Consider the following 242,490-nt stretch of genomic DNA (forward strand, 5'->3'; position numbering starts at 1 on the left):
ATCATCTCATAGTAAAACCCAAGAGAAATATGATTAAAAGACAGCACGCTGGGGCGTAATGTCAGCCTCTCTTTTTCTGCATGCGATGGAGTGGAGCACATTAGCCATGGCTAGCAGCAACGCCAATGTGGTATTAGCCATTTCAACGCCTATGACATATTCAGTCTGGGCTTTACTCTGTAGTCGTTTCTCAACAAGTCAACCATTGTCATAATCCCTGGGGCACAGCCGTACGGAGAGTCAGAGAGGAAAGAAGACTGTGTGAAAAAAATAGCAGCAAGAATTGACATAAGAGGCAGGACATCTATGTATTTGGTGTTGTCAGAGAAAAATGCTGCGAGAAAGAGGACGATTAAGCGAGAGGCAGAGGTGGATACGGTGAGAAAAGGCGGCTTTCATCCCTGTCAGCCACTTGTCTGCAGTCGCTTTAGAGTTTGCCAGCTCTGGGCTCTGTGTTACTCTGTCTCTGTGAGGCAGCGGGTGAAGACACCGAGTTGCTGAATAAATGTAGGCCAGTGGAGCAGAGTTGTGATTTGTGTTTACAAGTGAACGTCTCAGCGATGCAGAGCAGCCTTATTAATTAATGCCAGTTTGCTGACTAATCCCTTCAAGTGTGTGGAATGTACTGTCATCAGCCTTTGCATTTCAGTCAAGTCATAACTCAGAAGTCTTAGAGGAGGTTAGAAAAACAGAAGAAACAAAAAGAAAGAAATGTGATCAAAATATGTAAAACATGTACTCCCATCCGTAGCCTGACAACGTGAGTTTGACTGTTATTAAATACCGTGTCAGTACTGGTTTGAGAAACCTCTCCTGCAGACGACCAGTTTTGTTTTCGTACTTGTAATATGTTATTTTTTGTTATCAAGCCATGTGCCTCCACTCTTTTCTGTATTTACCAATTACACGCCTTATTTTCGGTACGGTAAGTCCAGTGTTACTGTATTTGCAGATGACACAGCCATAAATAATTGTGCGTATACTGATATAAGTGAACACTAGTATCAATCAAAGGCTTGCAGTCATCATGGGAGAAACTTACTGAAAACGTTGTCAAGACAGTGGTTACAGGATTATCAGTCATCAGAAGATGCCCCTATTAGCTTACCCTTGTCAGTGCTAGAGGTGCAGACCAGTGATTGCTGCTCAAAGGTCTAGTCTAGGTTTGTAACCGCAAATACCAAACTGATGTCAAAGAGCTAGAACGAAGGTCGACTGGCAATTAAGCTCGACTGTGGCGCGCCTTGCGTTGCCGCGTCTGGGCCAAGACTACGTCCGACGGCTAACTGGTCACGTACATTCTGCTCCTGTGTGAGAGGAAATATCTCTCGGTATGTCATCATTCAAAAAGTGAAACAAGAATATCTAGAAAACAAAGCTGAAATGAGGGACTTGTTGGGTTTGTTGAAAAATCTCCGCCACTCGTCCAAGTAGCTCCTTCAGTTCTAAATAAGGGTTGACTAGGGTTGTTACAGAACCTAGTCATGAGAGTTTCAGGTGGGCACCACCCACAGAAGATCTTAATTGAGCCCCAAATCTCCACTAGTCGTTTAGAACTGAAGAAGCTACTTGGATGACAGTGGTGAAAGATCTCCAAGGAACCCTACAAGTCCAGTTGCCTTTGTTACAGCTTTGCTTTTTTTGAATATACCATGACATGGAAGACTGAGAATCTTCACAGACAGAATTTCTAGGACTATGGACATACGGTCTCGTAAAGCTGACCTCTCCTGAATCACATGGATCAGTTGGTCTTCTGTTTCTTCATTTCAGATGGACATACTGTGGGGAAAATAATCACACGCGAAAAATGATAATTCACTAGCTGCTGAAAAGTCGTGCAAGATAACAGCCAGCAGTGCTGGCCGTGTCACAGAAACTAGCGCCTGCAGTCGCTAACTCGCAGCCCAACAGTGGGCAACAACTGGTCATTGGTGTGGCATGTCATGGCCCTAAAGCAACTATCACTGCACCCAGTAAGCTGAGTTTAAACCCTGACAACCTCAAGAAAAAAAATCCAACCACACAAGAAGGGAGGGATTAGGAGGATGAAGCATTTTGTTTATACAGAGATAGTGATCAGACAAATGCTTCCTGCAGATAACAGAGAAGATCCAGACAAATCTGGCAAACATCTAATATGTTACCTAGCTCATGTCAGGTAACAGAAGAGATGATCTGTCAAAGACAGGCATGAAAAGAACTTGCACAACCTTCCACTTTAAAGAAACTATGCTATCTCTGACTGCATCTGTTTGGAGGGAGTTGGCTCTTGAGCCTCAAGGCTACACTCGGAAAGTTCATCTGAAGTTACAGGGTTATCATCTTTCCATCAGGATGCACCTACAGCAATCCCAGCATCGTTAGCTGTTTTCTCTCAGCTATTGGAATCTAAGCCTGCCAGCACAGAATTAAGAACCAACTGGGACACAAAGAAAACAGAAAGTCTCCATTTATTTCAAAATATGTTAAATTCGCTGAGATAATGACCTCCAAAGATCTTTTGAAAAGGCAAATGATTTATTGAATCTTTCCAGGGGGTTTTATGAGCACCGAGTTGCAATAAATTAAGTTTAATGCAGTGACACAGTTGGGTTTGAGGCAAAACCATCTGACTTTGGCCTTGATCCCAAACAGAACCGCAATATCTGCATCGTTCCCCCCTGCCATGAATAAGTGCACACAAACAGCTCAGCACGTTGTTATTCAGACATGGTCTTCAATTTAAGTGGAAAATGGACATTTTTCTGAGTGTGTGTGTGTGTGTGTGTGTGTGTGTGTGTGAGAGAGAGAGAGAGAGAGCGAGAGAGAGAGAGAGAAAGCCAAGACTGATAATACTACAGCACCCTCTGCTGACTATGTGTAGAGATTGAAAACTGAAACTCACTGAACACATTAGCGCAAAGAACAACTAGGAAAGGATACACTCCACTTCCACTATGTCTGAGCAAGTGTAATTTAGTGGTTGTGATTCGCGATCCATAATGCATGTCTCAATTTTGAGTTTGCCGACAAGAACAAAGCAACAATGGGGAGAAAAAAGGTAGTTCCCTGACCGGGAATCGAACCCGGGCCGCGGCGGTGAGAGCGCCGAATCCTAACCACTAGACCACCAGGGACTGTGTCAACAGAAAAAAAATATGTCAATAAAACTGACACACAACACCGAAATCATAATTATGTTTTGTAAGTCTAGAGACGCTATCATCTTTCATCTCAAGTTACCATCCCGAACTGTTATCCTAAACCTCACATTCGTATTAAAGAGTTGTTGCACTACCCGGTGACCAATTCAGAGGAAATACCTCTTTTGTATGCAGTCTATGGGCAATAACCAGGATTTAACAGCAGATGTCGCCATTCGAGGTCCAGCCTTCGATACTTTCATTTTCAGCACAGTTGCTTCCTAGTGATTCCGTATTTCAAGAAGCTTTGTTATTACCATCATTAGATAAAAATCTAACAACTGTAAACTGTATAATGTGAATACAAATGGTCATACGGACCCAGTACACGATACACGCATTGACTGTATGGATACACGACGGTGTGCAAGTCTGTCAGTCATGCCCACAGACTGTATATGGTCATACCACACAATGCCTGTAGTAAAATCCAAAAGAACTCAAAAAAATCATATTTAACACAGAAGAAAAAAAATACAAATTCAACCATGTGTACTACTTAAATTGTATTGAATTCACGCACGATTTTGAATACGCATGTTATATAGTAAAACATTCATGCTTTCAGGCATTTCGCGGCCCTCCCCTAGCTGGCGGGGTCCTAGCTAACTTGGGTCCTTGGTCAACGTGGGAGACGCGAAAATGAGAAGTTGTTTTGAACCTGAGTGGAATTCGGGATATAGAGACATGGTCGTCAGTTTTCATTAAATAAGATCGCGGCCGCGTTTGTTTCGGTGTAATTTGTTTTACCATGATGCCAGGGGACAGTCAGTCCAAAACGGTCGCAATCGCCGCGGACGCGACGGTTGGAAACTGTCAAAACTGCTCTGTTTTGCACCAGGTCAGATATGCGCTTCCTATCAAGTCAATTAAAATGTCATGTTTCATATTTGAAGGGTGAATGTACTAGCCCCGTAAGATTGTAACATTATTCTTGTGTTTATTTTATTTAATTTAATTTTACCAGCTCATGTTAAAGCGTTGGCAATGACGAATGTCCTTGTTTGTTTTGTTTTTGTTTCGCTTCTTCCTGTCTATTATTTTGACAGAGTCTCACAGAGTACGTCTCGTCGTTTCTGGCCCTGAAACAGAAGATAACGGTTTCCGAGTGAGTATTAACGAATTATGATGATCACCATGGTAACGGGTCACGGCTCAAAAAAAATCTACAGTTGACAAAGTCTTGACAAGTTGGGTCAGCTACTTAACATAAGATCGTAAATCTAATACGGGACAAACAAACAAAGCTACAGTTCTTCTACGGGACAAGAAGCAGGTATCAATTGTTAGCGATCAAGCTAAGTTTATACGAATATAAGTCTAAAAGATCATTTGTTCGCCAACGTTTTTTTTTTTTGTTGTTGTTGTTTGTTTCACTTAAAGAAAGAAAGTGTTATGCTGAAACACGATGTAGACTTGTCTGTCCTAGCTTTGAAAACTACCTGAGGTCTTAAGTGTCATTATGAGAAGTAGCTATGAAATGAGTTAATGTTGCCTTCATGTTCTGTTATGCAGTGACACAATCAGACTTCAACAGCAGCTGGAAGAGCTGCAGGTCCGGTTGGTTACTCTGCAGAAAAAGACCGCGGACTACGAGTCGTTGCAAGTGGAACTGGAAGAAAAGAGGGTATGCATTTATTCGCCTCTTTATGATTATCGGTGCACCACAAAATCTACTCACCTCTGAATACAGTTTCCTGAATTTTGCAACGATGGTAACGCTCGTATTCACAGTGTATTTGTTTGTATGTTTTTTTTATAGGCAGCCCTTAAAGCATATGGACAGCTGTCTGAAGTGACGGAAACACTGAAGCAGGAAAATGAAAAGGCAATGGCAGAGTAAGTGATCGCATTCATGACAGTGCAAATTTGGTGTCGGTGTTTGTGCTAAATGTTAACTTGAATTTTCCATGTCTGGCAGGAATAAGAAGCTTGAAGAACAGCTGAAGAGTATCAAAGGTACTTGGCAGTCGTGTGCTCTGCATTTTACTAGGTGGTACGTGGTGAATAATCATTTGTTGAAATGTGTTTCTCATTCTTAGATTTGACGGAAACGCAGTCGCTTGAAAATGCACAGGTGAAGAGGGAAAAGGCTGTTGTTGAAAACGATTTGCTGAAAACTCAGGTATGCGAACGCTTTTCAGATCTCATTTGATTTCCTGGTATTTTCTTTGCTTCTGTGTTGATGTTCACTGTGTATTAATTATTTATAGGCCGCTCTTAAGGATTATGGACAGCTGTCTGAAGTGATGGAAAAACTGAAGGAGGAAAACAGCAAGACGATGGCAGAGTAAGTGATAGCACTGATCATGGCAGTGCAGATTTGATCTTGGTGTTTGGGTTAAAATGTTAACTAGTATTTTCTAAATCTTTAGGAATAAGAAGCTTGAAGACCAGCTAAAGTCTGTGAAAGGTATTTTACAGTTATATGCTGTAAATCTTGCTTGTTTGTTGAAAATTATTGTTAAAATGTGTTAAATGCTTCTCTAATTGTGTTTTAAATTGTCTTTCAACACTTAGATGTGACAGAATCACACGCTCTTGAAAATGCACAGCTGAAGAGGGAAAAGGCTGTCGTGGAAAATGATTTGCTGTTCTCCCAGGTAAGCAAAAATAAATAAAACTCATCTGACTGCTGTAATTTCTTAATTGACAAAATATTGGCCATTATTCCAAAAAGATTCACACAGGTCTTAAATGCGACACGGGACACATTTTGATGTGCGTCTCGATTTTCCCTTCTGCAGGCATCGTTGAAGAAATCTCAGGCACAAGCAGACCAAGTTCCAAAATTAGTGGAGGAGAATGCCAAGTTGGCAAGCACGTAAGAATTTACACTTAATGTGCTGTTTCTTATTGTTTTCATTTGTCGAAAATATATTTTTGTTTGTTAGTAGTCATTGTTGTTTGTGTGAAAATCTCTTAAAACTGTGGTTAAAGCTTTCATGTTTTCTCATTCACAGAAAGGACAACCTTGAAAATAAAGTTCGACTGCTGGAAGGTTGGCATTAAAAATCTGATGTTACTCAGTTTGAAAGATTATGTCATGTGCTACGTATCTGTGTTTACATGACAGTCATCGTTTGGTTGCTTATCTGTCCTTACTTTGGCTTTCTTCCAGACTCGCTATGCAAACAGAATCATCAAATATCCCAGCAGACCAAAAAGATGATCCTGCTAGAGAGAAATATTTATGACCTCCAGGTGCAGTAAGGTCTTAAATAAATGTGAAATTGAAGAAGTAATGTTTTAATGCTATTGAACTAACTTTTCTTTGTTTATAATGTCAATTATTTTACAGGTGAGGCTGAGGAAAATGGAAAGAGAAAGGAGTAAAGGTAAAAACAAAACAAAACAAAAAACTTACAAAATTCACTATAAAAGAGGGACATTCATGATATACCATAGTTAATTTCACAATTTTTCTTCATCCATTCCTGACTTTAAATATTACTGAAATGTAAATATGGTCTCTGTGTTATTTTTCAAAGAATATAGGAGTGCAGCAACTCAAGCAAGTGCACCCCCGGAGCCTAAAGTTGACAAAAGTATGCAGTAGGTTTTACTTATTATTCATTAAATTGATTCGATGAGCTAAACAACCTTAGAAGGCGACTGATTTTTACTGTTTTTTGGTTGTATTTCAGAAAAGTTCCGGATGCTTCTGGAGAATTTGTGGGAATGCGTAGAGGCAGAAGAGGAGCAGTCAGAAAACCCATGGCTCTTTTCAGGTGCGTCATGACTCAACTCTGTTGTACTGTATATTTTTTTGTTTTATTTTGTTTTTTACATCTGTCTGTTTTGTTCTTGTAACTTCAGAGTCTGGTCACAAGCAACTTCCATCCCCGTCTCCGCAAAACGGGCCGCACCCCCGTCCGACTGAAATGTCCCCATCTGCTTCTTACAAGATCAGGGAATCCCACATTCACAAAAAGGAGACAAAGTCTACTTCTGTGGAATTAAAATCGTCTCCTCAGGCACAGAATGCAATCAAGCTCCAAGAGTCACATCAGTGCTCAAGTAGCAAGAAGCGAAAAGACAAGAGGAAACGGTCACCCAAGGAGAACAAAACTAATGAGTCGCCTGCTGAAACGGACAGCTTTGCAGTGTCTCTTGAGGAGATAATGAAACTCTTTAAACCTATTGATCCCTGCATATCTCCACTACCAGATTTGGTGAGAATTTGACCGTATTTAACATGGATAATTTCTTATTAATTTATGTAATGTTTTCCCTTGAAATTTATCATTTGAAGAACTTTAAAGCAAGCGTAGTTTTCTGATTATACAACATGTCTAGACAGTTGCTTTCCAAATGTAATATTGTGTCATCATATTTGATAGTTAACCATTTAATTGTGTTTTTGAATACCCCAGACATTTATATGGTGAAAAATAACTAACTACTTTATTGTTTTTTGTAAAGTTTAGTTCCTTTTTAGGCTGTGGTGGGCACGAGTTTTCACCTTTCTTTTTAAAATGTCTTCCAGGACTCCTCCATGGACATAGATGGTGAAGAAAGGGAAGACCCTCCTGAACCCTCTTTGGACTCTCCTCTTCTTCAACGCGAGGAGCCTATAACAACATCCCTCTCACGCCAGAAGAGTCCAAAATCTTGTGCACTTCCAACAGAAGAGAGTGTGGACATGCCAGAATTTACCGCACAGGAAGGGGAACAGATTTCCAGTCAAGCAGACTCAGAAGACTTGGGACAAACTGGTAACATGGCTGAAATGAAGGACAATACCAGTACAGATGACGGAAAAATGGAACCTCAAAGTGACATGCCTACTGAGCACGAGCCACCGTCTGTGCAACTGACAACAGCACCATCAACTTCTTCCACATCTGACGTTACAGTTTTGGTTGAGGTTGTCCCGTTGACTTGCAAAAGTCTAGAGCCAACCTCTAGCGTGGATGCTAATAGCAGCATCTCTGAACCTGAAAATGTTTCAGGAGAGGCAAAGGATGATCTGCCTGAAACTGTTACAAAGATGGATGTAGACCCAAGCAGTAGTGATGTTACTGATGCTAAAACAGTCACTCCTGAAGGTGGTCAGTCGCCTAGGGGAAGCGATGTCGCTGTAATCTCCGAAGACGCACAAGATGCAGAGCTAGTTACTTCTTCAACACCCACTGACGCCGTGACAGATACTACAGACGCAACTAAAGAAAATAATCAGGATTCTTGTTTAGAACGGGACAGTCAAGACGTTACTGAATTTAACACCCAGGAGGAGAATGCAGTGTCTATCTGCAAGGACTCAGGAATGCCAAAACCGTCCCCCTGCTCATCGAGCAGCAGTGACGGCATCAGTAGTGTCTCGCATAAAAATCTCGAAGAGAGGCTGGAAAATGATGCACCCGTCAACCTGCCAGAGGAAGATGGGATTGTAGCTCAAGGGCCTGGAGGAGTTGACGCAACAGATTCACCTTCTGAGTATATTGGTGATAATAATCCACCGCCTGGTAATGAGTCTCCTGTGTTGAAGGAGGAAGATGCCGAGTCCCACAGTGACCAGGAACCTGATCCAGCAAATGTTGAAACTTCTTCAAAACCGGATGTTGACGTAGAGACACTGAACAGCCAAACAGTGCCTGATTGCAAACCTTCGATTTCTGACTCCCAAGAGACAAACATTGTTAACTGTGAAATTCTGAGAGAAAGTACACATTCTGTTTGCAGACAGTTGAGTCCTTTAAGTGTCTTACCAAATGTGCAATCTCCCCCAAACCCAGAAACGCAGAATCAAGACAACAGCACAGGACACCTTTCAGTGAACAAAAAAACATCAGTTCCAAATTTAGAAGAAAAGGGTGTCATTGAAAAGGATGCTGCCACAGAATCCTCTCAGGATAGAATAACTGCAGGTAGTACACGTGTGATGAGACAGGAAGAACCTACCCCAGCGGCACGTTCAACTACAGAGTGTTTAGGCGACGCTCGCTGTGAAATGGGTCCTCCACTTCCTCGTCTTCTGACCCCTTTGAGCACACCTCCAAAGGCAGGCAAATCGATCAACCCAAGGCAGGCCATTGGGAAGCTCTTGTTTCCCTCACCCCTGGATGGATTGGCTTCCCCTACCACTCCTGTTCACGCCCACCTGACACCCAACGGCCATCAGCAGAGTTTTTCATCCCTGAACAGCCCCCTTCCTCTCAACGGAGTCCCCTCCTCGCCGCTTCAGTTTGGCTCTGCCACTCCAAAACATGCGGTGCCAGTGCCTGGTCGCCTGCCCATGGTGGCAATGAATTCCTCCCCGTCATCTTCCGCCAGTTCATCGCAGGAAAACTCCATGAGGATTCTTGATACCATGTATCCAGAACTTTCTGCTCGTGCCCGGACTCTGAGCATTCTTCGAGGCAATGTCAGTCTCAACATATGTTCATCAGAGAGTGGATCATTATCCGCAACAACTGACTGTCAGATGTCTGGCTTTAAGACTGTCAACTCCACTTCAACGGCCTTCACCAAGACCGACACGAGGGGAGAAAAAAGGTCTGCTGTCAGTCTCCTTCAGCCTAAAAGCAAATGTCCCAGGCTTGATAACTGCTCTGAAAGTGGTACTCAAAAGATGGCGGCTATCTTCTCCCCAAGCAATGGAGATGGTGCCACTTCACCTCAGACTGTCATTCCACTCAAAAATGAGATGGGTTCTTCTACCATGGGAGTAGGAGAACCTGTTGGGCAAACTCTCATTGTGGACTCTTTAAAGAAAATTAAAAGACAGTGCTTTTGTCTGCTGCCTGTGATCCGGGGGCACCTGTTCACCGGATTGCTGCCCAAAAAGCCCGTTTTGAGAGATGAGGAGAAGGAGGTCATCGCTGAGATTTGCCAAAGCAGCTTGGTAAGTAAACTTGTTTATTGTTCTTACATATTTAACCTTGTACTGACTTCATTCTGACCCCTTTGATTGCTTTGCTGTTTATTATTCTGGCATGAGTTACTTAGTAAATTATTGATTTGCAATGACGTTCGCTCACATGTGTGGAAATAATCACTCCTTATCAATAACTGGGATGGAAATTCAAGACTTCTGCTTTTCTTGTTAATTGACTGCCGTTGAGAGGATTTGGATCGTTCCTCTGCTAGCGTTAGCGGATGCCTTTTTTTATATATATTCTGCATGTCACGGTAGAATGGGCTTCGTCTTAAGTGAAGTATTTCCACACACTTGATGAACCGCTGCTAGTTTGCTGCAATGACCCACTGGGCTCCTCACCCGTCAAAGCACAGCAGTAAAGTTGATTACTCGACTAATCGGTACAACCCTTAGTACTGTAGTATATTGTATTGCCAAATCATAGGGTTTACTTTAGGGAACCCTTATGGTCCCAAAGCTGCTTCTCTAACTAGAAGTCCACTGCTCCCCCTTCCCTGGTCTCAATTAGGGTTTTTCATCAGAGTTTGCAACACATGGCTTCTTCCCTGTTTGCTGTCAGCTCTGTATGTTGTACACAAACCAACTAGCCAACACTTTGCAAGGCTGGGCTAGAGATGGCATGCGTAAATGAACAGCCTACATTTGTGGTCAGAAGGAGAAACACATCTACTTTTAAAACCTATCCGAGACTTGGATACGATATGTGTGAATACAGCAATGCCATTTGTGTTCGGAAGGTGGTTAAAGGAATGAAAAGATTAATGTCTGCTCCATCAAAATATTCATTTTTTTTTTTTTTAGCAGTGTAAACAGTTTAGTGGTAATATTGTCTTTTTCAGAATAAGGGCAAAGACGAGAATATTCAGTCCATGTAAATGTCGATTGTCAGACGCAGTGTCCATAGAAGGCAATCAGAAGGAGGCTCTATTAGGCACTATTAGGTACACACTGTGCTGCTACAGCATTCTTTTCTTCCATGTCTCTTTGGCAGCATTGACTCATTCCAATTTTTATATTGTAACAAAGTGAATACCTCCCCACTTAGATAACTTGCTGCTGAGGTTTAATAAAGACGGAGGGAGAGAGAGAGAGAGAGTGTCTTTGTCTTTGTAAGGCAGAAAAGTGTGAATGTGACCACAGTTGTTCAAACAAAGCGAGGAAGCGGTTCATGTGTGTCTCGTGTGTTGTTTGCGCTAAATTTGACACCGTCTCTCTTCTCTCTACTTGAAGGCCGAAGACATGGTTGTGGCCATTCTGAACAAACTGAAAACTGAAAAGCAGGAGCTCAGCAGAAACTACATGCAGGCCCTCTGTAGAGTCTACACAGGGATCTGTAGACAAAAGAGATACCTGGAGAAGGCCCACGTCCTGGCCTACAGCATTCTCGCAGAAGGTTAGCAATTTATTTCATATTTAAAGTGTCCCCAAAGGATATACGCACCTTTTTTAACTGAAAGGAGAAAGTTGTGGATCTGTAGATGATGATATGTAGAGAATGTTTGAATTTTATTCTCTCTTCCTCTGTGCAGATTTCCCAGATTCTGTGATCCTGATTTTGTTTATGGTGACAACATGGCCCACGGTTCTCTCACACAGTAGTTCATTGTGCCAAGCCATTCATGCCGTCACCAAACTGAAAGCACCAGAAGAGCTTCTTGGCTGCCTCTCAGCATTCCTTGGTTGGGAAAAGGTATTTTTAGAGATTGTCCAGATTCTGCATGTGTCGCATTGTATATATCGGTTAATCGCCATCATGTTTACTCTGACACATCTCCAGTGACTGTAGTTTTTATGGGTTCTGGTGGATTTCTACCCTACGTGACCATAGTTTGGAGTCAGTTTGATGTCTTTATCACATCTTCTTGCCCATGATGTGCACCTTCTGAAACCTAATCTTCCCATATTGCAGAGTCCTCCCTGCGACGTTGACCAGCTGATCTCCAAAACGCTCTCTCAGATTCAGTCTGGGGCAAATCTGTCTTTCACAAAACACAGTCGGTACGGAGTGGATCTGGGAACTGAGGCTTGGGAGCACGTCTTCACACTGCACCTCCTTTGTTCACACAAGAAGTGGAAGTGGACCTATGAAAGTTTACTGGGGTATGTTGTTTTTTGCAGGAACTTACAGTGGTTATTTAACTTTACAGGTCTTCCAAATATAGTTTTCAAACAGTCTTTGTGCTTGCACCAATTTATTAATTTTATTTTAACAGCAAGGAGTTGTGGCCATTGATGAACGCATGGGTAACGCAGCCAAGAGATCAACAAGAACCCGTCTCTGATGCATCTGTCGCCACTGTGCTCCGACTCATAGGTCAGTTGCTTTGTTAATTTACTTGAGTGTCAAACATAACCTCAAGATATTTTTGCCATCCTAAACCAACAGGGGAGAGTGTAACATTTAATTGTCTTCTTGTTTTAACCAGGACTCCTTGGTCAACTTGGACTTAAAGAGAGGTGCGTTTCCTCTGTGTTAACCGTTGCCAACGTCATCAACACTTTTGGAAGGCACGGGCAGACTGAAGGTAAGAAATATGATAAATCATGGGTCATATATAGCCACTATCTTTAAGCTTGTCTCATTTCAAACACCTCCATATAGCACACCATGTACTCTATGTACTTGGGTAGTGTATGAATTTTCGACAGGGTAGTGTAATTTCAAATACCAAAATGTTTTGCCCTCACAACTCTGGCAACATCTTTTGATTAGCTTGCACCACCTTCTGCATTTTGCGGTACCAAATCATTACAGAATGATAAGCACACCAATGGCTTCAATCGGACAGCAGCATAAGGTTACTAGGTGAACACTTTATATACATATACAGATATAACTGAACTGCATCAACTGCAGCTTCTTCAGCCATTATTTTCACAACAGACTGGGATCACCCTACAAGAGCTGCAGCTTTGGAGATGATCTAACCCAATCCTCTCGTCATCACAATTTGGCCCTTTTCAAAGTTGCTTAAATCCTTCCACTTGCTTGTTTTTCCTGCTTCTACTATATCCCCACTCACAGACAGGTGCCATGATAACCAGATTATCATTTCAATTTACATTTCTAATAGTATTATGCTTTCTGTCTGCAGGTGTGCCATGGGAGGTCCAGTTAGCAGCCGTCTACTGCATCTACGACCTGTCTCCCTGCGACCCCAAACAAGCCCTGGATGCTCTGGCAGAGTGGAGAGGAGAAACATCTCAGAGCGTCCCTCCTGCCGTCACTAGCTGCATTAACCAGCTGGCGTCTGTTTGCAGACAGGTCAAGATCTGAAACTGTACGAATTGAAACACAAACAAGCAGTCTGTACTATTTTAGAGACAGGCCAGGTACCTCGGGTGTCTTCATTTTAACTTACTGACTGGCAGCCTATGATACAGTGATGATACAGTTTCCCATTTTAGCATATAAACAGTGATGAATAGGTTTGTGCTGTTTGTAGGACAGAATTCAGGAGAATTCATTGTCTTAAACTGAACTGAATTGTTAAAGATAATTTAAGACTTCTTAGACATTGTTTTTGCACACCTTTATTTTCAAAAAAATATAATAAAAGGTCTCCTGGTCTCCTTATTTTTTTTAATGGAAACATATAAAATTTGGTAGTTTTAATCAACCACATCCTGTAACCAATGCACTGGCACAACTTCCTGGTTGTCTGCTATCCTCAGGTAAAGCTGTAAAATACTGTAAAACATGTTTATATGCTGTAGTTCTGCTGTAAATATTCATACAAATGTTTGTACATATGAAAGTAAATATTTTGTACAGTCTCAGAGTTGATTTTTTCTGTTCTAATTAAAATGTCCACATTCTGAGCCAAATCGTGTTTTGCTGTTGTCTCTATCCACCTGCCTCTCCTCCTCACCATGCCATATATGACAAACCCATTAAATTGCCCTCGGGGAAAGTCGCGCGCAGAGCTAATAATAAAAATATAATATAACCCGTTAAGTGTGCGTTTGGTGAACATTATGGCACATTTAGCAACAACATTTGCATTCATACAAACGAGGCTCCAACCTACTAGCGTCACTAGCATCAGTTTTATCTGCCCGGGGTTTGTCTGCGTCAAGAGTAAAAACGAGCAAGAGCTGCCATTTCCGGAACATCGCTGCCAAAATAAAACCTACTTAAACAATATCAACCTTTCCGGCTGATATCAACGATAATACGTTAAATATGTTGAGATCCTCGGTGTTAAAGAAGGTTAAAGATTTATAAATAAACCATAAAAAGGCACATTTTAAACAGTCTGTATTATATGAAGGAGATAAATCGTTGTTGCTTTTTTATAAGCTTTCCGCTGTTGTGATTATGAAGATGTTTATTTTCATCCTTGATGTTTTAACAATATTCAATAACGAATACCCATTTAAAGGGATTATTTTTATTATTATTGAGGAAAAGTTAAAAAAAAAAAAAGCTTTAAACTGTTTAGAGGAACAACTTTATTAAACACAAATCGCTCAAAATGTGTAAATAAATTGAAATGTAAATTGTGGTGGAAATAAATCTGTAAAATCTGTATTTAGTTTGTTTTTATTATTTATTTAGGTGGTGGAGGGGAGCTTTAATAGTTCAACTTCCGTTTATTTCCGTCCTATCTGTATCGAGCTTGACGCCTCTCGCTGCGCCGAGGGGTGTGTTCAAAGATTTAAATCCCTCGCACATGCGCAGACGCTGACCGGTGCTGCTGGGTGCGCCATATTGGCTGGTTTACATGGGGAGTGGAGTTGGACAAGCCGCTTGAGAAAACCAAACCAATTTCCGGACATGAAGCAATTCGGAGATAACAAGTAAACCAGCACGGTAGGATCTGTCAGTCCCATTGAATGCAAAGTGTTTCATTTGCCAAATTGCGTGCAGTTTTCTCGTGAAGAGGTTCTCGACGAACTCGAGTCCGATGGATCCCAGGACCGCTTGGATGCAGCCGGAGCAGAAGGGACCTGCCAATTCCCTGTGGATGCACATTTGGGAAACCTCTCAGGGATTCGGGGCAAACTCCGGCGTCGACAACCGCCTTCACCAACAACGCAACTTTGCATTGCAGAACGCCAACTCCGCGGACTCACAAGGCGAGTATGGCAGAGATGTAGCACCGCCGCCGGGGGTTGTCTTTGGGAAGCTGTCGAAGCGAGACGGCGGCGGGGAGAGCCGGGGAAGCGTCCGGAGGAAGGGCTCGTTGTCGCCGTCCTCCTCCTCGCTGGACTCGGAGGCCGAGAGCTCCTCGCCCTCGGGCTCCTCTCTGCAGATCGACAATTTGAACGTGGCAGAAGAGGCCGGCCAGTTTTTACACTACGGCGGCGAGCACGAGTTGAACGAGAACAATCTCCGACAGTCGCCCTTTCGCACTGTTAATCAACACTGTCGCAGCATGCAACAATCCGGCGGCCACACCCCCGCCGGGATGAAAAATCAGCACGGGAACAAGCACCACCACCATCAGTCACACTCCAGCGGCCGCAGGAGGCATCTGAACCGAGCCAACACTTTCCACGGCATCAACCCGCTCCTGTCCTACGGCTGCAATGGACACCATGTAGACTCTTCCTGCAGCCTGTGGAAAACGAGGCGCTACAGCCCGGGCGTTAATGGGTAAGGAGAAATCACGAGGAGGGATGTTTGAACAGTCATGGCAGTGAGGCTCCCTAATTAAAGAAACTTGATCACTCAGCAAAATCAGAAGTGGTTAACACACATGCATGGTCTGGCAGGATTCTCAGTCCTCCAGGCCTTGGTTTATCTAAAACAGTACCTTTTAATTGAAAACATTTCTGGAGGAGAGGTGAAATTTGCCATGCTTTGTTTCAGATGTTAACCCCCAGTAGTGCGTGAAGTACAAAGAAACAAGTAAAGGGAAATTTTGCATGACAGATTTCGTATCATTTCAGTTTCCACTTTATTAATCACGCCTGTTTTCCTGCACGTTTTCAGTCTTCACGAAGAGATAGTGGACTTTTTCAACTTCATGTCTCCAAGGCCGGAAGAGGAGGCCATGAGGAGGGACGTCGTGAACAGAATAGAAGGCGTCATCAAGGACTTGTGGCCTACGGCTCGGGTGAGTGTTAAGTGCATGTGTCCCTGTGCAGAGAAGGGGTAGCTCCTGCAGTGATTCATCTGCAAGACTCTGACCTTTTTACTTGAGTCGTGCCGCCACGCCACTCGGTTCCTTAGGCCAGGTGTTGTTCACCACCTTGTCCAGTCATCTTTCCTAAGCCCAGCAAGCTCAGTAAGTTGCAGCTTCCTGTTGCATCAAGTATTGGACTCGGAATCCTAAACTTGTCCTTGTCCTCTGAGCTGCGATAAAATAGCTTATGCAGGTATTTTTCGAACAAGCACAACTCTGCAAACGTGATTTGTTGCAGTGACCCCGGAACATTCGTTGTCAGGCTTTGCATGACTGAGTTAGTTTACGTTGGTCTTGATGAAGCCATTAATGCAAATCAATTTTGTGTTCCTGCGTTGGAGAGGTGATAATTCATCTCAAGTCGCCTACAATGCGCGCGGCGTACCAAGACGATTTGCAAGCCTCCACAGCCTTGGTCATCATCCAGGACTCCTTTTATTCACACTTAAAAAAATCCATTTTTATTTTCTATTAGCATATCCGGTGTGCTTTCCCTGTTTTATCACTATGCAACCTTGTTTTATTTTATATATACACAGCATTTTATTTCTTTTCTTTATTGCCCTGCAAATTACATTGCAAAGCTGCAATGCCCAATGTAAATCAATGTTATTGTCTTGTATACTTTACTGCATTTATAGGTCTTGTTTTACCACATAGTAAGCCGTAAGTAGCGTAGTTTACACTATATTTCCAAACAGAGTTGGCCAGATGTAATGATTTATTCATGTTGCCTTCCCAAAGTAACACTGGTGAATTATTTTCCATTGTCCTCTGCCAACAGAATCTTAGACAGAGTGTACTTTGTAACAGATATGTTTTTTCTTTTCTTAGCATTATAAACATTTTGGTCTAATCCTGCCTGACAGAAATCCCACAGGGCCTCACTGTGAATCAGATTCTTTCTTTTTTTTTTTTTTTTTTTTTTTTCTTCCCCTTCTCTTAAAGAACATTTTGTGTTACTCAAAGCTGTGTTAGTTCAGATGTTTAATGTTTATTGCTGAATAAGATTAGTCACTGGGAATCGGGGGATTAAAGTGAGGACATAAGATTTATTGCTGTACCAAAAATAATCCTATCCTTGTTTCACAGCAGCCAACATGTCATGCTTTGCCCTAACATTGGTTTTTATAATATTAATAGTATTAATTAATGCCCTCTTGTACACATCTGTAGTCGCATATTATTTTTACAACTACTAGATAAAGGCACAATTTCTCACAGTTCATTTAGACAATTGATGCAATGATTTAATTAACTCTACATCTGGGTAACAAGAAGCCATGCAGATGGTGTTAAATGATTTGAGAGGTGCAGGTGTATCACCCTGAGGTGCGTAAGCGTGCGTAAGACTCACATTGGCAAATGACCCGTACATGCAACTACTGGTACGTAGTAGCACATTGATCAGCCACAACATTAAAACCACTGAAAGGAGAAGTATATAACATTGACCATCTTGTGACAATTCGGTGTTCTGCTGTGAAACTTTTGGACCTGGCATGTGACATGTAGCACCCACCTAGACCAGACCAGGCACACCCTCCCGATGGCAATGACACACCTTGATGGCAGCAGCCATTCCCAGCAGGATGCAGCCTGACACAGGCACGCACACAAAAACGGTTTAGGAACAACTCAAAAAAACATGAAGAACAGCACAAAGTGTTGACCTGGTCTCCAAATTCACTAGATCTCAAACTGATCAAGTATCTGTGGGATGCACTGGAACAAGCCTGATCCACAGAGGCCCCTCCTCTCAACCCATAGGACACAAACGGCGCCACTAACAACATACATTTTCGCTCAACGGCCCTTTTCCAGGACATCGCTGCCGGCTATACACTACTGCAAGACTAATGCAGCTGCAGCCTCTGGTTCTCTCCGCTTTCGCTTTTTCCGCTTCAGAAATAAATTCCCTGCCTGCTCTGTTGTAGTTGGCAATACCCTGTTAAAATGTCCTTTTATAACTTCTTTGGTGTTCATATTAAAAGACTGCATCTTTGTTGGAAAGAATATTAGTTTGTAGCACAAGCAGGCAGCGTCTAGAGCACCCACCTGGATTTCTAGAGGCGGAGACTAGAAATCCAAGTTGAAAGCACTTGTAGAAGAATCTGTGATTTTGTTGGTTCCCAGAAGATTTAAAAAAAAAAAAAAAAAAAAAAAGGTTGTTTTCCATTTCAGATGGAGTGATATGGTTTGCTCTTTTTAGTAGATGAAGTATTTGTCAGCTGTGTCCTGACACGCTTAAAAGAATGATCCCTTCAAAGGATAACTGAATACTTGAAATATTATTTGAGCTGTACTTATCATGTCCTGACCTTTTGCTTTGGTATGACTAAGCACAGATGCACATGGGGATGTAGAGGAGTGAAACCACTTCAGGCAAAGGCCAAACTATATAAGACGTGAGCTATCACATTGCTAACTGTTAAGATGTCATGATTTAGATCAAACTTTTGATTTCTCTTCTCTACAGGTGGAAATATTTGGCAGCTTCAGCACTGGACTTTATCTTCCAACAAGGTAACATTTGCTTTCCTGCACAGTTTGACCTTATATGAGCTTCTTTTCAGAATGTCTTTGTGCTAGTTTTTAGGAAGTGGGAGCACTATTTCTGGTTGGGTATGTTTTAATTGTGCAATGATATCAGTGCTGCTGTTCACACATTTTGAAATGCATGTCATGTGAGTGATTAAAGTGATGTTGGGTTAGAGCTCTCACTCAAATGTTGTTGGTCATGGAGTTTAGACCCACAACACTAAGTTAGAAATGGGTACTGGTTCCCACATACTGAAGTCATTTCCTGAAACTGCTTTCGATATGATCTCATCGAGTTGTTTTGTGTTTGGAAGAGGTTGTGCATTGAGAGGTAGTTGACAACCTTTGGTTTTGCTTCTCTGAATCTTGCAGTTATAGTTATTATTATTCATTCTTGTTTTTGAAAAATCTTAATCTGTGATATTGTTTGTGTCTTTGGTGATCATTGCATCCTTGTGCACTGAAAGCTGAGATGGTATTTCGGGGAGTAAACTTTGCTCAAGTATTTTTTTTTGCGGATTTGTCCTCAGTGACATTGACCTGGTGGTGTTTGGAAAGTGGGACCATCCCCCGCTGCAGGAACTGGAGCAAGCCCTGAAAAAACACAATGTGGCCGGCCCATATCCCATCAAAGTCCTCGACAAGGCTACAGTAAGTCACCAAAGAATAAATACGTCTTTTTTGCTTTGTACAGTTTTCAACACACTCCATAGAACAACCACTAAATCACAGCATGTTGTTTGGGTTAATGAGTTAATTCCATCTGACCTATTATCAGGTGCCAATCATCAAGCTTACGGATCATGAAACGGAGGTGAAAGTGGACATCAGCTTCAATGTAGAGACTGCTGTCAAAGCGGCACAGTTCATCAAGAGCTACCTTAAAGTAAGACATCAACACTTGGCTTTTTTTTTTTTTTTTTAAAAAAGGTGTTGACATAAATGTTGTTTTTCTTTTTATTTTGTAGAAGTACACCGTTCTTCCACCGCTCATCTTCGTTCTGAAGCAGTTCTTACTGCAGAGGGATCTTAATGAAGTTTTCACTGGAGGCATCAGCTCATATAGCCTTATACTGATGGCTATCAGCTTCCTGCAGGTACGCATGCGTATGCTATACGTGTTTGTCACACTGGCTCCACATTGTGAGAGTCAATCTTCAGTAAATGCCAGTGAAATGAACTTGAACCTCTTCATTGGTAGAAATGAGCATTATGGATATTGTGCTGGCTGTGATATATAAACATGTCACGTTACCGCTTAAAAGTATCTTCACCGCCCAGAGTGTTTGACAGTACTGCATAAAAATGAGTCAAATCATCAGATTTTCACGCAAGTCCTGAAAGTAGACATATACAACCCAAAAAGACAAATAAAACCAAAATGTTATACTTGTGCGTTTATTTCCTCATAAAATGAATCGCTTGTTGATATCTCAGAGTTGCAAAATTAAGTGAACCCTTGCTATCAGCATTTGGTGTTGACCCCCTTGTGTAGCAAGAAGAGCAAATAAATGTTTTCTGTAACTTATCAGCCCATTCCTCAGAACAGAACCATTTCAGTTCTAAGATGTTTGTCCTTCCAGCACATTTTTATTGGTTTAAGGCCAGGACTTTGACTTGGTCATTCCAAAAACATTAATTTTCTTCTTCTTATAGCAGTTCTTTTGCACAACAACTTGTGTGCTTGGGGTTGTCGTCTTGCTGCATGTCACAGTTTTCCTTGACATTCATTACACAGACTGATGTCCAGACATTTTCTTTTAGAATTTGCTAGTTGCAAGCCGTCCTGGCCCAGATGCAGCCAAATGGGCTCAAACGAGGACATTACCACCCCCGTGTTTCACGGACGGGATGAGGTTCTGATGCTAGAATACCATGTTCTTTCGTCACCAAATGTGATACCTCTCACTTAAACTAAACAATTCTACTTTGGTGTAATTTGTCGACAAAACATTTCCCCAAACGTCTCCTGGCTTGTCCACATGATGTTTTGCAGAAAGGCAGAAATGTTCTTTTTGGAGAGCAGTGGCTTTATCCTTGCCACTCTCCCACGCACAACATAGAGGATCAGTGTTCTCCTGATGGTGTATTCATGAACATTGACATTAGTGAGAGAGTGATCTTTGCTGGTCAACCACTCCTGTGGAGAGCAACAGTCTTAAATAACCTCTATTTGTTCACAATCTGAACAACACCCTGGTCTAATTACAGTGATTGATGACACGTCTGAAGAGATCAAGTCTAATTTTAAACTGACTTGTAATCCTTGAGGGGCACTTACATCTCATCTTACTTACATACTTACATCTTGCATCTCGCAGTTATGCAATATTGGCAAAAGCATAATATTTGTTTCATTCGTTTGTTTGGGTTGTTTTATGCAGAAATCTAAAAATGCTGATCTGTTTTAAACTGGATTTGGCTGCACAGTGATGGTAATGGATTCTTTCTGTCCTGCTAACCACAGTTACACCCTCGGATCGACACGCGGCGTTCCCACCTTAACCTGGGCATCCTGCTGATCGAGTTCTTTGAGCTGTACGGTCGCGATTTCAACTACATGAAGACCGGCATCCGGGTGAAGAATGGAGGAGCCTACTTGTCCAAGGAGGAAATGCTCAAAGCCATGGGCAATGGAAACAGGCCATCCATGCTCTGCATAGAGGATCCAATACAGCCAGGTTAGACAGGGAATGTTGAAATGAAGAATTGTACTGTCTTAAAGCACATTCAGGTTACAGAACCAGTTGAATTTTCCCAAGAGCCAGTTTGTAATGTCATGAACTTTTGGTTTTCTGATTCTCACAGGGAATGATGTGGGCAGGAGTTCATATGGAGTCCTGCAAGTCAAGCAGGTGTTTGACTTTGCCTACATGGTGCTGAGCCATGGTGTGTCTGCTCTCGCACGTGCATACCCCAACAAAGAGTATGACAGGTTGGTTTCTTGGACACTGACGTTGTCCCCTAGAAGTTTCTTTACTTGCTTACAAATTAAGGCATTGCACAAGGGTTACAGGGTAATTTATTTTCATGGAATCAATTTGTTTTCTTATATGTAGGGCTCATTAACTTTTCTATTGTTTTTTCTTTGTCCTGTTGTATAATGGACTGTACCGCCCTGTGTTGCAGCACTTTAGGTAGAATCATTAAAGTCAGCCCAGAGGTTCTGGCCTACAGGGACTGGACAATCAAGAAGTGGGGAGCCAAGCAATATGCCAAGCTGGAAAACCATGGTAACTAAGTGTCCAAATCTTGGTTGAAAAGTTGTTTCTCCATTTTGTGCTAAAAATACCTAATCTGAAGTTGCTGCAGATCAAACATCTCAATATTGTTGCTCCGTTTGCTCCTAGATGTTGAGGCCTGTGAACAGGACCTCGCGAGGCTGATGCTGGTTGAGGATCAGAGAGACTCTTCCTCCCCCCTCAGTGCAGACTCCCCCTCACCTTCTCCAGTCTTCCTCTCTAGCCCTCAGCACCATTCTTCATCGTCATCCTCTGCTTGCTCACTCTCCTCGTCCTCCTCTGGAAGTGACATTGTAAGGCTAAAGAACATCTTATTGAAATTAATCTCATTAGGTCACAGCCACTGCGGTGACACATGATGATGATGATGATAAACCATTGAATTTGTTGTCATGCATTCACAAAAGTCAGTAATGGAATCATAGCACATTGATGCACTTTATGGCCAAGTCCTTCAACTTTCTGTGCGTCTTTGTTAAATTGCATTTTTTTTTTCTTCCAGGAGTCCGATTCTCCTCAAAGCAGCAACGCTGCTGTCCAATTCCACCCCCTTACCCTGGCCTCGGTCCATTCTATGATCCAGATGGCTACTGACCCAAGAGCCGCACACGCTGCAGGCTTTATCCGCACATGTCAGGTTAGTCTGAAATTCTTGCACTGCTGACTTCTCAAATGTATTTTATAAACTAAAATGTGCTGTTTTAATTTTTAATTTTTTTTTAATGAGAATTCTTATTGTTTTCCTCTTGTTTCTAGCTCCAGATGCCCCTCCCGGAAAACCTAACCATCCCCTCTCTGTCTAATTGCCAGTTCTACCACGAGAACCCTCCTTCCATCAGTGTTGTGCACCGTCACACGTCACAAGCGGCACAAGTTTCCCAGCACACCAACTCCACAAGCCCTCTCCCCAGCCCCCTCCACCAGCTCCACCACCCTCAGGTAGGAGGGCACCAGAGTCACACTTACACCATGAGGTCAAATTCCCACGGCTCCCTTGAGCTGCCCAAATTTGGCTTCAAGCACAACCAAGGTGGAATCTTCCAAGGCCAAAATCACTCTAAAGGTAACTTCAGTCCCCAGCGCAGGTTTGCTCCCCAGGTTCATAACTCGGCACCGGGTTTCAGGCACCAGCAGCAGTACAACCGCAACACCTGGCGACGCAGAAAAAGGGACAATCTTCCTGCTCTCAACCACAGCAGATAAAGGAAAGAAACTGCGGGATTTGACCCAACTTGTTGGATTGTTGAAGCCCTCTTAGTCCATCATGAGTGATTATGTGATGGTAGACAAGTTTTTGTTGGAGGCTCTGCAAACAAACCTACATTGCGCTGGAGTTCACAAGTCGGCTCAAGCCGTCTCCCATTTCATGCAAGAAAACAGAAAAAGGCCTGAAGTCTTAACTCTGCTTATTTTTGTTACATCCTCTGAAGTCGAAAACCCTCAATCTGAATTTGATGCATACCAGCACAGACTACGGTTCATTCAGGAGTTGATTCCCGGAGCGGGTCTTCTCACCGGTGTCCCTTGGTTGAAGGACTTTGGACAAGTATTGAGTTTCCATGCAACTTCTTAACGTCTCGTGTGCCATATCTGTGAACTGGTCCATCAGGCCTAGCTTCCTATGAAGTTCTGACTCTTATTGGCCCTGCTGGATCAGGTTTTGGTCTTCTGAATGCAACTCCCATCAGCCCGACTCTTGATTCAGAGCCCCTAAAGCTTGTACTATCACCTACATATTGTACTCTGGACTGAAGCAAAGCACTACCTTTCTACCTATGCAGCGCAACGCTGACCATGTCTTTGGTGTGACGGCACAAACCGGACCTTGTCTCAAGTGCTTAAACTGTGATGACGTGCTTGAATGTACCAAGTGTTTATTTTTTTTGTGTTGGTCGTTATATTTCGTTTTCTTGTGTTCGTCACTGAGGGATTTTTTCTTTTTCTTTTTTTCCACGTTGGCACTATGATGTTCTGTACTGTACCATTGCCACCTTATTTTATGTTGGTTGCATTTATGTGCAATAATGACATGATTTTATTTAATTTATTTCACATTTTTAGTTTAATTTTAGGGGTTCTCCCGATTATTAGTTTGCTGTTTTTATTTGTAGACTATACTGATCTGTGCAATAGATGGATTTAAGGGCCTAGAAGGTGTACATGTGTGTATGTGTGTGTGCAGCTTTCCAGCAGAAGGGGGAGCTATGGTATAATGTTAGAAATGTGCCAAAAATTCCATTATGCCAACATTTTAGTCATGTTAAATTTTGAATTATGATCACTTGAAATTTCCCCAACGGCCTGCCCAGATACTTTTCCGCCACTAGGACTCATTTCAGACATATCATCCAGTTCTCATTAGCTTTATTTAGCTGTTTTACCTCTTGGTAGACAGCAGGCTATGTTGGGGGGCGGTACACCGTTAGCAGTGTTTACTTGTGTCATTTAAAAACATAGTTGGTGCTACTAATTACCAGCAAAGTGCTTCTTTTCTGCCTTATATCTCCTTTGATTCTGTTAAAGCAACAAGTTAACTGCCTTCTGAAATGACCAAATCTGCCCTTTCTTCCTGTACGTAGCCGGAGCTTTCCATTTCTGTTCCAATAAGCACTGCCAGGGTAACTTGGCTTTGATTTTTACATAATTGCAATCCTATTGCAGTTGCTAATTGTTAGCGTTATGTCTTTAATTCTTTTCTTCTTTTTTTTTTTTTTTAAATAATAATTATAAACTACTTGTACAAGAGCTACTTATAGCTCAGAGGTTTTCCTCTGCCGTATTTGAAGTCAGTAAGACAAGGTTTCAAAGCCACATACTTTACGCAGCAATCCGCAAAAGAAGAACTTGAGTGTGGGACACCATACAGTCATTGGTTTTGGTAGTCGAAAGCCTAAGCAAAAATCTGGTCCAGTCACGTGCTTAAAAGTGATTGTTTTAGCATCCCGTGTACCAAACTGATGGACTCAACATGCTGTTGGCATTATCCCCTTTATTTTCAGTGCAGCTTTTCAGAATATTGTCTAGAGGATAATCGGTAGTTTGTCATATTGCCACAAAACCAAATCCCCTGCTCATTTCTGTGTAGTTAAGGATGGGTTGTAATGTGTAAACCACTGACATATAGATGTATACCTTGATTTTTTTATGTAAGTTTTCTATTTTTTTAATAAACATTTTAAAACTCCATTCCCTGCTCAGTGTGTATATTTGTTTGACGACTGTTTATGTACTTGCGCCGGCAAGTGCAGTCTGCGGGGCATTTATACGGTGTTGGACGAGGTCTGTGGATAAAGATTTTCAAGGTTTTCACCGTGTGGTTTCCAGCTGGCTGTTTTTCACCATCTTGTCAGCATGGCGTCTCCCAAGACGTACACACACGCCTTCAGAATGCTTTCTACTTTATTATGAGCATGTGCTTAAAGTGCGTTTTACTGAATTCTTAAACTGGAGGAACGGTGTCCTGTTTTCAAAGTTGCAAAAATAGTTGGATGACTGAATCTAATCCGAAATGAAATGTCCGTTTTGAATACTGTGTTTCAAATCATTGTCAAATAATGACTGCCTGAATGTATGATGACCATGGACGTCACCAACAACTAGGATTCCTTCTTCGTCGCTTTGCCAGCCCTTTGCTGCAGCTGTCTTCATTTGTATGTTCATGGGTTTTTCTGTCCTTAGTTTTGTCTTCAGCAAATGAAATGCAACTCGGCCGTGTTGAGATAAGGTCACTGGTTAGGACATTGCAGAATATTTAACCTCACAGGAACGTCCCAAATGTGTCCAAGGAAGTGGCTGTCGTGTCCAATTACTTTTGAGACCTTGAAAATGGGATTGTGTATAAAAATGGCTTTAATTCCGACCTTTCCCTTCAGGTTTGGATGGGAATCTATAATGTGAATGTTTGGCCAAACAGAAAAAATAAATGTTACATACAATCAAAAGTACTGTATATACACCTAATGGACCTTTACATTGAACTGAGGAGCACAATCGTGCGTGTGTACTGTAATCCCTTATGGTGTCTGATGGGGGCACTGGTGGATCATCGCTTGGCTTAGCCATGTCGAATCCATTAGCTTTCAGATTTTCAGCAGGGCGCAGAGAAGCAGCACATGACTTAGGGAGGGCATCAGTGAAATCATTCCTCTGAAGGTTTAACCGTCGGAGGGTTAGCCGCTGATGCCGTTGTCATTTTATTTCAATTATAACTATGGGAAAAGAGCATCCACGCTGAGACCCCTTTTACCCTTTCTTGACTCAAACTAGCTGACTAAGGCACTTTAAAATTAGGCCTTAAATCTTTGTCATCATCCTCTTTCTTGGAACTGTCCTCACTGATGACTACACAGTGGTGACACTTTGGCGCAGCTATACTTCATAATATTGTTAAAAGCTGGCTCTTTGATCCTGATGGATATATTAACCAGATTAGACGAGCAAGACTGCATTACCCCTGCATTGGAGATCTGCCAACGTGGGAGCCTGTCTTGTCAGAGTGTGGATTAGAAATCCAGCTGCAGTTGCACCCAGTAGGTGTCCATACAGTTAGTGTTGCTGGTGGTTTTTGTGCATATTTAAATGCTGTGATTCATGTTAAATCAAGAGGAAACATGTCCGTATAGAGAAGTTATAGACGGTTTGAACAACACAGGAACCCAAAATCACAATTAGAGATTCATTGTTTAAGCATGAAGAATTATACCAAATTTTAGAGCAGAACTTACTTTACTTTGCTGAAAACAATCCCCTCCTGAAGCACTACAGGGAACTTCTCCGTAGCCGAGTCTTCTCTCTCTGACCTTGCTCCAGAGGGGCCGAATATAAGCTATTCATGACTTTGTTTTCCATGCAAGTCGATACAGGATAAACGTGTGAAAACTGCGCTCGCTGAAATAAACACAGAAAGTTCTTCCATCCAAATCCCACTGGCACTGAACATAAAGTTCTTCTAAGAAAAGGTCAGTTGTTATGCCTTCAGGCTTTTTGTGGCTTTCAGTGTCTTGACGGCAGAGAATCCACATCTCTCCCTGTTCAAGTCCCACGCACAGGCCCTCTGCATCCTCTGAATCTGTACGTGGATGTAATTAGTGTTTGCAAACAACATTGTTCGAATGACAGTCGGAGAATAATGCCGGCACAAGGGACATGTCAGTTAAATCTGAAGTGTTTTGTTTTCAAGAGACTCCATTGATGTACTCAGGCTGACAGACATTCTTGTAAATAAAGTAAATGTTTCTTCCCCAAGCCATGACATGTAGAAATATTGTTTTTCTGGAGGTACTGTATATGTTATCCTCACAACCTCAAATTCAGAGACAGTGAAGGTCTGTGTCCTTTACGGTACAGCTAGGTCATAGCTTATGTATTACTGAATGCTAAAGGTTCTGCAAATGGTTGGACACAATGGAAAGTGGGACACCTATAATTTAACATGGCCCTGTTCAGACCTGGTCAGATGGGTTCATCTGGTTGCAAGTGGCCAGCGTAGAGTACAGGTGTGAACACATCCAGGACGTATTGAGGACGCATTTGAGTGATCTTTAAAAAAATTAACGTCAGGACGAAGATCAGTAAATAGATAACTTCAGGTATGTGTGTGCTTTCAGTGTAAGAAAGAGAGAGAGGGGGAGGGAGAGAGAGACTCCACAGCTTGTTCCAAAATTTGTGTCACTTCCCCAACTCTTCATGTCATGACGTTAACACAATAAACAGCTTGTCTGTGGTTCAGACATAGTGGTAGGCAGAGATCCATTTGAGACAGCAGCTGTAGTGACAGACTGCTTCACCCTCGATGTGTGAAGGAAAGATACAGAAGATCCTTCCTTCCTGCTGCTGTTAGGCTCCACAGCGAACACACCTGATATATGTGCAATAGTATTACACCACAAGGTGTAAAAACTTCAAAACCTAGTTATACCAGTCTGTGCAATTTTTTTTTTTATCCTATTCCATTTTATTATTCATCTTTTATATGCTACTCTTTTTACTCTTGTTATTTTTATTCTGTCCTTTCTGTATGCTGTTGCAAACTGCAGTTTCCCCATTGCTGAACAAATAAAGTTTTTCTTATTCTTATTCTTATTTGTAATATTTTACTGCGCCCCAAATGATGATCTTGACACGAATCTAGAGACGCATTTAAAATGTCAGGTGTGAATTAAGCATGTTCAGCTAGTTCGGTGGGATCGGATCACGAAGAACGCAAAGGTCTGAATAGCCCCTCTGAGTGAAAAATGTGACTCTGTAACAATTGCAAGATAATGCTGTCTGTTTGCTGCTGGGGAGCGTGCAGTGGGTTTATCAGAAGTTTTACCCACTAAAAGCGGCAGCAAATGTTGTGAAATGAACGAAAACTAGTAACTGGCATATTCCAAATATAGGCAAAGAGGTGGAGCTGAGTGTGTGGCTGAGTTGGCTCCTATGAGAAAGCCATGTGACCTTTAAAGGGATCACTCAGATATGTCATCCCTTTAATTATTCTTAGCCTTAATTTTTGGTACCAAGCTGTCTGTAGAAATGTGCAAGAAGGAAAAAACATAAAACATAATAAGTGCAGTCTGTAATTCAAAATGCCTTCGTAACAGGTGGAGGTAGAGCAGAGCACAGTGTTAATCAAACGGAAATGTGAGTGAGTCTACCTGATGGGCGGGTCATCGATAATGTGGCTCCACTCTCGAAATACTGCGCAGACTCTGTCTCCAAACTCGCAAGATAGCGTCTCTGGTCTCTGTGGGATGCTAGCGTCAGTATGACCAATTTTCTACAGTCTATGGGATCGACTCACTTTTGAAGCCAGCCTCAAGTGGCCATTTGATGAACTGCAGTGTCTAGCATCTCCACATTGGCTCCATTTTTCAGCCACATAAGTTGCTACTTTGGAAAACTGAAGTCTCCACAAGCAACCACACATTCACATTATGTATGTTTAGCCAATTGATTGGCATAGTTAATACAGAAGGGGCGGCTGTGGCTCAGTAGGTAGAGCGGGTTGTCCACGAACCAGAGGGTTAGCGGTTCGATCCCCGGAATGTGCCACATGCCGAAGTGTCCTTGAGCAAGACACTTTGCTCCCAGTGCGTGGCACTGGTGTGTGCTTGTGTGAGCGAATGGGTAGATGTGTCTATGACTGTAAAGCGCTTTGAGTACCAATAGGTATAAAAGCAAGGCCATTTACCATTTATATTTCTTATAGCTTCATTGTTTATTGTCAATTATTTATTCATTCATTCATTCATTTGTAACCGCTTGTCCTGTGAAAGGTTGCAGGAGGGCTCGAGCCTGTCCCAGCTGTCATCGGGCAAGAAGCGGAGTACACCCTGGACAGGTCGCCCGTCTATCGCAGGGCTTTATTGTCAATTAATTTTGGATTATTGCTCAGCTTCTTACATCCTAGCAGTAACATCACAAGATAATCCAAAGAACAATGGCGGTACTCTATATTTTCACTTCTCACGCCAGATGGCCTGACTCATATCTGAGCTTAAGCATCTCTCACAGGAACAACTTTGTGTCACCATGAGGTTTCCTACTATGTGGAAAAATAAACTTCCCCACTAATAGCTATTTGAACAACTTAATGAACCTAGCCAACGTGTCTGACGTGCTGCTGGAAGGCCATACCACTATTCTGAAAGACTCTATTGATCATGAGTCAATAAAACAGAGTTTAAAGGTCAGGGCTTAAGTCTGTTTGTAGATGTGGGAAGTGCCTATCCCATCCTATATGTGTGCAGACCTGTTTTTTTTTTTTTTTTAAATGTATTTAGAGATTGGGGCAACTAAAAGTTGAGTAAAAGTTGCGTTTATATCTAATTTATATTTCACCTCAGCGTCATCCACAAGCAAATCATTCATTTCAGGCCTTTCCTCTGTTTTTCTACCAGTTATTATTTATGTGTCCATGTCTCTCTAGTTACTCTTTTCTTATCTTTCTGGAATACAGAGAGGAATCTGATCAAAGGCTTCTCCTTAGCTACTGACAGCTTCTGTTTGTTGTGCTCTCAGGATGTATGGAAGACACATTATCATGCTATTTACAGCACGGAGACACCTAGAGGATGAGAGCACAAAAAGGTGTACAAAACAGAGATGGTAATAGCAGGCGTGCTGTTGCTTCAGTGGGATGAAGACAAAGGGAAAAAAAAACAATCACATAAGTAGTAAAAGAAAGTCAAGAAAGGCAGCTAAAAAGTCATGTGCACCTTTGTTCTTCATTATTTACTCTCCTCAGGCGTAAAGAGAACTATCTCCATCCACAATTACATACATTTATAGCATTACTTGGAACTCTTACACTTGCTAAAGCCTGAATGCATCTACAGCATCTGCCACTTTCCCTCATTATTTTGTCTTTCTTTCTTCGCTGCCTCAGAAGAACATGCCAGGCACACAGGATCGTTACCATGCATCACCTTATCTTGCAGGTTCAAGGAGCATGTGTGCGAGCGCACGAGTCAGAGAGAAATATCAATATTACCTCTGATGACTCACCGTGTACCCCTTATATCTATTAATATAACCTATGCTGCTGAAGACATGTGACAAATGCTGCGCCCCTTGCCCGCTTTAACATGGATTTCTATTTATCTATTAGTCTTCTGATTTTATGAAATGCTGATGTGTCATTGCATTTTGTTCCACTTGAATACCAGCATGAGCCTCTAATTTCAAATTCGCACGTGTAGTCCATCAGTGCTTAATTTGGAGCCCCCTGGACATGGCAATGATCCCTCTTTCCATTAAAACCAATCATACCAGTTAACAAGGGATCGCTATGAAAATCAGAGCCCATTAATCATGGGCCTAGGTGTCCTCATGGCACCGTGTTTATTCATGTTTCATTTACTAAATAGCTTACATCCCTTATTTGTCTCTAAATTCAGAGCATATCACTCTGGGTTCAAATCCATAGCCCCTCTTGGCCTAGATATCATCACTTACCTTGATTTTGTGCTCATGCACAGCTCAGTCCAGCGTGTTCACTTGAGACATCCTTTCTTCTCTGGCTCAAAGAGGCCTGATGGAGTCTCTGTTTTGCTTGGTAAAATAGCTCCATTCAGCCCTTCTCTGGTATAAAGATCGCTAATGACCCAGAAACACCAGTGTTCAGTTGCTTCACATCAAACCCATTTTTCTGAGAATAATGTACCGTGGACCGAGTGGATCCGACCCTAATCCGTGTCTACCTGCGGATCATGATATCGTTATATTTCTTCCACTAGCTTGGTTGTTGGCAGTTTTCTTTTTCTTTTCTTTCATATTTTTCAGGGAAGAGTCAACAAACCCTGCGTGAACTGCAGATTCAGTGAGGAATGACCCTTGTCAGCAGGCCTGCTTGTTGATGGGCTTTGGTCTGGAATTTTCTAAAGCCTACGCCTATTCATCGGCTCAGTTAGGTGTTATTTGGATGGCGCTGATCTGGTAGGAGTTTATTATAAGACTCACGTCCCCTCCTATACAGAATAAATAAGTCACAGAAAAAATATGTAGTGCTTTAGTCGCTAAGTGCAGTCTTCACCAGTCTGTGGATTACTTTGTCGCTTTGTTTGGTGCTGAACAGTGAGGACAGTCAGCTGAACAGGTCCTTTTTGCTTTTTGCTTACAAAAGGGCATGTGAGGCTGAATTCAGTTTTTTTTTTCCCTGAAAAATGAAAAATCTCCACAGAAACGATAGCAACATCATAAAAAATGCATATAATTTGTCGAAGGTCATCACTATGACTGAATCCTTTTATATTACACAAATTAAAAAGTCATTAATCCAGCTTTATATATTTAACTTGTGAGTAGATAATGAAAAACACAATTGTTGGGGTTAAAGAAGACAGAAGACGTTTGCCTACATAGAAAATATTTAGTGAATCTCAGGATTCTTGCGATTTGTGTGTCTCTTTTTGCTGGTGAACTGCAACTGTTTTCCACTGTTGCATTCCAGCTGTCTGCGTGGTGTTTATTTTTCTCATAGAAATATGTCTTTTGTGTCTGTCGCGAATATGCTCAACAACAACAACTGCAGATAAGGCCAATATTGCAGACAGGTATGAATATGTAATATCTTGTGCGTGGGCTATTCATATGGTGCGTGCACACAAGCAAATAACAGCTCCCATTTACAAGAATGAACCCATAAATGTATTGATTTTTTCTTCTTTTTAAAAAAAATTCCACCTGAAATATGTATTTTCCCGTAGTGGAGTTCTTAAATTTTAAGACTAAAAAATAAACTAGGAGAGAGAGGAAGGGTTTCAGGCAAAATTACATGATAAGTTCCTCCTTCATTTTAAGGCTGTGCAGATTTAAAAACCTAGTAATTTCCTTCACTCTTTTTTTCTCTGTTCCTTGCACCCTGCTGATGAGATAGCATTGGATTTGTGCAGCTATTTTCTCTTTTAATTGCTGTCTGATGGTGTGGATAACTCAGCCTGTCACTGTATACGTTTCTTGTTTGTTTGTCCTGTCCAGTTTTACAGAGCAGAGTAGAACACCCATTTCAACTTTGTGTTTTCCGTTGCTCATACATAATATGTATGAAATCAAACAGAGAATAGGTCGCATGATATTACAGCAGGTTTTTTTTCCTCTCTGGTTCACCAAACAGAAAATCAAATCAACCCTTGCGATTTGAGATTTGTAGTTGCACACTCTGTTCTCCTCTGTGTAGTTCTTTATGAACAATAAATAAGGGCTAATTATAGAACTAACAAGAGGATTTACAATTCCAAAATGATTTGAATAGCTTTTTTGTCTATGGAAGGTAAAATAGAAAAATGGAAATTTCAAAAAATCTTTTATGCCTATTTCTATTCATGCCTTGAGTTATGTTCATAACCTTCTGCTCAAAGGATAAATTGAAATAAAACAAAGGCAGAGAGACTGGAGACACAATGCCACTTGTGAGATTAAACTATAGAGTTATACTCACATTAATCTCAGTCATAACAAAAGTTGCATCTTTTCCATATTGTAGTTTGTGGATGCAAAACCAAAACTTATGAAAGTAGCCCTACTAATGTGACGGCAGTTGGCGACATTGGAAAAGTCTGACAAGGGGACCAGAGATGGGCCAGTTTCTATGAGCATATCACACTGTATAGCACTGTCCAACACAGTGAGACAACTTGATGAAGGACAAGTGTTTATTGAAACATGTTTTATATATATATATATATATATATATATATATATATATATATATAAAAGTTGCTGTCCTAAGTGTTTGTTGTAGAGCTGTGTGCTTTATTGTAGATTGATGGCCATGCTCAAAGTGCATGCAGGGAAAAAACAGTATAAGTCACATACAATAGTGGCCTATAGAAGGAGGAATTACTCGATATAGTCCTTGAAAGCCATTGTGTCGATTTTTTAGTTGGGCTCTCCAGCTGGCAAGTCAGATTTGCGCTGAATCAGACTTTTATATCTGTCCCTCCAAGGCTTGAGTAGGAGTAAAAATACTCAGATTTCTCTTAAAAATAATGCTAATTATTACTTTTCCAATTTTCTGTTATTCATTTTTTTTGTTTTGTTTTTCACGCACCTTACCCATGACCTTTTGGAAAGAGAAGCAATACATGTAATAGTACCAAAGATACTAACATCCCTGTGTTCTCAGTATACAATTTTCCATTCTGTAATTCAGTAATTCTCAAACCATAGCTCTCAGCGGGGTTTCAATGCTACTTAAATATAGTCAATAACAAAAAGATCTTGATCATGTGTGTGTGTGTATTTGTGTGTTCTTGCACAGCTAACTTTCTGAGGACTGGTTTTTACACCATCAGAGTGAGGACATTTGTGCAAAATGAAGATATTTTGGTAGGTCCTCACTTTTTCACAAGGCAGTTTGAGGGTTAAGACTTAATTTTAGGGTAAAGGGTAATATTAGGTGATTTTTAGGGAAAGGGTTAGGGTTAGGATTAGGCACTTAGTTGAGATGGTTAGGATTAGGGAATCCATTATGTCAATGACTGTCCTCACAAAGATAGTCACACAAATGCGTGTGCGTGCTCTTGTACAGCAATCTTTCTGAGGACCATTTCGAGTTTTTCACCATCGGAGTGAGGTTTGTGCTAAGTGAGGACATTTGGGTTGGTCCTCACTTCTCTCTGTTTGAGGGTTAAGACTTGGTTTTAGGGTAAAGGTTACAATTTGGTTATCGTCTGGAATGTGTGTGTGCCAATTTATATATATTTGTGTATCTGCTTATTTTCAGTTGAATAAATTGTACCACATGAATAAGGAATTCATGAGCCAGAGCTGAGGAAATAAAAAGGTAATCACAAAAATGTAGGCACAAGTCCACCGCATTCATTATTTATTTTGTTGATCTGCCAGACAGACTCTGTCTAGCATCTATCAAGTGACAGCTTAGACTGACAACAAATGGCAGACACTCTGTTCTGGAGTGAATTAAAATGCTGCTCAGTATTCATGATTAAAACATCCAAGTCATCACATCAGCAAAAGGGAGGCATCAACTGGGTTATGCAGGGACAAGCTGACTGCTCAAGCTGTTGCTCTGGAACATACATTCACGGACACTCCCCTTGTTCATGTTTACTTATACTGATTCAAAAGTTTTTTTGTTTTTTTTTTGGTTTGTGGATAACATAGACATCATACTCTCATGTATACAATATATGAAGGAGGTTATGCTAATGCACTCTCAGAGAAGCATCCTTCACATTTGGAGCCTCTTCTTTCACGCAGCTAGCTGCTGAGCGTTGCTCTCATTGGTTGTAATATATGAAAGACTTGCACTCGTATCCATTAATGTGGATTCAAATTATGTCATGATAAATAAAATGGCAATTTAACATTGCTGTGTTTCCAGCAAGGAGCATCCTTCAGAGCTGAATAATGAAGTAAGCGCGAAGTGCGAAAAAGAGCAGTTCGTCAAATGGCCTCTTGATGCTTCACACAGCACACAGCAGAAACAGAGTATTAAATACTTCCTACAAAGTATTTTCCATTATTACACCAGCTGTAAATAGGTAAATAGTAGACAAAGATTTATTTAGCTCCAACCTATAATATAAATAAAAGGTCTTTGATTAAAAGAGATACTAGTGTGAAACAGAAACAGTTATTTCAGTTTGACAACTGGGTTGAAAATAGCCCGCAGTGTTGCTATTCTGGAGGAGAGTGACAGGTAAATTGCCTGTCGGATGATTAATTCTCCCTGGCACAGATCCAGATCTTCGTCAAGTGTCGCTTGAAAAGAGTTTTCATGACAGTGGTTAATGTCTTTTAATTGCTTCCTTTTCATCTCCGCACAGCCCACAACAAGGCAACAGATTAAAAGATGAAATAATATATTGTATGGAAGTGTTCATCAAACTCCTGAGTGTGGATGATGAGAGAGAGCAGCTTTTAATGTTTGGAGGATGGGGAAATTATGTGTCACCATAGACCAGGGTAAATGCTGTATAATATCTGTTTTCCATTACATACAAACATTATCTGCCTCTAAACAAATTATAGATACGTAGTGCTATATTAGGTAATGGCCCATATTATTCAGCTTTTGAGTTCTTAAATACCCACATTTAAAAAGAAAAGACACAGAAACAGATGGAAACAAAAGATAAATAGTTCTCTATGTCTTTTGATTACAGGATTAGATCAAAAGTTAGACAAACAGATGACTCTGGTCTCGGCTAAACTCAGTTTGTTCCTTCACTTCTTTCCGTTTTTAAAGCTGTCATGAAGTCTAAAGGATTTTTTTCCCCCCAAAACTCTGCCAAACATCTCAGCCTGGCTGTCATGTGTCTCACCATAACCCGAGCAGCTGTTCCCCTTTAATGATGACAGGGCTTTAATTAAAGACCTTGTTCATTAACACATCCTGCTTGCATGCTAGCCAGTCAGCTGTGTGCAGTATTTTAGGACATGTCAGACTGTCAGTGAGTGCGTCAGTACGCTGTCACACTCTCTTTTAAGCTGCGATCCATGTGGCATTCGCAGGTATGCTGTTCTTTTTTTAACTCCTTTATAAAGTTAGAGACTTTTATCCCTTATGCACAGAACATTTCTTTGCCCACGGCATTGCATCTGCCAAGGTCAGATTATGCCCAAACCATAACCTTTGGGGCTGTTAAGTGCCAACAGCTGGAGTTCCTGAATTAGCCATTTTAGGTTGGCTCCAAAAGCAAGTCAACCCCCATAGACCCTCATGTTACGTTCCCCCACTTTACAGCAGAAATATGTCAACAGAGTGGTCCAAAAAACAATTTTAGTTGTACCCTAACAGTTTGCTAATTGTGCGCCTGGGAGTCACACGGCCTTAGCTCTACTCACACTTCATCTCTTTGTCTATTACATGGTGACGGCCAGAGCCACCCACATTGAGCTTCAAAACCTCCCTTCGTCACTGAGAGTTTGTCCATATTTATACAGAATCCGTGTGTATGACTATGCTCCCAATCAGTATTACTTATTATTAGTCTCAATATTAGACCTGGTATTGAAAAAAAATAATTGAATAGACCATGTATGATTTTCCTGAAAGGCCCTTCCAGTCCTTCAGGTGTCATTTCTTTAATTTGCTTTACTGACAACCTGTAATACCTGCTGATTTAACAACTGCAATATGAAATGTACTCTATAGATTTTAATTGACTAATACCATATGCCATAGAAAGACTCATTAGATTTATTACAAGCTGTCTGGTTCTGCTTTTAAGCTCAGTACTGTGAGTGCCAGATATGTAAACAGCTCATGCACACAGCTGGACTCTATGACACAGATGATACAAAAGTTCAAAACTCAGACATATGTTTGGATTAGCAAACCTATTAAAACTCAAGCAAGCTGCTGACGTTATGTCCAACTGTGCCTGAATGTATAATCATTCAAGGATACAGCCTGTACCCTTTCCTGTAAATGTTAGCAATGGACAACACAGTGCTGTACAGCTCATCTCCGGCATTGTCTAATACCTGCACCAAACATTACTCAACCGTGAAAGACAGTCAGAAGCTCACAGCATGGCGCTACTTCAAGTGTCTCAGCTTGGACTGGCAGAGTAATGGTTTCTTTTGTTGAACAGCTCTTGTCTGAGCTGTGTCCTCCTACAGAAGGCTGATAAAAATGAAGGGTTGCACAAAGGGATGTGAGGCCTAACTGAGCTGCAGTTGCCTGCTAATTTATTATCATTCAAGCTTATTCTCAGTGTGGAGGACATCTGGGCAATGACAGTCAGAGGCTTAGCATGATAAGTGTTTGCTCTTCTGCGGGTTTGAAAGTGATTAATACACCATTTTGGAGGTCGTTCTCTCCAGATGCATTACTAATGTAAAGTTTGAAAAATGGCATGCTGCTGAGACATTGGTTCACAACTGTAAAGCTATCACTCAACCTTCCAAGAAAATATGTTGTCAGAGAAATCAGAAAACTTTGTCCTCCAAAAACCGCTTTAATCATTTTTGTCTTTTCTTTTCACTACGCAAAACAATATTTTACTGTCATATCACTGGGAAATGTGAGAAACATGAATAAATTATAGTGGTAACCAATCTGTTTTTTGTAGGCACAGCCTATAGCCATTACAGCTGATGGATAAATTGAGATCTCCCTAAACTGTAAAGATGTTGTGTATGCAGGCCCAGAACCAGGTGAATCATTTCTTTATATTTTCTTGAGGAGTCAGCCTTCGGTTTTCTCAAGATTTCAAGATAATTTATGACACTGAAAACATCGTTTTATTTTTTTGTGCGGCACTCCAAAATGAATGTTTTGGCTCATTTGATCACTCCTGACTTTAGCTTTTAAGAGGATCCATAATTGAAACTCTGAAGTGCACTCGCCTGTGAAGTTGCAGCCGTGTTAGTCTTTCACTTAAAGCAGTGATCTGAATGTTTGAGTTTGGGTTGCCAGAAAGCCCTGCAGGCAACCCATACCATGTTTTTTTTTTTTTCTTCCCTAAATCTAACTAAGTTGTCTAGTTGCCTAAGCCTACCCACTGTCATGTCACTGGGAAGTGTAAGAAATATGAATAAATGATAGTGGTAGCCAAGTTATCTTTCATAAGCACAGCCTATAGCTATTGCAGCTGATGCATAAATTGAGATCCCCTTATCAACCTGTAATGTTTACTAAGACATTGCCTATGCAGGCCTATAACAGGGTGAATCATTTCTTTTTATTATCTTGAGGAACCAGCCTTTGGTTTTCTCAAGATTTCAGGATACTTTATGAATAGAAAGGTACTTTTTTGTTTGTGGCACTCCAAAATGAATGTTTGGCTCATTCAATCACCCCTGACTTTAGCTTTTAAGAGGATCCATAATTGAATCTCGGAAGTGCACACGCCTCTGAAGTTGCAGCCGAGTTAGTCTTGTATTTAAAGCTGTGCTCTAAATGCTTGAGTTTGGGTTCCCAGAAAGCCCCGCAGGCAACCCAAACCATGTTTTATTTCCTAAACCTTACCAAGCTGTCTAGTTGCCTAAGCCTACCCAAGGTGTGAATCCTGAAATGATTAATCATTAAACAGTAGACACTCTAGTCTGGTTTATCAAAACCACCACAGCTGCCTTCCATTATGGTCTTGTTTGCTTGACTGATTAACTCTAAACCTGAAGAAACAACCTTTTGATTTCCTTTTATAAAAAATTAGTTATCTTGTGATCTCAAGATGACAGCATTAAAAAAATAATTACAGGCACGTCCACGCTGTCCTTCCATATTTATGCCTTTAAAGGTGCTATAATAAGTGTCTCAAAGAGGTCAGTGGTGGTGAGAACCGCACAGAGTGTTAATGGTCTCTGCAGCTCTTTGTAGCTCTGGAAAGCTCTTCAGTGTTCCTAGCTACAATAACCTGCAGCTTTCTGCAAAATGCCTTGACAACCATATTGTATGCAGCCTGCCCAGCCTGAAAAATGCATAGGCGAAGCATGAGGTTCGCTAGCTAGTGAACATAGTGGAATATTTGGTTGCTACACTGCCATATTGTTTTTTTTTCAGGTATTTGCAGATACTGGAACTGAGCAATATTGAACCAACGGTTACCAGGTGCCAAGAAACAACACTCAGCTTCATTATCAAAATGAATGATAATGTTGCTCCCCATGTGTTCCCACCTGTGAATGCGCGACTCTTAGGTAATGAGTTTGCCATGTCAACCTTATGAGTTGATGAGACGTCAGTGTTGCATTTGCAGCTTATTCCGCTTCCCCCAAGAGGAAGAAGAAATTAATCAAATGTACCAAACACAAAAATTGTAGATATGAAGCATGTATTAATTAATATGCCATTAATTTTTGTGAATTTGAAAGCAGACCTCCTAAATGACACTGAAGCCATTATACAGCACTGACATTTTGTTCAACCTTTAATGTGGGAAAAACGACTAATGGAACATCTATTATCGGCTCTAATGGTTTTGAGGTTGAAACTGATTTTCAATTCAAACTAGGCTGTAATGTAACTCAGCGAAGAAAGTTTTATAGAGAATATATGCACTCACTTGCCAAAATATTAGGTAGTAAATAGCCAGTGAAACGAATGCACGCCAATACAGCAGTCCTGTAATAAATTTCCCCCGCAAGAAAGGTGGGAATTCAGCTGTATGATCATCTTGGAAGATGTAGTTTGTGGTGCTGTTAAACTGTGTTGAATTAAGCACAATACGATCCAGTGGTACCAGAAACGACGGCCTCCAGAATGCAAACACAGTTGAATCATTTTATTTTCACGAAGCAAAGATTTTGTGCAGACTGCTAAATTAGAATGCATTTATTTTCACTACTGTACCTAATTAACAAGCGTCTGGCAAGTGACTGTAGTTCAGGCACAAAAAAAGAAACATCCAAAAATTGTATTAGAAAAAGAAGCTTCTACTATTCTTAGTTAAAAGAATAAAAAAAATTGTTTTTAAATTTATCTTGACATTTCACATTTATCACTTTAAGATGTCATCCCTTGGATCTTTTTTCTATTTCTGTAGTAAGTATTTGTAAAGACCACATCTTTAAAACGGCACCAACATCTCCTTAGTGCACCGACATAGAGGCTGGCAAGTCGTTTATGGATTGTATGAATACCTTCTGTTTTTACATGTAATCCCAAAAGAAAGTAGCATTTAACAAATACTTTGTTTACTTCTTTTCCAGACTTCTCAGTTCTACCTGCAGAATCTCCCATGATGTGTACAGAGTGACAAGTAGACACACTCAAAGAGATTCATGTGTGAAGCAGAGTACTTGAGAGGATTTTATTTCCCCTTAGCACATCAAATACAGTTTTCCTTTACTTGATTTTAACAATTTTACAAATAAATATGTCAAAATAAGAAAGGAAAAAAAAAAAAAAGCACATTTAAAATGAATTTAATCCGGTTCGCTTAAAGGAGGCAGTCTTGCCAATCAAGAATTTCACAACAGCTCTACTGGAGTTTCTCCATGTGACAATCATTTTCAGGGAACAAGGCGGATGCACCTGCTTCTCACATCAGCCGGTGACAGAAGGAGGTCACACAAGTGAAAATTAGAAAAGGAGAAGGACAGGGAGAAAATAGAATTGAGAGGTAGTGAGAGAAAGGTGAGAAAGTGGGAGAAGGCGGATGGGTACTGGCAGTTAAACAGCAGTTTGCAAAAGAGGAGGAGAAGGAGAGACACAATTAGTGGTTTGGCTGGAAAATACTGTAAATGAATGAAATGAAGATGGTGGGACTGACAGACAGATAAGTCTTGTGATCTGTCAAAACAGACACACAATCACACACACGGAGAAAATGAATGAATAAATGAATGAATGAATGATTGATTAATATAAATATTCAAGGTTTAACTTGCCAAAGGGTAACAGATTCAAAAAATCTGAATGGACGGAAAATAGAGCCTCATAGTTGGCTATAAAGTTGGTATAAATACTGGGTCAGGGTTGAGTCTTTCTTTAAATGAAGGACATTTTCTCCAACAATGACAGAGAACCTGAGAATAATTGAAGACATTATCAGAGATGAAAAGTGTAAAAATAACGATAGCAGTAAAAAACCACAACCCCTAATGTTAACGTATTTGATTCCCTTGAATTTAAAAATTGCACTGTGCATGTCCCATTGAGTAAACAAGAGATAAAACAAAATATAATGGGGCAAAATGAAGATCTTCTCCTCTCTTCTCAGATATGGTTGGTTTCTGTGGTTGCATTATGTTAGTTTGTGCGCTGCTTGTATAAACGACATTTGGACGTGGAGTAGGGACATACAGTATTTGGAAAATAATCATATTTTGTTGTTTGTCTTTGCTCCTTCAGAGACTTGATTTTGTATGGTGGTTATTGTTTGGGCAGGTTAAAGGTAAGGTAAGGGTCTGGGTTATGGGATCTTCATCAGGCCTGATGAAGATCCCATAGGATCGAAACGTTGCATGTTTAAAATAAATAAATAAATTGCACTTGGAGCATACACTGTGTGCAGACCATTTTTTCAATATATATCCTTTTTGTCTAGCACCTGAACTATTTTATTTGGATGTGCGCACCTGGATCCACTTTTAAAGGGTCTGGGTTAGGCATGGAGATGTCATGGCTGAATAAAAACTCTCACAAACAGGATACAAATGCATGTATGTACATTGCAACTCCTGGATAAGCTGCATCTGAGACCAGCACAAACACTCCTAACAATGCTACAAGTGGACTAGGAGATACCCTCAGCAATAATTGCTTAAAATAATCAATTTGCAGTTCCCAGTCAGACAGTAAATCTCTCAGCACAGATAATGAAGGGTTAACAGTTCTATAGTGCAGTGTCTGAAAATATCTTTTCTTCTTTGAGGTTAAGTCAGAAGAGGACGGGAAACAACTGGAGAGAAAGACAAAAGATGAGAATGTTTCCATTTTTTTTTCTCTTCAGGTATCTTTTTTTTAAAAACATATTTCTTCATTATTACAGGCTCATATGTAACAAGAGACTGAAGAGACTGATAACGCTGTTTTATGGCCAGTTGTGGCCTTTTCCATGTTATTGAATTACGTTAATGGAGATAAAAGATCTGGAGCTGGTTCCAACAGCTGCATTAGCCAACCAACAAACCAAAAAGGCCAAGCAGAGACATAGCAGAAACTTTAGACGTGGTCAACAACAATTTGGAACATTCCCGAAATTAATGAATGTGTTGCCGAGTTCAGCAACAGATAGAAGTTACAGTGAGTGATTGTTCCAGACATCTTTTCTCATGTCCTCCATTGACAAGAAAAAAACTCAATACAGAGCACGTAGCTCGAGATGCAAACAACTGGAAACACTCAAGAAAACAAAAGCCAGACTGGACCATGTTGAAACTAAAATGCATTTGTAACAGAATGATGAGAAGAGTACAGACAAGGAAAGGAAGGTTCATGATGTGAAGCATTTCGAATCATCTGTGATGTTGGAGGAGGCACGGTGTGTATGGCTGCCAGTGGAACTAGGTCAGTGGTGTTTACTAATGATGTGATATATACTGGGTGTGTGACTCCTGACAGAAGTAGCTGAATGGATTTTCTATAGTCTATAGTGTCTATAGTGTATATTTTCTGCTCGGATTCAATCCAATGCTGCAAAACTGACTGGAAAAGTATGTCAAGGGAGAAAACTCAGTGTTTGTTGGTAACCATAGGTTCCAAACTTTAAGCAGTCCAGGTATTAAATGAATATTAAATTATTTAAATATTATTTATTTATTTAAAACTTTATTTTACTGTATGTAAATCCCAATTGGTGGTATTTGAAAAAATAAATAAATTAAAAAAAAGCATGTAATAAATTAACCAAACTAAATTGTTATTTTTCTTACTTCAGATACTTCAGATACTTCAGAGGTCATCCAATGGCTGCCTTCGCTTGGGGCATGCGCACTGCTATTTATGCGCACACCTGATCACCAGAAGAAACAAAAAAAGAAGTAGTTGAAAAGAAAGTTTTCACTCAGTCATCTGCATTCAGTAATTTCAAGAAAAGTACAGTCATTAACTCTGAGGCAGTAGTCATGTTTTCTCAAATCTAAAAGTATTAGCAGTTTGCACATTGCTCTTAAAAGTTGTACTGATTTGGTAGTAGCACCGCTGCAGTCAAGGTAACCTTAATTGCTATGATGATGACGACGAAGGAAAAGCCCACTGGTTCAAGCTGGGTTCCCCCATCTTTCAGGTAAGGTGCTGGTGGCATTCAAATAGTTTAGGAAATGGCGTTGAAACAAGTGCTGCCTTCAAATTTAACGTGTGAGCATTGAGCTATAATAATACGGGAAGTCGTGTACACAAAATGTTTGTCGTTCAAGTGGTAACACCAACCGTTCACAACCGAGGACCTGCTGCTAGGCAATCGCCGGTATCTGTTAGCAGTTTAGCAAGCTGGAAATACCTCAGACATATTACAAAATGATGAAGAAAACACTGCATATCTAAATTACAATAAAGTAATCACCCACTTCCACTATTTCTGAAGACATTAGCGACCCCCCTTCGTTAACTCTTACAAGGATGGGAATACCACAGGAGGGCGCTGTTATCTGGAGTACTCATGAACACAGGCAGCAGAGGCCAACTTTATTTGTTGACTGAAGGAAATAAGTTCTGTTCAGCTCCGTCCAGACTAACTAAGACTAATTTTGTGATGTATTGTGTGAAGGTGACTGCAGCTAGACCACCTGTGAATGTGCAGACCAAGGGTGTCAAACTCATATTAGATCAAGGGCCCCATACAGACCAATTTTATCTCAAGGGACTGCACCAGATACATAATAGCATAATAACCTATAAATAACAAGAAGTCAAAAATGTCCCTATTTGTTTTAGTGCGAAAAAGTACAAGTACATTATGAAAATATTTACATTTCATGGACTATCCTTTTACAAAACATTTTCTCAGCGACCCAACATTTCTTAAGCAAAAAAAAAAAAGTGCAATTCCAATAAGTGTATTTAACTGGAACACAGTGTGTGAATGAATATTGTACAGTGACAATGTCTGGAGTTGTGAAAATGCGCAAATTCTGCCTGAGCTTTGAGTCAAGTTTCTATTTTCAGGTACAATATTAAAGTTGATATCAGCATTATGATTCTTGGGAAATTGCAATGACATCAAATATATTTACTGGTAAAACAGAAAGGATTAAAAAAAATACTTAACTCGTATGCACAGTTAACATCAGGCTAACTGCTATAACATCGGGCGGTCTTTCTCCTTTCATGGCAGAAGCAGCAGATCCCCATTAATTTGGTGATAAACTTTAATTTCCCCACCAAAGCCACCAGCATGCTGCACAGTGCTGCACAATGCTGCAGTCATCACTATGATTTGGAAGTACGTAATACAACTAATGAAATAAAAGTTTCATTTATGTTATTACAGTCTGCACCTCTTTTAACTCAACTATTAACTGTCATAAATAATTTGAAAAATGTGCAAAATTCTACTTAGCCTGCTTTAATTGTGTCTGTGTTGTTGCATACCACTGGACAGTATGAATTGTTGCCCAGCAACATCAAGATGAAACCCTATTGGTCAGAATACGTTTTTAATTTTGTCCACTTAAACTGCCATTATCAGCGACCACAGATGATCACATCTTGCATTAATAATGACACAGAGGCAAAGGAGAGAAGATGGGAGGAAGGAGAGAAGGGCTGTAGGATGGGAAAGGAGCAGGAAGTAGGTCAATATAGAATGAGCTTTCCTATAGGAATCATAAGAGTAGTGGAGGAGGATGGGGAAAAAGAGCCTTTTGAGAAAGGAAACCCTAAGTCCTGTGGTGGAAAATGGTGTATGTGGAAATTGTTGAATTTGAAGGATTGAGTGTAAGTGTAAAGTTGGTTATCGGAGAGGACAGGGACAGGTTGAACGGTTTAAGGATCAGAGGGGGAAGAGAGGATTGTAATGCAGGAGCAGAGTAAGGGCACCTGTGGAAAATAACGAGAAATGAGTAGCGATGGTATGGGGATGGAAAAATCAGGTCAAAGAAGTGGACAGAAGGATGCTATGATGTGCAGGAGAGCCGTACTGAAGATGAGGAAATGGAGAAAACATTGTGGTACCCCAAAGGATATATACTTTTTTTTTCTCTAAACCACTCTCCACAAATATTTTGAATGAAACCATCACTTCCACTCCCATTATCTTGAACATCAGCTCCACTTGGAAAGAATCAATATCATGCTTTTAAAGCTATTTGCTGTGTCATGGTTTTGCTTCTTATTCTATCGGATGGATAATATAGAACTTTAATTTGCATTCTAATTTAATCGATTCGATGAAGCTGTAATGATGCCCATGAGGAAATTGGGTGTTTGTAGTAGCAAAGAAAAAGGATATAGATAAGACCAGAGCCAATGCAGAGTATGAGAGATAAGAAAATAATTACAAGAGAATGGTCTTGAGATAACAAACAATAAAGTGATTGATATTCACGATATTTGCCACTCATACAAAGCGTCTAAACAGGTGGCATTTAACTTGCGTTTTCCAGGCTTTTGTCCAGTGCATCTGGTGGTGCAGAGCTGCTGTTTTAAATCAGTGCTTGTGGTTTTCTCACGCTATGATCTTAAGTGTTTTTTTTTTTTTTTATGCTTCAAGTCTATGGTCCTCTGTGGACAGTTTAGTGCTCATAAAATGTTCTGCACCGTGCAAGTAACGGAACTCACCACTGTGCACGAATACATCCTCCGTAGATGCACAGGGAACATTTGGCAGGGGTCCAGCAAACATGCTGCTCACACTACAATTCCAGTGGGTGCACTGTTTTCTACTGAATGTTGGAGAGTCCCAGTTTTTGTTCTATTAGACTTGAATGTCACAGTTCTGTCTTATGTGATATTTGAGTGTATGTTGTGTTCCTACTGGGCAAAACCAGAGATTTTCAGATCTGGCTTGATGGCTTCTGCATTCACTTAAACTGTAGGAAGATTAGTGGAGGTGAATGGGAACCAAATTTATTGTGCACCAAAATTGGGCAACAAACAATTATTTCTTTCAGTCAATGAATCTAGCAGTTATTTGTTTTTTTATTTGTTGATTGATCTAGCAATTATTTATTTGATTAGTTCACGAATCTGTCGACTACTTTTTTGAGTATTCAATCAATATTTCGATTAACCACTAAATAGTTACCATAACTTTCTCTAAACTTTTATGCAAAATAATCATGACATGATACATATGAATGAAGAACCTAGTGATACTGTTGAACAAAAGTTCAGGTTCATTCAGTGTAAAACTGTATTATGTATTAGGATTTAACTTCAGTGACTTGTGCCGATTGTAATTGGAAATGCAGCTCTGTTATTCATCCATCTGTCCATCCATTGTTCCTTATCCCATAGAGGAGTGGTGTCTAATTTTAGTTCGGGGGCCACATACAGCCCAATTTGACCTCATTCAGGCCAGACCAGCAACATAATAACATAATAATGACAACTCCAACTCCTTTGTTTTAGTGCAAAGAAGTACACGTGCATTATATTTACATACAACAAAATGTTAACATTTGATAACCTGTCCTTTTTTGCTGCCATCTGCTTGTTTAGTTCTAGGTCAGGTGTTTTGTTATTTTCCGCAACTCTTCCTAAAACAGCGTTACCCTTGGTGGACAAATTAGGAACTGGTGCCACTGGCGCAGAACACCAACCAACAATCAGAGAAAAGTCACTGTAATAGTCAGTTAACTTATGCTGTTGTCTCATTGTGCTGTGTCATTTTTACTAAGTGTGTAACTTACTTGGTCTCTATTTAAAGTATTCCCACATTTTTGTCTCTTTTGGTTGTTTCCTTTCATTGGGGACCACCATAATTAGGGTTGGCTGCAACCTGCTTGTTCATACATATTAATAGTCTTGACAAATATTAATATTCACTATTGTTACTTATTGCTTTATTGCTTTGTAAAGTAACTAAATTTTAATTTGGAAATGTTGTGCGGGGATTAGAGTGGAAGTGATTTATTTATCTGTATAAAACCAGCACTTTGTCCAGCACCACTTTCATTGTGTTTTGGTTGGTCCCTGTGTATGTGCGTCTTTGCAGGTGTGTGCGTTTAGTATTAGAACAAACAGCGTGTGTGTGTGTGTGTGTGTGTGTGTGTGTGTGTGTGTGTGTCCACTCGTTTTCCTTTTTTCTCTGATCTGCTTATTCTAGAGAGAATAACTAAACACAGCTAGAGTCATTTGGTTTAAATTCAACATTAGATTATGTTTTATTCATATTCATGAAATTTTGTTGTATTCATGTATTCATGCCAGAATTAACTATTTCGATTTTAACCGGACAGTTACTGAAAAAAAAATAAAATTATTATTTTATATTTTTGGTCATCTGCTGTCAGTTCACATTTAGTGAGTGATCTTTGGACAAGTCTAGCATTTAGGTCTTGTCTGGCTGTATCAGGAGAGAGCAGGAGTGAGGCAAGGGGATGACTGAAAAACACAATGTAATGGTGTTGGTTATCTCTGTTATACTCTGAAAGGACTGCAGTACTTGACACTTACTTGTACTTGTACTTGCATTTGACCCACACAGGCAGTGCCTAAATTTTGTTATTGAGTTAATGTATTAATAGTAAGAACTTATAAACAAATAATCTATGTTTTCTTTACTGTTTTTACTGTTTTAGACAATGTACTGTCTAGTTGTATGAGTTAGAAAACAAGAGAGAGAAAGGGGTGAAACGGTGTGGCTCATATCTGTGTTTCCACATTAATATGACATATTAATATCTTGCATTGCATTCATCCATAAATGTCATCGTCAGATTGTTTTTTCACATTTCTTTTTTTTTTTCTCTCTCTTTCACTCGCTGACTTCTCTCCACTGCTGCACCTTCTTTTTATTCCTCCCCTCCCTCCCCTCCCCCTGAGCTCTCTCTCCCTCCCCTTTCCCTTCACTTCCCTCCCACTTTTCTCTCTCACTCTAAAGAGCACTCAGTGTCTGCGCTTCCCTTCATTTTCCACCCCAACATGTTGGCAGGGGGAGCAAGATCAGGATGCTGCGCTCTACCCTTGGTGCGTTCTTGCCACCTCTCCGGCCAGCGCACGGTGCCTCTGACTCAGCCTCAGCCTCAGCTTTTAGTTGTCTCCGCCTGAAGGACTTAGGAGAAGAGGTGAAGGAGGAACCGAAGAATAAGCTAGAACCCAGGAGCTCTCGCTCCAGGGTCTCCAATAGGAACAACAACAGCAGGAGGACTGAACAGAGCAACTGCTCCTCATCTGTGGTGGAAACTAATACCTCAGCAGTGACCACCTCCTCCTCCTCTGGCTTCTCTCCCTCCTTTTCCTCCCTCTCGGCTCCAAGATCCATGTGGCAGGAGGCAATAAGAAGGAAGCGATATCTCCTTGACCGGCCAGGGGAGTCTGGAGAAGTGGATAAAGGAGGAGGAAGAGGTGGTCAGAAGAAGAGGAACAGGTCCCCGGACTGGCTTTATGAATCCTACTACTGTATGAGCCAGCAGCATCCTCTGATTGTGTTTTTGCTCCTCATAGTGATGGGAGCGTGCCTGGCTCTGCTGACTGTGTTCTTTGCTTCGGGACTGGTAAGCTGCTCATTCACAACATGCAGAAACACTCACATACTCATTATGCAAATTACCAAAAAAAATTGCATTACATTCCAGCATGATATGCTATATATATCCCTAATTCTGTGTTACAAATTACAGTGGCAATACGTGTTGGAAATTCATATCCAGAGTGATCTCTTTGAATGGTGTCGACAGGTACATCTACAGACGCAGCTATATTCGCACATATTGCATATCCTTTAAACATGCATAGAAATAAAGTAATATAAACTGGCTTGCCATTCACACAAAGCTGCATTTGTACACACACACACTCACACACATGCTGGTGCAATACTTATATGCACGCACATGTAGACTCTCGCAGCATGTGGTCTTCGTTGCAGCACTAATGTGAAGAGAAGGGTGAGATAAAAGTGAGGGGGGGATAAGGGGCTTAGTTATTGTCTGAGCTCATGGTTGGCTGAGCTACAGAAAGGAGGTCTGTTTCTCTCTGTCACTATTTTGACAGGGTTATCTTTGCTCGAAAAAATTGAAATTCAAAACAGTGAAGGCAAACAACCTGGTATAATAAAATAACTAAATGTGTGTGTGTATATACATATATATGTGTGTGTGTGTGTGTGTGTGTGTGTGTGTAGTGATAGGCAGTGCTATGCTGTTTAACTTATTACCACCCTTGGTCTTCAGAACATTATGGTATATTCTCACAATCTGATGATTGATGTTAAGTGCATTTACAACTATATCCCTGTTGTAGATCACATTTTTGCATTAGGAAAGTGCCCCTTTGATTACTATCTTGGCTGAGTCTACTATTAAGAATAGATTAGTCTAAAGAAAGGGACCGAATGAGAGACAGAAAGGAAAGATATACACACTGCACATCACATAAAATCCCCAGAATCCAATTAGGGAATGGGGACTTTTTTGAATTTGTGGCTAAACATGCAAAACTGAAAGAAAATACAATGTTGTGTTTTCTTTGTGAGGGAAATTCTTAATTGTCCCTTATTATTTTAATATTATATATGAAACCTAACATATTTGGATGCAACATTAGATTGTATGTAAGGTGGAAGCTTGTGTTACGGTCAGAAGATCTGCCTTATGATAATCATGTGGTTGCAAGGTATGAATGGATATGTTGTTGTATGGTCCATTGTGTAATATGTTGTGTGAATTAACATAAGGAATTCACTTTAAGGAGTTCAACCTGAAGGGAAAACTGAGGTACCTCTTTCGTGTATACGTGTTCTGGGAAAAGGTCACTGTATATCACACAATCGTGGTTAAGGTGAAGGAGAAGTGTTATGTGTGTCATGAGATGTATGTTGAGATGTTAGTGCAATGAGTTGTGTCAAGTCATATGTAATCTTATGATGTGACTACAGATATGAACATTGTTTAGGATAGTGTAAACGCTGAGGAGAGACAAGCGACTGATTTTCAGTTGCCACGACATCTTGCATGGCAAAGAACTAACATACATCCAACAGAGGGATGATCTCAACAAAATCAGTTATTAGAGAGCTAGTCATTACCATTGCAATCATGCAATCAATACATCAGTCAAGACAAAACAATCATTTTTGCCACTAATTAAGAGCCAAGGTGACTAGAACAGTGATCAACAATGTATATATAGTTAGTTGATTGTCTTTTAATAACCTGCTGCACACTGCCAAAATGGTGCAGTAATTGCCATAATTAGGGTTGAGTGAATGGCTACGTGAAAATGATAAAATCAGATTTTTGTAACGTCATTATTTATAGTTCAGCTCCAACGACACAGTAAAGCTCCTGATTGCTGTGTAGGTCATTCTCAAGAATATTCTTTTCATTTTAAATTTCATAATCAGTTGAAGCAATCTGTGCATGTTGCTGACAGAGAAAGGTGTCTTCTGCATTTCAAAGACGCCCTCAACCTCAATTCAAGTCATGAGCAAAACTTTCATGCAACTTTAAGGCACTTCAGAGTGCAATTTGAACAAAGGCACCTCCAGTCTCCGCTTGCCCTCGGCAGCTGAGTATTTGGGTGGACCTCGCTGGCCGTATCCTCACGCAAGGCTAATGCAGCTGCAGCTGAGCTTCTCTCTGCTGGATTGCTCTCTACACTCGAAAAGATTAAACCCTTGGGGTCTGCTGAGGTCGGCCAATACTTTGTAATAAAGTATTCTCTTCCGTAACATCCTCTGCACTCATCAAAAAATGCAATTGTTGCTGTTGTAATGCTACGAGTGACAAAAGTTATAATGCAGCCAAATGTTGCCAGCTACATTATCAGTCAAGTCACCTTTGATGCGGAGAGTCAGCAAAAGCTGAAACAAGCTCAAGTTTGATATGTAGCCAGCAATGACTGTCACATAGCGTTAAGTGTTTGGCATCAGTGTGATGCTTCATATTGCTGGCTTAAATTGTGGCTTGTGGTTCTGTTAGAGTGAGAAATGTTGTTAGTTTGCACTACAAGCAAGTGGTGGATTTTGAGCGGAATCTCACCCCCTGAATTACTAGAGACAGGGACTAGAAATCCAAAGTAAAACAGCTTGGCATTCTTCGGAGAACCAGTGACACCACTGGTTCCTGGAAGAGCACCACAGAGCATTAAAAACAACGGTTGTTGTTCATTTCCTTGTACAAATAGAGATAGGTGACGTATTACGTGGCCACCTCAAACTGTACTGCATCACCGACAGACTGACATTCACAAATCACCAACATTTATCTTTATCAACTGAGACTGACTCACAAACTCAGACTTCAAGCAGCCAACAATTGTTATTAGCTTGAAATTAATTTAATTTACCATAAAGGTATTGTTTTTTTTTTTTTAAAAAAACCATTAAACACTGATTTCGTTCTTTTATTGAATCAAGCATCAGTTTCAATATTCATCCTTGTCATTACATCGATTTTTTTATGATCTACACATTGGGAGATATTCTTTTGGCTCCTTACCAGCAATCTAATGGATAATTTAATTCTGGGTGTGTTATTTGATCTATCTGACAGCGCCTGTGTTAAATGCTGTAATAGCAGCTTAAGCATTAAGTATTAATGTAGAGTTAGAAGCATGAATGCTCCAGAACAGAACAAAGGTTCTTTGAAATCTTTTGAGGAAAAGATTTCCTTGCAATCAGATACACAAAATTATATTTTTTCCTATTTTGTTTACAGTGTTTTTGTGTGCTCTATTCATGTGCTGGACAGACATGAATTGTGCTGCCGCTGCTTTGTTGTTTTTTTTCATCCTCTTTTTTCCCCCCGATTCTCATGCCACCTCTCATATCCTCATATTTCTGTCTCTCACTTTTATTTGTATCCCATCATCCCTCCATCCTGCTGGCTGGCTGACCTAAATCCTGTGCTGTTTTGGAGCTCTGCTCTGGGCGAGACAAACTCTATGTGGCTCTCTGCAGCCACACACATCCTCTCCTGTCCCAGTGCATGAGAAAAAGACAGAAGATAGGTGGGGGTGGGGGAGTGAAGAAAGAGAGTGAAAGGGCTAGCAAGGGGACAAGTGCAAGAGCTTGCTAAGCTTGCAGAAAAATGGATCAGGCTCCTCTGAAAAAAGTGAAATTGTATTTTAGTAATTCATGACTGCAGTGAATAAAAAAAAATAACACGTGGATTCATTTTAATCTAACGACATGTATTGACTGTTCTTTGTTACATGCTGCTTAAAAAGATAACCTCAAATGAGCCTGTCCATTACAGTAGTTGGGATTATGCCTTGTCATTAGGGAGGTTTTAAAAATCAGAAATACCAAGGAGTCTTCAAGGATGGTGAAGCGGTGTCAGTGAGCAATGTTCCAGAGTCAGCAAATGACTAATGTTCAATAAAAACTATTTAAATCAGCACGAAGCCAGCAGCAATAGTTACTCATATGCAGTAAATGTTTGATTGGGTGGTGTCACTAGTTTTCACAGATTTCCTTGTCACACTGCCCAACGTGGCAGAGAAGGTATGATACCTCCGGCTCCGGCAGGCAGCACAGACGTCTCATGTCACTGTGCTAGCCACCTTAAAGAAATTCCTGAAATTTTTAGTAGATCTCTCATATCCAAGTGCATTTCAGAAAGGCAGCAGTAAATTCATTATGCATGTGGCTCCAACTTTCTGCTGGTTAATACTGGGGGTTGTTCAGAATTAGATTAGATTCCGGTTATAGTTTAGATTACAGAACACGTGTTTCTCTAATGGTGCATCTGATTAGTCTAAACTATAACTGAATACATAAAAGATTTAGGTAATTTACATCCCTTTTATCGTCTAGTTTTACATCTTCCCTGTTTAGTATTTCACCTTCTCAGTATTCCCAGTTTCTCGGCCCCATACCTAAAATATAACTTTATGGAGATAATCATTTTAATTTAGTCACCTGAGAGCTATGCTCCAGTGTACTCTGTAGGCTCAAGTAAGTGTAGGCTCATCAACCTGATGGATGGATTGTGTTTCTTGTATTCCTAAAACCATGAGATGGCAAGCAGTAGTTATGTATTAGAACAGATGACAGTTTATTTTAAATCCATTCAATTTTCTTAAAAAATGATCATTGTGTGCACTTACATTTTTCCACCACTATCCCTTCTCACCTTTGGGACTTGTTGTAGTTCATTTTAGATGCTTTTGCACATGTAAATACACATGTCTGTGTTATATCTGTGTTATCTTTTTATAACGCAGGTTGTTCTGTGCCCCCTCCAGAAATGTGCCCTCTTTATTTGCCCCGTTTTTTATGTATCTTTCGTAGACAAACCTAGTTTCCTGTAGGTTTTCTCTGATAAATTGCGTATCTCTTTCCCTCTTTAAATGACTTTCCTCATGTCTCACTTTTGTGTTCCTTTTTTTTTTTTATCCTGTCCTTTTTCAGAACGTTGCGGACCATGTGGCCTTTGTAATCACTGTGCCCACGGCACTGGCTATATTCCTGGCTGTGTTTGTGCTTGTCTGCATTGAGTCCATCTTCAAGAAGCTTTTACGGGTTTTCTCCCTGGTCATCTGGGCTTGCTTGGTTGCCATGGGTTACCTTTTTATGTTTTCTGGCGGGATCATCTGTCCATGGGATCAGGTAAGACAGAGAGATGAATTCTGTGGTGAATATATGTGTTGTAGATGTATATGTGATGCATCATGTAATGTATTCCATCTGTATTTCCTGTTTTATTTCTGGTTCTATGAAATGTTTAGAGGGTTAATGATGCCTAATACAAGCTATAAAATGTAGGCGAACCCTTTGAATTACCTGGTTACCTTTGTTCATTGGTCGTAAAATGTAATTTGATTTATTTAAGTAACAGGTATAAACAAACTCAGTGCGTGCTTAAGCTAACATGACACCATAAATTACAACTGGTTGGTTTTAATTACACACCCAGCAGCACATTTTGTGCTGGTGAAAACAGTGTAAAGCCTTTCTGGTAATCATAGTTCAGACCTTCACAACTTTCAAGGGGAATTATGGTCCATTCTTTCTTACAGAATTGTTTCAGCTCAGCCACATTCTTTGGTTCTCTGGCTCGTGAATGGCTTTCTCATAGTCATTACAAAGTATCTGTGTTATGTTAAGCACCGGGCTTTGTCTCGGTCACTCAAAATCAAAAAGCAGATGTGGACAATCCACTTTGACAATATTCTGTAAGAGTCTTTGATAAATTCTTTTCCTATCATGATGGAAAGCTGTCCATGCCCTTAGCTTGGCTCATGCTTCTAGGGAGAGTAGTCACAGCACTACATTTTCTCCCATTTATATTTGTCTGCAGACTTTGTAACCCATACCAGTTCATTTTCATTTTGTTTCGTAAAGCTGGTCCTGTACAGACATGGTTTCAGCTACATTTCTTTGACTCATTCTTCTCACCCACATCTGACCAAACTGCTACGCTCCTATTTTAATCAGCCGAGCTGTCTACGCAAGTGTTTTACAGTGATTGTGCTCTGATTGGGCTCTGAGCAATTCCAAAATGCGTGTGACCTACAGCGCAATACTGTGCATGAACGCATCGGGTGTAGACACAGATGGCACACCGGAGCTACAGCTGCTGCACTAACATGCTGCTATGCCTCCTGTAAGGGAGAAGTCTTCTGAGATCTTTGTGTGTGTGTGTGTGTGTGTGTGTAATGTGTGTGGGCATGGCTCACATCAACAGATGCTTCTTGTGAATAATAAACTTAAAATGACAGAGTAATGTTTCACTGACTGGACTTGAGATTTGCCTGGAGTCTCCAGTTAGTTTTGTTGGTTTCTTAACCTTTGTGGTTCACAACAACGGGCCAGAAAAATACAATGATTTCTGTTTAGCTCGATTAAATAGATTGTGTTTCTTCATATTTTGTAACTTAGATGAACATCTCTCTGAATTTTAGGAGAAATGTATCCATGCCGGTAAAGAATCCCAAAGCGTTCACTATTTTTTACCTGTCACCGTGCATCAGATTGTAAGTGACAACTGTGAATACAGTACAGTATGTGGTTGTTTCCTAGAATAGAAATCTGGGCCAGTTAATTTGGGATCTTGCTGATGCATGTTTTTTTTCTTTTTTCTGTTTTGCTTTTCCTGCTCTCTGGATCAGCATTTGTTTTCATGTGCTGAATGACTATATCTGATGGGTAGTTTGGAGGGAGGAAGATACAAATATGATACTTATCCAAAACATTTCCCTGACTGCCAGAAAACAGCACGGAATCTGGCAACAGGAGATACTAGAGATTTGACTTGGCTTTTTAGAGCTAATGCCTTAACATATACAAGTACTTCTCCTCCCAAATTATTGTTAAATCTATGTTATCAAAGTGTAGGGTGTAGACAATCTCATCCGAAGCAAGATATTCAAGGATTCAGTTGACCTGGATTTAAAAATTAAAAAAAAAAAATCTCCTTAAGCTTAACGTCATCTCTTGTGATTTCTGACGCACATCCTGAAACAAGCTAAGTCTTTTAATCCTTGAATGCCCCCTGACACGCAATCTTTTGTACATCTTTTCGTCTATATTTCTGCAGCATTGAGTGCTAGTACTAGTACTGTACTGTTCTTTTCAGGGTTATATACTAATTGAAGGAGAGCTGAAATGTGGAAGCACGGGCAACTGTAACTAAAAATATACACGTGTGGCACTGTAAAACACCATGGTTAATTAATGGTTTATTTATCTAATTGTAAAAGAATGATGTTATTGTGTTATTTACAAAAAGCAGATTAGTGTCCACAAAATGAATCCACTTGGAGTTATTATTGATGTTTAGGCAGAACTAATCTCTGCAGATCATTACTCATTGCCACACTGATGAAAACATAGAGTCAGCTGGCATAAAGGAAGCCTGGCACCGTCGATGTGTTGCGTGCAACAGCTGTAAATCAGCTTGTGTAAATCAATACATCATTTTTGTCCGTGCATTTATCAAACATTCCAGGGCACGACAGCAGGCACGCTCACTATGTCCTGTGCAAACCTCTCTGTACCTGATGCTGTTTATTTGAAAACAGTTCGGGTGGACTATGTCTGTGTTTTGCAGCAGTAGCACAGGAGATTTAATTTCTTATACATAAAGCATAGATTGTATAAAATCCTACCCCGTAATTGTGTGCATGTGTTAGGAAATAGCTGACCAGCTTTTATCATAGAGACAGTATTCCTTGTCTATCATTTAAAAGCTATTTACAGGAACTGCGTGCTATATACCTTCCTGCTATGTGTACTACAATCTCCTTAGCAACAATGCATCTGCAGTTAAATGTAGCGAGACAAATATATAGCAGTTTCTTCATTTCTACTGCCGTATGCGTCCTGCAACAGGGCTCATTGAAAACAGCACAGTACATTAGGTCGTCATCATTTTAAAGTTATAGATGTTCAATAATACTTTTTAGACCGATGTCTAGTGTGGACTCGTCTGTCACAAAGAGCTTACTAAAGATGCTGTGATTCACACACGCGATCCTCTCCATTCAGTCCTTTCTTCTGCTTTCCGAAAATATCAGGCCATTATGCTATTACTGATCTCTGATGGCTGCGTCTTAGCCAGTTAATTAACACTTTTTTGAAGAAACCTTATTGTTGGCGGGCACTGCAGTCTGTGCATTTCAGGGGCTTGTGGCCCTTTTATAGATTAAGAAAGTGACTCATTAGTGTTCTCACATTATTCCGTCTTAGAGTATTTAGTATTTACCTCTGGGGAGAACAGAAAACTTATTTCATGTATCAGTGAAGTGAATTTGAGTCACATCTCTTCCTGCGGACAGTAATGAACAACCTTTTGAATAATGCATATGTGCACTGTTTGCCAATAACCCAATTTTAGGACTCCCTTGAGACATACTAGTCAGAATAGTAAACGGAATAGTTCCTCATATTGCATGACACCCCATCCTGTCATACAGTTCTTTTGACTTTTAACTTTTTGCTTAACAAACACTACACAAGCTGACACAGTCATTTATGTCCCTAGTTTAAAGGTAGGCTGGGTAAATCTGTCCTCTTATTTAACTTAATAAACAAAATTATGTTGTCTCCAACTTCTGAAGCTGACACACTCTCAGTCTCCAGTCAAATAAGTCATATAGGAAGGCAGTATAGAAATGAGAAGTCATCACTTTAATATAATACATCGAGTATCAGATGAGCTATCAATGAAATTGGTATCAGGGGCATGCCAGTAATCCCTGGAAGGGGAATCAGCGTTTTTAGGCATACATTTTTAGGAAGCACGATTTTAAGATTATAGACACAATAGATTACACTGGATTTTAGATGTCAGTCTGCAGAGGGGGCAGCAAAGAAAGGATCATTTTAATCTTCAGTAAATTCCTTTTATTTCTTAGTTCATTGCTGCTAATGCTGTCAGTAGAAACAACAGTTTGCGCATGTCAGTCGCTGCTGTCGTCAAGCTAAAGCCTCATAGTGATAGTCCAATTTCCAACTGTCCTGTCTTAGTGTTCTGAAATCATTTGTAAATAATTAGCTCAGATCATTCCTCTTAGAAATGACAGTGTTAAGACTTGTTTCAGAGCTAAACATAGCACTGTCACTGCTATCACATAGGTCATAAAAGATGTTGTTGATCTGCTGTTGAGAGATGGAAATATTCTGCGGCACACTTTGAGATAAACTAAATACATGCTATTCTTTTGTGCCAGAGATACTGTGGACAATAGTCTGGATATTACCACCCTGAATGTTAATACTATTGAAAGGGTCTCAAAGGATCAATATCTTGTTATCTGGTTGGGTCAGAAATGTATTTATATTCCACACTGACACTCTGGGAAAAGGGCTTAAACAAAAACGTATATGATATATGCACGCCAACATATCCATAAGAATGTATAAATTCAGATGAGGTGACAGTTCATTAATTAACATTGGCTTAGTAAAATGGATTATTATCATGCTAAAAGTATCTATTAGATGATATTAGGTTGATTGTTGGACTATAAGGTAAATTGTGAATCAAGCTGTGGCATTCTAACGATGATTGATTGCTATCAAGTGGCCCAAAGGTGTGGCTTGAAAAAAAAAACAATAAAAAAAAAACATGCCTAAACCATTACACCACTGCCAGTGTGTTGAGACAAGACAGATTGGGTCCATTGATTCATGCTGCTGATGCCAAATTCAGCCTGTGCCCACTGATTTCTGTTCTTGGCTGACGGGAGTGGAACCCAATAGGGTCTTCTGCTGTTTTAGCTTATCCGCCTCAAGATTCAACATGTTGTGCGTTCTGAGAGGCTTTTCTGCTCACCACAGTTGTAGAGAGGGGTTTGCTGAGTTACTGTAACATTTCTCTGATCAGTTTCATCTGACAAACTGGAGGTCTTTGGATCTTTTCTGGCTATTGTATTATTTTGAGTATACTCCAGAGACTGCTGTGAATGAGACAGTCATGGTCAGAGTCGCTGAGATTACCGATTTGATGATTAATGTGAACAGTAACTAAAGGGCCTGACAATTCACAGCTGACTAGAAGATGCACAGGTGTTCCTTGTATGTTCCGTGTATGTTAAGACATGTAGAGGGGATCTTTAATACTGACTTTACTTTTGCACACGTTTCACTCTTTCCCTTGCTGTTCAACTATAATCCTGGATTTGGAGCATGCTGTGCAGTTGCTCCTCAGCCAATTATATTAATAACCAATCTTTGAGTCTGTGGTCACCCTGGTGTTGCTGTGCAGCTGCTCAGTGGATATCTGCTGCAGAGAAGAAACTAAAGGATTCAGAGTAAAGTCAGAGTTAATTAAATGCTTTCCGTGCTGTAGCGGGGAGGTAGCCATGAGATGCAGAGGAATGAAACAGTGATTAGAGAGAGAGAGAGCTTCATGCTCTCTCATCACCTCACCTGACATGTATAGCCCCATGCTCATTAAGAATGATGCCCTTTCCCATGTCGTTCATGCAGCGATGCTGTTGCTAGTCAGCTGATGAAAATGCTGCTGTCCATTATCATGTTATATCAACATGTAAACGGTTAAAGGAAACTATTTCATTTTTTGAACATGCAGATAGGATATGTTTCTAACATGCCAGCATGTACAGTGTTGTGCTTTAATCTGCTTCAATTTCTTGATATTTATTTTCATAAATTATACATTCTGTACGTTAATTCTTTACATTCTTCCTGCTGTCAGCAAATCCTTTGAATAGTCCAAAATCAACAATGAATTTATCCGGCAAACAAGTACTGGGTGTATCCAACGCTTGGTTTTATCCCTTTGTGCTACAGAGCTTTATTGTTATCCAAAAGCTGATACAAGACACTTCACTCTGCTACACTTTGATGCCAGGAGATACATTTCTTAATTACAAAACTAAAACCCCAAAAACTAACTATTGTTCATTTAGATACAGCTCCATAGATTTTAAATGACTATCCCTTTCCAGGAGGCTGTGCTAATGAATATTGATATGTACACTATAACATGCCTAGTCAATGCAGATAAATGCATAATCACAACAGTGCTTTCCACATTGTGAAATGAGTGCGTAATGTACGCTGCCTGGCCAAAGAAAAAGTCGCACACCTGGATTTAACTAAGCAAATAGGTATGAGCCTCCTGTTGGATAATTACTGCATGGGCGATTGTCTTTCAGCTGGCAACAAGTTATTTAACCCCAATGAGTAGCTTCTCATTTCTCAAGCAAGCATGTCGAAAGACAAGTCCCATGGTCGTGGAAAAGATGTTAGTCTGTTTGAGAACGGTCAAAACATTGGCATGCATCAAGCAGAGAAAACATCTTAGGAGATTCTAGAAACTACTAAAATTGGGTAAAGAACTGTCCAACGTATTATTAAAAACAGGAAGGATAGTGGAGAACCATCGTCTTCAAGGAAGAAATGTGGTCGGAAAAAAATTCTGATTGATTATGATTGCCGATCAGTTAAATGTTTGGTGAAATGAAATTGAAGAAAAACAACAACTGAAAGTAAGAGCATTTCCACACATACAATGCGAAGGGAACTCAAGGGACTGGGACCGAACAGCTGTGTAGCCTTAGAAAACCACTAATCAGTGAGGCTTGAGAATCTTTGGGATGTGCTGGAGAAGGCTTTGTGCAGTGGTCAGACTCTCCCATCATCAATACAAGATCTTGGTGAAAAATGAATGCAACACTGGATGGAAATAAATCTTGTGACATTGTAGAAGCTTATCGAAACAATGCCACAGCGAATGTGGGCTGTAATCAAAGCTAAAGGCAGTCCAACAAAATATCAGACTGTGTGACCTTTTTTTTTGGCGGTGACTTTTTATTTGGCCAGGCAGTGTATTTTACAGGAAAATCCACCAATGGATCAATGCGTTCCAGTGTAGTTAATGATATAATTGTGCTGCTGACTAATTCCACAAGTAAGCTGTCTTAAAATGGGGAGTTCAAGGTGAAGCCAGGATTTATCAAGTCTAGGACAGATTAATCTATTGATTATTTAAATCGATTAAACCTTTGAAAATTGTTTGGAAAATAAATTGTTTAGCACCCTCAATGACTGTTGACTGTAAGTGGAAATAGTCCCGCTTAAAACTTGCAAGTGCACTGGAAAACTGTTTTGCTAGACTACTCATTAGCATCTGCTATTGGAAGTCTTTGCTGAGTTACCCTGCTCTGCTGAAATATACATTTATCCTCAAGATGTGGCGAGCCATGAGACAGAACTGAATGCTGTGTGTTAAGGTATAAATATAGTCCACACTCTCAAGTATTTGAATTATTATTACTATTATTCAATGTCTGTGCAGTGCATTCAGCTTGGAATCAAATAGTGGATGCTACATTAAAGAGCCAAGTCTCAACTTGAATTTAAATAGCTTTACATAAATATTGAAAGTGCTGTGTGAGACATTGCCCTTTTAACACTAAGTTCACTAACTGCAAGGGTTCAGAAGTAATTGGACACTTTATTAAATGTTTCTAGGGCAGCTGTGTGTTATCTCAGCTTTAATTTGTGCAATGAAGTGGCTGCCATTTGCACTCGCGCATTGGCAATTAGAGCTGATTTGAAGCAACAGGACAAATTCACAGTCAAAAATGAATTATGAGGTCTGTGTTTGACTTATGTATTTGTTCTAATGACTTTTGAAGCCAAGTTTTGGGCACGGTGGCACACGTCTGTATTGGTGTCTTCCACAAAGTTCCTGCTATACTCATTTAAAATGACTCAAATTAAAACTGGGACTTGACCATTATGCTTTAATTTATTTCACGATAAAGGTGGTGAAGCACAGAGATGGACGAATGGACGATACAACAAACACAACAAAGTACCTTGTAAGGGCCCAACATATTTGCCATTTGCAAAATAATTTGAAACCACAGGAGCACCGGGCCGCTGCAACCACTCACCCCGCCATCTTGGCTCAAACAGGGGCCTGGTGCTCCTGTGGTCTACTTTATTTTGTTGTTTTTCACCAGACAATGACAATAAAACTTCTTAGTCTTATTCTTAAAAAGCTCATCAAGGGGCTATTTAATGTGAAAAAAAATCACCGTACTTTCTTTTTCTGTTCAAATCTAGGTCAGCTCATTGCAAGAAAGGGGGTGCATCAAATATTCATTGACTGTTTATATACCCTTAGACTCTATACTGTATACAATTTTAAATAGATCCGTCACATAAGAAACATTTTGCAGCCTCCTTTTTAAGTCCTACTATATGCTCTACTATTTTCAATTTCTAAGTAAGTGGTCTGTGTTGTTTGTTTCTCCTTTATCAATAAGTCTTAGAAAGTGATGGGCAAGCAGGATAAAAAATTTTATGTTTTGGGGCCTTTTTGCCTCTTTTCTGTGTCACTTCTCCATGACAAGGTTTCCTCTCACAGCTAGTGAATAGAATCACGCGTCAGAATATATGCAAAGCATCTGTTAAGACATAACGCTTCAATAACTTTCGCCAGATAATGTGCAAATGTTGCAGCTTACAGTATGTTACATGCCGGAGTGAAGGCAAATTCATGTCACGAATCCAAGGGAGACAGTTGGCGAGAAGAGGAGTTAGGTAGCAGTGCGGGAGAGTGAGAGCAAAAAACAGCTGAAGCACCAGGAAACAATCCAACGGCTTTGAAAACAACACAGCTCAAGTGTAGATTGCATCGTAATTAGTATAAAGCGGTAGTCAAGATGTATAAGAGTGTCGATCTAAAAGGTCAAAGTGACCAGTTGTTTTTCTAAAGATATATTCACACAAAACAGTTCAAGAGTCATTAAAGGAGACCCTACTGTGACACCAGGAATACTTGCTTTAGTCTGATATATGAGAAGAAGAAGATATGGTAATTTTAGTTATATACAGTGTGATGTGAGGCTCAGTTCTGCCACAGCAATAATAAGCTCTTCTTACAGTTTGCCCTTTTCTTTTCTCTGTAACAAACAGTTGAATTTGATAACCCTTGACGGGCTAATGTGCATTCGTTAGGATCTACTTGGGTGCCCTTAATGCAGTCACTTGCCAGTGCAAAAACGGTTTAGCCAGGCCGTGTACAGGGTACTGAACAAACATTTGCTCGTACTTACCAAAGTCAAATTGTGCTGTAAGGGCATTCTGTTGATGCAAGTATAACTCCCTTTGCTTTCATTTCATGTGAGTACATATTAGATTACACAAGGTCTCAACCAGTGTTGATTTCGACAGACAGTTTTGGTTAGCCTTTAGGCAAGCTGTTTTGTATATTGTCTTCAGACGAAATAAACAGATGTTCGTAAGCAGTACAATGGCTTTGTTTTATCTCGTCAACATCTTGTTTTAGTCACAGAATTTATGTTTGTTGTGAATATTTTTCGTCTTCGTTAATGAAATCAACACTTGTTCAAAATGGACTTCTAGTGGCCAAGTAATAACACGGCTTGGGTAGGTTAAACTACTTTAGTCTAGATGACACATTTTAATATAATTCAGTTCTGTTTTTACTTGGTTTAGACAGAGCTAGTTGATTTCTCCTTTGTCCTTGATATATATTTTTACTCCTGTGGCTTTAGGCAACTTTTCACACATAAAGGACACGGTCAGTTGTCAGAAAACATTAACATTCTCAGAGAGACACAGCGAGACACTAGGAAAACAAGAGATGGTTACATTACAAATTGCCAGGCGACACTGGGTTGATGCACCAAATATGCCCTTAGTGGTGCTCTGCTCGCCAACCCAACTCTCCCAGAGTTTGTTCCTATGGAGTACACTTTCCATTTTCAAACCTATAATCAATTGGACGCTTATCCTCTCCCCACAAAGCCCTCTCTGTTTGCAGATGGTGGGGAAAAGGACTTATCTGTGTGGTCCAGCCTCAGCCCCTCACTGAGAGATTCCATGACTGTGCCTCCTCTCCTCCTTTCCTTCTCACTGCCTCTTAGACAAACATACCAGGTGCACATACACACTCTGCAGACAGGCAGCCTCAATAGAGATCAAGGCTGAGGCGATGGGGAAAGGGGAGTTTGGGCGAAGGAAATGATTTGTCAGTCAGGTTGGAACAGTAATGAAGAGGGTAGGTGGCACGGGGACAGGAACCACTGTTAGAGAAACAGGCAAATAGCTGGGGTGGATACAATGTAGGGAAACGGGGGAGGAAGGGAGAGAAGCAGCTTCATGTAACCAGGAGTGCAGTTTTTCTGCACTAGAAACGTTAATTTATCATAGTGGTCAAGGTCGACAGGCCCAGACTGACAGCGGAAATTACAAACCAAGCACTTTGGCTGATTGTTATCCAATGCATTTAATTCTGCATCTTTGCTATAAATCGATAAATGTATGTTTTACTCAAATAAAAAGAGAGTAATAAGAAATGACACGACCATCTCCTTTTTACTGGTGTTAAATAGCAGGCTGACATAGACGGCCGCACACATTCGTCATTGTAACCTGTAAACTAATCACAGCCACAGCACACAGACTAAAAGCCTGATGTAATCTGACACTCCATCTCTATAATTTGTTTTATGAATCCCCTCAGTGTCATTATCAAGCCACTGATTCATGGAGTAGAAGCAACATTGACTGTACCACAGTGGATCACAAAAAAAACATGTCTAGTTAATTGTCGTGCGAGAGAGTCCTTATGTGCTTTTTGCTGTTTATTACTGTATTACATATCAAGCATGCAGGAGATCTTGACAGGTGTCTTCCCCATTCATCCTCTCCATTATCCTTTGGTACAGTATCATGATCGCATTAGTAGCATTGGATTTCAGAGCATTCATTTAGAAAAGGGCTTTCTGGACCCTAAGTAAATTATGTTGCTGTGCTACATGATAGTTTGCAGCAATTAGAAGCTGTATTACGAAGTAAGTTAATACTGTTGTATTGCTCTTCTAAAATAGAGAATGAATAATTCTTCTTTTTTGCAACATCTGCTGCCCTAATTTTAAGGCACATACTCAAATGATACAAATTTGATTCCTGCCCAGATGACCTCTGTTGAATGTCAAACCCTCTGTTTATGCCATTGTTTTCCAATCCTTTCTATGTGGCAAGCTGTCATAATAAAATAAGAATTAAAGTTTGAGTTCCATATTTGTTGTTTGCCGTTTTTAGCTGTATCCTCCGACTGTTCTGATGCTGCTCTTGTATGTATTTATTTATTTTTTTACTGTGGTTAGAACATTTCTGGCTCTGTGGGGTGTTGACGATTTAAACACAAGGAGCTTGCTGGAAAAAACAACAAAAAAAACTCACTCTAAAACATTTGCCGTATTGCAGGAACACCACAGCCCCTCTTGTCAGGATTACTGTAGGCACCAGTGTGCCTCCATTGTCTCTCCCCACATTAAATACTTGTTTGTTCTTTACAATCCACCGGTCACCCCTGTTTAGTTTTCTCACCTCTTTCCTATTTTTTTGGACATTTCGTTAATTATGGTGCATGGCAATTGCACCTCTGCCAATTCAGTCTAATTGTCTGTTCATGCGCCACTCAATAATCAGCCTCCCAAACTTTCAGAGCTGCCTTTATGTTTGCATTTAGATTCTAACCGTCACTGCCAGCAGTTGTGAACCATGACATCGTAAGAATAAAACAAGACTCTACCCTATTGAAGCTCAGTCAGGCAGTGGTACAGCGAGATTAGAAAGAGTTTTCCTTGTTGGGTTGGTGTTATACAGCTGCAATCCTGCAGTGACCAAAACACAGAAAAACAGAAGAGAACAAGTTGAAATTATACATTTACTTTAGTTTTTATCGTCTGCATAGTGGCTTTCCTCTCAATTAAGATCATTGGCTATACATACGTTTAAGAAAAACGGGGGATTGACTCATTTAAACAGCTGGCAGCTTCTGTGGTTGAACAATTAAGCCAATGACTAACGCTATTTCTCAAATGGCCACCAAAGGCCAGTCAATTGCCAATCCTTGGTACTTCTAGTTTGATTTCCATTCGTGAAAGCAGTATTGGAGAGTGGGCTGATCTCATAAATCTCTATGCATAATTGGAGACCTGACTTTCCGTGACAGGTGGGTGCCGTCACAGGTTGCCCCAATCCATGGTCTAGGTGCACTCCTTTCTCTCCAAATGAAAAAAGGGATATTTTCTGTCATGCAAAATGGATTACTTTGGTCAGCTATTGGTTTATGCAGTTGTGTAAACTTCTTAAATGGAAAATGGAAATGGCAGACAGCGCATCTATAAAGATAAACTCTACTGATTGTGAAAAAGAAATTGCTAAGGTTGAACAACTGTATACTTGGTGGTCATCGTTCTGCTGTTCTGCAGTAAGACTGATGGCACGGTGTCGCAGCAGCAGTGACACAACCAGGCAGCAGACAAATTGTTATGGACTTAGTCGTATCTTGAGTTATTATATGCTGTATTTACTAGGAGAAGGCTGGGTAATATCATACTGAGTGTGAGAGCAAAATCCTTTTTGTGTCATGTCCTGCCTCCTGCACGCTCTGCCAAGGCATTGTCACTTAAACCAAACTGCATATTTCCGGAGGTAAAAACCCATCCATGGATACGTCTGGTGTATATCTGTATCAAGTGTTTTCTTGCTAATTGTGATGGCAAACATGTGACTTGGTCCACATCTGGAATGTGTGGGTTTAATTGTAATATCATTTTGGCCGAGCCTTATTGTTTATTCCCTCAAGCTTTTCACTTGTTCTGTAATAAAATTATAACTGTAAAGTCAGTGTTGGGTAGACTGAGTAAGGAGCTCCATTATTGTTTGAAATTGCCTCTAGTGATCTTTGAGTCTTCTCTCACACTCTAACCAGTGCAGTGAATATTGTGTTATGAACCTTAGTCGTGTTTTCTAGCGGTAAACATTTGGGGAAACTCTGGGTTTGCATTATATTGAATTCCTTGGACTGTTTTTGTATTGCCACCTCGCAGCTTGTCTCTTTCATTTCCTCCTTTGGTGGATACATGGCTGTTGTTTCCCGTTGTGTAAATGTATTAGTATTTTTTAAGGCGATTGTTGTGGTATTGCAGGATTTCGAACTTGCATGCTGTGTATTTAAATGACAAATCATGGTTGTTTACATTCTTCCAACAAAAGAAAATGACATACTAGGGAGAGCAGTCATCATTATCTGCATCCTTACTGATCATAATATAAAGCAAAAGCGAGAAAATCCTTTTCGTCTTTGGAAATTGCCAGAAATCATCTATGAAAGAAAAAAACCCCACATATTTTTGATATATAAAATTAAATGAAGAATGCAACATAATGCCTAGAAGAGAGTTATCCATTACTCACAAACTAGATAGAAACACCCATTCTGTCTTGCAGTAAAACTGCAATATTCAAGCTGCGTCTGGTGTGTTTCTGTGTCAGATGTAGCAGCATTTCTTGTGACCATTGCTTGAAGAAATAAGGAGACTACAAAAACATCATGAGTAGTTAACTCGTAGGACTTCAACTCAGTTTAGATTTATTTTAATTGAACCATACATATGAAATAATTTTCACGAATGGAAGACCAAAGAATCTACTCTTTACATTCACAGCCACAGTTAGCCATTAGGAGTGGCAGTGTAGTCACCCAAGCTTAAACAGATGAGGTACTGTTTCAGTCTCTCTCTCTCTCTCTCTCTCTCTCTCTATCTTTTGCTTCTTTCCAATCCTCTTTCCATCTCACTGCCTCCTTCTCCCTAACCCCGCTTTCCCACCAGCCCTGAAAATAAACCAACAAACGTTAACTGTCACCTGGCTGCAGCGTATGAGAACACTGGCCTCTTTCTCTCCACGCAAGGCATTAGATGAGGGACTTTGACCCTGCGCACGTATTGTATGTGGAGCTTGTATAAAAAGGGAAACACTCCATGTGGTACATTAGAGGTGTCAGATTTGAAGTGTGGAGGCTGATTGTACCCTTTTCTGCTTCCTGCAATCAAAGGGGAGCTTAGGTAGGATGTTAAGAATGCTACAATGGGTTGGCTGTTTTGTGTGAGACATTGAAATATGCTTAATAGAACAAATATGGGTCTTTTTATCTCCTGTCTGTCTGTGGATGCAAATGCTTCTGAATGAGTTACATCATTTTATTAGTTTTTGTGAGCTGCACATTAATAAACTTTAGCAAGGAGTGCTGGTTGTGTTAAGACGGCCTAGGTCATGCAATTTCTTTCCCCACAGGACTGCCAGCTCTTGTATTTGATTTCCGTCTGTATATTCTCCTCTTGTGTATCCAACTCTTTCTCATTCTCTCCTTTCCGCTTCTCCTTGAAGGTGCGTTACAATTCTTTCTCTTTCTCCACAGGTGTCATTCTTCCTGTTCATTGTGTTTGTGGTTTACACCATGCTGCCGTTCTCTATGCGGGACGCCATCATCGCCAGTGTCCTGACCTCTGCCTCTCACACCATTGTCTTGAGTGTCTGCATGTCCACCACAACTGATCACATGGAACCAGTAGTGTGGCAGGTAAGACGATCAAACATAAGTGGGTGTTAATGGTAGCAAGTGCATTAATGTAAAACACTTATCTGCAAAATATGCGCTGTTTACCCAAACAATCAATTATCATTTTAATTTGTGATTTGACTTGTGACATGACATGCCCTATCGATTTTTTTTTTTAAAGACTACGGTTTTCTTTTTAACATGAATATCCAGATGGAATTAAAACGGAATGGGTTTCTACTCTAGACATTTGATGTGCCCCCATCTTGCTCACAAAACAAGCATTTCTGTTCACTGGAACCATACAGTCTGTATTTTTAGCAAACAAGCAAATATGACCTTTAAACTAAAACTAATTTAGCATAGCAGGTGAGCGATAGAAATTCTAATGTGTTTCTTATACTTCATTGAAAGGTCACCCTCTTTCCAGCAGCATTGTTGTTTGTGTGCAAAATGTTCAGGCAGCTGGAATATGCTGATAAAGACAAAGGAAATAACAATATCATGAAACTAATTGGCTGGGTAAAGCATACTCCAATTCATTTGAGCTTATTCAAATCTGGTTACAATAGTCCAGTTGTGGTTTCCGATGCATGAAGTAAACAATTTATCAGAAAAGCCATGCCTCAGTGATAGTCAGAGATTTCAAACTATCTCAGCGCTAAATCACAAAGTCAATTTCACATGTTTTGGAACCCATAAACTTAGTGAGCAGCAAAAACGGACATAGTCAGGGATGTGACAAAGAACCTAACAGTTGGTGTTACAGAGCACAGAAAGTCTCTGCAGAGAGGGGATAACCAGTCAGAAGGATGGCCATCACAGCAGCAGTCCATAATTCAGGCTATTATCATAAAATAGCCACTCTGAGATAAAAAGGCACATGTCGACGCTTGGAACATTTTTTTTTTTAAAAAGACCTTGAAAGCAACTCTGATCTCTGGTGTGATGAGTAAAAGAACGTCAAGTTTTTGGCAGGGGTTAAAGCACAATGTCTGTCTAACGCCTTGCACAGCACCTGTCTAATGCCATCCCTAGGTTAAAGCAGTTAGACCGATTTGGGGAAACAAGTATAATTTTCACCATTCAGTAGACCAACAACCTGAAGCATAGAATCAGGGCAGTGCTGGAGTGACTTTAGGCCAAGGCTTTGACTGTACTTCACACACCCAGTTTAACCCTAACAAGTACAGTATTTTATCTTTCTTACTATTGTTAGCTGTGCTTCACTAGTCCAGGGTATCAGTTTCTGCTTGCTTCACATAGAAACCCTCCATCTCTCTATTCACTTATGATGCAAACACCCAGCTCACTGAAAGTCACCTCTTCACCAAAGAGCAGACTATCAGGGAATGTGTTAATCATCACTGTAAAAGCAGCATAACGGTTACTTGACTTACTAACAGTGTTAGCTACTGCCAATGTCCACTAAGCTACACATCACAAGCACAAGCAATGATAACCCTTACAAAATTTGGCAAGACTTAAGGTCTACTGAAATTAGCCGAGTGTCCATTACATAGCATGCCACCTTGAATATGTCCGTTTGGTTGCAAAATCATGGTTTTGGACACTATATTTAATACGCACATTCATAAGCAGCAATATCTTAACCGTACCCCTGACACCAGGCAGACCATTTTAACAATGGACCATTATTGAGGCTTTACTGAGGGCTGTCGATGTTTGCGTCTCGACAGCCAGCCAGCTGGTATAGTTATAGAGAAGCTTATGAGAATAGTGCAGAGGGGGTAGGAAGACTTTTCACTCATCTTATCAGGGGTTAATTGGTAAATAAAGCCAAATTACAAAACATGTTCAAGGAGACGGGTTACTTCTCCATAGCACATCGGGCTGGATATGTCATTGTCAAGATTGGTTATTGGTGTTTTCTATGCTATTATGTTATTTTTTTGTGATGCTGTTTTTCCAATTACAGACTGTGCTTAAGGCCAAGTCTGCCTTTATGGTTACATTTTTATTTTTGTACATTTGTCAATGGTTTAAGGTCACTTGGCGCTTGGCATTTCTCCTTTGCAGGAAGAAGAAACCTGCATTTTACATGCATTTAATACAGGGTATTGAACTCTAAAGTATAGTTTACCTACATTTACTGAGATTTAAATACCAGTTTCAAAAAGCAAATATAACTGATTTTTTTTTTTTTTCAAAGCCCAACAAATTGGATTTTTGTGATGTGACAAAAAATAATATATCTTCTATGTAGACAGTATTGTAATCACTGCACTGATTCTGCACCTGTCACTAATGTTATATAAGGTGCATGTCTATTTTTATAGTGACATGAAAGTACATTCAGTGTGCCATGGAAACAGCACTCTAAGTGGTTCTAACTCATATCAGCACATGTAGCAAAGTGTTAGGTAGTTACCTTACAAGAATGGAGGGGACTGATGAGATATTACTTAAACATAGAAAAAGCAATGCATGAAGACAGAAATAAAAAGCAGCAGTTTAATAAAATATGGCAGGAAATCTATAAAGCTTTATGAAAAGCACAAGTAAAGAAAACTGATGAGCTGGCTTTGATGGGGAACCTTCTGTGTTTTGTGTTTGTGAGTGTGGATGTGGATGTTTAGTCTATGTCCTGTCTTTGTTAGGTGTGTGTGTGTGGGGGGGGGGGGGGGGGGGGGGGGGTATTGGGGTAGTTGGAGGGTATGTGGATATGGGTGTAGATGTATGTTATCTGTAGCCTATATAGGTGTGGAAGCCTATGTATCGTGTAACTGTGTGATATTGTTGTAATTGAGATTATGATGGCAAAGAACTAATATTCTGTTTGATATGTATATTGGGACTCCAATGTAGAGTACACTCCAATGTAATCTCTGAAAAGTAAATAAAAAAAAAAAACAATTATATAAAAAAAAAAAGTGTTAGGTAGTTACGTCAGCAGAACCTGCCGGTAGTTTAACTTGCTTATCCCTTATTAACTTCACAATAAAGTGTGAGTTTAATCACATTATTTCAACAAACTTATTTCAGTTAATAAAGAATTATGCACTTGGGTTGTTCAGACAATAATAAGCAGGAAAACAACTTACATTTCAGCTCATTTCCAACATCGCTGATGAGTGCCATACTCCAGCAACTCCGAAAGTCATTAAGCTTTGAACAATAAGTTCATCTCGTGTAGGTTTATCACTGTTTCGTTTGTGCTCCTTGCAGCACGTTATATTTACTGGTGTTATGAGATTTTGCATCGCATTTCTGTGTCTACTGTTGTTGCGAGTATTTGCAGTGCATGTGTTGTCAAACTGACTTAATTTGCTTCTGTTTTGTCTATTTGCATGTGTTTTCTTAAGCTGCAGTGCGTTAAGGTCTCTCGGTCACCATCATATTCCCTATTATTACGAAAAATTAAATAACATACAGTATTTATCCATATTGCAGACTTCTTTGTGCACAGTATGAGTCTCTGTCTGTATTTGTGCTTTTATGTATGCCTGTGTAAGTGTACATCAGATTGGATGCTTGCTTCTTTCCTGTCTGTGCCTTTCTGGCAGTAGCCAGTGTCAGCTGAATTTTTCGTGTTGGGACAGGCTGAGGCTAATGTCCTCCTTCTTAGATGAGAGTAGTAAGACTGGGTGACATGATGCTCTAAGGCTTGAGTCTTCAGAGGGCAAGTACTGTACTGGACAGCAGCTATAAAATCCTCCCCAGTTTTCTCTAACCTTTTGCCACAGATTTGTAGAACTACAGTATACTGTTCATTCAAATGGAAAATTAACTCACACGATTGAGGCTCTCGCAAAATATTTTTGGCCTTCTGAATTAATTACCCCTGATGGACCATTGAGAGGAGGGAATTTTTGATGCTTTGGTTTCTTTACAGAGTGTAATTAAACTGAATTTAAAAAATAACATACTTAGGATGCTAAATAAAAATGCCTCTCACTTGATACCTGGACAGCTTGTATGGTAATGACTCATAGTAGCACTCCAAAGTGATCGGATCACTGTTGGCATTAAAAAAAATAAACAAAAAAGAAAAATAAACCGTTCTTATAATGAAGAGTATCCTTTGTTGGCAGAGTCCAGACTGCCTTTAAGTAGTCTGTAAGCCCCTGAGTTAGGGTTCTTTTCAGAGTAATGTAATAATATTGTGTTGCGAAGGAGTTAGTCAACAACATTAAAATGAAATTCTGTGCTGTCCATGAAACAGCTGCTGAAGTTTAGAGGCACTAACAAGCTTGCAACAGGTCGAACACCAGTGGGTTCTGTCTTAGATATCCTACTCAGTTTGTTGCAATATTTATTTATTTATTTATATATTGATGTATTTTTTTATTCAGCAATAATTTGTTTGAGAACATTTCACCACTCAGTTTTAGATTCTACCAGTTGGCAACCTGTTCCTATGCTACCATGTAGGACAGGAATAGGTTGCCATTCGGCCAAATATAGGCTACCTGTTTGCTTTCTTACATGTCTAAAGAAGTCATTGACTCCACTGGTTGCTTGGCAACATCAAAATGACTGCAAGACTCCAATAAGTGACTACGCTTTCCTCAAACCACAATGCATCATTTGTACATGCTGGTTGTTGAGCTAATTAAACAAATGAGATATAAATGTGTTAATTAGTTAATTTTGTTATCTTTGGATCAAATCAGGCAGAAAAACAGGGACAACCACTAAAGACTGTTATATGCAGACACAGAATGGTCTCATTAAACTCATTCTCGGTAAGAAATTAAATAAGCCATTACAAAATGTCCTTTAAAAACACTGACACGCATACACAGTCACATTCAGCACGCATGCATTAGTGGCCAATTTGGTTTTTAATTTACTTCAAGTGTGTACCTCTTTAATATTCACTTAAAAAACTGTTCGTACTTCCAGACGTTTGTAAATGTGAGCCATTAAATGACCACACTCTTTGGCTCTGATCTAGTGTGCACACAAACTGGCCAGGGGCTATTAAGTGAAAAGGAACCATGCTTACGTCTTCACTTTGTCAAGTCCATTAAACTTTACAGTGCTGCCTGATTGGAGGCTTAATGAAGATGTGAAAGCGGAACCAGCTCATTATTTTGCAGAGGTGACAAACCCCATGTTGGGTCCAGATTCATGTTCATGTAAAATCTTGAGCTATTCATCTTTTTTAACCAGTCATAAACCTAGTGTGTGTGACACTGATGCTAAATTATTGAGGTTCTATTTTATGATATCCGTTTCTTTTTTCTAAAAGATGTGAAGTATGATCTGGCAGATGTTATTCAGGCTTCATGGCAGACTACACAATAGACAACGGCGCTGTCCTCTTCCTGTATCCCATGGACAGATCCACAGTCATTATTTTTGTAGTCTTCTCTAAACGTACCACAGCTCTTGTTTTCCCAAGTCAGTTCCCAGCCTTATTGATGACATAACACAAGTTGTGAAAAATGCAAGAGATTACGATTGGTTGTGGATCAATGCAAGAATTTATGTTCTTATAATCGCCTACTCTGACTTTTCTATCAGACAGAAATAAGTTTTTAAATGGCTTCAAGGGCCAAACATGTATGATGTAACAAAGGGCTATTATTTCCAAGCTAGTCATTTATAATGAATACAGAACTTTATAATAGTCAGATTTTTTCCAAACTAACTTTACACTTAGTGATGTAACGGGTCTCACAGCAGTGCTAAAAGTTATTCCTTGGCTCAAATTGGTTTCTGTGTTTTTGTAACACATACTCTCTTCTCTGACCAGAAACAACCTTCAGTTGCGTACTTTGTTAATCACTGTCGAGTGCTAAAATCATCAATAATTCATCACTGCACTCACAATCTATTTAAGCTTTATCTGACAGGATTTCACATAGAGTCTCTGTGGTGGCAGCTGTTGAATATTACATGTGCTACCTGTTCGAAGAAGGGCTTCATTTGAATGTAAATGGCAGTTTTTAACTTTGGTGATTTATCATTTCTCCATTTTTTCTTTTTAATTTAGCTTAAAGCACTTGGAAAATAGTTTTTTTAGGTTTCACACTAAGTATTTAAGTATCTGATTATATTCAGAGTCTTAGTCTTGTACAGTACGAAGTTACTGGTTCTTATTTGTGCCTGTGGTTGTTTCTGTTGAGATTATGAAATTGCATCTGTTTAATGTCTGTTGCTAAAGGTCAAACATGATTCACCTACACCAGTGTTAGATAGTTGTCTTCCTCCACTCCTGGCAATAACATAACAACAATAATAGCTTTCACGGGGGCATTCTGTGCTATTTATTAGATAATCCCAGAATTCACCAGCAGGCCTCAAAGCCCCTGAGAGGTCATTCTCACCTAACCCTGCTGTTATCTGTAATTGGGTACCAGCGAGGTACGAATGATTCGCACAGCCAGCCTATTCACACATTTGACCTTTGAGATGGTCTGGAAGCTGTCAGTGTCTTGTCTAACAGATGTCAGCAAGTAGACAAGCATTCATAAACCTAATCTGTTGTGCAGCTAAAAAAAAACAAACTTTATACATAACAGCAACTGTTTCCATGTGATTTAATGACCCTCTGGACAAGGGGCTTGTCAAAACACACACTCATCCTTGCATTTGGGTGTGGAATATGGTTAAAGTGCATGTTGTGTGTCCACAGGAAGCAGCAGACTTTACTGACCTCACTTCATAACATCTGCTTTTGACAATCTCAAAAGGGAGGTTTTCAACAACTGTAAAATGACCTGGTATTTCAGAGCCACTAATTTCTGAATTATTGTACTTCATACAGGCTGCTGAAAACCTTGTTTTCTTTAAAAAGGCCCGGTCCAGCCCTTCTTTTTGTGCCCCCTTTTCAGTCATTCAGTATACTTGTTCCTGAACCCTTTGCTCTGAACACTATTATGCGCCAGAAAGTTCAGACTGTTTTGTATAGATCATCACGGACGAAGCCAGGCTTGCACATATTATGCCTTTAATTTTTTGGGAAAAAAATCATCGTTTTGTGTCTTCTTTCAGTGTTTGAAAATGTGCGGAGGAGAGATAATAAATTCTGTGGACATCAAGTGGGATGTCTGTTCCAGATACAGTGAATAGATGTGACCATAAATCCACATCCAGCCGACGATTCTCATGTACTTAGCCTCTGCCCCTGATGTTTGCTTTTGTCAAATATAAAGGAAAGGCAGGTACATTAATGGTGTGTTCACTCTGTTTAATATATTCATCTCTCATACAGTATAGAACAGCTTTATTAGTAATGTTATGTTCTGTATTAACCTCAGTATGAGTTCATTATTGGTTGTGGCTTGTTTTCTCGGTATTGCATGTTTTAGGTCCTGGTTATGAAACTGCTACTGGACAGCGCTGATGAGTAGTCATTGTTTTGTTATGTAAGATAGAAGAGCAGAAAGTGTTATCTGTGGGTGGTGCACAAGAGTCTGGTTACATAGTGTATATTATGTGTTGTGTGCATATTTGTTCTTGCCTTATCTTATTTGCAGCTCTACAATAGACTGGCTAAATAGATGCAAATAGAAACACACTGTTTTATTTCCTGTTTAAAGTTTAGAAACACCTTGTTTACGGGCACCTTAAATGTGAGCTAAAGTAGATAATGAGGATAGTTTGAGTAATTTGCTCTGAGTAATATTACTGAAGTAAAATGTTTTTGCGAATTTGATTTTTATAAAGGCCACTGGATTCTACTGGTGCTGTAATTTAATTCTGGTAGGCACATGGAAATAAATAAATGTCAGAAAGAAAGGCAGTCAAAGTTAATTTTTGCAATAGGAGTGTTTATGAAGAGTGGACAAAAATAATACAGGTGAGAACAGCAGGGCTTCAGGATCTTTACACACCGAACAAACAGCATAACCTGTACTTTTTTCTTAAGCATTTATCCCTTTTTGCCATATTTAATACAACACTTTGCTGTTTTGTCAGACATTAAAGATGGCAATTGTTGTTAGTGATCTTTATCATCCTAGGACAAGCTTTCATATTTACAGTATTGATTTCTTATTGTAAACCACTGCACACAGAATATGCTATGAGGACATTGCTTCTTTTATTTGTTGCATGATGTGAATGCAAGACTTAAAGTATACATGTGGGCCTGTGTGGCTGTAATGCTCTTCCCACTCCCTAAAAACAAAATTGTTGACTTGAAAGATTTGTACATATTTGCATATTTGCCAAAAACTAGTGTGGCAGCAAAGGTTGTCCTCGGGAGTTATGTCAGAGAACAACCCAAGTTATCAGAATCAGAATCAGAAGCAGTGGAGATCCTACTGTAGCTTCTATGGGAGCCCCCTTTCTTTTCCCCAAACAATTGCTTACCTTGCCTTTCCTGATAGCGTGCCCTCGATCAGAAGAAAGACCTTTTGCGCAGTTTTCATATCAGGCTCTGCAAGAAAGCATCTCAGTAATGATATGTAGCACTTAGAAATCGGATTGAGTTTCTTCCTGTGGGACGTTTGTACCAATTTTAAGGCAATCCAGCTAGTCTTACTCTGTGTTAGAGTAAAGATGGACATAGGTAGACAAACACCAAGCACCATAGCACTAAAAAATCCAGACACTCGATGAATTATAACATTGACCTACAAAAAAAGATGACGCTAAGATTCTCTTTGCTGCTAATACATCGTCGCTCTACTTGAAAACCGAATTGAATGCTTCAGTTATCTGCACACTTGGACTCTGCTGTTAATGTTGTAAGTCCTTCAAAACAATATTTACGTCAGCTAAAACGCTCAGCTATAGTAAAAATTTCACATCAACACTTTTATTACAGGTTTCTAACTTGGGAGATCAGATTTCTCCAGAGGTTATCTTATTAATGAGTGTCAAATTTCAATGTAACTGTTTTCATTTTATTAAAATAGTAAAAAGTGATGTTGGGTCTGAAAAAATAAATCTATTTAGACATATTATTATATATAGTTAAGTCATGTGACTTGTCTGTGTTATTGTGGTGCTGTAACTGTGTTTCTCTACTTGCTACTTGCTACTTGCATACAGTTTGGAGAAAAAAAAACAATTTCCCCTCAGGGATAACATACAACTCATAACACTGATGAAGAAACAGAAACAGTCCTCCTTTTTTATGTGATCAACCTGAACTCAAGGGAAAGACTGTGGCATTTATATAAACCTGAGCCGCAGTATTTTTCTGCCCGAGAGTCTCTTTATGATTATGATTTATGAAGATAAGTTTTTATTTTTTCAGTTTTTCCTCCTCCAGAATAGAGTTAAAGTTTATCAAGCCACAGTAAGGTTTATGAGAGGAATACATTATGTTGTTTTTTTTAAAGAAATAAACAGCTGAACAGGGGCAGTAAAGAAGCCACACACATCTCATTTCTTTATCTTTACATTGTCTTCTAGTTTTCTGTCTCTGTAAACTGGAAACTTGTTCTTTAAATAACCGAGTCACAATAAATTGTTTCCACTTTACCTTTAAACACAGTGTGCAGCACCATATGTTCAAGTCGTAATATTGAATGTATTTACTTTTATAGTTTTGTTTCTGGTCTGTCAAATATCCTGTGTGTCTGCTTAATGTTCACACATGAATGTAACATAAAGAATATGTTCTCAAATCTAACTTCGTTTGTCCTCTCTTCCCGCACAGATTTTGGCAAATATTATTATTTTCCTGTGTGGCAACATGGCTGGAGCATACCACAAGCATCTCATGGAGTTGGCACTTAAACAGACATACCAGGACACCTGCAACTGCATCAAGTCCCCAATTAAACTGGAGTTTGAGAAGAGACAACAGGTAAAGTGCGGAATACCTCTTAATTATCAATGAGCTAGTGAAGGTCAGCTCAGGATTCAGCCACATTAGCTATAGCTACCGTATACGTATATACAGAATATTATTCACTAAACGCCTGGAGGGTCAAAGGGAAATGATTTGTCCTTGGTCTTTTATTATTTTCCATACACTTGTGCTGTGCCATTAATGCTCATATGCAATAATATGCAAACATTTGCTGTCAGCATGCTTGTTGGTGGAAAAGAGCATAAATCCACAGATAATTAGTCACTTTTAGTCATTTTAGGATGCATAGCCTTAGTTACTGTATGTTATGTTAGTACAGTACAGTAGCTTTATTGATTCTTTTTAGTTACACACACATTTTACAGAAAATAGCTGATGACCTCAGTGTGTTAAAGAGCATCCTTGGTACATTCTACAAATTCTCTGTAATAAAATCTATTTAATATTTAATTTCAGTGGATCATCTAGATTGCAAAGATAAAACAATATCTCCAACTATATTTACATCTCAAACAAATAATTCCCTTTACACTGACTACCTGTTTTGTTCAGGACCATCCATTTACACTTTTTGTCATTTATCTGTGCCACATTTTCAATCACTAACTTAGTTTTGTTTTGGCTTTAGGTGAATATGATATGATATGATATGATATGTAATCCACGATCTACTGCAAGTCTGCAGTGTCGTATGTGTGTCTGTCCTGTTGAATTTTCTCTATCTGTATCTGTAAAGTTGAATAGAGAGCCGAAGTCCCGCCCCCTCTACTTCCGGGTTATGGGACCTATCTTTCGAAAAAATATGAACGGCAGTCTATGGCGAAAGATAAATTATTTTCTGGTCCCGATCGACTTGTGCCTTGGATTATACATATGTTGTTTTTCAGAATAAAAAATGATTTTACATGTCAAGAATGTCACAGTTTGTCGCAAGATAGTTAAGTAAAACGCTATGGAAAATACGTAATTAAATGAACTACAAGTCCCGCATGCTGGCGCGTACAGAACCGACCAAAACTCCCTTCGTGTAACTACAGCTCTCGACATGACCCGATTTATAATGATTTTCACCTCGTTTCATGCTTCTGCCTTCGTCCTGGTAAAGCTCAACAAGGAGACAGCCATAGTTCTCTAGTTACGTACATTGTTCGAGAGGAGAGATGTAGTTCACTAAGCGATCTCATACAAAACCTAATGTTGTTCAGCTTATTTACGTCAAATAATTTATTTCTTGACGTGAAAAATGATCTTTTAAATTCACACACATCATATGTGAAATTCATGCCACAATTCGAACGGGAACAAAAAATAATTATGATCTCTCCATAGACTGCCGTTCATATTTTTTCGAAAGATAGGTCCCATAACCCGGAAGTAGAGGGGCGGGACTTTGGCTCTCTATAAGGTTCATATACTTGATGCAGGTTACTGCAAATTAGAGGCTGCTGCTGCTTTCAAATACCTCAGCTTCTTGAGAGATACTAGCATGGCTTACTGAAGTGAGAAACCGGGACATAGCTAGCTTTCCACTACAGCTGGGGGAGTTGCAGCTTTCTGGGAGCTGTTTAGTCGGATAAGGGTGAATCCAGCTGTTGTTGTGCGAGCCCAGGCTTGGGCTGGAGCTGGTTTTCCCTATGGTGAATTCAGCTTGTGTTTTCAGAACTGCTATGAGTGAAGCTGAAAATGTCTTGGGTGGAACGTTTCGCAGTAGCCCTGGAGTGCTGGTGCTGCCTGTGACAGATGGTAACTGTGCAGACACATTTCTCTCAGGCGCTCAGCGGACTCATAATATATGCCGTTTGCTGCATGCTTTTATCCAAAGTGCTCTGCAGTACAGTGAGTGCATACATTCTCAGTTTGAGTGGTTCAGGCGGGACTATGAGAATTCGTCACAAACCCCAATCCCCAGCAGCGCTTGTTAGCAGCCACCAGAGATGATCAGCGTTTGTCAAGTTAGAGGTGACGTTGGTTTAATTAAGCGTTTTCTCTATTTTGAACTTATCCTCACCCTGAGAGGAATTACTTTAAAACCTATACTAGCCTCGGAAAAAAATAGAGATGTGGTTATGCTACCACTAGATAGGAGGAGAGAAAAAGCAAAGGAGGATTAAATCCTGCTTCCTCTGGCTGGCAATGAAATGATGAACAGAACACTGTAACACTGATCATTACTTTGAGCACCAAGAAGTCAAGCTGACACAGTCTGGTTTCTAATTGACCTTTCACTTGAGCTTTAATGACAGCTTTTGGTTTTTTCTTATCATCATAGGTTAATACTATAAAATTAGACTGACTGAATTAAATTAATTTCCCAGAAATTGAAATTTCATTGAAAAGCCAAGGTCCCAGATCCTTTTAACTCAGACATTAGATCTGATTTCCCGCAGTTTTGGCAAATGAAAGACCTTATTAATCCCTCCTGTGTATATAATATATATTTACTTATGTCTCTATTTCTTGTGCATTTGTTCATATTCTGATTTTGTAAATTTTTTGCTTATACTATTTTACTAGATTTTACTTATAGTTTATTTTTATTTGATTTTTATCTTATTTTATTTTATCTTTCTTTTTACTTGTGGTTCTAAAGAGTGTTTTTTTTATGTTTAACTAAGTACTGTGACCAAGCAATTTCCCTTGTGGATCAATAAAGTCTAAGTCGTGAGAAAAATGTTGATTGTTTTTAAATGTAATCAGTTTTTATTTATTTATTTATTTAAATTTTCCTGACCATCTACTACACCTACTTCTTTCTTTGTGTTACCGTCATTAGGAGCGTCTTCTATTGTCTCTGCTGCCCGCTCACATCGCCCGTGTTATGAAAGCTGAAATCATCCAGAGACTGAAGGGTCCAAACTTTGGCCAGATGGAGAACACAAACAACTTTCACAACCTCTACGTTCAAAGACACACTAACGTCAGGCATGTATTATTTATGCAGACATACCGCTTGACTGACTAACAACACAGTGGAATCGACCGCTCTGTCAGTTATTTTGTGGTGCTTTCACACCTAAGAACCAAACCCCCCCAGGTTGATTTAGTTTGGGCTGGTGTGAACACAGCAATTGGACTTTGTTAAAGTACAAACGAACCAGCTGAGCCCGATTGGAGTGGGCGGTCTCAGCCCAATTGCAACCAACCTCAGGACTGGTTTGTTTGCAGTGTGAACACACGTTACCCATGGACCAACTACCTTACAGTGATATAACCAGGTAGCGCCTTCTTATCATGTATACATAAGCGTTCTTGTCCACACATAGATGCTTGAGCAAACTGATCATAGTTCATATATGGAACAATGGTACACGCCCACAAAACTCTTTGCAAGAACATTATGTTGAGGGCTTGTCAGACCTTCGTCATGACTGCCCTGCCCTTAAAAGCAGCATTGTAACTGGAGACGTGAAAGCACCCTTAAACAAATGCTGACGATTTAGTGCAGGAATATAAGTGATTGGAACGCATTTGTTTTTTTTACTAGTGCACCTGATTTATTGGCAGGTGTCTTTATTTATGTTTAGGTCAGATTTACATATAGAGGAGCATGCCTTTGAAAGCTAAAGTGTTTTTTTTTGTTTGTTTGTTTTTTACTGGACCATGTATATGTAACCGTTTTATATTCATATTCATATTTTTTTCCATCTCCAGTATACTTTATGCTGATATAGTAGGATTCACACGGCTGGCCAGTGACTGCTCACCTGGAGAGCTGGTGCACATGCTGAATGAGCTGTTTGGCAAATTTGATCAGATTGCTAAGGTAAACCTTTCATAACTGTGTTCTTGTCACTAAGAGCTAATTTTGTTTCAAAATAAGAATGCTTGTCTTATTTTCTTGCCTAAGTGGTTAACTTTATCCTATAAACAGTAACATCTTGTAAAGGGTAGAATCATCTCTACATATCTAAAGATCCCCTCCAGACACTTTCAAAGATGAATAAAAAATAATATATATGTTTTTTTAATTATGGGTCTGAACAGTTGTTTCCCATTACAATAGTAATTCTGAGGATGACATAGACTCCTCCTGAAATAATGACTGGAAATAAAATATCTCATCCATGCAGAAACACTGAACCCCTTCTCAGTTTTTGGTGGAATTACCAAACCGATACCGATAATTGTGATGGGAAAATTAAACGAGTAGGATAAAACACTAAAACACTCTGTGAGCTCCGAGGAACTTTCAACTGTCAGGAGATGAAACTGAAACTAAAAATAGCCTTCAAACTCTGAATATAAATCAAACATCAAAGAGAGATGACATTGTGAGTGAAGGGGACTTTTAATGATGAATCACAGAGATTAACATTTCTACACTTGCTAACACTGATAGATGGAGCAAAGCTCAGTGTAGCTCGTGTGGTATGGTGAATGTAAAAGTGTTGGATGTTGCCTAAAAGTGCGATGCATTAAATCTAATTTAAAGAGCCGCCTGTACTTCCTGTCAGGTTTTGCCTTTACATAACCAGTGTTTATATGCCCTATTTTATATGCAGGAAAATGAATGTATGCGGATTAAAATCCTTGGCGACTGTTACTACTGTGTGTCCGGCCTGCCGGAGTCACTGCCGAATCATGCGAAAAACTGTGTGAAAATGGGTCTGGACATGTGTGAGGCCATAAAGTAAGTGCCAGTTATATAACAGGACTGTGGAAGAATTAAATTATTTTTGAATTGCTTGCTTCTCTGCTGCTGTCTCACTTGCAGTTCTATTGTTGGGAAGACTTTCTGCAGCAATGATGTGAAAATATGTTGGAATTTGAGATTAGTAGTTGTAGTGTGATCGCTGGAAATGGTGTTTAAGTTCAGACCGTTGTTCCATTTTTCTTGTTTCACTACTCTGTACACGTCAGTGTCGGACTGTGAAGCGTTTGCTTTTGTCTTCTGACAAGATAGATATGTGCAGGTCTGTGTGATGAGTTTTCTGTGCATTGCAGGAAGGTGCGAGATGCCACAGGGGTCGACATCAACATGCGTGTCGGCGTGCATTCTGGGAATGTCCTGTGTGGCGTGATTGGACTTCAGAAATGGCAGTATGACGTTTGGTCACATGATGTCACGCTGGCCAATCATATGGAGGCAGGAGGAGTTCCAGGGTGAGTGAAAAGGACTTTTACTTCTTATCACATTTTATCTCTTAGAATATCCAGACCCAAGGAGTATAACTTTTCACAAAATTCATGGTTCAGCATAAACTTCGGTTTTGGGGTCATGGTCAAAGTGTCTCAGGAGGAACATATACTCTTCGGTTTTCTCTCCTAGAGCGCTCTTGCACAAACATCAACAGACTTAATATGCGTGTACCATTACATTCCTACCAGACCCAAAAACTATTAATTCAGTGAACTCTCCATTGCCAGGCGAGTCCACATCACCTCAGTGACCCTGGAGCATCTGAACGGTGCCTATAAGGTGGAAGATGGGGACGGACAAGAAAGAGATCCCTACCTAAAGGAACACGGAGTCATCACTTATCTTGTCATCAACCCAAAGGTGCTGTACAAATTATATTTTCAGTAACAATAATATTAGACTTTGATGAAAATGCATTGAAATCACACTGTTTCCATGTTTGTCCAGGTTGAGCGTCGGAGCCCACAGCATTACAGACCTCGTCATACTCTAGATGGAGCAAAGATGAGGGCTTCAGTCAGGATGACCCGCTACCTGGAGTCATGGGGAGCAGCCAAGCCCTTCGCCAACCTGCACCACAGAGACAGCATGACTAATGAGAACGGGAAGATCAACACTGCTGTGTGTATTATTTTTTTTTTCTGCACATATGTTGACATTTAGGTGGTGGGAGGTTCATCTGTAGCCATTAACCGACTCATTTTCCTCTTGATCTGTGTGCAGGATGTGCCGATGGGGCAGTATCACTTCCAGAGGAGATCAGAAAGGCAAGCTTCTCGTTTTACACCTCCAGCACAATTTCCTTTGACAGGATTACACTCCTCCCTTTGCATTAGAGAGCCAGACGATGAGATGTCTAATGAGACTAGATTTTCGCTAGACGCTTTGATGTGTGTGACTAATATCACGAGAACTTAAAAGGCATCCTGGCTTTTTTACTTTTTGTTACCCATTAAAGGACAAAATCTCAGAAGAAGCGGTTTGAGGAGGAACTCAATGAGAGGATGATCAGGACCTTTGATGGGATAAATTCACAAAAGTAAGCCCCATTTTATTAATTTTAATGTGGTTTTACCCCCCAGAATATGTTGAAAGAATTCCCTGTTTAACATAATACTGATTAGATGCTCTTGCTGTAAGATGGCAGAGCGTGTTGAAACTGAACGTGGCTTGCATCCTATTGCTGTGGTAGAATTTGTATTGAATAATTGTGTTGAATTTTACCTTTTACTTTACTTTTTTTCTTTCTGATGTGAAACGACGTCTTTATGCTTCCAGGCAGTGGCTCAAGTCTGAAGACATTCAAAGAATATCGCTCTTCTTTCACAACAAATCCTTAGAGAAAGAGGTAGGAGAACTGGCATTATTCACGCATCGGTGGACAGATCAGTGTCGTTATTTCAAAGAGAATAGCAGAACGTAATGTAAGAGAAGCTATTGTCACAGCTTGTTCTTTTACCTGCACTTAGCTTGCTCTGAAATCTTGTAAATTACAGGCAGACTGAAGTCTGAGTGTGTAGCTAAGAAACTCGTGGAGTAGCTTGACTATATTTATCAAAAGTCTTTTGTTGATGTCTGTCCTTATTTTTATGTTTTTAGTACAGAGCAACAACCTTGCCGGCCTTCAAATACTATGTCACCTGCGCCTGTCTGATCTTTTTCTGCATATTCATTGTGCAGGTTCTCGTCCTGCCTAAGTATGTGATATTTACATTTATTTCTACTTGAAATAAAATTGTATTTGTGAAATTTTTATTTAATTTTTTTTGCACATGACATTAAACTCAGTTAACGTAACCATATTTGTGTTTTTTTGAAGGACAACTATCTTGGGAGTATCTTTTGGCATGGCTTTTCTTATCCTTTCCTTGATCCTCTTCATATGTTTCATCGGACACTTCATGGTGAGTAGTGTGCTTCTGTAACTTATTCCACTGCAAACATTATGCCGGTGTTTTAGTAGTGCCCCTTTTTACAGTGTGCTTTTAGAATTAAACTTGTTTTTAACAAGGTTGTGCTCACTCTCTAAAGGAGCTCCTCGGTCCTTAATGTTTATCCTGATGGCACTCGAGTGATCTAAGTGCCCCTATAGCCAGCTTAACAGCCCATTAAGGGACCGACCTGGTTAACACTAGTGCCTCTCTGGTGTGACCATGGGGCAAAAATTAATCTACTACTGCCCCAGAGAGGCACACATAGCACACCAGGTGATTCTGGGGTTTAATTTATAAGTTGTTGTATTGATTTTTATGTCTCCGAATTGGGGACAGCCACAGGCGTTACAGGTTTGAGTTGTACGTACGAGCATTTTGGTGTTCAAGAGTTTGCAGTGACCTCATAAAATACAAACAAATGTCTAATAGGATAAAATGATCAAGGCTGCAACAAACATTTAGTTTTCATTCTGTGAGAGATTTAATGGGGGGTTAAGTAATTCGATTGTTAGTCAAATTGCTCATTATACTTTCCATTTGAAATAATCAGTTTCAAGACCTCCTTCCATCTTAAGTTTCAGCTTCATGTCACAAGAGGAAACAAACATTCAAATGAGTCCCTACTCTATTCTATTCCTTTAGCATACCTTTGAGATTTTGTAAATTAACTCATTATAATTTCATATTAAACATGTGGTCTCTGCTTGTCACTGTTCAGAAGGCTGAATGCTGGTGAGTAGCTGTAGAGGTATGTAGAGGAGTTTGTTTAAAAAAACCCCACTTCTTATTAAATTGGAAAATGTTGTGCAAAGGTCTTGTTTTCAGGACTAAATGTTATGTCCCACGAGCCGTGCCAGTGACGCTTCTCGTACTTATTACAGTCTGCCATCCTTAATATAATATATTGTAATATACATCCCTGAGCCTTTCAAATGTCACATCCACTCAGCCCTGGCGGTACTCACATATTGCTCTGAGATGATCAAGCAAATGGGCTTTTACTCTCATTGTCACACTATGAAGCACATTGAGCTGAAGGCAGTGCTTCAAACAGGAAAGCCAATTGAAGTACATAACAAATTAAAAACAAAACAGTGCCTATAATGTGCAGACAGGGTCAGAAATGACTGTTGAAATAGGGGGAATGATTGCACATTGTTTAATTGTTCTCAAGAACATAAAAGCTGTGGAAAAAATCAAATTAAATTCATTGCAATCTAAGTGATCAGGTTGTTGATAACTATATTTGCAGCCTTTGTAAATTATGGGATTATTTATAGTGGTGATTTTGTGATTCTGCCATTATCGTGCATTTTGAAATAAAGTGCAGCACGCCATTTATTCAATAGGTCTCTGTAATTGTATGCCTCTTGAACTTGTTGATTGCTGCTGCTGAGGCAATTAGGAGGTGCTCACTAATAGGTGCTTCAAAGTGTGAACTTGCTATGTATATTTTAATTTATTTTAAAGCAATTGCCCTTACTCACCAAAAGTAATTGTTATTGTGCTCGTGTGTGTGTGTGTTCATGTGCAAATATGCAGGATTTACCTGTGTCACATGTGCATATCTCCACTTCATCTGTGTATGATGCGTGGACAACCTTATATCATAGGCCCCCAGATCTCTTGCACACTTGGCTTCATACTTTCTTGTATTTGCGTGTTGTGTGTCCCTGCAGCACTGCAGCAAAAGCGCCTCCACTTCTTGGATGTGGCTGCTCAGGTCATCGGTCATTATTGCCAACAAGCCTTGGCCCCGCATCACTCTCACCATGACAACCACAGCTCTAATACTCATAATGGCAGTCTTCAATATGGTAAGCTTTTATGTGAAGGTTCTACACGAAGGCTTCACTGGGAATCCTTTAGATAACGCTCATCTTATTTGTAATTGCAGTGTAATTCGACCATAATGGAATGCGTCCCATACATGTATAGATGTATAGATTGGTCTCTAGCGAAGTAAATGGATTGGAGAACATTCTTAAAATAAACATACACGAATGCTGTTTTCTTAGTGAATTTTAATTACTGCAGGAAAAAATTATACAGTGTTACATTAGCAAATATGTCTTAATCATCATGGTTGGGGGGCTTTGAATGCACTAAGACTAGAAGAAGTATTCATCAATATGCTATCCATTTGTTTTGTTTAGCCTTGAGCATGTTTCACCACACAATCAGCTGCAGAAAAATATTCTTTGCATTGATCTCTTTTGCTATGTCTGTTATCAGTCAGTTTTCTCAGGCTCAAAGACTGTACTTTGTCTGCCTTGCTTAACAATGCCAGCACCATTTGCATTTACCGATAAGGGCATATTGTATATAACATTCATATTGTTATTTCGCTCTTTTCCATTAATTTTCAAATGTATCTGAATGGTGTTTATTTCAGTAGAGAAAAAGAAATAAAGGCTCAGATAAAGGTGGAATCGTATCCTGAGGCTTGGAAGGAAGCTGCGTGATAAAGCAGAGTGTCAGGACCCCGGTTTAGACCTTCACACAAATCGATTCCAGAGATTATAATCGTGTTTTGCGTCTGACGTGGGTCAGTCGCTCAGGGCAGATGGACCAAATTAACCTGACTTTGCTCAGTGGGGCAGCCAATCCTCATCTCATCCTGCAGGTTCACTTTAAAGGACATTATTGAATGGTTGTCACTGTTGGCCCCTAATCTAACAAGATTCTGTTTTCCCCCTGCTAGACGGATGCAATGACCAGTTCATCTTTTCACATGTTGATGTGCAAAGCAAGCAGACAGAGAAAGTGTTCACAATTTGCATATTAATTCTACGAGTTGTTTTCTGAGGTGTATTAAAATAGATTTTTAGCACTTCACCTAAAATGAGGCAAAGCCTAAATATCTTTTGACTTTGTGTTTTTCCTCTAGTTCTTCTTGGAAGACAATTTGTTGCCACCAGTTCCTGTTTACAATTCATCCAATGAAACATTATTTTACCCTAATGGGCATCTAATCACCTTCACTGGCAAAAACAATTTCTACCTTCCTGTAAGTAAAGACAAAAACTTCTTGATTTTCTTCTTGATCTTGATTTTCCTTAAACTCATAGTTTAAAATCTTAAAACGAATCAACCAATCTGTCGCCCTCTTTTTCCTGCCTAGTATTTAATTTACAGTTGCGTCCTGGGCCTGATTTCTTGCTCAGTGTTCCTGAGGATAAACTACGAGCTCAAGATGATTATCATGTTGACAGCAGTGGTGGTCTACAATGTCATTATTCTACAAACACATGCCCCTCTGCTGGATGAATACAGCCAGTTTCTATACAAGACTGAAAGCCTGGACAGGTAGGTGCACAGTGACAAACAGGAAAGGGAATGAATGAAACGAATGAAATGAAAGGGGAGAAAGAGATAAAGAGTGAGGGTGGGTGAAGACATGGTGTTGATGTTCATCTGCTGTTAACCCTGCGGGATGCTGAATAAATGGGGAACCACAGTGATATGAAGAGACATGATAGATGGAGTGTAGGAGAAGGAGAGAGAAAAGGTTAACCTCGAGGTCTTCTTCGAGTCAGTTGAATCAAATGGAAGCTCCCAGGGCGGATACTTTAGAGGCGCCAGAATCACTTAAACTGAAAAGTTCAGAAAAAAAATCTGAAACAGTTTTTCCCACAAACTTGTTTTTTCTTTTTCTTCAAAAACACATAGCAAGCATTGTTTGACTGCTTTTATCCACTGTATTCAGTTTTTGTTCGTACAGTGCTGATCTACTGTGGCCCAGTGTGTTTGACGTGTAACGCTGCAGCACAGTAGTTTGACATTAGATGTTTATTATTCTATTGGATTGTGAACAAACTTAAAATGAGGTAACTCAAACTATCGTCTCATCACATCGTGTGTTATATTAAACGGCAAGCTGAGGAGAACTGCAACATGTACTGCTAGTCTGGCTGCAAGCTGCAGTGAAATGCAAGTTTGGCATTGTGTCTGAGACAATCTCTGTTTGAGCCGGCTTAGTTTCACTCTCTCTAGTTTCACAAATAGAAAATGTAAAATGGTAAACTGAAACGTGAGTCACCTTCCCATTTGGGAAATCATACATTTAGGTTTCACGGTATAATGCTTTCATTAAGAATTTTAATTAACACAGGCACAAATATTGAGCAGTAAAGCTTGGGTATCTCAATAAATGTTGATTAAAACACTTTAAAATGTAAATTTACTAAGTGGAAATTAGCAATCCAATCAGCCTTTCTTTGATTTAATCGTGGAGGTGTAAAGTAAATTTCCTTCAGAATCAATAAAGTATATCAATCTATCTATCTAACTAATGCACGGTTATGCACACACAATATGTTGCTGCATTCTCACTAATAGCAATAAAATGATTAAGTATTGTGTCACTATTTGAAGTAAAGATCACATCAGGCAAGTTAAAGGTTATAATAATAAAGGATAATACTGGTAAGATACATAAGGTGTAATACTTGCTGTGGGTGGCTTTGTGTGAGCAAACATCACAGGCAGTTTGTTCTGCCTTTCAGAGAGCAGGTACACGGAATGCAATTGACCTCGCCTGTTCCTCTCAACATTGTTTCCTCATCACATCATTTTCCAGTCGTCTCTTTTTTACTCAGAATAGCTGTGTGAGTCTGGAAGCCAAATCTGAGCTATGATTAACTAAGCATTAGAAGAAGGCTATGAAAATGTTCTCCACTATTGCCCTTCACCCATACTTCTCCAACTGTGCTCCGCTCTTAATGAATTCACTTCATTTTATATTCCACACTCCCGTACTCCTCTCTGTTGCCGACAGGCCAGGAAATTGGCTGCTTAATAAGGACGAGCAACGTAATGAGCTAATGAGGAATGAAATCAGTTATTTTGAGAAAGACGGTGTAAGAGAGAGGCCTTTGCCCGTGGATGTGTTACACAGTACAGGACATATGGAGGATGGTGACATATGTTTGACAGGAAGCAGTCCTCTGGGCCTTTGTTACCAGTGTGGTTTTGTTGTTTCATTGGTTCTGACAATACAGAAACATGATGAGGTTGATTACTGGAAAGCTGCTTAGTGGAAGCTTAATGACACAAGACGATGTAAGGATGGAAACTGTGGTGTCGTACAAATGTACGTTATTATCCACACTCACTTCTACTTTCTTATAAAGTTTACTGAGCTCTATCAGTATACACCGATCCGGCATAACATTATGACCATCCTAATATTGTGTAGGTCTCCCTTGTGCCTCCAAAACAATTGTGACTCATCAGAGAATGGACATGGGCCTTCTGAGGGTGTCCTGTGGTGTTTGGCAACAAAATGTTGTTTGTGGGGGCCTTTGGGTCCTGTGGGTTGAGGGGAGGGGCCTCTATGGATCAGGCTTGTTCCAGTGCATCCCACAGATACTTGGTAAATCGGGATCTAGTGAATTTGGAGGCCAGGTCAACACCTTGTGCAGTTTTTCATGTTTTTTTGAGTTGTTCCTAAACTGTTTTTGTGTATGTTCCTGTGTCAGGCTCCTGTGTCCTGCTGGGGATGGCTGTTGCCATCAAGCAATGTTGTTGCTAAGGGGTGGGGGTGTCTGGTCTGTCCTAGGTGACTGGTTTAAGTAACATCCACATGAATGCCAGGTACAGTAGTTTCCCTGCCTGGTTGGCGTATACCTGAACTCACAGATAGAGGTCAATCTGTGGTTGGACCTGTCTCTAAAACATCCAAACTACTTAGATGACCTCTGCGGTCATAGGCAGTCCAGTCTGTTGGAAAATATGTTTGATTCTATCATTATTTCTTGTCCAAAGGGATTTATGCTGAGTAAAATATAAATGAAACAATATTATTTGGCTCCACTATGTCACTAGTGCATCCACAGCCACCTGGGTTTTTAGTGATGGTACAGCTGCATTATCTGTGTTTAAACATAGCCTCCCTGTTGTCAGGATGAGACCTAATGAGATGCCACATGCTGTTACTGCACCACCAAAATACTTTTGAAGCTAAATTGTCTGCACAGGTTAAAGGGAGGTAGCATGTACATTACACATCTTTGTAGTTTTTGGAATGCATTTATTTGAACCTTTCCTGTTTGGTTGCTTTTATTCAGAACATATGTAATATTTCTTAGCCCTGCACCCTCTCATTTAAATGAGCAGCGTATAGAGATTGTATAGATCACTTCATAAATAGTAGTATCCTGGAGCTCCCTGGATAATAGAGTTAAGTCCTTAGACATTATGACAGCATGCATTGTGGTTTTACTGACAGTTGTGGAGATTTTCTGATACGTAGCTGGATGCTGTACCTGCAAATAAGAGGGATTTGAATGTCCAATTCATTACGAGTAGACACCCAAAGTAAATGTCAGCAGATGACATCAATTCAAGTGTAAATTGTCTCATTTCTGGCAAAAAAATGCAGTTTTTCGCCTTTGTAAATGTTTGTGTTCCTATCCAGTGCCACTGAAATAGAAATGTGATTTCCTGCAAAGCCAATAAATGTCATATGACTGCCCAGCTATCATACAAAATGGGAAAGGGTTAGAACTGGCAAACTGAAAAGCTTTGGTCATTTCAGTCGTTAAAAAAAAATCTCTTTTCAGCCGTCGCAGATTTTCATGTTTGTGTCTTTCCCATCCACGATTTGTCTTCCAGCCGCCGCCTGTCCTCAGACATTGCCATTCATTCTGTGTAGAGAATTGATTAGCTGAAGTAGACGAGTGCAGAACTTGCAGGCTGTTGTCTCAGTTGTCTGCTGAGCTCTGCCCTAGATAAGAGTAAGAGTCCATTAAAATGCAAAATGTGCCAGCTCAAATGAGGATGCAACGGTCTTATCGCACACGCAAAACTTAATTAGGGATGGCCACACTTGGCTGCAATGAAGAAAAATCAGTTTTATTGTCGATTTTGATGATATAATTGGCAATTTCTTTTAAATCTTTTCCCGGTAGAGTATGATTTGAGCTATGATTGTGTGTAAGTTTGTGTATTTGAGCTTGCACATCACATGCACGCACAATAGCTGTAGCGTGATTCCTTGTCTAATTTTTCTCTGGTCCTGTTTTTTTATTTGACGATGGTGTGTTTGCTATCTTTGCAGATCATAAACACTTGTTTATTGTTTCCTGAGTAACGTTTCTAGTGAATGCACCGTGGCAGGAAAGCTCAACCACTGAAACGCAATTAGAAAACAAACTCTTGTCGTGGCAAAGCAGAAGCGACAGTCTGAACTGAGTGACAGATTGGAATGAAATGGTCTGTTAACCACTCGTGTGTCATATGTCAGTTCTGATTGCAATCTGTATTTTTTAAATTAAATGTTCTTTCCTTTCTATCTCATACTTTTTCTTATGCCCCCTTGTTTACTTTTATCTTTTTACTTTTGTCACTTGTCATCTCTGTTTTTATCTCTGTCTTATCTCACTAAAACATTTCTTACTTTTTCTCTTCTGTCCTTCAAGACCAGGGGTTCTCAAAGACCTGAAGACTATGGGCTCTATCTCCCTCTTTATCTTCTTCATCACTCTGCTTGTACTTGCCAGACAGGTAAGTCTCCGCTGTAATAGTGTGAGTGACGTTATCATCTGTCTCCTCCTGCACATTTCTCCTCCACAGCTCTGAATCGAAGAGTACTTTTTCCGCTTTGTGCCATCGGCATCAACACTTCACTTGTTTTTCACTATATATTTGCTTTTCTTTTTACCATTTTTCTTGATTTTTACCATTTCCTCGCAATTTGTAATGCTGATTTTTCTTACGTGATTTTGCCGCTCCTAGCTCATCTGTTGGTAGGTAGAGAGCGTCAGCTGCTCCGACTCAGGTCTCTTTAACCCTTAATGGTTACGAACGCATGAACACTCTTCTGAATTACATGACGAAGTACATGTCTACTCCAGAAGCCCTTTGATTTCAGACGGGTCAGGGGGGTGATGGACTTTCCTCTTTGCCACAAGGGCTGAATTTAGACTTTTAATGCAAATTCAGAAAAATCTGTATTCCTGACACTGTGGCTTCTACCTCTCTATGTTTATCTCCAGACCTTGGTGGTAAAATAGAAACTTCAAGAAAATTCAAGCACCAGTAAAGCTTTATGACTGCTGTGCCAAACTTCCAGAAAGACATTTTGAGACCACTTTTTGTGACGCACCTTCAGTCACTCAGGGACTGCAGTTTTCATCAGCCAGCCTTCAGTTACTCAAGTGTTCTTTCTCTGGAGATACTGACCACTCTGGAGAAGGATATGCCTTACTTAGGCTGTATTGGGGTTATGCTACGTTTCAGGATAAAGGTTGTCCTTCAGAACAGTAATTGGAGCTTTTCTGTGCTAGGGAGATTGCACAGGTATTTGTATTTTAATGTAAGCTAATGGTAGAATACACTAAATGCCACAGTACATGTATACATGAATAATGTATATGGTTTAGAATAGACTTGAAGGCAGGATACAGACATCACACTCAGTCAGTGAGAAGAGATGAACAGAGTAATATTACTTCTTTATATCAGAGCTTATCATTAAATGGGATATTACTGATCCCCTGCTTCTGCTATGTACTGACAGCAGAGTTGCTGCACATGTTTTTAATCGGTGTGAATATAACTGTACCTAGAAATAAAAACAACAATGGATATAGTGATGCAAGTAAAAGTACCACATGCAACCCGTGGTATGAAAACTATTGTGCGATGACATATTAAGGACATTTATACCGAGTGTGCACTTTGCAGTGTGATATAAATAGATGTTCTTATGTTCCGCCGCTGTCGATTCACTACAAGTATTAGAAAATATGTTTGTGACAATGCGTAAGATCTATTCTCACACAAAACTGTACAGAATTTAAAAATAAGCTTCGTATATCAAGTGCCGCCGGATTTTGATCCAGAGACATGAATGTTAAGCAGATTGAAGCTGTTTCTTAACATCTGCATTGTCTCACACGCTGATCTGATGCGTGTTCATGCACAGTTTTTCTTTTGCACCACATGCTCTTTTTGTCTCTGGCAATAACCAGTAATTATATTTCCAGTCTCCAATCATATCACTTACTCCGCTTGATCATATTTCTGTCATACCACAAAACCCGGCTCTCCTTGGTTGGCGTGTCCTTTTAATCATATCAGTTCTGCATGCAAAGTTGAGTCGTCACAGAGCTCCTGAGCTGTGTATTTCACACGTGAAAGGAAATAAAATGTCACATTATTGCCACCAGTGAATATCATTCCTCGCCTGTCTTGACACAGTTTACTTTACACGCTTCTTAACACTGTGTTCATGTGATCGTGTAATTTAAGCAAAGCTGCATTAATCACTGCTACTGTCTTGTTTTTTGTTTTCTTTGTAAATTTAACAAAATTATAGCTCAGTCTTTTTAATGTTGCATCTCTCCCATCTTAAATCTTTCTGCCGTCCGTATTTGTGTCCGTTTCTGTTTTTCTCTGTGACTTGATGGAAGCAAGCTGTACAGCTGTACCTTCAGTCTCTTCACCTCTGTGTCCTCTTGTAACAGAATGAATATTACTGTAGGTTAGACTTTCTGTGGAAGAACAAGTTCAAGAGGGAGTGTGAGGAGATCGAAACCATGGAGAACCTGAACCGGGTTTTGCTGGAGAATGTCCTGCCTGCACATGTCGCTGAACACTTCTTGGCACGCAACTGGAAGAATGAGGTAGGCATTTGTTCTCATTACAGCATCTGATTTGTATGTAAAATCATTGTAATTCTCTTTAGACAAGAGGCTTCAGAACACATGGAGCTCTTTGAGTACCCATGGCTATATGCCAAGACTACGTTCATTCACTCTGGTGATGCAAAGCCACAACTGTGTACCTCAATGATGACTAATTCAGGAGTTGTGCAGAAATTGTGAAGGGTACATATATAGAACTGTGAGTTTTTAAAGAACTGGCACTTGTATTGCAGTATTCATATATTATAATTATTACAAATACAATCAATTACATATAATAGTGACAAAAAAAAAATAGAATTTGCTGACGTATCTGTCTGAGTCATTCATGTCCTTCATCATTCTGAATCCTGTTATATCCCCCGAGTTGTGAAAAGACAAGTTTTAGATCTAATCTCCCTTAGAGGATGTCCCGGAAATCTTGTGGGTTTAAATAGGAATGCGGCATCTGCAGCAAAAATTTGGACTGTTGAGTCAGCAAATCGACTATTTGTGCTCTTGAATAGAATCCAAGAACAAGTTGCTGGTCTCATGGATTTTCTAGCCACTGTTATTTGGATGGATGATGGGTGATTTGCCTTCTTTCTGTTGTCCGCCCGGTTCATCACTTGTGTAATGTCTGCTTCTGTAGTCCCACCGGGGGCTGTTTTTCTACAGAACAGCACTGTCATGTGATTTTAATCTTGAATATACGCAGCTCAGTCTCATGTGATCGAGATCCAACAATTTTCCATTAGAGGTGTGCCGTCTGTATTTTATCCGAGCAAAAAGTCTGCGGTTTCTCAATTTTAGAACCACATTTTTATAACATAGCTTTAAAGCTTTCCAAGTTGACATCTGTATTTTGTCTGCCTACTGCTTCTTGTCCTGCAGGATCTGTACCACCAGTCCTATGACCTGGTGTGTGTCATGTTCGCCTCTATCCCAGACTTTAAAGAGTTCTACACCGAATCTGACGTCAACAAGGAAGGATTAGAGTGCCTCAGGCTCCTCAACGAAATCATCGCTGACTTTGATGAGGTAAATAACCTTTAATCTTGAAAGCATTGACTACATTATATGTGCACCGTGAATGCCGCACACAAACTGTGATACCTTTTTCAGTAGGTTTAACAGTTTTTCAAGTTGCTTGTGATTGGGCACTGTGTATCATGCTAGTTACAACCTCATGTAATGATATCAGAATATTATAAGGGGTTTTCATTGGCAGACAGATTGAAGGATGAAAAGAGAAAACAGCAATGATTCTTATAGGTTCATACAATGTTGTGCATTCTAATGGTTGTGTTTGTCTTCTTTGTATTTCCCCACGTAGCTCCTTTCCAAACCTAAATTTAGCGGTGTGGAAAAGATCAAGACAATTGGCAGCACTTACATGGCTGCTACTGGGCTAAACGCCTCACCTGGACCTGAGTACACATCACAGGTAGGCTCGTTACACACGCTCACATCATTTTGTAAAGCAATTCAAGCGCATCAATTTGACTGCCGCAACGTCACGGGCATTGCAAGAAATGAAGGCCGCCACTGGTCGTGTTCTTACTCTCCCAGGAGCATGACAGACAGTACATGCACATAGGAACCATGGTTGAGTTTGCATTTGCCTTGGTGGGAAAGCTGGATGTCATCAACAAACACTCCTTCAATGACTTCAAACTCAGAGTTGGTGAGTTGCACAGGAAAGATACATTACTGCATTACATTAAAAGGAAAGCAAAATTTCTATATATGTATAATATACATGATATACTATTTCATATCACTTTTGTATTTCATTGCAATTTATAAATTCCCTCTTATTTACCTGTACTGATCACATACAGGTTGAGACTGGAAAATCTTAAGTAGTCAGATATGAGAATAAAGCAGATCGTAATGTTGTGGTCCTTACTCAATTGTTCTTGTTTTGCCACAAGTTTTGTTTAGAATCACTTAACCAGACCTCCTTGCCAATACGCAGCCTTTATGTGGCTCTGTGTTTTTTTCTAGAGCTCAGGTATGCTGTGTGTGAATAATTTGATTACCTTAATGGAGAAATGTACAGATGGCTAAATAACGAGCAAATAACATTCATTTATGGAGAAAAACACAGGTAGGAGAGCAGGCAGGCAGGCAGGTCCTGGCTGCCTGTGTGCAGTAAGAGTCAGAGTTCAATGCCTTCAACCTGTCTGCGAAGATCTCAGCATGGGATGGTCCATTAACTCAGCATGCATGTGTGTGACTGTACATCCCTGCTGCTTCCAGACGGGGCCTAAAATGCTTCATCAAAGACAGATACAAAACCCTACCCACTGGGACTGGATTGGACCAGTGGCTGTGTGCCTTTCAGACAGCAATTTCCGACAATCTGGGGACTGAGTGAGAAACGAAGGAAGGCCTTGTGTCATCTCAGTGCTGTGAAAAGCTCTGGAGTCTCTTTAGCCGAGGTGCTGAGAGGCTCAGGGATTAGGAGTTCAGCTGCATTTAGTTTCCACTTCGTCTCATGTTCTGATGAAATCTTGTGAAAAGCTTTGTTTATTCTGAAAGCAGCAGGTTTTCCGCTGAAGGCCTTTTTGAGTTGCACTCAATAATTAATCATTGACATGAAAAATTGATTTTAATTCATCTCCAGTAAATCTGACATCAGACATTTAAAAGAAATACCAGTTTTTATAAATGGGTGCTGTTTTCTAATTAAAGTTACACATAATTTAAAAAATGTAATTACAAGAATATAGTTGTTTTTAAAATGTGGCTGAGATCAGTGTTAAGCAGCAACACAATCTGAAATGTTTCCTAATGGCTTGGTTTCCTTTGTCAGGTATTAACCATGGTCCAGTGATAGCTGGTGTCATTGGAGCCCAGAAACCACAGTATGATATCTGGGGGAACACTGTGAATGTAGCCAGCAGAATGGACAGCACTGGAGTTCTAGGGAAAATACAGGTAAATGAAAGCGGGGATCGTTCACTTGTTTACTTCTAAACAAAAATTCCATGAGAGTAGCTCAACCACCAATTAACTGAATCTACTAACCTGTTATTGTTAATTCTTGTGGGTCATTTGCATCCATTGGTTATCATGTTCATTGGCTCAGTTCTATTTAATGATCCTTCAACGGATTTCTGTAATTCCGCTGTAATATAAGATTTCTGCCGTCGGACTGAATGAAGCATTTGGGGTGGAGAGCCACAGATAGGAGAGGGAAGTCTGAAAGTTTATTTTTTAATAGTATCTGTTGACACAAACAAAGAATAATCCTGCATTGATCACTTACTGCGTTCAAAGTTGGATAGTGTGCATCTGTCAAACTTCACGTCACGCTTGAAGTCGACTGCTGATTTCAAAGGGCCAGAATGGCTCACTCTCCGTGAAGATATTTCTGTGTTTATTTAAAAGATAAACCTTTTTTTTCCCCCCTCTGCATGTGACATTTATGTCAGCGAGGCACAACTCATCATCTCATCATCATGTGACATCTTCAGATCCTGTACTGGCATCCTTTCTAAGCACTGATGGTTTTTCACCTGGGTGGAGGCAATCATTCCGTCTTCAGAGGGCTGCATTACGCTTCACATCCTGTAGACATTTGATAGAGTCGTATGCTGTGCAGCGTGGCACAACCTTAGCACTCTCAGTTGCATTCCAAGGCTGCCTGTTGATATTTTAAGATATGCATGAGGGAAGAGTAAGAAATGCTTCTGTACTCTGTTAATTTTAACATTTTTGACATTCAGTGTTCATGAATTCGGTTCATGCTCCATATGTCATCATAAACTACTCTTGTCAGCAGAGCTCTCCTTCTTTACACTCTTTAATTTACACATTGAATTTTATGCATTTTCAGCCGCGACGATTGTGTGGCATTTTTTCTATTACAGTTCTTAATGAGAGGAGAAGTGTCTGCAGCTCTAAAAATAAATCAGAGGTCTGGTGATGCAGAGGAAAACAGCAATTATAGTGTGATACTACTGAGTTAATGGTCTACAGAGTTCTAATGTGGAGAGCTGAGTGTTTTTGCCTGTTGGAGCTTAATCCAGTTGTGTAAGACGAGCAAAACGAACGTTAACAATTGTGGTTCTCCCTGTAGGTGACGGAGGAGACGAGTCGCATCCTTCTCACTCTGGGCTACATGTGCTCTTGTCGAGGCATCATCAATGTCAAGGGCAAAGGAGAACTCAAGACATTTTTTGTTCACACAGAGATGACTCGCTCACTGTCGCAGGGGAATGTAATGCCTTAGGACTGCTTCAGAATATTCTTGATTCAAACGGGCACAAAGAACAGACTTTCATCTCAGATGGAGGAGGTTTGATCTTCTCATTGCTGTGGTAAGAAACAGAAACGGGGTGTGAGGCGTGAAGGAATCGGATCTGCACTGCAAGGAGGAAATCTGATCTTACTTTTGCATTGCAAATTACCTATGCCACAGCTGTAGAATACATTTTGTCACTTATGTAATTGTAAGTGTAGCATGTACAGCAAGTAGGCAACCCCTGAAAATATAATGTAATATGAATGTTGGAGCCAGAAAAGCCACAAGTTAGTCAGATGTAATAACGTATAAGTTCAGTCAGAGAGAAGAATCTCAACTGGTCCAAAACTAGTATTGTGACTCAGTTCTGTGAGGCTGGTTGCTGTCACTAAACCCAGCTGCATCGAACAGAACTCACTTTACAGAACTTTATACATTTTGCATACCAAATAATGTATAATAAGAAGTAGATAAACAAATTGCATGGCAATTTTTCTGCAGAGCATCCAACAGACATCAGTTTCAGAGAGAACAATGATGGCAGCACAAAGATATGTTGGTGTTATAAATATAAGGAAGTTTGCCCCAAACTAAACCAAACACAGAAGCCCCGTTTATTTTTTGCATTAACGTCTGACCTGGGCGATGCCAACGCAAGTGGCCAGCTTTAGTACCTGTGGTCACACCACCAACATCATTTGGGGAGAGGTTGAATGTTGTAACAGCTGCTGTCTGCAATGGATTACTACCTACAACTGTATCACAACTGGAACAAGCTGTGAAGTCTCTCTCATTGACAGAAGACAGCACGCATGTTGTTATTTATTTATTCATCTATCTCGGCCCCGATGCACAAAGCTCAGATTATAAGTGAACCCTGGAAGATTCCATTCGCACTGTAATTTCACCGCTGTGCTGTTGAAGCAGTGGCAGAAAAATCTCTGGTAATAAATTTATTATTGAGGAAATCCATAACTCAGCTCTCCACGGTTCCTTATATATCAGCATGGTGGCATCAGTAATGAACATTACCACACGCCGACATGTTTTTTAAAGACAGAATCGCACACTGTGTACTCATATTAAATCATTTCATTTGTTAATTCCTGTTTAGGTTTATTAATTAGTTGGTTAAATGCTACAAGGACAGAATATTCTATATAACTTACGGTGTTTTTTTCTTTTTCAGACAGTCATTTCAAATACCCGTTGTGTGTTTTTCTTTCTGAATAAATGAGGCAAAACTCAACAAGATCACCCCTGCTGAGCAGGCGGTCCTTAATGTTACCCAGGATGCATTGTGTGTTCACGCAAGCAAAGGAATATATGGTCTGAGATCGGATCCATTAAATGTAACCTCAATACATCCTGGGTGTGTTCACAACTGTACTTAAAGCTTCCCACTTGCATTCAGATGGCTCAGGACAGATGTTAATTAATGCAAAGTCTGAATGGGGCCAGACTCAAGGTCTTAAATGAAAATCAAATGACAAAAAATAAAAGGGAAAACGTCATGACAAAGCTTGACTTAAAAAAACAAAAAAACAAATCACAGCCAGCCAACAAGGTGTACAATGTGTACATAAGTTCATCAACCTTGCTAGAAGCACGCAGTCTTGGATGTATGTTAAAGGCAGCCTAGGACTATAAAAGGAAAAACACATTTAAAAAAAGAATCTATGAATATATTATGATATTCATGCAGGGCCAGGTTTTCCAAAGCAGTCTTTTCACTTTCATCATCTTGTCTGCACTGACTGTGTTTACGGTTTTGATCAGATTTGTCAATGCGTGCCGACAACAGAAGAACTAGGGCTTGATGCATAAAGATGCATGTATGCACAGACTTCAGTTTTCCAGATCAAACTGCTGGGTAAATCAGAACATTAAGATGAGACGCCAAATCTAACAGAAAAACTTGTCCTTTCTGACTGTGTTATTTTTTATTTTTTTGAAATCTTCACAGCAGTCTGAAAAAAATCAAAATTATACATTTAATATTAAATTACTGTGAAAATATGAAGTCTTTGTCAATGGGAGTACTTAAAGGGAATGTTTCTTTATGATATTGGCTTCATAAAAAATGCAATAACTCTTGTGTACATGGAGCTTTATGCATCCGGCCCATGTTGCTCAGATCTGAGCCATACATACATTAAAGACATGTTAAAACCACAGGATACAGAGATGATTTCAGTGTCAAGACTTTATTTTGGGAAGTCCAAACCTGATGTGTGTACAGGGTAGCATCATATAGAGTGCATATAGAGTACGGTGGTTTTGTAAGAAAAGAAAATTCTACCAAAAAAGTGTTTTGATGTTTTCATGATGCCATTGTTTTTTTGTAAAAATAAACATTTCTATGTATTTCAGTTCTGCAGAGTGCTGTTGTTTACCTTCCTTTAAAAAAAAAAGAATTGCGGAGCATATGAACATGACAGAACTTGAATGGCAGGACGATTCATTTATAAAGTTAAATTGGGCTGTCTGAGGCCGTTATATCACCAATGCTGTCCTTATAATCTCAACTTGAATCACTCCTCTTTATTTGCCTGAAAACACACTTGAGATTGGGTAACGGTCCTTGGTGAGCAGATAGACGAATACAATACACCTAGACTCAGGGTCAAAGTTGAATCATTCAGTGAGGCAGCGCAGTTTGTGTCAGGCCTACTTTCCACTAGCAGTTTAAATTTTCAACTAAATCTCAATTTTAAATTTAAAAACACAAATGGGTACAAAGAGGATAGCAGCACTCAGCGTTGTGATGATTGGATGATGACTGACCCAACTACTTTTAACTATAATTAGTCGTTTGGGGACAAAGACAACAACTGAGGTCCTATTTAATAATGCTGAATACACTGGAGCTGATAGCAAACAAAAAAAAAAAATACTGAAATCACACCTTTAAATCTGACCTTTAGTTGTTACGCTCCAGCTGTCTCCAATTCCTTTGACCTCAAGTAAAGCAAACAACGATCTTTTCAAATGTGCTAATGACAGTATTGACATTGGGTTGACTGCACTAAATACACACTCTCACCTCACCTCCTGACATTTACCGGACACAAGGGTCTTATTTGGCCACTTTAAGCCAGCCGGGCTGTCGGCGATTGCTAAAGTGGAAAGCTACACTGCTTTCTATGCATTGCAGATAAAAATATAGCCATGTAAATAGTCCACCTTTGCACATTGAAGAATCCTGTTCATGTGACCGATGAGGCGCTCATTTGACGTCACAGAGGAGAGCCACGCCCCGCAGGATCCAGTATTCTGGAGGAAGGGAGGTTTTCAGGTCTACAGCTGCAATGTAATTCATGTCTGTCCTGACTGGCTTTTTGTAGATTGGACAGGAGTACAGGCGGGGGTCCTTCGCACCTGCAACACGAAAAGAAGGAGGAAAATCAAAAAGGCAATTTAATATTTTTGATGAAAACTGAGCAGCAGCTGGCATATCTTAATTAAATATCTTTGTCAGTCGAGTTATTTCAAGGCTATTCAATATTTACATTGGAGCAGAGTTGCCACCGGGGCACCCAGCTGTGTCCAGCAAACATCTGTTTTTAGTCAAAATCTCAAACATTAGGCAGATCATTTTAATTAGGAGAAGGTGGTTATTTCCCACTCCTTTCTCAGCACCACTTTATTTTAGCTCCGTCGGTTTCCTGGCTGGTGAGTTGTTAGCCTGTCAGCCAGGACCAGAGGTGCTACCAGTGTTTCTTAGGTGCTCCCCTCCATCAGGACACAAACCAAAGCTCTGCTGATGAAATACGCAGGCCTGGAACTAATCTCCTCAGAAGGAAGGACAATTAAGTAGAGCACTTTTCAAGACTCTTGAGCCCCGCTCTAACCTACACGCGTGCATGTCATACATCCTTACGGATGGACGCTCCTGCAACCACTCGTCCACAGAAACCAGCCTCCGTTGCGCTGACGCACACTCAAACCCAGCAGGCAGGCTTCTTGAGGGGAAGGCTGGGAGGGGACGCGGTGTAAACAAAACACATTAAGCGTATCATTGGATCATTAATTCATTCCCCGCTCGCAGGCGTCCACGGGGGCCTGTCTGTCTGCTGCCTGGCTGAATATACTCTGGCCTTATCCAGAACAAACACTGGGCCACATACTGCTGGTAATCTATTCCCAGACAAAATAAATAGCACTTAGTCTGCTTGACATTTAAATGTTACATCCATCCAGCGGCTGCGTGGGATGCAAACTTTGAGGAGGAGAAAGGAGAAAGGACCCTCTTAAGACAGACAGGATTAAATCATGTGTATTGTGAGATTACAATCTTCACCTCCGCTTCTTCCTCCATCTAATAGCAAAACTCACCATTATTCTCAGCGTACATCCGGATCACAGGCATCATCTCGAAGAGGACTTTGGGTTTGGAGTCGATGAGTTTGCAGCTGCGCCGGTCCCAGCCGGCTCCCTCCAGGTGCAGACCGTAGACAAACACTCCCTCTGTTGGGGGTTGGGTGATGTCATCCTTCATCCACCTGGTCACCTCGTTGCACAGCACCATCCGGTCCAGGGCCCAGCCCTTGTTGGCCCGCGTGATCTCCTACGAGTGCGAGTACAAATGGGAACTTTAAGGCACCGATGTGGCCAATTAGATACGGCAGTACACACGAATGACAGAGATGACATTTGGCAACCGTTTCCCCACGAAAAATCAATTGTGATAAAAGGGCTGTAATAAAAGCACAACAAAAAAAAGGGCAGTGAAGTGCACTCCATCTAAGGTGCTGTTCGGAGAGGTGCTGCAGAGATGGAAGGAAAATAAATCCAATATGATTCCAAAAAAAAAAAAAAAAAGGAGCAGCGAGAGCAACAAATAAATGAAATGTGACTATTGCGTCCCTTCAGTCATTGTGCCTTTATATCAAAAGAGAAGAATAGAACTGGCAAAAACCTTATTGGGCAAAATTGGACGGATGGGGATTCATGAGCAATAACAAGGGCAGACACGTAACGGATCTTAGAAAAAAACGAGACACAAAAACAAGACAGTTATTTCACGCACATGATACACCGAATCGAAGAACTCTCCAGCTAGTTTGTGACACCACAAGACTGATAAAAGCTGCAGTGTGTCTCCTGAGAAGCTAATATTCAAGATACAGTATATGCAGGGCAGGACGGGTATATTCGAGAACTAACAGCAGTTCAACAAATTGCTTCTCAGTAAACCACATCATTTCTGTCTCAGAGGAACCAGGATTTATCTGAGTAGAACAAATAAAAAATGGAACTTAGTCAGATTTATAAGCCTTACACCAGTACTAAACGCTTTTATTATTGCTCAAAACTGCAAAGTACAGGGATGTGATGTCTGATGTGATGTGCCTGAAAACACGCTACAGCCATTAGTTTATTTTCATAATAGACAATTACCAGACCAAGCCACCAGTCATTATGGAAATCCATTTTTGTTTGTAATCTGCAATAGACTAACACGAGTATGAACACAATTTAGGTCCAGAGGTGCATCCAGCCTCTGAAGGACCCTGCTGCTGTTGCTGGATGAGGGCCTTATAAAACATGGATTTTTGTCATCATTGATACCTGACGTGGTGGCAGCCAAAACAATCATGGGGCCTGCACCTGTGCGTGTATTGGGTCGGTGAATAAGGTTCCTACAAGTACCCACTGCCCACAGAGGAGGAACTGGCTGCCAAATTTAACAAATCTCTCTATGTTTGCGAAAAACTGACCTTCACCAGGGCTACGTACAAGTTCCACTGCACCCACAGAACTATAGTTGAAAAGTTTGGAATTGATTTTTATTTTTTATTTTTTTGTTTTGGCTGCACCCATATGGGATTCTGCCTTAACATTGCCCCCAGCTGTTTCTACAAGACTGAAGCTGGATAGAGATAAAATATATTATGTCTTCATCATCAGAGAATGGACATGGGTCTTCTGAGGGTGTCCTGTGGTGTCTGGCAACAGAATGTTGTTAGGGGGGTCCTTTGAGTCCTATAGGTTTAGGGGAGAGGCCTCTGTGGATCAGGCTTGTTCCAGTGCATCCCACAGATACTTGATCAGTTTGGGATCTAGTGAATTTGGAGGTCTGTTTGTGCTGTTTGCTGTTTTTATGTTGTTCCTTAAGCCTATGTCAGGCTGCTGCCATCAAGGAGTGTCATTGCTATGGGGTGGGGGTACCTGGTCTGGTCTAGGTGGGTGGTACATGTCTAAGTAACATCCACACGAATGCCAGGTCCAAAAGTTTTCCAGCAGAACATTGTATTGTCACAAGATGGTCAATTTTATTTACTTCTTCTGTCAACGGGTTTAATGTTTTGGCTGATTGGTGTAAGTCATCTAGTGCATGACATGGTGGTGCTCTGCCCAACAACAGTAGGCCATGAAGAGCGCCTGACAACGCTGCTCGCCAACCACAATCACACACTGAATGGTGACAAGACTGCCGATGGTCTTAAATCACTCCACTCCAACGTGCGAGGCCTTCCTGTCCCATTACTGCTCGACCACAGCCCCCACTATGTGACCTCTCTTATTGTACTTGTGTATGTACTGTACAGCTGCAGAAATATTTAAGTATTGCCTCATTATGTAACTACTAATGAAATGATTAACTTATGAATGAAAAGTGTTAAATCAGGAGTAGACAATAGAGTCTTCCCTGTGAAACCCAGTGCTAGATTGTAATGAATTTCTAAAACATGAGTCTCTATTGTGTGTTCAGTGTGTGTGGGTGCAGTGTGTATGCACATGCTCGGTCGCATGTGTGAATGTGGCTGAGTGCCTGCTTCTCCCTCTGCGTGCCATCTGGTCTCCTTCCCGGCGGTGGGCAAATAGGTAGGTAGCCTGATGTCGTGTGTACCTGTCTCATGGCTGTCAGGAAGCCCTGCGGGTTGAAGAAGCCTGTCATCCAGAAGCAGTTGGGCCGCCCCTCAAAGAGCCAAACCTGGAACTGCCGGTTCCGCTCAAGCAACTCTGTGAACCAGAACCCCAGGGTGCTGGAGGCCCACGATGCCTGCAACATGATCACAACAAAGACAAACAACAACATGAAAACAAAACATCGCTGTGAAACGCTGTAAAACTGTCTTCCGGGAGGATCAGAGGAGAAGTCAAAGGGAGATTGAAAGGTGCATGAATCATCGTGTGGTAAGAGAACAAGACTTGCACAAAAGGATAAAAAAAAAAAAAAAAAAAAAAAAAATACAACAAATCACAAAAGAGGGTAGTGCAGATAAATGTTGCATATGTAGAAGATAGCCCTGCAGGTAGAAAAACTGAATCTAAGGAGCAAGCCGGTCGTGAATTATTTTAACAACGTGCAGCACGGCTTGAATACCGACCGACTGATTCAAATAGAGCATATAGGAATAGTCATGCTAAGTCATAGTTCTTCCTTTGTTTGCTCTTGCCCTTCCTCTGGGATTATTAATGTCCCAGTATTCTCTTCAGCTACACTGTACCAACAACTAAAAAGTATAGTGCATAAATTAAAACGACGAGGCGCATTAGCGTGGGCTGAACAAGAACTTAGCCTGACTGATAATGACGATGTGCTTGACTCTAGTGGACATAAATTACCTGATGTTCACAGAGACAAACAATTAAACCTGGAGGACAATAAATAACACCAGAGAAAGTGTCCCTGTTTAGTACTGAGCAGCCTTGGGGCTCCCTAAAATGACATGTTAGTGTACTTAATTGAAGGCAATGGGCTTTAATAGCTTTAAGCAGAGTTAATTTATGACCGTTCATATTAAGAGGACTCACTTCACAGTTTGAGAAAACGATAAAATTACACGAGTTGGAGGTTACGGTTACTGCAGATGCTACTGGAATAAGAAGTGAAGAGCGTGATGTGTTTTTTTTTCTTTCTTTTTTTAGACAGAATAATTAACAAATAGCAATAACGAATAAGTCATGTCCCACAGACCTTTTTCCAGCGCGCAGGAATACGAGCGTCGTACATGCAGTCCAGGGCGTCGCGCAGGTTCTCGCTCATGATGATGGTCCCGTCGATGGCCAGCTTGAGGTCCGTGAGGGTGTTTCGGACCAGAACTATGACCCTCTGCATCCGGTCAATCTCCTGACGCAGGAAGATGTTCATGGGCTGGAAAGGGCCCATCTTCTGAAGATGCTCTCTCACCTGGTTTCAGTGACGCAGGTAAATGAATCAACGGAAGGGACTGACAGTATAATGCGTGGAGTGCACACAGTTTTTTGCTGGAAATGGATCACTGTTTCTCAAGTTTGGTATACCTTCCCTCTGCACGCATGAAACATTGCAGAAGTGTTTCTCTTTTTTTTTTATCTGGATGTTGAAACGCTTCAGTAGAAACTGGAGAGGATGTGAGGTTACTATAGTTACTGATATTTGTAAGGAACAGAAATAACACGAGAGATGGAGTCTGTTTCACTGAAAATACAACATTGAGCTGTCTGTCATTGCAAATGCAGACATTCCGTAAACACTTCCATCTTTCTGTATTATGTTGGGCCTTTCTGCTCTTACAATTGTCCCTCATTTTAAAACACATCTTGTGGAGCCTGTCAACATGGGACACCGGCTCTCTGTTTTTTTTATGCACTGTGTAAACTGACAGACAAGAAAGCAAGACAGATGGGAATCAAAGCAGTAGACGCAGGGTGTGTCGTGCCGCGACAGTTTTCCATGTGAAAAGTCACGCTTCTTCGTCTCGCTTCTTCTTTGGTGACAAGAAAAAAAAAAAAATAAAATAAAATAAAGCTAGCATGCTCCACACCCTGTGTCTATTTCTGGTCTTCTTTTCACCCCGTCACTGTCTCAGACGCACAGCCTAACCACGCTGCATACCACACCAGCACACGCAGCCAGTAGAGGAACATTGCACATGTTGCCTGGGGCTGCTCCAGGCAGACACACACATCGCACACACTCGCACACACACACACACACACACACACACACACTCGGGCTTACTTCAAAAGGTACGTAGTCAGGAGGCAGTTTCTCCAGCATGTCGTCAGCCAGCCTAGATACCGCGGCTTCTCTGGTTTCCCCTCCACCTGATGAGCTGTCTTTAGGCTGAATACTGAGGATGGTGTCCAGCACATCCTTAGCCAGTTTACTCTGGAAGGTTATGTCTGCGTTCGGGTGGAGACCAAACACCTCTGGAGTGTCGTAAGCTGGAAGACCCTGCGGTAGAAGAACAGCAGCACTTAAGGAACTGGAGATCACTTATTCAGGTCACATTTGTGAAAATATTTTTAGACAGAAATAGCCATGATGCATTATCTATAATCCCATAATGAGTTCTGAGTGAGAGAAGCCCCGTGGCCCTATGGAGGAGGTTATTGCCTCAGTCTGAGCCGTCACCTGTATTTCCAGGAATTCATTCTTATGTGCTACCTGTTTTTTTTCTTTTGTTGGAAGCGGTGGTCTGCCTTTTCTCCCCAGTTTCAGACACTTATTTCCTTGCTCTGTGTTTGTTCTCACAGCAATGCCCACCCTTGGCCTGGGGAAAATGTTGACGACGAGCGTCTCCTATGGCGCACATGGTGTCACCAGCTACTTACGTTCACCCTCTAGTAAGGAGGGTGAAAATAAACTGAACGAAATGCGTTCAGCACGCTCAAACGGAGCCAAACGTTTTACTGCCGGCGGCTCCATCTCTGTGGCAATGAGTGTGCTCTCTTTGTGTAAGCTCTTAAATCTCTTCAACCTCCAACTATCTCATAAACGAAAAATGCAGCAAACAACTTGATATAATGTTAATGCTTTCAATTTGAACAGACTCCAAGCTCTCTGGCAGTTTAGCAGTCAATACCAATTTTCTAGCCGGTCTTATAGGATAAATAACAACGAGGAAGTGCAGTACGCAGTAAGTATATTGAGATTAATCAGGTGACTTTAAGAAACTGTTGGAAAAAATACGGTTTACCAAAATGACTATCCTACAGCACAACCGCTGCCCCACTGGGGCCAGTGGTAACATTTAAGATGGGGCAAATCCAGATTTCTGGATTCAATTTAGAGACAAAGTTGCTCTAATAGAAATCTAGTCAAAAGCACGGAGTTGAGATTGTGCCGTTTTAATTGTTTTAAAGACATCTTAGAGTGAGTGCCTTTCTCAGAAATGACAGGAAGATGGGCCATCTGTTACTGCAGCGTGGCTAATGAGATAGAAATTTCAGAACAAACATACTTAGTAACGGATGCACAGCGTTTTATTGCGAGTGGCATTGTCGAGGAAGCAAACCCAAATAAAAGCAAATTAATATGTTTAAATGTTTTGTTTTAACCAAGTGGCAGCCGATAAATGGCTGATAAATGAATCCAGCGAGCAAGTGGCAAAAACTGTGGTTCCCAGAATGGCCACTCAAGGCTTGCTCCAAAAGAGAGTCAAGTCAAATTTAACAGCAGAAATAAACATTCTATTTCATCCTTACTGACCGCCAGAGGCGGTGCTTCAGCACTGAATGTCTCCATCTCGCGCATGCGCAGGTCGAGTGTTTATACCAACAGAGTCACCTGTGACCCCCGATGACACCGGCTAACCTATATCTTCCGGTGACATCAGAGGATCTGTTCCTTTTCATCTTCTCGCTTTTGCAGGTAGACGTATGTCAGTAAGTTCTAGCTGAACTAAGCGTGTACTTCACTGCTGCTTCGTCGCCGGTAGCCTTGCGACAACGTTGTCGGAGCTGCGAGCTGCGCCCTCCAAAGGCTGCGACGAGCTGAGACGGGAGGTTTGTTGCGGTTTACCGCGGACACCCTTTGAGTATTTGTTTTAGTCGTTTGTTATAAGGTTGGTGACGGCGTGATACTCGCTCCCTCTCCCGACGCTCGTGTTATTATTTTCGGGCATTAGCGGTCGCGTTGCCCGCTTGACCTGTTGGCTGTGTATCGGTACACTGTTGGTTGTACCCGTTTTTCGTTGTAGTTTGATTTGTTGGTGAAGCCAGCGTACTCGCTCCCTCTCCCGACATTTGTGTAATTATTTACGGGCATTAGCGGTCTGCGTTGCCCGCTTGACCTATTGCCTGTGTATCGGTACACCGTTGGTTGTACCCGTCTTTCGTTGTAGTTTGATTTGTTGGTGAAGCCAGCGTACTCGCTCCCTCTCCCGACATTTGTACCGCCGTTATCCGCTAAGTTGTAGCCCGTTTTTCGTTGTTGTTCCCTGTAGTGGTGAAGGCAGTGTGTGCGCTCCCGCTCCCACTTTAGGTGTATATTATTACCTTGGAAAAGTAGTTTTACCAGCGTTTTTCGCTCGGCCTACTTGGGTTGTTTTGTTTTTTTGCACAGCAAGCTGACTTGCTGGTGAAGGTAGTGCTCTCGCTCCCGCTCCCAGCATAGGCGTGTGCTGTCGCCCTTGTTGCAACACCTGTTGGTGAAGGCAGTGCGTTCGCTCCCTCTCCCAGCATCTGTTGTTTTCTCAGTTGTTGTCACCATGTTTGGTGACCACTCTTGCTCGGCCTGTCTGGCTTCTCTGCAGCCTGAAGATGGTCATGATATGTGTCCTTCGTGCCTTGGCCTTGAACACCTGAGGGAGGGGCTTTCGGAGGATCCATGCATGAACTGTAGCTTCATGCCCCGGGCAGTGCGGGTTGCCAGACTGGCTGAGGCTGAACACCTGCTGGGCCATGTTCCGGGGCCGGACCAGTTGACTCCAGCCCAGCGAATGCCAACTCAGCCTAGGCGACCTAGACGGCGGGCTGAGACCGTGGGTGCCTCCTCCGGGAGGGGGGCCAAGGAGTCTAAACTGGCCTCCAAGGTGGACCAGCTGACTGAGGAGTTGAACCAGGTGAAGTCCCTCTTCCTAGCCATCCAGTCTGGGACTGGTGCAGGGGAGGTTGGTGCTCCTGCTCCTCCTGCGGCCGTGTTCGATCCAGAGGATGATGTGCTCTCCGTGGCGGCATCAGCCACTGAGTTCGCTGACTGTGGGGCGGACGTGGTTCCCCAGGACATTACCTCCAAGCATGGCTCTGGGGAGAGCTCCCGCTCCTCAACCCACAGTTGTGCTGCTGGGTCTGAGGATAGCTCTATGGGTGCCATCATTCGTATGGCCCTGGCCCGCCTGCAGCTGGATGTTCCACAAGCTCAGCCGGCTCCTGCCAGTGCTTTTTTCAGGCGGGGCCCAGTCCCTGCCACCTTTACTGTGCCTCCGTCAGACGAATACCTGAGGGAGCTGCACGCATGCTGGAGGGATACTAGAGTCCTCTCTCATGCAACATCTGATGGCCGGACCCTGGCTGCCATGCAGGACGCAGCCAAGTTTGGCTTGGCCCGCATGCCAGCGGTTGAACCGACTATAGCGGCTCTCATCGTTTCGCCTGATGAGGCTCTGAGGCCAGATGCCAGGTGTCCTCGCCCCCAGTGTCGGGTTACAGATGATCTGCTCTCTAAAGCTTATGACGCAGCGGCACGTATGGGACGCATCGGCAATTCCCTGTCGCATCTGATGCTGGCTCTTTCTGCATCCCTGCAGGATGCTACGCTGGACGCGTCTGTCCACAGTTTCAGTGACGCGTCTCTGCAGGCTTTTGCTCTGATGTCCAGAGAACTGGGGCGCTTGATGTCCACTCTCGTCCAGGCTCGCCGCCAGGTGTGGCTGGCACAGTCGCCTCTCACTGAGACGTGCCGGAGAACCCTCCGCAGTGTCCCAGTGGAACCCGGTGAGATTTTCGGGTCGGCTGCTCTAGAGGCGCTTGAGCGCACAGTCCAGGCCAGACAGACTCGACAGCAGCTCTCTGGGCTTCACAGGAGTATGCCTCCTCCCGGCAGGCCGGGGGGTTCTTCAGCTGCCCCCCAGCGACGCTCTCAGCCACAGACTTTCCCCAGTGGCCACCTTAGGTCTCAGCGACCGGCTCAACAGTCTGTTCAACGAGGGGCTCAGGGCTTTCGAGCCCCTGAACGACTGCCCTCTAGACAACCTCAGGCTTTCGATGCAGCCCGTCGTCCCCCCAGGGCCTCTAGAGGCCGGGGGACCAGGCGCTGAGAGCCCGGGGCCGGTCGTCGGCTGTTTTTCCCAGCAGCAGCTCAGCCACTGGGCTGCTTCCACCACGGACCCGTGGGTGATTTCCACCTTAACCCACGGGTACAAACTTCAGTTCCGACGCCGGCCCCCAGCCTTCGGCCGGGTCAAGATGACCATCATACACGACCCGGCAAAAGCCCACGCCCTCAACCAGGAGTTGTCCGCCCTCCTGGACAAGGGTGCCATCGAGCCGGTAGACCCCCTGTCATCACCCGGGGGGTTCTATTCGACTTACTTTCTTGTCGAAAAGAAAGACGGCGGACTCCGCCCTGTCCTCGACTTGAGGGGACTCAACAGGTTCCTCAAGGTCTTGCGGTTTCACATGCTCAGCACTGCAGAGGTCCTGTGTACCGTTGCCAGACGGGAGTGGTTTACTTCGGTAGACCTGAAGGATGCGTACTTTCATGTCCCCATAGCACCACACCACAGACATTTTCTGCGGTTTGCCTTCCAGGGCCGCCATTTTCAGTTCAGGGTGCTCCCGTTCGGCCTCTCCCTTTCTCCACGGGTGTTCACCAGGTGTGTGGCGGCAGCCCTCTCACCCCTGCAGTCGCGGGGCATGAAGATTCTGCCGTATCTGGACGACTGGCTGATTTGCGCGCCATCCCGGTCTCAAGTGACCCGGGACACGGCGATTCTCCTCTCACATGTGACCCAGCTCGGTCTCAGAGTGAATTTTCTGAAGAGCTGCCTGGTCCCCTCACAGAGTACACTCTTTCTGGGGATGACTCTGGATGCCGTTGCCATGAAGGCCTGTCCATCTCCCCGGCGCGTGGACGACATCATCCGCCTCCTTCTCCTCTTTCGGGAGGGCCGCTGTTTGCGCTATGTCCTGTATTTGCGCCTCTTAGGCAAGCTGACGGCTGCTGCCACTGTGGTCCCCTTAGGGTTGCTGTCGCTGCGTCCCCTTCAGAGGTGGCTGAACAGCTTTCACTTGGACGCCAAGTGGCACCGGCACAGGAAACTCGAGGTGTCACGGCGTTGCCTCCTTGCTCTGGCTCCATGGAGGGAGAGGTCATTTCTCCTTCGGGGCATGCCCATGGGCTCTATTGCATCCCGTCGGGAGACTGTCACAACGGACGCCTCCCTCTCAGGGTGGGGTGCTGTGTGGCAGAACCGGACAGCTCGCGGGCTGTGGCCTGCACGGGACCGCTCGGAGCACATCAACGTGCTGGAGCTTCGGGCAGTGCACATGGCACTGCAGTCTTTTCTTCCGTTCCTGAGAGCGAGGCATGTGCTAGTACGGACGGACAATGTCTCAGCCGTCTCTCACATAAACCACCAGGGGGGAACCAGGTCAGCACGGCTGTTGCAGGTGACCCGGGACCTCCTGTTGTGGGCGGCTCCCCACCTAGCCAGCATGAGGGCGATGTACTTGCCGGGAGAACGGAACCGGACCGCAGACTTCCTATCCCGTGGCAAGCCTCCGCCGGGGGAGTGGCGGCTTCATCCCGAGGTGGTGCTCAACATCTGGGACGTTTTTGGCAGGGCAGAGGTGGACCTCTTTGCCACAGAGGAGTCGACCCATTGCCCCCTCTGGTTCTCCTTGACAGGGGAGACCAGCCCTCTGGGCCAGGATGCTCTCGCCCACGATTGGCCGGAGAGTCTTCTCTATGCCTTTCCACCAATCCCTCTGATTCCTCAAGTACTGCAGAGGGTCCTCCAGCAGGGCCACAAGCTGCTGTTGGTAGCCCCCTTCTGGCCGGGGAGGACATGGTTTCCTCTGCTGCACAGGCTCTGCCGCAGCTCACCCTGGCGTCTCCCCGACAGGATGGATCTCCTGTCTCAGTTAGGGGGCCGGATTTGGCATCCCGACCCTCAGCGCCTGCAGCTTTGGGTTTGGCCACTGCAGGGCCCGACCCGCTGCTGACAGGGTGTTCGGACACTGTCCAACATACCATACTGAATGCTAGGGCGCCTTCTACCCGGTTGCAGTATGAGAACAGGTGGCGGCTGTTTTCTGTATGGTGTTCGAGCAGGGGTGAGGACCCCGTGCACTGTACAATTCCGAAAATTCTGGAGTTTTTACAGTCACTTTTGGATGGCGGACGGTCCCCGGCTACTCTGAGGGTATACGTGGCAGCCATTTCCTCTCGACATGCCCGGGTTGATGGCAACACCGTGGGGGGCCAAAGACTCGTGTCACTTTTTCTAAAGGGAGCCTTGAGGTTAAGACCCCCACAGGCACAGAGAGCTCCAGCATGGGATCTGCCCCTGGTGCTGGATGCTTTGTGTCTGCCTCCTTTTGAGCCCCTGGCGCAGGCGGAGCTGAAGTGGGTGTCTGCTAAGACTGCTTTTCTCCTCGCCATCACTTCAGCGAAGCGTGTTGGGGAGCTACATGCTCTCTCTGTGAGTGATTCATGTCTGAGATGGAACTCAGATGGCTCGGGGGTCACTCTGTGGCCGAATACGGCTTTTCTTCCCAAGGTTCTGTCATCGTCGAACCTTAACCGACCTATCCACCTGGCACAGTTTATTCCCCCTGCAGGGGAGGACGGGTTAGGACTGTTGTGCCCTGTGCGGGCTCTGAGAGCCTATGTATCTTTGACCGCAAGCATGAGACGGTCAGAACAGCTGTTCCTTTGTCATGGTGGTCCTAGGAAAGGCTGCGCTCTCTCCAAACAGCGATTGTCGCACTGGGTTGTGGATGTCATTACCCAGGCATATAGACACAGTGGTCGCCCCCCGCCATCTGGGGTGAGGTGCCACTCTACTAGGGCTGTCTCTACATCATGGGCTGCTCTGAGAGGCGTGCCCCTGCAGGACATCTGTGATGCAGCATCGTGGGCATCACCAACTACCTTCTCCAGATTCTATCGGGTGAATGTGGCCACTCCCCATCCGCTGGGTGTGGCCCTGTTGCCCACCTCTACTGCCTCCTCTCATTGAGGTATGTATTGGCATTCCTCGTGACTTTGTCGTTATGGGTCATCCAGTGCTGAAGCACCGCCTCTGGCGGTCAGTAAGGATGAAATAGAACGAGAGTTACGTATGTAACTACGGTTCTATGAATCCTGGATGACCGCCAGAGCGTTCTGTCACTCAGAATCCTTGTGGTTTCGCGAGAAGATTCTGCAGGAACAGATCCTCTGATGTCACCGGAAGATATAGGTTAGCCGGTGTCATCGGGGGTCACAGGTGACTCTGTTGGTATAAACACTCGACCTGCGCATGCGCGAGATGGAGACATTCAGTGCTGAAGCACCGCCTCTGGCGGTCATCCAGGATTCATAGAACCGTAGTTACATACGTAACTCTCGTTTTAACAGCCTGGTACGAAATACAGCTTTGTTACTCAGCCATGACACTTGTACCATAAGGTAATTTGTATGTATATAGCTTATATTAAGCCTTAAACATAATTTTTGCCGTGGCTGTTTTAAGTGACAAGTTGGGTGGCCTCACAGGTCGTCCGCTGTCTGCCTCAGCTTTATTCGTGCTTCACCCTATTTTGACATTCACCAGAAGATAGGTGGCAAGATGGAGGCGGTGAGAGTCACCACAGTGAGCTTCAAACCCACTCCAATGGTCTACAGTTCTAATGAAAGTTTCATCTTTGTGTATAAGCATTAACTAGTATTTTTAAATCTCTCTTACTGAAAAGTGTTTTTTTTAATTCATCACACTTTCTCTGTGTTCATTTCTTCGTTGATCTGGAGGAGCCCAGATTAGCATGAGAGAAAAGACTGTGTAACGGCAGGTTTATTCCGATGAAACTGTGACTTGATCACTTTTATGCTTGATAAATGACTCATAGTTTTTCTGTGGGTAATAGATTTTGTGATTTTTTTGCAAACATCCATCACACTGTGCATTATAACAGAGTCAGACATCAATAGAGAGCACGGCTAATACACCAAGAAAAATGAGAGTTGATGAAATAAAAAGTCACATTTGGTGGTAGACAGAATAGCCTTTTGTCAATTGTCATGCCCATTTACGTCCTCTAAGGGAATTCTGTCTTTGTTCCTGTCTGCCTGCATTTCATTTAAATACAAACACACACACACACACACACACACACACACACACACATGCTCTGTTGTGCATTTTGTCTCTTTAGATAAAGTATGTGTCTGCGTCTGTGACAGAAAGAGAAAGAAAGGTTGTTAGCAAGTTTGAGTGAACCACGGATGTATGCGTGTGTCTGTATGTGTGTGTTCTCCAAGGCTGTGTTTGTCATTCTCTATTTGAGAGGCAGCGCAGAGGAATAAGCTTTCCGAGCCTGGCAGCCCTGAGCATCCATCATAATGAAACTAGCTTTAATGAAACAAGCTCAGGAACTGCCCCCAGACACACACACACACGCACACCCACACACACACGGAAACCCAAGAGTGAAGCATACAGGAATACTTATAAATCATATATAATCCGAAATAAAATTATCTTGCTTGTATTTGATCTGAAATAACACATGACAGGACTGCAGTTGGACGTGACAGAACAGAATGCGTTAGCTTCCTTCAAAAATCGAATATCTTCACTGTTTTTGATGCCAGGGAGAGTCGGCAGCAGAAGAAAAACAAATAAAATTGGAGAAAGATAGAGAATCAGTGTGCAAACATATGTGAAATCCCCAAGGCAGCTGCCCTTATCGGTGACATTTTTACAGCCACATGTCCAGTCATACAAGCAAATGTCTTAAGTTACAACCCGATCCATTATTTACAGAAGCCGGATACAAGTGTGTGGAGTCCACCATGAGAGACTGAGACTGACCTGGATGTATGTTAGGTATTGATCAACATTGGAGCACTTGGGGACACTGTATCCCTTGTAGAAGTTGAAGGCCGGACCAAACATGTCCTCGCTGAACCACACCTTGGCGAAGGTGTTGAGGAGGCGCTTGTCATAGTCGTCAGTCACGCGGCCCCCGTACTGAATCTCCCCAATCATGTACCGCACCGTGTTCCACGACACACCCTGAGGAGAGATGGAAGAGCGATGGGGGATGACGGCAAATAGGATGTGAAATTTTGACAGAGGGCGTTGATGAATGTGTAATTTGATTAGGGATTAGAAGTCACGCTAGCTTAGGTAATGTAAAGGATGTGGACATGTTGCAGATCAGTGAGAGTGAGGTTGGGTTAGCATAAAACCTTTCTGAAAAACAGACTGATTCCATATTTATGAAGCCCTCAAAGTTCAGTTGTTTAAATATTACATATTTTAAATAAAAAATAATTTGATTACACCAGCGGTGGGCCGTCAGGGCCAGCAAAGCCGTTTCTGCTGGCCTAAACTTTGTCAAAATCCCTGACTTACATTTTAATATTTTCCCATTAATCTTATTAAATTATTCCCAATAGCCTATTCTTTCATTTCATGGCTTGTCTGTCTCTCAGCTGTGGTGCTTCTAACTTTGCATTAGAGGGTTTTATCCAATCATATTTCAGCCATCATGGTGGATTTTGAAGGAAAAGCTGGATATCGTGAAAGGCCGCTCAATCCTGGACCTAGCTAGCCTGATAGGCTCCAAGGAGAACTCTGGATAGTTTCTTAAGCTCTGGTGAGTAAAATGAATTATATTTACATCTTTTGTGTATATTTTTGCCCTTTCTTGGGTCGACATTGATGCCTCTGCTGGATTTGACGTATTTGGCGTTGGTGTGGTGTTGGTATGGAGTGACAGGAGACAGGAGTGAGTTTCTTGCTCTAATGGCATTCATCTCGCTATATGAGATCCTGTTTTATTGCATATCCGTATGATGTTGATGGTTTCTATAGCAGTGGCCACATAACGACCGTATTAAGAGGTGTTTTGAATGAGGTTGGAGGTCATTGAAGGCCTAGGTGAAAAATACACCGCCCATCACTGGACTACATTGAATAAATTTTACTCTGCTCATGATGAGTACATTTCCTGAATCAGACTATTTGGTTGTATTTCTTACATTATGATGCAGGAATGCTGTAATGAGGCCAAATCAACCACAAGCTGCTACACACCGAACGGACACACTACTTTAAACCACTAAAACTCCACAAACATGCATGTGTATTGTCGTTAGATGTATAAGAAGTTCACCTACCTTTTTAACGTCCATGTCATCAAGGTGGTTCTGAACAAACTGGACAGTGGCATTGAAATCTGCCTGGTTGAACTCATAGGGGATGTTCCATCCCAGAGGGCCGTATTTCCTCCTCTCTTGTACTGTGCTGTGGAGAAATGCTACTCCGTACAGCATTGGCTTCCACTGCACCATGTTGCTGACATCCAAAAGGTCCTGATTTATACCTGGCGGGGTACATATTGATTCATTTGTCAACTGGCTGTCAGACAGAAGTGTAAGAGTACAACCAGTGAGATTTTATGGATGACATGAGACGCGATTATCCAAAGCCATCCAGAAAAAAGTGACTTATACCAACAAAGATTCCCTTTTTTTGGAGACCATTTAGCATTTGTGACACGCACAGGTGGAAAATATAATCCGATCAGTAAATTCTCAACAGCAGCCAAGATTCAAGAGCATTACTTAAGCATGTGCACAGCCTCTCAACTGCCCTTCAGGTAGCACACGTATTCCTTTTCCATATGAGCCAGCAGAGACAGCTGGTTCTTTCATATTAAATATTCTTCACTTCTTCCACCTTAAGGTTTGCATAAAAACACAAACTGTGCGTTTGAACTTGTTTGAAATTTCCCCCATGGCTGACTTGGACTGAAAATGCAATGAATTAAGCAGCGAGCAGGTGTTTCTCCTGAATCTTTATCGTTTCACCTGCACACCGTCCCCCAGGGTAGGACAGGATCAAATGGCTATCTGTATGTGCACATCCGCAAAGGAGGTGTTGGCACATATACACAGAGAGAACAGTAAGACACCCTATTCTGCATGCTCATCATCTTCTTACATGCACAAACATACACACATATCTGTTTATCTTTAAATACATTTTTCAACATATATATGCTTGGAAACATTTTCTTGCTAGAACATTGCATCGACTCAGGACAGAGTAGGGTAACCTCACAGATCTTCTCAACAAAATTACTCGACTGGACTTCTGATCATGCTTTAAAGTCTATGCTGAAATAAAGAAGCACAACCCCCACCTCCATAGGTCCTCTTAAGTCCCGCCTTGAGGCCCTGTGGCGGTTCGTTGGTGAACTTGATCGACATCTGTAGAAGCGTGATGGGGAAGTGTCTGTGGACCTCTGTGGTCATCCAAACGCGGAAGCTGTCGTTGACAAAGTCCGCCTCGGTTATCGTGTCCATTAGCTCGTCCATGAAGTCCAGACCTAGGTGGCAGTTCTGGAGTAAGGCCCAGCCCCCCTGGAGACAAAGACAGTATCCATATGAAGCCTTGTTAAACACATTTTATAAACAGCTGATGGAAAAGGTAGCAGTAACCCCACAGCACTGACTCACATTAGCCATGGTCTGCTGCAGAAGCTTGCGAGCGTGGACCTCTTGCCCTTGTCCCATGGAGACATATCGGGTCTCAATCTTCAGCTTCTTCCCCAGTGCGATAATAGAGTCAGTCGGATCTGAGCCCATTGAAAGGAAGCAGATGAGAGGTGTCCGTGGGTCTGATTCCTCCCACATCTTCTCCAAGTCCAGAATCACCCCCTCGGTATACTTCTCTCCCATTGCGTCCATTATGTATTTACGGGCCTGGAGGAGAAAAGGAGTAAAATGTGGCAAAATCGATACGCTTGTTTACTGCTTCATAATGCAAAATGATGAAACACTAGGGGAAAGACTTGTTTGGCACTGAAGGCGAGCCAAAGTAAATTTTAGAATTAATTTATTTTCTGGACCTGAAGGAAGAGGAAGGGTTCAGGGTATTTTTATTTTTTTTAACTGCTGGGTTAAAAAAAGGATATTACTCTTTTCACCTAACAGTAAAGACCGTTGGACAGCCAAGGACAACTGCTGGACTGTGAGTGCAACAAAATAAATTCCACTCCAGGCTTGTCTGCAGTGGACCAAAAAAACCACCCATCAGTGAAAAGTGACTGTCCATTAGCTGTTGTAGATATTCAGGCTCAGGAAACTTCAGAGTGAAAGCCGTTTTACTAAATGTATCCCGCTTTTACCTTCAAGGAGAGCTTTGGACAACGGGGAAATAACTGACCATTACGAGACTGTCAGGCACTTGTTTTCTGTTCCAGGTCTCATTAACACAGCAGAGGATTTTGATTTAAATAAACGTCTGTTAGATCTCGATCTCTCTCTCTCTCTCTGTGTCGTCCAGTGAGGTAACACACTGAGTTGAGCCTCAGCACACTTATGAAATCATATGAAAATGATCAGATCTGACTGGAAAATTACAAGCTGCAAACAGTACGTGATCCGTCACACAGAAGTTATGTTTCTGCAAGAAAGAAAAGGCAGAGCTAATGCTGAACTGGCTGGTGGTGTTGCACAAGTGACACTGTTGCCACTTAAAGCTTCTCTAATCATAATTCATTCACAAGAACTTTAACCTCAGGCAGGTTATTTAGCTTATATTGCAGAGCATGGCACATTAAAAGAGTGGACCAAATACTACTATGACTGAGGACGTCAGGTGTAGATTAATCCTGCTGATAGGGACAATGAAACATCTTCTTATTGTCCCCTTCAGTATTCTCCAAATTGTCTACTATCAATATAGTGTGAGTTTGTACATTGGAGCTCTTACTGGCTGAAATGTTCAGGAAGAAATTTCCTAGAAGTGGCCTAATTCTTGAGATATTTACCTGTGCAATGGTCCTGTCAGGGCACCAGCAGCGTATGAGGAGCAACCGTCTAAAGCAGTCAAGAGCCTGGTCGTAGGAGTTTGGTACCACCTCTTCCTCCGGGGCCTCCTTGTCAAACCAAGACTTCCACTGCTTCTCGTTCCGACTTATCTGGAAGAAACATGGGAGTAGCTCTGACACAGGAGCGCATCGATAAAAAACATCCAAATCTGTTATTTCTGTATTCCAGCAAATCTGAGCGGAAGAGGAAGAAGACAACACGTGCACGTTGCTGTTGCCAAAGTGGCCTCAGAATTAAATCTATCACAAGCAAAAAAGAAAGGATTAAATGTACTCTATGTTTTTGTTGAAACGAAACATATCCAGCCTGTGCTCTCTTAGATGCACGCCACAAATTGCCCAAATTGCCCTTAATATGAGTAAGGACCACGATGAACATGTGCCTTTCCGTGCTTGCACAACATGTTTGGGAGCCGACTAATACTATATTTTTTCTTGTCTTCTCTTTTCTGAAACACGGGTTGCAAGTACTGTATCTAACATCCGGCAGAATTAAACAAAAATAACGTAGTTTAATCATATCACAACAAGGACACACACCATGTAGAACATGTGTTACACGATGTGGTCACGAGTCTCACGCTTGTTGTTTTGCAGCTAGCGTTAAGTGCCTGTAAAGCAGCTTGTATTGGGGGCATGTAAACTCCACATGCTTCCAAGATGTAACAAAGAGAAGCACGACATATGCCAGTGTACAGCGACGTCACATAGCCTGTCAATCACTGAGTGAACATGTACACAGGAAACGAGGTTAGACGGAGAAGTCAAGGTCTCATGTTTCATGGCAATAACATGGTAAGTGTATAACCGGGACAGGCAGCTATACAGTAATGAGATTTAAAATTGACGTCATTACACAGTTTCTGGCATATTTTCAGTTTAGGTATTTGGTCCTCCACATCCAGCAGAAATATAGCTGTATTAGCCACTAGGTTTCATTCTTCTTCAAGTGTTTTCCTAATTCTTGAAATTAGCATTTATTACAGATGAACCATTCGCCGCAGGGTTGTTTGCTCAGACCGGCCCCCTTCACTCTCTTCACTCATGACCGCTCTGCCACCCACCCCACAAATATGCTTGTGAAGTATGCGGACGACACCACCGTGATGAGTCTCACATCCAACAATGAGGAGAGCCACTACAGAGGAGAGGTCCAGAACCTGACACAGTGGTGCTCCAGGAATAACCTTATGCTGAACGTCAGCAAGTCCAAGGAGGTCATAGTGGATTACAGGAGGGCCAGAAAGACTGAACACGCTCCTCTCTGCATACATGAGGAGGCGGTGGAGCGTGTGGACAGCAGTAAATTCCCGGGCATCCACATTTCCTCTGGCCTCTCCTGGACCGTGAACACTTCACACCCGGTGAAGAAGGTCCAACAACGGCTCTTCTTTCTCAGGAAGTTGAAGCAGACTGGACTCTCCTCACAGCTGCTCATGAACTTCTACAGAGCCACCATCGAAAGCATCCTGTGTCTCAGTGTTCTGGTGCTGTGCAGCTGCTGCAGCCACCACACTGTCGCATTAAGGACTTAGCCCGGGTGGCGAGGACAGCACAGCAACATCAAAACACGCACCAGCAGACTCAGGGACAGCTTCTCCCTCAGAGCTGTGAAAGCAATCGCCCTCCTGTAGCAACACACCATATCCCTTCCCCCTACAGAACCCTCACACATGCACCCTCCCCCCTCCAGCCACACACACACTCACCTTCTCGCACACACACTCACTTCTAACATGACAATCAAACAGACCACCAGTCCTCAGAAGTAGGACAATCACACACTCACAACGTCTCATAGACTGGATTACATTTCTTCTCATTTTTAAGGGTGTTTTATATTTTCCGTAAGTGTTTTATTTAAATGTTGTGTTATTTATATGCCTCTTAAGCCGGGAGTCTCTGCAAATATTCCTATATGTTCTCATAATGACAATAAAGACTCTTGATTCTTGATTGATTCTTGTTTGATAGCCCTAACCCTACACAATGTGTGATCTATGCATGCATCTCTTTATCTATTTATCTATTATCTGAAACAGAGGTACTTGTCTTAGCCACTGAGCAGTTCCACTTAATAACTCAAGGGCTTTAGTGCTTTGCTGAAGAGCACAGCTGTTAGACACTCAAGTCACCTGAAACTCCACAACTCTGTCCTCACCTTGTTTTTCTTGGAAGACTGATTTGATTAAACAAAGAGCTGTTAATCCATCTACCCCCATTAATCATGCATAGAAAAATACATGTGTATTCCCATGTGCGCGCACGCACACCCACACTGTGTGCCTCTGTATATGCGCTTACACTTCAACCAAAAGTAGTTGATTGGAAGTTCCTCCAAACTAAGCTCATTTCACAGAGCATTGAGTTTGTCCCTCCATGGGGGCCACCAGGCTGTCAGTCACCCACAAGGGTGGGTGTGTTTATGAGTGACAGGCGATCATGATGAGGATGTGTGTGTGTGCGTGCATGCATGTGTGTATCACAGTCTACGGTGTGTATCTGTTTAAGAGGGAACTGAAGTGAGCCATGATGAGACCGATATTGACATGCTTACTAGAGCAAAGGAGAGCTGTGAAAATTTTAATAAGCACCAAGAGACCACTGCTGTGTTTGGTGTGTGTGTTTGTGTGTGTGTGTGTGGGTGTGTGTGTGTGTGTGTGTGTGTTCTACCTGATCCAGTATATCTGAGAACTGCCACAGTTTACTGAGCTCTACAAGGTTGAGCCAGGTCATGTCAAGGATCCACTTAGCTGGTTTCTGGGGGCAAGCCTTCAGGTCCAGAGATGCGCCCCCTGGATGAAACAAACATGCATACACATTAACAGCAACACCCAAAGAGAATAAAAAAAAATAAAAAATACATAAAATAAATAAAATAATAAAAACTGCACAAAAGAATAGTTTTTAAATGCAAATATCCAACATGTTTCGTGTTCATACAAACATGTGAACAGAAATATACACAAAAGTCGTGAGTGCCGTGCTCCATGTTCAGCAGGTCGGAGCTGACAGATGGCGAAGCGGCATGCGTGTAGCAGACTGTCTGTTCTGGTTGTGCCAGTTAACATTGCTGGCTTTTATCCCTGCAGCGAGGAGCACTCCATCTGATTCAGTGAGCTGCTACACTGCCAATATGTTCCAAATGTGTGTAAACCCAGTGATTAGCCCTGATATAAATCGTCTCTGTAAAGTAAATAAAAATAGATGGATATTTCAGTCCAACTTCATCTACAGACCTGGAGGCAGCTCTGACGTGAGTAATAGCTGTGCAACAATACCTGTAGCGCCGGCTGTTCTTAGACGGCGATTTGAAATCAGTCTCGGTGAAAGCAGGTACCTAGTATTGCACACAAGTGCGCATACAGCCTTCTTTTGGTGGCAGAGCCAAAATATATATTCAATATAGAGTATATTGTAGATACTGAAACAACAAAGCAATCCTAGAATATGAAACACAACAGAGTGGCAAACATTACCGCACTCTTCCGTAAAAACTCTTCCACACAGGTGTTTTGAAACTCACCACTTCGCTTGAGTTCACTTTCAGCATTTGAGGGCACTATTGGGCTTGATAACAAATTCAAGGAGCAGGAAATAATTCTGCTGGGTCTGCCCAGTATTTCACTACAGTGAACCTACTGTTTTCCAGGTCTCACTTTCCGCCAACCAAACTGATAAACCCCGTGACGCTCAAAACCCAGCTCCCATCTGAACGTTTGGGCACACCAACCAAAAAATGAACAGATAAATCCTTCACTGTCTACACATTTGCCTCATCCTTGTGTCATAACTGACCCTGTGTCTTTGTTAGTTTTGTTTCCTGCCTTGTGATGCTCTCGTCCTTCTTCCTTAGTTTTATTTAGTCCTTGTACTGTCACTGCCTCATTGTTAGTTCGTCTCATTCTCATCCTGAGCAACAGTTTGTCACCATACTGTATTGTTGTGTTCGTGTTCCTTGTGCCTCTCCTGACGCATTCCTGGTTTATACTCTGGCCCAGCCTTGGTTTGGCCCTTTCTCTATGTAAGCCTTTACCTCTTCTCTACATTGTTAGGCGGTTCAATTTGAACAAAAAAAAAATACACAAACGAAAAACACTTACCTTTAATGAGTGTGAGAAACTCCTCATGTTTGACCTTGTTGCTCTGCATGTCGATCTTCAGTGTGAGCAGCAAAGTGAAGAGAAACTTGTGCTCTTCGTACAGACCCCGCGCCGCGTACTTATACACCTCAAAGGTCATGAACTCTATGATGTTGGCGATCCGTTTGCTGGTGATGGGGCTTTTGGAGGATCTGTTTAAGTAGAACATCATGGGCACATCATACTTCAACTCCTCAAAGCTTACGATTCCTTCAACGAAGGAAGTTAAAGATACAAAATAGCATTCGATAAAAGAAACTCCCAAAGGACCAAAATAAATGCTAGAGATCAGGATAATGAGAGCAGACCCAGTATGAACTGCAAAACTCAAATCGCCAAACATCACGATTAAAGTTTGAGTGTTCAAACTGTTGAAACTGACCCAGAATTCACTCTTGTGTGCTACAGAGATGTTACACAGGAGCTGCCTTCACCAAATCTCCATGAAAGCTTTGAATTATGAGTGTCAGCGCTGTCATGTATGTTGACAACGACACAACACAATAAACACCAGAACAAATGCCTTCTTTTCTGATTCTGTATTCCTAAATTCATGTAGAGATGTAGTTTATTGTAACCCTATTGTGAGTCAATGCAAACAGCCAGTTATATGCAAATTGTCTTTCCTTTTTGGTATTTTTATCATATTGTTAAAATATCCTCCAAGTACAATTCTAACATTTGGCAGAGCATAACATGTGGCAGCATCCCTCCTGCAGTAGTTACTGTGGGAAAAAGTGGAGCAAGTAGGAAGAAGACAGTCGGATAATGAGGGAAGTTTTGGGACACAGTCAGGAACTGGCATTTTAAACACTTAAATTATGCAGCATGAGCTGACTGCAAATTTAATATCATTTTGCCTTTTTTTGGAAATCACTGTCCTGGGAAAGCCTAAGATAGCACCGCGGATGTCTAATCAGATCCAGTTATCTAGCGGCAAAGGATCGCTTGCTAAAAATGCTTCAAAAGAGTCACGCCAAAGAGCCATTTTATTTTCAGGTGGACTGCGCCTTTAAAGGGCAAACCAATTCATCACAGAAAGCAGAAAATGATAAATGCCAGAGTATTCTCACCTAGCCAGAGAAAGGTCAAAAAGTCCCAGGAACTGTCTCAGAGAGGTCTGATACATGACGTTCACCATGCTCATCTCTGTGATCAGGAAGTACAGGATGCTGCCCCTGGTGGCCACTGAACACACGCACACACACATACACACACAGACATACAACTCATGAATAAGGGGTCGTATTGACGATGGCTTCAGTTCATGAATCTAAAAACGTCCCTTTACACAAAGGCTTTTTGCAAACTTGGCCTACAGAGTATAGAGCTCATAACGACGGGGCGATAAATTCCATCCCTGAGCCAGTTATTATCACCCACCTGGTCGGTACTCCTCTCTGGCAGTATTGATCTGGATCTCGGTCTCTGCAGCAATCTGCAGCTTCTGAGTGACCTCTTCGGCGGTGCGCTTCGTGTTGCTCAGGACGAGAATGAGGCTTTCATCATCCACCAGTGAACCCTGGAAAAACACATATATACATACATACTTAGAAAGTTGGAGAAATGTAAATGGTAACCATGGAAACTGATGATGAAGAACTGGAGTAACCACAAATAAGGCACTGTGTATGTAAATTTTTCTATGCTGACCTCATGTACCGTATGCAAACTTTCTGTGTGGAACATATGCATCAGTCAAGATTAAAACGTAATCCAGGTGACCCCACTAATATAACCATTCCATGTTTCATACAGTCCATTTATAAATAAAGGCATAAAGGATGAAATAAACTGACTTCAGACATGAGAAAACTGAAAAGAAATGAAGTCGACATGGATGGGCCAGAAAGTGCCTCATGTTAAAATGTCCAAGTTTATAACCTGGTATGAGAACAGGTCATTAAAAGTTATGCATAATTTAGAGTGTGACTGTTTTGAGTTACAGCTAAATGCCTTCACAGGTACCTGTCTGGCTTCACTCGCCTACCTCAACTCATACTCCACCTCTTTGCCCATTTTTAAATTAGCGAGGAGTTAGGCACTGCCAAGATGGCAAGTGCCACCCACATTGAGCTTGAAAGCTCTCTAGAGTCCTATGCGTGACGTCACAGAGGGTTCCTTCATCTTTACATAATCAGACTAATAAAAGCCACGTCTTCTCTTCTCATCACTGTTTGAGACGTATTTCCTTGCCTGTGTGCTGGTCAGTCGATAGAGGAGGTTGTCCTCTAGTTCCTTCATCTTTCTCTTGTTGGTTGTCACATCTTCCAAGAGGTCAGTCCTCTCCTTTTCCAGTTCCTGGTGTCATAAATCAAACAGACCACACACACACACACACACACTTTAGGAACATTAAATGCAAAATTTACTGGGGAGGATGACATTTTTTGGCCCGAGAGAGTGGACAAGATGAAAATAAAGCACTTGTGAGAATTTTCTTGATATTCAAACCAAACGTCGAGGCGGTCTGATCATTAAACATGCTGCCAGTAACAGGATGAAAACGGCCAGAAGTTACCACTACTGTGCAAAAGTGAAGTTTTTCCTCTAAATTTCGGGGAGAAATGCTCTTCGTGTTAACATTCTGATAAAATATTACTGATAATACGGAGCGGATTTCATTTTTTAGAGTGCCCTTAAACCCAAAACAAGAGTGAGCAGAGACTCAAATCACAGTACCATGCATATAGAAGTCTGGTACTTCATGAATTAAATGAACTCTGCTCATCGGGCGGCACCAAACCTTTAAATTAAAGCCCCTGTGTGAAACCAAGTATTTCAACTGTTTTGAATATTTTTACTGTGAAGATTATTAAAGTTCAGAACAAGAGGATGTGATGCGAGAGGGACTGAACGAATACGCTTGACACAACTCTGCAATACTTATGTCGTACACTCTACTGAAAATTAATTATATATAAAGCCTACGAGAACAGATTGACAGTTGTCTGCATGCAGGAACCGTGACATAAAGTGAAAACAAATGATTCGACGAAGACGCCGGGCTCATGGAATCTGCACGAGCTGCAAAGACAAGAAGCAGGCTTCATAGCTGAGATGGAGGCTTCGGCTCCCATTATAATTAAATCCATATTTAGTACGCAGATAACAAGCCACTCTTCTCATCTGGCATAAATCTTTCATTTCATGATCAGCCATTACTAGAGAGAAAATTGCTTTTCGGCAGCAGAACCAGTCTTTTCAGGGTGACAATCAATGAGTCCTCTGCATTGGTGCATTTATAATGTACCATTCTATTCCCAGCGTGACTGACTCAAGTCCCCGAAGCTTTAGATTGTCCGTGTCGTTTTCTGGGTGACTGGTTGTTTCACACAGGCTTGGGTCTAAGGGCTTAATGATTGCCATGTTCTATAGTCAAAGGGTGATAATAACAGATGAGTTATACAGTATTGTCCCACAGTTTGTGCTTGCCAGGGAGGGAAAATGAGGCACACAGTAGGGAGAGCTGATGGAAGCCTGCGTTTACATTTTTGAGGAATTTCTAGGATCTAGGGCAGCACAGTGGTGGCTCCCTATGTCTGCGTGGGTTCTCTCCGGGTACTCCGGCTTCCTCCCACCGTCCAAAGACATGCTTGTTAGGTTAATTGGTGATTCTAAATTGGCCGTAGGTGTGAGTGTGAATGATTGTCTCTCTCTCTGTGTTAGCCCCTGATAGACTGGTGACCTGTCCAGGGTGTACCCCGACTCTCGGCCAATATAAATTTAATAATTACGACTTTGCATTAAGTCATTACAATTAAATTTAACTTCTCTGAGTGGATATAGGGGGCCACCGTTTAGTTTAACTTCACCTGTTTCTCAGTGAGGATGACTCTGCCCAGCAGCTGGTCCTCCAGGCCTCTCATGGTGACAGTGAAGTCAATGATGGAGGTGCGGGCGCTGATTTCCGGAGTGTAAGCTGGGTTAGGCAGCTTGGTGGTCATATACAACCTGAAGCCCTTCATCACGTCCACCTCTTTGTCACCAATTTTCACCTGCAAAAGGGACGCAGAGAAAGAGAGAGAGAGGAAGTTCAAAGTTGGCATCACAAAATACTTTCATGGATGCGCACAAGTCCCCCTTCACCCCTTGCACGGCAGGAGAGCTAGTACTTTGGTTCAGGGCTCAGCACCTGAGGGTAGGACACTCTTTTGAGGACAACAGCGTCCCCATTTTAGCCAGAGAGGCCAGATGGTTTGAAAGAGGAGCAAATTAAGTCATCTGTGTAAAACTGGAAAAAGAAAACCTTCTATGATCAATGGGTCGTTAGAGTACCAGTCACAGTGGGGGAAGAATAACAGGACCAAAACAAATCCCGCCAATTATAGGTGAGGATCTGGTCCTTACAGATAATCATGTGAGTTTCAGATGGACACCATCCACAATTGTTCCTAATAAAAATCTGGATCATAAAGACTCATGTCATGAGAGCCGTGTATTTGAGCAGATACCACAAGTTTTGAAAATGTTAATACCAGGCTAACGCTTTGCAATCAGAGCCGTCTGTGTGTATATGTTGGTGGAAGTGTGTGCATGTGTAAGGATGTGCACTTGCTCTGATCAGCATTTAATTACTCACTGCAGCATAACTTCTAATTATCCATCTGCTGGTTTGTCCCTGGAGCTGTCGACCGCAGACACCTTCACTTCCTCCTCACACCAAGGTATTAATAGAAATTAAAGCTTTTCAGGGGGAGGGTAGGGAGAGGCACAAGAGCGCATACACCTCTAAATTGGGCTTCTCATTAGGGAGTAGAGAGACTTCTGGTGTTTAACACGTGCCTCCGTGCAGTCACCATACCGTGTACGTACGGTTTCCTGTAGGTGTATGATATGTACGACAAATGTGTCAGTGAATAGATGACTGTTTGTTTGATGCATGTGTGAGACAGAGGGAAGCAGCTGTAATGTTTGCAAGCCAAGAGCTGAGAGGTGATAATGAGAAGCAGTGAAATGCCTAAAAGCTGAATTGCAATGACAAATTGAGAAAAAAATAAATAAAATGCCGTGATATACAGTTCAATAACTCGAGTTGTTTATCTGGACAAGAAAAGTTCACGACAGAGTGCATTTAAACTGACCTCTCAACTGTGGGAAGGAACGCTCGACCGCTCGAACGAAACAGAAAAGACACTTTCTCGTGTGCAGTTTTGCTTTTTCAGAAGTTCAAACCAATTTACTGGCAGAGACCTATTTAGAGACCTTGTCATGCACAAATCTATATTTCCAGAAATACCCAGAACCCACTTCCAAAGCTCGATCCAAGGCCGTCATTTTGGTTAATACAATGCAGGCAAATAAGAACCACTCAAACCGCAGCCTGCAATTTTTTCAAATTAAAAATATCTACTTTCAACATTATATGAAATTTGGAGCCTGAGTGAAAGGGTGATCCATCTTTCATGGTTTAGCCGCAAAAAGAAGGAAGGAGACAAAACATTGGATATTTTAGATCCTCTGTAGAAGTACAGCTTATTTTTATATTACTATTTTTATATACTTAGTATACAGCCTGCACTCGTTATAAAGCCACTCGAGTAATTTGCCGAGGTAGGAATCAATTTGAGCGTGGTTAGATATTAAATGTGATAACATCACATTTGTTTATTATAGCTGATCTGAAACTGCTTTAAGAATAAATTAAATTACCTGATGAATTAAAGCCTGCTTTGATTTACCTGGATATTAATATGTTCTCATCTCACACTGCTAAAATAATACAACATGTGTGAACAAGGCAACATTGGCGCAAATCAAAACGTGCTGCAATCAGCCTGTCGACTTCCTAATTCAACTTCTGTAACGCATTTAACGCAACATATTGCGCTTGGCCTCTGTCTTATTTGTATGATAGACTGAATATGCATGCATAGATAAGTTACACAGAGTTTAAAGAGGCTACAAATTTCACAAGAGTTGGTGATGCAACAAAGGTTAAAATAGTATGTAACGCTTAGAAACAGGAAGGAATTTCGCCATTAACTCGGTCTGCACACAACCTTTTATCGCCAAGCATATTTTTGATCTCACAAAAATTAATATGATTTAGGAGAGGTGCTCCTGCTTGGCATAGTTAGACCGACCTGGACCTTCTCCTCCTCCAGCCAGTACCACCCATGTTGTGCAGCGTTAGCATTCAAGCTTGTTTTCCACTGTCCGAGTTAATCAACCTGTATCAGTACTGGTGTGACAGTCGGCGAGGACGATCTGGCAGAGTCCATTCATGCATCCCACCATTTCACACTCTTCTAACTAAGGAAATATGAAATGCGGCACACGAGGGTCTCAGCAGGTTCATATCGGCCGTTTTACCTTGTAAGTGGAGCCGGTTTTGATGAAGTTTTTCTCGAGGATGTTGTCGAGTGCAGGGTCCAGCTCCTCCCCGACATCCTCTATCAAGAGGGGGCGACCGAGAGACAAGCTGTCCTCCAGGTGGTTCTTGAAGTACTTATGGTTCAGTGAGGTGATCTGAGGTCAGAAACGTGAACATATTTTTAAACAAGGTCATGTGGTAACTATTGTTTTATATGGTCTAGTAACAATAATAATGACCTTAATGGAGGCAAATAAATACATTCTCTATAACGCAGAGAAAATGTGTCGGTTTTCTAAAGTAATTTTCTTTCCACCTGACCTTACTAGCAATGACACATACATGCAACAGTCTGATTCTAAAGTGGTTAGCAAATCACCCACATATAAAATAGAAAGCGGAGCCTCTAATTCAGTCAAATGGAGGAGATGTGTTTGATTTCTCCCTTATCCCTCCTAAGCTTCAAAGGCCAACAAGATTGTGACTAGTCAAACAAATAATGCATTGCTTTTATAAGTGAGCCGTAGGAAAATAAATACTGTCTGTCTAATGACGTCATTTGTGGAAACCCACAGCTTGTGGAAATGTGTCTTGAGGAAACTCATAATAAAAGTTCAGAATGCATTCACACAGCTCGGAGATTGCCCCTAACAGGGCCAGTGACCTTGGCTGTGTTTATTAAGCCTGCAGAACTTCCAGCGTGCAGTATGCGTTGAGCAATGGGGAGAAACTAAATGCTGCTGAGAATCATGGACTGTTACTGCTATCAAGCAATCTGAAGAGTTTAGAGAGATTAATGAGCATGAAGTAAAAACTGAAAAAAAGCTGTGCTACTAAGATCTGGACATAAGGTGGATACAGTTCTTATATAATAGCCAACATAGTCACATATTTTCAAACAAAGGTGCTGCAGACAAAAATCCCAAACCTGCAGCTCACTCCTGGCCTCTTTGTTCTTGATCCAGATTTTTCCTTGTGTCTGTGGGTCGATGAGGAGGGGGAAGCGGGCACCCTTGGTCACAATGATGCCATTGTGAATGGACAGATCATCACTGGGGAGACCCTGTAAGCCAGATGATGAAAGTCTAGTGAGTGCTGAATGCTGGCTAATTAAAATGGACATAAATCATTTGTTTTTATTTCATCGGAATTTAAATGAAATATTTTACAAAGCATCTATTAAATTAGATAAATAACTATCTTGAGATATTTCTTAGAAGGAGAACTTTTAATTGCAATAAGAAAGATATTCCCAAGCTTCAAGGCTGCCACTGCAAAGGCACTATCTCCCTTACTCAGATTAATTGTGGAGCAACTATTAGTTGTTGCTCTGAGGCTCCAAGTAGCCTACAGGTACAGTAGTTGCAGGTACATTTTGAAATGCAGGTGCCAAATCATGCATGGATTTAAACCGTACATGCATAATAAGAAAAAAACTAATTATGCCCTAAAATAGAACCTTGTGGAACTCCATAAGTAATTGGGCAGCAAATCAGGAGAGACTCCTAATCTTAGCAGAAAATGAGGCGAACCACTTGAGTTATAGTTATAAAAATGCAGGATTCTTTGGTGGTAGTTTGCAAAATAGACCACTGACCTGTAGGTTCCATTCACTGACAGTCGGTGCATCAATGAGCAGCTCAGTCAGATTGAGGTTGTTACCAAAAGGGATGAAGCGCTGCTTCAACTCGCGCTGCCAGTCATTCAGGAGGAGACTACGAAATTCCTGATTGAAGGGCCCAGAGTATGAGAGGAACGCTGTGGCCAGGAGAACATCACCTGGAACAGGAAGTTATAGGTGTTGTCACATGTACACAATTTAATACTGGTGAAGTACCGCTGTTACAGTAAGAAGTCTCAGCACAATCAGATGTAGTAGATAAACTCATGCAATGCTTAAAAATTAGTGGAGAGATTTTGCAATGTTAGCAATGTTAACTGTAACATTTGGACAGCACTTCTGATAATTAGTATAACTATACAGTTATAAAATCATGGACTTAGGCTCATACTCCAACGATACTGCTAACCCATTTCTAGTTTAATCAAAAATTTCACAAATCACGATAAGAACTAAGTGAAATAAATGGTTATACTGCAGATACTCCTGCCACACTCTTGACCCACCAACAAGGCGTTTGGTTTGGGCAGCAAACTCTTTGCTCTGCTCCGTCCATCTCTCCTTCTCGCCAGCGAGACCACTGATGAGACTGGACGCTGTCTGCATCTTGTGCCTGCAGCGCTCAGCATCCTCCAGCAGCGTCTGATGGGAACGGAGCAGACAAAACAGGTCAGTAGGTTGATTTGTCTGTTCAGCCTCGTCTGACTGTCCAAATGACTGTCCCTTCGTCCTTCTAATGCTTATTCAACCACCGTTGCATCTGTGCCAGTAAGTAAACATGTGACTTAAGATAGTCTTATCCTAGTTCAAAAGAATTCACATAAGATTGCTGGTATAAAGCTGACAACAATCATATTTCTATTTATCCTGCAGTTGCTCCACTTCCAAGATATACAGGTTAGGTACATTTTTTTAATGCATTTTCCTCTCAACCACCACACATGCAGGCTTGCCCTTTAGCATTTTACTATGGACACCTGTCACTATATTTTTTTTCCAAATTTTCTTTCCTTTCTACATCTACAACACAAGGTCAACAGAATCTTTAAAGCATTTGTCACAAAATTATTTTCATTAGCTGCTCAGAGGCAATAAAGAGGTTGTTTCCCAAATAGCAATAATGTCTGTTTCATCATTAAATACTGGTTCAGATTAATTAAGAACCATATCAAAGTCAACAGTCCTTGTCTGAGACACAAACTTCTTTGCTGTGAGCCCTTCAATTTGGCAGCAGGCCCCTAGAGATGAAGAGCTCAGAGTCTTAATCATAAAATTATAAGAGTCAACTGGGGCTGTCCAGATTAACTAATCAGGGAGTCTTGATGCATTACATGGTGTTATTTATCACAGAACATTAATTAGTGTACTGATGATGCAAAACACACACACACACAGACACACACACACAGCACAGTCTCTCACAAAGCAGCACACGCTATTTTAAAAAGTAGCATTTACTCAGGCTGAGCCATTTTCCATTTTTGTCACACATCTTCAGGCTGGATTTAGAAGGTCAAAATGTCTTAACTAAGACTAACAAAGAACAGGGTGACCACCTACTTTAATACTGATTTCTCTGATATTTGACTGAGAAGAACAAGGAGCCCTGCAACAGATTTTCTACACATCCTACAAAAAAAACAAGCCGTTCCACCTATATTAGAGCCCCTCTTTAACATCTGTTCACTCAAAGACACAATGCCGAGCCCTTGTAACACCCTATTAAAGCTGTCAACTGTATATATGAAGAAACCTGGTGCTGTGAAGGACAGCACGAGGAGAAACGGAGCAAAAATCACTCTTCAGGAAGTGAATTCAAACAATCACAAGGCATTTATGAAGGGGAATTATTAAGGGAAGTAGGATCATTTGAACCATTTGGATCCAGTCTCAACAATCCAATGTTACGTGCCATTAAAACTCACTAAAGCATAATTAACTTTATAATTCCCCATTACTTCAGGAGGATCAGACTAACAGTGTATGTCTAATTGCAGAAGACATTATCCAGTGTTCTTTAACTGCTCTTAAAGGAGAAAATGGTGCAGAAGCAGAAATATACCTTAAATAAATGACACCACATCTGGTTTATGTGTAAGATGCCTTAGCCGCCCGCCCATACTGCTCATTTATGTGTGTGGTAAACTGCTTTTCTGTGTTTTGAGGAATTTAGTTGATCCGTTGACCTGTTTCTCCATCATAGCCTTCTCATACTCCGCCTGCACCACGTCCAGCTCTGCCTGCTTGGCGTCCAGCTCAGCCTGGGCTTTCTGGAGGTCCACGTTAGCTATGGCCAGACGATTCTGCTGCACTGCCAAGTTCGCCTAAGGAAGAAAACAAAGGCAGACAGGGAGAGAGAAAGAGGAAGAGGGAGACAGAGACAGAGAGAGGGAGAGATCTGTGATGCTTTTATTTCACATAAAAAGCCTGCAGGGGTCAAGGTCAGTTCTCCAGGGAGAGGGCTAAGGAAGAGAGAGAAAAATAGACCAGATGAAGTAAAGATGATGGCAATGATTTGACAGAAAAGGGGAGACAGGTGGTAGCAGTAAAGGTTTCATTGGATGAGAGAATGAAAACAATTCTTAATATTTTAGAGAGCAGGACTGATTTATTACTTTTTGCCTAGCCAGATATCACAAAATAAGAAGAGGCCTAGACTCCTGCAACACTTGAAGTGCATGGAACTAACCCTATACTATAAGTGTTGCTGGAGCCCTGACCTCTACATATTTCTCTTCTCCCCCATGCACACTGGAAGTAGATGAAATTGAGACAGAAATACAGCTTTTCTATAGATATAACATAAATAAGCATGGAGGTGCAAAGGCAGGAAACACATTTTTTTCCAGGACGTACAAAATGTAACACAAGTGCAAAGTGCAGGGACGTACAGCTCCAGGAGTGAAAGCGGAAATGCAAGAATGAAGAATTAAAAGGGGAAATTATGGAGGTGGAGAGAAACTGGAATAAAAAAACAGTTATACAGGGGTAACATGAAAGGCAATAGAAGAAGAGTCTTAAGACGACAGAGGGAAGCAGACAGGAGCTTTTCTGGATAGAGCTGTGGCTGAATGCATTGCACAGACAGAGAGAAAAGTTGTGAGGCTCTCTAAGTGTGTGTGTGCATCAGTAGTGTGTATGGGTGGCTTGGTTGAGAGGAAGTCTGGCAATTTCATTTAATATTAATCGACATCTGAAAAGGACCATCCCTGTTTGTCTCCTGCCTGTTTGTCCGTCTGACCGTCTCTCCGTCTGGCAGTCTGTCTGGTCAGCTTAAAGGGAAGCCACCACTGAGCTGGAAACCAGAAAATCAATTTGCTCGGCTGTGTTCTACGCTTAAGCGAAAGGTCAGGATCAAAGAAGAGGGGCGAAGGCTTCTCGCGGAGGTTGTAGAGAATATGAGAAAAACAGAACATGTCGGCTTGAGTGAGCAAGGGAGAAGAGGGTAGGGGAAACAGAGAGTAAGGGTGGGGTGAGCAGAGATGATGGAGAAAACAAGACACTGAAGAGTGCAAAAGGAAGAAAATAAGCCCTAGAAACTTGTGAATGGGAAAGTAGAGGTCATCATCAGCAATTATTTTAAATAGAACACAATACAAATGCATAATTGGACTCTGTCTCTCTGAACTCTGACAAAGCTCTTAAATCATTGAAACACATCTATCATCCAGATTATATTATCAGGAAGGCAAACTAGAGAACATTTTTTTTTATTTATTTTTTTTTTATTTCATGTTAAGTTTGTGTTGAAGAAAGCCCTGGATCAGAGGAGTCTCTGAAACTAACTAACCAACCAACTTACTTGACATACAATAGAACAGTTATGAAAAATTACATAATTCATCTACTTTGTTGGTGTGCTGCAACTTATTAATTAAGAATTTTGGATGCATCTTCCTGTTAATGGCAGCTCTATGTGTTTAATAATTAACTAGAATTCCAGAAATTAGCATGTGCCATTTTGTTGCAGAAAGAAAAAGAGTTTGTTTTGAGGTAGAATCAATTTTTCGCCCACGTCAGATTAGTAAATAAAAAGTAAATAAAATCTTCCCAGTGTTTGCTCACACACACAGCAAACTTCATTTCCAATTATCTAACTTTCCGTGATCGTTCAGCGCCTTTCAGGAGTTTACTTTGTGACTGTGATGGGTGCATTGAGTTTCATGACCTATTTCTCTGCCCGGGGGGAATCCATTTTTGGATTTCTATAATGGGATTAAATTAAACAGATCCGCTAAACTTGACTTGAGGTGCACCCAGAGTTTTTTTTTTTTTTTTTAAACATTTGCATGCTCATCATCTTTGGAGAAAAGGCCTGATCCTTCCGAATATTTCGGTAACGTCTATTCCCTGCACTGTCTGCCGCCAGAAATGTGAAAATATGAATAAATCCTTTTGACATCAGAGACAGATTGCACTATTCCTATTACAGCCACTCTCCTCCACCGTAAGTGTTTCTTATTCATCAGAGCGGAAGAAGGGGAGACTATGGACCTTACCCGGGGAGTGTGGGGAAAAAAAGAATCATGCATGTGTGTTATACTTTTACTGGGGTGATGATAATCCTTGTGTTCGTGAGGGGGACCTGCAATATCGACTCAACCAAAGAAAAAGAACTTCACTTCAGGTATTTTTTTTAATTCTAATATTTGTGTCACAATGAAATCGCTGAGCTAGATCTATCACGCTCTACGTTACCTTCAGGGGCAAGACCTCCTTATTAATGGAGAAGAAGGAGGCCATGGCTTTGGTCCAGGATGCAAGGCCGGCCACGTTGCCACACACTCTCTTGGCTGTTTCAATGTTGTAATCAGGCATTTCAAAGTAAGGCTGCAGCAGCTCCACCATTTCCTCATTAATGGAGTCTTTGGGGAATTGCTTCAAGTGGGAGAAAGAAGCAGACAAAGGGGAAGAGGTTTGAGATGGTTTGAATGCATTTCTGTCAAAATATTAAATAAAGTATCTATCTATGTAAAACTAAATTAAATTAGGGGAAGAGAAGCAGAGAATTATCAAAGATACATACTTAGAGAGACAGAGACAGAAAGGAGAGCAGGTATAGAAAAGGAAAAGGACAACACAACTTGAGAAAGTTGAAAGTATTCTGCTGAAAGCACAAGGAACAGCCCGTTCCATTTGTATCCATGGAACTAGGTCTGGTCCTTCAGTTATGAAACGCTCCTAAATCGTGTTTTCATGGGTAAATATGAGCAGATTCTCTGCAGAATCTAAACCTTACTTGGATCCCAACTGTATCAATTTGAAATTGGTACCTGCAGGCTGCCAAGAAAGTTTCCAGCTGTCATGAGTTTCAGGGACTCCTGCCAGGACGGAGTGGTGCAGTTCTTCTCCGGGTCGATCTTCACGGTGTTGACTCGCCTCTGGAAGAGCAGCAGGACGCAGTCCATGATCCGCATGATGAGGTGGGGGGGGCGTCCGAGTGTTCGTACTGTGGCAATGTCCGATGGCTTGATTGTCTGCGCGTGCAAAGGCAGAGGGAACAGAGTGAAGAAGGACTTTGACTATACCAGAATCTATAATCAATGTGGATAGCTTGGTTTGCGTGAGTTATGTTTAGTGCATTTTATATCAAAGTCAAAATACAATTGCCAAGTCTGGACACCATTTAAGGGAAGGCATATTTCACTTAGTCCTGTAAATACTGTTTGCACAAAGTGGTGCAAATGCCAGAACAAGAAATATGTTGGAGGGAGAGGTAAATAGAAAGCAGTGAGGATGACTGAAATAAGAACAAAGAATGGAGTAATATGTTTTCCATTTGCTTGTTCTGAGAAGGGACATGCACATTAAAGAAGAATATACACAATTCTGCAATTTGAGAATACAAAAATAGAGGAACTCAAACCAGAGACAAGAAGAGACAGTGAAATATAAAGACTCTAAGAATAAAGTAGAATAAAAGTAGTTCAGCAGAGGGGGACATGGGATTACCTCAAGGGACTGATTAAAATGAAAGACAGCAGTAGAGTAAAACGGAAATGTCCCGGTGAGAGTTGTTTGGGCTCTTCATCAGACCTCCTGCCTGCACGTCTCATCTTTTCTCCTTTCTGCCCTTACTTTTCTTATGCCAGTTCTCTCCTCCTTGCTCCAGTTACACAGAATTTCCCACTAGAGATTCCGGCAGCACACTGTCTCCTTTATCGTGCACTTCCACTTTCACTTGCCCCCTGTGCTCTTCAGCTTCTTAGAAATATCTCAGCTGGGTCCCTGACAAATCACCATTCCAATTTAACAACAGAAAAACAACAGCAACAAAGAAGGTGTTTTATTTTGGGCGTGCTCTCTTTCTAACTATGAGTCAGACTGATTTGTCTGTTTCCTGTGGGTAACAACCACTACTGAAATGTAACACAGCAGTATTTTACCTCAAATATCAGTATCACACACATCATGAAAGTAAAGCAACCTTTGTGTCATGAAAACCGCATTCGACTCTTGCCTGTGTGGCGAGTTTGGGAATACTGCAACTGCTATTGTGCATCAATGACAAAGCTTGCTGCCGAAAAGCTCAGTTATACTTTTTGTTTGTTGCTGATTTTGTTATTTTTACCAGACAGTTAATCCACAAATATCCACATTAAGTCAGTCAGTGAGAGCCCAGCTCATACCGGTGCAATGTATAAATCTCATGGCATTGTTACAGAATCAATAAATGTAGGATCTCACATTGTACAGAGTCATAAACAAGGAAAGAGCAAGGCTATGATACAAAATCTGACATTAAGCTTACTTGAGCAGAGCAGAGGTGCATGGGGGAAAACATAAGGGAGGTAGATAATCTTACCCAACACTCTCTATGGCCTACAGTGGGCGCACAAACTTGATGTAACTAATAGTAAGAGTTCAAATTACACATAGTGGGAAGTAGTATTTGACATTGACCCCGATCACCTCAATCATCCAGTAAATGGTGACAAGTAGTAAAAGGTGAAACTTTATCTCTGTTTGTCTCAGTTCTCAAACCCCGCCCACCCCATCCCTCTTTCCTTTCTTCCTCTTCCACTCTTCATTAGAGGAACAAGGGGACAAGGAACCAAAGCTTCCTGAGATGTGCCCCCAACCTGAGTCTCACTCCCTGGGTTCCTCTACCATCATCCATCTACACTTTCCGCCCCCTTCATGTCTTCTTCTGACCCTTTTCATCCCATCCCCCCAACACCTTCCATCCTATTCATCCCATCCTCTCGACCCTTTTCATCCCATCCCCTTGACGCTTTTCATCCCTTCCCTTCTGACCCTTTTCATCCCATCCCCACAACACCTTCCATCCTATTCATCCCATCCTCTCGACCCTTTTCATCCCATCCCCTTGACGCTTTTCATCCTTTCCCTTCTGACCCTTTTCATCCCATCCCCACAACACCTTCCATCCTATTCATCCCATCCTCTCGACCCTTTTCATCCCTTCCCTTCCGACCTTTTTCATCCCATTCCTTCAACCTTTTCATCCCATTCATCCCATCCCCTCGACCCCTTTCATCCCATCCCCTTGACCGTTTTCATCCCATCCTCTCTGACCTCTTTTCATCCCATCCCCTTGACCCCTTTCATCCCATTAACTTGACCCTTATCATCATATCCCTTTTGACCCTTTGCGTCAATAAAGGTGTGGTCTTCATTGATAAATAAATAAAGGTGTGAATTGACTGTCGTTTAGAATGTGGCATAAAGAGAGGTGCATTTTAAATGTCTCATGTTACATTCAGGCTACTGGTAAAAAACAACTGGCTCCAAGTCATTTACAATGGAAGCCCACAATTTAAAGCTACAAACTGACACCTGAAACCTTGCTGCTGTGTGTCGAGTGTGACTCATATAAAACCACATCTGAGCAGAGGCTGAAGGTGAAGCATCAACCATTCATGTGTATCTGTGCTTCAACAACAAATAGCAAAGCATTACACTACATTTCACTTGCCACTAAAGCCAAAGCTTCTTTTTAACACCAACCCCTGTGCATCACAGAGCATCAACTGAAGACTCTATTTAAACCTGATAAATACATCTACAAGACACCTTGGTCATCAATTTAAACAGATTCCCCATTGTTGTCTGTTTAGAAATCCAAGGTTCCCATGTGCAGCAGCAATATAAATATTCTAATAAGAGACCTGCCATAGGAGATCTGTATGCAACCATCTATCCAGGGGGGATGCAGCTTTAATTACAGCACAGCTCCAGGGCCCAAACCACCAATACTAACTTTAGACGCCAGGGTAGGAAGGCTATAGGCCTTACTTATTACTTCAATTGTTTCACAAGTCACATGGGGTTCTACATGGCTCCCTGAAGCAACACAAAGTAAGACAGCAAGAAAAATATCGGTGGGGTACACACAGCAACACACAGTACAATTAACTGCTGAAACACACAGTTGTTTTTTTGGTTATTTTTAACCCTCAAGCTGTCTTTTAGGGAAGAATACAGGATTAGAGTTCTTTGGAGAAGGCTTTAAGAAGGATGCTGGACTATAGGCTTGAATCAAATTGGCAACACGTTCGTTAATAGAGCTTGAACACGGAAATACAACAAAAACACAATATTATACTTTACAAAGGAAATAATTGTCACTTAAATTAGTAATAAAAATTAAATATATCATGTTTTCACAGTTGATATAAACATCATCAGTATATTGGGGAGTCTTAAAATATTTAAAGTATATGTATTTTATGGAGGGGTCAGCTCTTATTGCCATCAAACATGTCATTTCATGCATCTGTCAACTTAAATGACTGCTAATCCAAAGCGTGTTTACATGAAGGGCAGATAATAAATGGTTTAAGTTGAAGCAAAGGAAGAAAATGCATCCAACCTTGTTGTTCAAAGACTGTATAGATATTCTTAGTGTGCAGAGGACGCATCCTAATGACTTTGATCATCCTGTGTGATCCCTGTTGTGCTTGGTGCTAATTAAAAATGTTAGGCTAATACGTTACCATTTAGCACTGTTTAGCACACCATGATTGCTTTGCAAAACAAGTTTCCCAGATATTTCCATCTGAGATGATACAGTTGAGGAGAGACCCGGGAACGAAACGTGTCATACCTGCAGTGCAGCCTCTGCCTCCTCAAGAGCTGGGCGGGCAGATTCGAGTTTCTCCTCAGCAATGGCCTTGTCGGCTGATATGCTGTCTACAATGGCCTGGGCCTTGTCCTTCACTTTTTGCACCTCTACCTTCACCCGCTCTGCCGCCTGGGCTTTTACTGTCACCTCCTTCAACACCTGAAAGTGCGCACAATATACAGTATAAACATGACCAGGAGTCAGCTTTTACTGCCTCCTCACTAGCAGACAGTAAGACCTGGCAATCTGATCACTGCTGTAGAAAATGTTAATGTCATCATTATATTCAGCAAACACATTAAATTGAGATACATGATATGAATATTAATAATAAATTGGAAAGTCTGGCTTAACCTACTGCACATACCCCCCAATAACATAACTAAATACATAATTTGTCTCATTTTATACACTGCAGGAGACGCTGAGTTGGAAAAGTAAGTTAAGTACTAAATAATGTAATAGATCCTAAAGCACCCACGTTTCCAGCAATGGACAAAACTACCACTTCTGTCTGTTTGATTTAATTCTTCTAGTGCATGAATAACTACACCACATGGCTGATACTCAACTCAATATGTTCATTCGTTCATGCAGAGCAATAACCCTGATTTCACTTCTGTTCATGCACATATACAGTATCTACACAAACAAAGAAAACCCTACCATATCAGCCTTGTCATTGGCAACCTGTAGCTCCTTCTCCTTCACCTCCAGCTCTTTGCTGAGAGCTGCAACAGACTCCGATGCCTCCTTCAACTTTTGCAGACCAGTATTCATCCTAAACAGGAGAAATATTCAAAGCAGTCGACATGTAATTACAGCATACGTGAACCGTGGCACTAGTCTAGCATCAGCTAGACTGTCTGGAAGCATCAGGAAGTTTATACCTAAGGTTGTAAATATCCACAAAACTTTAAAGATGACATTCATTAAATTCAGTTTGAATCTTTGGTATGCCAGACACGAGGTGGTAAAAATACTTGCACATTATTGCAACACCTTAGGTTTGCTTGAGGTCAGAATTTTTGATGCTACGATAACCCATCAACAGCTGCCAATAGCTGTCTAGAGACAAGCATATTTTTAAAACCATGAAAAAGGGAGCTCAGCAATTTGATATCGATCTCAAATCATTCACTGTCGCAGCTTGTTTTCTTAAACTCTCTCATACTCTCAAACAATGACTCATGACTGACTCTGCACTGACCATTTGACAACAGGTGATTTAGTTTGGATGCATGCCGACCATCGGTCACTGTCACTGCCTTTTGGGAGTTGATGCTATTCCTGGTTCCTTAACCTGTTTAGCTGCTGACGTGTCGGAGCGCTTCGCCAAAAATATATTACCAGAACAACTGCAGAGGGGACCTGGAAAGTCACCTTGAATTCTTTAATGGTGATTTATGTTCTTATTGTAAAAAAATACATAATCATTTAAATCTGCTTACCTGTTTGCCAGAGTCTGGACCTCAGACCTCTTCTCCTTATAGATAGTCTTGTAGCCCTGGATGAAGGAAAGGTAGGACTTGGGTGTGACGTGGGTGGACCGTCGGTATCTAGAATAGAATTAGATTGCATTTAATTTTATGACACATAATCTAATTGCAAGTGGTTAGGACACTGAGCATAATACCGTCTCCAAGATACTATACCTCTGGAAGTAGTCCACACACTTCTCTGCCACACCATCCTGGAAGGAGCCCATGCACTGGACTACCTCATTTTTTACCTGTGGCGTGCAGTCTATGTCATAGACGGACAGGAAGTGCTCTGAAACTGGAGGAGACAGAGGAGAGAGTTGTTTTTTTTTTTATTATTTTATTTTTGTTTTACATAGATCTGATTGGAACTGTAAAAATAAATATGTAAGGGGACAAGTTGAATCACACACTGCAACTGTCAGGGATTGTAACTGATTATTTTCCAAGCAGCACAGACTGCTGGGAACGTGATGGGTTATTGGCTTGAGTACTTCTAACACCTGACTGGGTAAACAAAATATATAATGAAACAGAAGGGGAGAGCAGGGGATAATTGCAAAGTATTGATTTTTTTTTCACAATTCATTTTCTCCTCACTTAAGACCAACAGCCTGACAGACAACAGATGTGCTGTAAGAGAGTTTATTTTATGAGAGAAAAAGCTAAGCAGATTCACAAAATGAAGACTTTCTTATGTGTATAGCATTCAGTAGTTGCTCCATTAATGTTCTTGATGCACTTTAAGAGACGGTACTTTTAATTTCGTTGTACTTGTGCAATGACAATAAAGACATTCATTCATTCATTCAATATCAAATGCAGATTGTCTGCCTAATGTACCTGCAACAAGTGCGTCTTTCGGCCAGCGGCTGAACCAATCCATGGTGCACCCAGATATCAGAGCTGGAAACTTCAGCGCCCGGTTGCGGAACTTTTCCCCAACGGGGGAAAAGCACAGAACAACGTGGAGGTTATGTCGGACTCTTGACATGAAGTACTCGTACAGGTTTTCGTTGGTCGGGGGTCGCCTGGGAAACTCCCGCCTCATGACAGGGATGAGATCACTGAGGATCTCGTCAATCTCATCACGAGCGAACAAGTTGGACACCTGACGACAGAAACACACCCGTTTATGTCACTGGTATCTCATAAATGTCAAGCTCAATAAAGTTTTTGCACTGATAAAAAGCGCCAGACTCTTCTGAAAATTTGGGCTGGAGCTTAACCTTTAATTTGACCCAAAATATAAACTGAAATTATTTTATAAGATAAAAGGACATGGGCCCTCTGAGCGTCTCCTGTGGTGTCTAGCAACAGAATGCTGTTAGTGGGGGCCTTTGGGTCCTATGGGTTGAGGGGAGGGGCCTCTGTGGATCATCCCACAGATACTTGATCAGTTTGGAAGTGTCATTGCTATGGGGTGGGAGTGCCTGGTCTGGTCTAGGTGTATGGGACTTGACTAAAAAACATCCACATGAATGCCAGGTCCAAAAGTTTCATTTTTTTCAAAGTTAACATTAAATTGTCACAAGATGGTCAATGGTATTTATTTCTCCTGTCTGTGGTTTTAATGTTGTGGCTGATCGGTGTATATGCATTTTTTAAACTTATTGTGTGCTCAAGAAATTCTGAAAGTTCTTATGCTAACTTCTATTAAAAGTATTCCAACAAAATGCCAAATTATGGAGACAAAAACCACCTTCTGTTACACAAAGTGTGTCATGGTGGTCTTTGTTTAGGGTTTAGGATGGCCTGTTTTATTTTCTAATCTGCTGTCTCCGTGTCCTTCATTTAGTTTTACTTCCGGTCCTTGTTTATTTTCACCTGTGTCTTGTTAACCTTTCCTTCCTTGTGCGTGCTCTCCCTGTCTCTCTTATCAGTTCACCTTGTTGTGTTCCCCTGAGACGTCCTCTGCCGTCATTCTCACCTGTGTGTTTTCCTAGTTTGAGCCAAGTTTAGTACTTTTGAACCCTTCCTCATAGTTTGTTTCTAGGTTATTGACTTTTTTCCTATAAGTTCTCCCAACCTGCTTTCTGTGACCTAGATGTGGGGACTCTTTGAGTCAGAAATAACATTGGTTGGTTGATATCAGAGCCAGACTGACAACAGAAATGGCTACAGAGATAACTGGAGAAATGTGGTGCTTATCTAATCTAACCAGCGTATAGATCTATTTACGCAGCCATTTATTCATTTTTTGACAGTTTTTATCACAAATCTGAATGTGAGGGACGTGGAGAAAGAGATAAGAGATTTCAAGTCTGATATAAAGCCTTCCCAATACGCAATTATAACATGTTAAAGTAGTAATATGAAGTTTAGTTTTCTATATTAAAATGAATAGCCCTTATTCATTCAAGTTTTCCACAATATGTGTAATTTAGGATAAACGTAACATGGTAGATGGTGCAGTGGTGAGATTTCTCATTATTTCAATTGCACACATCTATATTTGTTACGTCTCACATCTTCAACTTCTTTATTAAAATGTATATTTTAAACATTTAATTGCTGAGCAAATGCATTGCTTGCTGTGAAGAAAACCAACTACATGTGTTGCCTTGCTTTTCAGTGGTTAAGCACTGTCTCCATGCAGTTTGTCCAGGTTTAAGGAGCTAGCAGTACTGCGCCATTTTTCTAAACACCTATTATCAAAAAAGGATGTAACTGAGAGGGCAGGGAGTGAGAGAGTGTCTTGGGGGAACATGTGGTGTTGTGGTTAGCAGAACCACGTCTCTAACCATCTGCCGCGTTCCTCTCCCATAAACAACAACACCGCACTAATGACTCGCTCTTTCTTTTTGTTTCTCATCTCCGTCACCTCTGTCGCCATCTTTCACACCCAGTCATCGCAACCCTGCTGCAACTCAAACCTCCCTCTCCAACATTCACAAACGAGGCACGCAAACCTATCACCTGCACAGAAACACCAGCAGCACTCTTCCCTGGCCCCCAGCTCAATTTACCTCCCCCAGTAAAGCAGCTGCTTCTTAAATTGTTATCTAGCTCGAGTGAAAGAGGAGCGGGAGGCGTAAGACAAGGAGGATGGCACTGCTTCCCCGGTGTGGCTGGCCGAGCAATGGGACCCCGAGAAAGATTAGAAAAGAGGAAGAGGAGATGAAAAAGGAGTAGAAAAGAAAAAGAGGAGATGAGGAAAGAGGTAAATAAGAAGTAAACAAAAGTTAAAATAACACAATGATGTGAAGAAAATATAATGGAAGAAGTAAATGGGATTTTTCCTTTGAGGTCTGCGCCGTATAAATAAAATACAAAACTGCAAATGCAATAAGACCCAAAATAAAGAACTGTTGATAACTGAATTGAAATATCAGTTATGCTTCAATTTACATCCTATATACAGAAGTGTATTCGAGCTAGTATGCATAATAATGTGAAATTTGCACGGCAAATTTGTAAATTAGTGATCAAACTGGCACAAGCAGCTTCAAGTCTTGAAGTGTCAGTTCTCATGTTTCCTGAATAATAAACTCGTGCAGGTCTTCTCTCGCCTCCCATTTAATTCACTTTGTCAACAGAGGGCTGAAAGCAAGACAAATACAAAAACTTGAAAAGAAAGACAAGCTAAAGCTCAAAAGAGAGTGTCTTCGAATTGGATTTATGTGATGTTGTTGCCAAAAACAAACAAAAAAACACCACTGGCTCATAGGCTCAATGACATGCTACAAAATAAGGGAAAAGATGAATTATTGTCATTGCTGGCTGTAAGGGGGAAGAGGAGATGGAAAGAGTTTCACAACAGGTGTAGAATTAAACAGTGGTTGTACAATTGTACTACAGGGCTGATTTAGGGCACACCGACAGGTATATTAAATATTCCTCTCCTGTGGTTTTCCCCGAACTTTGGCTGGAACAAAATCATTAGCCCACGCAGCGTAAACACTGAAGCAGTGGGAGCCGGGGGGAGTTGGATAAAAGGCTGTAAATTCCCTACAGTAAAGTATGTCATCACAGAGCAGCAGTGGAAGTAACAGCCTTAATGTTTTTTTGTTTTTTTGTATATGTATGCATTTATTATACTGCGTTTTGTGTTTGTTTATCAGTCCGGCTGTTATGCTGCAACTAAAGTGCTCACATGGGATCTTCGTAAAGGTTGAAATGACCTGGACTGAATGGAGGTGAAAAAGATGAAAAATATGAAGGCAGGAGATTAGCAAAAAAAAAGAAAAGAGAACCGGATTATCTGAAGATGAAATGCAAAGAAGACAGGGATGGTAAAAAAGGGGGCTCAGAGATACTGAAATAACTAGGGAAAAAAAGTGCAAAGGGGAGAAGAAGTGATGGGGAGTATTAATAAAAGACGAAGGGAAAATACATAAGAAAAACAGAAGGGAAAACAGACAATGAAGGGGATAGCAGTGGGACATTGAAGAGAAGAACATAAAAGGAAGAGCTTCCACGAGGAGATGAGGTAGCAAAAGAGGTCAGAGAGCATGCTTACTAAGAGAGTATAGAAATTGCTGTGAACGAAAAAGCTCTTCACCACTGCCACTGGATCCAGTGCGGTGGATAATTCTGGGACTTCAGCACAGAGATGCAACAACAGTGGTGCTTGACCTTGAAGCTTCCTGGTGTTGCAGAGTAATACAGGAAAAAGCCATTCTGCAGCTGTAGAGCAGAGTGCTGAGCTACACAGAAGACCCAGCTGTACAGCCCTACAAATCTGTCCAAATTCAGTCATTGTGTTAGTGGTATTGACAAGGGCTGAATTCATATAACTGAACAGAAAACATAGAGGAACAGGGCTTTTTATCTCTATGTATATGTGCTGGACTGAGGTGATGTTTAAAATGGATTGAGAGCAGGCATCAGCTTGTATGCAGAGTATCTTTTCCCTAGTAGTACTGATTATTAAAACTGCTGTTAAACACAGCTGCAAAAGTGCATTCATTTTAACCTAATAGACAAATCAGTCTAATCAAAATCAAGGGATTTCAATCAGCTGTTGAGAATTATTTACCTGTACCTGTGTACCTGTGGAGCTGTGATCAATAAATGCTAAATGCTAAATGCTACCGATTCATGAGAAAAAAGAGAATCCCCACTAGCTGTCTGATGAAGTGATGTCCAAGGAGACTCTCACAAGATAGGTGTAGGTATTTCAACCGACAGTGGTAGGGATGAACTGACGGTTGTTCAGTGTGTGACAGTGTGTTCGTCCACATGGCCAAATACATTTCTCAATATTCATCTAATTTCAGTCCTCCTGTTCCCGTTCTCAGTTTCACTCTCCTTTGACCCTTCTTTACTCTTCTTTACCCGCTTGATTTGGTTGCCTCATATGTTAGCAACGGTAACCATGGATAGGAGCCCCCTGGTTAGTGGGTCAGCAGACCATTCAGCACGCCTACACAGGGTCAGCTATTGATCTTTCTTATTTTTCGTGTGAACATCAATCTGTTTAGAGGGGAGCTATGTTTTCCATTCTCACATGGGAAAGCAAACACATAAACTGATCTAAATTTTGTGGTATAACAACATCAGAACAGTTCGTTCACAGTAATCGAGACACAGAAGTGTGTCTCGATTACAGCTTTATGTACAACATGGGCCTCATTATTCAGACATAATATTATCAGTCGTTCAGACCGTCTTTCAGGGCCTGAGATACCAACTTATTGGACCGGCACCTTCTCTGCATACATAATTTCCTGATTAATCATTGACAAAAGTGGGAGTTATTCAGTCTTTCCCTGTCTCAAGTTATAGAACATCTTGAATGATAACTTTCTGAAACAATATTTGAAAAACAACTTTATCCTTAATCCAGAAAGTTGCTCACTCTGGCTGCTTTTTATGTTTGGACTCTTTCAACTTGCTGTACCATACATTTGACTGTCTGACCTTCAGCCAGTTGAAAAATCTATCTTTATATCGTTTTTTAGTTTTCTAATGCATTTTTTACATACACCTTCACCCCTGCTCATGCCAGTTAGTCAGTTAAGATTATTTAGGCGTTACTAACACTGACATACAGTATGTTTCTCAGTATCTCACAACACCAAACCAAGCATGGTGTGAGCTTTGTGGGCCCTCCGGTAATCTGATCTCCGTTTGAAAAACTTGGGCAAACAAATCAGCAGCAAATCGGCTGATTTTAAATTTATTTTTAAATATATTTTAGGCTTTTTGACATGAACACAGGCTTATACTGCTTTTTCCATGTGTGTTCTCCTGACCTCTCCAGATGACAGGACGTTGTTCATGTACTCAAGGAAGGATTCGTCTTTGATTTCGTTGTCAGTAAAGATGAAGCTGATGCCTTTTCCGTGCTGACCGGCTGTTCTGTACAAACCCTTCAGGTCATCCATTAGGTTGGCCGTGTGGTATGAGCTGGAAAAGAACAGAAAGCATAAAAATCAAAATTCACATTTATTTTTCTATACTAAGCAAAACTCATTACACGAGGCTTCTGTGTTCAATAAGCAATTTCAAAGAGGAGTCAAAAAGCTTTCAGTGTGGATATACCGTAGGTTGGATAATGCAACAAGAAAACCAGAAAAAAAAAATCTTATATAGAGCCGAGTGTTTGCATCCGTGTGAGCATAAATTGAAAGGTGTCACTGTTTGAGTTGCAGGTGCTTTTATAGAGGCAAGTGATGGAAAAAGTCTGAACAGACAGATCAGGCTTGAACGGTGGTAAAGAGGCTTGTCCTCGCTTGCACTTCCATCTGATTTTGTGAGTTTGTGTGTGAACTTGAATACATGGCATAGAGAGAGGAAGGTGAAAGTTAATGTTAAAGATTCATTTATGAAATTTACTGCGTAAAAAATATGAAAGTAAAATGATTAGGTTATTTAATAATGGTTTATAATGGTTGTTTTCCTGTTGTGTACTCTTGTTACTTTTAACATTAAACCAGGCCTGAGTGGCTGGAAGCTATGATGTAGGTATCAGAACTCATGCAAATCTTTTCTCGCCTCGTCCCAGCAGCAAGAACGCCTCTCTGGTGACATGTCTCAGTCTTCCTACTCAGAGATAAGGTCACATAAGTGGCCTAAATTTCTATCCCATTGCATCTATGGGATATATATTGCCAGCCAGGACTTGCAACCTGTAGAAAGCTTGCTCTACCATACGGTTTCTCAGAAGGCTTAAAGCAATTGCCTCAGGTCAGTTGGGGGCAACCCAAGGGCTGACAATGTCAAGAAGCAACATGTTGCCCTCTGTGGGTCTGCACTGCTGTGGCTCCTTTCTTCGTCAGGTGTGCTGATTAGGGCTGCTGCTGGGCGTACGCTGGGACTGGGATGCTAACTCACCAGCTTCTCATCATCCAATCAATCCTGGAACTCTACTTAAGGACTTTCAGCTCTCCCACTCGTCACCAGTTCTTCAGTTTACCTCTGCGGTAGAAACCCATGAACCAGCCAGTTGTGCTTTTTTGTCAACCTTGGAAGTACAGCAGTTCCTATTGTGCCTGCCTTTTCCTCTTTGCTACAGCCCGCTGCAGCCCCAGCTCCAGTATTAAACTCTTGTTTCTCCTGAGTCTCCTAAACTCCTGAGTCTTGTGCTTGGGTCTTTTTCTGAGTTTTGGAGTTGTCTCAGCATAAACTTCAGCAGTGGTATGTTTTCAATGACAATAGGCAACCTCAGGGAGGACAATGCAACCCAATTCAAAAACAACATACGTTATTCCTCTGAGAGTGAAAGAAAGCAAGACAGTGGCAAGTGAACCAGATAATGACACAAGTACAAACAATAAGCAAGTTGAATGCTGCTAGCCTAGCTTGCTGCTAGCCTAGCCTGGACTATGGAGTGACATTGGAATACAATAACTTCCAATACAATCACATTGTTTGTTCTTTCTTTTACGGCTAACATTAATTAATTTAGCTATACGAGCCCATGGCCAAGTCTAATTGTGTAATGTTTGCCTCAATAGGCTCTATAATCTCCTCTGGTGGTAGGATATGCTCACAACCCAATAGAAATCTAAGACCTGAGATGTAGAAGGTCAGTGTAATAGTATCAATGACCCAGTTAGAAAATCTTTGTTTGGTTTGTCCTTGTGAGAACAATAAAGGACTGGCCTCCTGTACAGAAATACTCTGTATAGGTATGCAAAGCAAAAACTGGGCAAAATATAATACTGCTTTTATAGAGGCAGTATAATCTGCAACTCACATAGCCTGGGATAATGTTTCCCTTCACAGTGTAGCAGGAGTAAAGAATAGTGGGCCGTGGCATTTCAGCCTGTCCTCCATATATTTGCACACGTTGTACATGTCCAGTCAGTGCTGACACCGTGCAACAGCACTGTCGCCCGTAGCACCAAACAGAGATGCAAAGGGGGGTAAAAAAGAACAATCATCTTCATCCTGCTCACCTGACAGCGAAGCCATCAATCCCTGACATTTCCTCTTCAGCCTAAAACTAAATGAGAGCATCCTGGACAAGCAGATTTAATAAAACTAACTTTCCACCCAAGCTCTGAATCTCTGGTTAGGGATTATTGTCGAAGAGACTTAGGTTTAGGGGATTTTCACGGTAAACCGAGCACAGCGGCTGCATGAGCTAGGGGTTTTAATAGCACTGTTCCAGCCTGAGACCCATGGAGCATACCTAGTTTGTCTCTTTGCTCAAAAATATGTGCACAGATTTAATCCAGGGTGAGCGGCAGCTTGGCACCCATCTGGTGAAGTAAAAGTAAGGGAAATAATTGTATAGAATGGGTTCCAATGGAGGTTATGCAGTGGGGTGACAGTAGTAAATAGTGGCAGACTGAGGACATGTAAGCTATTTAGCTGAGACACAGATAAAGAGAAGATTGGCCTCTCACATGCAAACAGATGATTAAATGACAAGCGATGCTGCACTGGGAATATGCACTGTAAATGTGGCAGGCACTGGCACATATTATGACTGCTAGCAACTCAGAGTTGCTCTAATAGCATACGAAGAGCTTTTGTGAACACACAAGTGGGCATATCCCACATCGTTCAGACGAGTGAAACAGAACTGAATGCATGAGTAAAAAATTTTGTTTTTCCCTCTGGTGAATCAACTACAGTGAAATGAGTCTCCCAGGAAACAATGATCTTGTTTCACAGAGTCGACACAGTTGACGAGGAGGCCTGAGCTGCCAAGATATTATTCAATAAATATCAATCTGATTCATTTTTATTTTATTGTCAGAACACAGGCTGACCCAGCAATTAATTCATGCAGACTGCTGCTCCTGAATGATGAATACTGAATCTTTCTCAAATACTAAAACTGAGGAATAATATTCATATAATATATAAAGAACATATTTAAAATTTAAAATTCGCCATGAGCACATGTTTTATCAAAAGAAATTACGCACCAATGGTTCTCACTAGCTGCCTCTTGGACCCAAACGTAATCTTAATAGAAAAGTGATGGGCATTGCACGCTACAGGGTATTATTTACTGTGTATAATGCATTGAATTGTTCTACTGTCTCAATAAAAGCCCATAATTATAAATGACTGTAATAACGCGGATAGTGGATTTCGCGACAAATAGCAGCAGCCTGTGCAGCTCATACTGTCATGGTTCTGCGTTTTTATCTCCTGTGTTCATGTTTTGAGTTTCATTCATGTTTCATGTTTTTCAGTTTCATGTTTTATTTTGTTAAGTTCTTGGTTTCCTGTCTTGTGTCCCTTCCTGTATCTTCCCGCCTTCGTGATTGTTGATTGGTCTCACCTGTTTCTCGTCACCTTCCCGTCCTGTGATTTCCCACCTGTGTAATTGTCTGCCCCGCCCTGATTGTTTTCACCTGTGTCTCTTCTGCCCTTGTGTGCATATATAGTCCTGCCTTTCCCTTTGTCTTCTGTCGCGTCGTACTGTTTTCTACTGTTTCTCTGCGTTCCCAGTGTTTTCAGTCTCTAGTCTTGTCATGTTACATTTTTGTCTTTTTGAAGGTTTTGATTTTTGTTTTTGGTTCTCCTGCCGTCTCAGCAGCACTTTGTGTTTCCTTTGGTTTAATTAAATTCATTTTTTGCCTACTCCTGCCTCATCGCCTTGTGTCCAGCATTTGGGTTCTACCTCACCCTGAAAACCTTGACACATACAGGAGTACTAAATGTAAGCTGTTGAGACGTAGCATTCTATGGACAAATTTATGTAAAATTACATAAACTATCAGTCAACATATCTAATTTATTGTTGACAGTTGACTTTCAATCTAACTTTGCTGGCTAGCGCTTATTAAGTTAAGCTAGTTCACGTTACGTCCGGGGTCGTTTCCTCCGGGTTTTGACCAACTCTCTTTAAATAAGTGTAAATCCCCATGGTCTAAAAGAGAAAACGTTAAAACCTTTTAGTAGTGTGAAAGATTTCACTGGTTTTTTATGTGAGAGTTGCATATGTAAAAGCACTGCACTTGTATGTGTGTGGTTTTCAGTACAGTACATGAATGGTTTCACATTGTATACTGTAAATATTTTTCAGCTGTGTGTATGAACACATTTTACTAGTATGTGTAAAAGTGTTTTGGTTGTTAATCACCTCACTTGTGTGTGTTTGTGTGAGAGAGAGGTTTCCAGTATAGTATGCGAATGTGATTGGTTTCATTGACTATGTGAGAGGTTAATTCTAATAAATTTTATTTCTGTCCCTAACAACCCCTCACAGCACATTTCTGACATTGATATGGATGCAACATGTGGGTTCAATTTATTCTGAATAACGGCCCACTGAGGTGTCTGACCAACCCGCACTTGCTAGGCCAGAGTTTTAAATGATTAAGTGTCATTGTATCAATGAAAACCAATGGATAATCTGTAGACTTGGCTAGGATAATTAAGTTGAAATGGCAATTTTCCAAAGCAGCTGGAATGATTTTTAAGACTGGAAATGTGAATTGTGTGTGTGTGTTTGAGCGTTACCGTGTGAGAGTGATCTGGAATATCTTGTATCCGGCTATGAACGAAGCCAGTCTGGTCAGGCTCTGTTTGCCAGAACCCCCAACACCCACCAACAAGGCATTACCCCCAGGTGTCCGGATTATTCTCGACACCTAAACACACAGGACCCAAGCACAGGCATAAACCTTGGGATAAAATAACCAAGTATATATTTGTGACAAGCTGAGTGTGACAAAAGGTGAAAAGGAACAAGCAGTGGAGGCAGAGAGTGCAAATGTCTGTGAGCAAGCAAGCGTTTAGTTTAAAAGCTTCACACTTTGTGTTATATAAAGCAAAACTGGCAGGACATTTCGTGGGCTTAGAGGTCGTCTCAGCTCATCTGAAGATGGCTTGACCATTTTAGGCAGAGAAAAGCATGATTCAAATGTCTGTTGAGCGAATAGCCATTTTCTTCCTAAAACATCTTGTTAATCTAATGACATCTGAGTGTGTGGAATTTTGTTTGGCTTTGTAATGAATGTGCACTTTCATTTTCCTAATTTCAAAAATATATGCTTTATCTTTTTGTCGTAATCCAGTCATTTTCTATAAGTAAAAAGCTTGTGAAACCTATTCTTTCTAATAGTGTGTCTATGTCATAAAATAAATACCTTGACCAGATGCATCATAGCATCTTGAAAGAAGACCATGTCCATGCCAGTACCCCTGATGCTCTCATTATAATGGCTCAGGAACATGTTCAGACGGTCCTTTAAACTCTCAAACGATTCAATAGGCTCGTACACCTTGGGCAAATCGAAGTCTGAATCTTCCGGCTCTTCTCCTGTAAGGGAAAGAACATTTTACATGAAAATGATCAAAGAGAGAACCATGACTCTGAGGAGACTTTCCACAGTTAGTTCTTCTTGATTCAGCACTACCTGTAGCCTCAGGGGCGTCTCGCAAGAAGTCGACAAAGTATCTGTCGACTCCATAGTCCACTACGCTCTTGTGCTCCTCTCCAAGCTCCTCTTCCACGAGCTTTGCCAGGGCCTGGTCGAACCACTCCACGTCTTCAGGCATAGTAAATCGATCGGCTATCACTCGTTTGCACTCGTGCTTCCACAGCGCCAGCAGCACCTGGAAAATCATGTTGTGGTGTTATCGTTTTCTTTTAAGATAGCAAGAAGTGTTGCTAATTTTACTATATGGCAAGCAATACAAAGAGCAGAGCACACATAACACATAAAACTGGTGGGAAGGAAATGTCTGGTTTCTAAACGAAATATCAGGTAAAACAAAGATTTAGCAGAGACTCAGTGGATTAATGTGTGATGCTGAAATCCCATGGATAACTGTGTATATTTATAATCCACACCTTTGTGTTCAGGTGGAGCAGTTTACCGATTAAGTCTGCCCTTGTCTTATGCAGTTTAATGTTGGAAGACTCAGCAGATATGTTGAGCATGTTTGCCTAGATTCCAGGGAAGCCTGAGGTTGTTATTATTTCCCTGTATTCAATTATTCAGCGAGGCCACAAAACCTTAAGGGAGTTGACCACCTCAGCAACAACGGAGCTTACAGTGCCAGAATTTATCATGATGATGTTTTTTTCCTGTCCTGTTCTTATCCAACAAACCAACAGACACTTGTATCTCCTTCCAATATTGTAGATAGACAAAGTATTGTGTCGTAAAATATCATGTAGTGATACAATAGTGCGACAACATAAGTAGGGGGTTTTGATCATCCTGTCAGGCCCAAAGCTTTTCTAGTCAGTTACACAGTACACTACTAGTTACATGCTCACAACTGTAGTAGGATTATTGTATAACTAAGGCTGGCACATTTAATTTGTCTAATTAAACTGGACTTGTTTTGCATTTGGACTGATGGCACAGTGAGAAACGAGACTCTTGACCTACGGATGTGGAAATTTCCCAGGAGTCTATGTCATCTGATTTTTCTTTTATTTAATTTAATGAATTTTATTTTCAAGGAAGCACCTTTCTGGTTCTTATCATCCCATCTCACTCCTGAAACCTAATTCTTTGACAAGCAGTATCAAACTTGCAATTAAATGCACAGCGCCCCAATGCTTAAATCTTCTCACCTGGACTGAGTCAATCACCTCACCACTGGTGCTGAGCATGCCTTGCCAGATCCTGGACAGATCCCTCAGGTTGAATATATAGTGGAACTTTGCAGGCGTTGGAAGCATCTTGACCTTGGTCAGCTGCCAGAGGTGACGGGTCAAAGACACCAAGTGAGACACCATGCTCTGCACCTCCTCCGTGAAACCACGGCGTGTGCAGAAGTAGCCCTCACCAATCACACCTGTATGATAAGGTCAGTGGCTGCAGTTGTTATTTATTATGTAGGAGACACATATATAAAAAGGACAATAAATTACTCAATAAATCTCAATATCAGAGCAGAAAACCATAAAATAACAATCAAATACTTAGATATAGTACATGTTCACGGTTCTGGCACTGTTTCACCTTACCAAATATCTTGTCGATGGAAGCATTAGAGGGCAGGGTACAGTTAAAGATGGAAAACTGTCTTTTCAGTCTCTGCGGTATGTCATTACGGCCCCCTCCTGGATGAATCATAGCTGCCAGGAATTGAACATCCACAATATTGGTGAACTCTCCTGGCTTCTCCAGGTTGAAGAAACCGTTCTGCTCCATCAGCTGTCTGACAATCTCATTAGTCACCTACGATAAAGGTCAGAAAGTAACTTAAATAAAGAAGATGTATGGTGTATTTATTGGCATTTCAGTGTCTAGGCCACTAAAATACAGACAAAAGAAAAGTTTAAATATATGTTGTTAAGTTATTGTTTTGTGGATACTGGAACAAAATCACACAGGGACAAGGAGAAATGCTACGATGATCCCAAACCTGATCTCCCCACTCATTGATGACAGGTAGGTTGATATCATCTATAAAAATGGACATTTTCTTCCCAGCTGGGGGTCCATAAGTTGTCCCCATTCTTTTATCCACGTAACTCTCTACTGTCCTCTAAAAAGGGAGCACAAAAACGAGGAGAGAGAAAAAAAAAAAAGACAAGAGAAAGAACTCAATTGAGACAGCTGCTTGATTAATGTGCAGCCTGGCCATGCACAGGCAAGAAACTGTTGTCCTTCCTCCGACCCACACATGTTTAATCAATATTACACGAATTTGTAATAATCCTCAACATATTAACACATACCATAGTTTATATAAAGATAAAAAACTACGACTTATGTGGTGAGTAAATGAATTAAGAAGAAATTAAACGGACTGTCCTCTTTACCTGGAACATGAGCGGTGTGGTAGCAGAAGAGAAGTTGAGGCTCTTTCCTACGTGGGTCTCGGGGTCATACTTTGACATGTAGCCCTTGATGACAACGGTCTTGGCTGTCCCTTGCTCTCCAATCAGCAAAACAGCCTGCAGCAAAGACGCACATTTCCCATCAGTCTTAAGAGAGACAGAAATCTATATATAACTTCTAAGATAACAGGACGAATGAATAGAGTGACTACAGACACCTTAATAAGCCAGACAAAGAGAAAGAAGACAAGAACGAGACAGTCTTAAGTAGCCCTAAAACTACTCAGCTTGACAAGATAAATGTTCAAATAACTTCCTCAGGACACCAAGTATTGTTGTATTGATTTTTTTGTACTTCTGACAGATGAATTTGTTAAATCAATACCATAACCTATGACACATACTTGTCAAAAAGGAGAGAGGTACGAGCTGATAAATGACTCTGTAGTGAGTAGAACTTCAGTCTAAGCTCACCCGCACAAATGTGAATGGTAAAGTTATAATAATGTTGCTAGGGCAGCTTGGCTCGGCTGTGAAACCAACCATATGTACCGTAGCTATTTATACCACAGGCTTTTACTGTAGCTTAACCTAACATGTTGTGTTACAATTTATATCCAGCGGCTCGTGGGAATAGCTAATCACATCTAGTCGGTAAAAGTAAATGGGATTAAAGGAGCCTCTAAAGTAAATGGAAGGAAATGAAATCTCACCCCACCTGTTTACTGAACACAGCCAGGTATAAAAGCTCCCTTCCCTCTTCCAGTGGAATTATGAATCACACTTAGAAAAGCGTACACGCTTTAATGAATGCCGTGTGATGGAGCATTTAATGGACTTCTGAATGGAGGATCGACCACTGCATCTTAACCTGGTCACTTAGTATGGCCATGCTGCATCCAGCCATGCTGCCATGCTATTGATCTGAAGCGTGGCTACACAGCTGCATCCAAGTACGTCGAATAAAGACGGCATTAGATGACCACCACCTCTCTAAAACCTTAATGCAAGTCTTATTGATCAGTCGACCACACCACCATCCATTACACGACATAAACACATGTGATGCATTCGTTTCATACTACTTTTCTGGACGTAGCTTTTAATTTCTGAATGAATATACACCACTCCTGTTGGTAGCTTCACCTTGCCCTGCTTGGCGATGGTCTGAATTAGGAAGTCCGTTCTAACATTGTCAACATTCGGGACCAGGATGGAGCTGTACTCTGGGGTGAGCTCAGACGGATAAACATATTCCTCCACTCTGGTGCTCCAGTGGACCCAATGGCCTGGAAGAAAATTTGCATGCATTAAGAAGATAACTCATGGCACAGGGATCAGTGCCAAACACAACATGATGATCTTCCAGCGGGAGAAATATGTCCCTGAACAATTCGATTAACATGCACCTGCTTCCAGATTGAAGTGCAGCACGAGCCATAATGTTTAAGGGAACAGCATCGATATTTATTTATTTTTTTGGCATCTGCTCTACATTTGACAGGATCTGATCATGAATGCACGATTACCATCTGCCGTGACATGGTAGTCAAACATGGTGTCCTCGCTGTCAGGAGGAATGTCTGGCAAGTTTAGACGGATGCTGTTGTTCCCTCTGAGCCACATTTCCATTTTCCTCCTGTCGTCCAGCTCAAGCAAGGCCCCAGCGCTCCACATCAGGGCGAAGACGTACAGCAGCTCCAAGTGCTCTCTGGGTAGCTCACCACACTGCTCCTGCAGAGGGACACACATCAATCACTGGTGACAGGCAGGCAAACTAAAAAGAAGGGGGTGTTCCTTATGGGACACAACAGCGATGTGTTCCATAAGGAAATCCCACAAGGTTTTACAAATAGAAACCTACAAGGACAGGTGAGGGTACAGAGACTGAAATCAAGCTTCGTTTTTAACTAAACATGAAAAACATTGAGTCCTGCATTAATTACATGTTAGTGATGCGAAAAACTGTTATGACAGCTCCATCCCTGATGACATTAAAAAAAAAACATGATCTGTTTTGCATGATCTGAAAGAGTGCCGGATGCTGTTGAAGAAAGTATTAGAGAACAGAACTACTGTACTACTGCTTAGGTCTTTGCTCAGTATAGAAAAATACAGAAAATACTTGATATTAATGCTGTTTTTACGCATATGTTCTATTTTTATGACAGAAATAACAATGTGGAAAGCATTGTTAAGTATGGTATTAGTAAATCATTTTACCGTGTGGTGGGCAGAAATGCGTGTCAAAACTGCCAAAACTCCCAAAAGAAGTAGAGAGAGAAAGCACGGAGTAGAAACGGATAAAGAAACAGGTCTTTTGACCGCTAAAGCTTCGAACAACAAAGTTATCTGCACTGTCGGCGTGAACTTTGTCATTAACCGACAAATATTATACAAATGTGAATCCCTTTAAGGCACATTTAATTTATTCATTCATTCATCTTGTGTAACCGCTTGTCCTGTTAAGGGTCGCAGGGGGTGCTGGATTCTATCCCAGCTGTCATCGGGCGAGAGGCGGGGTACACCCTGGACAGGTTGCCAGTCTATCGCAGGGCTAACACAGAAAGACAGACAACCATTCAAACTCACATACACACCTACGGCCAATTTAGAATCAATTTAGCCAATTTGAACAGTGGGAGGAAGCCGGAGCACCCAGAGAGAACCCACGCAGACACATGGAGAACATGCAAACTCCACACAGAGTCGAACAGATTCGAATCCCACAACCTTCTTGCTGTGAGGCATCAGTGCTAACCACCAAGTCACATTTAAAAAAGAGAATTTGAGTAATTGGATTCAACGTGTTCACTATGGAAATCATTCAGTCAAACAGATTTAAATCTATTGACAGCCTCACTTTATATCAATCATAAGTTCCTGTTTTACTTCAGCAGTCATTTTATCTTTACAGTATGACTGAATCATTTTCATCAAAATACACAGAATATTGCGTCTGAGTGTAGTCTGTCCCTTTGAATGTGTAACCTTACCTTTGGAGGTATGAGTCCCTGCAGCATGTTAATGCACTGCATGATGACAAAGGCCTCTAGCATGTCCATCTTAAACTCCAGCGACTGAACACTGAAGCGGTAGACCTCAGAGAATGAGGAAGAGAAGAGCTCCCTCAGTACCTCTGCCTCCTGGGGGGAGCGTTTATTCAACCAGCCCTGAGAACCGCAAGCACATCACTGGGCTTAGTTGTAGTTATATTAATTAAAAACAAAACATTTTGATGAGTGTGTTAACAAAACCATGGCCCAGTTGTGTGATGGTTATATAGAGAGGAAATTAACCAACACATCTTACAGCAATGACCAGTCATACATAAATCTTTCAGGTATTTTTATAATTAGAATTAATCATTTGTATTCAGTGATGATACTTATCACAGGAGCATATTTTTCATATACACACTGTCATGCCATGCCATGAGCTCTGCAATTTCAAATGTTTGTAAAAAAAAAAAAATGTAGGTCTTTCACCTCCAATATCGGGCTCCAGTTGAGCACGGACGAGCTCATGAACACCATGCCGTTGCGCGAGACGGTGGCCGGAGAGGCGTTGTCAATGTTATGTGGCTCAAAAACCACCTTGCAGTTGGGAGCCATAGGTATGCGGTCGCCGTTTGCCAGCGTAAGAGTTCTGTTGTCGTCCAAAACCGAGTTTAGGTTTTCAATCCAGATGGCATCCACGGGTCCGTCCAGGACTATCCAGATGTGCTCTCCTGAGAGACAAAACAGTGTTTTCGTTTGTTTACGTGGATATGGAAATGATCTATGATTACCAACTGCTCTCGCTCGCAGGGAGAATGAGCTATTATTCACCAGTCAGTAATCGAATAGCTGTATATAAACTTAAACGAAACACAAACACTTGCATAAATATTCAGAAACAATGATAGATTGGAGCAGCTGGTCATGAATAAAGGTGGTTCACAAACTTGAGAAAACTCACATGACTAGGGTCTATAACGGCCTGATACTTACCTGAGATTGGAGGAAAACAGGGTCAAAACAGATTCCTCTAACCATGGGCGATCTACCTCATCTTACAGACCTCAGTCGTGTGAGTTTCATGTGGGCAACACATACAGACGTTCCTATTAAAGCCTTCAAGTGATTTAAAATGGAAGAAGATACTTGAATGAGTGGCCAAACGTCTTCAAGAAACTCTACAAGTCCAGTCGCTCTGGTTTCATCATGTTTTGGATACACTTGAGAGATTAGTAAATTAGTATTTATAGCCATATAGATATATTTAGTATGTTTCTTGTGATCAATAGCCTAAATGTTCTGGTCCTAAAGCAAAGGACTCAAATATGATGTGCCATCTGTTTTTTTTTTTTTTTTACACAGAAGTCATTTAAACAGATGAGGGAAGAAGTGTTGTTTTTAAATCAGTTCAAACACAATGCGTGTACAATGTGTTGGTATAAGTGCAGCATGAACCATAATGTGGGCCTTTGTAGAACACTTAAATCAGGAGCTGCACAAATCCACATGTACTAATTCTCTACGTTTGAATCCTCTCTACTCGAAACAAGCAGCTGCACAAACGAATTACAAACATATGGAATAACTGCAACTCCAAGATAGATGCAGACGCTTATCACATCAGACGCATGTTTTGACATAGGCTAAAACCCGTAATGTATATTCATACCGCTGAACGCATGCATTTTTAATGATGTGTGAAGGCTTAGGAGTTGAAACATAAAACAGCTGTTGGTTCTGCTTTGAAGCATGGATGCAAGGATGTCCCAAGATATTTATACTGCAAAGTAACAACATACTTGGGCTGGTTTCCTCAAAGTTTGCAAAGAAAAAAAAAAGGAAGGTTCCTTTGAGAGATCTGTCTCATGTTTTTTTTCTTCTCCTCTACAGAGATGTTGAAAAGATGCTATTAGGAAGCCACGCTTGCTCCGTTGTAACTTAAAGACATCTATGACTTTGTCTTCAGTGTTACCTCAGCATCATTTATGTTTATCATCTCCTCTCTTCTTTTTTTCTGTGCTCTGATTTTATTAATATCAGCGTATAAAACCAGTGCTGACTAAGAAGCATCGCTGACCTTTCTTTGCTCTCAGCGTTTTCCTCCAAAGTGTAGAAAAGATGCCATCAGTCCAGTCGTTCGTGGCCACATCGAGTCGGCCAAACATCTGCGGGGCCGTGATGGCTTTGGGGTTCATGCGCATCTCTCTGTGAGGCTGACCACACTCTGCGAAGAAGAAGACATCGACAAAGACACTTTCTGCATTTCTGAGGTTAATTAAGCAACAAATTCAACAAGATGCAGCTCCAGGATTGTCTTACTCTACAGTGCTTTTAGCCACAATTACAAGTTTGTCAAAATAGATATATTTTTTTATCCCATCAATGTACTAATTTATGCAAGAAGTTGCACCAATATCTGATTGTGGTTCGTCACTGCATACTTCATAACTGATTTCAATTTGAACTTGAGGCCACAATTTCTGTCTCATCCCCAGTCATTTCCACTATTCCACCTGTTTCTTAAAACTTTCATCCACCTATCACATGTCTTTGGATTTCTCCAGTTGCAGTCATTGCAGTGTTGTTCTGCTTTTTGACCCAGTAATCTATTCATTCCTGTTTTCTGCCACTTGTACATTCATGTCTGCAGGCCAGTATTTCCAGTTTAATAAAAGTATTAGAGTTCTAAATATAAATTTAAATTTATGCAGAATGGGGGGTAAATGTTTGAAGTATCTATCCTGTATTGTTCATGTTCACAAAAGTGTATCCAGTAACAGCGTAATTCTGAGTAACAGATGGCAGCCTGATGACATAATGGCCAGGCAGAATCGATATGAAAAAAGCAACAAAAACTTGAAATTCAAGTGGAGAGAAATGCTTTTCTTTTTCTTTTTAATTACATAGACACAACAGTTTCAACACTAGTCAACTTTTCTTCTGAACAAACTGTACACTCCCCAAAACATACGCAAAACCCTACCTGTCATGGCTCTCATCAGTGTGTGTATACATGTTGTTTTTCCAGCCCCACTGGGCCCCAGGGCCATCATGCCATGTCGGACCCTCTGAGTCTCAAACAGCTGGATGATCTTTAGCTTCCACGGAGGGTGGATGATCAGACCTGCATCCTCGACCTGAGGAAACAGAATAGAATATACATGTTTGCAGATCCATCTGTGTTTATCTACTATAAACATGTATACCAAGTACAATGACATGGTTTGAATGATTACCATTAAAACAGTATTGGAATCAATAAATAAGACAATTAAAAAGTATAATTACTGCAGGAATTAAGTTTAATTTAAAGACCTAACATTTTTCTTTCTATTTCCCCTGTACTGTGTCTTCCACAGATGCTTAGACAAGGTCCTGGCACTGTTTGTATCCCTTTGGGTGTTATGTCTTGAGCGGTTTAGGAGTGACATGAAAGATACGGCGGTCTCACAGTCCATTAAGCTTCTGTCAGTTTTTATTCAGCCTCTTGATTTCCCTTTCCTGCCTGCTCTTTTTCCCCTCTTTCTTTCCTCAACCCTGCTCATATCTATACGACTCTCTGAAACAAAGACAAACCCTTCCATTTTTGCTTTCTCCTACCTGTATGTCGATGGCGGCCTCTAGTTCTGGGTAGCCGGCTTTATCGAGCTGGATGCTTGGGAAGAGGTCTTCAATCAGGCTCAGGAAGAGGGGCTCATCCTCATCGATCTAACAAACACACACACGTACACACACATTTGAAAAACAACATAGAAAAACAGCAGTGAATTAGTTTTAGTCTTAAATCTCTCCTTTATAATCTGTCTGTGCATTGCAATTAAACACTGGCGTATTTTATTCATCAAATTAATGATTCATTCTCATTCTTCTTCAAAACAAATCTTATCAGCTCAATGCAGTGTTGTGTACTGACCAGTTTGGAAAGGTTCATGTCCCTCAGAACCCTCATGACAATGGTGGACTCTGTGTCACTGGGGTTGGCTCGCTTGGCTGCTCCCAGAGTTCGCAGAACGGACAGAATGTTCCTCAAGCCAAAGTCATAGTGCACCTGGGACAAATAGCATTTTAAATTCATTAACAACAGTGACTCATGAATGTTAATGCTAACTAATTAAAGTCCACAGCAGGGGACACATGTTGATAAATCTGCAGCCTCTGAAGCGCGGTGTTGTTACGCACAATCAGCCACTGTCTTCCACTTGACACTTAAAACTGAGCTTGCACGAATACAATAAAACCCAAATTATTATTATTATTATTATTTTTTTACCTGTTTGGAGAGTTGCTCCTCACACAGCTTGTAAAGAGTGAAGAACTTCCTGGCCAGCTCGATGTTGTCTATAAAGCCACAACTGGCCAGTTTTACCCGGATAATGATTTGGCGGTCAGGAACCATCATGGCTACAGAGCGGAAATTGATCTTCAGGTTCTCAGGAAGCTCCTGGCGACCAGCATAACCTGGATTCTGATTATAAAAGCAAGAAGAAAACAAAAGAAAGAAAAAACTGAACAATTTCAAATGATAACAATGTGTAAGTAAAACATTTAGATCTCAGATTGTGCAGCAAATGAAATCCAAGAAGTGTGGATATGACAAGACACAGAAAAACATACAGGAGGTTAAAATGTGAGCAGATGTGTGTAATTTGCAAAATTTTCAATACACAGTGAACTAATACTGGAACACTGCTAAAGCTCATAACAGTCTCGATCCTTCGGCGAGTTGAATCCCCATGACTGCAGCTCAGTCTCCTTTTTCCACACAGCCTTGATCCACCGTACGTAGGAAACACGCAGAAAAAGCAGTACCTAACGCAAGTGGCACAAGCTCCTGTGAGTCAGTGTGTATTCAGGTCAAAATACACACACACACACACACACACACAGAAAGAAAGATATAAATGATCTTTGACCCCTCTCACCACAGGGGAGAATTATTCTACTATTTAATGACTTGCCTTGGGGCATCAACTGCACACAGGAGATAAAGTGATCCAAACATTACTTAATGAAGAGTAAGATAAAGGACACTGGCTAATATTATTAATAAGAAGAGAACCCTTCTGTCTTGTAAAAGAAGGCATGGGGCACTCATTAAATCTCATAACGTAGTATTATGTGTGATTTATTATATGCTATTTATATAACCAGACCATTTCACAGCTTGAAATAAAATACATCTCAGTGCTGTTAATCAGCTGAAATTAAAGGTTCTTATAATATCATTGCCACTTTAGGCACATATGTGCATGTGGTCAGGTGTATCACCCAGAGTACCAGCGACTGACCGTCCGCACTACAATTCACACAGGCATCACATCAACACATCAACTGCGTCCAAACACAGAAAAATAAATGCTTAAGAGGACTAATAGCTGTTGGCTGTTTAAACGCTGACCATGGTGAGGAAGATGCCAAACTCAGGGTTCATATCCACGTTGTCTCCATCAGTGAAGATGAAGTTTTTGCGACGTTCTTTCTTGCAGGTGAGAACTATCGCGATCTGCTGAGCCGCCACCGACAGAACAGGCAGGTCGATGCGGTTGAATTCGTCGAAACAGCCCCACGAGCCAGACTGCGCCAGGCCTGGAAATCACACGTGCAATTTTATCGGCATTTTGTTGTTAAATTAAAACAAAAAAATAAAAAATATCATAGCATGATTTTACTCTATGACTCTTACCTTTGAATATTCTTCCCAAGCCCCTGAAGTCCATCTGGTCAGAACAGTTGAAGACAACAACATACTTTCCCAGACAGCGACCCATGTCTTTTATGGTCTCTGTCTTTCCTGATAACAAAGGGCAAATTTCTCAAGTTTTAAACTGGGATGCAACATTTGAAGCTGTTCTCAAATGAGGAAGACTCTGCACCTCTGCTCATCAGTGAATCAGCATTTGGATGATGGCCTGAGCTGTCTAATTTTAGGAGTTTGAAAAGTAAAACTGTCTATTCTTATCTATTAAATTAAAATTTAATTAAAAACATGTATTTCTGTCTGCCATCGCATTAATCCCTTGGCAATCCTTGAGACTAATCTTGGAACAGCTTGTTCATTTCACTATCCCATACTGCTGTCACCCTAGTGTCATGTTGAGCATGGAAGATCCAAGTGTATTACATTTATTACACTAATAAACTACTGGCGCCATGGCTGTAGTCTTGATTATGACATTTCCTAAAATGGAATTAAAATAATATCAGCAGTTTAAGACAGATTTTTCAAACTTACCTGTGCCTGCCGGACCAGCAGGGGCTCCACCCATGCTCATACCCAGAGCCTGAGCTAAGGTGATGTAGCACCTGAGCAAAAGTCGACACACAAATATTAATCATTTAATTCTTAGGCATAAATTAGGTTATATGTTTTGCTTCCTTTGCAAAGCATTTTTTTTTTTTGTATGACAGTATGACTTTCCGCTTGGAGGTGGAAGGTCAAGGACAGCCAGAGAACCCCTAAAGCTAAAGGGGAGTCAGTGATTTGCTCGAAGACACTTCAGCAGTGGAGATGACTGACACCAGGACCCGACCCTGGCTTCTGGCTAAACACTGGTCTCGCTTTTCACTGCATGGCCAGCCTCCAGTCATGAAAACACTGTGCTTCCAACGTATTTTGTGTCCCTCGGAGAATGTACAACAAATCAATCCACTAGTATACAAACTGATTATTTTCTCATCATCATCCTTTTGCTTGCACAACGCACCAGTTAAACCTTTATCCGTTTTCAACCCTGGTGCAATGGTAGAGAGGATGCTACGTGGTAGAAAGGGGAAACAGTGAAGAGCATATTCACTGAAGGGGATTGAATCAGATAGTGTTTGAGGCAGGGAAAGATAGCAGTAAGAAAGTCAGGGCTGTCTTAGCACCTTGGGCCATGAGGCTGGCATGCCACTTCTTTGGAGAGCTGATGTCTGCCGGTGATTCCTTCCCTGCCGCTGTCCCTTCACATCTCCTTCCCCTTGTCTCTCCTCATCTTGTTTCTCTCCGTCTCATCTCATGTGTCGCTCTCTGTGTCTGTTAGTCTGACACTGGTTGTTTGTGAACTTCTGCCTCCCTCCTTCTGTCTGTTTCTCTTCCTCTCTCTCCATCAGTCATACCTTCTGTCAGTGACAGCGGGGGGGATCACTGCAGAGAGTCTGCTCCTCTTTTCTAATTTCTTCTCTCCCCAATCCCAGCGCTCTCTCTCAGCGTATCTCTGCTCCTAAAACCCAGCCATTAGTCAGCCATAGAAACTGCAACCATGCCTTGGTGATCATTTACCTAATGTGCAGTTAGCGGCATGTATCTGCAGTGGATTGATCAATCTTGCATGTACAGTATCACGGTTCTATGGAGCTGTTGACTTATTCTGCACAGTTATTCAAAGGTTGCATGGTTTTCACTGTGCAACACAGTTGAGGTTGAGTTTTGCTTGTGTTCTGGTCTGTTGGCTTTAATTTATTCACTAGCTGAGAATACATTCATACCATTTTAAATCTGCCTTTATGAGACGTATATTTTCAGTGGTAGCCCTTTACCTGTCCGTCAATGGCGTAATGACAAGCCTTTCAGTGCAGCCCAAGAATTCATTCTGGTAGACGAAGCCCACGTCTGTGATGTTGATGATCATCTTGTCTGAGTCCTCATTAAAGTAGAACCGGCACTGCTTCAGCCACTCAAAGTCATTGGGGCTTTTGACGTGCAGCCGGCACTGGGAGGAGAAACGGTAAGGATAAGGGAGAAGATGGGGGACAGAGAGCAAAGTAACGCAGAGGGGAAGAGTAGACAGCAGGAGAGAGACGGGGAAGGAAGATAAAAGGATGAGAAGAAAGCAGGAGACGGTAGAAAGCAAGCAAAGAATAAGAGAGTGAAGGGCACCATTCAGGAGACGATGTGAGGCGAGAGATAAAAGCAGGAAAAGGGAGGGAAGTAGGGGTGGAAGGGCAGGATGCATTAAGGGGCAATGGGTGAGAGGAAGGCAACGTTAAGAAGGTGGGGAAGAGAAAGAGAGGTGGGTAAGGCAGGGATGAAAGAAAAGAGGCGAGAAACCATGAGATGAAAAGGGGGTGGAAGAAAGGTAAAGGAAAGAAAGATAGCAGGACAGAGGCAAGTCAATAAGACAGGTATGTGTGGTGCAATGAAGAAAAGGAAGCAGAATAAGGAGGAAGATGAGTTCAGAGATGAAAGAAAAAGAGAAAAAATATGGGAGACATGAAGGTAATAGGACATGAAAACAACATTTAGAAAAATTGCAGGGGATAAGGCTAAGACTGGGAACAAAGGAGGTGAATAAATGACAGTTTACAAAGCAGACACTATCTTTAGTGGGATATTCTAATTGAATATAAACCTTGAGATGAATTTGTAAACCTTTGGTAAGTGCTTGGCTTGTGTTTAGTGTAAAATATTTTAGCTGGTTGTTTTGGCTACTCCTGGATCCCCTGTTCTACTGTCTCCTTGGCTCTTTATTGGATGCACTCACCAGGTCATCAAATATGTCCCTCTGGTGGACATGAATAGTGATGAGGGTCTCGTACTTGGTCCTCTCCACGGCCTCCAGGTCTCTCGTGGTCATGTCAATCAGTGTGTTGAGCAGATCCAGGAAGAGCTGGTTGGTTTTAGGCATAATGCGGCGATCATATCGGGCATTGGTCAGAGCCTCCTCGGCGTCTCTCGTCCATATCATCTGGATTCCTAGCAAGCCCACCTGATACAAGGACAAGGATTTTTTTCACATGTGCTGAAGACCTTCAAATTCCACTTCCAACATCCCCGAAAGTAAACTTGCCATACTGATAATGCTGGTGTGGTTTATGTAAGCAAGACCATGGTGTATTGGTGTGGTCCACATTGGGAAATGTCGGTGGATTACTTCTTCAAATGCAGCCACAACCTACTTGAGCAGGGAATGAGTTGAGGAAGTCAATGAGCTGGAAGCCAGTGTCCTGGATGGTCAGAGCAGCTTGTCGAATCACCAGGTGCAAAGACCTCTGGGATTCCTTCAGCAGGGCGTTGAGCCACACCTCCACATTCCCTTCTGCTGTGACGGGACGCTCCAGTTCCACAGTCTCCCCCTCTCGTGACGACACAGCCAGAATACGGTCATATACCTGAGAAAGGTAGGATTGAGTAGATTGATTGCGCTATTTCTGCGCCACACTGATTAGTCAGTTCAATTCTGAAATCACTATTTTACTGATCCTTCACTTCTGCAAAAAGATCGCTTGTCAGATCGTCTTGACCTGCCAGAAGTCTAACTGGCTCCATAAAAACTCACCTTGTCATGAAATCGGACACTCTTGATGTTGTCAAAGACATTGAGAAGGTGGGCCTGGATTGTGTGGGAGTCGGAGGCCTGGCCCAGGATCTCCAGCAAAGCAGGGTCAGAGACGAAGAAGAAACGAGGAAATAGCAGACGCTTCTTCTCCAAATAGCTGTTTCACCATATGATAACAAACAAAGTCACTTGCAGTAGTCTCATGGCAGCTGACAGATAATACAACAAGCCACATAGTTAGCAGCCTAACATCAAAAGTCATCCAAATGATTAAAGCCTTCATATTGTTTCAATTTGTTTGATTTGATTTAAGTCCTTTGTACCCACCCTGTAAGTGACTTCTGACATATCTCCAGCTGTTCTAGGAGGTGAGGAAGCAGCTGTCCCATGGTCTCATCTCCCACACATGACTGCACTACATTGGGCATTTCGTGTGCTCGCATCATGATCTTCACCCATGATTTATCGATGTTAGAGAAACGCTTAGCTTCCTAAAAAGATTGAGTCCGTCATTTATCTCATTATCAGTGGTTGTATTGTTAGATTTTGCAAAAACTCAAGTTACCATGTAGAAAAACCTTTTAATTATGTTATAATTACTAAAATATGAGCCATCAGGGATTTGTTTTGGTCAAGGAGCCATGAACAACGTTTTCAAAAATGATCTCCGGACTGGAGAATAAAATTAATAATTCACTGTAATATAAAACTTACCTTAGGGAGTTGTTTGGCGATGTCTCCACCCACAAACACAGCCTCAAGATAGATCCAGAGGTTCTGGACAGTCATCCAGTGTTCAATAATATCAGTGGTGTTGGAGAGATTCTGGACCCACTTCTGAATCTGGCCTTTGAACGGTGTGTTGTACCTGAGAGACAGGTTAAATGTTGCACATTAACCTCACATTGTGACACACACACTTGTGCAGCTGCTATTAAGTCTTCGAGGCATTAAGTTAGATTTCCCGTCGTGGGCTGTTGGGGTACAACATTTTAATTTTACGGCCTTCATCAAACGCTGATGATTATGACAATCAACCCTGACATACCTGTTGCTCATAAGAGACCCCAGCATCATTAGGCTGTCCTCCATGCTGGTAATGATCTCTGATGTGCTGTCTCCTCTCAGCAGCAGCTCTCCGCGTGTCTTAAAGTTGGCAAATGTAAAAGTCTTGTTGTCCCACTCGGCAATCACCTGCTTGAGCTTCTGTTCAATATCTCTCTCTTTCACAGCACTAATGCAGATATCCTGTACAAAAACCACCGGAGTAATAAATTAGTATTAAATAAATAACTAATTTAACGAACTATAAAAACTTCTTTTCACAATGGTTTATGCATTTGAAAAGTGAAAACAGTTAAATGATGTGGGAATTGTTTTATTTGTCATTCACTATTGGGCAATAAGAATGTATTTTTACCAGTAGTTGTTCTTACCTCAATCTCCTCTTTATACTTGAGCAGAGGAGCTTCCATAATGTTACGTAGCTTGAATGTGTCCATCTCCACCTCAAAGGCATGCCCAGTCACCTGGGTACAAAATAAATGAGAAAGCTATAACTGTCCTGTAAAAACTTAACAGAACAGGAGGTGTAGTGGTGCTGGTGGCCATGTTTCCACTGACCTCAGTAATTCTCTTCCAGTGACGCGTCATCATAGCCTTGTTGGTCATTAGTTCCAGCAGGGGGCAGCATTCACTGAAGTCGTCGATGGTTTTCTTCAGGTCTAGAAAAGCCTGCCACTCCTTCAGAGCACGAGGCAGTTTGCGACACCTGGTAGTTCATAGGAACCAATTGTCAGCAAACTCAAAGCACGCCCTACCAAAGCCTGCACAATGTTAGGCAGGTGGTTTTATTGTTGTGGCTGATAGGAGTATGCAGCTCAGGGTGCTTTCACACCTGTATTTCATTCCATTTCTGGGATAGATATGATAACATATGTTACGCATTTGTATGTGTAAATGAACACCTGCTATTTTTATCTTATTTGTATATGACACTTTGTTGGAAAGGGGCCATTGTAAAAGCAGAATAATAATGTCAATAACCCAGGGGTGTCTTAAAGGACCTGTGTTTAGGATTTTGCGGCATCTAGTGGTCAATTCGCAGATTGCAACAAACCATTGTAAACAACACTCCTTCCTTTCCAAGCGTCCAAGCGTCCATATTTGATTCTCTTGTTCTAGACTACTATAGAAACCTGGGAGCTCAACATGGACGGCTTCATGGAAGAGAACCCTGTGCAGATATAAAGGGCTTGTTCTCCCTTGCTGAGGGAGGTATTATCCCCTACTCAAAGTTCAAAAGTTTAGCACAAGCTCTGCTGCACAGTTGCTCAGTGTACCCAACCTGAAACAACACCTTTAAAACCGACAGACAGAGTTTTTGGCAGGGGAAGCGGTTGTCATCTCTTTTTCCACTTTTATATCACCACATAATCCCCTTGTGGCTACAAACTGCCTCTGGCCTTCAGCTAGTTTCTCACTGTCAGGAGACAAGACAAAAGGGGAGCCATGGTATTTTTCCTAAATTTTGTGGCTTGTATTTTTTTTAGCCTCAGTTTGAAACATGCTGAAGCCTTGTTAGTAGACAGACAGAGGGCCAAGAAAAGCATAGAGGGGCATATAAAATGGTTAATGGAAATATTTTTACAGCAACTTCAGTGCAAGGACTTTCTATTAGTCCAGGAAAGGGGTGAAGTAGGGGACAAGGACAGACTAAATCATGTCATTTGATTTTTCTTCTTTTTTCTTTTCCTTTGTCCCAGTCCCCCACTTCCTGTAATAACTTTGAAGATGAAGCTTGAATACTATTGTAGTTTGAACATAAATGTTCAGCAGGGGGTGGTTGATCTTTCCAGGAAGTGTCTCTCTCTATTATGCAGTTCAATCAGTCCAATACTGAATAAAGATTTAAGATGAATAAACTGTCTAACCTGGTCTGAAAGTCTAGCAGTTCATTATTGATCTTCTCGATGTGGATGTCAGCCCAGAGGATATCATAGTAACCATTGACTGTTTCTATGACGTTGTTGTAAAGGCCATACAACTTCTGCAGCAGGGTCAGCTGCTTCCGAATTTCCAACAGCTGAGGATGCTGGGTAACAGGAAGTCCAAACAGCTCCTCTCCACCTGTGTACGTGATGTACTTCCTGAACAGGTTGTCAAATCGATTCTGAAGAGGAGAACGACAACAGAATTAGTCCAGATACTGCATAAAAATAACATTATCCCTCCCTGAAGAACTACCTTTGTTGGGACCCAGATGAATTGTTAGACCCAAATCACAAATAAACTGAAATAACCAGTATAGCCAGTAACCAGTAACTAACCTGGAACATGATGAGTCTGTCACTGGCATCCTGAGGAGCTAGCCCCACCACCATGGGACCATCCTTAAGTAGAGAGGGTGGTAAAGTGAGTTTTTCTCATTTGCTATCAAACTTTTAAACAAGCCATGGTTATAACGTGCAGTAATTAAAAAAGGTTGGGAAGTGAACCCAAAGCCATCTGAGTTGTTTTTTGTCTGTGCCTTTTTCTTCTACCTTCTCATATTCCTGGTAAAAGTGTTGGCAGTCTTCCACAAAGGTCTCCACATTGCTGAGCAGTTCTCCTCTGAAGTTCGGCTGCAGCGACACCATTTCATTTTGCACCTCCGTGCTGCGGGACAGCAGCTTTTCCCAGGTGTAACGCAGTGTATCCACTTTATCGGCCTCCTCCTTGGCCACTGACAGTTCATATTTATGCAGCATTGCATAGGACTCCTGTAGGAGGGAAAATAAAGTTTAATTTCCTGAATTTCACTGAGCTTTCACATAGATTTAAATGCTTTATGTTCATAAACACTACAGTAACCTTTAAAGCATTGTGACTGTTCTCACTCTACACACTACTGAAGCATTCAAACGCTGAAATTCTTTCACGGTCACCGCTTTAGGCTCTTTCCCGCTGTGTGCATTTGCGTGTCTCTGAAAAAGGAGGTCAGCATTCAACTGTGCCATATGTGAAACCCATAACTCTGTATTTTACCTCTATGGGTCCAACTTGGAAATCAATAGTTATTTGGTGCTCTCTGATCTCCTTGAGCGAAGCCATGGCAATGCGAATGTCATCCAGGTCTTTGATCTGTCTATTCAGCTTCTTCCCTGCTTCATCCACAAAAGCAAAGATCTGCTCCATCTCCGAGCGATACTTCCTGTTGCAGTATAGACCGTAGTCCACCATCCAGTTCTTGGTTTCTGCAGTTAGGGACATCTTCAGGGAGGCTGGTATGAAGAAATAACATGTGAGCATACCGAGATCTGTCATTGTTTGGCTGAAGAGCAATTTTATGTTCAAATTTACATGTGAACAGGGCCAGGGCTCCCACGGTGATGTACTCCGGTTCAGAGTTTATTTCCAGCTCCAGATCTCGATAGAACAGGATCTGGCTCTCAAACTCGGATAGCAAGGGACTCCCCTGGATGAATCTGTGGAAAGCACAAACCAACAAAACAACTGAGTGATGGTTCCTAGGAGTCAGGTCTGAATATCCAGTAATCAGTTTGACATACTTCCGGATGGTGTCTTCGCGGTCCTTTCTCCAGATGTGATGATAGCGGCTGAAACGGTCGAGAGCGGTCACCACTTCCTACATAACAATAATATAAAACAGGGGTTAAACTGGAAATGGACTTACCATAAAATTCATCTTTCGGGGAGATTACAAGATTAAAATGCAGAAGATGAAAGTAACAGGTGATGCCTATATCACTTAACAATTAACAGATTTTATTTGTGAATTAGATGAAACAAATATAACAAGTAATAATCTTTAATTTTATCAATTCTCGTACCTTTTTGGTGGAGGTGATGGAGGTGCTGAGGACAGACACCAGCTTGACTATCTCTTTGTTCTCAGACACACCCTTGTAGTAGTTTCTGGCTTGGAATGGAATGGCCCGGATCACCGATGCCGAAATATCTGAGGTGCTGCCTTCTGTTTGGAGAACACAATGCATGTTGTCATGGAAAATTCACTCACAAGTGACTGCAAAGTGACTTTTTTTTAGCGCTGAATTTGAATAATGCATTTTTTAAATTATATATCAGTGCAGCATTGCTCAAGCAAATTTTGTAAACAGGGTTCATAACAGTCTTTGCTCTACTGAGCTGAGTGAAATAAGGAATCCAGTTGGATGTTGGAAACATCGTAGATAGATACTATATCATACATCATTATTGCCAAAACAGGAAATAACAGACAAAGTGTGAGTCTTCTCATACCAGCCAGGCTCCTGTACGTCGTTGCTCCATCGTCAGATTCGCTCTCTGAACTGTCTTGTTTGAGAGCCGCCATCCGTCTTTCATTCATCTTTCTCTGCAAAAACAAACACATATGTTACAAAATAAACCATACAGAACCATAAAATCACCAGTCCGGCAAAACATAATTTAAAAAAATAATCGGTAGCATTGCCCCTTTCATCTGATCAAACAAACCTTTGAGATCCTTTCTTTGCTCCATTGGCTGACTCCTTTGGTGACACTGACCACACACTCTACAGCCCGGTTTAGAGCCTGCTGGACCTCCTCCAGAGCAGGAACCATGGCGATGTTAGGGATGGACAGGGTCACGTCGACTCTGAAAATAGCCTGCTGACCACTGTATTTGCCACGGCTGGGTGAGTCGCTCTCGGCTGCAGGGGGAGATCGGGGTAGCTCTGACACAGTGTGATGTGATGTAAAGACTTGCAAAAGTATATTTCACAAGTCAGACATTGTGGCACCTGACACGGCTTAAATTAGTTTTGTGGTTACATGCTAGGACAGAAATGACTAGGATCTGTGTTTAAAGTTGAAAAATAAAACGCCCTGCTGATAGCGTGGCATTGATAAAAGTAGAAGAGGCTGCAATCCAACAGGATGGAAAGCAATTTTGTTAGAGCAGAAAAGCTTTACCACTATGCCATTATTTTCTCTACTTTCTTCCCAATAGCAGTTGTATGGTTGTTGTCAGAAACATTTGAATAACTTTTTATGTATTACACGAGACCCACCTAAGAAATGCATGTGCGAGGTGGTGTGTATGCGCTTGCGTAGCATCTCCAGGGTGTTGCGTGTCACTCTGAGCAAGGCATCCACGTTGCGGTGGTTGAAGTAGGAGAGCAGCTCCTGGGCTTCCTCCTCCATCACTTCCATCAGATCCCTCTTCTTCCTCTTCCTCACCAAGGGAGAAGAAGGACCAACGCTAGCAGGAGGGCCCAGTGTGTTTCTGGAGAAGAGACGGCCCTCCGAGCGACCCTCCTCATCACCTAAGGAGATCACGCATCTACAGTGAGCATGACAGTTAAATTATGACCTTTCCCTTCCTATTCTCTCGCATATCTGTGCTGCTGATCCATTTGACATTAACCCTGTCTCCTATAGCTGCTTGCCTGTTATCACACGCCATTCTATTTGATCTAGAAAGGAAAACGTTGGCATACCTTCGCTGTCAATGTGGTCTACAGTCTTGCTGCCAGTGCAGCTGTCTTCTTCAACCTTCTCCACCTCCTCTCTCTGATTGTGGTCAAACTCCAGCAGCATGTTGATCAGTTCGTTGGCAGCCTCCTCCACTAGTGAGCTCTTAGTGTGGAGATTCTGGGCTTGTCTTATGCAAAGGTCCTATACACATGCCCATCAGAACATGTTTCATTATTGATGCAGTCTGAGAAGAACAATCTTAAGAGTGAAAGGTGTTGGAAAGTGTGAAGTATATCAAAGCCTCTATGCACCACAGCATTTTACAAATTATAGCAACAGTGTGCAGGTATTGCATAACTGAGAAACTATGCAGAAAGGATTGTGTTACTATTATTGCATGAAACTCGTGTTGTTAGTATTTATTTACCCTGGTGGTTTGAACGAACTCCTCACAAGTGACCGGCTCGTCCTCCGGAAGAACACACAGCATGGACACGCTCATCTCCTGCAGTACTGCATCTATCCTAAACTCCACCAGGTCGTTCACTCTGTCCATCAACAGCTCCAGATCGACTGGAGACAAAAGAACAACAGAAAAAGAGGGGACACAGACGGACAGGAGTCGAGGGTAGGAGTCGAGGAATTTTTGCAAGTATCGGAGGAAGGAAGGGGGGAAAAAGTGCAGAGGGAGCAATTTATCAAAGTGAGGAATAAATAAAGAGGTCGGTATAAAAAGTGTGCTGTGTGGAGAGGGCTGGAATATATATGCGAGGGTTGCTCGTGAGTGTGTATACAATGAATCCATTAATGTAAATTTTATCACATGCTGCCAGTTGCTGAGTTGCAGGATTTTTTGCTTACCCAATGCCTTGTCGATGCGGCTGAGATACTTTTCTATGTTCAGAGATGTCCAGTTGAGGGAGGTCAAACCCGGCTGTATAGCCTCATCCACCTGTCAAAGAAGCGTGGTTTGGTATGTTGATACACTTTGTACAGTAGCCGCTGTGCACAGTCGGGCATATTTTGACAGAGATGCTGGAAAAAGTCACCAGACCGAGCAACTAAATCTGAAGACAAACACAGTCTTGAATTTATTGTTTAAAAGTTCTTCCTTATCACAGATGTTTATGCTCTGTAGCTAAATCTAGCTAAGTGTGTTTGCCTTAGTAACACAACACAAAACAACCCTCACCTAGATCAATGGTTCCTAATCATTTTGTTGAGCATTTGCTATATTTTCAACATTTTATTTATACCATACTTTTAAATCATCTCGTCTCGACTACTGTAAAGCCTTCTCTCTCATGTTTGCAGTCGTTAAAAAATGATGCAGCACGCCTTTTAACAGGAACACTCGAGTGAGGACACAGTTACCCCGCGCTGGCCTCCATTTAAGGTTGACTTTAAGAATGCAGTGTTTGTCCACAAATGACTAAATGGACTGGCTCTGAATTATCTCTCTGTTTTCCTGCAACCACACATCCCATTAAGGTCAGTCAAGTCCACTGACCGCTGGCTTCTGGTTGAACCAAGAACAAGGTTTGAAGCACAGAAGAGATTGTGCTCGAACAACCTCAGTCACTTTTGCCTTGGCATTGTTAGGCGGGCCCAGACATTGCCTGTTTTTAAATCCCATCTTAAAGCTAATTTTCATTCCTTTATTCATTTAATTCAGTAGTGAAGCTGCTTTTTTTATTGTGTGTTTTAAATTGGTATTTTTAATTCCCTTTTCTTCTGTGTTGTTTCCTGTTTGGTTTAATAGGTTTTTCAACTCTAATTGCACAGCACTTTGGCCAACTTTTGTTTTTAAATGTAAATTAAAATCGACCTAATTGCTTAATGTGGTAAAGGTAACTGGATAAATATTGCACTCTCGCTGCAAGGGCTGCAACTATTCATTAAACTAATATTGAGTCTGATTTTTTAAAATTGTATTAAGATACATCTTAAGGTGAAAACTGTGGCACTACACATAATGACCTAAGTTGCCAAAACCAGTTAACCACATATCAAAATAGACAAATAGACACTTGCTTTTACCAATCATGATAAAACTCTGTGCACGCATATTAACACACACACACCGACGTACCCACACAGGTTTTAACACTTGTAGAAATGCAAAGGCAGTCGTTGCAGTGATATAATATGCCTGATATTCTTTTCATTTAACATTATTTCAAGTTTGCTGAGCTCTCTTGTGCCAAGTGTCGAGCGCATTTTATATTTTAGTGGGTGTTAAAATGAGCACCACACAGCAAGAGATTTGTTGAGCACAGCTTTCTTGAGGCTACACGCTGACCACTGATTATCTCATCTCCGGAGAAGGAAACTGGCTTTACAGTCAGCGACTCAACTCGTTCACCTCTGAAAGTTAGATCTGAGCTTGTTCCATATGTGAACTGGTGATGTTATGTTGGGGTCACACGAGGAAGCCAATGGCAGATGCCAAGTATGATATACTATATATATATATATATTGAGAATACTCAAAGCTGGCCACATTATCTAAGACCTCAACAAACATGGCATGATGTTTACCTGTGATTTTGTCAGTAGGACCAGCACTTGAAAATCATTAAGTGTGAAGAATGAGTTATAGAGATTAAATGTTAAACAATATCACAACCACGTCTTACCTTCGCTAGATGTGGCGTGGCCAGCTGTTCAAAAGCACTCTGAATCTTAGCCCGCACTCTGGTGTTCTCACTCAGCATCAACTGAAACAGGAAAGATGTCAATATATTCAATGTATTCACTCACAGAACCACAGAATTAATTTCCTTTCTGGAGCATGCTGTAAATACAAGTGATTTTTTTTTCTATTGACCTGAGTTTTTCCTTGTGTCTATAAGTCTCTCATGTGTATGTATTTGCAGGCAGTTCGTAAAATCCACCTGTAATTTGTTGTAGTTCTTTTTCAGGGTGTCCTGTTTCAGCTGCAGCAGAGCAGCAAAGGGTGGGATCTCCAAATTCATCCTTGTCATGCAGTTCACCTCCCTGATCTGGGTCAGAATCTCTGGGTCAAAGTTGACGAACAGTTCCCCTGTTGCTGGAGACCTGACCAGCAGGGAGGCCTGCAGCCCCACCCTGGCATCCTCCATCTACGTAGGATGTAGAAAGATGGATGGGAGAGTTTAGTGTGAGTTTTGCAAAAGATGCAAACGGAGAAGTGTGGGCAAGACGGGAAATAAAGATATAGAAAGAAAGACAATCAGTGAGAGAAAGCAGTGAATGTTAATAGCTTATGTACAGTATACCTTTACCTTTTTCATCCAGTCGTGATGATAGAGCATCTCAAATTCCAACAGAACTCTTGCCACCCTGTTAAAGTTCCTGATGATCCTCTTAGCCTCTGGTGTGGAAAGAACTCCTGGATGCTACACATGAACAGAAAGGTACTGTTTAACTTGGAAGGGACATGCACAGACAGGCTAATTGCAAATCAGCAAAAACTAGGCTGAGCCAAACATAACTGTAGAAAGACAGAAACTCAAACGATCAGTCAATTAATTATTGAAACTACCTGTTGAAAGAGATCCATGGGACCCTGGATTCGGCTGTACAGTTGCCGAGCCCACATGATCCGACCCGCCACTGGGGGCAAGTCCCTGCCGACAGGTGGGTCAAGTTTCTGCTTCATGTAGATGCGGGAGACCATTTCAATGTCCCGGCCATAGTTCTGCAGAATGCGCTGATACTTCTCGTCAATGCCAAGATCTGGGATGCCAAGTCTGTGAAGCAGCAGCACAAAAATACATAAAAGTAGATGCATTTGATTAGTCAATCAGAATATAGACAACCAGTGTTAAAAAAAAAATGAAAACAAGCTCAAGGTCTATTCTGACCTGTGGAGCAGGATCAAGATATTTTGTGGTGAATGTTACAGATTAATGAGTGATAAAGTGCTTACCTTTCAAATTTCTTCAGCACGTTTAGAGCCCTTTCTGTATTTTGAATTTTGTCAAAGGTGCTGTCCATGAAACTCTTCAGCTGATTCTGGAAACACAAACTCCAGCAGTATTTACAAAAATAACTTTTGAGACAATTAACCCAACATCCCTCAAAGCCCCGCGCCAGTGCAACGACACATCAACCGGGCAGAACTTTTATCTCATGTAGTGTCCGGTTACTATTCTGTGATTGGTCAGAAATTGGAAGTGGGCGTGGTTAACGTGGAAAAGTGGAAATCCTCTGTGAGCTCTCAAATGCTAATATTCGCAGTGTGTCCGCTAATCTGTCCTGGGTAGAAATCGGCATAGGCTACTGTGTGTCGGGACGGTGTGATCCGACGGACACGGTTGTCAAAACGACTGGCCAACATCCGAAAATAATAAGAAAAGTGCCTCTCGTCATCCGTCTCCCGCATCTCCCACGATGCTTAGCGCGTGTGACGTATGCGGCAGTATGGCCCTATGAGGCTTTCCATTGAGGATTTCCCGAGATTTCCCCGGAGTTCAGCACTTGAGTTTCTCGTGAAATTTAAATTACTTGGCCAAAACGAACTTTGTTCTTGTTCTCGCAGCTCCAGAAGCAAGAACAAATTTCTCACTTCTCACAGAGTATGTAACAGCCCTTTTCACAGCATCCATTTTGACATGTTACAGCCCTGTAAGCATAGGTGTAATCGATTAAATTAGTGGTATTCACAACAACAAGTTGGTGGTATATATCTGAGGAAAACGTTCATATTCCCAATGGCCTCATCCTTTCATTATACCTTTCTGCCATTAAGTGACTCAGCCGTTTGATAAATGGTTATGCTGCCCTCAAATTGGGCCCTGTTTACCATGTTCAGGAGAAGACTCAATATGTACAGCCCTCTAAGTGGAAAGCTCATGAGTTGTGATGTTTGTCATGACTTTTTTCAGAGAGAAAATGTTGATACACCGCTGTTGTTGATGCAACAGCCTCATGTTTCATATTGACTTTGCATGTCCTATATTCAATTATTCACTTGTTGGCTTGCTAACTGTTTACCCTGCTTTGACATGCCAAAATGGTTACTATGGAAAGAGTCTCTCAACTTACATGGAGCTCAAAGGTGCTCTTGCAGAATTCCTCATAGTCAACATCAAAGTCGGTTCTTCTCTGGTCCAGGAAACTGTAGTGTTTGTTCTTTATGTTCAGCACAATAGCCTGCTCCAGACATAGAAGCACAAATGCATGGAAAAGTTAAATATTTATCTTTTCTAAATCCAAAATAGTGAAGCAAATCTGCCCACATGGCAAGACGTGGCCCTTTGAGATTAATCAAGGTTTTGAAACTGAGTAATATATTGCAAGGGAAATTTAACAGAAAGTGTTATGGCTCAACATGAATTATGGATACACTTTGAAGCAAACTGTCAGTTTCAACAGAGAGGTCTGGCGTCTCTTCTGTTTGGTTATTTGAAAGGGCCGATGGAATTACACGAGGGCGAACTAGACTGAACTGGCATGCAAAACATTTAGTTAGTTAGTCGAGCTTTTATTTATTCAGGAAGTCTCACTGGGATCAAGATCTCATTTGCAAGAGAAACCTGAGAACAAATTACATACTCACAGGATCACAAGGATACAAATCATTCATTCAAAACGGCCACCGCATACACAACCACGCCAATTAAAATAGTGACTTTCGGGAATAACTTTCAAAGTCACTCACGTGATTGGAGGTTATGGCTATCAACTCTGAACTCAACTAGAGAAGATAAATATATTGGATGTTTAGATAGCAAGGCTTTGTAAATGAAGACACAGCGATGCATATGCCTCATAGATGCCAGTGAAGACCATCTAACCTTCTCACATAACTCACAGTGGTGAGTGAGTATGATAACTGTCTGCAGCAATGAATCCAATGGCGCAGAGGCAGATGGTGTCCGGTTGTCTAACGTTAGTCGCATCAACATGAACATACGGATATGTCTGTAATCTAATGTAGACAGTAATGTAGACAGATGGACTTTTCTGTTTTTTAAAAGGCAAAGCCAGCTGTTATTTGTAAGAATCCAATTGGAGTTTTCAATTTTTTATGTTCAGCAAGTTTTATAGGACAATGAGCCATCTAAATTCTACAGTATTTATGATACTGGACTATATTAATTAGATCTTTGATAGGACTGGAAGTTACATGACTTGTAACGTCATAAAATGCACAGATTTTGTCTGTTTGGAGCTTGGAACACAGGAACTGCAGGTCATCTAAAGCCTTCAAAGTTCACACTAAAATCCGTGGCATACAAAATTGTTTAATCGGCACAAAAATGGACATTGCAGTACATATTATGTATTTAACTAAATGGACCTAACCTCTCTTTAATGTTAATGTCCCATGCAGTTAGTACGCTTTTACTGATACTACACTCACAGTGGTAAAATTCACAGACATGCAATTTTACCCCGACATGCTTTCGACTATAAGAATGGGCCATGCATTGCTAAAGGTTGAAGACATTACCTCCCATTTCCCCTGCATTTCTGCAGTCTGCACATCCAAGGAGAGCAGAAACAAACAGACAGCTTACGTCAATATACTCCAAAGACAAAACGTCCACACGCTGATTACAAGCAATGACATGCATATTCATATTCATTACTTTCTACGACGCAAGGCAGTACAAGCAGTCCAACTGTGTGAACTGAAAAAAACGATTCTGCACAAAATGAAAGGAGGGAATAAAGACAGTAATCTCCCACTGTCCTTCTAAGTGTTCAATCTGAAGTTGTTTGGAAGCTGCGCTGACATGTACACTGTTATTGTCTTGAATATCTCAACATAAAGAAGATGCTGTCCTCATGTCACGTCATCAGTATATTGTAGGTCTAGTCCGCCAAGATATTTATTCACCCTACAGTTTATAAGCTTTTTTTTATATATTTCATGTAAATACTAGTTACATAGGAGCCGTAAAGCCTGTTCTCAGCATTGCTGTAGTCTGCTGTAAAAGCCTTTCATTAACCATCCATTGACAAGACATTCAGCATCAATACATGGCAGGAGGAGCGCAGGCTCAGCTGGCTAGCAGCGGCATTTCATCATTTAATGGCATGCCTCTCTATGTTATCGACATGAATTTACAACAATCCGATTTCACAATATACCCACTTGAAACCGGGTGGCCATGGTCTCCAGTCCTTCTATCTTGGAGTCCTGCAGGGCAGAGTAAGTGGAAATGGTGCTGAACATTTCAAGGATCTTGTTCAGTCGTCGCTGGAACGTGTCAAACTTCCCGAAAATGTACATCTCGCTGAAGTCGAACTGCCTCTCTGAGGGAGTCTGCTCCAGCTTCTCCTTGGTTTTATGGAAATACCGCTGGTACTCCTGAACAACACGGTATGACACAAAACAAAGCTGGTCATGTCTATCCACATAGCAAGGTGGGATGGAAGAAAAACTTTGCACTCTTTCTTAAACCAAGAAAAGGATGGTGTATTCATCTAAATCTGTATTCTCATGTATTCTTGTAACAGTAATGCGATGATTATTAATAAAAATTCAAACAATATGCACGTGACTCTATATAGACATCAAATAAGCATTGTCCAGTACCTGGTTTAGATGGATGGCAGCTTTGATTTTGTCAACAACAACTTGCTGAGGCTGGTCCCATATTGAATTAAGGCCATTATTTGTGATGTGGGCCTTGCAGGCTGTGATCATCTGGTTTGTCACCTGGAGATATAGACGGGTTCGGTGAAATCAAGACATGCGCAGGTATCAAAAGGTCAAAGAGGAAATTTGTTTTGGTGCCGTAACACGATCGGTGAAACATTCTGACATTTGTATTCCATCCACATCCGCTCTTTTGTAAATCAAGCCTGTAATTTGCACACCAGGAGGTTCTGAATGAAACGGGATCGTTTTGTGCATAATTCTTGTTTTTCACGCTGAGTTAATGTAACTGAGCACTTAGTAGGCAGAAAATGCATTGTTTTCATGTTTTATTCATCCGTTAAAAAAAGAAAATTACAGATCTCAGATTACAAATGAAGAGAATATCCAGACTAGACACCTCCACCTCCACTGAATCCCATTTGTTCATTATGATCTATTTATCATTGATGAATCTTGTGGGATAGCGGCCACCCCCACCTTGACAAAAAGTGATGTAATCTTCTCCGACGTGTTGTAGTAGCGAGAGATACTGTGAATCATCCTGATAGCATTGATCAGACCTGGGATTGCATCGACCATTGACACCTACGGGTGAAACAGAAAAAAAAGTGTGTGTTTATTCATAAGCACAAAATGTGCGACAGTTCAACATGGGTACTGATCGCCTTGTGTGTTTTTAAAGCAGCACACCACTTCATCTTTAGAGAGATTAAAGTTTTATTCTTACAGGGTCACTGTTGTAGAGAGGGTCACAAAACTTCTCCAGGCTGTAGAGGTACTTGACATTGTCTTTGGCCTCATTGGCTGCATCAGTAATCCTAGTGTCCAGCTCTTTCCACGACTAGACCAAACACACAGTTATTGCATTTACTGTAAGGCTGCGTCAAAATATAGAAGAGTGATTTGATGGACATAAAAGTTTTAGGCAAAAAGCAAAACAGCATCCTAAGAAATGTGTTCATTCGGTATGGCCGAGCAGAGATTGATGTTTTTGTCATATCTGACCTTTATGAGTTTAGATTTGGCCATCAAAAGCACGCCCAGCACAGCCTTGACATCAGGGCTCTTTAGCTGGTCCAGAAGGTAGTTGAATCGGGACATGCGTTTCTTCCAGTGGTCCAGCTCAGCACGAGGGCCGAGGTCGTCCGCTTCCTTTCGAAGCTGGTCACTCTCAGCTAGAACCTGATAAACAAACATACTGTATATCTGCTCCCTTTTCAAGCTCTATTTCTGTATTTGGCCATTTTAGTGTGGCAGTCATAAATTCTTTCACAGCAGACCTAGAATTACTTTGGAACATTAAATGCATATATACACCGATCAGGCATAACATTATGACCATCTTCCTAATATTGTGTAGGTCTCCCTTTTGCCTCCAAAACAGTTGTGACCCATCAGAGAAAGGACATGGGCCTTCTGCAGGTGTCCTATGGTGTCTGGCAACAGAATGTTGTTAGTGGGGGCCTTTGGGTCCTGTGGGTTGAGGGGAGGGGCCTCTATGGATCAGACGTGTTTCAGTACACCCCACAGATACATGATCAGTTTGGGATCGAGTGAATTTGGAGGCCAGGTCAACACCTTGTGCTGTTTTTCATATTTTCTGAGTTGTTACTAAAGCATTTTTGTGCCTGTGTAAGGCTGCATCCTGCTGGGTATGGCTGCTGCCGTTAAGGAGTGTTATTGCTATAGGGTGGGGGTGCCTGGTCTGGTCCAGGTGGGTGGTACATGTCTAAGTAACATCCATATGAATCCCAGGTCCAAAAGTTTTCCAGCAGAGCATTGCATTGTCACAAGATGGTCAATGTTATTTACTTCTCCCGTCAGTGGTTTTAATGTTGTGGTTGATCGGTTTACGAATATATATATATATATATATATATATATATATATATATATATATATATCAAAGTTAACAAAAAATCCTGAATTGAAAACACGTGCTTTTTGTGTAATTTATTACAACTGCAAAATAGTATGTGCTGCCATATAATATAATCAGTTTTATTTGAATAAATAACTGTGCAAGGAAAACAAATGCATACACTCACTGGCCAATTCATTAGGTACACTAGTAAAAACAAATGCATTCTAAAAGTCCTGCACTAAACACTGTAGGAAAGGTGGTAATTCAGCTGTATGATGATTTTGGCGGATGCAGTTTGTGATATTGTTAAAAGTGTTTCCGTTATTTAGTCTAGCACACTGTCTAAAATGGAGTTGTCGAAATAATAGAAACATGTGTCGGTACAACACAATACAATTCAATAGTATTACAAACCACAGCCCCCAAAATAAAAACACAGTTGCACTACTATGAAGCTAAGATTCAGTGCAGGACTGTTACATTAGAATGAAGTGGCCGGTGAGTGTACCTTGCCTTTGCTTCTTATCAGGATGAACAAGCTCTGTGCATTTGTTGCTCATCTTCATGAAATATTTAACACATATCCAGTTGCATTTTTGTCTTACAGTACAGGACACTCGTTCAGCTTTACCTGCTAATGGCACATTCAAAGACAGTTAATGCAAAGTGGGAATAAGTTCTATTCCAAAACGTCGCCACAACCTTCTGTGCACAACTTAGCAGTAACATGTTTGTGGATACTTTCTCACCTGTTCTATCTGCTTGATCCACACTTTCATGCAGGCCTCTATCTTTTCTGTGGTCTCTGTGCTGTTGGCTGCGGCCATGTAGTCCGACGGGCCTTTCAGCACCCGCAAGTCAAACATGTCACACTCTTTCAAGGTAACCTGGAAGCAAGCCATGACAGAATATTTTGTTTTTGCTGTTATATAATTTATGTGCCTCTGAATATGACTGTGTGATTTTGAATAACAATTTTATTTCAGCAAAACAAACAAAACCAGAGGCTGTGCTGTGGAGTAATTTTAGGGTTGCAAGACTTGGTGTGGTGCTTTTACAGAGTCTCTTTAATAAAATAGGAAACACATTGTAATGACAATGGTTCACATATCTTCAGTTAAAGCTATATTTTGCAAAAATACAAATGCAGTTTCTTGTATTTTTCCAGGCAATGTATATGTTTATTTGCACAAATGTGTGAATTATCTTAAGTACAGCTTGGTTAAGATTTAATCTTCATACCTTTTCTTGTAGGCTCTCCTGTGCTCCAGCCAAAACCGACACAAAGCCCTCTAATGAGGATATGAAGTCCTGTTTGACAGCCTGGGCCTGGGGACTGGCCAGCTCCCCCCAACCATGGTTCATCTTCCTCAGCGTGGGGATGAAGATCTCAGAGAGCAACTGTTCCACACTTTTTAACAGACCCACTTCTGTCGTGTCCAACATGTTGAAATTCACATCCTAAAAAAAGACATGAAAGTGAACACATCTCTGGAAAGACAGTGAGTCTGACACTGTCTATTTGCAAGAACTAAATCTTAACTAAACTTCTTCAGATTTTCAGAAATTAAATTTATAACAGAATATTGTTAGTTGGGGTCTTTGGGACCTATGGGTTGAGGGGAGGGGTGTCTGTGGATCAGGCTTGTTCCAGTGCATCTCACAGATACTTGATTAGTTTGGGATCTAGTGAATTTGGAGGCCAGGTCAACAACTTGTGCTGTCCTTCATGTTTTTTGAGTAGTTCCTAAAGTGTTTTTGTGTGTGCCTGTATCAGGCTGCATCCTGCTGGGGATGGCTGCTGGCATCAAGGAGTGTCATTGCCATGGGGTGGGGGTGCTTGGTCTGGTCTGGGTGGGTGGTACATGTCTAAGTAACAACCACACGAATAGCAGATCCAAAAGTTTCCCAGCACAACATTGTACTGTCACAAGATGGTCAATGTTATTGTGGTTTTAATGTTGTGGCTGATCAGTATACACCATCTTTTTATCTGTTCAATCCTGGCAGTAATTATTTGGCTAGACTCGAGCAATCATGGAGAAATCATCACTCACAAACTCACAAACACAAATCCACACAATCTGCCTTCCCGTTTCTTATATGACTCATTTATTAGGATTGTAATTTTCTGTTTCTGTTAATATGTTTATTGAAATTCACCACAGGTATCGTAGGTCTTTTAGTATGCTCTCTCATTTTCTCTTCTTACATACACCAATAATTGTACTTCCATCTCTTGCTGTGAGCATCTCGTGGGAAACATGACCTGTTATCATTGCAGGTGATTAGCTTTGCTGCAGACAGCAGGTGTTTAGTTGGAATCAATGGCCAGAACTCCCTGTACCAGTCACAGTGTTATAGCTGAAGCTTCCTTAGTTAGTGGAAATTATTTATCCAACAAATGGCTGGACCAGAACTGTAGTCATGCCATTAAAAAGTATGTAGATCCAGTATTATACAGCTCGACTCATGAATATAAATGTCTTGACCTCCATTTTCTTCCAAGCTCCCTATTTAGGCCACCATGCTGAAACACTAGTATGTTTGCCGACGTGTATGGAATACATAGTTGAATTTGACATTAGTCAGCTTTATCCTGAACCTCTGTGTGTTGGCTACCTTTTCACATGTGACTATTTAGTGTCAGAAATGAAGTTTGATAAACTGATGTCAGGCAGATTGACAGGACAACAGATGACTCCTCCAGAATGTCCCTAAACAAACTATGTGTCAAATTTAATGCACAGTTTTGCTTTATTTTCAGTCAACTTTCTCTTACCCTCAATTAACTTATGACTCTAAGCTTATGTTTCTCAAATCAGTGCAAACTGACTCACTCTGTGTATGTTCTCAGAGGTGATTGCCTTCGACGTGTTGGCTCTGGTGAAGAAGACACAGACTCCGGTCAGTGCCACATCCCTCCCATCTGTCACAAACACTTTAGACTTCTTGCTGCGACCAGGCTGTTGTACACCGAGCTGGGTGGGCGCGGAAGCTGCTGCTGCTGCTGCTGCTTCAGTAAAGAATTGGACATTCAAACAACAAAAGGTATCATGGCAATCAGCTCTGACTTCCTACTTTGATCTTGATACAGGCAGAACCTCATCGTGATGCGTTGCAGCAGTCGCTCATGCATAATCTATTACTTTCATACATTTTTTCATACAGTGAGTGAAGATTTTCACATTACCTGCTTCCACTGGCTCAGTGTCCTGATAGTAAAACATGAGGTGTGGAAGACCGTCCACCACAAAGAACTGCTCCATGCGGTCAATCTGAGAAACATAAAAACTTAAGCTTCACATTTGGTACATGTCAGTGTTGATGCAGTCCAGCTATGCTATGGGTGCAGAAATAAAATTATTACCCAAGTAATTTTTTATCAACACAAATGCTAACTCCTAATGTCTTGCAAGGGTTGTTATAGTGTTTAAGGGAGATGCAATTTTCTTTTTTAAAAAAAAGTAATAAAAACACTAATAAAGTACCTGATTCCCTTCCAGTACGGCATCTTCCACTTCAGCTTTCTCCAGTGCCAGGCATGAAGCCACAATACTGAGGATGTAGTCGTGCCTTCCATCAAGCTGGGCACGCTTAGCTTCACGCTCCTCTTTCAGCTTTTGCTAATAGAAAATAGAAAAAAAAATAGGCTCATGTTAAACTTAATAAAAACTACATCCTCTTGCTGCTTTATCAGCAACACTCAGAACTGACTGAAGTCAATCTCATGACCAAATAGTGCATATAGCCTTCAAACCATATTTCACATACTTGATGTGTACTGGTGAGGTTGTGGGTAATGACAGAAGATTGAAGCTCTCCTCTTAGCTTTGACTCAGACATTTAAATAACGGCGCATTCAAAGAACCACAGTTATGTAGAGTTTTTGCAATAAAATATATGAAAAAAAGAAAAGAAATAATCCTTAGGATTCTGCCAATGACCAGTATTCTCCTTTGATAGCTGCGCCACAAATCATCAAAGAGAGGTGTGAGTACTCCCTCGAGTATTTCAAATGAGCAGTTTCCTTTTCATCCTTTTTTTGTGAGAAGTCCTGCCATGGCTCTTTTATGACTTTCTCAGTAGCCACCCAGATCCGAACAATTCTTAGCCTCAGAACGGTTTAACCAGCAACATGGACAGTTTACAACTGGGGTGACGTTTGTGATGGTGGGATAGCAGGAATCAACCACAGAGGGTTGCCATGGTCTGCTGCTTAGTAACACAAGAACAAGGTCAGCCAATAAATTACCAGAAACCCGGTGTTGCGTGGTTGGTTGGCTAGAGGGTGCATTTAAGTTCTCTTATTTGCTCTTTTCTTTTCTGTCTGGAGTTTAAACAAGAGGTGACAAGAATAGTTCCTTCTACTTTTTGCATTGACGTCACCGAAGTTTTTTTTTTCAAGACAACAGAGCAAAGAAGAAGAAAAAAACACATTCTGCTGTGACTGTGCCAAAAATAAAAATACAACACTTGAGAGCTGGCTCTTCTAAACAGCAGTCTGTTTAGGCAATTATTAACCACTAGATTAAACTTTAACACTGAGAGTGAGATAATAAGAGGTCAAGTTTCTATCTGAGTTACTGCTTCTCTCGCTTCCTTGTGCTGTCAGGACATATTCATTTTGTTTAGCAGTCATCTTTAAATAAAGCAGACATTCTAGCATACGCTAGAACACAGGAAGCAATATGCATTCAAGTACCTACAGTATGTTTGGGTTGAGAAAGAAAAAACAATGTCAAATCCAGGAGATCCAAATCAATGAAAAAGACAATTAGACGTGAAACAATGGAAGAAAAAAACTTATAAGGGATGTGGCTGAGAAAACTGATGGAATACCAAGCATTAGGATGGGTAAATCAGCACGGTGAGGAAAAAAATTAAAGGACCGGATAAAGAGGTGGAAATAAAATAGCTGAGCACCGGGAATGAGAGCAAGAGACAGGAAGCATGGACATGGACATAAATATAGAAAGGTCAACTCTATATCTACTACCAGTCAGAGAGGTTGACAATTAAGGTATTGGTCCTTGTTAGTTAGAGCCCGGCGGGGCTGGCCATGCGAAGCCAGGGAGAGGAGGAGCGATGTCACAGCATAGTTATGGAGAGCAGCAACACATTAGCCCATTAGCAGCTTTAAAATAAAAGAGGACCAGGCACACTACACGTGCTGACATGTATGTCTGTATAGTGAAACAAGGCAAAACAACAAAAGACCCAAACAGTGTCCACCTGCAGTACACATCTTCATTAACTTCCTTAAATACCGTGGTAACGTTTGCAGAGGACCAACAAGCTAATCAAAGAAACGGTGTCAGGTCACGTCAACAGATAACAGGATTGCACAACTAAAATAACAGGATTGACAGTTTCATTCACTCATGAGCACGATTAATTACACCTATATCTGTTAAGTCGCTACCTGTTACTAAATGAGTTAATAAAGTGATGGTTGAGCCTATGAGGCACCCGTGAAACAGGAAAAACCTTGCATTTATAATATTCGTCCTGTGGCGGCTACATATTTACGTGATACATCACCCCCAGCATTTATCTTTCTGCCATAAACAGTAAGTGAAGCTACTGCTGAAAAAAAAAAAACAGAGCAATATACGTGCAAGAACTACACATCACAGAAGAAGAAACTGTTTTTCCCAGGTTTACTGACAACACAGAGGTCAGTTTATTGAAAAGAGGATGATACATAGATTCCAGCTTTGTTCATCTCTTGCACAACTCATTGTTTTGCTGCCGCTACGTTTCTGTCCCTCCGGGAGACTCATCACGTCACGTTGTTTAGCCCGTGTGAGGCAAACATGTGCGGAAAGAATGCATTCCTTCCACACAGAGAGAAACAACTGTATCATATTGCTTCGATCAGGCATAACATTATGACCACCTTCCTAATATTGTGTAGGTCTCCCTCGTGCCTCCAAAACAGTTGTGACTCATCAGAGAATGGACACAGGCCTTCTGAGGCAGAATGTTGTTAGTGGGGGGTCTTTGGGGCCTGTGGGTTGAGGGGAGGGGCCTCTGTGGATCATCCCACAGATACTTGATCAGTTTGGGATCCAGCGAATTTGGAGGCCAGGTCAATACCTTGTGCTGTTCTTCATGTTTTTTTTAGTTGTTCCTAAACCATTTTTGTGTGTGTGCCTGTGTCAGGCTGCATCCTGCTGGGAATGGCTGCTGCCATCAAGGAGTGTTATTGCTTTGGGGTGGGGGTGCCTGGTCTGGTCTAGGTGGGTAGTACATGTCTAAGTAACATCCACATGAATGCCAGGTCCAAAAGTTTCCCAGCAGAACATTGTATTATCACAAGATGGTCAATGATATATACTTCTCAAACATGCATATATACTTCGCAGACATGTCGCTTGACAAAGTGTATGTCTAGGCTGATGGTCACATATCAGTTTGACTCTCTCCAAATTGAAAACATATTATTTTTATTTTTCAGATTCAGCTAACCCTACATTACCAAGTAGACACATCTATTCAGGTATTAATACACCACCACAGAACCCTTCAACAAATCAGACCTTGTTAGAGTCTCTGGAGACACACGCAAACACTCACATCACAGGTCGACCATAAAAAAAGCATGCCAAGCCAACAGTTGCCGGGCGACCAGCCATTTCACACCTTCTCTCTGCCTTTATTCAAAATTGTATGAAGCAGCCAACTCAGTCTTCAGGGCACACACACACACAAACAATGTAGACACAGTGTAGTGTGATGCAGATTATTTAAACAAGCACACTAAGTCACAACTGAATGAGGTACACAAACGCACAAAACAGACTAGTCAACAATAGCAGCCTCCAACAATGCCCGACAGACGCGCACATCCAGGTTTTGTTAGTCCCAAAACACAGAAGGCAGCACTGGCAGACCCATGTAATAACAGCCAGCACATTAATAGCTTTTAGAAGCGAACAAAGCCCCGTCCCGAGATAAGCTATGGCGAGACTGACAATCCCTATAATAAACAAACTGAAGCTTTTGGAATTAAAGGGAAAACAGCTGTGACAAAAGAAATGTGCAAAAGGACAGTTAGGCATCTCTGATAAATGTAGCCAATTTTAATCCAAGTCTTCTGGGGAAATGAAATAACACAAACTGTCAAAGTCAACGCAGTAGCAGCTACTTTTGTCCGTGTTACTTGAGATCACAGTATAGCAAACGAAAGTGGCAAAATACATGAGACTTATGTGGATGGATAAACTAGAACAGGAGCGAAGCCTCAAATGGCAATAAAAACAACAACAGCGCCGTGCAGGGTTGCTCTTACCTGGATGACCTTGGAAACTGTTTGTTTCCAGAGCTGCTTTCTAAACACCTGCGACATGACAGCTCCCTGCTACTCCAAGCTCAGCCCTCCTATACCTCCTCTATAACGTGCTATCGCTTTCTCATCTGCATGTGCACCGGGGAGCCGTACGCGCTCACCCTCGAAGGGTTCTCCCTATCAAGTTGTCAGTGGTGACCACTCAGACAGCTGGGCTGAAGCTTTATGTTTAATGGCCATTCCTGTCTGTCAAAACTGTTTTCACATCCAGCTGTGGCCAAAATAGATGCAAATCCCTCATGAACTGTTCAAATTAAACAGAGGCAATTTGTGGGCTACACATGCTGCCGCTCCATACACTCGCAAATAAATGCCTCACAGAGGTGGAGGAAGGAACATTTACAGCTGTGTGTGCACATATAGCGTACGCTCGAAAACTAATGCGCCGTAATGCATGGGTCCCCAAATACCGGTTCCATGAACCAGGATGAGGCCGCAGAGCAATTTTATTGGGTCTTGATTGATTCAGCAAGAAATATACAAGCTATTTGTCCAGCAATTACACTGAACTTGGCGCAGTCCTTGCATGCTGTATCTTCCACACAGAGAAACACAATTCAGTGTTTCACAGAGGAGCACATTAAACTGTCAATTTTAACAATAATTTAAGCATGCATGTGGAAAACTAGCACAAATAAGAGGCGCTTAAGAGAAAGGGGAGGGGGTGTTTAGGTCATGGAGAACACATTATTGCATATATAAGTGTTGATCAAAGAGAGCTGTGGACTTTTTAGCAAATATAAATGTCACATTTAGGCTTTCAACAAACATTTTCTGGGAATGATTGAAAAACTTGGCTTTAAAGAAATGAAACCTTTTGTTTTGTTTGTATTTTTGGGACCTGGTGATAAAGTCTGACAAGAGCAAAAACCCACAAGTGCAAAATGAAAGAAAGCAGATCAAATATGATCAGACTTTACATGTAGCTAGAACACAAATCCTCTTATCTGTATTGTTTTCAGTCTTAAAATTTAGCCTGAATATTAAAATTGTCATCTAGTCCCGCAATGTCACTATTAATGGCATCATTAACCAAAACATACATCAGACTCTGGTAAAAATGATTCATTGCTGCTGCATGTGGGAGGCCTGCACAACCTGCCGCATGGTAAAACATTATCAAATACACTCTCATGCGTGAATAAAACAAATTTATCTCTTTGCTTTCACGTTCACCAGCCACACGATGCAAACACATAAGCTGCTCACGGAATCCTGACACATTAATGATGAATTACATTTGGCCTAAGCAGGTAGACAAGTAGCCAAGTTGCCTGTAACTTCAGAAGTCTTGGGTCACCTTACCTTGTTTTGATAGTCTGGTTTAAAATGCAGCATACTTGCAGTTGTCGTCTGCCTTTCAGGCTGACATCTCTTTTCAAGTCCGTCCACCCTCTTAATTGCCTTTGCGTTTCATGACATTAGAGAATTACGGCTTCCAACAAAGGAGGAGAGACGGAGAACAAGCGGATTTGCCACAGTATGTGAGCAATCAGGCTCCTCATTTGCCATGTGAGAAAGGTTAGTGCCCTGAAATTATAAGAGTGTTGCTCCTAAGAGGGGGGCCGCTAACCAGATAATGCGGTGTTGGGTGACCTCCTGTCGGCAGAGTAATTATCAAGGTCCTGCTCTCATCTTACAAGTCTATTATAACAATGGGATGGGGAGACATGAGGTGGGGGCGGAAGGATTGTGGCTAAAACATTCTCTGATGCACCGATCAGCCACAATATTAAAACCACTGACAGGTGAAGTAAATAACATCAAGCATCTTGTGATAATACAATGTTCTGCTGGAAAACCTTTGGACCGGGCATTCATGTGGATGTTACTTAGACATGTACCACCCACCTAGACAAGACCAGGCACCCCCACCCCATAGCAATGACACTCCTTGATGGCAGCAGCCATCCCCAGCAGGATGCAGCCTTAAACACAGCTTTAGAAACAACTCAAAAAGCATGACAAACAGCAGGCCCATGTCCATTCTCTGATGAGTCAGTACTGTTTCGTGGGCACAAGGGAGACCTACACAATATTAGGAAGGTGGTCATAATGTTGCGGCTGATCGGTGTATAACTTCTGCACAAATACAGATGCCACAAACACAAGAGGATAGCATGCCATGTGTGGTGCACTGGTGTGGCAGTAACTAAGTAAGAAATGTGTCACCCTCTTAAAAGACAATAGGCTTGATTACATTGTATGCAGAGCCATTGTATGCTAACTGAAGCTAGCAGTGCAGTGACTATAGTAACAGCTTCTTTATACAGCAACAGAGCACGAATATAATGGTGACATTTGTGCTTTTGTTATTCTATTATGCAACGTTTTAATTGCCCTGGTTGTTCCTTTGGCTTTTTAGTTTCTTCTCGCTTGTTGACTGAAAAAATAAATAAATAAATAAATAATGAAAAAATAATATGAACAAAAAAAAAACAAGTTTATGCAATGCTAGAGCTTGATGCTTGATTCCGAGAAGCAGCTTAATCTGTGCAGCAATTATCTCAGTAAAGCATGCACTGTGTTTTAAACAAACCGAAACAATTTCTGAGTTGTACATCGAGCCATCTTTATCTCACATAAATCTTTTATTAACTATCATGGATATCTGCAGAATATATGCTGAAATTGACTTTTTGTTTTATTTTCTCTCCAGTGTGTAGTGTACACATAATAGCATGCTGAATACCATTTTGTTCTAAATGAATTTGCAAATGCCACCTTTGGTTGTATTGTTGGTGACATTTCAAAAGATTAAGCGAATAATCAGAAAGTAATCAAAATAAGAATTAGTTGCAGCTCATGTGAGAAATGCCTGATTATTTGCTCATAGAATGGAAGGATATGCACACATACACAGACCTCCAACCAATTAATATTAATTTCCATGAGATTATTATTAATATTATTATTTCTGTGGCATCCTGCAGATGAGATTCTGCACGGCTCCCTTCACAACCACCCGACTGTCTGCTTGATACTGAAGACATGATTGCAAAGCTTTGCAATGAAAAGTGGCTCGGTCATCAATTTTTCACTATGCCATGACTGATTTTCTACATTGGACTGTCTGGTTGGGAGCTGCCACGAAACAGGAGAGTGACTCTAAATTATAAATGAGGGGGTGGTGAGATCTGAGACAGAGAGAGGAGAGAGAGAGAGAGAGAAACATAGGCAGAGAGGGAGGATATTCACATCGACGCCGGCAGCTTAAACAAATCTGTTTAAAACAGAGGTAGCTTAAAAATGTCAGAACCAAAACTGCATTTCGATTTGCCTTGTTTGCCGTTTCATGAACTTTGTTGTTTCTGATAGGCGCAGTTACAGATTTAAATGGAATAATATTACAACTGCTTTATATAGCAACTCAACTAGCTAATCTTCTTTTGCATTTTTTATTATTTTGTATTTCTATCCAAATGTGCACTGTAGCCTGTGGCGTAGGACTGTACTTACTCTTGAGTGACGATGAAGCAATGCAATTTAATATTTCTTCCCTAATCTGTGTGAAATGCTCTGCTAAATAGGTTATAGACTAAAAGATTACATAACTAACTAAAACAACCAATAGCACTCACGTTAAACCCTTCTAGTAAATCCTGCCCTTATTTTATGATGAAATTAATTCATGAATTCATTGATAGTGACTGAGTGAACGCCTACAAGTTAAAGATTTGTGTCTACACACAAAACAACAACAACAAAAAGGACAATGACAAAATTTCACGTTAATGGTGGAAACCAGTCGATTTAAAGTGGACTTTTCAGCAACTACAATATGAACACACCGCCATCTAGTGGACAGAGACCCGTACTACGATCAAATAATATTTGCAACTACTTTTTTTTTTTTTTTTTTTTTTTGGAGTGCAGCTGAAAGGCAAGTGAGTCTAATAGTGCAGTGGTTCTCAGAGCAATTATCAAAAGGGCTTAGGGAGTTCCTGAGTTGAAAATGAAGTGAAGATTAATTCCATCATTATATTTTTTTTTTCTTCCCCCACCTAATAGAGAAGGTAATTCTGGCGTGGCGTCTCACTCTTCCAGTTTCCGGTTAATAGCTGCGCCTCCCTAGGCTCAAATAGTAATTGATCCGAGCCCAACCATTAAATGAATGAATGAAGTCGTAGAAACAATCTAAAACCCCTGAGTGTAATTTGATCACTTCAGATGAAACCCCCACCTGGTCTTTGGGAGTGCTCTGAACTATTTGTGGGTTCTTCGGTTTAAGAAATAGGCAGAAATGGGCAGGAATAGTACATGACCTTTTAGGTTGGGAACAGACAAATAAATCTGCATGCGGTATAAATGGCATATCAATATATTTAGCTGAGTATAAGGACAAAAGACGGACAGTCCAGGGGGAGATGCAGGAGCCTGAAAAGCAGCACTAACAGACTTAAAAACAACTTTTGTGACGGCTGTTAATTCATAATTATGTGCAACATCTTGTATTTTAAATAACCTAGTAGTTTATTATTTTTAAATCACACACTGATTATTGCCCTCACATTTGTATGATTGTGGATATTGGTGGCTCTGTGAATGGGTATCTGTTATCTTTTTTTTATGTCTTTGCACTGTTCAGATGTGGCACATATAATTTGGTTGTACTGATTTACAATGAAGCATTCATTTGAATTCAATTCAAATGTGCCGGCTGAGTGCATGCAAAACTTGAACTGGGTACATCTGAATTAACAAAACAGTTCAAGCCCAAACATATATTACAGTGAAGGTTTGTAGATTTTATGGTTACTATATATTATAGATTGAATCATTTATGATCATATTAAATCAGAATTACACCTTCATATTCCTTCAAATCCAAATAATGAAAATGAACTATACTTTAAGTTGAAGAAGTTACTGTGATTCTCTTATATCTGTGAGTATTTGCTCTCAAACCTGCATCTCCTTGAGTGACTCCCCAGGCACAGAGGGCTGGGTGGGTCTGTTCCTGTAGCTGACTTTAGCGATCCGAGAGCTGAAGGACATGGCTCAAACATTCCTTCAGGAACAATCCCCTCCTCGATCAGGAAACTTTAAATTTCCAGCTCCGTCTGCCTCAAGTGAAGCGTTTTCCTTCCGTTATTTGAAGCGCAATTTCCCGAGATTGGGCACAGTCCCAGGTTTCCGCAATCACGTTGGTGTTGTTAGTGGTTTCCAAGGTAACCGGGCATTTCTAAGGGTAAAAAAAAAAGGGGGGGGGGGGGGGGCAAAGGGGCAGAGAGGGTTGGTCCGGAAATTAAATGGAGGAAATTTATTCATTGGGTATTTTGCATTTAGGTGTCTCTGAATAAAAACGGCAACATTTGCATTGCATGTCAACTCTGCAGCCATTTGCGCAACTCCAAAAATGGCACCAGCTCATTTTGAAGTTTTAAATATCTGCTATAGCCTGTTTAAATTATTTTTAGTTTCTTTCAAATAGGCTTTATATTTATACTAAAGTGTATAGTAATTGTTAGAGATAATTAAAACACATTTAACACATCTTTCTTCACTTCCTGTAGCAATTTGAGGTAATGGCCTCTAGATGGCAGCAGCGAACTGACTCTCGTTTAAAAGGCATGAGCCGCAGCTGTCAGAGAGAGAACTGGGTTAGATTTGTGGGGCAAATGACCTCATCCTGTAGCATCATCTTCATCACTGGGAGACGAAGGGAGAGTGAAATCATTCATCTCTTTCATGGTCATTTTCTCCTTCTTATTCGATTAAAGGCATTAGTGGCACCGTCCTCGTGGACGACTTGTAATAATCCTGCAGATCAGAACTGTTGGGAAACTAAATAATGCAGCATCAGAACTCGGTGACATCATGGTAATGCATATTAAACAGCATTTCTGCGTGCGTTTCGCTATAAGGGCCTCTTAAATGATTTGGTTAAATAGAGAAAGACGCTGCTGCTGTGAGGGGGGGGGGGGGGGCGAACAGGGATGTCTTTGCTTGTCGTCTAGCATCTCCCATGTAACATCTGTGCCTGAGCAATTAAGGCATAAAATCCGGAGGAATAATGACACCCACGCAGGCCGCATCAGCACCGCAGTGAGTAGCGCTGGGGGTTGCTGAGCTGATGTGCTGTGGCGCACGCAAAAATTTGGGTGGCGCACAATGCACCAAAACCCCCCGAAACGGAATCCCAGGATATCCCACCCCCACCCACCCCCTCGAATCGGAATAGCCCTCCTCCCTCAAGTCCTCCTACTCCCCTCCTCTTTTACCTCGGCCTTCTCTCATTATCACCCCCCTTCCTCCTCCTCCCCCCTCCTCCTCCTCCTCCTCCTCCTCACGTCTCAACTCGGGAGCGCCGCCGATCGGTCGCCAGGATTTTCCCCTTCTCGGCCAAAATGGAGGAGAAGGTCTCTCGCCTGATGAAGGGAGCGCAGATTATATGACCGGATCTGCTTCAATGAAAGGCGTCGGGGCTCGCTTTTGTTGAGACACAGTCACCGCGAGAATAAAAACCCCTCGGAGGATATCTAGCGCTATTTCCGCACGGGCGACCGCAGCCATGAGCGCAGGAGAGGGACTAGATGAGGCTGCGAAGGACGCGGCAGACATAGCGGCGTTTTTCAAATCCGGTAAGTCGGGAAGGGGCGAGTCTGCCTCCGGGAGAGCTACAGTGGAGCTGTCGGTGTGTTCGCCGGTGGTCAGCCACATTGTTAACCACACAGAAATCAGCGATGGCTTTCACAGGCGAAATGCACACTGCGTGCGTCGGGCGTGCAGGAGAGATGTTCACAGTTTGTAGAAATCTACCTGATAGTGTCTCCACTGGCTTGACATATTGCAGCTTTTAATGACAGCATTAACAGCTCCTGAAATATGCGCTTTGGCTATCAGGCAGTGACCCCATTTTGGGTTGGACCAAGTAGGCTACAAGGTGTGGATGGTTACTGCTCGAACACAGTCTCCCCTGTGGACGTATCCATCACTAATACCACGGATGTGCGTGTCGATCTTTTTATTACTATTATTACTATGAATTATTTCTTTCATATGGGTTCAGATTGAGCAATGCTGTAAACAAACGTGGGGTACCTGCGTGACGCTTCAGGTCTCTCAGATCAGATGCACGGATTTGATAGGCCGTGTGTGCATGCATGGGCAATAGGTTGCACCCTACGCAATGGGCCCGGTCTGATGTGATGGCATCATCGTTACAAATAAGGATAGACGCTCAGCATCCAAAACATTCACACCTTGGATGGGTGTTCGGGGCTGCTCTAGTGTCTGACATCACCCACCCATTACCATAAGGACTTTATTGCTATGTGGTTTTGTTGTGAGCCACTTAAGCTTGCAACAAACAGTGTTTACTATAAAGATAATGATCATTTTCAGGTATTGTCAGATGTCCTAGGAGCCTTGTCATATTATACCATATTGCTTTCTTGTAGGAAGGCACTGTGTGTTTTGCTGTGATAGTTTTCCTGTCAACACATTGTTTATTTTGACCCTTTCAAGCCCGTATAACAGGCATTCCTGCAACTGTGAAAACACTTTACGGCGAGTTGAAGAGTTATGTGTTTATAGATCAGATGTTGTTTACATGTTCCAGCAGAATCTTTCTACATATTTAACCCACGGTCAAGTCTCTGCTCGTTCAAACTCCAGAAAATACCACTATAAAAACACAATCTGATGCAGGCGCGAGGTCTATTTGCACGGCTTTGGGAAGGTACATTCAGAAGCGGAGGGGTCCAGTGCAGGGACCACCTCCAGCAGACCCGAAGCAGCAGCTGTCTCTCTCTGTCTCTCTCTCAGCTGTTTCTCTCCGTGACACCTGGTGCCTTGAGGTCTGCTGTTCGCCATCACCACGGATTGCGCGCATGCAGCGACACACAAGATTTGCACACGTCCACCTTTTAAGCGAATACGAATCCTTAATGCTGCAGACTTTTGCCTGCATGTGCGTAACGTACACACACACACACACACACACACACACACACACACACACACACATGCATAGTAGTTTTTAAACAGCCTGTAAACCACATACTTTCTCCTGGAAATGGCTTCTGCCAGTCAGACGGTTAGGAATGCCGTCAAAATGGATTGTATTCAAATGCTTTCTTACGGTTGGCTGGATGCGTGCCAATGTATTTTCCTATAGCTGTGTTGTATCAGGCTGGAAAGTTGGCTCACAGTGAAGTTGGGCTGCTTGGATGTTTATATAGCAGCAAATGCAGTTCATACAGTATTCATGACAGAGACAGAAATAGGTTATGCCCTCAGGAAACTTTTATAAGAGACTATTATGAAGGGAAAGTATGGGGGGAAAAAAGTGTTTCTAAAAGAATAGCACAAAATGCTTGGTGAATGCTGTGTGTCTCCAGCTGAGATTAGCGCCAAAAGTTCCCACTCGTCTTGTTAAATCTTGGCACACGTTTTGGAAAAAGATAAAGGGAACACAAGATAATTGACGAATTTATTCATTGCACTTGTATTGTTTTATGCTATTCATTCACACTGTTCATTAATCTCATTCAGTTTATCCAACAGTTGCTGTGATTATATGGACCCCAGGATTCCACTAATAATCTGAATATTAGCCTGTTCAGAATAAAATGCCTCGTGTAACCACCTCAGGCGGGACAGGCTGGTCCGGTTAGAAAGGATTTGTGAGCTTTGATCTGTTCAAGTGAGAAATATTACCATTTCACGGCCATGTAGACGTTTGGTGTAGTAAGCTGGATGTAGGAAAACAAAATGTTGTTCCAGCAAGTGTTTGAAAAGATGCACAAAGGCGAAATCCATTTAGGCAGTGCTTTAGAAAACCTGGATCCGTCGTTGTGCCACGTAAAAGCATGTATCTCAGCGTATCATAGTTGGAATCACTTTCTCAGTGGCATTTAAAAAGAGTTTCCTACTTTAAACCCTCAGGTTTTATTTATATCTATCGGCCACTGTGCAGTCAGCAGATCAGAGACGGTCAAAACTGATCAGTTCCTTTAATTTTGGTAATCAAGTTGTGTTGCTTCATGTTAATTCTCGCTTTTTGTATCTCTTTGTACTTTATAATCAGTCGCATATAGACAAATGTTTGTCCCAACATGCTTACAATGCTATGCATCCCAGACCCTTTAGTCTGCTCCCTGTTAGCTGCCAGCTTGTTGCCTCTTGGCACACAGCTGCTCATCCCAGTTGATTCAAAGCACTTTTATCACTGGAGCTCTGTGTATGTTCTGGGCCTTTGGCCACACATTGGTTCTCTAGTTAACCCGTGAAGGCTAAAATGTGACAGATTCTTCTACTGAACTAGAGCTAAAGTGATCAGCTGGCTGCATGAACAGCTTGATCAGTGGTTAAGAGGCAGACGTAGCAAGAGGCTAAGAGACTAAGAGACTGGCTAGATAACCCGTTTGGATGAAATTTCCATCTGTACAGCCTTTTAGTGTTTAGATCCTGCACTGGTGTCTTAATTTGTGTCACCTGAATGGATAATACTCTCATCGGCGCCTGAAAATACTTGACGTTCCTGTCTGCTTGATTATTTTCAGTGAGCAGATGGAGCCTGCTCACTCACATCTCTAAATCCCACACTGTTGCTGTAGATCACAGCTCAGCCTCTGAGTCACTCTCCCAGGTTGCTCATGCCGCGACTTAAAGTCCAATTCCAACACTGTTGCATCTGGTCAATGATGAGAAATATTCAGCCGCTCAGGCATCACTCCAGCTTAACAGTTTGCACAGAACGCCTCATAAATCATGGAAATACAATAAAACACTTCATTACTATTTTCAGTTCGCTCATATAAATAGCATAATCACCATTATAAACTAAAAATATGTCTCCAATTCTGTACCGAGTACAGCTGTTTCCCCGTTTGTCTTTAATCAACCATTGAAAGAAAGGCATCACAGTGCAGTAGCTGATTGCTGAGGGAGGTAACCTGTGAAGGCATGTGGCTTTTAACTAGAGGTTAGTATTAGGGATGCACCGAATATTCGGCCACCGAAAAAGACTTGTATCGCCGAAACAACGCGGCCGAAACAACGCGGCCGAAACAGGAAGTTGTGATGACGCAAGCAAAAACAGCAGCCAGCACGAGCTTGTCTGGAATGGCCACCATGTCTGTGGTGTGGACGTATTTCAATTTATAAAGTATTATATAAATATTATATTAAGACCCACTGATAGCAATTTGCAAAACGTGTAAAGCTGACATTTCAAGAGGGGTGCATCTGCAAAGAATTTCTCCGTCGGGTTTAATTTATGACCTGAAATCCAAACATCCAAGCGGAAGTTTCCCAGTGATGGTGCGCAGGGGTGCCCAATACGTCGATCACGATCGACCAGTAGATCGCGTGCCATTGGAAAAAATATGTATCTGCTGCACCACCCAAACAAACAGCAAGACAAACGTTCATCTTTTTGTTTAGTTTTTTCACTTTCTATTGCGACATGCCCGTTCAGCTGCACGCATCCACAGCCATGCACAATTTCAATTAAGACTACCATCTTTCTTAAAGGGACGGCGCTATTTTTCTAAAGGTGCAGTGCACCAATTCTTCATTTTCGGTTTCTGCCAAGAATTTTCATTTCGGTGCATCCCTAGCTAGTATAGTTAGAAACAAGCAGGAACTGCACTAAAATGAGACTGGAAGTTATGTGTCAGTATGTAATTGGTCGTAGATTATGAGATTTCTGGAATCTTTCTGAATTATGCCTGAGTTTTAAGCTTTAGGCGAGATTAGAGTCTCGTCTGCATATAAAGTGATTCGGTCATCGCCCATTGCTATGTAGCTGACAGTCGCTCCATGGTGGATGTTCCAGTCTTCCGGGTTGTCAAATACATTGTGGCTCAATGGCGAGAGCCTCGCTAGCAAAACCAAAAATAACATTTGCACCATAGTATATTTAAAAAAAAAAAAAAAGGGTATTTATTCATTGTATAGTCTCTTGAGTGATATTTAATGAAGTTACTGTCCGCGTGCAATGGCATCACTGTACAGAATTGCACTGTGTAACTCAATTGACATAAAAGCAACCAGCTGTATGTTGGAACAAGATTAAATAACTGTCAAAACTGCTTGTATAAGGGCCATATTCCTAAGAGCCATAACTACACTGGTCATAAGACCGAGGTCATCACTTTAAACACCCATATATCTTGGGGCATAGCCTTGTTGCAAAGATCTACTGTTTACTGTGTGAAACAGGCTTCTGTTCATTACTGATGTAAACAGGCTTTCAACTATACACGTTTGAGCACAACTGTTAAATAATAGATTTTCTTTTATACCAGCGGAATAATTGATAGACCGGAGCATACGTTGTAACCTCTGCTTTGTCGTAGTACTTGTGTTGAGATTAATTATGAAATGCCGGCGCTGCATTGGCAGACCCTGAAAAACAGCGTGCAACAACTAAATAAATACCAGCAATGCTCGTGGCGACTCTGTACCAAAGCTGCGTTTGATAGCTTGTCCTGTTGCAGTGAGGGTAGAATTGAGATATCGGCGTCAATAATGGCAGTGCCAGTATTGACGATCGCAGGGCCATTTCCCTCTGTGCCGAAAGTGAACCCAGTGACCTGCGCCAGTGCAGGCTGCAACGAGAGCCAAACACAGAGCAGTGACTCTCCATTTTCTCGCACAGTCATAATCGATGGGAGCATAATGACCTAATGTTATCTTGCATACTCAAGCGTAAATCTTGTATAATCGTGCCGATGAGAAGGAGGACTTCAACAGGCCAGTGTGTATCTTAAACCATCGGATGAATGGGGGAAGAAAAGGTTGAGTAGGAAAGCAAATATGTAGTGAGAGAGGAGGCAGACCGAGAAAGTAAATAAAGATACAGGATAGAATGGAACTAGAGTGAGATGCAGAAAGCGAGGACACGACATACTTAGAGGGACAAACAAGCCTTCACTCATCAAATTATAGATCTGAGGCTTGGGTGGAGTACTCCCTGCAAAATGTAGGCTACTCTGCTCTTCATGAGGCTGAAACCTTACGGTTACATCCAGGGCAGCCTAATTGGCAGTTGGTCAGAGTTAAAGACTATAAGCTTGGATTGGCATTGGCTGCTCTGCTAAGCCTGTTTGAACAGTCAACTACTATATCTCACTTTTTAAACTTTTTAAAAGAACAATTTGAAACACACACATGTCTACAGTCAGTATATATTTTTTATGAAATACTAATAAAGAAAAACATGGTACAAAATAAGAATTTCTTGCATTGCAACTTCTGTATCCACAACCATAAGAGATGCTGTTTTCTGTACAAAAACTTTACATTCATTAGGTCAGTCCACCAGCAGGACATTCTATCAGCATGATGGAGTACATCTTTATATGTTAGTGTGACACAAAGTAGCGCGATTAAACAGATGTATTATTTGTATGTGTGAAAAGTTACTTTGAAGCAGTGAGTTTAAAAACTCTTCAAATCCAACAATAAAATACCCAGATGTCATCATATCCTCAGTGGCCACAACTGAGAGCCAGGAAGTGGTTTCAGAGTGCCTGCTGCAAAATACTGAGATAGAAAATAAGCAGAAACTACTCTGACTTGCTGCCTTACTGCAGATCTTCGGCCTACGGTACTGCACTGTTAATATTAATTTCATTAATAATGAATACATGCATTCATGCACAGCCTCATATGTGTTTTCACTCATCTTTGCTTGTAAAACAACAGCTGAACTTTGTGACTGCTGCAGATTGCCTACATTCAAACCAACCTCAACTTGCATTATTAAAAACCACTTTAAATTATGGGCTGTATACGAAGATGAAGCTCAGTGTGGTGGCAATCATTGTCAATATCTTGGCATTACCTGGCTCTTGTCAAGTTAAGTATTAAAATTTACAGGCTGTAAAGATGCTGACTTAATTGAACATTTTGCCATGGAGGTCTATGGGGAATTGATTCCATTTTAGAGACGGCCCAGGTGGCCATTTGAGGTACTGCATTGTTGCACCTCAGTGATGTAATAATAATAATGAAAGCAATCACATCTGCTATTCATGCATCAGCACATAGCCAAATAACTGTTCAAAAACACAGATCAAGTGCAGATGCATATATGACTGAACTTCCCTAGCAAACGAAACTTATACAATCAGTTACTCACATGGCTAATATGACTAGTGTACTGTATGTAAGTAATGAAAGGCATTTTTCTCATCTTTGTATGAGTTTGAAACATAGACTGTATATAAATATGGACGATGCAACCCCACTTCCTTGCATTGGCCAAACTGACGCTAGTTTACGGGATACGGGTAGCGTAATTGTGCAGGTTTAGACCCAGGGTCTGCGCAGTGCGGTACAAGAGTGGAGCCACACCCTGACTGGTTATCGATGACCCACCCACACTTCCGCCAGACTCACTCATGTTTTCATTTAGTTAATACCGCACTCCACCTGGAGCTTGTGTCCTACACTTCAGCCAGACACCAGGGAGAGCTCTACTTGCTTTGGCTTTAGTTTTGAGGAGCTGTTACGTCGCCCATCTTTATACAGTCTATGGTTTGAATAAAAAGCCTTCTCTATGCTCCCAGTAAGGTCCAGACATTGTGGTGCTTGTTGGTGCCCGTTCACCTTTTAATGTTCATCAGAGAGTTTTATAACGAAGACAGTTCAGAAGGTAGCACGGCGAGGCAATTACCTGCTTTACAGCCAAACCATGCTTATCGATCCCATCAGAGACTCTTGACCTTTTTGAAAGAGTCGTAACACACTTTATGGACATGTTACAGTAACCACCCCACCACCTCGCCGAGCTATTGATTGTTGTAAAATGTCGTGTGCATGCCCTTGTCTTTGAAGACGAGCAGCTACGCTATTTGTTTAACATCGAAATGGACGAATATTGTCTTTTAACTTTTAACAAAGCTGGTTTCAGCTTGGCTTTCATACAGTAGAAATAAATCTCAGTATGCTACCTTCCTCTGCATTGTGCATACTCTAAGAGATACGTGATAAACATTAAACAATACACAGAATCAGTTGCGTTCTCCTACATACACCATATTCTTGGGTGATATTAGTTAGTAGCCTCATGTTGATAATCAGGAATTCCAATAGGTTGGTAATGTGTTTGTAAGCGTAGCCTCTGGGATAACTTCACTACCTCACACACACATACACACACATACACATGACACACACACATGCACTGAGGTATAAATCACTACATCCCACCCACGCCGCCCAGGGCCCTAGAAGCAAGGAAGATGGGGGGGGGGGGGATGGATGAAGGAGGCATAGGAGGATTGCGGGTCATAAAAATAGGCTGTGGGCTGGTCCGTGTGTCTCCTGCAAATCCCCCATCTGATAAGACGGGGACGTCTATCAGTCGGCTGCAGACTCCTACTCATTCTATCCTTTTTCTTTCTCTTCGTCTCCTCCTCCCCCTCCCTCGCCTTCCGTCATTACCTCATACCTTGCCTCTGCTCGGGGGTTGTCATAGATCCAAATAATGATCTTGTTTTATAATTTCTGGCCTCCTGTTTGTTGGCTGCAACCCGACACATAATACCGTCCTTTTCTTGCACCGTCGCTAAATGAGACATCCGTTCAAAGCTTATTGAATTTGATTGATAAATTAATAAACAGATGTGCATCACATGACATAGACTGTAAAAGGAAGTCTTTGTTAAGTCTTTTTACTGAATTATGCCAGCTTTTGATGCCAAATGATACTGTATTGTTTCGATAAATGAATCAGGGATCGGCTAAGACAGATGACTACAGTGCATTATTGCTTTATACCATTCATTCTTTCATTCATTCACAAAATGTGATTCTCCTCCCCTCTCTTTACTCACAGCTTAAACCAATGAAGCCTCCTGCAGAGCTTTGTGCCTCAGTTTCTTTCAAGAGTACCAAGTATCCAAAAGGCCACGCTCCCCTCGAGTTCTGTTTTTTAAGGGCTTCATCTCGAGAGAAAGGTGCGGTGGCGTGCCATTTTTCTCGCTCATGAAATCAGATCGCGAGGGAGCAGGTTCCTCTTCTTGTGCAGCGTAAATAACCAGACCTGGTTGTCAGCTGTGAAGTGCTTTCATACTTCTTCTTCTTCTTCTTCTTTTTTTTTTCTTTAAATTTAGAGTAATCTGCCATTTCATTTTGTATGAGGCCGACAGTGGAGGAATAACTCAATAATTCATATCCTGCCACACATAGTCGCGCGGCTGCACGCGTGCAACTTCAGATACCGGGCCCGTATGCTTTACTGATTTTCTGCGCAGTGCTGGCATGCTTTACTTTTTTTCAGCCAAGAAGCCAATGTCTTACTTCAGAAAGCAATAACATTTGAATAAAGCACTCGTCTTTGGTTAAAAAAAATAAAAATAAAAAATTTAAAGCCTAGCCTGCAGTGTGTGTTGGTGTTCTCTTTCATAATATTTCGTTCGATGTCTCACTATGGGATGCACGCCTCGCTGCAGCCCTCAGAAGCATTAATCTCATTACGCCAATCCTGATTGGCTGGTGAACGTGTCCGTCCGCCATAGGTAGTCCCACCTACCTTAAATAGCTCAGGCGGACGGCAACACGTCATTCAAACACCTCTTCTCACTCGGAGCATATCTCGCGTCCAGGGCTAGCTAGCTAAACTGTCCACAGACTGATCTTTTTTAGCTTCGGTCGCCGGGCGCTTCTGGCCTTGGACGTGTTCTGCCAGTCGGTCACACCAGATCGACCCCAGTGCTTCCTCGCCCTCCACGGCCTGGTCAGCACTGTCCTCGACGCCTCACCACGGCGCTTCGAGTACCGAGTATTAACACACCAGTTAATCCCTCGTCTTCATAAGTTAACACACCAGTTAACTGCACCCGGTTAACACACCAGTTAGCTGAAACACCTAGTTAGCACACCAGCTAACTGCCTCGATTAGCCTTGCTGGCACACCAGCTAGCGAGGAATGGAGGCTAGAATCCCTCACACCAGAGGGCACGGAGACTCCGGGGCCCGTCCCTGTCGCTGTGGGAATAAGATCTCGAAAAATGATCCACACCAGGTCTGCTCGAGCTGCCTAGGGCTGGAACACGCCCGACAGGCTATCGATGTCCCCGGCTCGTGTCAACACTGCGCAGTGTTCACAATTAAGAGTCTCCGCAGACGGCTAGCCCGCCAGGCTAGCTTGTCTGGACACGACCCCTTTCTCCCTCCCGACGGCGCCGCCGCAGAGGACGGAGAGGAGATGGCGGTCGCTGCGGTGGCGACTCCGAAGGCTAGCGCCAGCTGGGGCTCCCAGCTCGACCTAGCCGCGGATCCCCCGCAGGAGGAAGATGTTCTGGAACTGGACTATGGGGACGATGAAGATGCCGCCTCGGAACTCCTCATATCAGAGGATGAAGAAGAGGACGACGTCTTCATCACTCCGGCCCGGGCTGCGCAGCCCGCGGCCTTCGTCGCCTCTCGGGATGGAGAGGAGGGTAGCATACCAGCTTCTCCCCTCCCCAGCTCGGACATGCTCGACGTGTGCAAACGCGCTGCTGCCCGGCTTGGCATTCCCTGGCCCGCTGTCGTAGCTGAGACCACCAGATCCCGCTACGAGGGGAAGAAATTGCCCTTGGCCAAGAGCGCGACGAAGCAACTTCTCCCCGTCTTCCCAGAGCTGCTGGATGAGGTCGCGCGCTCGTGGAGAGACCGCCCTTTCAGCAGCAGGAGCCCGATTCCCGGAGCCTCGTCCCTCGATTGTGAGGCGATGGACAGCCTGGGTCTGCTCCGCATGCCTCCGATGGAGCCACTCGTTGCGGCGCACCTCCACCCCCGCCTGTCAGCGGTGTCCCCTCGGAGCCCCAGCCTGCCGTCCAAGTCGGACCGTTTTCAGTCAGCCCTGACTGAAAAGGCGTACAAGGCGGCTGCGCTTTCGGCCAGAGCGCTCAATGTCCTCTCCCTGCTCACGGCTTATCAGGCTGAGTTGTGCGAGGATTTTGCGCAAACTCAAGACCCAGCAACGTGGGAGGAAATACCGGTCATCACCGACCTGTGTCTCCGTGTCCAACGCTGCGCGGTCCAGGCCACGGGGAGATCGCTGGGGACCATGGTCCTGCAGGAACGAGCGCGATGGCTTAACCTCGCCAACCTGTCGGACAGAGAGAAGGACGACATCCTGGACATGCCCATTGTCCCGGAGGGGATTTTTGGTTCCGCGTTGGCCTCGATGCAACGGCGGTGTGAAGCCAAAAAGAAGGAGGATGAAGCTCTCCAGCTCTGCCTCCCTCGAAAGCCCCCAGCGCCCTCTCCACCTGCGCAGCGTAAAACCTTTGCGCAGGCCGCTTCTCAGGTTTCGCAGTTCAAAATGCCGAAACAGCTGAGACCCCAGCCCGCCCCACCTGCCCCGCCTGGTCGGCCCGGCTGGCCCAAAAAACCCCCGGCCCCGACTGCAGCTTCGCCGGCGCGGCCCGCGCAAGCTGCCAGCAACCAGGCCAGGAAGAAGAAGAGAGCGGCCTGACCACCCCTCTCTCCACCGGTGTTGCAGCTGGAAGTTCCCCGTTCTCCAGCTCCACCTGTTTGGCTTTTGAGCGTGCACCTGGGGGTCCCCCACGCCCCCATCTCCCAGCTACCACGGACCGTGCCAGAGCAAGCCGGGAGAGATGGACATTTGACGGCGGAGGGTTCAGCGGTTACCCCTCTCTCATGTCCACAAGCACGCACACATACACAAGTTTTCACGCAGAAAATAAAGTGTGTTCCACTGTCGCATCCAGGCCGCGGGCTAAGGGCGCAGTTAATAAAAGCCAAATTTGTCAAAATAAGCAGCGAGGTGGCGACACCCGCTGCCCCCCTACGGCGAGAGGCCGCGGCTCTCCCCGGGGTGGGGGCTGTGAGGTCCCAGCCGCTGCGCTGTCCTCCCGGGCAAAAATGCACGGCGCCGCACAGGGACCGTGTCGTTCCACCACGAGAGGGCGCCACCGCACCACGACGGGCGCCTCTCGTGGTGGAGGGACTGCGATGCGTGTCGCCTCTCTCTCTCAGATGGGAGAGATGGGCCGCACTCGCAGCCCCATCCTGGGTGTTAAAGACGATCTTGAAGGGTTACAGGCTGCAGTTCGCCGCTGTTCCCCCGCGGTTCGCCGGTATAATACAATCCCAGGCTCAGGGAGAGTCAGCTCGTGTTTTACGAGAGGAAATCCTCTCACTGTTAAACAAAGGAGCAATATGTGTCGTCCCTCCCGCACAGTGTCAGAGCGGTTTTTACTCCAGGTATTTTCTGGTCCCCAAACGGGGGGGGGGGAGCGGGATTCGCCCTATCCTGGATTTGCGGGCTCTGAACAAATATCTGAGGAAATACAAGTTCAGGATGCTTACACACGCATCCCTGCTGCGTCTTGTGCGTCAGAACGATTGGTTCACTTCTGTCGATCTGAAAGACGCGTATTTCCACATCCCGATCTATCCTCCCCACAGAAAGTATCTGAGGTTCGCTTTCCAGGGGATCTGCTACGAGTACCGCGTGCTCCCTTTCGGCCTGTCTTTAAGCCCGAGGGTGTTCGTGCGGTGCACGGAAGCAGCAATAGCCCCGCTGAGACGGCGGGGCATCCGCTTGGCCACGTATCTGGACGATTGGCTGCTTTTGGCACAATCGGAGCAGGAGGCCAGGGCGCACACGCGTATTCTCACACGGCACCTAGTCGATCTGGGTTTTGTGATAAACGCGGAAAAGAGCATGCTGTCCCCGGCGCAGGGCATAATCTTTCTGGGATTATCCCTGGACTCGGTAACTTTCACGGCGCACCTGTCGGCGGAACGAGTGAAAGCTTTCAGGACGTGTCTCGCGCTTTTTCATCCAGGCAGGTCTGTTCAATTCAGATTGTGTCTTCGGTTACTCGGACTGATGGCGTCTGCCATCCTCGTAGTCCGTCTCGGTCGCCTCCACATGAGGGAGTTCCAGCTTTGGGTGGCCTCGTGTGGGTTGGATCCCGTGCGTCATGGCGCGCGGAGAGTGTTGGTCACACCGGAGTGCGCCAGGGCGCTGCGCCACTGGCGGGCCCCGTCCTTTCTGACCCTGGGGGTGCCCATGGGTTCCGTCCTGTCCAGGAAGGTGGTCACTACGGACGCCAGCCTGACGGGTTGGGGCGGAATTCACGAGGGCCGGTCTGTGAGGGGCCGCTGGGGATCGGACCTCCAGCGGGCTCACATAAATTTTCTGGAACTTTCAGCGGTGTTCCTCTCCCTGAAACATTTCCTTCCGTCTCTCATGGGTCATCATGTCCTAGTGAGGACGGACAATACGACGACGGTGGCGTATATCAACCGTCAGGGGGGATTGCGCTCCCGTCAGTTGCACATGCTGGCACGCAAACTGATCCTGTGGAGCTGCGGCCGTCTCCTCTCCTTGAGGGCGACGCACGTCCCGGGCGCGCTGAACACGGGCGCGGACCTGTTGTCCAGAGGCGCGCCGGTGTACGGGGAATGGGCTCTGCACCCGGAGATTGTGGGACAGATATGGTCCCGCTATGGTCGGGCCGCGGTGGATCTGTTCGCGTCGAGAGAGAACGCGCAGTGCGCGCTGTTTTACTCTCTGCGCAGCCTGGATGCTCCCCTCGGCGTAGACGCACTAGCGCACGCCTGGCCGCACGAGCTTCTTTACGCGTTCCCTCCCCTGGCCTTGATACCCCCCACTCTGTCCAGAGTGAGGGAGCACGGCCTCGCACTGATTTTGGTAGCTCCGCATTGGCCTGCGATGCATTGGCTGGCGGAGATATATCGGTTACTGTGCGCTCAGCCCTGGCAGCTCCCGCTGCGCAGGGACCTGCTGTCGCAGGGGGGGGGGACGGTCTTCCACCCGCACCCGGAACGCCTGGCGCTGTGGGCTTGGCCCCTGAATGGCTCAATCTGTCGGCTATGGGACTGTCACAGCGTGTGATTTCCACGATTCAGAGCGCTCGGGCCTCCTCCACTAGGTCTTTATATGACTGTAAGTGGAGAGTGTTTGAGGGGTGGTGTCACAGTAACGGCCACATTCCTTTTCAGTGTCCGGTAGGAGTGATATTGTCATTCTTGCAGGACCTGATTGACAAGCGAAAAGCCTTCTCCACGGTTAAAGTGTACTTGGCGGCTATCGCCGCCTGTCACGTGGGGTTTGGGAAGCGAACGGCTAGCCAGCACCCTCTGGTTTGCCGTTTTATGAAGGGGGCGCGCAGGCTCCTCCCCGTTTCCAGACCGCTGGTACCTCCGTGGGATCTGGCTGTGGTTCTGGAGGGACTTAAGGGCCCTCCTTTTGAACCACTGGAGGGAGCAGATTTGAAACACGTGTCTTTGAAGACTGTGTTGTTGCTGGCTCTGGCTTCGGCCAAACGAGTTAGTGACATCCATGCGCTTTCGGTACATCCGTCATGCGCTCAGTTCTTCCCGGGGGATGTGAGGATGATTTTGAGGCCCAACCCGGCTTTTGTGCCCAAGGTGTTGGGCTCATGTTCCCCTATTGACCTTGTGGCTTTTGCTGCTTCATCAGAGGGCCAGCAGTCACATGCGTTATGTCCGGTTCGTGCGGTGCGCACTTACATGGACAGGACTAAGGGGTTCAGGAGGAGCGATCAGCTGTTTGTCTCCTGGGCTAATCCTCATAAAGGAAAACCTGTCACGAAGCAGCGCCTATCCCACTGGATGGTGGAGGCGATTGCTTTGGCCTATACGAGTCAGGGTTTGCAGCCACCTGTGGGCCTGCGAGCGCACTCGACTCGGGGCTTGGCCGCATCCTGGGCCTTATTCAGGGGAGTCTCTGTTCAGGACATCTGTGCTGCGGCGAGTTGGTCCTCGCCTCTCACGTTTGTCCGCTTCTATAGGTTGGACGTCTCCGCGCCGTGCGTGGCACGCGCGGTTTTACTGTCCTGATGGGAGCAGAGTGTTTTTCCCTGTGGGTTGGTGGACGCTAGATAAGCTTGTCTGGCAATACGGGAGCTACCACATCCCATAGTGAGACATCGAACGAAATATTATGAAAGAGAACTTTAGGTTATTTACATAACCCCGGTTCTCTGAGTAATATGAGTGAGATGTCTCACCAGACAACCCTTCTTGCTTGGGCGAGTGAGAAGAGGTGCTTATCTTGAATGACGTGTTGCCGTCCGCCTGAGCTATTTAAGGTAGGTGGGACTACCTATGGCGGACGGACACGTTCACCAGCCAATCAGGATTGGCGTAATGAGATTAATGCTTCTGAGGGCTGCAGCGAGGCGTGCATCCCATAGTGAGACATCTCACTCATATTACTCAGAGAACCGGGGTTATGTAAATAACCTAAAGTTTGCATACATGTGCGAGCTTGTGTGCTGCCCAAGACTGCTTGTCTTCTGTCAACAGCTGTGCTCGGTCTGTCCGACAAGAGCCGTGCTGTCTCTCTGTCCCTCTGTCTCTCTGTCTCTCTCTCTCTCACTCACTGACAAACATACTGCATCGCTCCCTCTTGCTTTGAAGGCGGCAGCAGGCTCTGATCTGTGTCGCGTGGACACTGCCAACCCAGCGCTGCTCCGACTTAGGAAGGCTAAACTGCTGCTTGGCCTCTCTGGCTTCGCATAAAATAGGTTGAGGATCAAAGTTAACATCCCGTCCTACTGTTTGGGCTCTCACAAGTCCTTGCTGTTGGGAGTTTTGCAGAAGGAAAGCTGCCAGTTTCGGTTTGTCGCGACACGCTGTCGTTTATTTTGCAGCCAGAAAAATGCTGGATGTCTGCACATAAAAGAAATGCCAATAAATAGGATATTTTACACTTTGAACCTATGAAATAAAATGCACAGTGTCGGTTCATTATGGAAAAGGGGGTTTTAATATTCCTTTCCCTTTTCTAATTAAAAAAACATCCATACTGGTGTATTGAAGCTGCAGGAGCAATTTTCACATTGCTATACATCAATAATCTGTGCCCATAGTTAAAATGAAAGGATTTAGGAGAATGCTTATTGTTTCCTTTTGTATTTTCTAACAGCTTGATCTTGATCACAGCTCCCTTACGTGTCTTCAGAACCACTGATTTCTTTCTTTAATCTTACTTGCTAGATGGGCACCTCCCTTTACTGACTCACCTAGCGACCAAGACATAGATGCCAAACACATCAACGGACTTGGAAATTCAGACGCCCGATCCTCACCATACAAAATGAAGCATACAGTGTGTGAACAGGTGCTTACTGTAATCCTCGCTAGGCAGCAGCATATGCCAGGCTGTTCTTTTCAGAAAGGCAGCCAGGAGAAGTCAGAGTGACCAACTAAGCTGCTCCTGTCCCTCTTTCCCCTCCTCTCTCTTATCTTGTGCCACTGTAGTGTCCTACCGGCGAGTGACCCAGAAAGAGCTCCTCGGCCTTCTTCTAGGTAGAAGACGAAAGAAATTTGTCGATATATTCGGGCAGACATTTGGGAAATTTTCATTTAAAATTCAAACTCAGGCTGTGATTGTTTATTTTCACAGATTAAGGTCATCAGCATTCTCACATCAGTGCTTTTTGATGTTTTATTTATCCATGTATGAATTTTAGATAGATGAATACGATTTGTGGATTAGGAAAGCATCCATAATAAATCAGTCGTTATTGATTAATCTATCCTGAATTGATTTTGTTGCTGAAACGAATGCCGCGGATTCCAGCTCTGCAGATTAGTCCGCACTCTGATGTCACAAGCCCAGACAACGCTGCTTTGCACTTTCACAAATCTGGTTGAATATATATATATATATATATATATATATATATATATATATATATATATTTTAACATTTTATCTCCTCAGGCATTAGAGATAGCGATATGCTCTTGGTATCTTTAAGGATTCATTTGCTTATCAGTGCCGTGCTGTGCTGAGCCTGAGTGTGTATGTGGGTCTGAAGCAGTGTCTTTGCGACACAGTTAAAGGTAGAGATGAGAGATAAAGAGCGCAGAAAGATTTATAGTCTAGTTTGTCTGTATAGATACTTTGATTTTATGTCTTCACCAGCTTATGTTGCAGCCTGCATGCAGGGTGTGTGTGTGCGTCTGTGCATCTGCTTGCAACATGTCCAATGGTGTTTAATCTCTGGGATGGTCTATCCAAACACTTGGATCAAAGAACAGCTCCACAATTGCTCCCTCTTTCATTTGTACACTCTCTAATTGCAACGCTGCCATTCGAGACAATAAAATATATGAAGGCTGTGCTGCTTCTGTCGCAGGACAGCCCTTTCCTGTCTTTAATTTCCCTCATTTGACTTTCTTTCTCTCATTTCTTTTTACCTCTTTCTCTCTCTCTCTTTTTAGATTGCTCTCTTCCAAAATGTGAATCCAAACTGGATGGCCCTGGTCAAACCTCAGGTAGGTCTGAGTGTTTGTTATGCAGTCATAGGGAATCAGAGCGGGACACATGCACATAATCTGTTTTGTTTTTTTGGGCTTACGTTTGTTCTCCATGAATATTGCTTCAGAATCTGTTTGTCTTGCCAGTCGATCATGAGATTAGTTGCATTGTTATTTTTCCGACAATTGCAATTGTACATGGAAACCGTTGATGGTTTGGAGCTTCTGAAACCTAAAAGGTTGACACTCAAATGCTATCCAGTTCCCCATGCATGTGACATCTTATATACTAATTTAAGACAGTGTTGAATCATAGAGAACACCATGTACTATGCCCACTTTAAGTAAAAGGTTGTGTTCCATCGTAGCTCTGCTGCACCGAATCCCATTAGACCCGAGCTCCTGTGCGGCATCAGCTAGCAACCATGACCTTGTGGGTTCTCATCCCTAATACCCCCAGGACACGCATACTAAAAATACACCAAGTCACTCTCTCTCCAGGGTGACTTGTTTTTGGGTATAAACAGGGTAGCAAAGTAGCCCATACTAGGGCATGCATCTAGATTATCTCAAATCAATGTAATTCCCTGGCCATAGTTTATTCGGTTAAATCTCCTTTGGTTCTGAAATGCATTGCAGAAGTGTTTGGAGCTTTTCCATGTAAAGTCTGATGTAAATTGAAAGGCTTGGGGTGATCCGTGGGGGGAAAGCTGACGTGCAGAAAGTGCACTTGAGTTGTCATGCTAAGAGTGGACACTTTCTCAGATTGTTTGCTCATGTCATGTGGGATTTAATGTCATCATCAGGCACTAGATTGTGTTGCGTTTAGCTCTGAGTCGCACGTGTCAGATGCAGTCTTGACCCGATGTTTTCCAATTGGGTCATCCAGGGATGAAAGGAAGACTGCTTTCATTTGACAGCTTGGCCTGTTATTCCCAGTTGCCAGAATCTGAATGGGCGTTAATGTGAAATGACTGGGATGTGCCAGCCAAATCCTGTGCACAGGCCTTTCACCCGAAAAAACCCTTGAACTTCTTCCTTCATCCTCCAGAATGACTCACGAAAATTAGAGCCGCATTGGTGTCTTTTTCTGTTTTTTATTGAAATCAGGCAGAAATTGATGAACTGCTCGCAACGAATCAGAGGTAATCAAGATGTACTGGCAATTTAAGGGAGATTGTTCTTTTACAGTTACCGTGAACAAAAATAACATGCTGTTGAATCACGTGTCAGTTTGTCAAATTGTCAGTTGAAGCGCTCTGTTGCACTGCAACACGACATTGCAGGTGAGCACTCATTATCTGCCCTCATGTGTGAACAGTGATATGTGATAGGGAGAGTCTAAACTAGGCCGAACAAGTTCAAAATATTTATTTCTCTGCTTCCTTTAAACCATGTTATTTTTAGGAGTTTAACTTTTTCTGCACCAGCGTCATGTGCTCATCCATATTGTTGTGAACTTTGGTCTTGCCTTAATGAGATGTGCTAGTTTTAGATTCTTTGTTGCTTCCTTTCAAAGGACTCGACATAACCTCAACTGGGTATTTCCTGTTGTTTTATCTAAACTTGGCTCGTGTGGCCAACATGCTTTGAGAAACATGTCCTTTTCAGAGGATTGTTTTGCTCAGAACCCAGAACTGGTGAGATCTTAGACTTATGTGTATATTATTCACTGAACACATATCTGTACGTGAGTTGGCAGAATATGCAGGCAAAGGACAAGATTTTGGCATTAGAAGGATCTGTTTTCTGGTCCGAGTGGTCTTGACAACCAAATGTTTCACTGCTCATCCAAGTGGCCTTTCAATTCTAAATGAATGGTGACGAGTTTAGGTTTTCATTAGGAACATCTTTGGGTAGTGCAAACCTAAAACATGACTAGCGTCTGTTATCAACCAGATGCTCAACAGCAGTCAGAGGAAGCTGCTCAGATTAACCTCTGCAGTAGAGATCTGTGTTTTCACAATCAGTTATGTTAGTGTAACACCCATTAATCAGTGGAAACTCCAGACTTAAGGTGTTAATGGAGGTGAACCCTTTTGCAGCATTGAGAGCAAAAGAAGCAGAACACCATGTCATACCCCGGCAGTAAGTAAGCTAGCACATTGTAGTTGTCAAGCAAATCCCTTAAACAAAGCAGTTGGGGTTGTTTTTAAACTGAGTTTTAAGTGTCTGGTTGTAGATGCCGTGTCTTCGCTCCAACTTAATTCTCATGTCCCAAGTTGCTTAGTTGAACATGCAGTGTAGCGCCAGATATACATTGTCTGTTACCGGGATATCTGGCTGCATGGGAAGCTCAAAAACATGGGCAAAGACTATCATACGGTATCCAGCGGGCTCTCAGATTGTGCATTCAGACAGCCCTGCTTCATGGTTAAGAAGTTAGCAATAATGTATGGGTATCCCAAAATAGAAAACAATGGAAGAAGTGAAGCAAAGTGTCATTACGTAACCAAGTCAAGGAGTTATTCTATTCCATACCATACCGCATATTGGCCAAGCAATGGTTTAGACCAGTGATTACACTGTTAGAATCCAATCTTTAGCCAAAAACCAAACTGTACTATAAGTATGAAACAACATGCATGGAGGTAAAACAATACATTAGACCATTTCTGATGGTCTGATGGTAAGACTTTTCCAGTCGTTGGGAGAAAGATAAATCATTATGATCACTGGTCTCAATCTAATTATGTGGTGATAATCACCGGCGAGATGCACGAACAGACTTCATGCAGAACATTGGTTGCCTGCAGGCCTTCCTTTAGAGAGCGAGGTCGGTGTATCCCTAGACTCATGCCAACTTTTCTACCTACATCATCCTAAACCTAGCTGTAGACTGGTGACCTGCCCAGGGTGTCCTACCTCTCGCCCAGTGACAGATGGGATCGGCTCCATGAATAATGAAACCTAGCTGTCCCAAGTCCAAACAAGTTACCGCCCGATGCATTCTCAATAAAACAGGTGGTGCAAGGACACATCCTGACATTTGGACCGTACTTGGTCAGATGCTTACTTTGAACTAGAACAACACATGGACAGCGACGGATGACGTTTCACAAGTACAAGAACACATGTTGAGAAATGCCCATTGTCACTTTTTACCTCCTACCTCACCTTCCTACCATTTGGTACCGTATGCAATACAGAGCGTTTAAGTGTGACAGCTTTGCATTGATTTGTAATTTGCAAACTTTGTATTAACGTAACTACAACTGAACTGAAGCTCAAAAATATTTCGTACATTAAATGTACACGATAGAGAGGGAAGAGATCAAATAGCGACAATCTGGATGTGTTTTGTAGAAGACATTTCAAAATCCCTAGTGTCCTAAAAACACAGTTGGCCCGTATATGGATTTACAGGCTAAGCACGCTTAGAGTAAATAGTTGGGAGTGTTCCCCAGATATGCTCTGGTTCTCAGTCCAAGATAATCTGCAACAGTAGCCAACTGCCTGTTTAGTCGGGATGATTCTGATCTCTTGCTGGACTAATAATATGTAGCACGCAGAGTGTGGTGAATTAGATGGGAATGATTTGCAGTCCTTGTGTTGCTGGCTAAAAAAACAACAAAAAAAACATGAATGTGTGAATATGGAGTTATGAGGTGGGGAGCCCTCTCCTCTCCTCTCCTCTCCTCTCCTCTCCTCTCCTCTCCATATGTTTCTGTTCAGCCTAATTCATCTGCGAGCTCAATCTCTCATCCCTGCCCATACTGAGCTCACTGTGTGGTTCCTATTGAACTGGGCTTTGAATGCTAAACATGTGCACCGCGGGTAGACAACCAGACAGGCGTGCTCACTCAGTCATATGCACACACACTTCTAAGCAGTGGAGGAAGTGGTTTTCTCTGTAGTTCACTGGATCTTTGTGTGGATCCAAGTTTCTTTTTTTTTTTTTTAAGTCCTCCCCTGCAGAGGCCAGGATGGGGAAGACTAAACTCCGTAGGGCGTGTGTCTGTGGATGTGGTCGTGTGTGTGTACGTTAGGGTGAATCTAGTTTATCCACTCTCAGATTTCACTCTTTTCTCTTTTCTAGCTAGTCTTTCTCTGGATTTTTTTTAACTTTTGCCTTCTTGCTTTGTCTTTGTTGGTGTATTTTTCTCAAAAAATTGAAGGTAGTTGCTCAGTTTTTTATTTTTAGTATTGCTGCAATTGTTAATAGCATTATCTCCTATGTATCAATGCAAATATAAATTGAAACAAGGGGTGATAACAACAATAAAAAAACAGAGTATTAAGAAAACACATGAACTGAAGCTTATATATTGTAGCTTAAATGACAGTTTCTCGGTTTATAATGGAAAGTTTTTAGTGTTCAAAACACCCAACTCTACAGTTGCAGTTTTGGATTTCCTTTGGGTAAAGCTGTAGTGAGACTTTCTCTCTTTTTCTCTCGATCTCTCTCTCTCTCACACACACACACACACACACACACACACACACACACACACACACTCAGGAGAAGGGATGAAAGAGAAGAAAGCCAGTCAGGCTCCCTGTGGTGTCTTACACAGAGACAGCTGGACTCTGTGCTCAGTGTGTTTGTGTCATGTCTGCGCGCACCTTTGTGCGTCTCTGTGCACGCCGTTCATCCCGTAGTGCCCGTGGATGTGTTCTCTCTGACCTCTGCGTGCGCCTTTTCGCCTTGTTTGTGTGTGTGTTTGTGCAGGCGACCTTAATTGGATCATGCTGTAGAACACTGACTGTGTTGGTTTTAAAAAGAGCACGGCTTGTGTCCTCCTGTCACAGCACATCAACATGACGACATCTGTGTGGCCGCGCAACACTTCCTGTGGCTGTAAATGATAATACGGTCAACTCCGGAAAGACTTGGCGGAGAAAAAAGCTGCACTACGCTGGTTCATTTAACTGGAGTTTATTGATCAGAGGTATTTAATTTATATTTAAGCATTCACACTGAGTGTTTTATGTCAATGAGTAATCATCTTAGAGCGACGCTTTAAATTTCTGTATTACTCTATATAAAAAGATTCTGGCTTTGATCGGAGAATTACTGATCCGGAAGCTGTGCATGTAATCAAAATCTTCTGATTAAAAATGAACAGATTAATACTCATGCGAAATGGGTTTTGATCTGGTTTGAGGCACGTTGTCTGATGTTGTTTACGTCTGTAGTGCTTTGATTGCTTATGAAACAGTGCCTACATGAGCACTAGTATTCCACTAATAATCAGAAAAATAGGCCAATCACAATAAAATCTTGTAACCTCCTGTAATTGGAACAGAGTGGTGAGAACATCAGGTGACATGACCAGCCAGGGAGGGACAGAAACGTGGTGGTAGCAAAACGAGAGGATGTTTGAACGAGTGTTTGTCAAGGAGAACTGAGCCGGAATCGATGTGGACAGCGCTGTTGAGAATGGGTCCCTCTTTCTTGGTCTTTGTCGACTTCCTCGATTGAATGAATTCAGTATCACTAAAGTCCTCTTCTTCTTCTTTTAGATTATTGGCTGTCACAACTCTCCAAAGCAGGCAGAACCACTTTTGAACATTTGTTGCCTCCAAAACAGTTCTGACTCATCAGAGAATGGACATGGGCCTTCTGAGGGTGTCCTGTGGTGTCTGGCAACAAAATGTTGTTATTTGGTGCCTTTGGGTCCTGTGGGTTGAGAGGAGGGGCCTCTGTGGATCAGGTTTGTTCCAGTACATCCCACAGATACTTGATCAGTTTGGGATCTAGTGAATTTGGAGGCCAGGTCAACACCTTGTGCTGTTCTTTATGTTTTTTGAGTTGTTCCTGAACCGTTTTTGTGTGTGTGCTTGTGTAAGGCTGCATCCTGCTGGGGATGGCTGCTGCCATCAAGGTGCTATGCTATAGGGTGGGGATGCCTGGTCTGGTCTGGGTGGGTGGTACATGTCTAATTAACATCCACACGAATGCCAAGTCCAGAAGTTTCCCAGCAGAATATTGCATGCTCACAAGATGGTCAATGTTATTCACTTCTCCTGTCAGTGGTCATAATGTTGTGGCTGGTCGGTGTAGAAGTACAACGACCACTGACAAAATGTCATAAAGGAGAGCCATATTTTTATAATTTTCTTGTCTTAATCGTTTAAAGGCACAAACTCAGTAAAATAAATATGCCATAAAAATGCAACATCGTTATTATCAGTAATATAGTCAGCTGCCTCATATAATAGCTTGCTTTAAGGAATTCCAGTGCTGCATGTATGACTCTTTCAAGATCAGTGCTTGTGATGTTGTGCTACTCAACCACACTCTTATGCAATGTTTGTGTGTGAGAGTGTCTCTTTGAGACACGTGATCCAGAATAAGGCCTTATTCACAGCGTAGTCCACGCACTATTTGCACATGCACAGCCAAAACCCCTTTGGTTACAAACTAGCACCAGCGTTAAGCCATCGATCAGGTTCACCGATAATGATTTCCCTCATTACCATGCATAGCTGCAAACCTGCATCCTCCGCATGCAAACACACACATTAAATACATAAATACACCACCGTGCTGTCTGCTAATAGGCTCCATCTGTTGTAAACTGCATTTTCCCTGAAGACAAGGCAGTGGGTTCCTCTGCAATATCAACACCGGATTCACTCTTTCCACAATCATCCTTTCTCTCTGCGAGACTTTGTTAATAACAAAAAGGTTAGCATCTTTTATGGATGTCATATACCATGCATTTGGATGAAGTACAAGTGAGCAGGGCGAGGTAGATCATTGTCAACCGCCCAGCCCCCACCCAGGCATCCAAACTCTCATATCGTTCCTATTTCTCACATCATCATCATCTTTGTCCTCTGTCTCCCAGACCCTGGTCTTTTCCTGGAGAGCACTGATGCATAGGAAAGCAAGGTTCCGCTCTATCACCCGTCCAATCGGCATCAACCTCTCCCCCGTACGTCAGCCAATCCCTTGCTGAAGGTGGCCACTAGGGGGGAGGGGCCACACATGAAGGGATAGGGGTGGGGCGGGGGGATGTGGCGTGTACGTGTGCTTGCTGGTCGATCCTTGACTCGAGGGATATAAAGGATGCTTGGCTGCTCCAGGGACAGGGGAATATCACCATAATGTCCGCTCCAACCTCTTCAGTGGATGTATTTGCATTTTTTGATGGTTGTCCTGCTGTGGGAGTTAATTTATGCTAAAAAAAGAAAAAAAAAAAAATCAGAGTGCCTTTCTTTCATTCATTCGAAGGCGCACTTATGATGTTGGATCGTTTGATGGGATCGTCGCATCTGTCCAAATACTGTAGTGATTCAGATCATTTTTATGCAAGAATGCTGCAGATGACAGATGTGCAGTGTGGCAGTTGGACTGTTGTAGTGATGGCTCAGTTTAGAAATGTACGCACATGGAGTGGAACTAATACTGACAGTTTCTAGTTTGTTTTTTTAATTTTAATTCGATTGATGTCATACTAAACTGTGAGTTTACGTTGTAGTGGAGATGACTGCCACTGATAAAAGGTGACAAAGGTATTAATTTGAAGCGGTGTTAATAATGGAAGAAGATGCAGGGTGTGAATGCAGTGATTGTTAAAACCCGCTTGCATTGCTCCTCGGAAGGGGAGGTTACAGCGTTTCTCGTCCCTTGGATGGAATCCCTCCTGTGCCGCCATGCTGCTTGCTGTGTTGGTCAGTCGACCGGTTTGAGTGCAGAGGGAGCAGAGACAAGCTGAAGACATGTCTATCCAGATCATGTCTGCTGGACCTCGTAAGTATTAAATGATTTTAAGTGGCTGTACTGAGTTATTTAGAATTAGAAGGAGAGCAAAGTACAAACAGCAGAAGAAAGCCTTGGCTTTGAGCTGTTCCTTTATTTATGTTTAAAAAAATTTGAAAGTGCATCATTGTGTACAACAGCACTCGGCTTCATCTAAACTCCGCTCTATACATAACACTACTTCTCGACACCATCACAACGACCTATTTTTGGCCTGCCAGCCAACTAATGAATGCATGTGAGTCATGTGGTCTCACTTCTCCCCCTGCAAGGGTTTGTGTTTACATGGAGGGGAGTGAGTGTAACCGCCAGAGCAGCTACACAGAAGAGCCGTGAAGGGGTAGCATCACTTTACCAGAGGTTCTCAACATCAAAGACGCATAAATGACACATGTTGCTGTGTTCTTGAGCTGAAATCCCTCCCAGGGTCATAGATCACAGAGTGCAGATCTGAGCCTTTGATGATCCAGCTGTGCTGCAGAGATTTTATTGGATAACACTCAGTGAAATAGGTAACATCACGCTAAAACGAGTGCCTTAGCTCAACAGCGAACAGGCGCTCTCGTGATCATTGTGAGTGTTTGAGCCCGTTTTAACAGAAGAGTCTGTAACCCCAGTGAAAGGATGTTGGTGTGGAATTTGCAGACACTGGCTAATGTTAGTCACCTGACTCTACTGCTCGTACCTGAACCATTAAAGCTGATGCAGCTCAGTAAATCAGACACCCTGAATCCTGTGATCCATAAGCATTTGATATTAACCAGCCTGTCAATCTGGAGTCTCCTGCAGCTGGTTCAAGGGATTATAAGGGTCAGGAATTTGTTTTGTATGCTTCTTTCATTGGATTCCTATCCCTCGTCATCTGCTATTTGGGATGGAAATGTTTAAGAGCGTTTGAGATTTTTTTCTGTTTTATTTTCCCTGCGTTTGAAACGGCTTTTGATGCTAGTAAGGTGTGACAGATTAATAAGCTGTCAGTGGCTGCAACTGGATTTGGTGAAAGAAAAAAGAAATCTGTTTTAAATGAAAATAGCCAATGTGATTTTATTTACTTATTTATTTTTAATACAAAGCAAATCACTAAAGCTGGATGCTTGGGTTAATGCGCGGAATGTGCCTCACTGTATCTTCCTGCAAGACATCTTCTTCTAAATGGCTGGACGGTTTTATGTACCGGAAGGTGGTGAATTTAAGTTTGACATTGAGATGTCTGGATAGAGGGCCGTCCTGTTTAGGGAAAGAGAAGCGAATACTATGAAGGAGAGCGTGTGCAAACAAAACAGCTGAATCTGTTTCAGCCTCATCAGTCAGCAATCCACATTAGTATTTTCCAAATAGAAAGACTTCAAATAGACAGCTTCCAGACATGTGGGCCTTTTGAAAGCCACATTGCTAAACATCCCTCCAGAAACCTATTGATGAATTCACTGAAGCTACACTTGTGTTGCTCATGAATATTGGTTTTGCTGATGGGTATGTGTGACCCCTGCATGTAGTGACCCCTGCTGTGTAGCATAAAGAGTGCAGGGTGGAGGGCCGTCTTCCACAATCCTCTTACGTTTTATTTTTATTTGCATGCAATCCTGTGTGTTATTTGCATTTCTAGTTCGTCTGTGTCGCATTTGTTTGTTATTCCACTGTATATGGTATCCTATCTATATGCAGTGTGGGTGGAGTCCAGATTCAGATGTGGTTCTGAGTTGTTTGCATAGATTTGAGGCCCCGAAGTCATAAAAGACCCACAATTAAATGCACATTGGGCGCAGACATAAACAACTCCGAAGTAATGTTTGTTTCCCGCTTGCTCCGTGCCTATCTTTAAGTTTCTCACCTCTGTCTGTTTTCCTTTCGCTCTCTGCTCCCCCTTTTCTCTTGGAGGCTGGTTGGAACACTGAGACACTCGGGAGCCTGCACAAAATATGAAAATAACTAGATGAGATTAGATTTGGAGCTGCTCCCCTCACTAAATTGGTGTGAAATATCTCCCTCTGTAGAAACACTGCTGTAAATCAACTGGCAAGTCGCACACATACTCCCACCAGTAAGCTCAAGTCTATTTACTCCTTTATGTTGTTTTTTTGGCAGTGCAGAGTTTTTAACATTGTTTTTTTTTTTTTTCCCTGAAGCGGAGAGCAACGACATGTGACCTTTCCGCTCCTCTCGGTGACCGCTGACCGCTCAAGTTGGGGTGTTGGTGCACACATGCATGAGGGTACCCATGCATGTAAGTCAGATGTTCCGTCAGATAGTCCCGTGGCTCGCTGTTTTTATAATCCAGTTTGTTTTCGGGGCTGTAATAACAGCGGATAGCCATGGGACCCGCTGGCCGCCTCCTGGCATGGAGACCGGCCATGGAGCCCTGGCCCGTAGTCCCCTGTCTGCCGTGTGTAATCAACAGGACATTTGGTCTTTGTTGAGGACAAGTCTAGTGAAAATCTATTCACAGAGGAATGGAGTGACAGGGAGGCAAGCAGAGATGAGAGATGAAGGATTGGAAATCACTGGAGAAGAGGGTTTTGGAATGGGAGAAGGCAAGGAAAGTTGAGAAACAGAAATGACGATGAGGAGGATGTGACGGAAAGGGGGGGGGTAACTGAATAGATAGGACTGGGAAGAGAGGATGAGAGGATGACAGGAGAGGAGAAAGTGATGCATACGTACGCTCATAAACAATCCACACAAACTCTCGCCGCACGTAGACACACACTATACATAAAACAATAGTACCAAAGGTCTGTACACATGTGTCTTTGTGTATCTCCTTCCCTGGGAACAGGCCCCGGCTGCTGAGCTTGTAAACAGGAACTATTTTGCTCTTAGCAAGTTGGCAGCCCTGCAGGTGCACACAGACGCGCACTGTCACGCTAAAAGAGTTGCATTCGGTTACGGTAGAGACAGGACTTGGCTTTGTATCTATCATTCAACCCTCACCCTGAGGCATCCATTACTGTTCATAAAAAAGAAATTACCAGTTGGCGAGGTTGCTCTGCAGCTTTTTTTGCAGACTCTGTGCTCTCACACTTTATTTTAAGGTTCGCTTTCTTTCATTGCAGCTGGTATTAGCATAAGAAAGACTGCTGGACTGTTATAAGCGTCCCGTATATATTCTTCAGTTTGTTTCACCAGATTTCTTTTTCTTTTTTTTACAAGTCCTCCGTTTTGCTACTTTATTTCAGTGAATTGAACAGACATTTCACGTTCAGATTCCAGCCTCAACCGGAAGCTTGTGTTAATGAATGCTTTTTAAGTTAATCAGGTGTTGATTGTTGGTTTGTGCCGAGGTTAGTTGGAGTAATTAATCCTATTATCAGAGCTCAGCTGTCGCTCTGCTGGTGCTGCTGTCAGCTGAGGTCAAGGTTTGGCTGACCCGGCAGTTCTGCTATGAAATGTGGTGATGTTCATTTGTGTTTTTTTGTCCAGTGCAAGAACACGCTTTCTGGATACGGTGTGCTGCTGATTTTTATCTTTTTTTTTTTTTTTTTTACTTTTAATATGTGCACTCTCTGTCCTGGGAATGCTTCAAAATGCTGCAAACCTTCAGGAAATTTGAGAAAAAATGTAATGTGAATCACTGCATGTTTCTGTCCGTTACCTTTTTGTGAACTGTGGGTCTGTTTTTATTTAATCTATTGATTATTTTCCAAGCAGAGTAGGATCTATTGATTAATCTTATTCAAGCATATTCTCAAAATGACTGAAGAAACGATTTCAAACTTTTAACTTTTTCAGACGCTATCCAAAACAAAAGTTGAGGTTTATCCTGTGTAATCTGCCATTAATAATATACATGGTGGGATTTAATGTCAGTGAGGTGTGATGATTGTAATGTATTGTAATGTATTATTTATCTGCAAAAGGTTGCTTACACCCACTTAGCGTTAACTCAATGAAACGTGCAAGTGCATTGGAGAGCAGCTTTGCCACTCCGTGTGCTGCCGTCAAAGGCTGCTGCACTTTCACAAAGCGTGCACCTTTTTGGGTCTCTGTTCGAAGAATTCGCACACTTTTCACGATCTGGTTCAGGCTGTTTCAATCCTTTTCAGGGAGTGCATGAAAGAAAAAACAATAACAATTAAAATTTGTGTCATTCCATTGCTGCTTTCCCCATAAGATTCACAATTATGACATAATCACTTGTTCGCAATTACTTGAACTGACTGCAGCCATTTTGCAAACTCATTATTTCCATTCACCTGTGTAAAAACAGTTAGATGAAACTAAAAGATAAGTCATATTTTCATGCCTCTTACTCTTTCAATAATGTCATCTTGTTGTGCCTCTTGTTCTGCTCTGGTATAATGGCACCTAAGGGGGGAATAAATGCCTTTAGTCACTCAACTTCTGAATTATTGATAGTATATAGCCAATACTAGGGATTTAACGTTACACCAACCCCGCGGTTCGGTTCGGTTCGGTTCGGTTCACTTCCACATAGATGGGGTCACGGGATGGCATCCCCAATGCAAAGAGCAAATGATGTATTTTGAATAACAAAAATTAAAACAATAGATTTAATTAATTTGAACTTAATTAACATTATGCATTGCCTTCACATAACTAAACAAATAAATGCAATTAAAATATGGTGTGTGCATAAAATGCTATTCCCCAAAAGGCATTCCTGCTTTCTAAGTTTGAGTATGGAAATAACTCTAGATGTCGTGACACCGCTAGTCAGTACGGTTGAAAAACAAGCATTTAAAGAAATGCCGCTAAAATTTTTATCAGCCACCTTACTGATAATGATTATTCTGACTGTCTGTGGCTTGTGATGTCGAGGTATGTTGGAAATAGGGCTTTCCATCAAACTTGCCTTTTTTTCTTTTATCGGAAAAGCATAAAACTTAATTCAGTAATTTACAAGTGGATGGAAAAATCTTTCATCTCTCCCTCTCTCCCCCCCCCCACATCTCCCCCACACTGACGTCACCAGTTCAAGGCCCATCTGCTTCGAGCCACAACTGTCTACAATGGATGAAGGACGGCCGCCGTGGTGTTTTCTCCGTCACGTTCTCTTTCTCTCCGTCATCTCGCCCTTCTTTCTCGCGGGGCGGCTAGCAACGCGGCCGAAAACACAAAGCCACACACTCTCTCCCCTCTCTCTTTCTCTCTCCCGCACCCTGCTTGTCAAGTGTTATTTGGTCCGCCGTGGTTTATCGGCTTGGTTTTTGTTGTGCAGCAGGACAATCGGATGGTTTCGCTAGAGGAAGCTGATGAATGGTGTTCCCCGAGCCGTACAAAGCGTCCTCCTCTCTACTTCATTGATGTGTTGATGCGGCTCAGCTGGCTGCCCAGTGAGCTGGCCGCCCAGTGAGCTTGCGCCGTGTACTGTTGTGGGCTTGCGAGCAGACAGATGCACATGGGCGCTCGGCACTGAAAGGGACTTTTATTCTGCTTTATAGTGCGGTTCCTCTCACAGTCACTGCTTCTCTTGTGGCCTCTCTTTCTCTGCGTCACGGTCCGCTACAGTAACAGTGTAACATGCAACATTGAGACAGTGTCTGGAGGTCACAGAGATGCTATGAAAGCTACAGAGCCTCAGTGCTGGAGCGTAAATAATATCACAGTCCTCTTTGTGGACAGTGTTCTATTAATGAGGTTCTTCGTCATAGTAGGTGTTGAATTTGAGTAATATAGTCGGCTTGTCGCAGTTACTACACTGCAATTATTTGAGCTGACAATAATAATTATGAATAATTATAAGAGTCATTTCTATTCACTGATAAACCTGGACAAACCAACAGAACATGTCGTGTTTTCGTCGTTATATTTTAATTTTTCCCACCATTAGTGGTTTAAGTGGCGCTTTTAATGACATCATCTTGTTGCTTCCCGTCAGTCCAACACCCACGGGAGAATTAGTACCACCAACTGTTTATCTGGAGATTCAAAAATTCAATTGAATGCTCAAAGGACTGCAGCGCTGCAAGCACATTTTGGTTTTAAGCCACAATGACAGAGGAGAGCTCGATAATTTTTAAGCGATTTGCTGGATTTGCAGCAAAAAGGTGGCAGTCAAAGGCGGCAATAACACTACAATCTAAAAAAACAAAAAAACAAAACAGCAGTTCCATCTTTACAAATGGTTATTTGAGAGTCTTTTTAGACAATTGTCTTGACGCCTTGTTTCCACATAGCTCTGTGTACGGATGTGAGTCAGCCATAAGTACGTTACTTCCCGTGGAGGACCTGTGTGATCTGCACCTCCTTTAGTGTTTTTCCCAGTCTAGCAATGTGCTTTGTGTACACTGAAATATGTGAACTTTTCCAGTGGGCTTTGCTCCAAGTAAATTTCGCAGTGTCTTTCGGGAAGTTAGAAAAATAACTTGAATAACAAGGCATTCCATTGGTTGACTATGATGGTAGTCATATTTCTTTGAAAAAAAGACTCCAAACAAGCTGTATCAAAAGCACTGGCACACTGTCACATGGTGACAAAGAAAATTAAATTATTAATCTCAATTATTGTACGACAGTTGATTGTCAACCTAAAATTTCATGATCATGAAATGATAGCAGTAATTGAGTTTGTGTCATTTTTATTATTTTTTACAAAGTATACTGAAGCTATTTATCTATATCTGCATCTGCATCTGTAATGACATGACTTATGCAGCCCCCCGCCCCCTCATAGAATAGAAGTGTATCCTTCTTATAGCTCAGTCCCTCACCGCCCCTGCTCGCTTTTTGACAGGTGACAATCCCTCTCAGTTATTTATTCTACCAGGATCATTCTGATATGTGACCTGGCCCGCTTGCGTACACGTAAAGTAGGACTGACCTTTCTTTCAGCTCACAGAGACAAGAGACCGTCAACTATCACAGACGCACAGTTGGCTCTGTGCTTCTTTATGCTGGAATATAATCATTTGATTTCCAAAACCCAGAGAGCATATCTAAATGCTTCACTGGTTGGAGCATTAAGCCAACAAGATCGCCGCCTTCGGAAGCTCCTTTAAGATTTTGGATTGTTATCTGTGGCCCTGATCATGGCTGCTCTGACCTTGTTGTTCCGGTTACACTACATGGGCTTTCTTAGGGACAGGAAAGGTCGGCTGACTGCAGATCCGTCTCAGCCGGCGAGCACAATTGGTAGGTGTTCCCAGGACGTGCTGTAATGGGAGTATTAAAGATGTGAATGTTTTTTTGACGGGATTTGTGTCACAAATGTCCGCTCGGTCTCACCTTTTACACCGACACTTAGGATAAAGTGTCTGCTGCAGCTTGAATGCTGATGCATGTTAATCACAGTTTTAGTTGCAGGATCATGGTTGCTGTTGGCCTTTTCTTTGAGCCGCATGCCTCGCAGAGCCATTTCGGAGCTTATCCGAGATTTCTTTGCATTTTGTAAAAATAACGGTAATCCCCCCTTGACTTTTTTTCGTTTCAGAGACAATGAAGAAGCTTAATTTAAACAGTGATTGAGCTCTTTATTTTGTTTCCTTGCTTAAAAGATGAGGCATGTAGATGCCTCCCAATTAAAAGCCAACAGAGTCAGACTATTTAGTTCCGGTTTATACTCCTGAGCAGTGCTTTGGGGGTTTATTTGCGGCAAGACGTCATAACGGGTCAAGTACAAAAGGCTTATTTGTATATGCCTATTTTTGGGTTTGCACCTAGAGCCCGACTTTTACATTTCCAGAAATATTGATTCAGTCATTTAGTGCTTTGTAAGGTGTTTAAAAACACTTTAGAAGATAAGAAGGAAATTATTTACATTAAGGGTCCTTATGGTGACCCAGTGCAAAAGCTCACAGTGACCAACAGAGACTTGAGTATTAGTCAGAGATTACAACCAGTCATTATTAAATCCTGTTTCACCCACAAATCCACCAACGACAACTGTTTGGCAGGCTTAACTTTTCTTCCCTGTGAGTAGCTGTCTGGCAGGGAGGGGAGAAACTGTTTAATGCAAAGCAGCACTTGTTACTAAATCTTGTTTTGGGGAGGGGTGAGTGACACGAGAGGGGGTTGGGGGGGCACAGCAAAAGAAAAGCCAGTTGGTGAAGGCAAAAAGGAGCTGGCAGTGCCGTTGGCTGTCTGCAGCTCAGTGGGTGGTGGGGCGTTGACCAGTATATGGCGCGGCTGTCGTTCAGTTGCCTCCTCGCCATACCAACAATGGTACAGTCAGAAATCTGGAGCTGGTTGGATGATAACCGCTGTATTCCTGTGCAGGCTGTAGTTTAGGCCTAGATCGATTGGAACGGTTCCTTGCTGGTTTTTGGTTTACAATGGCCGTGCTGGATAACCACAGCTGGCAGTACGCCCAGGCTGGAAAGACCCTGATCAGACTGTCAGGTAGAGTATTCGCTGTCATAAATACAATCTGTCTACAGTAGAAGGGAGGGGGCAGGGTGAAATGTATGTGGTCAAAATTATATATTAATAACTTCTTTCATTTCTGTTTATCGATCTTTGAGAGATTTTTAGCTGCTAACGTTGCGTTCGTAATCAAGTCCTCAAGACAAATTGGAGAATTATAAAAGGAAATCAATCCTTGTATTTTATATTTTACAGCAGGTTATTGGCTATTATATGTATATATAATGAATAATTTGAATATAATTCTTCATATCTAGTGATTGCCTCAACTGTTGCTATAAAAAATGAAGCAGAAAACATTCAAATAGGTTGCGTTTCCTCAGTTCCTTATTAAAGTAAGTTATGACTGTTGCACGTTTATAGAAATCACACTTCTCTGCATCGTGGCAAAGTTCTTGCCTGTTTTGAGGAACATGATGAAACCCGTACTCTGTTTTTGAGTTTTCTTCAGTTGTATTCCCGTGTTGGGAACACAACCTTGGCACTCTATCTAATAATCCTAGTACGTCCTTTGTCTGACAAGAAACCGGAGAGTGAATCATTAGAAGACACAATAATAAACCTAGACATCTGCATATACTCTTGTTATTTCCTGGACAAAATGTACTTTTTGGGCCATGTTTCTTACTCAAATTCCTGGGCCTGTGCAGCTGCATCATAGCAATTCCCCAAAGAAGAGAAAAACAGGAACGACTCACAATATAGTGCAAACCCATAAAACAAAAGCCATACTGTAAAATGCTGTGAGACGTGTAATGTTGATTTTACATTGAGGTTATGTCAGTGAGATTGAGGTTTTTAACTTTTTTCTGCCCCTGTTGCTCAGATAGGACCTCTGTATAACTCTGTAATTGTGGCACATCATTGTGGTTCATTCTACGTAGCTTATGCTGTTCTGCACTGCAAAACTCTTTTTCTTTTTTGTATGATTGTATCTAAAATAAAGGAAAAAACGTTAGTCAGGGATCCTGTGCAATCTTTGTTTACTAAAAAAAAAAAACACTGTGTCTGAACAGCTTAGAAGACTGCACAGCTACAGTCTGCTAGTCACAGCAGATCTGTGCCAGGTGCTGAGACTATGCGAGCAGGACAGCTGGTTCATAGGTTCTAAACACAGATGGGACCTAAAAGTGTCGTCAAAGAAGGTAAACACTAACATCAGACTGGGTTTAGCCCCCTGGAATACTCGATCAGGTAGCTAACCCACACTCTTGATAGAAAAAAAAAAGAAGGAAGTTTTTTCTTTTTCGTCCCTTGTTGCTCAATCACATGAGTTTGTGCCTGCAGCGGTAATGAATGCAGGTGTCTGAGGAGATGACTGCTCCGAGGCGATTAGGAGACGTAGTGCTATTTGTCATGAGGAGAGCGCCGCAGAATGAGATCACAACAAGGCCAGCTGAGAGAGGGGTTATGAAGCCTCAGGCAAAGCCACGTTTAAAAAAAACAAACATTATGCTAAGACACACACGGAAATCTTGGGTCTGACTTATCACTCTGATGACTGTGCAATCATTGGATCAATGCTTTCAACTGGGGACAGGCGAACCTTTTGTTCTTAAATGCTAAAGCCCATTAAAGTGACCTTTTTAGTTAATAGTGAGATCAATAGAAACGTTCTTTGTCAGTCCTCATAAAAGCTGAAGCATTAAAGCAGGATGCTGCTCAGGGACATGAAAACACAGTCAAACTTTGTTGGAGACTTTTTTAAAACTTAGATTTTATTCTTGGACAGGCGCAGTAGGTGTCTCATTTCTACAAAGGTATTGTTACGACACTCCTGCCATATAAAAGCTGGCTAGATACACAATAATGACAAGACAAGTGTCTGTCCTTGACACTAATGATACCAAAAAAGGGTTTGTACTTGTCCTGGCAGTTGGTGTAGCTTCAGTTCTCACTTTCTCATTCTTGCATGGCCCGCCGTGTTGTGCTGCTGATGCTAGGATGCAGAACTGAAACGGTTATTTTAAATAGAAATGAACACTTTACATGTGGAGGGAGGAGCAATTTAGCTTCTGAACGGTGCATGACCTTAAAAAAGTTGAGAACCACAGTTGTAGTGTGTGGATGAAAACTGTACAACAGACAGCATTAAGTACTGACAAATGATACAGTGAGTTGCCAATAGTGAGGCCTAGGGGAGCACTAAGTATGTCGGATGCAAAGAGAGTGAGCGGAGGGAGGGGAGAGTGGAGATGGAGAGAGGCAGACAAAGTGGTGAGGCGTCACGTGAGAGATGAGAAACAAAGCAAGAAACAAGGAAAAGTGGAGATTTGTAAAGCATGCACAGAGGTGAGGTTGTTATTCAGGCTCAGTGAGGTGTGAAAGGAATAGAGAAACAGCTGTAGCGCCGTAATAAGAACACATACAGTACTTATTATCTCTCGAGGTGGATTCCAACAAGATTACAAATGAACAAACAGACGTTCAATTTCTTATTTGTGCATCATACATCCCCCCCCCCCCCCCCGCGGCTAACTGCAGGTTCACGTTTGCATGTGTGTGCGCCTCATCTTTATATAATTGCAACTACTTTTACTACACGTGCAAGATACTTTCAGGAATGTTTGTGTGCGTTTTTTTTTTTTTTTTTTGTGTAGCACTGCACTTTTGTGAGAGCACAGATGTGACCACAGTAGTTCATTATAGAGCTTTGAAACTGTGATTGTACCCTTCACTGGTCTCACAAACAGCTCAGTGACACAGCCTTCGCTTGCACATTCACTGGCTTGCAGGAGACTGCTGACCATTGTTTATCATTGCAATGCCCCTTAACTGCTCTCCGCTCTCCGCTAAATAAAAGTTATATTTAGGCAATGAGTTGGAATTGTTGCACTATTATAAATCCGATTCACAAAGCCGCTTGTCCTCGGGTCGGCCCGGGGGCGATGAGTTGTTCATTCACAGGGCTCTTAGTCTGCGTGATATGTTTAGGTGATGATGAGTTAGTTTCACTCCAAGGTTTTGTTGCGTTGTTGCCCATTATGAATTATTTATACGTGTCACAATGTGGTCAGTAGAACAGTAGACAACCAAAAAAAAATAACCAAAGAAAAACATTGGTCAATTGAGCTTGTGCCAATTTTGCAAAATGCAAGATTCAACCTTTGAGTTATAAATAAAAGTAATTAGCTAGCAGTTGCAGCATTGACAAACATATTAAACATAAATCATTTTTGCTGTAATTATTTAAAAAAAAAAAGAAAAGGTCTGCGATGACCAGCGCACAACTGCCAGTATTCATATGATTTCCAAAAATAGAATATATCAACTGGAGATCCAAGCACAAGAACTATTGGGGATCATTTTAAGACAACTGTTCTGACAACTGTCTCCAATTGGAGGCCAAGCATTGTTGGCTGTTGAGCTGTGATATGCAAAAGGCTGTTTGCAAAGTTTACACGTTACCTTTTGGTGACTCCTTTGACATGGTGTCTGTTAGTTTGGAGTCGACCCCAAGTTTGGCCTCGCAGCCTCCATTAGGTTGTACGAGGTCAATGATGATTCAGGTTGTCTTTTCCTCCCACCGGCGTAAATAATGGATTAATCCTCGAAGGCTATGATGTCAGGCTTTTCTTGTTATGAAAGGAAGATCAACAAATGTCAGCTCAAATGTGGTTTAAAAAAAAAAAGCATATTGACCAAGCGGTTGGACGTAAGACTGCCATCGGTCAAAGGTTGCATCTAGGTTATTTGTTTGAGTTTGACAATGCCATGTAGGGACATAATTTGTACTAAAGAGAAATGATTAGCACAAAAATTGACGGATTAATGAAGGGCAGTGTTGTTATATCTGACATCGCCACGCTACAGATTTCAGATTGAACACTTAAGCGCGGAGCGATAGCTGCACCAGGAGTTTTTGTTTCCTACCAGTCCCATTTGTTATGACTTATTCATACCCTTTTTTTTTTTGCTGTGCTTAGGGGTTATATGCAGGTCGAGGGGTTGCGGTAGGAGCAAAGTGTTATTTTTGCTGTAAGCCACACTGTAACAACAATATGAGAAACCTGATGAAAGTTGAGCTCACCACAGTCCCCAGGCCCCCTGCCAGCACTGGATGAAGGTCGCAGAATTGAAGTAGAGCAGAGGCTGCTAGGAGTGGCTTTATATTTAAGAGAAGAGGAAAAACTGATGCTTGTGTTTGTGAGAGAGCGTAAAAGGGTGAATGAAAAGGGCATACAGTTGAAAAGACAGAAGGCTAAAGAACTGTGTCGAGAGGCAGAACATGACCGATAGAGCTCTCGGTTGTTTATCTTATCGCCCTGTTGAACCAGGGCAACTCACCGACACTTTCTGTTGTCCTTGTCGAGGTTGTCACACAGGGGACATGACGGCCTCCCTGCTGGTAACAGCCTATCATAGAGACGAGGCTAAACTTTCATACTGCCCGCAACATGTAGGGGAAAGGAAGCCTGATATCCCTTCACACCAGGGGGGGCGAGCAGAAATAGTACACAACATGGCATCTTCACATGGCAGATACATGCTCAATGTGTGTAAGCAGATATGTTTGATAGATAGATTTTTATTTTTTTTTATTTTTTATTTGTCACATGCACAGTTATACATAGTACAATGTACAGTGAAATGTGTTGTTGTACCTGCAGCCTGTAGTAAAAAGAAATAAAAAGATCCGCTTGTTTCAGACTCACAGAAATAAAAAGATCCGCTTGTTTCAGACTCACAGAGGCGGCACAGATATGTGTAAGAGAATCTACCTCAAAATATACGCGCTGTGTCTTAGGACTTACGATCCAAACACAAACTTTAACAAAACACCACAAACAAAAATGCTAGATGGCATCACGCTGTGAACACCGGCTGTGGGCACCATAACGATGGCACTGCCTAGAAAACCTGGAGGTAAATAGTCAGAGCTAGAAGATTCTTGGAACACGCTGATGATTCGTTTCTCAGATTGAGATATCCGTTTTGTCATGTGAATTCCCTCACTTCTGCGATATGCATCTTTCTTTTTGCCTGGGTTCTCTTAAGGTTTTACCCAAAAAGCCTATAAAGTGGCACATCCCTCTCCCCATGCGAGCACTATTTTGAGAGCATTGCAAAAGGTGTCAGTCGGGGAACATAGGAACACAATGCAATTTGGCATACCCCTGCACAAGCAAGTTCAACGGATATATGCCTGTCTGTGTATCTAACCCCTGTCAGGGTTGAATACATAGTGCATATTCTGACAAACAGTTCTCAAGGAGTTTATTGGCCCCATGAAGGAATCAGCTCCCACACTTCCTCTGTTTCTGCGCTGTTCCCCAAAAGCTCCTCACATTCTGAGCCCATCCAAGTCTGGGACAAACTGAGCCAAACCATGCTGAGCGGTGTGACAAATGCCTCCCAGTTCTCTCTTTTCACACAAACTCATTGTAAGGTTCACATACTGGGCTCTGACCCAGACATGAAGTATGAATAAACCATCTGAAATCCATCACAGTCAAACGCGCTTCGAATCTTCGTATTTAGCAGGAAACATATCCTAAAAAAAGTCTCACGTTGACACAGCTGCGATCGCAAAGAAGCGATGCATTAGGCCAAGTCCTCACATTATTGCGCATTATTGGTATAAAATGCATTTCATAGAGTGCTGCTATGAATCTCCGGGTCTCACCGCGGTTATTGTCGCTGGCAGCTGGAATGTGTGTTATCAAGTTCGCGCTGTGACGGTTTTGCGCTGTAGTATTTTTGCAGCATGATGTAGCCGACCTGGTGTTTTCCACTGTGCTACATGTACAGCCTAGCTTGTAATTGGTCTGAGTTTGAGGTTACGAGGTTATGAGCCAGAGGATTGGCATCATGTGGCATGCCAGGCTGTACAGATGCACAATGTCTAGCCAGTCTAGCCTGTGGTCTACAGGATTGGAACCAAAGGGACTGGTCCTGTTAGTGTGTACCGATGCCAGGTGTTCCAACACTGTACGTTGGGGTTACAGTATCTGTAGGTTAAGTATCCTGCTTGTGTTGCAGTTTGAGTACATTCACTCCCATTCACATTTTCTTAAAACCATCTAGAAACAAGTCTGCAACCCATTATGGATCCTGAAGGATGAAGGATATTTTCAGTCTGTGGTGTGAAGAGTATCTGCTTGTTTGCAAGCGTTCCCAGCCTGGAGTTAGGAGGGCAAAGGCAAATGGACTGCTGCGCGGCTATGTGAATTGACTGATTTAGGGCACGGTCCTTGTGGAATTACAAAGACAAAAAAGAAGGACTGAGCAGAGTGAATCTGTGCCACTACCTCTTGCTCCGTCTCTGTTCGCTTTCTAAATTCATGCAGAGCAACAGGAGAGAAAACGCAGTGTACTCGCTGCTCTAGCTGCATGGGAAATGTTTTCACAGCGACTGTGGAATCGAGCTCTGCAAAAACAGACTGAGAGCTTATTTTAAAACCAAGCATGAAAATGTTTACTCCCACGTAAAGGCACAGTCATTCTGTGTCTTCAAATAGGCTACAATTCTGTGTCTTCACCTCTTAGTTCTCTGTTTTGCTATAATATCTCCGCTAAACTGGAAGGGTTGCATTAGTACATGACTGGGCAAACTGTGACCTGTGGTTGAACTAGCCTTGGCTGTACATCTCATTTCCATGAGTTTGCAAATGAAGTCACTTGATGAATAATGACTCATCATGGCTGCTTACAGATTTCTGGCAAAAACTAGTGCCCATGTATCCGTCTTTGTATGCCTTTGGGAAGTCTCTCCGTCCTATTGTGGTGAACCGTTGACTGTATACAAACATGGACGAACTCTCCATGACATCACCCATAGGATTTGTGAAGAGTGGTTTTGAAGCTCAGTGTGGGCGGCATCAGGCATTGCCATCTTGGCAGCGCCTGATTGCGCCCTGTGAATGCACCCACGCATGCTCCAAGGGGTGGAGCATGAGTGGCGCATACCTGTCAGTCAAAGCAGACCAAAGATACTTAGACAGACTTGGTTGATGTGTTGAGATGTTGAGATGTATAATGATTCAATTCTGTACAGTTCTAATGAATAAGGAAGTTAGCTTTAGAGACCAAAAAATACATGTTTTACCAAATTGTGAACAGGTTTATTTCTGCATTTTTAACATGGAGATCGATGGGGATTGACATGCTTTTCGAGCCAGTCTCAAGTGTCCATTTAAGGAGCTACAGTTTTTTGCACTTTGCGTTAGCCTCGGAGGTTGCAGCGTGTCATGTATGCCATGTGTCAGAATGCGTTGACTTGGTGCTCAAGGATTTTTGCACTTAAATGTCACTGTAAAGTCAGACATTGTGTTATTGACCAAAGTCAAGCATTTATACGTATTCTGACAAAATTTCACAGTACACAGTATTCAATTCCACTTCATGGTTAACAAACAGGACAGAGGGTTCATGTTCTTCTGGTGGTCCACCACAAGCTCATTGATCCTATTGATATTTAGCTTCAGGCCGATGTTATTGCATCATGTGACAAAGCTCTCGATTTGTCCTCTGCACTCCTATTACAATAATCTGCAGTTGGACACTGCATGTTTTTGTTGCACAACCCACTGTTTTGAAGCATTAACGCGTGAGAATTAACTGCAGAGAAAGCTACAGAGAGACTATATATTTCAGAACATCTGCAAATACATAAGTGTGTGATGACAATGCAAACTACCACAAGGAGAAATAGAACCACGCTTAACATTTTCAAGTGCGTACTGTACAAGCAACAGCATTATGCAGTATATCATTCATTACTTATTGTGTCTCCTTTTGATGAATGTCTGCACAGGACATCTCCATTACCAGATAGAGAGAGAGAATGCGCATCTGAATGTCCATATTTTATGAGTGACATACTGGCATGCACCACTCATGTCTAAATTATCAACTACCTGTCACGTGTACAGCTGATCCCCTCGTCGCCATCTTGTATATCCTGACACTATGGAGATAGGAGATCTGAGGACAGATGTGTCACTGCGGGTGCTGCCCTTTCTCCTCATTTCCTGCTTTAAATTGTGAAAATATAATCATTACAAAAAAAAAAAGCAGCTTACCGTAAAACATTTTTCTCTTCGCGGACAAACACTGTGCATTTCACCTCATTTTACAGGGCAATACGTGCACACTGCCAGTAAAATGGATTGCTCTCATTATGAGTCTGTTATGAACAAGCAGTCTGTGATTGAAAAGCTTTATTTCATGCTCGGCAGACTTGTAAATGAAGGGCTGTGTGTATTGAAGAGAAGAGATTGTTGTGTGTGTGTGTGTTTGTGCGCCTGTGTCTTCTGGTGTGTCGGTGTGTGTAGCGAGAGGCGATGATGGGATTTTATGAATCACTGTGTGTAGGGTAATACTTTATTTCTGGGGGTTATTGCTGCATATAAACATGAACAAAATTAGGAAAGGCTCTGTGGTTATACGTGTAGTTGCGGTATTGTATCTGTTTTACTGTGTTGACATCACAAGTGATGGGCCATCGTACTGTGGAAATTACTTACTCTTCACCAGCAGCTGTTGATATTTTGCTGCTTTTCATTTTTTATGGTCATACAGCAGTTACATGGCACTCTCATAATTTTCAAAGTCAGCGTTCCAGCATTCAGGTACACAACTTTTATATGACAGCCGCATTTGTTTCTAGCTTTCCTTTACATACGCCCAAAGTATATACAGTACATATATGTCCAGCTTTTGGCCAGACTTGATCTGATGTTAGTGCAGTTTTAGCAGGCCTGTAGCAGTATAACGGTGAGCTGGCCGTGTGCCCGAGCCAGTATCTTACATAAACCACCACAGTGAGGAATGTGTCTGGGCACACTTCACAGGAAACGCACGCACATGTGATAACACAAAAGGTGGAAGAAGAGTGTGGTTTCTTTCTGCTTGAGCCCTGTAAGGTGTATTTTCACTGCACAAACATACACATTGAAACAATGGATAAATTTACATGGACAATATTTCTTCAGCCCGATTAAAATCATTTTGATTAGAGATTCCAATTTTACCGTTTACTTAAAAAAATAAAATGTCCCAGTAAGATAATTACATGCCACGAAAGATCAATGAGAATAAAGTTTTTTTGCCTGCTGTAGATTTTCAAAATACACCGATCAGGCATAACATTATGACCACCTGCCTAATCCGTTTTTGTGTGTGTGTCTGCATCCTGTTGGGGATGGCTGCTGCCATCAAGGAGTGTCATTGCTATGGGGAGGGGTTGCCTGGTCTGGTCTAGGTGGGTGCTACATGTCTAAGTAACATCCACATGAAGGCTAGGTACAAACTTTTCCCAGCAGAACATTGTATTGTCACAAGATGGTCAGTGTTATTCACTTCTCCTGTCAGTGGTTTTAATATTGTGGCTGATCGGTGTAGACCAGATGAAGAGCCGTTAATAGAAGAAGATGATGAATGACTGATTTCAACATGGCTGCCCACATCAATTCCACCTTTGCTCATCCTTTCACAAATAGGTTCGTTTCGCAATTTGTTGTTTTGCATGTTTATCATGCCACCTGATGTGCACCACACATGCAGCAAACATGTATGAGAAGAATGTATTTATTACAAACACAGAGATATTTAACAGGTTGCACCGCTTGCGCCGTCACCGTTGCACCAAATCTGTTTGACAACTCCCTCCAGATGCATCAGTCTGTTCGAAATTAGGTGGTTACACCGGGAGCTGATTGGGCTATTATTCTTGCGTCCACGCGAACGAAGGCGCACAATAAAGTCTCCGTCTCAGCATCTTTCCATCTTTACAATCAGTCTTCTTCGCCATGTAATCTGTGTGTGAGGTAGAGAGAAGGGGGTCGGATGAGAAATAGGTGGAGCAGGGTATAAAGAGACAGGCAGTAACAGAGGGGGGATCATAAAAAACAGGAGTATGAATAGCAAGGCAGGCGCTCAGCTATTTGTCTTTCTCTGTCCTCTCACCAGCGGTGGACAGAAAAAAAAAAAAAATGAAGCCATTATTGCTACGTCAGTCCCATCTTGTCTCAGCTGGTTGTGACATTATTTCGTGAGTCCTGCTCTTCCCGCAGTGAGCTGATATGCTGTCACCCGGGCCTGACTGCTTCTCCTAAGTCCCTCAGACCACGGCTGAAATCAATATTACAGGAGCCATTAAAACCTGGAGGACTCATTTAGCTGTCTCTCTGTCTTACTGCTATCTCCTCTGTCTGTATTATTATATTGGCTGCACACTGCTGTTAATTCTGTCCCCATATTCCTCTCTCTCACTGCTATGATTATCAGCCTGTGTTCAGCGTTTCTGTCATTTCATTCCACATACATTTATTACATTGTTTTTTTAATTAAAATTTTTCTCTCTTCTTCTCTTCATCCATCCATTTATCTTTCTTTCCGTTTGTCCGTCTTCCCTTTGCATCTTTCCTTCAGCTCATAAATTGCTTGCAACCTGGAATGGGCACTCGCAGATTTTATGCTGAAATATACCTTCATTTTATCATTTCACTCTGCCAGGATCAGGCTATAGGTTGTGAAGAATGTTCCAACTCTGAGAGTAAATACTCAGCTTTCAGTAACCGCTAGCTCCTGCTGGAGCTTCTACTGTAGTTTGAAATAAGTTTTAAATCACGACTGACTTTTATTGGAGGGCATTTGGTTTGTTGGTGTGCGTGCATGTGTGTGTGTG

General features: G+C 42.0%; 4 protein-coding genes across 7 annotated transcripts; 3 read left to right on the forward strand and 1 right to left on the reverse strand.

Annotated features, from left to right (window-relative positions):
* Positions 1-3,586: 3,586 nt before the first annotated feature.
* Positions 3,587-13,845, forward strand: ice1 (KIAA0947-like (H. sapiens)). 2 transcript variants are annotated; one of them, XM_084557001.1, is made up of 23 exons: positions 3,587-4,026; positions 4,235-4,293; positions 4,701-4,812; positions 4,948-5,024; positions 5,107-5,144; positions 5,228-5,310; positions 5,399-5,475; positions 5,561-5,598; positions 5,706-5,788; positions 5,933-6,009; positions 6,149-6,186; positions 6,307-6,389; positions 6,487-6,523; positions 6,677-6,733; positions 6,833-6,916; positions 7,005-7,360; positions 7,675-10,032; positions 11,299-11,461; positions 11,598-11,758; positions 11,978-12,168; positions 12,282-12,382; positions 12,495-12,593; positions 13,164-13,845. In XM_084557001.1, the coding sequence occupies exons 1-23, from the start codon at positions 3,937-3,939 to the stop codon at positions 13,343-13,345; spliced, it is 4,644 nt and encodes a 1,547-aa protein (XP_084413127.1). In that variant the 5' UTR covers positions 3,587-3,936; the 3' UTR covers positions 13,346-13,845. The 2 variants fall into 2 exon arrangements, with proteins under 2 accessions (XP_084413127.1, XP_084413128.1); XM_084557002.1 differs by lacking the exons at positions 3,587-4,026; positions 4,235-4,293; positions 4,701-4,812; positions 4,948-5,024 and having other exon boundaries at positions 5,116-5,144; positions 5,245-5,310.
* A 679-nt stretch (positions 13,846-14,524) lies between these two features.
* LOC311496405 (terminal nucleotidyltransferase 4A-like) lies at positions 14,525-25,171 on the forward strand. The gene is made up of 12 exons (XM_084556264.1): positions 14,525-15,670; positions 16,010-16,133; positions 18,682-18,728; positions 19,274-19,394; positions 19,522-19,629; positions 19,712-19,840; positions 21,211-21,424; positions 21,552-21,678; positions 21,873-21,976; positions 22,094-22,278; positions 22,488-22,622; positions 22,742-25,171. The coding sequence occupies exons 1-12, from the start codon at positions 14,979-14,981 to the stop codon at positions 23,186-23,188; spliced, it is 2,433 nt and encodes an 810-aa protein (XP_084412390.1). The 5' UTR covers positions 14,525-14,978; the 3' UTR covers positions 23,189-25,171.
* A 41,740-nt stretch (positions 25,172-66,911) lies between these two features.
* Positions 66,912-101,399, forward strand: adcy2a (adenylate cyclase 2a). The gene is made up of 23 exons (XM_084557101.1): positions 66,912-67,816; positions 77,382-77,531; positions 80,311-80,459; positions 81,189-81,300; positions 82,040-82,167; positions 82,482-82,640; positions 82,905-83,037; positions 83,125-83,298; positions 83,401-83,444; positions 83,636-83,716; positions 83,956-84,025; positions 84,277-84,374; positions 84,497-84,581; positions 86,291-86,428; positions 87,502-87,621; positions 87,736-87,920; positions 92,036-92,120; positions 94,085-94,243; positions 95,138-95,284; positions 95,580-95,690; positions 95,816-95,930; positions 97,065-97,189; positions 98,334-101,399. Exons 1-23 carry the CDS (start codon positions 67,694-67,696, stop codon positions 98,484-98,486), a joined length of 2,844 nt encoding a protein of 947 aa, XP_084413227.1. The 5' UTR covers positions 66,912-67,693; the 3' UTR covers positions 98,487-101,399.
* Positions 101,400-101,404: 5 nt separating this feature from the next.
* Positions 101,405-197,588, reverse strand: dnah5 (dynein, axonemal, heavy chain 5; the record flags this gene model as incomplete). 3 transcript variants are annotated; one of them, XM_084557097.1, is made up of 88 exons in its annotated part: positions 101,405-101,879; positions 102,837-103,068; positions 105,355-105,507; positions 106,426-106,638; positions 107,452-107,667; positions 116,234-116,437; positions 117,547-117,752; positions 118,575-118,794; positions 118,891-119,136; positions 120,207-120,356; positions 122,940-123,061; positions 124,370-124,560; positions 125,482-125,596; positions 125,792-125,930; positions 126,605-126,709; positions 128,224-128,406; positions 130,724-130,879; positions 131,653-131,787; positions 132,322-132,503; positions 132,852-132,987; positions 134,532-134,669; positions 137,044-137,223; positions 137,619-137,822; positions 141,416-141,592; positions 142,100-142,214; positions 142,885-142,992; positions 143,089-143,212; positions 143,758-144,025; positions 149,115-149,268; positions 153,790-153,920; positions 154,419-154,591; positions 154,689-154,887; positions 155,861-156,084; positions 156,257-156,470; positions 156,658-156,780; positions 157,058-157,192; positions 158,222-158,364; positions 158,605-158,809; positions 160,072-160,248; positions 160,564-160,805; positions 162,152-162,298; positions 163,058-163,211; positions 163,675-163,782; positions 163,988-164,122; positions 164,345-164,539; positions 165,473-165,660; positions 165,758-165,865; positions 166,307-166,377; positions 167,593-167,765; positions 168,537-168,761; positions 168,952-169,164; positions 169,332-169,488; positions 169,659-169,822; positions 170,046-170,199; positions 170,380-170,579; positions 170,768-170,860; positions 170,955-171,102; positions 172,265-172,503; positions 172,661-172,723; positions 172,874-173,092; positions 173,358-173,593; positions 173,673-173,797; positions 173,882-173,958; positions 174,164-174,306; positions 174,594-174,687; positions 174,810-175,006; positions 175,367-175,621; positions 175,796-175,973; positions 176,200-176,345; positions 176,634-176,724; positions 178,412-178,492; positions 178,670-178,876; positions 179,039-179,152; positions 179,299-179,506; positions 179,686-179,771; positions 180,804-180,911; positions 182,215-182,241; positions 182,863-183,078; positions 183,307-183,429; positions 183,850-183,957; positions 184,100-184,213; positions 184,378-184,554; positions 185,986-186,123; positions 186,479-186,697; positions 188,077-188,249; positions 188,430-188,514; positions 188,728-188,862; positions 197,499-197,588. In XM_084557097.1, the coding sequence occupies 88 exons, from the start codon at positions 197,586-197,588 to the stop codon at positions 101,728-101,730; spliced, it is 13,995 nt and encodes a 4,664-aa protein (XP_084413223.1). In that variant the 3' UTR covers positions 101,405-101,727. The 3 variants fall into 3 exon arrangements, with proteins under 3 accessions (XP_084413223.1, XP_084413225.1, XP_084413224.1); XM_084557099.1 differs by lacking the exon at positions 182,215-182,241 and having other exon boundaries at positions 188,077-188,240; XM_084557098.1 differs by lacking the exon at positions 182,215-182,241 and having other exon boundaries at positions 188,077-188,243.
* Between the last annotated feature and the right edge of the window lie 44,902 nt (positions 197,589-242,490).

The sequence above is a fragment of the Chelon labrosus genome (assembly GCF_963514085.1).
Source record: "Chelon labrosus genome assembly, chromosome: 12".
Taxonomy (NCBI): domain Eukaryota; kingdom Metazoa; phylum Chordata; class Actinopteri; order Mugiliformes; family Mugilidae; genus Chelon; species Chelon labrosus.

Excerpts from the sequence above, each read along its gene's own strand:
- ice1 (XM_084557001.1), top strand. The coding sequence starts at position 3,937 with ATGATGCCAGGGGACAGTCAGTCCAAAACGGTCGCAATCGCCGCGGAC. Across the intron at positions 6,187-6,306 it reads TAAAGTTCGACTGCTGGAAG|ACTCGCTATGCAAACAGAAT; the intron begins GTTGGCATTAAA and ends GCTTTCTTCCAG. Across the intron at positions 6,390-6,486 it reads GAAATATTTATGACCTCCAG|GTGAGGCTGAGGAAAATGGA; the intron begins GTGCAGTAAGGT and ends ATTATTTTACAG.
- LOC311496405 (XM_084556264.1), top strand. The coding sequence starts at position 14,979 with ATGGATCCCAGGACCGCTTGGATGCAGCCGGAGCAGAAGGGACCTGCC. Across the intron at positions 16,134-18,681 it reads ACTTGTGGCCTACGGCTCGG|GTGGAAATATTTGGCAGCTT; the intron begins GTGAGTGTTAAG and ends TCTTCTCTACAG. Across the intron at positions 22,623-22,741 it reads GCTTTATCCGCACATGTCAG|CTCCAGATGCCCCTCCCGGA; the intron begins GTTAGTCTGAAA and ends TCTTGTTTCTAG.
- adcy2a (XM_084557101.1), top strand. The coding sequence starts at position 67,694 with ATGCTGCCGTTCTCTATGCGGGACGCCATCATCGCCAGTGTCCTGACC. Across the intron at positions 82,168-82,481 it reads GACATGTGTGAGGCCATAAA|GAAGGTGCGAGATGCCACAG; the intron begins GTAAGTGCCAGT and ends TGTGCATTGCAG. Across the intron at positions 84,375-84,496 it reads CAGGTTCTCGTCCTGCCTAA|GACAACTATCTTGGGAGTAT; the intron begins GTATGTGATATT and ends GTTTTTTTGAAG.